The sequence below is a fragment of the Ahaetulla prasina genome, chromosome 7 (genome assembly GCF_028640845.1).
Source record: "Ahaetulla prasina isolate Xishuangbanna chromosome 7, ASM2864084v1, whole genome shotgun sequence".
NCBI classification, from domain to species: Eukaryota; Metazoa; Chordata; class Lepidosauria; order Squamata; family Colubridae; genus Ahaetulla; species Ahaetulla prasina.
Window position 1 is genome coordinate 81,568,238 of NC_080545.1, and position 288,358 is coordinate 81,856,595.

At 41.1% G+C, this 288,358-nt stretch overlaps 4 protein-coding genes across 12 annotated transcripts in view; all 4 read left to right on the forward strand.

Moving 5' to 3' along the window:
* Nucleotides 1-12,857: 12,857 nt before the first annotated feature.
* DENND5B (DENN domain containing 5B) lies at nucleotides 12,858-155,331 on the forward strand. 5 transcript variants are annotated; one of them, XM_058191077.1, is made up of 23 exons: nucleotides 13,059-13,196; nucleotides 79,702-79,767; nucleotides 81,318-81,399; nucleotides 87,715-87,824; nucleotides 92,515-93,181; nucleotides 98,407-98,594; nucleotides 103,605-104,141; nucleotides 106,227-106,458; nucleotides 108,210-108,360; nucleotides 111,604-111,697; nucleotides 118,379-118,510; nucleotides 119,527-119,679; nucleotides 120,760-120,838; nucleotides 122,577-122,658; nucleotides 127,278-127,406; nucleotides 127,885-128,006; nucleotides 137,313-137,458; nucleotides 138,806-138,924; nucleotides 141,118-141,305; nucleotides 142,825-142,907; nucleotides 145,257-145,383; nucleotides 149,067-149,241; nucleotides 151,444-155,331. In XM_058191077.1, exons 2-23 carry the CDS (start codon nucleotides 79,732-79,734, stop codon nucleotides 151,625-151,627), a joined length of 3,816 nt encoding a protein of 1,271 aa, XP_058047060.1. In that variant the 5' UTR covers nucleotides 13,059-13,196; nucleotides 79,702-79,731; the 3' UTR covers nucleotides 151,628-155,331. The 5 variants fall into 5 exon arrangements, with proteins under 5 accessions (XP_058047057.1, XP_058047062.1, XP_058047059.1 ...); XM_058191074.1 differs by lacking the exon at nucleotides 81,318-81,399 and having other exon boundaries at nucleotides 12,858-13,196; XM_058191078.1 differs by lacking the exons at nucleotides 13,059-13,196; nucleotides 81,318-81,399 and adding an exon at nucleotides 72,610-72,652.
* Nucleotides 155,332-162,733: 7,402 nt separating this feature from the next.
* Nucleotides 162,734-202,148, forward strand: SINHCAF (SIN3-HDAC complex associated factor). Of its 2 annotated transcripts, none has more exons than XM_058190949.1 (6): nucleotides 162,734-162,865; nucleotides 185,968-186,115; nucleotides 187,347-187,446; nucleotides 194,008-194,134; nucleotides 195,520-195,670; nucleotides 198,504-202,148. In XM_058190949.1, the coding sequence occupies exons 2-6, from the start codon at nucleotides 185,988-185,990 to the stop codon at nucleotides 198,664-198,666; spliced, it is 669 nt and encodes a 222-aa protein (XP_058046932.1). In that variant the 5' UTR covers nucleotides 162,734-162,865; nucleotides 185,968-185,987; the 3' UTR covers nucleotides 198,667-202,148. The 2 variants fall into 2 exon arrangements, with proteins under 2 accessions (XP_058046932.1, XP_058046931.1); XM_058190948.1 differs by having other exon boundaries at nucleotides 162,741-162,865; nucleotides 185,932-186,115; nucleotides 198,504-202,147.
* Nucleotides 202,149-218,025: 15,877 nt separating this feature from the next.
* Nucleotides 218,026-252,765, forward strand: CAPRIN2 (caprin family member 2). Its single transcript, XM_058191777.1, has 21 exons — nucleotides 218,026-218,122; nucleotides 221,738-222,003; nucleotides 222,929-222,991; nucleotides 224,755-224,841; nucleotides 226,441-226,679; nucleotides 227,719-227,801; nucleotides 228,559-228,714; nucleotides 231,735-231,778; nucleotides 233,734-234,456; nucleotides 236,843-236,884; nucleotides 237,161-237,277; nucleotides 238,544-238,675; nucleotides 239,231-239,306; nucleotides 239,863-239,915; nucleotides 241,506-241,601; nucleotides 243,814-243,997; nucleotides 245,693-245,875; nucleotides 247,479-247,579; nucleotides 248,183-248,246; nucleotides 248,928-248,969; nucleotides 250,405-252,765. The coding sequence occupies exons 2-21, from the start codon at nucleotides 221,752-221,754 to the stop codon at nucleotides 250,971-250,973; spliced, it is 3,306 nt and encodes a 1,101-aa protein (XP_058047760.1). The 5' UTR covers nucleotides 218,026-218,122; nucleotides 221,738-221,751; the 3' UTR covers nucleotides 250,974-252,765.
* Nucleotides 252,766-256,179: 3,414 nt separating this feature from the next.
* Nucleotides 256,180-288,358, forward strand: part of IPO8 (importin 8) — a 56,886-nt gene continuing 24,707 nt past the window's right edge. Inside the window, exons 1-14 of one of the 4 annotated variants that reach the window (XM_058191779.1) lie at nucleotides 256,180-256,389; nucleotides 262,247-262,328; nucleotides 264,640-264,796; nucleotides 272,492-272,650; nucleotides 273,270-273,426; nucleotides 276,043-276,132; nucleotides 277,527-277,621; nucleotides 277,918-278,002; nucleotides 278,740-278,874; nucleotides 281,302-281,401; nucleotides 282,497-282,573; nucleotides 284,951-285,067; nucleotides 286,210-286,299; nucleotides 287,282-287,447. In XM_058191779.1, the coding sequence (XP_058047762.1) occupies nucleotides 256,306-256,389; nucleotides 262,247-262,328; nucleotides 264,640-264,796; nucleotides 272,492-272,650; nucleotides 273,270-273,426; nucleotides 276,043-276,132; nucleotides 277,527-277,621; nucleotides 277,918-278,002; nucleotides 278,740-278,874; nucleotides 281,302-281,401; nucleotides 282,497-282,573; nucleotides 284,951-285,067; nucleotides 286,210-286,299; nucleotides 287,282-287,447 (1,594 nt within the window). In that variant the 5' untranslated portion in view covers nucleotides 256,180-256,305. The remainder of the gene's footprint in view (nucleotides 256,390-262,246; nucleotides 262,329-264,639; nucleotides 264,797-272,491; nucleotides 272,651-273,269; nucleotides 273,427-276,042; nucleotides 276,133-277,526; nucleotides 277,622-277,917; nucleotides 278,003-278,739; nucleotides 278,875-281,301; nucleotides 281,402-282,496; nucleotides 282,574-284,950; nucleotides 285,068-286,209; nucleotides 286,300-287,281; nucleotides 287,448-288,358) is intronic. The other 3 variants (XM_058191781.1, XM_058191778.1, XM_058191780.1) reach the window with 3 other exon arrangements.

The following is a 288,358-nucleotide window of genomic DNA, read 5'->3' on the forward strand; positions in this document are numbered from 1 at the left end:
AAGTACCTTAATAAAAATTTATATCTTTATTTTTTCTGTGAATGACATATATTGTGCAACTATTATTCTGCCAAAATCAGAACCGTTTCTGTGTGACTTCAGTAACAGGACGGTGCGGGTTACAAAAATGTTGTAAATCATTGATCAAAAATGGCCAGACCTGTAGATTCATCTATTCCACCTTTCCTTCTTGCAATAGGTATCTAAGACAGCATTCAATAAAAGAACGTGAAAACACAATCGTATTTTTTAAAAACCCAAATTGATGGCTGGTGAAATTATGTGGAATTTCTACCTTAGATCAAGGATGGGGAACCTGTTTGTCCTTCAGAAGTTTCTTAACTACCAGCATGATTCAGGATGCAAAATGTTTAGAGGCTGGGTTGTTTTGACTGTGATAGCTTTTGTTACAACTCTGACGCAGATCACTCGAACTGGAAATCAATCATTTTTTGGTAAAGTAGGGCAACGAGATTAAAGTGGCTGTTTGAAAGTTGAAATGAGAGGTTGGAATTTTACAATTGAAATGTGGGCTGAGAAAAAATCCTTCCATTGAGAACTTATATACTGCCCGGGTCAAAAAGAGGGCTGTGAAAATATCTACAGACCCCACACATCCTGGACATAAATTATTTCAACTTCTACCCTCAAAACAACACTACACACCAGAACAACTAGACACAAGAACATTTTTTTCCTGAATGCCATCACTATGCTAAAAAACTAATTCCCACAACACTTTCAAATAATTTACTAAGACTGTATTACTATTATTCTTTTCTTCCTTACTAGTATCTATCCTATAACCACGTTGCTTGTATCTTTCAATTATATTGTTTTTATTTGTTTCCTAGTACAATTTGATAGCTTATTAAAAACCTTGACTATCACTAAGTGTTGTATCTTTTTATTCTTGATGAATGTATTTTATTCTCCTTACGTACACTGAGAGCATATGCACCAAAGACAAATTCCTTGTGTGTCCAAGCACACTTGGCCAACAAAGAATTATTCTATTCTATTCTATTCTATTCTATTCTCCCTTCCTACACATGTGAGCTGCATTCACTACCCAACCTCTGAGAAGTCCCATCCCCCATATGAACTATTTAACATGTCCATGTGAAAAAGAAATCTTTTCACAGAAAGCTGAATTGACCTTGAGTGGCGACAAGGAGGAGACTCAGACAGGAACATGTGGTCCTGGAAACCAAACTGTTTCTGTTCACAGACCACAATTCAGAGATAAGTGTGCTCAGCATGCTGACCTAGTAGGAAGGAATCCATAATAATAAGGTCACCCGAACAGATTTATCCAAAACATTGCAATGTCATGCTGCAATATCTGCTTGTCTTCCCTTTGCAACGTGATAGGTGAAGGGTACATAAGCTCTGGTTTTGTCTTTGCCCAGGGTGCTTAGTGAAGTGTCAATGCTTTCCTGGGAGCACAGTATATACCTCATGCATATTAATATAAATAGCAATAGCACTTAGACTTATATACCGCTTCACCGTGCTCTCTAAGCAGTTTACAGAGTCAGCCAGTGGTGGTATTCAGCCGATTCTATCCGGTTCAGGCGAACCGGTAGTGGCACCTGCGGAAGGCTCCGCCCACCCGCCCGGTCATCATCACGTCCAGCTTTTGACGCTCTGTTTATGCGTAAAAGGTCCTGCACATGCAAAGATGTGTCACGCGCAAGTGAAGCAAGCTCACGCGCGCTCACATTTGCAAACCAGTAGTGAAGGTAAGTGAATATCACCCCTTGAGTCAGCCTATTGCCCCCCCACAACAATCTGGGCCCTCATTTTACCCACCTCAAAAGGATGGAAGGCTGAGTCAACCTTGAGCCTGGTGAGATTCAAACCGCCAAATTTCAGGCAGCCAGCAGTCAGCTGAAGTAGCCTGCAGTACTGCATTCTAACCACTGCACCACCATGGCTTTAAATACAGATATTAGCATACAGGTAATCCTCGACTAACAATCACAATTGAATCCAACATTTCCGTTGCTAAACAAGGCATTAAGTGAGTTTTGGCCCATTTTATGACTTTTTTTTTTGCCACAGGTGTTAGGCAAATGGATGCTGTTGTTAAGTGAATCATTAACTGAATCTGCTCTCTCTCCCATTAACTTTGCTTGTCTGAAACCAGCTGGGAAGGTTAAAATGGTGATCATGTGATCCCAGGACAGCACAACCATCATAAATACATGCCAGTTGCCAAGAGCCTGACTTCTGATCACCTGACCAAGGGGAAATGCCACAACTGTCTTAAGTGTGAAAATCAGTCAGAAGTCACTTTTTTCAGTGCCGTTGTAACTTCAAATGGTCACTAAATGAATGGTTGGAAGTCGAAGGTTACCTGTATGTTATTTCTATCTTCAAAGGGATTTGGTTGCTTTAAGTCGGGGTCACCAACCTTTCGGACCTCAGGGGCCACTAAATTCATAATTTTAAATCCCATGGACCACTAATATGATCTGCTTAATGACCGGCTGGGTGGGTGTGACTAGGTGGTCATGTGACTAGGGGAGCATGACCAACTTGATATCGCTCACATTGAGGTGCACCTCACCGGCCTCTACTCTCCCCTCCCCTCCTCCCCACTCCTCCCCTGCCTTCCCCGGGCTCCTTAGGGCACCAACAGGAAGCAGTTGTTGGAGCTAAGCAGCCACCATGAGAAAGAGTTGGCAAAACAGCTCAGTTCAAATTGGATCTGACCAAGAAGGAGGCTCAGCAGAAGCACCTCACTAAGGACTATGAGCATAGGCTTTCCAAGCAGAGGGAAGACCTGTGGGAGTGCAAGGCCAGGTGCCAGCGCCCGGAGGCTCAGTGGGTGAGATGGCCAGCCAGTTCCAGGCCATGGTGCAGTCCCACTGGAATGAGGTCCTGCAGCTCTTCATCACCAGCAGCACTTCCCTCCAGCCCTACACCCAAAGCCCTACACCAGGAGACTGAAGCAGACCCCAAGTTGGAATTTCGGCCCCTCCATCCGACCTACACAAAAAGACCCTGAAGGGGTGGGCTCTCTGAAGCAACACAAGCGTTCATTGCACGTATCCAGTCCAGGGGCTGTAATTTGAGGACCCCTGATTTAGTGCAATATAAAAAATGCAAATAATTTTTCTGGGGACCACCAAAATTTTCTCGCGGACCACCAGTGGTCCACGGACCACCAGTTGGTGACTGCTGCTTTAGGTGAGCCAGAGTTAAGCCACAGCGTGTCACTAACTTCCTCTTTCCATTGTCCATGCTGGTTGGAAAGCAGCTAAGATAGGAATTGTGCAACATCTGAACAGTTTTTGCACTCCGGATAGAGCATCAATTAAGATTATAGTTCTCTACTTTACGACTGTGTTCCTTTTCACTGGAGCTCTCTTCTTAGGTTCGTTGGGTAGAGAGGCACCTATACATATTTGTGAGAGGTCCTTGGTACTTGTTTTCTTGCAGACATTTCATTACCCTAACTAGGTAACGTCATCAGTGCTAGTAAGGAGTGAGATTCGCTCTCAGTTTATATTCTGGTGCCTTGCCCAGTCAGTGTTGGTGGGAGCGGTCTTACAGATTCTTTGGTGGGGCTGTTTACTGACGGCTCTTTGGCAGTTTCTTGACTGGGGTATTGTTTACTTGATTGTTTACATGCATGTTTGTTAAATAATAATAATATTAAATAAAGTGCGTTTCTAATGGCAGGTAGTCCTCAACTTACAACAGTTCGCTTAGTGACCGTTCAAAGTTACAATAACATTTTTATAACCATGGTGGGCTTATAACCCTGGACTTATAACCAGAGGTGGGCTTCAAAAATTTTAGCAAGGGGTTCTCTGCCCAGTTGCATGGCCTAGTTGGCCTCCTGCACCACGGTAGGTGGGGGCTTTTGGCCCTCCCTGGGCTCTGGAGGCTTTCCTCTAGCCTCTGGGAGAGTGAAAACAGCCTCCCCAGGCTCTGGAGGCCAGGAAGGGACCTCTTTCTGGCCTTCCCGAACTTCTGGTAGGCCCATTTTTCACCCTCCCTGAGCCTCTGTGCGGACCCTGCACTTACCTGCATCCAAAACTGGCCGCATGGGGAGTCCTGGGAGGGGCGGGGTGGGCGGGGCCAGCCAGGAGTGAAATTGGGGGTTTCCCCAAACTGCACAGAATCTTAGCCAGAGGTTCTCCCGAACCCTGCACACCCCCAGCAGCCCATCCCTGCTTATAACTGTTTTTACAAGACTGTGGCAGCATCCCCATGGTCACGTGATCAGAATTCAGACACTTGTCAACTGACCTCTACTGATGATGATTGCAGTATCCTGGGTTCATGTGGTCCCTTTTGGTGACCTTCCGATCAGCAAAGTCAATGGGGAAGCCAGATTCATTTAACAACCGTGTGACTAACTTCACAAGTGCGGTGATTCACTTAACGACTATGGCCAGAAAGGTCGTAAAACGGGGCAAAACTCACTTAACAGATGTCTCACTTAGCAACAGAAATTTTGGACTCACTTATTTTATTTATTTATTTATTTATTTATTGTATTTTTATACCGCCCTTCTCCGAGGACTCAGGGCGGTGTATAGCATAGATAAAACATAGATATCGAAAAAATTTTAAATACAATATTCAATTAAAAATCTGATTCAATAGGCTGAGTATTAAAATTATTGAGTAAAAATTACTAAATAAATTTAAACCCTTTAAAAACCCCACTAAAAACCCTCAAATTAAAATTTATCATTAGGCCAGCCCTGCTTGGTGAAAGAAGAAAGTTTTGAGCTCGCGCTTAAAGGTCCGAAGATCAGGGAGAAGACGTAGTCCCACAGGTAGATCATTCCATAGGGCCGGAGCCCCCACAGAGAACGCTCTTCCCCTGGGGGCCGCCAGCCGACATTGGTTGGCCGACGGCACCCTAAGGAGCGCACTGTGAGAGCGCACTGGTCGATGGGAGGTAACTGGCGGCAGCAGGCGGTCCTGTAGATATCCCGGTCCCATGCCATGGAGCGCTTTAAAGGTGATGACCAAAACCTTGAATCGCACCCGGAAGACCACCGGTAACCAGTGCAGCCTGCGCAGGAGAGGTGTTACATGGGAGCTCCCTCAATCCCCCGCGCGGCCGCATTCTGTACTTGCGGACGCATTCTGTACTTGTGGTCATAAGTCCAGGGCTACCTGTGAAGAGGACTAAATAGCTCTAGATATTTGTCTCCTGAGAGAAGCCGATCTCTTCTTTCCTGCAGGGGATCATTGTGATAGATAGAAATCCATTTATATAACAATGTTGACGAGAGAAATTTTTCACAGCTCGGAGATAAATGGAAAATGGTGACAAGTTTGACAAGCAATAAATGTAGGAACAAAAGGTATTTGCTTGCTTAATGTGTACTAAAGTACAGCAATCTGCCCAGCCGTCTATATGGCTTCAGATTATCTCACTCTGTTATCACAGAGCTGAGACAGGGAATCTGATATTCTAAGGATAGATGTCCATCACTTCCATTACCTTTGACCATTGGTTGTGCTGACTAGGTTTTATGGGAGTTGTAGTCCAAACTTTTACAGAGCACCAGGATGTATCATGGAGGGAAGTCTTATCCAACCATAGATTGCTATGCTGTATTTTTTTTCATACTTGCTTTGTTCTATATATTAGGAAGAATTGATGAATAAGTTTCCCCAGTATTAAAGTTGATTTCTTTCAGACTACTGATGGCGTTGTTTTAGGATGATAAAATTTTCTCTACTATTTAGAGAGTTTTTAAGCCTATGGAGCCATAGGTGGTGCAGTGGTTAGAGTGCAGTACTGCAGGCTACTTCTGTTGACTGCCGGCTGCCTGCAATTTGGCACTTCAAATCTCACCAGGCTCAAGGTTGACTCAGCCTTCCATCCTTCCGGGGTGATAAAATGAGGACCCAGATTGTTGGGGGCAAGAGGCTGACTCTGTAAACGGCTTAGAGAGGGCTGTAAAAGCACTGTGAAACAGTATATAAGTCTAAGTGCTATTGCTATTGCTATCTACTGTGGCTTATTGTTGATAAGGTCCCAATCTTGGAATTCTGTGCTTGGACTGCCCCCCACCCCCAGACTTGGATAAGCAACCTTGGCCTGCATGTCACCCCATAATACCAGAGGTGTGTTTCAGCAGGTTCTGACCAGTCCTGGAGAACCGGTAGCGGAAATTTTGAGTAGTTCAGAGAACTGGTAGTAAAATTTCTGACTGGGCCTGCCCACATCTATTCTCTGCCTCCCAAGTCCCAGCTGATCGGGAGGAAATGGGGATTTTGCAGTAACCTTCTCCTGGAGTGGGGAGGGAATAGAGATTTTTACAGTATTTTTCCTCTGCCACGCCCACCAAGCCACGCCCACCAAGCCATGCCACACCCACCAAGCCACACCCACAGAACCGGTAGTAAATTTTTGGAAACCCACCACTACATAGTACCCATTGGTGGCCCTCAAGGCATCCCCAGAGCATGCCACTCAGTGGTGGGTTTCAAAAATTTTTATCACCGGTTCTGTGGGTGTGACTTGGTGGGCATGGCATGGCACTGCTTGGTGGGCGTGGCAGGGGAAGGCTACTGTAAAATCTCCATTCCCTCCCCAATCCTGGAGAAGGTTACTGCAAAATCCCCATTTTCTCCAGATAAACTGGGACTCAGGAGGCAGAGAATAGATGGGGGCGGCCAGTGAGAATTTTTACTATCCATTTTCCGAACTACTCACGATTTCTGCTACCGGTTCTCCAGAACTTGTCAGAACCTGCTGAAACCCACCTCTGATGCCACTAAAATCTGGTGACAGAACTGCTTATTTGGGGAAGAGAAATCTCCTGCCTCATTTCACCCACCTTCCTATAAATAGCAAAGTGGTCCTGATAATTTCATGTGTATTTTGTACTTTAATAAAGTTAAGTAGAATGTTTTTGGCCATGCCATCTGATGATGCCAATGGACTGCTACCTCCAAGAGCCTTCAGCGGTTGAAAACAAGCCGGACCCACATCATCCCAAACCTATATTTATGGCTTGTTTGAATTTAGACAAATTAACCTAATTAATTAAATTATGAAGTATTGAGATATATAAAGCACTTTGTGTCTCTTAATCATTGTTTAGTATGGCCAATTTCTCCCTTAGTTTTATTGATGACCTTTGGATAGTTTAGCGTAACTAATGACAATCTATTCCTTCCCTCTGAGACCGTGGACTTTTGCCCTTTTCTGTGTGACAACACTTCAGATTAAAGGTACATTTGGGGAAGTTTGAGGTCTGCAGTTAATCTAGGTAGCAAATTAAATGTGGGAAGAGAGATTTGAAGTTTACAAGAGCATTTGAAAACCCCAGTTCTGCTTTTCTTTCCTTGTTAGCTTTAGCCAATTTCAGCTTTCAGGTTACCTGGATGCATTTATCGATTAAAAAAATCTTTGTATGATGTTGCGGCAGCATGGAAAGTTATGTTAAGTGCTTTAATATGTTCCCCTGTTTCTTCAGAATCCTCTCTGGCTTTCTGTTTTCCTCTCTTAGTACAGGTAGTCCTCAATTTACGACCACAATTGAGCCCAAAATTTTTGTTGCCAAGTGAAGTTTGCCCCCATTTTACAACCTTTCTTGCCACAGTCGTTAAGTGAATCACTGCAGTTGTTAAGTTAGCGACACGATTGTTAAGTGAATCTGGCTTCCCCATTGACTGTGGGAAGGTCACAAAAGGAGGATGACATGACCCCAGGACACTGCAGCTGTCATAAATATGAGTCAGTTGACAAGCGTCTGAATTTTGATCCCGTGAAAATGGTTGTCAGTGTGAAAAATGGTCATAAGTCACCATTTTCAGTGCCGCTGTAACTTTGAACGGTCACTAAATGAATTGGTAAATCGAGGATTACCTGTAGTCACTCACTACAATGTCCTACCTGTCAATGACTATTTCAGCTTCAACTGCAATAATACATAGGCAAATGATAGATACAAACTCAAGGTAAACCACTCCAAACTCGATTGCAGAAAATATAACTTTAGCAACAGAGTGGTCAATGCCTGCCATGCTCTACCTGACTCTGTTGTTACATCCTTAAGCCCCCATAACTTTAATCTTAAACCGTCTACTGTGGACCTCACCCCATTCCTAAGAGGTCCTTAAGGGGCATGCATAAATGCACCAGCATGCCTACCGTCCCTGTCCTACTGTCCCCATTTATTCGTACCCATTTCCTGTGTTCATATCCATGTTTATACTTATATCTGTTATCTCATAGATGTTTGACAAACTAACTAACTAACTAAATAAATAAATAAAGACAATGGGGAAGCCAGATTCACCTCATTTAACATGTTACGAATTGAAGAACTGCACTGATTCACTCAACCAATGTGGAAAAAGTCATAAAATGGGGCAAAACTCACTTAACAAATTTCTCACTTAACCACATGAATTTTGGACTTCATTTTGGTTATACGTTGAGGGCCACCTGTATTAAGAATTGTCCCTTCAAATAAGGCGTTGAATTTACCGTAGTATGAGTCACCAAAGAGAAGATCAGTACAAAGCTTAGGAGTAGCCTGCAGGTTGGTGACTATAGATAAACAGCACTAGTTCTATGAGTTGACCCATGGTCTTCTTGAATTATCATGGTACTTTTTTCATGGGTCATTTGAGACATTTATGAGGTAAACCAGCATAATCAAGTCAATGACTTGTGTTACAGATACGGTAGTCCTCAACCTGTGATCATGATTAAGCCCAGAATTATGGTTATAAGTTGTGTGAGTCATTAAGTAAGTGATCACATAACTGTGTTTGGTTTTACTACCTTTTTATGGTGGTCATTAAGTGAATCCCCATGGTCATTAAGCGAATGCGGCAATCATTGTCCACAATGTGTGTTTTTTGTCAGAAACTGGAAGTAAATGCTGGTATTAAAGCATGGCTCACTGGCTATGAGAAATGGACTTGTTATTGGCTTTGCTCCTACCCATCCTCTGATGTAGTTTCTGAATATTCCTAAAATAGCAGAGGTTTGCGGCTTAATTAAAATCATATTCTCTGGTTTGTTTTTAATCTTATTTTGAGAAGACCTCCTGGCACATATTCCCAAAATGTGACCCTTTAGCCTAGCACAGCTGATCTCTCGCAGCAAGATAAAAGCATGACAATCAAGTTTGTGGTTTAGTGTGCGATACAAACCTCAGAAATGTAATTAATTTGCAGTTCAGTGTGTTGTGTGCTTCCAGGTCACTGAGTTAATTCAATAAACCATGGTTCACATCAGTCCCTGGAAACACAGCAATGGGTCCTGACTTGCTGGCTAAATGTTCTGGTGGGTAATTGAATTTTCTACCTATTTCATATTATCTGCAGAATTATCCCAATAGAGAACAGAGATTGCAGTTGACCCATTCTGGAATAATAAGATATGGGCCCATGCCACATCCAGCTATTGCTCTGCAGAAAGAATTGCAGCTGCCACAAAGTTGAGCTTGTAAAAGGCATTTTCTCGGCAGGTGTGACTAGGTTAAAAGTGTTTTTCTTGAAACTGTTCTCTTCATGCCTCACTGCACTGTACATTATTACCATTTGAAACTATGAATTTCAGAAGCTGCACGCAATCTAGGGCAGGGCCAGCTGTGTCCAATTTTTTTTTTTAAATCCTGCTAGTTTAACGTTTGGATGACATTAAGGAAACGTAAGAAAACACAACAGCTCAGAACAGTTCCACAAAGGTCACCAAAACACATTAAAAGCGAACCTGTTTAAGGCAGAAGTACTGCATCTAGAGTCCCAGAGTTGTTTGGGACAAGTCCCCCTTTCCTCCTTCCCCCAAGCTCTTCTGCAACTGATCACTGCAAGTATTTATTTATTTTATTTTTATTTATTTTATTTATTTGTCAAACACAACAATATATATAAGTATAAGCATGAAATAACCATACGAATTGAATACAACCAAAGGGAACATTAGGACAGGAACGGTAGGCACGCTGGTGCTCTTATGCACGCCCTTACAGACCTCTTAGGAATGGGGTGAGGTCAATAGTAGATAGTCTTTGGTTAAAGCTTTGGGGATTTTGGGAAGAGACCACAGAGTCAGGTAGTGCATTCCAGGCATTAACAACTCTGTTACTGAAGTCATATTTTCTACAATCAAGATTGGAGCGGTTCACTTTAAGTTTAAATCTATTGTGTGCTCGTGTATTGTTGTGGTTGAAGCTGAAGTAGTCTTCAACAGGAAGGACATTGTAGCAGATGATTTTATGATATTAGATGATTTTATGATATCAGATGGAGCAAAAGTTGAGTAACCAGTTTGGTTCTTGTCCTGTTCTCCCCTTTTCTTCCGGAGCACTGAGGAATGGAAAGATACAATTTAAGAAAACCTAATGATCATCATGTTTTAAATTCCCTATTTTTAATTCTGCCTTGAATTAAAACTAGAGGCTGCTCTTCCCTTGGATTCTCCAGTTCATATGGAATTAGTTTAATTAAGACAGCGTTTAGCAAAAGGTGCTCTCCAGATACGTTGCACCACACCTACCTTGATTCCCGGGTACCATGGCAGTTGATCATGCTGACTGTGGTTCATGGGAGCTATGGCCCCCTGTTCCTCTAGCCCGCGGGCCAGATGCGTCACACACTGGTCATACCCGTACCAGGTTTAGTGAAGGGGGAAAAAGTCCAGAGATTAAGGAAAGCTTTTATCTGCTTTTAGCTTTACTCCTTGTGTGAATGGAGCTACTATGATTTATAAAACCACTTTTTGACAAATGCAATGGGTGAAACCAATCTCTGTGTGTGAACATAACGTAGCGAATTGTGCATGATTAGGAAATAGTATTACCTTCAGTGCTTTCTCTGTGTCAGATCTCACTAACTCTTTCCTCAAGGATGTCTAATAATCAGTGCATGGGATATATAATCTTATCCTGTTTGAAGATCATCAGATTGAGAGAGACTGTTGCGCATTGATGATGCGGAACATAGTTTAATATAAGTGAACATTTACATTTCTGCCACAATTTAAACCTCATTTAATACCTTTTGGATTTCTTTAGGCCAGGGCTCTCCAAAGTGATCAATATTAACCCCCAAGTTAAATGTCTGGGGGGCAATAAATGACAGATGTCTATTGGGATCAATTAATCTTTTGCTGTAGAGCTCAGTGCCCTGTTGAGTGGCTAACAATGAGATAGTGTTACCCAGGATTGGATGGTCAGCATCCAATGAAAGCAACCATACTATTAGTGTTAGTTATTCATAGTACTATAAATTGAAGTAGTACAGCCAGTTTGGTATAGTGGTTAAGGCATCAAGATAAAAATCAGCGCCACCTTAATCCTAAAACCACCTGAGTGACCTTGGACTATTCACTCTTTATCAGCCCTAGGAAGGAGGATGGCAAACTATAGGGGAAAAACCTTGCCAAGAAAACTAGCAAGGAATTCCAGGCAGTCTCCAGGAGTCAAAAACAAAGGTGCGTGTGCATGCACGCACACACACACACACACACACACACAGTTAAAGTAGTATTAAATCCTTCTCATATAGTACAAGTAATCATCAACTTAACGACCACAATTGAGCACAAAATTTATGTTGCTAAGTGAAACATTTGTTATGTGAGTTTTGCTCCATTTTGCAACTTTTATTGCCACAATTGCTAAGTGAATTATTGCAGTTGTTAAATTAGTAAGTTGGTTGTTAAGTGGACCTGGCTTCCCCATTGACTTTGCTTGTCAGAAGGTCGCAAAAGATGATCCCATGACACCCCCCCCCCCAACAATGCAACCATCATAAATATGAACCAGTTACCAAGCAGCTGGATTTTGATCACATGCCCATGGGGATGCTGCAATGGTTGTAAATGTGAAAAGTAGCAATAACACTTACTTATATACCACTTCAGAGTGCTTCTAAGCAGTTAACAGCAGGGGTCTCCAACCTTGGCAACTTTAAGACTTGTGGACTTCAATTCTGGGAGTTGAAGTCCACAAGTCTTAAAGTTGCCAAGGTTGGAGACCCCTGCTGTTAACTGCTTAGAAGCACTCTGAAGTGGTATATAAGTAAGTAAGGTTGGAGACCCCTGGTTTACAGAGTCAACGGCCTTAAGTCACCTTTTTCAGTGCGGTGGTAACTTTGAACAGTCATTGAATGAACTGCTGTAAATTGAGGACTACCTGTTTGGGAGTCAAGGAACAATTTGAAACTTCATGAAGGGGATCGATGAATGGAAAAGTGCGAGGACCACCGCCTTAGATATGATTTACACAGCTTGTTATTCAGATTTGTACTCCCTTGTCTGTTACATTCTCTAGACCAGATGGTTTCCCCATGGCATATGACTGTAACTTTGTTGCTTGTATCCTTACCATTTATTATTGAGATTGTTTCCTGATTGCTTATTTGTACTCTATGAGTATCATTAAGTGTTGTACATTATGATTCTTGTCCTTTTATGTACACCTGAGAACATATGCACCAAAGACAAATTCCTTGTGTGTCCACTCACACTTGGCCAATAAAGAATTCTATTCTATTCTATTCTATTCTATTCTATTCTATTCTATTCTATTCTACTCTATTCTACCCTACCCTACCCTACCCTACCCTACCCTACCCTACCCTACCCTACCCTACCCAACTCAACTCAACTCAACTCAACTCAACTCAACTCAACTCAACTCAAACTGAGATGGGGGTCAGCCGTTCTTCAAAGCCACCTCCCCGCTGGCTTTGCGGCGGCTCTCGACTCCGGCGCTGCGCTTCCCGGGGCGGAGAGCGATTTAAATGTCCCGCCGAAGAGGCGGGGCGGAAGCGGCTGGTGGGCCTCCTTTCTCCTCCCGCGGCTCTGATTGGCGGCGGCGGCGCTTAGCGGGGGAGGCGGGGCGGCGGGACTGTGCCTTGCCTGGCTTCGGGCGCCGCTGCAGCCTCAGCTGACCGAGAGGCGCCCGCACCACCGACGCCGCCGCCAGCCGCGCCGCCGCAGCCCCGGCCGTGAGCCCCGTGGCCAAGGGAGGCCGCCACCGGAGGCCCTGCTTGCGCCATGGAAGAAACGCGGCGGAGGCATTAAGGGCGCCTGCCAGGGAGCGAAGGCAAACGGGAAGAGATGAGCGGCGGCGGCGGCGCTCCTTCGGGGCCGGGCTCCGGCTCAGCGCCCTGCCGCTTCGCCCACTACTTTGTGCTGTGCGGGATCGACGCCGACAGCGGCTTGGAGCCGGATGAATTAGCAGGTAAAGCCCGTGGAGGAGAAGGACGGACGTGGAGGACAAAAGGGATAGCGGCGGGGGCAGTCTGTCCTCCTGGCTCGGCTGGGGCTCCGAAGGTGGCGCTGATGTAGGTCGGCGCTGCCTTCTTTCTCACTCCTTCCCGCTTGCTTTTTTCTTTTTCCGGGCATCGGTCTCCCGGGGGCCCCCTCCGGGCTTGCCCTTTGTGCGGAGCCTCGGTCCGGGATCCCCGCCTGCCCCAGCACCGCGCTGGGGTGCCGAGAGCGCAAAAAAGGCAGTTTGTTGCCGGGGTCTCCCGGGTGGGGAGTAGGCGGCGGGGGGTGTTGTGGCCGCCTCCCTTTGAAGGCAGATGATGATCGGGGTGTCCTTGACCGATCCCCCCCCCTTGCTGGCAAGAAGGGGGGGGGCGCCGCGATTGGCGTTGGCGGGGAAGTGGGGGGAACCCCAGGTGGCGGCGAAGCCCCTCTGGGGGAAAAAAAAGGACTCTTATCATCGCTGCGCCTTCCCTTGAGGGGCTTTGCCGCGCAGCCGCTTTCTCCTTTCTCTCCCCGAGGTTGCCAGGAGGAGATTAACTGGGACGGGGACTTCGGAGGAGACTCCCCCCCCACACCGTCTCCCCGCTCCAAGCGCCAGCCTTTCGGTCCTCTTGAGACCTCCGTCCCCCTCTCCGCCTTCCTAATTCCCTTCCAAGACGTTAAAAGAAACGAAGGCGATGATGGGGGGTGGGGAAGGGAATAAAGGAGGGTTATTATTTATTATTTTTCTTACGAAGCAGCAACTCCTCTCCTTGTTGCCCCGTAATGTTTATCCCCTCAGGTCTAATTTTCGCGCCCCCCCCTCCCCACCCCTTCTTCATATCCCCGCCCCGTTTTTCCAAAAATCGTGATGCCTCCCAATGCCTGCAGTAGCCAGGTTCGGTTGTGTCACTGGCAAGAGTAACCATGTTTCAATGCAGTTGTCTTTTTTTTTTTAATCGGAGAGGTTGGATACAATCGGCTTTCCCCTCACCCCCCACCCCCGTGGTCTTTGCGATCGTCAGGCCCAGGTGTTGGGGGTTGGGAAAGGTTGATACGCTTCCCCCTCCCCCCCGGTTGTCCGGCCGGGCCTCCCTGTTGAATCGAGGGCTTGCTGAAGTCCAAAGAACAAGGGGTGGTGGGGGGGGGGGAGAGGAACACCTTTGTAACTGCTGTGTTGCTACAGAATGCGCCTCTTTGAAAGTGGCTGCTTTATTTGGGGAGGGTTTTAGGCTGTGCTGTCAACACCTCTGAGTGTGATGGACAGAGGAGAAGATGTTCATTAATGTTGCACCAGGATTAATTGATACGGCAACGCAGTCAGTCCACTGGCTGTCCCAAAAACATACTGGGGGAAAAAATAATCATTGAACTATACAAGAAGCTGTAATGGGGAGGAAAAGGGCTCTTTGCAAGCAGATTGTGATATTTGAATAAAGGAAAATAAATGATCTAAGGAGAAAAAAAAAACCCACTTTCAAATGCATTCTCCAAAATAGAGTATATTGGTTTTCAGCAGGACTATTTCATTCTTCCCTTTGTTTCCTCCAGAGCTGCCTGGACCTCAAATTATTTCTCTATTATGCTTTCTTTGATTTTTTTTTTAAACTGAATTTTTCTATCAGCAGCAATCTTAAAAAGCATCTGTGCAGGCTGGGAGAAAAGCCCTCGCTCACCTAATTTTTACTAATTTCAGGAGAATTTGCTTTTATGTCTATTAAAGCTAGAGGAATGTCAGAGCCTCTTTGCATAATCAGCTGTAGAAAAGAGGGGGAAATCTGCTTTAAAAAAATAGATAAAGGTACAAGAATTAGGAAACCATTTTAAAAGCCTGTAATTAATGCTGTTTGTTGACTCGGAAAAGGATTTAAATTGTCCTGCTGTTTTAGAAAATTCTGCAGTGTTTCAAACCAATAGATAAAAGAGGAAATGAATACTTGAACTTCAGTTTGTTCTGTTCAAAATAAGACTAGCAATCTAGTAGTGGCTTAATTATTGCTACATAAAATTGTAGATTTTATCTTTGATATTGGGCTGATTCTGAAAAGGGTTTGTATTCATTCCAGTATCCTATTTTAACAAGCACCTGAGTGCTTGGTAAGCAATAAAATATTTAGAGGACTAGAAACAGAGACCTTATATGTTTATAGTTTGGTTATCATATTTAACTCCCCCTAGCAAAGAAAGAATATATTCTTAAACAAGTCTCCAGGCTATTCTGAAATTAAAGATCAATTCAATGAAGGGGTTTTGTTGTTGTTTACTTGATATTTTCAGAAATTAACTGCTGCTTTTTCAGCTGTTGAGCTTACTGTCTAGGATATCTATACTGTATGTTGGAACTGAATGGGCATACTTCAAGGCAAGTGAATACAGCATGATTGACTTGAATTTGGGAAGTATGGCAAGCACTAAGGTAGTCTTGGATACGTTGGCCAACCATGATCCCATATGTTGAAAAGGGGAACTTGCCTATGTGACAATGCTGCTCCTAGAGTTCGGATAAGTGCAAGAATTGCAATGAAGTACAGATAATGCATATTAGCGTTGCCTTCAGATTTACAACTTTGTTTGTATCCTAATGCAATTTAAGCATCTCGGCTAGTAAACCTTTTTTTCCCTTCTATTTTAGTGAGATAAATATACTTCTCCAATTTTTTTCTCCCCTTAATATCCAATCTGATAAGAACGACAGAGGTAGCTTGTCCATGACTTGTGACTATGGGGTCCTTGGTGCTCTCTGAGCTTGGTTGCTTGGAGATGTTTCATTCCTCAACTAGGTACTATCATCAGAGTACAGTTGAACTCAGAGCTTCAGATAATTCTCTTCTCTTGTGTCCTGTAGTCCAACCTCCTGTCCTCTTATACTATCTCGGATAAATGACTGTCCAAGATTTTCAAGGAAAGATTGGATAACCTCTTGTCCGAGATGATATGAGGACTCTTGCCTTGGGCACAGAGGTATGGACTAGAAGACTTCCTTGATTCCTTCTAGCCCTATAATTTGCTTTGTCTTAATATTTTCCTTAATATAGATCTTGAATTTTTTTGGTGGGTCAATAATGACAAGATAGGGACACGGTGGCTCAGGGGCTAAGACGCTGAGTTTGTTGATCGAAAGGTCGGCAGTTCAGCGGTTCAAATCCCTAGTGCTGCGGTGTAACGGGGTGAGCTCCCGTTACTTGTCCCAGCTTCTGCCAACCTAGCAGTTCAAAAGCACGTAAAAATACAAGTAGAAAAAATAGGGACCACCGTTGGTGGGAAGGTAACAGCGTTCCGTGCGCCTTTGGCGTTGAGTCATGCTGGCCACATGACTATGGAGACATCTTCGGACAGCGCTGGCTCTTCAGCTTTGAAACGGAGATGAGCACTGCCCCCTAGAGTCGGGAACGACTAGCACATATGAGCGAGGGGAACCTTTACCTTTTTAATGACAAGATATTTTAAAAAATTTGCTGCAATGGGTGGTAGCATCTGCACAGACCTGGGCTCAGAAATGACCATAGTTAGGCTGGTTAGCATTTGGATGGGAGACCACAAGGACTCTGGATTAGACTGAGATGTTGAAAACAATTCCTGGAAAAAGACGAAGGCAGATTACTTGCCAAGAAAGAATCTTGGAGATGTCCATGAAAGCATAAGGCTGAAGGCATTACTTCACAGAAAAATATTGCTTTTCTATAAGAAAATACTTAATTAGGTAAATTATACTTTGTCCAGAGTATTTGTTATTGAATTTAAAAGTATGACAGATACAAACAAAAATAAACATTAGTTTCAAGTGTCCTCCTTATGAAATATACTTTAGTTTCCAAGATAATAGTACTTTGCCTGTAGTTTTTCCACTTTCAAGCATTAAATTAAAGGTTGGATTTAGTTATAGAATGCAGTATAGTTTCCATTTACATAAATGTGTTTTTTTTCCTCCATGAGAAGCTTTGTGGTGCTTTGAAACTGAAGGTGAACCCAGGTTCATTTGCATAGCACTTACCTTTGGGGAGTTTAAACTAAAATAACTTCTAATTCCTCTTTCTAAAAATAGCTGCACAATAGTTATGTTGCTATGCTAATTGGGAGTTTGCTGTTACCTTTCAAGTGTGAATATGCTGTTGTTTTCAGAGCTGTAAAAGCAGATTTGCATCCTTCTCAAGGGCGAATGCAAATATCCAGAGCAAATAGCTTAACCCTGATCTGAAGTTATTTTTTGGTATTAACTTTTTTTCACAGCTGATATTAAAGCTAATCTTGCGCTTCTTTTTCTGCTATTGTTTGAGAATTGACTTTAGAGATCTCGCTTTAGATATTATAGTCTAAACAAGGGGTAGTCAACCTTTTTATACCTACTGCCCACTTTTGTATCTCTATTAGTAGTAAAATTTTCTAACCACCCACCGGTTCCACAGTAATGGTGATTTATAAAGTAGGGAAGTAACTTTACTTTATAAAATTTATAAAGCAGAGTTACAGCAAGTTGAAGCATATAATAATAATTACTTACCAAATACTTTATGTCGGACTTTTGCTAAGTTTGGCAGAATAAATCTTTATAAAACAACTTACTGTAGTTAAATCTATCTTTTTATTTATACTTTGCATACATAGAAGCATAAATTATGAAAACCTAATGAAAATGTTTTTAAATAATGCTATGAATTTTTTTTAAAAAGTCAATTAAATTAACAAAAAGGAAAGTGCTTCAGTATTGGACAAAACCCGTACCACCCACCATGAAACTGGAACGCCCACTAGTGGGCGGTAGGGACCAGGTTGACTACCACTGGTCTAAAGGTAAAAGTAAAGGTTCTCCTCACACATATGTGCTAGTTGTTCCCAATTCTAGGGGGTGGTACTCATCTCCATTTCAAAGCTGAAGAGCCGGCACTATCCGAAGACGTCTCCATGGTCATGTGGCCGGCATGACTAAACGCCAAAGGCTCACAGAACGCTGTTACCTTCCCACCAAAGGTGGTCCCTATTTTTCTAATTGCATTTTTTACGTGCTTTTGGACTGCTAGGTTGGGAGAAGCTGGGACAAGTAACGGGAGCTCACCCCATTATGCGGCACTAGGGATTTGAACCGCTGAACTGCCGACCTTTCAATCAATAAGCTCAGTGTCTTAGCCACTGAGCCACCGCATCCCTCCGTTGGATATTACAGTCTAGCAAAACATAATTTCTTTATATAATTTTATACACACACACATAAAACATCAGTCGTTCAGTGTGTCATCTCATTGTTTCTTCAGTGTTTCTTCTGTAAAACTTAATTTCTGTGAACATTTACATGGCATGAATTAGGCTCTTGAAGAAGAACTAGGCTAGAATTAGCCTCCTTTTCTTAAGAACAGAAATTCTCAAGTAAAATTAGTGATGATCTTCTAATGAATTTAGAACTTTAGCCGTTACTTTAGCTAACTTTATTTACTTTAGCCTTCTGGAAGGATGTGAAGACCTGGCTTTCCCCCCAAGTATTGGGCTAGAACAGGGGTGTCCAACCTTGGCAACTTCTTAAGACTTGTGGATTTCAACTTCTAGAATTCCCCAGCTAGCCAAGGCTGTTGTTTCTGTTGGTTGTTGGGATCCACCTAGCATCACTATGTGAAATAGAGGGCCATAAATAAATCTTAGTATATTTCTGCCACTTCCACTATCCAACTTCCTTCTCTAAGACAAAGCTTAACAGATGTGGAATTGGGGTGTTCTTACTCTTCTGGGGGACATTAGGAAAGAAACACTTGTATAAATACCGTTTCACCTGTTGTTTTCAATCGTAAATAAGTATTCCAAAGGAGAACAAGTTCTCTGTATGTGGTTCCCTGCTTCGTTTTACGGTCCTGGAACCTCCAAGATTGTGCTAAATAATGGCCGATTATCTATTTTGTTTAAACCCCTTAAAGGCAGAAAGTGGGACGGGAAAAGAGTTATTAATACCATATTGCTGCAACATTGCTCCTGTCCCGAAAACATTGCAAAATTCCCTATATTTGGAATTTTTTAAAAGTCCAATGCATTATGCATGGCCTGTTTTGCATGGTGTGGACATTGATTGGTTGATTAATTGATTGATTGATTGAAGCTGCAATCCTAGGGGATATGGAGCTGAATGGTATTTAGTTTTATAATTCTTGATGGCAAACTTTAATTGCTAGAATAATCAATGAAATAGTTGCCTTTTAAGAATGCTTTGGTTTTGCTTCCTGTTTACATAAAGCCTTAAAATGGACCTGCTTCAGTGCTTTGAGTGGATTGATAGCTTTCATGAAGGCCATTCTTAGCTGGTTGGCAGGATATCAATTTTGGAATAAATAATAAAAGCTTTGGTTGATTAATTGGTAGAAAAGTGTAATTGGGAGGCTGAGATTTAAGCGCACACTTGTTTGTTTCCTACCCCTTCTGATATTGGTATACTGCAACAGGGAATTTAGAATGGAATACAGAAATGAATATCGGCTTTTGTTAATGACAGGATCTTTTGTTTTTTAAAAGGTCGACACTGATATCCTTTGGGTTTGATGTATAATTCTGTGATTTGAGATTATGGGTATAGTTATCAAGGGGTATAGCAGTTTGCAAAAACTTAAAGACTCTAAAGTACTCTGCTTCATTTCCATATATATATTTATTACACCTTTATTACAATGATGGTTTTATTATTGACCACTGAAAATGCAAATATCTGATGATCACTATTTAAACGAGTAGCTGGGCTATTTAAATTGAAGGAAATGAAGACAGAATAAGCGGGAGGAAATGTATGGTTAATTTCTGTTAATCCTATGCTTTGTTAACTAAAAATTAATAAATATATTTACTATAAAAGAAATTCGGCTGCATACATTATGCCAAAGAGGTGATAAGGATGACAAATTCAGGTAGCCCTCAATTTATGACCACAATTGAACCCAAAGTTAATGTTGCTAAGTGAGAAATTTGTTAAGTGAATCACCAAAGTCAATCTGGTTTCCCCATTGACTTTGCTTGTCAGAAGGCCACAAAAGGAAAACACATGACCACGGGACACTGCAACCATCATAAATGTAAATCACGTGACCATGGAGATGCTGCAGTGGTCGTAAGTGTGAAAAATGGCCATAAGTCACTTTTTTTAGTGCCGTCGTAACTTTGGCCACTAAGTGAACTGTTGTAAGTTGAGGAGTACCTTTACAAAAAGACTACCATTTAAAGTAGCAAATATTTTAAATCGAAGGGGATGTAGGAATTATGATAGTGCACTTAATTTTGTCAATTTATTTTGGCAAAAGGTATTTAGATGGGCAAAAAGGTATTTTTACCATCCTGATGTGCTGGATTATAATTCCCAACATTTTCAACACGCTTGGAAATTTGGGGAGTTATATCCGAACACTTCTAAACTTCTGGCTACTGTGTTTTTATTCCCACTTGAAATCACCTTTAATGTTAAAACTGCAGTGAGATATGTAGCCAACTGATAGGTCAGCCAAATGAGTCAATTTTGCAGCAATATCTAAAATGCTAGAACTTTTCTCCTGCAACCAAGAAAAAGGGAATCCGATGCATTTTGTATTAGCATTATTATTTGTGTTGCATTACATAAAATCAACATTGAATCCCATATAATGCAGCTTGTTTGAATAAAAATAAAACAAAGTGCAGTCAATGGTCTCTTGAATCTAGTGGATCATTTTACCATCTAATTCCAGACTTTTTCGTATTATACTGCAACAGGGTGATAAATTCTAGGTTGGTTGACCCAGTTTTTATTTATTTATTACATTTCTATGCTGCCCATCCCGTCTAGGTGACTCTAGGTGGCTTCGTCATTCAATAATAATGCCATAAAAACATTAAAACAATAAAGGCCATAAATTTAAAATTCAGTTAAAATTCAATTTATCAAAATGGAGAAGAAGGAAGTTGTAGATGGAGTGTATTAAACTGTTCAATTAATCATGGTTTGCTAAGTATATTGCAGTTACCAAAGTTTGCTGAATAAAACCGGAATTATCGGGGTTCAAATGACAGGCTAAACCATAACCTATGATTTATAAGCTGTAGGGCTTGGAGTCCTATAACACAAAGCCAAAGATAAATGCTTTGATTTCCAATCAGCAACTTTTTCCATGAGAATTAGAGTTCAATTCATTGAAAAGAGGTTGCAGTAAGGAAGACTACAATAAAATGAAGGACCCCGAGACCAAATGTTTATTCTACTGTGCCTATAAGTATTGGTATAAGTGTTCCCAACATGGGATCATCCAGATAGGATGAATTTAGTGCCCATCGTATTTAATGTTGGGTATTATTGGATTCTGAGAGCTAGTATAATGGTGTGTTTAAAAGTCTAGCAATCAGGAGAAAATGAATTCTTATCCTGCTAATCCTACTAATACTAATGCATTTTCACTAAGTCTAAAGACATCTAGAGAATGCTAGATGGTGCCAAAATGTAATTTATTGCTTTTTATGTGTTGTGGATGCTTTCAGATATAAGCTGCTGGGGCTTCAACCTAGCTACTACCTTGGCTGTACTGTGTTACATGAATATATTATTGGATGCTTTTGGCATGGAGAGCATTATATGAGAAAGTACTTGGTCTTCAGAAACTGGAGAAGTAGAGAACTTGACTACATTCATGAATTGTTGCTCATGTTCAGAAAGGTGTACATTGTTATTGTTAAGTTCGGGAAGTAACGAGGCTGGAGACCAGGGTAGTGACAACAGCTCTTTAATATATGGTGAACCCAGCGACCGGGCTGGGGAAAAAACCTCTCCTTATATACAGTCTAACCGGCGGCTTCAACCAATCAGCAACGTGCTTGTTTCCCGCCAAAATATTTAAAGATACATTACACTCCTTCCCTCCCAGAAAACACTTTACCCCTATTTACATGATATTTACATATTATTTTTCAACGTAATCACGCAAATAGACTGGGCGTCTCCTGACTCTTTCGGACCTGCGCAGTTCATTCCCTGGGAGTGGGTTGAGCTGACCGGAGGGGCTGTTTGCTCCTCTCAGCTCCTCCTCTAGGCCATCCGGCCCTGGATTATTTGCAGAGTCGTCCCTGCTGTTTTCTAATGGAACCTGTTGGCGTCGCTGGACCTCCGGGAACTCAGATAAGTCCTGCGATTTTCCCGGGTTTGAGTCAGCTGTGGATTCAAACATTGTATAGTCAGGACCTGTTTCGTTTAGTTCGGATTGTTCGGCTATGTCAGATTTGGTCTATGTGGCGCCTCCATACTCGGCCGTCTTTTAACTCCACCAAGTATGATTTTGGACCTGTTATGGTTAGGATTTGTCCTGCTACCCAGATTGGGCCTTCACCATAGTTGTGGGCCCATACTTGGTCGCCTATTTCCAACCCTCTTGTTTTTTCAAGTCCCCCCTTGTAACCCTCCGGTGTATAGTTTGGATTTAAACGGTCTAAGGGGCACCTGAGCTTTCGGCCCATTAATAATTCTGCTGGGCTTCTGCCGGTTGTGACACAGGGGGTTCTATGTTGGACGGCCAGGAAAACGTCGATTTTTGTTTGCCAGTCGCCTGGCTTGATTCTGGACAATGCCTCTTTTGCGCTTCGGACGAAACGCTCTGCAAGGCCATTCGTAGCAGGGTGGAAAGGCGCCGAGAGGGCATGTCGGATGCCCTCTTCTGCCAAGTACTCCTCAAACTGGGTTGCCGTGAATTGCGGGCCGTTATCGGAAACTAGTGTGTCGGGCAACCCATGGGTTACAAATAGGTGCCGTAGGACTGAGATCACGGCCTCGGCTGTCATGGATCTCATGAGAATGATTTCCAGCCATTTGGAGTAGGCATCGACTACTACCAGGAAGGTTTGGCCGTGGAAGGGGCCGGCAAAATCAATGTGGATTCTCGACCAGGGCCCTTGGGGTCTCTCCCATTCCCGAACCGGGGCCGTTGCGGGTAGCGGTCTGGACTCTTGGCAGGCCTGGCATTTCCCTACCCTTTCAGCAATTTCCGAGTCCATTAAGGGCCACCACACATAGCTTCTCGCTAGACCCTTCATCCTTACGATCCCTGGGTGACCCTCGTGGAGGAGATCCAACACCCTTTTCCTCAATTTCTCTGGGATCACCACTGATCCCCCAGAGCAGGCACCCCTTGAGCCGAAAGTTCCCACGCTTTACAAATTCTTTAAAACGCCACCCGGCGCAGCGGGCCACCCTCTTTGTACCCAACCAAGTACAGTTCTCAAAATAATGTCCCGGTATGACGCCCGAGCCACCTCCTTAGACGTGACTGGGCCAGAGTCCAGAGAGTCAATTAACAGGATGGGCGTCCCCGGAGTGGGGTCCTTGATCGCCCCTGGTAGTGGGCATCTGCTTAATGCGTCCGCATGCCCCAACTCTTTTCCTGGTCGATGCCGTAGTTTGTAGGAGTAGGCAGCCAAAAAAATAGTCCATCGGGTCAATCGGGGCGAAAGTGCCACAGGCGCTGGGCGGTCGCCAGCCAGTAACCCTAACAGTGGTCTATGGTCTGTAACAATTTCAAAGTCTCTACCAAAAACGTATTCGTGAAACTTTTTTACCCCTGACACTATAGCTAGAGCTTCCTTATCTAACTGGCTATAGTTCCTCTCTGTCGAGGACATCGTTCTGGAGTAGAAGGCTATTGGGGCTTCTGCGGTTGTGACACAGGGGTTCTATGTTGGACGGCCAGGAAAACGTCGATTTTTGTTTGCCAGTCGCCTGGCTTGATTCTGGACAATGCCTCTTTGCGCTCGGACGAAACGCCTGCAAGGCCATTCGTAGCAGGGTGGAAAGGCGCCGAGAGGGCATGTCGGATGCCCTCTTCTGCCAAGTACTCCTCAAACTGGGTTGCCGTGAATTGCGGGCCGTTATCGGAAACTAGTGTGTCGGGCAACCCATGGGTTACAAATAGGTGCCGTAGGACTGAGATCACGGCCTCGGCTGTCATGGATCTCATGAGAATGATTTCCAGCCATTTGGAGTAGGCATCGACTACTACCAGGAAGGTTTGGCCGTGGAAGGGGCCGGCAAAATCAATGTGGATTCTCGACCAGGGCCCTTGGGGTCTCTCCCATTCCCGAACCGGGGCCGTTGGGGGTAGCGGTCTGGACTCTTGGCAGGCTTGGCATTTCCCTACCCTCTCAGCAATTTCCGAGTCCATTAAGGGCCACCACACATAGCTTCTCGCTAGACCCTTCATCCTTACGATCCCTGGGTGACCCTCGTGGAGGAGATCCAATACCCTTTTCCTCAATTTCTCTGGGATCACCACTCGATCCCCCCAGAGCAGGCACCCCCCTTGAGCCGAAAGTTCCCCACGTTTCTTTACAAATTCTTTAAAACGCTCGCCCGGCGCAGCGGGCCACCCTCTTTGTACCCAACCAAGTACAGTTCTCAAAATAATGTCCCGGTATGACGCCCGAGCCACCTCCTTAGACGTGACTGGGCCAGAGTCCAGAGAGTCAATTAACAGGATGGGCGTCCCCGGAGTGGGGTCCTCGATCGCCCCTGGTAGTGGGCATCTGCTTAATGCGTCCGCATGCCCCAACTCTTTTCCTGGTCGATGCCGTAGTTTGTAGGAGTAGGCAGCCAAAAAAATAGTCCATCGGGTCAATCGGGGCGAAAGTGCCACAGGCGTTGGGCGGTCGCCAGCCAGTAACCCTAACAGTGGTCTATGGTCTGTAACAATTTCAAAGTCTCTACCAAAAACGTATTCGTGAAACTTTTTTACCCCTGACACTATAGCTAGAGCTTCCTTATCTAACTGGCTATAGTTCCTCTCTGTCGAGGACATCGTTCTGGAGTAGAATGCTATTGGGGCTTCTGTGCCATTTGGAAGCCTGTGGCTGAGCACAGCCCCCACTCCGTAAGGGGAAGCGTCGCAAACTAATACCAATGGCATTTTGCTATGATACTGAATCAGTAAGCTATCGCTCGAGAGTAGGTTTTTTACTGCTTCGAAAGCCCTAGCTTCCGTCTTTCCCCAAGACCAAGCAGTATTTTTTCCCAGTAACTTATGTAGCGGCTCGGCAACGGTTGCCTTATTTTTCAAAAAGACCGCGTAAAAGTTCACTAGACCCAGGAATGCCTGTAGCTCTGTTTTGTTTTTGGGCGCTGGAGCCTTTCTTATAGCCTTGACCTTGCTCTCAGTGGGGTGGATTCCCTCCTTGTCTATTCTGTAGCCCAAGAACTCTACGGATTCTACCCCTATTTGGCACTTGTTCACTTTAACCTTTAGACCGGCTGACCGGAAAATGCCCAGAACTTTTCTCAAACGTTCCCCCAATTCTTCTAAATTTTCGGCTGATACCAATACATCATCGAAATAGGGGACTACCCCCGGGAGCCCTTGCAGAAGTCGCTCCATTAAATTTTGAAATAGACCAGGAGCCACACTCACCCCAAACTGTAACCGGGTACACTTGAAAGCACCTCTGTGAGTCACAATTGTCTGGGCTTCGGCTGTGTTGGCGTCTACGGGTAGTTGTTGATAGGCTTGGGCCAAATCTAATTTGGCAAAAACGTGCCCTTGCCCCAGCGAGTGCAGCAAGTGTTGCACCACGGGGACCGGGTAAGCGCTTTTTTGCAAGGCTTTGTTTAACGTTGCCTTGTAATCAGCGCAGATTCTAACTGACCCATCTGGTTTCACTGGGGTGACGATTGGCGTCTCCCACTTTGCATGATCGACTGGCACCAGTATCCCCTGACTGATGAGCTTGTCTATCTCCCTGTCAATCTTGGGTTTAAGGGCAAAAGGGACCCTCCTTGCTTTTAACCGTATGGGGGCTACCTGGGGGTCTAAATTGAAGGAAATAGGGGTCCCCTTGTACTTGCCCAGGCAGTCCTTGAACACATCTTCGAATTCGTCCATGAGTGTGTCTTTTAGGTTAAAGTCACTTCTGTAGATGCCAGTCACTCCCATGCCCAATGCACGGAACCAGTCTAGTCCCAACAAACTTGGCAGGGTCCCTTCGACTATCGTGATGGGCAGGGTCTTCTTGTGTGGTCCGTACTCGACGCGGACGGAGGTGGTCCCTCGAACAGGGATGCGATTCCCTTGGTAGTCGTGAACTCTTAGCCGCTGTGTTTGCAGTTTGCGTTTAGCGATTTTCGGCAACGCTTTCGCAAAAGTGTCCCAAGACATGATTGTGATCGCTGACCCTGTGTCCACTTCTAGGCGGCACGGCACTCCTTCGATTTTCGGTTTTGTGAAGATTTTCTTCTCGACACGGGTTGCTGCTCGGCCTATTATCACGGTCGTTCGATTTGAATTCGCGCCCTTTTTGTTTTGACCAATCACGGGTCGCCTAGCCGATCCCGCGCTCTGATTGGTTGGTTTGAATTTTCGGCGGGAAGGTTGGGGTGCTCGACAGACTTGAGCCAGGTGCCCCTTCTTCTCGCACCGCCGACACGTAGCGTCCTTGAACTTGCATCGTTGACGCTGGTGTTTCCCTCCGCAACTTCCGCATTCGTCCCGGTCTTCTTTGCCCCTTCTCTCGGTGAGGCAAACTCCTTCCTCATCCTCGCCATCTGATTCGGTCTGGATTTCTTCGTTGTGGACCGGGGTTGATTTCGCGCTCGCCGTTGGCGTGAGTGGCTTTTGTAGGGTTTCCGCCGCTTGGGTGGACATCTCATGAGCTCTGGCTTCGTCCAGAGCGTTTGCCAGCGTTAGATTGCTTTTTGATAGCAGCCGCCTCCGCAAACGAATGTCTCTGACCCCACGGATGAGTTGCTCTAACAGCTCCTCATCCAAGTCTCGGTACCCACAATCCTTGGAGGCTTTTCTCAGGGCGGCCATGTAATCGCTGATGGATTCGCCCTCTTGCTGTCTGCGCTCTCCAAATTCAAAACGCCGTACATATTTGGACGGTGTTGGCGCGAAATGGTTCTTCAATAGATTTTGCAGAGTTTGCCACGATACCGATTGTACCGGCGTTGGCTCTGCCAGGGCTTCCGCGATGTCGATGACCTCGGGACCGCAGTGGCTCAGGAAATACGCCCTTTTGCGGTTGTCTGGAACTCCTTGCAGTTCGTTTGCCTCGAGGAAACTCTCGAAACGGGTCATGTACGTTCCCCATTTCTCCCTGGATGGGTCAAACGGCGCGGGCGGAGTGTAGCTGGCCATCGCTGCGTTTCTGCCCTGAGTTTGCTGGGTTCGGTTCTTTCGCGTGTTCAGCTCGTTCCTGGTGCTCTTAGCCTCGAGATCCCATCCTCGTCGCCAGTGTTAAGTTCGGGAAGTAACGAGGCTGGAGACCAGGGTAGTGACAACAGCTCTTTAATATATGGTGAACCCAGCGACCGGGCTGGGGAAAAAACCTCTCCTTATATACAGTCTAACCGGCGGCTTCAACCAATCAGCAACGTGCTTGTTTCCCGCCAAAATATTTAAAGATACATTACAGTTATGATCAAATCAGGAGTAATGATTCTAACCTGAGAAGTTGAGACACATTATTGTAAGAGCTAGAGCTCTATAGTCTAACGTGTTTCCCCGAAAATAAGACCCTTTCTTATATTTTTTGAATCCCGAAAAAAGCGCTTGGCCTTATTTTCAGGGAGGTCTTATTATTTTGGGGCATGTGGAGGAAGATGGGGATCCCCTTGCCATCTTACCTGATTTCCAGCTCTGTCTCCCTAACCCTAACCAGAGGAAATGTTGGGGACTGGCTGCGCATGCGTTTAAATATTTTTGGGGAGGGCTTATTTTTGGGGGAAGGTTTATTTTCGGGGAGATCTTATTTTCGGGGAAACACGGTAGTCCTACAGTCCTGCATTGAACATCGCCTTGAATCTGTTTTTAGTAGATGTTGGTCCAGTAGTGATGAAGCTGTCAAGTACTAAGGTTGTAACAAAGTTTATCATGGTGTCTTCCAGATCTATTGAGACAACAACTTCCACAGTTCACCGTATGTTTAAGGTGCTATTCTGAAGGCACTGATCTACTGCATTGTTTCTTTCAATCTCTTAACTAGAAGTAACTAGTTGAATTTTCCAAAAGTTGTGGTCTTAAGCATGTCTAGAGGCTACCAATTGAAAGAATAAGATAGAAGAGTTTTGGAAAGGGACCATGGAAATGTGGCAGGGGGAATAGCTTTCCACTATTTTTCCACTTTAATTCCCCCTCCAGACACTTCTTAAAAGAACATCATTATTGAGTTTCTGTTACATATGTACATTTATTGGACACCTTAGCCATGAAATATATAAGGCGGTATGAAATACAGAATTATAGAACTCTACCTTTTATGAAAACAAAAAAACAAAACCCCAACAATCTTCTGATTTCTGAAAGAATCAGCATTCTTTGACTCAGTAGTTAAGATTACTGTGTGCATTATCTCAGAAGTAAATCTCTGAGTTTGGTAAGGTTTATTCCTAGAGGTATGTAAATGAGTGTAATCAGAAGTTCATACTTGCCTTCAAGGCCACATATGATTTTTAGCTCCCTTTCTATGACCTTTAAAATTTCAACATCAGAATTTAGAGGCAAATACTGTATTTTTTGCAGTATAAGATGCACTTTCCCCCTCCAAAAAGTGGGTGGAAATGTCTGTGTGCCTTATGGAATGAATATTTCCTATTGCTGCCTGTCGCTGCCGGTCTTTGCTGCTGCCTATTGGCAGTTGGATCAGCCTCCCAGAATATCGCCAATGAGCTGTTCCAGGTGGCAGGGATTGCCGCTGCTGCCTGTTGCTCCCATTCGCTGGTGAACGGCAGCAGTGGCAATAGGCACTAGCAATCCCTGCTGGTTGGAACAGCAGCTTGGCGGTATTCCAAGAGGTCGATCCAACCACCGATAGGTGGTGAGTGGCGGCAATAGGCAGCGAGCAGCGTTGATAGGCTGCGGCAATCTCCGCCACCTGGAACAGCTGATCGGTGGTATTCCAGGAGGCTAATCCAGTCGCCAATAGGCAATGGTGGCAAGTGGCGGCAATAGCCGGGGAATGCTGGCGAAAGCTCCAGCGTTCCCTGGCAGACATAGCAGACATAGAGGAGGTAGCAATAGCACTGTTTCTGGTCGGCCAGCTCGCTGATTGGTCGGGCTACAGGAGGCCGGGATCCAGCTGTTGCTCAGCTGACTGGTGGTGGGCGCAAGGAGCAGAGCCCTGACAAGCCACATGCTGGGGCTGGGAGGCAAAGGCAGATTTTTGTTTTCTTGTTTTCCTGCCCAAAAGCTTGGTGTTTATGGTCCAGAGCATCTTATGGAGCAAAAAAATGTTAGTTGATTTTTGTTGTGAAATGAAAAAAAATTGATATTTAACAATTTATAGTTAGGCCAGTTGGTTTTATGCACTTAAAAACCCACCTATACAAATATTTCCCCAAATGGGAAAAATAAACCCTGAATCCTACTGCCTGGGAACTCATAATTCCAGTACCTCACTTTGTGTGAGTGCAAAGAGATTACTTATCTTTGCACTAGAATATAATTACTGCTCACAAGTATAAAGGTGCATTAGAATGGCCTTAATCTGGAAAAAATAACCACCCAATTTCCTTTCAATTTCTTGACCGGTACATACAAGGCAAACACACAAGGCAAAAGAATAGAAATTTGTAATTTTACCAGATCTTAATTTCCTTTTTCTTTTGTATGTGTAATTTGATTATAATGTATAGATGATAAACTAATGAGAATGATTGTTGTATGCTATTGACATTGCTAATTCTGTTTTAAAATTAGATTCTCCTTGATTTTAAGCAGGCACTTAGGAGAAAATCATCCAAATTTTATGTGATTCAGCTCTTGTAGGCAGCAATGTTCATTCTGCAGATCAAATGTGGAATAATCAGTTTGCAATGGATGCTTGTGGTTTTTTTGTATGGATCATAATGATAATTTTTGATGCTTTTTATACCAATTCCCCAATTTGTAATGTCAGGAAATTGATATTATGAGGACTGGGTTGAAGGCTGAATTTAAAAGCTTCTGTATTCTTTTGTTAATATGTCAGATACAAAGTTTTAAATTTTTGGAAATTAATTTGTTATCTAGTGGAAATATTATTCTTTGGAATTTCTGATCTTTTTGACTGTTGAAATTCTTGGTGTTCAAATTATACACAAATATCGCTGGAAGGGAGGTAAAAATGGCATAAAGAGAGAGGGTTTGTTTGGAATGTAGAAAACTAGTTTCAATTATAAATGGCCCTGGGGCACTTACTGCAAAGATTTTCCATTGTTTGAGATGTTACCCAGTTTATTGTGGTTCAGTTGTGTTAATAAAAAATTCTATTTTCAAATATGAGAAAAGCTCATAACTTTTGTGAGTATTGCATACAGTGGAGAGGTTGAAATTTACACACACACTATTCAAACCAAGAGTAGAAACAAGATATTATAGAAGAATATACTGTATTTTTTGGAGTATAAGACGCACCCCCCCCAAAAAGTGGGTGGAAATGTCTGTGCATCTTATACAGCGAATGTTGCCAAAGCCCCGCCCACCCACTGGCCTCCACCCTTCAGCCATTTTTGGTCTCCGTGTGTCGTGTTTTCGGCGTCCACATGCCGCTGATCGCCGCCTTTGCGCGTCATGTTTTCAGCCTACACGCATCGCATTTTTGGGCTCTGCACACCTTGTTTTAGATCTGTTCCAGGCTGTAGGGATCGCCACAGCACATTGCCACCAATTACCGCCTCCGTGCGTTGTGTTTTTGGCCGGTTCCAGGCAGCGGGGATTGATCAAAAATGCAACACACGGTCGCCAAAAATGCAACGCACGGAGGCAGCGATTGGCAGTGATGTACTGTGGTGATCCTGGCAGCCTGGAACGGGTCTAAAACGGGTCTACAATGGAGCATGTGGAGGCTGAAAATGTGATGCACAGAGGCCAAAAATGCAACAGACGGAGGCCAAAAACGTGATGTGTGGAAGCGGCAATGGGCTATGGTGATCCCTCAGCCTGGAACAGCTTGTGCTGAACGTGAGGCCTCTTCACCCGCCAATCAGCTGCTTGTACTGAATCAGGCTGTGATAATGTGCTGAAGCTCACCAGGCTGTTTGCTGCAAGGATGCTAGCCAGATGAATACCGATAGATGCTGGTAGATAGAGGCAGAATTTTTTTTCTTGTTTTCCTCCCCAAAAACTATGTGCGTCTTATACTCTGGAGTGTCGGATACTCTGAAAAATATGGTAGTTCAAGGTCTCTCCTTACATGTTATTTCTTACCCCATCATGTTTTATCTGCATATTAATAGAAATTGTGCAAAATTCAATTATTCATTCTTAACGCAAGTGTGCGGACGTTTGCAAATATTCCAGATACGTGATTCTTGCCATAAAATCAAGTTTCCTCACCCTGATGCCTCTGATGTTATTCTCCCATATTTTGAATGGGATACATGCAATTGTTAATCCATGACCAATCGGATCATCTTTTCAGAGATATTTCCGTATCTGATTCCTCAGTGTCCTCAACAATGACAGAACTTCTAATGTTCTGCCTTCACTGGAGAAAAAGATGTATCTGCCTTGAAACTCAGCTATGTTGAACTGTAGAACACAATCATTTGCACAGAAAATGTTTTAAGTCATACAGTGTTTTATAAAATTTGCCAAATTTCAATTCCATGGGAATCCAGGGGAAATATGGGTTCTGGAGTTTGGACACATTCTGTAAGTTAGCCCATTTGAAGTACTTTAGTTCAAAAAACGCTTCCCTATGATGTACTATTTCATCCAATTAAAAGTTATGGGAACCAGAGTTGTTGTAGTATATAGATGGCAGCAGATATAGGTACACATGAAGAAAACATTCCTTTTAACAAAAACCCATAATTGACATTAAAAATATCCTAACTTCTCCTGGCCATTGAAACATGGCGAGGAGAGATGGGGTGAAGGGAGAACATGTGACCCAAATAGAAGAAGGCATCAGGGATAGGTCCAGAATCATAGTTAAAAAGAATTAGTAATTTGTGCAGAAGGATTTTACAGAGGAAATCAAAATGAAATATTTATAAGGATGGCATCTTAAAAGATACATTAAAATAGATTGATGATACTTTCAGGGACCTGTGAAAATAAATATTTGACAACATAACTAGAATTCAGTTTAGAAGATGTTCTTGGCAGCCTTTGATTTTTGGATATTATCCATAACAGTAATATGCTAACTTTATTTCATTCCAAACCATAATAGTTTATGGTTTTTATATTTATTGAAATACATTAGAGAAATACAACCTGTTGCTCACTTTTTGCAAAATGCCATTTGTTTTGTTAGAAGCCAGACAAAAATGGACTTTGATTTCTTTCCCTAGATATTTCTCTTTCTATATTAAGTTTCTGTTTTTGCAGACTTTCAAAATGTCATCCGTGCCATGTGTCATTCAAATATGGACAACTGTAGTTTAGTTACCGTAATTAAATAATAGTCATTTTATCTTTACATACTATGATAGTGATTGATTGGCTCACGCATTAAGCAAATCATGGGTTAGTTCAGTCATCATGCATGATTATCTGAGTTTGTACAACAGATTAAGCTTGAACTATCATCTGCAAACCAGTATCTGAGTTCACATAATAGAGTTCACAGACTAAATCCAAACCAGAGAAACCACATTATCTGGACCCATTTCAGTCTTGATTGAGGCTGCATTGAGCATACTTGTGGACAAGCTCTGAAGGACTTGAGATGGAGATGATGCACTCAATGACTTTCAGTACCATCAACTACACCTGGTACCTGGACCAGTTTGGGGTTGATGTGGGACAGTATATACAGTAGTTTTCTTCAGTGGCTGATTTCCATTAATGTTGGTAAGAGAGTGGGACAGGGCCAGAGGTGGGCTGCTGCCAATTCAGGCTGGTTCAGGTGAGCTGGTACTTCTGACCACCTGCTGGGCCCGCCCACCTACTCCGGTGCTATCCCGTCCTATATATCTCACTCTCTGGCTTGCTCGTCCCGCCCACATAGCCCAGTTGATTTCTACACCTCACCCACTCTACTCACCACAGCTGCCCGAGAAGGTGTGCTGGAAGACGTGGAAGGCGCGCATGCAAGCTCACATTTTCGGTTCTGCACTAGGCGAACCAGTTGTTAAATTATGCGAAGCCCACTTCTGGAAAGGGCCACCTTTAGATCTCTGTTGTGTGGATTGGCTCAGAATTTGGATCTCCCAGCAGTTACCTTTAACATCTAAATGAAAGCACTGAGCCAGGCATTTGGTGGCATGGGTGTGATATCATCAGTATGTTGATGATAATGTAAGTTATACATCATCCCTGCCTGTGCAGGTGATGCCTTTGGGTGTTTGCCCAGAGCTGGAGATTATGCAGGTCTGGATGGAGAGGAACCCATTCTGTTGGCAAGATGGAGTGCCTTAAGGGTGTTGGCTACCTGGATCCAGAGAATTTTTTTTTAAAATTTGTATTTATATCCCGCCCTTCTCCGAAGACTCAGGGTGGCTTACACTATGTCAAGCAATAGTCTTCATCCATTTGTATATTATATACAAAGTCAACTTATTGCCCCCAACAATCTGGGTCCTCATTTTACCTACCTTATAAAGGATGGAAGGCTGAGTCAACCTTGGGCCTGGTGGGACTTGAACCTGCAGTAATTGCAAGCAGCTGCTGTTAATAACAGAGTGCATTAGTCTGTTGAGCCACCAGAGACCCTCTGAAATGTCATATTTGACTCTTGACTGAGTATGTATTCCCTTGGACAGAGTTGGCATACACTTTGGGCATTCTCCTGAACTCCATGAGTCCGCCAGAGTTAAGGCCCAGTTTTCTTTATTAATGAAATAATTAATTTAGAATACAGAGTATATAAATGCTTTCTTCCTATGTATAACTGTATCTATAGTTTTTATAAAATAAAATGACTCTTGGGTAATGAAATTAACAATAGGAACTTTTTTCCACTTTATTCTGTAGTTAATAAAAACGGTTAATGCTGTGACATAGCCAATCATGTATATTTTTAAAAATACATTAGATTTACACAACCTGCAGACTAGCTTATATTAATCATTTCAGATACTGGGATGGATAGCATTGCAAATTGATGTGCATTTGCAGTCATTTGAAATAATGTGTTCGTTTGAGCATAAAATATGATGATTTCACCACAGGTCAAGTAATGAAAAGCAGAATGATTGTTTTTTGAAATGTTTATGCATGTGCACAAAATGTATTATATCAAACAAAGAAGGCAAGATACTATGCTAGCTATACGTATGAAAAAGCACTAACTTGGCAGATAGAAAAAAAAGTTTAGACATATATTGTTTTAAAAAGGGGAGTGGTTTTTTAATTAAAAATATGTTTGAATACAGTGTGAAACCTAGCAATAGCATTTAGGCTTATATACCACCCCACAGCACTTTACACCAGTCTGTGTGATTGACATAATAATTGCTACCAACCTGCCTTCCATTGAGGACCTGTATACTGCACGAATCAAGAAGAGGGCCGTAAAAATATTTACAGATCCCTCACATCCTGGACATAAACTGTTCCAACTCCTACCCTCAAAATGACGCTATAGAGCATTGCACACCAGAACAACTAGACACAAGAACAGTTTTTTTCCGAAGGCCATCACTCTGCTAAACAAATAATTCCCTCAACACTGTCAAATTATTTACTAAATCTGCACTACTATTAATCTTCTCATTGTTCCCATCACCAATCTCTTTCCATTTATGGCTGTATGGCTGTAACTTTGTTGCTGGTAATCCTTATGATTTATATTGATATTGATTGTTCCTGATTGCTTATTTGTACCCTATGATTATCATTAAGTGTTGTATCATTAAGTGTTAAATTGTACCCTATGACCATCATTTGTGTTGTAAATGTTGTATCTTGATGAAGATATCTTTTCTTTTATGTACACTGAGAGCATATGCACCAAGACAAATTCCTTGTGTGTCCAATCACACTTGGCCAATAAAAATTCTATTCTATTCTATTCAGTGAAGAAGTATTTATTTGCATATTGCCCCAACAATCTGGGTCCTCATTTTACTTACCTTGGGAAGGATGGAAGGCTTTAGCCCTGTCAGGATTGAAATCTAATTGCAAGTGCAATTGAAATTCTGAATATTAAAAATTGTTACGCATTTGTCACCATGTTTGTGTGGATGTCAGCTGAGCATAAACTCTCTGACTCCAGTTATTAGGGACAGTTTAGGTACTTTATTAAACAATAACAAAGCAAAGAAACCTCTAAAAAATAAGTAGCCCAATCCTTAGAAAAGCAAACATCCTATTTACTGTCAGGTTATTCATTTTTTAGAAAACATTTTGGCTATCTAACAATATCACTGTAGGGGGCAAAGCATGATTTTATGGTCCCTACTTTAAAATCTGGGTGCATTAAAAATTAAGTAGATTTGTTATGCTGATCGCACTCTTACAATACATAATGCATGCTTTGTTTTGTAAAGCAAAAAAAATATGTTGTTTTCATGGGTAGTTTGTTGTCAACTTTCAGCCTGGGAAACAAAAGGAGGCTGCATTTCTGATTTGTGGTCTAGTCTGATCCTAAAGGCTCCCTAACTAACATATAATTCTTCCATTTACTTTTAGAAGTTAGTACAGTTATTTACTCGAAAACTTGGTGGCTCCCGCAGAAAAGGCCATGTTCTTGCTTCCTTCTTGAAGCTGGAAGTTTGGGGCTCAGTTACACTCATTCATTCCTTCAGCATAGCATACAGAAATCTAGCTATTGAAATCTTGGATTGTCAGCTTGTGAGATCCAATATTCTTTGCCATTTAATATTTTATAATGCAAAAATGAGGTACATATACAGAATACTATTACAAATCTAAAAGGAAATAGGCACACATTTTTCACTGTTTAGTGCCTGGTTTAGTGCCTTGAATAATTTAGCCCTTATACCCTGCTTGGAGATTCAGTCTTCCCACCCCACATCTTGGATATTCTAAGTTTCAAGCTTTTGTCAAATCTAATGCAGTAAATTAGCATCTTCTTTTTATTTTGAGAATTACAAATTGGTTTTTCTGAACAAATCCTCCATGCTGAGTCAGAGAACAAATTAGCTTATCTTTGAAGCATTTAGCTATTGGTAGTCCTCAATATGTTCAGTTAATGACAATCTGGTGTTATAACAGGCTTGGAAAGGGTGTTTTACGGCCCTAAAGCACTTTCAGACATCACAAAATGTCACAACTCCCCCTCACTGATCATTTGACTGCTGTCTGAGGGCTTTGCAACCCATTTGCACTTACAACTGGGTTGTAAAGTGCACCACAGTCATGTGATTGTCATTTGCAATCTTCTCTACCAACTGCCCCAGAAAGTCAATGGGGAAGCCGGCAGGAAAGCTGCTGCCTAACAAGAGGAATCCCCCTCATCTCTGGGAGCTGACTGAAAGAGCTGCCTGCTGAGGGGAGCTGAATGCCTTGGTGGGATACAGAAATGGAGCTGAAATTTTGTTCTTGCACCTCACCAAAGGGAAGGGAAACTGAACTCTTTGGTGGCTCTTTTAGACAGTCCCCAGAGATGAGAGGGAGCCAAAATCCAAGCAGTGAGTGGAGAGTCAATATGGTAATGGGAGGAGTGCAGGTGTGGGAGGCCATGTGCGAGGTCTCTATTCAGGCCTGAAATCTTGTATGGATATCGACAGGGAGGATTTTCAGTTCCTGAGTGGAGTGTCCCAGAGTTCCCTCACTCCCCTGAGGGATCCCCTGCTATCTTACTTACCTGTGGCTCTGTCCTCTTAATGACCCGATACTCATTTAAAGACCACAGCTAGGATTATTGAGCAAAGCAGTCACATCTTGCTTAAGTTTCACTTTAATCAGTGACCACAATTGTGATCCCAGTTGTGGTTGCAGGCTACCTGTATTCCGATCAGCTTCCTATACTTAAATAGTGCTTAGACATTGTTCTACTTGCTTTGAGTGTCTTACCTTCATCAGTCCTAAAGACCAAGTAGATTTTTTTCCCCTTCCAGTTAAAACTGGAAATACGGAATTGTTGGCTTATGCCTGCCTCTGCCATTATTTTGTTTCAGAGATTCTCATCATAAATGGATAGGGCCTTTCATTAAAGCTGGATTTTGGCAAAGAGATGTCCAGTGTCCAGTATCTTCTGACCAGAATCCAAAGGCAATGTTTAATATATTTATTTTTCTGTGATAGCTTGTAGAGTTTTGACTGCAATTAAAAATGGATTGATTTCCGCTCAATAATCTCAGTTGACAGTCTTAATCTTTGAGTCTAGTAGAGCATTATAGTCTTAATGCCAATCTGTTCCTAATCTATTCTCTTTTCACATTTGACTCCTCAAATTACAACTGTTGTAATTTATTTGTTTTATATATATGTGTGTGTGTGTGTGTGTGTGTGTGTATGTATGTGTGTGTGTATATATATATATATATATATATACACATACATACATACATTCATACACATACATACATACATATATATAAATAAATATAATCTGCCCTGTGGGTAGCAACTTTAATAAAGAGTGGAAGGGAACAAACTATTCATATGATTGAACAAAGTGCTCACCTAACTAATTTCCTAGCATAGCCTATGCTCTGCAGTGGCATTTAAATAAATGATTCACAGGATAATCCTATGCAAGATTTCCCAGAAATAAATTTCATCATGTCTGTTAACTGAAGAACTGTAGTTCAGCATTTTAGTGATTAGTGGAAATCATCATCCTGTTTGAGATTCTCTCATGTGGCTGTATTTCCCCCCCCCCCCCTCTTTCAGTTCTCCACTCTAGCAGGGTGCACAAATGCTTTATCTTTTGTTAGGGATAAACAAGAGAAAACACTGTAGTTTAATGCAAACAAAGGGAATAAGATTCCGCTTTGAGCATCATGCATAATACAAATCCAGCTATTATTTATTTATTTAGTGAGGTATCGCTCAACTCCCAAATGACTCTGAATGGCTCCAAAATGGAATATAAAATGAATAAAGAAGATGCAAATGCAGTTCCTCAACAAAAAAAAAAGCATCTACAAACAATATCTCACAAAGGGCTCCATCCACTGTTAACTCAAAATCTTGGAAAACAGTTAAGGATTTCAGGAACATGAACAGGGTGGGTGTCATTCAGATCTCAAGGTCAGCCTCATTCCAGGCATGGCAGAGAAGGCTTCTCTTGGTAGGCAGCAGCTTCCCTGCTGGCTTCCTGAAGGCAGGACAAGAAGCACTGGGTGGAAACTGATCAAGGAGAGATTCAACCTAGAAATGAGGAGGAACTTTCTGACAGTGAGAACAATCAACCTATAGAACAGAAGCTGCCTTCGGAAGTTGTGGGAGCTTCATCACTTGAGACTTTCAAGAAAAGATTGGATTGCCATTTGTCAGAAATGGTACAGGGTCTCCTACTTGAGCAGTGGGTTGGACTAGATGACCTATTGGGTCCCTTCCAACTCTGTTAATCTGTTATGTTCTAGGCCACTGTTTCTCAAACTTGGCAACTTTAAGATGTATGGACTTCAGATCCCAGAATTCCCCAGCCAGCATGGGAAATTGCCACAGTTGAGAAACATTGCTCTAGCCCCCTAGTGGCAAACCTATGGCACGCAGGCCAGAGGTGGTATGCAGAGCCTTCTCTGTAGGCATGCGCTGTTGCCCCAGCTCAGCTCCGTCATGTTTCTCTGTCGTGTTTCTTGCCATCGTTTGCAGGGAAACAGAAGTTGGCGGGAGCAAAAAAAATGCGCGAAACAGCATTCTGCCTTCGCTGTGGTACATTTGCTGTTGCTGCCCCCATGGCCTGCCCCCTACTCTCACAGTGACTTGCGCAGCACAGTGAAATTTAGCGCGGAGCCACATTGCGAACCTCGTCGGCTCGGCAAAAAAAAAAGCATCTACAAACAATATCTCACAAAGGGCTCCATCCACTGTTAACTCAAAATCTTGGAAAACAGTTAAGGATTTCAGGAACATGAACAGGGTGGGTGTCATTCAGATCTCAAGGTCAGCCTCATTCCAGGCATGGCAGAGAAGGCTTCTCTTGGTAGGCAGCAGCTTCCCTGCTGGCTTCCTGAAGGCAGGACAAGAAGCACTGGGTGGAAACTGATCAAGGAGAGATTCAACCTAGAAATGAGGAGGAACTTTCTGACAGTGAGAACAATCAACCTATAGAACAGAAGCTGCCTTCGGAAGTTGTGGGAGCTTCATCACTTGAGACTTTCAAGAAAAGATTGGATTGCCATTTGTCAGAAATGGTACAGGGTCTCCTACTTGAGCAGTGGGTTGGACTAGATGACCTATTGGGTCCCTTCCAACTCTGTTAATCTGTTATGTTCTAGGCCACTGTTTCTCAAACTTGGCAACTTTAAGATGTATGGACTTCAGATCCCAGAATTCCCCAGCCAGCATGGGAAATTGCCACAGTTGAGAAACATTGCTCTAGCCCCCTAGTGGCAAACCTATGGCACGCAGGCCAGAGGTGGTATGCAGAGCCTTCTCTGTAGGCATGCGCTGTTGCCCCAGCTCAGCTCCGTCATGTTTCTCTGTCGTGTTTCTTGCCATCGTTTGCAGGAAACAGAAGTTGGCGGAGCAAAAATGCGCGAAACAGCATTCTGCCTTCGCTGTGGTACATTTGCTGTTGCTGCCCCATGGCCTGCCCCTACTCTCACAGTGACTTGCGCAGCACAGTGAAATTTAGCGCGGAGCCACATTGCGAACCTCGTCGGCTCGGCAAAAAAAAAAAAGCATCTACAAACAATATCTCACAAAGGGCTCCATCCACTGTTAACTCAAAATCTTGGAAAACAGTTAAGGATTTCAGGAACATGAACAGGGTGGGTGTCATTCAGATCTCAAGGTCAGCCTCATTCCAGGCATGGCAGAGAAGGCTTCTCTTGGTAGGCAGCAGCTTCCCTGCTGGCTTCCTGAAGGCAGGACAAGAAGCACTGGGTGGAAACTGATCAAGGAGAGATTCAACCTAGAAATGAGGAGGAACTTTCTGACAGTGAGAACAATCAACCTATAGAACAGAAGCTGCCTTCGGAAGTTGTGGGAGCTTCATCACTTGAGACTTTCAAGAAAAGATTGGATTGCCATTTGTCAGAAATGGTACAGGGTCTCCTACTTGAGCAGTGGGTTGGACTAGATGACCTATTGGGTCCCTTCCAACTCTGTTAATCTGTTATGTTCTAGGCCACTGTTTCTCAAACTTGGCAACTTTAAGATGTATGGACTTCAGATCCCAGAATTCCCCAGCCAGCATGGGAAATTGCCACAGTTGAGAAACATTGCTCTAGCCCCCTAGTGGCAAACCTATGGCACGCAGGCCAGAGGTGGTATGCAGAGCCTTCTCTGTAGGCATGCGCGCTGTTGCCCCAGCTCAGCTCCGTCATGTTTCTCTGTCGTGTTTCTTGCCATCGTTTGCAGGGAAACAGAAGTTGGCGGGAGCAAAAAAAATGCGCGAAACAGCATTCTGCCTTCGCTGTGGTACATTTGCTGTTGCTGCCCCCATGGCCTGCCCCCTACTCTCACAGTGACTTGCGCAGCACAGTGAAATTTAGCGCGGAGCCACATTGCGAACCTGCGTCGGCTCGGCAAAAAAAAAAAAAAAAAAAAGCAACTGACATCTGGTCAGTTACTTTTCCTACAGAGCTGCCTGTGTTAGGATGCCCCGTCTCTTTACCAGCCAGCTGGTCTTTGGCACGCTGCTCCTGGTCTTGTCCACATACAGATGTCAGATTGCCATCACCCAACACCAGTTCAGGGGTTTCTTCCCCTCCCCCAGGGGGGAGGGAGAGAGAGAAGGAGGGAGAGAGAGAGAGAGTGGGGAGAGAAATTATATTACAAAAGTTCTTTTTTATTGTTGCTAAACATAATATTTCAAAAGCAGAAAAAAATAAAAGGGCATAAAAGTGCATTCATCACATTTTTCTTAGAACAATTAGCTGAACTCTGCCTTGTTTGTCATTATTTTAGGTAGTAAAATCTCATTATTCAGGTTAAATGACACTTTGCGATAAATAAGTGGGTTTTGGGTTGCAGTTTGGGCACTCCGTCTCAAAGGTTCACCATCACTGCTCTAGCCAGAGTGGGGGATTGTGGGGGTTGAAGTTAAACACATCTGGGCACTATCAGGTTACTGGAAATAAGAATACAGTTCAAATAAACATTCCAACCCACCAACTTGGAAGTACAAACTCTGTTTTGATTGCAAAACCACTTGGTTTGCAGCTCTTTAGACTGATGTCACAAATTCACCCCTGCTGTTTTAGATGGAAAGTCAGTCTCTCAGTGTCTACAGCTGCGGTTAGAAATAGAAAACTCTTGTCAAGTGATAAGCAGTATGACTGACAAAACATGTCAGGTGAAATGGATAAACAGTCTTTGCACATAAAATATGTATAGGCAGCAATGAAAAGAGCATCTTAAGTCTTCTGAAGTAAGTACTTGCTTTAATACCTTAATCTCCAGGAGCTAGATACATTTTTTCAGGAACAAACTTTTATTATTGGGAGTGTTGGTGGGTGCTATCGTTGGTATCTTCTTGTTGCTCTGAAATTCCTTCCTGATGTATGGTATTTTCCTGTGATTTAATGGATGTTTGGAAGTCCAGCAGAAATTTCCCACCCATGAGAATTTCATCAAGCCTCTTTTCTCTTTTGGAAAAAAATAATAATATCAAAAGCACATTCTACATTAAAGTGAATAAGAACTGATAGAAAATGTATGCATTTTTCCTATGTAATATTAATTTATACAGAACAGCTATAACAACAGGATCTTGCAAGTCTGATTGCAAGATTCCTTCCTTCCCTCCTTCTTGGTTTATCTTCAGGAGAATTGGGGAGGGGACTATCTGTGGCATTTCCCTAAACCACTTTCTTGGCCTGGGCTCAAGTCTCCCTTTTCTGATTTTTGCCTCTTCTCTTTGTCCTTCAAGACTACTGTTCTGACCTAGGCTCTCTTAACAAGCAGGAGGCAGGAATTGGTCTCAGCAAAACCTCTTTTATTTACATGACTGTGAATTACATTCATTGATAGTCAGCAAGGTTTGTCCAAACAGTTTTTCAAAGGAATATTTCTCAACACATCTTATCTCATTTGGCAAGTTGCCATGTAACTTGTTTCCAACTGCAGTACAAGGCAAAACTGGGTCTAGAAAACTTGGAACTTTGTCGCCTTCGACAGGACCTGGGTTTAGCTCATAGAATCATCCGTTATAATGTCCTTCCTGCCAATGACTACTTCAGTTTCAACTACAATAACACAAGAGCTACCAACAGATTTAAACTTAATGTCAACCGCACCAGTTTAGATTGCAGAAAACACGATTTCTGTAACAGAATTATCTATGCTTGGAATGCATTACCTGACTTTGTGGTCTCTTCTCATAACCCCAAAAGTTTTATTAAAAATCTATCCACTGTTGACCTCACCACATTCCTAAGAGGACTCTAAGGGGCGTGCATAAGAGCACAAATGTGCCTACCGTTCTTGTTCTATTGTTTCTTCCCCTATATATATATATGCTTATACTACCTTGTTTCTCCTCATATATATGTTTATATATTATATAATCTTTTGTGTTATGCTTGTTATGCTTGTGTATATTGTTATGACAAAATAAAATAAATAAATAAATAAATAAATAAATAAATAAATAAATAAATAAAACTTGGCACAGAGTCTCTCAGAGTCACAGAACGAACAAATTGTTTCCTGCAAAAGCCCTACTCCCTGTTCGCTCCTCTTTTATTTCCTATGGGAGGGCCAATCACCTCCAAGGTGTGGCTTTACTTCCAAGTCAACCCTGCTTTCTGAGTTGTTCTTGTCTTCTGGCAGCTCTGTGCATGTGCACATTGGGAATGGGCTCCAACTGTTCCTCTGCCTCGCTGCTGTCTAACTCCCTCTCTTCTTCCGATACAGAGCCCTCGTCTGAGCTTTCCCCAGCCCCCAGGACTGGCCCAAGTTCCTCCCCAATCTCCTCATTTTTTTTATTGAAAAAGTTTTACATAATTTGAACAAATATCTCCCCTCCTTCCCCCTCCCCCCTTCCCCAACCTCCCCCCTCCCCCCTTCCCCCCCCCCCAGACTTCCCAGAGCAAAATACAGGGTATAACAAACATCTAATAATCATAAGCTAAACATATGCGAACTATCCATAAACTCTCATCCTCCCCTAGGACCTTAACTCTCCTCTTACATACAGAGAAATATAAATATAATTCTTGCTGTCTGTTCATTCAAAAGCTATTTGATATTTCTTGGTCTGGTATTTATTTTGAATGTAGTCAATCCATCTTCTCCATTCCACTATGTATCTTTCTTGTGAACAGTCTTTCAAATATGCTGAAATTTTTGCCATCTCTGCTAAGTTTGCAACTTTTAGTATCCATTCTTCTATTGTAGGCAAATGTTCCTTCTTCCAATATTACGCTACCAATAGTCTGGCTGCTGATATTAAATTTAAAATCAATTTACTCTCTATTATCATACAATCCGAGATTATACCCAATAAAAACAATTGTGGAGTAAACTTTATCTTCTTTTTCAAAATATTTTGCATGACCCACCAAATTCTTATCAAAATGATTTGATTTTTTTACAAGTCCACCATATATGATAATAAGTCACATTCACAGTCACATCTCCCAACATTTAGCTTGCAAATTTGGATACATTACAGGCTAATTTTTTAGGATCTAAATGCCATCTATAAAACATTTTGTAGAAATTTTCTCTTAAATTTTGTGCTTGTGTAAATTTAACATTTCTAATTTTCTCCCAAGTTTCCATCATTATAGGTTCCTGTATATTTTGTGCCCATTTTATCATACAGTCCTTAACTAATTCCATTTCTGAATCTATTTCTAGCAATGCATTATACAACCTTTTAATATGCGATTGACTTTGATCTCTAATCTGTTTTACCAAATTTTCCTCATTTTGCATGATACCAATTTTCTGCTCCTCTTTACATCTAGCTTGCAGCTGTCCGTACTGAAACCAAGTATGAATTATCCTTTCTTCTTTCATTATATTTAGAGATTTCAATTGTAATTTACCCTTCTCCATAGAGAGAAGCTCTTTATAAGTAATCACCTCCTGTTTTTGTTCTGTACTTATATTCTCTATTGCATGCCTGGGACTTGCCCATATAGGTATTTTGTAGTTTAACTTATATTGATACTTTTTCCAAACTCTCAACAAAGCATTTCTAAGTATATGAGCTTTAAAAACTTTATTCACTTTTTTGTCATACAATAAGTAAGCATGCCATCCGTATAACAAATCATAACCCTCTATATTCAATATTCTTTCTTCTGTTAAATTAAACCAATCACTAATTAGTGATAGGGCAGTTGCTTCATAATATAATCTTAAATTAGGCATTTTAAGACCCCCCCCCTTTCATGTGTATCCTGTATTATTTTCAATTTTATTCTCGGTCTTTTGCCAACCCATATAAATTTGTTAATTCCATTCTGCCATTCCTTCAGGTTTGCATCTTTTTTGAGTATTGGTATCATTTGAAACAAAAATAAAAACCTGGGCAAAACATTCATTTTAATTACTGCTATTCTTCCCAATAAAGATAACTGCAACTTTTTCTAACTCTTCATTTCCTTCTGCACTTTTTGCCATAAAACTTCATAATTATTTTTATATAATTTCACATTTGAAGCTGCAATATACACTCCTAAATATTTAACCTTTTTTACTATTTCAAATCCCATTATTCTCTCCAATTCTATTTTTTGCTGTATAGTCATATTTTTAGTTATTATTTTTGTCTTTTGTTGATTTACTTTAAATCCAGATATCTTTCCGTATTGACTAATTATATCCATCAAGTACACAACCGATTGTATTGGTTGGGATAAAATAACAACCAGGTCATCTGCAAATGCCCTTAATCTATAATCTTGATGTCTAATTTTAATTCCCTTTATTTTACTTGATCCACGTATTTTATTCAGTAAAGGTTCTAACGTTAGAATAAACAATAATGGCGACAAAGGGCATCCCTGCCTTGTCCCTTTTTCAATTCTAAAAACTTCTGTTAAACTACCATTAACTATTAATTGTGCTGTTTGTCCCTGATATATTGCCCTAATTGTTTGTGCAAAACATTCCCCAAACTTCATCTTTTCTATTAATTTAAATAAAAATTTCCAATTCAATCTATCAAATACCTTCTCTGCATCCAAGAAGAAGAGCGCTGCAGGGACCTGGTTGTTTCTCTCCAGATATTCCAATAAGTTCACAACTTGTCTAATATGATTTCTCATTTGTCTCCCTTTTATAAAACCTGATTGAACATTGTGAATCTTTTGTTGTATAACTAACATTAATCTATTTGCTAGTATTTTAGCAAAAATCTTGTAATCAGTATTCAAAAGTGATATTGGCCTATAATTTTCTGGTTTAGTGCAATCTTGATCTTCCTTTGGTATCAGTACATGTACTTTGTGATGAAGTCAACCTATACCCATGCCGTTCTCCCTTTTGCCAGCCCCATTCAATGCTGGATTACTGGCTGCCCTTAGATGCTAGTGTCAGCTTTACCTTCAGTTGTCAGTGCTGGAAGCTGCCTGCAATTGCTTAGCAATCTCTAAGGTTATCTCTAAATGTTCAGAAACCACAAGCTCGGAGAACGAACCCCCACCCTACACCCGGGCTACAGATATTCACCTCTATTGCAAATATCTAAGACTTTGGGGAAGGCCATCCTGGTGCCTGTGGTTCCATTGTTTGACCCATTTTCCTTCTTTCTCCTGGAAGAATTTTTCCCCTCGCAGAGCAGAGAGATTGCTTAAATAAGCTATCTCTTCCCAAACTGCTCTGCTCCCCTCAGAAATTAATTAAGACCCTCTGGCTGGTTTGTGCTGCTATCTGAAATTGGCAAAACCTTAATAAGCTTCACCCTCTGGGCTTCCTTGTGTTGTTGTCTGAAGTGACTTACTCTCTTGTAATCTCTTCCTTTCCAATCAAAGTAAATGGAAATATTAATTTCCCCTAGCTAATTATCCCAGAATGGAGGTGAGGATTCCAAATGGTGGGGGAATGAAGAAAAGGACTGTAAGATAGAAAACATCCTTTTCCCCAGCTTCCTGGTGAGCTGAGTTCTGGAATGTAAATTTCCCCAATTACATTGGGCTCTTTAAGTACTCGGGTGATTTTGTAATACTGTAATTTTTTTTTCATGATTTATTATCTTCCTAGCATCTCCCTTACTGTTCTAGTTCTTTGGTATCCATCCTATAAATTCTAAATTACACGTGGACACAGACAAATTAATGGAAACACCTGGCTTATGGTTTATGTTGCTGCTAGACTGTTTGGTTTTTTTCATTAAATTTATTTTGCTGCCTGTCTAGCCACAAAGTAACTCTGGGCAGCTTACAAGGTTAAAATCGTGTGTGTGTGTGTGTGTGTGTGTATGTATATGTATATGTATATGTATATGTATATGTATATGTATATGTATATGTATATGTATATAAAAGATGGGAGGGAAAGGACAGGGTGGCCCATCAACCATCTCCATGTGATACTTCCTCATTGGGGACCGAAACCAACTGGCAGAGCCAGGTCTTCTGCTAGATCAGGGGTCAGCAACCCGTGGCTCTGGAGCTGCATGTGGCTTTTTCAGCCCACTGCTGTGGCTCCCTGTTGCTGGTCGGCTACACAATTGATAAGAGCTTTCGGTTAGGAGAGGTAGAGGAAAAAGGATGCCGCGCTAGGAGGAGACTCTATGGTGGGGAAACCGACTTCCAGTCAGCAGAGGAAAGAGGATGCCATGCTAGGAGGAGACTATGATGAGGGAACCAGACTTCTGGTTGGCTCCAGAATTGAATGGGGGCTTCCGGTTAGGACCTTTGTGGCTCTTTGAATGTTTAAAGTTGCCAACCCCTGTGCTAGATTGTTGGTGGTTGGACTAAAATAGGTGCAGACAATGGGGATTAAGAGTTTAATTTCTTAATTTCTGCTGCAGCCATGTCTCGGGGTTCCCTTGATGTCTGGGGATTCGATATATTTCCATTCTCCTATTACCTTGTTAGGAGACTGCCTTGCTGACTTTGCAGTTTCCTTCTGTTGTTCTGAGGGTCTTCTGCCTTGGCTCTTCCTTCCATTCTTCCAGCATTCTGTTTTCAGCTTCCTGTTTTTCCTTCCTTTTATCTTTTCTTTTCTGTGCTACCACATCTTATATTCATCCTGATGGTTTTGAAAGGTCTGGCACACTGAGTAACATAGGGTTAGCCCCTGCTTCAGAATAAGGGAAGATGGAGGACATTCCTTGTTGCCACTCATCCTTCCTCCCAAATATTAATTGTTTTCTACTGTTTTTCATTAGAAACGCTTGATTATCTAGCAATTATATAGATACATTGTACTTTCAAATATAAAATCCCCATGATGCATTATTAAGCTTTTATTAAGCAGATATTATCTTATCTGAACGCAATGGCAAGAAAATCAGATGAAAGAAGAGAGGAAGTGAAAGAGGCTGGGGTCTTTCCTGAGCCATTGGAAGAATCCTCAGGGAAGAATTGTTGGGCGGGTGGTCCTACGTTCTCTCTGAGCTTGGTGGTTTTCTTGCAGATGTTTCATTACCAAATTAGATATACATCATCAGTGCTACAAGAGAGTGGGGTTTGCTCTTATTTTTCTATATTTCTTAGTAGGCTGGCCCTATAGGTGCTGGTTGTGGGGGACTTGGTGGTTCCTTGATTAGATTGTTTTACTAGAAGCTTGTGTGTCTACAGTGGTAGTTCCTTGATTGGGGGGTTTGTTTACTTGATAGTTGGTTTGTTATTAATCTTGGTCTTAATCTCATACAGCAGTTGATTGCTGTTTTGTTCTTTTTGTTTCCTTTTGGGCTTTTGCGTGTTCTCTTTTGAGTGGTATGTAGATGTTGTTTCTGTGCCTATTGATGACTTATTTGTTTGAGTGCCAGGCCTCCAGAAATTCTCTTCCTTAGAAAAGACCAGGGGACGGCAACCTTAAACACTCAAAGAGCCACAAAGCTCCTAACTGGAAGCCCCCCCCCCCCGTTCAATTCTGGAGCTGACTGGAAGTCCGGTTCCCCCACCATACAGTCTCCTCCTAGCGTGGTGTCCTTTTTCCTCTACCTGCCCTAACCAAAAGCCCTATCAATTGTGGAGCCGATTGGCGACAGGGAACCGCAATGGAAGGATGAAAGAGCCACATGCGGCTCCAGAGCCACAGGTTGCTGACCTCTGGACAAAACACACCCAGTTCCCTCAACCCAGTTCCCTCAGCCATTCATCGCATGCGTTAGCCTCCACTTCACTCCCCAAATCCCATTTGTTGTTTCTGAGATCTTTATGGTATGTGGCAATGCTATCCCTTTTGCAGCTTATGTTGGTTGTGCTAATGGTAGGTTAAGTGGTAAGGGACTTGGATAAAGTTGCATGAATATCCATTTTGTTGGAAGATATTATATAAATGCTCTTATCTCTTTTCCGCTGTTTAGGGTTGCTGCAGTGTGTTTATACTTGTCTAAGTAGCGTTCTAATGCAGCCTCTCTTGTGGGAGGTTAGGTTGTTACCTTGGTAGTAGAGCACTTGCTTGGCGTGGGCAGTTTTTCGATAGATTTATGTTTCTAATTTGCCATAATTGCCTCTGCTGCTATTTAGGAAGGGGAGTGTGTTGTTTTCATCTTCCCTGGTGAATTTTATTTTTTGAAAATGATATTAATAGTTTCATGTGTTTTCTCTTTTAAAAAAATATTTTTTTTATTTTTTTAATACAAATAATACAAACATAATACATATACATATAAATACAAAAAAAGAAAGAAAAAAGAAAAAGGGGTAAAAAACAAATATTACAGTGCGCGTGCGCGCGTGCGCGCACACACACACACACACACACGCACGGAGACCAGTTCCCCCCCCCTTATATTTCTTTGTCTATAACAATTAAAAGATATACAATATATTCAGTGGTGGGATTCAAGTAATTTAACAACTGGTTCTATGCCCTAATGATTTCTTCCAACAACCAGTTTGCCAAATTGCTCAGAAAGTTAACAACCAGTTCTCCTGAAGTGGTGCGAACTGGCTGAATCCCACCTCTGAATATATTCCAGTTGTGCCCTTATCCCCTCGAAAACAACATATATTCTCGAGTAGATTTATTCCCTTTTTCTTCCACCAAACTAATTTTATAAAGTCCCCCCGTATTTCATTATAATTGTTTGCTTTGATCATCCCTTTTTTAAATTTAATATCTGTTGTTAATTTATCATTTGTTGCCATACTCCAAATTATACCACTCATTTTTTGAATATCCCAATTTCGTCCCCAATATTTAGCCATCACTAATCTAGCTGCCATTATTAAATTCACAATCAGTTCCTTTTTTGTTTCATTTATATCCCGTTTTTCCACCAGCAACAATAATGCAAATGTCTCTAAACACCATGTCCCATATTTTTTGTGCACTATCACAATCCCACCACATATGTTTATATGTTCCAACCTCTTTCTTGTACCTCCAACAAATATTTGTATATTTACCATCTATTTGATTTAATTTATGTGGTGTTAGGTACTATCTCCATATCACTTTATATCCATTTTCCTTAACTCTAAGGATACACTGACATAATCTTATACAGTATATTCTTCTATTCCAAATATTCATGTGTTTTCTCTAAATGGGTCTTTTTTTATTATGACAAAGGTGTCATCTATGTGCTGCATCCAGACTTTGGGTTGTATGTGTGGGAGTGCTGTAGATTCAGGTGTTGTATGGCGGTCTCAGCGATGATTCCTAAAAGCAGTGATCCCATGGCTGTTCCTTTGATTTGGTGATATATTTCTTCAATAAACTAAAAGTATGTTGTCAGGCAAAGGTTGATAAGTTCCATAATTCTGGCTATTTCAATCTTGGTGTGTTTGGATTAGGCCGGGTGTGCTGTGTAGTAGTGCTGTCATGGATTCTTTTGCTAGTTTTGGGTCTGTAGAAGTGAAGAGTGCTGTGACATCAAATGAGACCATGATTTCATCTTCATCTTATGGTCAAGTCTTTGATCTTTTGGATGCACTGTAGTGGGGAATTAATGGAGTATTTACTTCCCTCTGTGACATGCCCAAGCTTATTCGTCAGTTCTTTAGGAATGTGGTAGGCTGGGGTTCCTGGTAACTATACAATTGGCTGGACAGAGATATGTCTGGCATATGTGTTTTGGGGCACCATAAAACTGTGGTAGGATAGGACCATTTGTTGTGGTCCGCCAACAACCTGCGGAGCTGGCAACGGAGTCAGACAGCGATGTGGCTGAGGAAGAACATGGGCCAGTCCTAGAGGCTGGGGAAGGGCCGGATGAGGACTCTGCATCGGAGGCAGAGGTGGGGCCAGGGCCATCAGGGAATGATGTGTGGACTCCAGAGCCTCCAGAGGCTGACAGTAGTGAGGCAGAGGAACAGGAGGAGCCCGTTCCTAATGCACACTTGAGAAGAGCTGCCAGAAGGGAAGAGCAGCTAAAGCAAAGAGGATGACTCAGGAGTAGGGCCAAGAGATGACTGGCCCTCCTATTAGGCTTAAATGACCAGCAACAGCGTTTGGGCTCTTTGCTGAAAAACAACGTTGATAGCGTTGTCTTGTTGTATTTGTTTTGTATCAGTTTCTTCTGAACTTTTGCCAAGAAAGGCCTTTGGCAGTTTGCCTAATTGGACCAAGGTTGGTGATAGGACTGAGGAATTGTGTTGGGAGGAATTTGCTTTAATTTAATTGGACTCTGCTGAGAATGAGTTAATTCTCAGCTGTTATAATAAAGTTTGTTTGTTTTTACACTTACTGAGTTTCCTACTACCTACTTGGGCCTGGGTCACAACACCACTGCTTTCATTTGCCACTGTTCTTCTTTAGTGACTTGACCTTTTTCTCAATCTGGTTGTCTGGTTTCTATATTGGATCAGCGTTCACCAGGATGTAAGTGTCTTTGTCTCCCAGAAATTCTTTGGCTTTTTATATATATTGTGATCTGACCATGATCACTGTGGTTTGTCTGCTGGTAGGATGATAATTGGTTCTAGATAACCAAGTATTTCTGATGAACACTTTTCATTGGCCCTTCTTTACTCTGATTACACATTTATGGGCAACATTTTTTTAAAATTTTAGATATCTTCCAGTGGAGCTGGACGTGCCTTGTTTAAATGTCATAGAACACACAAGCCTTGGGGATCTTGCAGGAACGCTTAAAGCTTTCTCCGTTTCTCTCGCCACCCATTCTTGTTATGTCAGATTCATTCATTGGATTCAGCATAGTGACAAGGAACAAAATGGATTTGTTAGGGTCACTGCTTCACAAAGTGAAGCATGACTTTGGTAGGCAATGGGGCCTATTTTGTAGTCCGCTAATAAAGCGTCTGTGGGATTTACAGTCTGCCATCTGCTCCTGAAAACCTTTGTTAGTATGAAGTGATCATGCAGTTTGCATGCAAGATGTGTGTGTGTGTGTGTGTGTGTGTGTGTGTGTGTGTGTGTGTGTGTTGGCTTAGATGTGGAAAGAACTAAGCTGAGCCTCTGTTATTTATGAAGAAATTACAATCTAATTTACAAATATGCCAAGGATGACAATTCTCAAAGCAAAGAGACTTTTAAAAATTCTGTTTTTAATCCAATCAGTTAAGTGCCATATTTATCTCTGCGCCTTTTTAAAATCCTCCCATTTGCTTGAAAGTAACTTGAGAATGGTTTGGGTAGGAGAAATTTATCACACATCTAAAGTGCTTGGCTAAAGAATGTTGAAGTTATTCAGAATGTTCTTTCTGTGTGCATGTGCTTGAGACAGGAAAAAGGAATAAACATCAGTTACTGCTTTGACAATTTTAAGGCATACTATCTATATGTAAATGATTGTTGCCTTTAAATCCTGATTCTAATATAGAAAACCACAGATATAATTGGAAGATCAGCTGGGGATGTAAATTCATCTTACAATAATAATTTCTTTTGTTCTACCAACTCTTTGTGATGTTTGCCTTTAAATATGTGCCTTCAAAACATATATTTGAAAAAAAAAATACAGCTTTGGCTTTTTAGCCTAATGCCCTCCAGATGTATTGGGATTGTGAAATTCTGGAAGTTGTAGCTACAACACAATTAAAAGGTGCCAAGCTAGACATATTGTTGAACATTTTTATCTCCTTACATTTATACTCTCACCTTCTTTTTGGTTTGCATATTCAGAACCACCTCAGCATTTTTGGGTATTAATTTGCCTAAATCACGATGATCCTCCTATTCCAATTATGTCCCTGAAGTTGGGAAGCCAGTACATTTCAATAAATAAAATTATTGTACTCCATTCATAACAATGCAAGTCACCCTCTGGTTTAGCTGATGTTGACCTTAATACACATTGAGTTCTTCCCAAGAACATAGGATGTCATAGTATATTGGTGTAGTATATGTGTAGCTCCAAGCAGCCTGGCCTTGCAATTGACAGATAGAAATTTTGTCAATGTGCCGATTTTCTAAGTGCCATTCAAGATATTTTTTTGCTGATAACCACTAGGACCATTATGGCCAATTTATCCATGATTTTTCAGTTCCGATTTTCAGAACTTGTTACTTTGTCATCTTTTCTAATTCATTGTTTTCTGTTCTAGTATCCCCTGGTATTGCCTCATCAATTATCCGCACTTATTTTCAATCACATTTATATATGATGTGTTAATAAGCCAAAACTTTTATCAGTCTGTATTCAGAAATCCCACAATCCTTGAACCTGCTCATTATAATTAATGAAAGAGATTGGCCAGAGAGGGAGGATAAAGAAATACTATTTGTCATGATCCATGGTTAATTTATGACAACAAGCATGGGTAGATGATTGAAAGAAAATATATATATATTGTAGCAAACACTTGAATTTGTTGTTGTTGTTGTTAGTTGTGAAGTCGTGTCTGACCCATCACAACCCGATGGACAACTTTTCTCCAGGCCTTCCTGTCCTCTACCATCCTCTGGAGTCCATTTAAGCTCACACCGACTGATTCAGTGACTCCATCCAGCTGCCTCATTCTTTGTCGTCCCCTTCTTCTTTTGCCCTCAATCATTCCCAGCATTTGGCTCTTCTCCAGTGAATCCTTCCTTCTCATTAAGTGGCCAAAGTATTTCAGTTTCATCTTCATGGAAGGCTGAGCGTCAAAGAATCGAAGCCTTTGAACTATGGTGCTGGAGAAGACTCCTGTGAGTCCCATGGACTGCAAGGCAATCAAACTGGTCAGTCCTAGAGGAGATCAACCCTGACTGCTCTTTAGAAGGCCAGATCCTGAAGATGAAACACTTGCATAGCATTTGTAAAATCAAATGGGAATCTGAATAGATCTCTTGTGTTCAGATTCTGCTTGTGGATATCTCAGAAGCATCATGTTTTGGGTAGCCATTTCAGATCTTCAAGAGGGCTAATCTTTTGTCCTGCTAGAACGGCCACCATTCTTAGGAAGTGGCCATCAGACGTCCATTCCAGTGACATCAAAAGGTGAAATGCATCTTATATTGTCCTAACAACACATAGAATTATGTAAAAGGGCAGAACTTGTGTTAGAACACAGACTTTCTCCCTTGCCCCATTTTACTCCCCAGGCATCTTATTCCCTTATATTAATATTTAACAGTGTTTGCAGGGGGAAGTGCAGCCAAGCTTTGCCTAATAAGGTACATATTCTCGTACTAGCAAATTATAGCTGTCTCTTAATTGAGTTGATTGTAGTTACCGAATGAGGGGGCAAAGACAATTTCACAAAGCTTTTGTAAGAAATGCTTCGGGGCAGATTTTAAAGTGTCTGGAGAAGAATATGAGCTCTCAACACTCACATTTATACAAATTGCCACAGTCCAGCTCTTGGCACCACTACAAATGAAACAATAGGCGCCCTTCATATCTTCTGCAAATGCTTTGGCTGCTTGATTGTATTGCCGGAATCTGAAGATCAAAGCAGACAGAATTATTTTGCAGTCATCAGAATCTCTCTTGGCATTCCACATCCAGTTTAAAACAAAAAGGAAGCTCCCCATAACCGATACCCCATACTTATATCCTTCGGTTGATCCTTCGACATATTTCTTTCCTTTAGTCCACATTTCTGCTGTGGCTTGTGGGTGCTGTGGCAGAAAATGCCAACATGATACAGCTTTTGCTCAGCATCAGAGTGGATTTGTTTAGATTAGATGCTGAGGAGGGATTAGCCCACATATTAATTTTTCTACAGTTAGCCCAGTGCTGAATCTTTATGAAGCCTGTCTTGGGGATTGAGGATGGGAATCCACAGTGTGGCAGCTGGATTTTATTGCAGAAATGCAATGGAAATTTGTTCTTGGAGATCAAACCTGCACATTTTAGCATCTCCAAGCTAATTATGTAATCAGGGCTATAAAATAATATAACCAGTGTTAAATGAGTAATGTAAAACCATTCTCATGGGACATGAAAAGCCATAGGAAACTAATATTTTCAGCATGTGCCTGAACAGGAAGAATGTCAGAACATATTTTATTTCTGGGGGAAAAATATTTCAAGGAGTAGATGATCAAAGGACTGCTTCTGGCTGATGCCGAATGCATATTAGCAAGAGACAGGAGGACCTGAGGTGAAAATTACAGTGATTTGGGTCTACTTTCCCAGGAGAATCTTTAAAGCATCCTATTTTGAAGTTGCTCAAGGTTAATTCTAAAGCCTTCAGTCAGATATAGTAAACTGCTACAGGTATATACATATATATGCAGGTTTTGGTATGTTCGGGTTTTCCCCCCGTGTAAGGTTGAAAGTATTTAGGCAACGTTTCGATGAGGTCTCACTCATCATCTTCAGTCTGGAGTTTTTGGCTTTGTTCTTATGTGAGCAAAGTGTGGTTTTAACTGCTGTTTCTCTATAAATACTGGTGTGGGGAGGTGTTTTTTGAAATGCTGGCCTAGCTGCTGCAAGTTGATCGGTTGGCTGTGTTGCTACATTTTGATTGGTTAATGGAGTTTAATGTATATTTTTTTTATATTATAATTTTTATATTATAATTAAAGATGTAGCAACACAGCCAACCAATCAGCTTGCAGCAGCTAGGCCAGCACTTCAAAAAACTCCATTAACCAATCAAGGTGTAGCAACACAGCCTACCAATCAGCTTGCAACAGCTAGGCCAGCATTTCAAAAAACACGCCACCACCAGTATTTATAGAGAAACAGCAGTTAAAACCACACTTTGCTCACATAAGAACAAAGCCAAAAACTCCAGCCTGAAGATGATGAGACCTCATTGAAACGTTGCCTAAATACTTTCAACCTTACACAGGAAAAATCCCAAACATACCAAAACCTGCATACATATATACCCGTGAAAACCTACAAAAACAAATACATACATACATACATACATACATACAGGCGTACAATTTTTGTTGATTAGTGTTGGAAATTGTTGCAGAATTTCATTCCTTTATTTTAAAAAAATACTGTTATTTGAAACAGAAGAAATGGGAGAAGAGGAATCTTGTTTGCTTTCTTTAGGATCTACGGGTCATTAGTTCCAAATCCAAATTATTTTATGCTTGGTTTAATTACTCTAGTTTGAGGGTAGATAACTTTTTCATTCCTGAGTAAAAGAAGATGCTCTGTTGTAATAAGAATAATATAATATGAAGCTCAATCATCAGAATGATTTACGCTTAAAACACTTAAATAAAGCAGAGCCTCTAGATTGTTACATCTTGAGAATAATAGTTTAAGAGGGGGGTAACAGATATGTTACAAGGGAAGCAGTGGCTGAGTGGCTAAGACGCTGTTTGTTGATCGAAAAGTTGGCAGTTCAGCAGTTCGAATCCCTAGTGCTGCGTAATGGGGTGAGCTCTCGTTACTTGTCCCAGCTTCTGCCAACCTAGCAGTTCGAAAGCACGTAAAAAATGCAAGTAGAAAAAGAGGGACCACCTTTGGAGGGAAGGTAACAGCGTTCCGTGCTGTTTAGTCATGCCGGCACCATTACCATGGAGATGTCTTCGGACAGCACTGGCTCTTTGGCTTTGAAACAGAGATGAGCACCGCCCCCTAGAGTCAGGAACAACTAGCACATATGTGTGAGGTGAACCTTTACCTTTACGTTTAACTGATATGTATTATTTTATTTTATTTTATTTTATTGTTTATTTTCTGCCCATCTTGTAAAAAAATGACTCTGGGCAGCTATTGGATGCTGTGCAAATAGAATGCCACTGTCTTTTTTCTGCATTCTCAAATTCCATACAGAACAAGGAATACTGGATTTAAGACAGGGGTGAAATCTAAACATTTTCCCTACCGGTTCTGTGGGCGTGGCTTAATTGGTGGGCGTGGCTTGGTGGTCAGATGGCTTGGTGGGCATGGCCAATAACAATAAATAATAAAAATAATAAACAAAGTATAAAAAAAATAAGAGGTACCAAAAACCAACTTTCACACACACAACACAACACAACTGACTCACACACAATGTAAAAGCAGCTGCACTTCACACTTCACATAGCCATAAAAAGCTCAAAAACCAACTTTCACACTTTACATACACACAACACAACACAACACAACTGACTCACACACAATGTAAAAGCAGCTGCACTTCACACTTCACACAGCCACAAAAAGCTCAAAAACCAACTTTCACACTTTACACACACACAACTAACACACACACACACAATATGCCACATACAGCTTTCTGAGATTTTGTGTGTTTGTGTAGAGTGAAACACTACAGAAACACACCAAATCTCAGAAAGCTGCACAAATATGTTATTTTATTTTATTTTATTTTATTTATTTTATTTTATTTTATTTATTTTATTTTATTTTATTTTATTTATATTATTTTATTATTTTATTTTATTTATTTTATTTTATTTTATTTTATTTTTATTTTTTTTATTATTATTTTATTTTATTTTATTATTTTATTTTATTTTATTGTGGATTTCAAATCCCAGAGTTCCTCAGTCAGCAAAGCCAGCCAGTTGGTCACCGAGGAAATAGATTAGCAGAATAGATTGATTCTGTCTGGGCTGAAACTGAAACTGCTTTCCGGATGGAAAGAGAGCCATGCGTTCATCAGTAATCAGGTAAGTGCCTTAGAATCTCTACTTTTACTTGTAGAAAACATGTTTTCTACAAGTAAGAGTACAAGTAAGGTTCTGCTGTTTTTTACTTTTAAAGGCCTGTTTCGGCTGAAGCAAAACCGGCTTTTAAAAATAAAAATAAAAAACCTCTGCAGATGGTGCGGCTCAGCAGAGGCAGGGAGGGCGAGGCCAGGGATTTTTGCTACCGGTCCTCCGAACCACAGCCATCATCGCTACCGAATCGCGCGATCCCATCCAATCCGGGAGCATTTCACCCCTGGTTTAAGAGCAGTTTCAATTACCCCAAGAAATGGCTGGATCCACTTCAGTAAGTGTGATCTATGTCACGAGAGTTTTAATTTGGATTCCTGCATGGCATAGGAGGTTGATGTGGAATGTCCCCTTCCAATTCTGTGTCTGGATCTTGTTTATTGAATTGATCCAAGTTTGTTAGTACAATATACTGTAGATTCAAATAAAGAAATAACCAAACAGGATGACTTCACACAAGCTTCTAAGATGTGAATATAGATGCTACGTCTTTCATTGATCTTGGAAAGCCTTTTGTGGTAGCCGCAGTCTATGTGAGATTGTATGTTCTTATATGGGAGCATATAAGAGCATATTTTGGTGTTCCTCTGTGACTTTTTGGCTTTTATGGCAATTTTGATGGCTCTTATGACTAAGTTCTGACTCTTGTACTATGACATCATGTCTTGGTTTGCCCAAGTTGCTAAGTTGGAAGGAAATTGACTACATTATAATTTAGGATTATATTGGAATTGTTATAAATGTGGAGTGTATTGTTGGGAGAATCTGGCAACAGATACTGATTCAGTTGCATTGGACTTGCTTCCTAGTAAGTGTGCATAGGATTGAGCTGTAGGTAGCTTGAGTTTATGAATCCATTACTTGCAGCTGGGGAAGAAAGTTCTTTTTTTCCATTTATTTCCCATTTCAAATTTTTTTATTCCTTTAGCAAGGCAGATAATAAATCCGCTTAGTGGATGTGAAGTTCTAAATGCCTGTGGAAAAAACAATAGATTGGAGCCTTTTTCACATAGCTGACAGGAAGATAATGTGGACATTCCAGGTTGCTTAGCTCAATGAGAAGTGCAGTTTGCAAAAACAATGCCCATGGGAACATCATATGCTCCTGAAAGTCCCTCGAAGGCATGAATCAGAAAGGAAATGCTGAATTACATTGCTCCATAAATCTACTTTCTGAAGGGTGCTATTGATCCTTTACTCAACCATTAATTTTCCCAGAACTTCATATTTGTTGGAGAAGCAAAGCAGTAGGTTGCCAAATAAAGATTGCCCATGGGAAAGCGGTTGGAAGCAGCAGTGATGTTATGTATGGGGTAGGTGGACAGATTACTCCATAATATATGATTTCAGGCATGAGACTAGCCTTTTATTGTTTTCTTTGAGGACTCTAATTTTAAGGGATGCAACATACCATTAAGTCTCTCTTACTGATGTTCTAAAGTAGGCACTTGCAATCGGACCTAAGATGCTATATATTCAAATTCCTCTCAATCTGTCTCTTTCTTTATTGTGGGGTTAAAACACCGGTTGGAAGATAGAATAAGAAAGCAGTAGTCAAGATTATCCAAATGAGATAGGCGTAACATGACTTACATTAACAAGAATAAACAACCGTGCAAATTTGACATGCTGTGAACGTATTGTTGGAAAGTTTTCCAGTAGGTAAAAGTGAGAGAGCTAAAATAGGTGCTTAGGGAAATGTGTGTTAAAATATTTATATTTTCAGAAATCCAATCGTTTAGCTTTGTTCTGTTTGTATTGGAATTCCTGCCAACATTTTAATGTTTCCAAATCAGTAACCGAGTTCAAAGGTTCCAGTATCACACTGAGGAACGATATCATTCGCTTATTGCTTCAATTATTATGGGAACCAACTCCAATTATGTTTTGAGAAAATTGCCAAAAATAATAACACATGTACACATGTAGACAGAATAACACATAGGGGCTGAAAATAATAACAGTTTTTTTCATTTGCCTATGTTTTGGTTCTTTAATAAAAGGTGTTTTTCATAGGGAAGATTATTGGGAAAAGACTCCGCATCCGTCTTGCTCATGTGCCTAATGTACTGTTCATCCTGTTCTCTTTTTATGGCCTGAGGCTGTTAGTGAAGCTGGGTCAACACACCTTCCTCTGACACTTAACTGTTCAATAGCTTTGATGTTCCTGTGTCCTCAAGGTTAAGAGGATATGAGAAGAGAGGATAAGTGAAGTAGACATAAAGCTAGCGGGTGGTGGAGGAGTATTCCTTAAGTGGAAGGTAGCAGGCCAGCTCATGGCAAATGCATTTCCCCAAGTGGAAAATTCGCTGCTGGAAAATTGTTCCACTCCACATCATTATGTGCATCAAATGTAGCCTTCCAAATAATGGGTAGATTGCTGTATATCACAATTTTCCATGACCTCCAGTTGAGTTGAGTGACAGTGATTTATTGTTACTGTTGTTGTTGTTGTTGTTATTTTCCTGTTTAGATATTTGTGTTAATTCTGGAAACTCTGCCTTTTTGTAACAGTTGCTTATTATTATTTATTTATTTATTTATTCGTACTTTTATACCGCCCTATCTTCCTAGGGACTCAGGGTGGTGTACAGCCATATAAAAACACATAAATATACAAAGTAAAACATTCTTCTAAAAAACTTATTATATAGGCCAAAATTTAAAATAGACATATAAACAATAAAACCCAATTTAAAACCAAATCTAAAATTTAGACATTTAAAATTTTAAATTTTTTTAAAAAATCTAGTCCAGTCCTGCATTTAAAGCTGTGCTTTAAATGCAGATCCTCAGTTCTCCAAAGACTTAATCTTACCCTACTTTCTTTTTTTCCATCTCGTGGCATCCTCAAAAGTGGTCAAAATACACTGAAGAAAGAGATCAGAACTGTCCTTGGTCCTGCTAGAATCCTAACCATTCTTAGCAGCTGTGGGAACAATATTATGTCACAACTGCCCCTTTCTCTCTTGTCAGAGAAACCTTAACAACAATTAGCATGTTTATTTTTTATATTTATATCCTGTCTTTATTATTATTTTGAAATAACTCAAGGCAGTAAACGTACCTAATACTCCTTTCTTCTATTTTTGCCACAGCAACAACCCTGTGACACGGATTAGACTGAGAGAGAATGACTGTTTCAAAGTGACTCAGCCGGCTTTCATGCCTAAGGCAGGACTAGAACTCATATGTGTATCTTATCTTTTAAAAAATGTTTTAATGCAGCTATATATTTCTACATCTTTCTGACAAAATGTTACATTTCTGGTTCACATCGTTTGCTCATCCTAGATTTATTAATAAAAATTATGCTCTCTTCCCCCTTCCTAAACAAAAGGGTTTAATTCCGCCATTTGGTATGCAGCATCTAGAAACACAAAATCAATATTTAGCACAACTTACTCTTTTTTATACCTCTCTTTGGAATTAACTGATTGGCTATGAAATATTTAGAAGACAAATATGCTTTCTAATAAAATAAATAAATAAAGGGAATGCTTTTTTTACTTTTGGAAAATTCTATATCTGTATTTTACTTTATCTTCTGCCAGTTCATTTTAATAGAATCTTCGGTTAGGAAAGAAAACGAAGATAATGGTAGTTAGAATTAGAAGATACATTTTTCCCCCCCTTCAGAAGAAAAAGCTCTAATTTTCTCCAAAAATCAATAAAGTGGGAACCGTGGGAGGTATTAGAGGTTCATATATCACATTTTTAAATTGTGGATTGCTGAACTCAGTATTACGGCTATAGACTATGATTCACTTGGTTGTATTCACATATCTACTTAAGCCAAAGCCAAACAGATCCCATCATGGCAACATAATTGTGGATCAGAGATACCTCTGCAAATGGATATAGAAAGCATAACAGATGATGTCATGTTCAACTTATCCCTTACTCATTGTGAAGGTAGTCTGACGTTACATTTTTTACTGAATTTGCAAAGTGGTGTTTTCCAGCTTTTTCACCACAAACTATGCTATCTGATTTGTCCGAATGATCTCATACTATATTGCCACGTTGGCCACCTGAAACTGCTGTGGGCATCTTCCCATCCTGGTAAACAATTTGCAAGACCAATTTTTTTTTTTTTTGGCAATTGATGGGTCAGGACTTTACCACAATGCCACAAAGCCATCCCTCATATCTATGAACCAATCAGACAGCAGGAAAACTACAGAGGCAAGGATGAGGATTAGTTCTTTTAGGTGCCCATCATTCCATCACCAAAAAGGTCCTCTTCCCTTGACAGAGGATCTAGCACACACACATACACAAAAGGCCCACTTTCCCTTTACTGGTGAGGGAAATGAATTATAAGCTACTCTTTTATGAAGTGTAATGTATTAAAAGGCTATGGAGTTCTTACTGTCGTAAAATGACCACAGATTGTATTCAGTGAAACAGTACGCGGTGACTTGCTAAAAATCTTTCTTGGAAAACAAAGATGCGCCCAGGGCAAGGCCACAATTCAGTTAGATAGGAACATCCGCCCAGGACGAAGCTACTAGTAAACAAGATAAGATATCTGTTCCTCCGGAGAAATTGTCATGATGACCCTTTAGAAGATGAAATGACTTAAAGGAATGACTTAGTAGAATAAGGGGGCTAGGGGGGAGTTTCTTCGTCATGGCGTGCATTGCGTAGGAGTATAGAATGTGTAGCTTGAGAACTCCTTCTTGCGCTCTTTGAACTCAATCCATTTGGGAAGGGTCTAAGAGGCCACGCTTGCAACCGCTTTTTATTTTTCTTCATTTTATCTCCAATAAACCTTTGAATTTGTGAACCAGACTTGTTTATGAATTGTGAGGATTAAAATATTTGGATCTTATATCTCACACTGGCATATTTCTTCTCCCACCCATGAATGGCAAGAGAAGCAGGAATAAGGAAGCAAGATCTGCAGTTCTTCTGCCAGTTACTGGCATCAAAAGAGGTATTCTCCATTTCTTCTGGAAACTAATAAAGGAGAGAAGCAACCTGGAACTAAGGAGAAATTTCCTGACAGAATAATTAAGCAATGGAATGACTTGCCTCCAGAAGCTGTGAATGCTTCTTCACCAGAGATTTTTAAGAAGAGACTGGACAGTCACTTGTCTGAAATAATATAGGATCTCCTGCTTGAGCAGGGGGTTGGATTAGAAGACCCCCCAAGGTCCCTTCCAGCTCTATTCTGATTGATTTGACCTTTCTATTTTAAAGGTAAATTATTTCCTGATGGGAAACTTAATTTTTCTGTTAAGTAAATGTAGTATTTTAAGCAGACACGGCCATTTTTGTACCTTCCTCCCAAGTTAGAAATCTGAAATTTGAAGGTGTAGTTTATGGGGGTTCAAGCACCCTTGATCTATCCAACTGAGGCAGGGCTGTATTCTGACCTTCTTGTTTAAGAGTTATGATAATGACTCATTCAGTTTAAGCCACATGTGCACTTTCTATTCCTATATTGGCTTTGTTTGTTTTGGTCTGAGATGAGTCAGTCTTGCTGTTAGTTTTCATGACATTTTGAGCCTTGATTCTGTCAAACTATCAAACCTGGATCATGTGACTTTCTGTTAATTCTGACCTTCGTAAGTTTTACCCTTTTTCCACATTCAAACCTAACACTTGCAGATTTGTATTCTAGTTTCTTTTGCTGTTTCTATGGTAACTTTAATAGCAAGCTTTGAAGCACGTTCTGCAGCTGTACAGCAAGTCTATGTTGTGACTTAGTATTCATTTATTCTCATCCAAAGCTTTGTTTAAGCAGTGTTTCTCAATCTTGACAACCTTAAGTCGTGCGGATTTTGACTCCCAGAATTCCTCAGCCAAGCGTGCTGACTGTGGAATTCTGGAAGTTGAAATCCACAACTTTTTTAAGATTGTCAAGGCTGAGAAACATTGATTTGAGGTGCCTTTTCAAAAACGGAAAGGGTTAAATCACCATAAACTCAAGTCCCATCCTAGCCCTGAAAGCCAGCTGGGTGACTTCTGGCCCGTCACTCTTTCTGATCTCAAAACAGGAGAAGGATGGTGTGTTGGATATTTTCACTACCTTGAGATATTTGTAAAAAAAATATTAAAGGCGGAATATAAAGAAATAAAATTACTGTCGTGTTATCAAAGACTCCGCTGGCTGGTTAATGTATCTTGCACTGGAACAACAGTAGGGCATTTCTGTTGGGTAATCTGTGCTCCGTGCAGCCTGTGTGTGCATGGAAGCGCATAGAGATTCACGAAGGTTTCTTCGCTTGATTTCAGACAATTACACTTCCGTGGCAGTGTCACATCTTTCCCAGGTTGATGCTCTGGAAAAGAAGAGTACCATTTCTGTCATTGTGCTGCTTTTTTGAACATCCTCCCTAGATTAGGATGGCTCTGAGCCTGCTGGCCTTGTAGAAGGTCTTGAGGATACAGCCATGGCCTCAATCTGGAATCCCGAATGTGTGAAAGGGCCTGTTTGTGATTATGTGGACCCTAATGGATTATAATACTTCTTGGCTGCCTGAATGTATCTTAAACTTTTATTGTACTATGTTATAACTGCTTCCATTGTTTTTATGTTTCTACATTACCCAGAGTCACTGGTTTGAAATGAGTGGCTATATAAATTGAATAAATAAATCTGTCTAGAGCAGGGGTCTGCAAACTTGGCTCTTTTAAGACTTGTGGACTTCAACTCCCAGAGTTCCTCTGGCTGAGGAACTCTGGGAGTTGAACTCTGGGATTTGAACTCTGGGAGTTGAAGTCCACAAGTCTTAAAAGAGCCAAGTTTGCAGACCCCTGCTCTAAAGCAGCTTGAAGCTGACTGAATAGTACAACTTAATTTATTTTTTCAGCTAGCTATAAGCTGAAGCACCTAAAGTTTATAGTTAAAGCTTCTCCTTTTTTAACCCATTCATTCATTAGCCAATAAAGTATAACGTTCTGCAAAAAAACAGGAAGCACCCTAGGAATATGGTACATTTTTCTTTTCTTGTATAATGGTACGTAACATATTGAGGTGAAGGCCATCTTTGACCAACTACTGACCAGGACAAAGCAGTTCACAAGATCAGGAGAAAAACTAATTTGGGTTGAATTATTTGAAATGAAGATTTTATTTCACTTAAAGGTAAAGGTTCCCCTCGCACTTAACATGTTAGTCGTTGCCAACTCTAGGGAACGGTGCTCATCTCCGTTTCAAAGCCGAAGAGCCAGTGCTGTCTGAAGACGTCTCAGTGGTCATGTGGCCGGCATGACTCAACACGAAAGGCGCACGGAATGCTGTTACCTTCCCACCAAAGGTGGTCCTTATTTTTTCTACTTGCATTTTTACATGCTTTCGAAACTGCTAGGTTGGCAGAAGCTGGGACTAGTAACGGGAGCTCACCCCGTTACACCGCAGCACTAGGGATTCAAACCGCTGAACTGCTGACCTTTTGATCGACAAGCTCAGCTGTCTTAGCCCCTGAGCCATCGCATCCCTTTATTTCATTTACATCAAGCTTATTAAACACAGCAGATATTCCAATATTTTTGTGATAGTTGTCCCTTTTATCAGATTAAATTATAATTTGGTGGGAATTTCTGGAGCAGCCATTGACAGCTCTGTCAAATTAAGCAGTTATAAAAAAAAAAAGCACTGTAGTGATGCTTGTAAGCAACTCAGAATTTTCAGGTAATCTTTTAAACTGTATTTGTAATTTCGAAAGCATTCTGCTATACTGGAATGAACCTTTGCCAATTCCAGCATTTTTCCACTGTGCTGAAATCAACAAATTATTTGATAACAGTGCTCTATATAGGATTGCGCTATGTGAGAGCAAATTTACTATGGCAATTTCTCCTCTGTTTTAAAGCAACATATTTATGGCTGTCTTGTATGGGAATCTATTATTTACCCTGGTACAGGCCATCTCATTCTACTGAAGTATAATGTACTCATCTCAAGAACCATGATCCATTCTACAAGCCAGCATTGTTTGGATCCAGATAACTCACTGATCCATAAAGTACAGGTAGTCCTCGACTTACAACAGTTCGTTTAGTGACCATTCAATGTTACAACGGCACTGAAAAAAGTGACTTACGACTGTTTTTCAGATGTACAACCGTTCCACCACAGGAGTGTCAAACTCGATTTCGTTGAGGGCCACATCAGGATTGTGTTTGATCTCAGGGGCCGGTGTGGGTATGGCAAGGGTGGGCGTGGCCAGCTTGACGTCACTCGTGTTGGGTGCCTGTGCGGGCCCAAGCGCTCTGCCAGCAAAAACGGACTCGCGAGTACCATTTTCAGCTGCGATGGCTTCCTGCAACCCTTTGCCAGCGAAAATGGAGCTCCCGAGCTCCATTTTTGCTGGCAGAGGCATCACAGGCCATTCCTTTGCTGTTTCCAGGGCAGCCCCACAGGCCAGATCTAAGTACCCTGCGGGCCAGATCTAGTCCCCGGACTTTGAGTTTTGATACCGCTGTTGCAGCATCTCCATGATCATGTGATCAAAATTCAGACGCCTGGCAATTGGTTCATATTTATGACAGTTGTGGGGGTCATGTGATCACTTTTTTCAAACTTCTGACAAGAAAAGTCAATGGGGAAGCCAGATTCACTTAACAACCCTATTACTACCTTAACAACTGCAGTAATTCGCTTAACCACTGTGGCAAGAAATGTCGTAAAATGGGGCAAAACTCGCTTAACTGTCTCATTCAATAACAGAAACATTAGGCTCAATTGTGGTCATAAGTCAAGGACTACCTGTATAGTCTTACAGTCAGAATGGCTAATATTTACTTGTGCTAAGCTAAAACCAACCAACCACATGTGAAGTAGCCATTTGGGTTTTAGTGTATAACATGTGGATCCAGTGAGCTGTAGCTAATATAACAAAGCCTGTGTAAACACCCTACGGCTTAAGCCTTAAAATACAAGCTGTGAATTTGTGTACTCGTAGATGAAAAAAAAAAAGATTTACTCTTTTGAAGGAGAATTGCAGGCCCTTCTGCCTCTTATCCGAATGCTCATTCTTAACATTTGTTGATTTTTTTTTTTAGTCGGGGACCGTGGGCATCTTTTGGCATTTCCGCCTTAGATGCATCTTCGGGCCTCTAATTTTAGCAGTGGCCTCTGTAAACAAGACGCTGAACTGGAATAATGGCAGCTGTTGGCCCTCCTCCCACACCTCTCCCCCCAACCACTTAGGCTGCTGCTTTTGCTGTCAGGAAGCTTGCCCAGAAGGGTGTCAGGATTAACTGGCATTAGGCCAGCAATAAGGGGTGGGGGGTGGGGGTGGCAGGGATCTGCCTTCAGCAACAGCATTGGTGATTCTGGTGCAGATCTGTGCCTCAAGTGGAGACATGAGAATTAGTAGGAGAAACCCCCTGAGAAACACGTCCTTCCTTTATCCATTTCTCTGCATGCCTCTGTATTTAGTTTGTATTGCTACCCGACACCTGGATTATGAGTAAATATAGCCTGAACAATGAGAGGAAGGCAAAATTCATAACAGCCCACAGAAAGCTTTCTGCCTGGAAGTAGCCGGCTCCTCCACTTGAGCCGAGCTCCTAAATTGGCACATATTAAGAGTCGCGCGTCCTGGAATCTGAATTCTAGCCTCGTGCTTCCTCCTGTTGTTCCAATTTTAAGCGGGCAGTGCCAGCTGAGCTCAAGCAAGAAACACGGGAAGAATGCTGCATTTGAAGGCGATCTATTAATAGCATATATATCCTTGTCTCTATCTCCCCACCCTCCCTGGTTTTGTTTTGTTTTTCTTGAACTGAACCTCAAGAGAATGAGAGGAGGAGTGTTGGTACATCTAGTATTACTTTATTTTTATGTGCAAGAAACCCTTGTTTATTTTCACTGCTGGTTTTCACTTCTCAAGTAGCAGCATTTCTATCATATGGGAATGCGTAGTTATTCCCTGAATAGCTTATTGTTTTCTTTTGCCTCCTAGTTGTTTGTTTTTCTTTGTTAAATATTCTCCTAGGGAATATTGAACTCCAAGTGTTCTACAGTAAAAGTCTGGATTGACTGCGGTCTATGACTTCAGTCCGCGAATGCTCCCTCCTTCCCTTCCTTTCTTTATTCCCCCATTCTTGGGAGTTTCCAGGGAATATAATATACAGTGCTTTGACTGATATTAAGACCCGTGCTTTAGGTTGGGGTGAGGAGGCTGTAGTCCTATTGCAAACTTTCATGAAAGAATATGCTTTCCTTCCTTCTTGCGTTGGTGGCTCCATTTGGAATTTTAGGAAGGTGTTATGGGCACGATCAGAAAATATCTGCTGGATTAAGGTTATGTTTTCATTAAATGATTACCATGGAAGATATAACAGATTCTAAATTACCATAATCCATTCAGAACTACTTCAGGAAGAAGAAGAGTATGTAGGTAGATAGGTAGATAGGCAGGCAAGCAGACAGACAGATAGGTATAAAATTCCTTCCTCCTAACCCTCCTAACCCTAACCCTCAATTTACAATCTTTCACTTAATGACTGTTAGAAGTTATAACAGCACTGAAATGAGTGATTTATGACTGGTCCCCACGCTTACAACCATTTCAGCATCCCTACGCTCATGTAATCAGAATTCAGGCACTTGGCAAACCGAATGTCTTTACTATTGTTGCAGCGTGCTGGGATCATGTGCTCACCATTTGCGATCTTTGCAGCTAGCTTTCAACAAGCAAAGTCAATCGTGAAAGCCAGATTCACTTAACAACTGCAGTGATTCGCTTAACAACCGTGGCTAAATAAGCCACGAGTCATTTATCGTCTTCTTCGCTTAGCAACAGACATTCTGGTCCTAATTGTGATTGCAAGTGTAGTGTACTTTAGTTAAAATGCAATGTGCTGATTTGGTACACTTTTATTAAGGTTGGATTAATTTTGTGGATTTTTTTTTTTAAAGAAAAACATGAAAACTGTCAGCCTATCTCAAGTGACAATTTCTTGTGGAATCTGACAGGCTTTCGTGCTATATGTAACCTTCGTTTTTAATGGGCTTTTATGTCTTGCATTCAGGAACTCCGAGTTGCATTTTATTTTAGTCTCTAAAAGTTTTATTTTAAAAAAAGATTCAAAATTGGAAATTTGGGATTGGAGAGTAATCCATAAAAGGTGCATGATGTAGTAGAGTATGTTTGCATCATCTGATTATTTGGTAGAGACTGTAGGTGTGCTTTTTGGGCGTGGGTAGTAGACTGTTTCTTCTTACGGTACACCAAATAATAGGTTGAATGCTTGGCCATAAGTAGATGCCATAAATATCCACCAGTACTTATAAATACTATGATTATAGTTATTGCATCATATATAAATTATAGCATTACTATCAAAGTAGTACAACACACCGGCTAAGAATTTGCTGTGGCTAAGCAAACCTCCTACTCATAGCTAAAGTGAGATAAAAATTTGTTAGATAAACGTGGGAAAGCTGGCAGAGTGATGTAATGGGTAGAATGTTGGATTAAAATGGGGAGATCTGAGTTCAAATTCACAATTGACCAATAAATTCAGTATTTATTTATTTATTTATTTATTTGTTCGCACTTTTATAGTAGAGAAATTTGAGTTTTTTTTAAAAGTATGAATTAATAAAAACAGCCATAGCTCCTTATACTCTGCTATACTATATATATATGTATTTATATGTATATGTATATGTATATGTATATGTATATGTATATGTATCTGCAATGGTGTGTGGGGATGGCCTTGGGAAGCATGGCAAAGAGACCCAGTGAAGGGAAGGGACTAGCAATAGCACTTAGCAATAGCACTTAGACTTACGGTATATACTGCTTCACAGTGCTTTATAGCCCCCTCTAAGCGGTTTACAGAGTCAGCCTATTGCCCCCAACAATCTGGGTCCTCATTTGACCAACCTCGGAAGGATGGAAGGCTGAATCAACCTTGACTAATCTTACAATAGAGTAGAATTAGCTCATCTGACTGTGTTTCCTACCTGGTCTACCTTACAACGCTGAGATCAATTTTGGAAGTCTGAAAGGATATTTCTCCCCGGTCCCTTCTGATCCACTTGCTGCACCCACATTCCTGCTGAGGGCTAGGTTGCCTTTTATCTGACCATTCCCCTTTCTTTGTCTCTTTGCCACGTCTCCCAAGCTCATTCACACGTATCATTACCGGTAGTCCTCGACATATGACCACAACTGAACCCAAAATTTCTGTAGCTAGGTGAAGCATTTGTTAAGTGAGTTTTTTGCCCCATTTTACAATCTTTCTTGCCACAGTTGTTAAGTGAATCACTGCAGTTGTTAAGTTAGTAACATGGATGTTAAGTGAATCTGGTTTGCCCATTGACTTTGCTTGTCAGAAGGTTACAAAAGGTGATCAGATGATCCTGGGACACTGCAAACTTCATAAATATGAGTCAGTTGCCAAGCATCTGAATTTTGATCATCTGACCCAGGGGATGCTGCAACAGTCATAAGTGTGAAAAATGGTCATAAATAACTTTTCAGTGCTGTTGTAACTTCGAATGGTCACTAAATGAACTGTTGTAAGTTGAGGACTACCTGTACAGTAACATATCTGTAGAGGGTATGAACCTCATTCCCATCTGCAACTCTTGAAAGCAGCTCTGTCTTCTCTCGGGATTAATTGCAGACAGATATTACATTTATACCCCTTTCTATAATGGGCTTCTTTTCCCTTTGAATGTCGAGTACTCCTCAGACTTCTGGTAATGATTTTAGTAGCAACAATCCTCACAAATTTTCCTTTTTCTTTCCAGTTTTTTATTGTTCTTAATTAAGGGGAAATTAATTAAGCTTTTAATTGTAATTAATTATTCAGATTTAATTAATGGAAAAACATCATTTTAGTATGGAAGCCTGTTTTGTCATTGACGGATTTAGGAGCTCTACAATTAACAATTTTATTTTCGTCATATTAATGCTTTGTTTACCCTCCCCCAACTCTCAGTGAATCTGGACAATTCACAGAAAAAAACAGAGAACAATGAAACAATATATTGATAAAACCAAAAATGGCGCAACCTGGGCAAGAAGCCACCCAGAGTTACCTTATAGGAAAGATGGGCGGCATAAAAATTTAATAAATAAAATAAATAAACAACCAAAGCATACTTCTATTACTCTGGAGAGGGATCAGTCACACTTATCCAAGACTTTGATAAGGAACAAGGTCTTAAAGGCTATCTGAGATACCTGCAAAGTGAGGGCCATCTGGTTATCTGGGGAAATATCATTTATTCATTCATTCAACACTTATGAATAAAAATATTGAAAAGGGGAAGCATTTCCCAATATCAAGAACGTTTATTAATGTTTTCGGTTTAACCGAGCATTTTTGTGTTGATGATAACATCTGAAAACTACATGTATGTTGCTTGTACTTCCTTACTCCTGTGAAGTTCATTATGTTAACTGTCTAGCACGGTCTTAAAAATAGCTGAGCTGTTAATGGGCAGTTACTGTTGAATTCTCTTTAATTTTCAGAAATCAGTAAAGGGGCAGGCAGATGGCTCAGTGTGTCTATATTTAGTCCTTTTGGCAGGAAGCCTAATGTAACAGCTCACTTTGTATTAATACAAGCTTAGGTTCAGATCTTCTCTTCCCCCCACCCCCCAATCCCCACAAAATTCTTTCATTTGCAAAATCTGTTGCAGTTTGTAGGGTTATAAACATTTACAATCCTGAATTTTCCTTAAGTGCATTGTGTGTGCAACAATATATTCTCTGAACAGACAGACAAATTACTATTTTATTTCAAACCCAGAAATCTTTTAGAATATGTATTTAGATTTCTATAACACTTCTCTTGCTATTTATGTGAATGAAGGCAAATCTGCATTAGCAGATATTCTCATACAACCTAGAATTTTATGAAAAGTTTAATCGTATTGTTAGCATTGATTTATTTGCAATGTCGATCAAAAGGTTGGTAGTTCAGCGGTTCGAATCCCTAGTGCCACATAACAGGGTGAGCTCCCATCCCAGCTTCTCCCAACCTAGCAGTCCAAAAGCACGTAAAAAATGCAATTAGAAAAATAGGGACCACCTTTGGTGGGAAGGTAACAGCGTTCTGTGTGCCTTTGATGTTTAGTCATGCCGGTCACATGACCACGGAGACGTCTTCGGAGAGTACTGGCTCTTTGGCTTTGAAACGGAGATGAGCACCGCCCCCTAGAGTTGGGAACGACTAGCACATATGTGCGAGGGGAACATTTACCTTTACCTTACTATTGGCAATTAGTGATGTTTTTGCTGCTGTGGTTCAGAAACTGAGTTCTTGATATTAAGATTAATGTTTGAGTTCATGGATAACCTTAAGTCATAGCAAATGGTTTAAGAACCAAGAAGTCAGACATTGTGACTTGCAAACCGTTATGGTACCATGTGTGAAGCCAATTATTTTGGGCTTGTTCAAATCATGGTTAAACCATATTCATTTTCCATGAAGAGTGCTTCCTAATGGGTGTTAGTCTTTCAGAGCATTGTAAATGTATAAAAGAGTCACTTTGTAGAGGGAAATGGGCAGCATATACATTTAATAAATAAAATCTTATCTTCCACAGATTTAAACTTAGACTGTGTCTTCTTAAAATGAGTTTATTGGATAGATTTGTACATTGTACTAAACTTTAAAGTAGCTTCTTTAGTTTGGAATAATACAATAAGTGAATTTAGTCACCAAAATCTGTAAACCATGGTTTAGGTTTAATCAGTTATTTGAACCAACTCATAATGGCTTGTTCAATAAATTGTACTTAAGGCAAATGATGGCATAGAATAATGTGGAGATCCAGGTAAAGTAGACCTTAAAAGTTTGTGAACCCTTTTGAGTTGTCAGTATTTATGACCTAAAATGAGATCTGTCATCCATAAAGTCCTAAAATCTACTTGACTATTGATCAGTCTTGCACAGCAGCTTGGGGAGATCACAGAAATCCTTATGTGTGGGAATGGCTTCACCCTGCAAAATCATGGTTTCTAGCTCACCCAACACCCCAACTCTAAAAAAACAAATAACCCATTTATTATGTTATAAAATTCTGTGGACTTCAGCCCTTTGTCACATGGTCACGGCGTTGACATGTGTTACGCGCCTGCAGATGCTCCTAGTGTTTGGAGGAATTTTGAACAATGAAGTCAAGAGTGGAAATGATGAGCAGCAGACATACACTATGATAATTACTTGATTACCAGTTGGCTGTTGACAAAATAACTGAGCATGTTAGAATCACTTGCATTAGTGAGTTAAAAAGCAAATGTGCCAAAAAGTAATGTTCTAATCAAGTCATATTTCTTGCAGGTCTGGAAGATACAGAAAGGATCATTACACTCTATTAAGGTTTATGATCTAGCCATAATGCTATGTTGTAAATCATGGCTGGATTCATGAATTGTGCTTAACCAAAGTAGGTATACCATAGTTTGGCTTAATGTGTTTTACAGATTTTGTATCCCAGGATGTGGAATGGGATATATATTAGATACCCGTGTTAATGGCATATACGTTAGTGGCGGAGTCTAGAAACACAAAATATAAATACATAAATATAGAAATAAAATATGCCTTGCATATTGAAGTTTTAATTACAAGTTTAATTAGTTCCAGGTAGGGATAGAAAATGTCAGACTGGAAATTAGGTTAGCAGCTATGTAAAGAATATGATACGAGGGAGCTACCAGTGCTGTTTCCTAGGATAAGATTGTAATAATACTATTTTTAAAAAAAAAATGCTTGAGGTACATACCTAGACTTTATTTGTATAACAAAGCATGGTGTACAACCAATGGAATCACTGTATTAGCAATCTTTGCTTAGAAAGCATGTGGATTGGATGCCATTTGGCCTAAAGAAAAAAACTGTCTCAGTTTCATGTATATTTGACATGGAAAAAAGAGAGGCTTGAGGCTAAAAGTATATTACACTCTCTCTTTCCGGAATTAGAATTCTGAAAATGTCAGTTCTGCCCTTACAGAAATCTGAACTAGCTTGCAGCCAGCGTTCAAAATACACAGGGTTATGCGTGGCTGAAGTCAATATGCTTGTATATGTGCATGAATGAAGTGGAACAATTGGAAATCATGCATATGATTTGCACTGTAATGGAGCTTTTAATTCCTTAGGGCAAAACACAATTTTCACAGAGTTTCCCAATTTCTCTGCCGCAATAATGTGTGCTTAGATAGCTGCTTAGTATGAAATGTTGAAATCATACATCTTCTATTTCTCTGGGGAGTTGCTTCTATTTGTGAAGGTTGCTTTCATGTGAATGAGGTCTGCAGTTGTGCTGGTGTTTGAATGTGCAGCTGTATGAAGATGAGGAAACTATGGCGTGTATCTCTTGAGACTGTTGGAAGAAATGTCCATCTGAGTTCAGTTTCAAGTGGGGAGAAAGACACTGGAAACATAGAGGCTGGTTGGAAAGACAGTTTAATGGTGAAGCAGAATCACCAAGCACGTGTGATTCTGGGTAGCTGGCCAACTGGTTTGATGAGCACATTGATTTTTATATAGTTTGTTCGACAGCATTTTGTAATTTAGAGGCTTGTTTTGTATATTTTGTTATTTGATTTTAATTAGGTAAGCAATGAGTTGGGGGTTTTAATCTTGTTTAACAAATGTAATTAATCCTAGATGCTGGCTTCCTTTGGGTTGTAATCCTGTCTTGAATGGATTACCAAATCTGCATTTCTAAAAGTTGGCCCTTCAGTTTCTACTTGGGGCAGAGAGCTGAGGCTCTGAGTTTCTGTCTTTAGAAACATGTTTCTCCTTTAGGGAAAATATAATATTCTGTCTTTTTAATATTTCCTAAAATATTTCATTTTTCTAAGAAGGGTGGGTGCTAACTTTTCTTCAAGACAGACAAGGGTGCTAACTCAACTGAGATTAAGGCTGGCTTAATTGTCTCTGATGGATTTTATTTTCAACGTAGCATTCTTGCAATCAAGCAAATGTCAAGATTATAGGGGACTTATTTACGCCTTTATGCACACGGATGCAGTGGCTCAGTGGCTAAGTCGCTGAGCTTGTCGATCGAAAGGTTAGCAGTTCAGCGGTTCAAATCCCTAGTGCCGCATAATGGGGTGAGCTCGTTACTTGTCCCAGCTTCTGCCAACCTAGCAGTTCAAAAGCACATAAAAAATGCAAGTAGAAAAATAGTGACCACCTTTGGTGGAAAGGTAACAGCGTTCCGTGCACCTTTGGCATTTAGTCATGCTGGCCACATGACCATGGAGACGTCTTTCGACAGTGCTGGCTCTTCGGCTTTGAAACAGAGATGAACAACACCCCCTAGAGTCAGGAACGACTAGCACATATGTACAAGGGGAACCTTTACCTTTATTTATGCATACATGTGTAAATACATATTGCATGACAAAAAGGGATAACTTGCCAATGAGCTGCTCTAACACCTTTGATAAAACCAAGAACTGAAGTCTTAATGAAGGATCTGTATTTGAAAATATTTGGGACTCTTGTCCCTCAAGGAGTATTTGCAGGTCTCAACTGAGAATGTGTCAGTTCTATGTAAAAGCTAATCAGAATGGAAGGACTTGCGGTAATGAGATCTCGGAGGCCCATAAACTGTTTTTCTCTTGTAGTACCAGCGTGATACCCTCTGCAGTGCAGATTTATTGTACTGCATTTTTAACCATCTATCTATCCTTGCCTTTCAATGATTGGCTGGTTTAAAACTCAAAATGTATGGATAGAATGGCGCTGTTATTTTATTATAGGATGGATTTGATTTAAATCAAGTCAATTTAAATCACGATTTAAATCATGATTTAAATCACCAGTAAAAAGGCTTGATTTCAATCAACTCGATTTAAATCATAATTTTTTAAAGAGCAACTGTCATCTCTGTTCCACAGCAGCTCCTCCTCTGACCCGCTGTTGACTCACTGACAGTCCCAATACTGCAGAATATACAGCCTCATGCTACATAACTCCATGGCTTAGGGCCCGGGTACTTACGGGACCGCCTGCTGTTACCTTATGCCTCCCACCGACCCGTACACTCACACAGAGAGGGTCTTCTCAGGGTGCCGTTCGCCAAGCAATGTCGGCTGGCGGCCCCCAGGGGAAGGGCCTTCTCTGTTGGAGCACCTACCCTCTGGAACGAACTTCCCCCTGGTTTGCGTCAATTACCTGACCTTCGGACCTTTCGCCGTGAATTGAAAACGCACTTGTTTATCCAAGCGGGACTGGCTTAATTTTTTAAACTTTTGAATTTTAATAATTTTAATTGGGGTATTTTATGAATTTTATGGGTCAAATTTGACGGTTTTAAATTTTCGGCCATTTATAGAATATGTTATTTTAATTTTTGTTTTAATTTGTATATTGTACTGTTTTTTAATCTGGCTGTACACCACCCTGAGTCCTTCGGGAGAAGGGCGGTATAAAAATCTAAATAATAAATAATAAATAAATAAATAATAACTAAGCTCCATTTCATGCTGAATAAACTAAATTATTAATGTATCTTAAATAGAAAACTATCCTTAGATAGATTTTAATTCCAAAAGCATTTTATTTAAAATAAATTTGATAAAAATAAAAAAGTCTGATTTAAATAAAAAAATCCAATTTAAATTTAAAAAATTCAACTTTATTTTTTTTTTTTAAATCATCAATTTTTATCCACCCTATTTTATTAGTCTGGCTTCAGCTAATGAGGACATTATAAATTGACATTTTTGAGCTATCCCTGGAAATGCCTTTTTTGAGGATTTATGCCTTCCAATGAAGGATGTAGCCCTTTCTAGGAGATATACATCTATCTGTCTTTACTACTGTGTACTATATCTGAGAAGGTTCCTGAATGGAAGTTCACTAGAGGTGGATTCTTTTTGGCTAGATTCTGGCTAAATTCACTAAAGGTAGCTTGTATTGGCTAGATTCTTGCATTGCACTAATTCGTAATTGGTTGGATTTGAATCAGGTGATATGTGAACCTAACCATTGTGGTTGGTAAACATTGTGTTAGGTGCTAAAAACCCATTAGGGCTTGTTTAATAAACCATGGCTAAAGCAAGTCCTGAATCTGATGAATCAGCTGCCAATTATCTGCTTTCAAACTATTTTCTTTCGGCCTCTTTTAAAATATGAATTAAACTGCATTCTCTGTTAAAATTGTGTTAATACACAGGAGAGTCAAAATGCTCTTTGGAAGATGTTAATGTAGATTGAAGGTGACAGTCTTTAGTTTTAGGCTATGTTCTCAATTAGCCTGGTAGCTTAAAAAGTAGATGTTCTTCTCGATTAAAAGGTAGGTTAAAAAAAATGAGTATTCACATTAAGGAAAGAAAACATAAATCCCCCCTCCCTTCCTTCCTTCCAAACATATAAATTGTTTTGAAGTCTTGGGAGAAAAAAATATGTTTTACAGGCACATCATATAAATAAGCAATTTTGTTCCTTTTTCATTCCTTCTTTGTTCTAGTTGCTATTCAGAATTTTAATCAGATATTTACTGTGCATTACATTATCACTTCCACTGCACCTTCTGACTGTATGATATCGTTCTGAACTTACCATCACCATTTTCTTTTCTGAAATTTAGTTGTTGCAAAGGTGTGCAGATTCTTTGTCCTCTGTGTTCATTCAGGGCAGTATAATTGCTTTCTGGATCAAAAATCATATATATTTATACTTACTAATTTCAAAGTTTAGTGTGAACTTCTGTTCTTTTTACTGAACATTTTTAACAAAAATAAAGACCGAGATACATTGGAACTATATCTGGGCATGGCAGGGGAAAGTAGATATGATTAAAGCAAAAAGAAGGATTATTATAAGAAAAAAAACCCCACATCAAATCTGTCCAGAGCTGTTCGTTGTATGTGTGTAATATTTTATACTTGCACACTCCAAGCATATCCACTCCTGTGAAAAACTTTCCCTTTTTAAAATAATGATTTTTTTCCTGTCCATTGTGACCAATTCCATCCAGCCTTAAAAACACAATGCTTTCATTATTTTTTTAATTATTTTTTTTACATTTATATCCCGCCCTTCTCCGAAGACTCAGGGCGGCTTACACTATGTTAGCAATAGTCTTCATTCTATTTGTATATTTATATACAAAGTCAACTTACTGCCCCCAACAATCTGGGTCCTCATTTTACCTACCTTATAAAGGATGGAAGGCTGAGTCAACCTTGGGCCTGGTGGGACTACAACCTGCAGTAATTGCAGGCTGCTGCTGTTAATAACAGACTGCATTAGCAGCCTGAGCCACAGAGGCCCTTTTTTATCTGCCAAAATGTTTCCCCTGGCATTATTTCTTTGTTTATTTTTGGTAAAATACTTTTAAATCATCTTTTGTTGTTGTTATTTACTTTAACATTACAACTCCTGGACCAGTTCATATGATGGCATTGCCAACTACAACAAAACCAGCTGCCAAAGATAGGGATGTGAAGTTGATGCTTTTTTTTTTTCTAAACACTTGTGCTAATAATTTCCAGAACATTGGCTAATGAGGATCTTCTTGGCCAGAAAGAAATAGTCTGGTCAGCACTACCTTCTGTCATTTAACAATTTTCCTTGCCTAATCAGGAGTCAGACATGGGAAACTGCTTTTGAGAAAGTTATAATTTTCAAAAATGTCTCCTACATTCCTTGACATATTGGAGAAGCTCACTGCTTCTTATTCCATTTCTTAATAATATCCCTTCCCCAATCTAATATCTTCCTGGTTTCTTGACTGACAGCTCCCAATCATTCCCAGTCTGTACCCATGTTGACTGGAGTTGATGTGTGTTGTAGGCAAGCGAAGTAGACCGAGAGCATCTGGTTGGGGAGGTTGCTTCAGGCTGGAGGGTCCCAAGGACACCTGTGTCTCCCTGAAAATGGTCCCTGGATTGTAAGTTTTAGTGTGACGTTGGAAGAAATAATTGAAGATATGAAGAGTAATTATATTAACTGGAATAGAATAGAATAGAATAGAACAGAATAGATTTTTTTTATTGGCCGAGTGTGATTGGACACACAAGAAATTTGTCTTGGTGCATATGTTCTCAGTGTACATAAAGGAAAAGATACCTTCATCAAGGTACAACACGTACAACACTTAATGACAGTCATAGGGTACAAATTTAACACTTAATGATACAACACTTAATGCTAGTCATAGGTTACACGGAACGCTGTTACCTTCCCACCAAATCAAATTAAATGTTTTCTGTTTTTCTCATCTTGTTGCTACATAATGCCCATATACTAAAAACCCAGATATCCATGCCCCAGCAAGATCAAGGTAATATTCCCCTGTTTTAGTTGATGTCACTATACCCCACATAACCAACCAACCAACCAACCAACCAATCAACCAAAATTTATATTTACTCATATATTTGTATATTTACTCATATATGTGTTTATATACTATATAATCTTTTTTGTATGATACCTACATATATTGTTGTGACTAAATAAATAAATAAATAAATAAAATGGATTCTACTGTTTGATAGATCTTTCAGTATACATCAGACATGATGACTTTACACCCTACCACAGAGAATGCCAAGCTATCATGAAAAACTGAAAGGAAATAACTTGCCTCAACCTAATTTGGATGGAAAAAATTTTTGCACAATACATATACTGTATATATATATATATAGAGAGAGAAGCTCACTTAAGGGAGTGATAGTGGAATTGGCCTTTGAAATGTTCCACTGTCTGACATGGGTAAAACATAAGCCATTTGGAAATATGGCCTAAACAATTCCAAATTTCGAGAAGTTTCTGGGATTGCCCTTTTTGTCTCAGCTAAAGATTTGCAGGAGAATTATCAGATAGACTGAAGAACTTTTTATGACTCTGAAGAAGCTCAATGGGGTTGCTGTACTTAATTTATTTGAAGATGATTTTGAATGTATTGCACAAGCATGAATCTTGCCCAGTCACCATTCTTAATCGTATGACGTCACATGTTTAGCCAGAGGCCAGTTAAATTTTCCCTTTTTTTAAATTTGCATTTATATCCCGCCCTTCTCTGAAGACTCAGGGTGGCTTACACTATGTCAAGCAATAGTCTTCATCCATTTGTATATTTATATACAACTTACTGCCCCCAACAATCTGGGTCCTCATTTTACCTACCTTATAAAGGATGGAAGGCTGAGTCAACCTTGGGCCTGGTAGGACTTGAACCTGCAGTAATTGCAAGCAGCTGCTGTTAATAACAGACTGTCTTACCAGTCTGAGCCACCAGAGGCCCTTTCCATCAACAAGAGAGTCATAGGGCACCTAGGTTATTAATATGTGTTTGCACATGTCGCTAACATTCATCGTCCTGTTTATTTTTCATGAACAGTGGTAGACATACTACTGCTCATTTCATTATCCATGTTTCTGTTTTTCGAAAACCATGCTTATGTGTGTCTGCAGTTTCCGTTCATTTTGTTCATACATACTTTTTGTTTCTGTTATGTTATGTAGTCTTATACCAGTGGCTAGAAGCCGATCGCCATGGCAGGAATTCAGATACTGCAAAAAGAACATCAGGTAAAAATAAACATTAAAAACTGGGGGGGGGGGGTTTGCTAATTTTAACTACAGGCTTTTCATCTTTTCATTTGTCTTGAATTCCATTAAATTCTATTCATTGATTGGTTACTTTAATAATTTTAATCAGCAGTTATATCATCCTTTTCCTGAGGAGTTTTAAGTTAATAAACTAACAGCTATTTGCTTTTTGTTCCCTTACCAGCTCTAAATACATATACACATTTTGTTTTTGCTCAGGGATGTTAAATGGTTTGCTTAATAATGGCCTACGGAAGCCACAATTGGCTGGTTCCCCATGCCAGGCCCAACTGTGAACCCAGTTTTGCAAATTGTAGTGTTTGTGATTTAACACTTCAATCCAAAACCCAACAAACCGCATTTTAGCTGATAAAAACCTATCTAATGTTAGAATTATGTGTTGTACTTTGTCACATTTGGGCGTTTTCATCTGGGCTGCTGATTTTCTCAAGTTTGAAAGCTACAAAACAAAATCTCATTTTGCATTGATGGCAGTTGTATAGAAATCCACCAAGTCTACCATTTACACTTACGTAGTAAAAGAAGGAGGGAGAATATGTGCCGGTTATTTATTAAAATATTTAAAGCTTGCCTTTGGGCTACCAGATTCCACTTCCACTCACAATACTAGAAACATGGCATCCTCATTAATTTTTTTTAAAAAAGTCCCTACAAAAGGTAATTAGTAGCAACAATCATGATACAAAGTGGAAAAGAAGCTGATCAGATAATCAAATGCTTCCTAAAAAGGGCTTTGTTGGGCAACCATTAGAAACAACAATGATTTCTGAACACAGAAATGTTGAGTGAGGATTATGTAAGGAGCATGTCAAGCAGGAAGTTTTTATTTGTGTTGCCAACAATGATTGGACTTATGGCTGGGCTCCAAGATCTTGGATGCAAAACTCTAGATGTCTTCTAGATAGCAGCCAAGAGATAAATGTAAATGTTAGCTGTTTGCTTGCTGTGCTATCTGGGATTATCTGGAGTTTTGCAGCCCAGATCTGTTGCCAAGTTCAAGCTAAGTAATAAAGTGAAAAACTTTATGAAGTCATTCAGAAATTTGTTCTTACAGCCTTAATAAGAAAGAATTCTTAACATCAAAGAACTCCAATTACAGCAGCAGTCCCCAAAAATTGTCTTCCACAGACCGTAGGGAGTGGGATGATTTTGTGTGCGCAACCTAAATCCTGTGCATGCACAGATGAAGTTTTGCTCGCTCACCTGCCACTTGCATAGCCCGGAGGTTGGGGACCCGTGGTTTACAGCTTCATCAAGAGTCTATGGAGAGTCTCAGTCATCAAGGTCATGGTTATCCCAAAGGTGCTTTTTTTCCAAGAGGCAATTGGGCTTTCTGGTTTTTCTTTGAAGATGTTTCGCTTCTCATCCGAGAAGTTTCTTCAACTGATGGGACAGCCTCATCAAAGATTTCTGTTTTTACATTCTTTTGATTTGTTCACTGGATTTTCCCCCCATAGAGAATTGCTAGGAATAACATCTGTACTGCAACATGCCTACTCTAATTTCAGCGGAATACAGATGCTTCTGTGACTGATCTGCTAATGGTGGTGGTTGAGCCAAATATGGCATTCCAGCTCCTGTTGGCTGCAGGTTAGCATAACTGGTGGTCAGAAATGATTTGGCATTGTTGCCCAACAATATCATCTAGGGCAGGGGTGTCAAACTCAAGGCCCGTGGGCGAGATCTGACCTGCGGGACCAGCCTGGAAACAACAAAGGACTGGCCCGTCCTGGACGGCCTTTGCCAGCCAAAATGGAGCTGGGGGGGGTTCTTTTGTGCCCTGTTTTGACCGACAAAGTGCTGGAGACCATCCAAGCCAAAAACAGGGTGCAGGGGTGGCGGCAGGGTGCTGCAAGAGGCGTCCATTCAGTACTCCTGGCCGGCCGGCCGGCAGAGAACTACAATGCTGATCCAGCCTTCGAACAAATCCAGTTTGACACCCCTGATCTAGGGCTTTTTCTCTGAAGACATTTCGCTTCTCATCCAAGAAGTTTCTTCAGCGCCTAACCCTAACCCTTGAAAATTGATTCATTGCAACTACAGATCCCATAGGTAAAGGTAAAGGTTTCCCTCGCACATATGTGCTAGTCATTGCCGACTCTAGGGGGCAGTGCTCATCTCCGTTTCAAAGCCGAAGAGCCAGCGCTGTCTGAAGACGTCTCCGTGGTCATGTGGCCGGCATGACTCAATGCCAAAGGCGCACGGAACGCTGTTACCTTCCCACCAAAGGTGGTCCCTATTTTTTCTACTTGCATTTTTACATGCTTTCGAAACTGCTAGGTTGGCAGAAGCTGGGACAAGTAACAGGAGCTCACCCCGTTACACAGCAGCACTAGGGATTCGAACCGCTTTCGATTGACAAGCTCAACATCCTAGCCCCTGAGCCACCGTGTCCCTTCACAGATCCCATAACAAACCATAATTACAAAATAGAATAGAGAATGAGCACTTTTTTTCACACCACCCTATATGCATGATGGGAAGGAGATTATTTTTTACTTAGTTTATACAAATTATAGCTTGTTCACTGAAGAACATCTGGAACCCCAGTTAGATCGTGGGATGAGATCCTGGTTTGAGAACAAATATAATTATACTTTGCTACTTTTTGGATGGAAAAGCAAAGTATGGTTTACTTCAACCTATAAGCTAAAGCTTTTAGTCTTTTCTCCTTATATGTGAAAAGGGAACACTTCTACCTATAGGTCACTGTTGCTCATTTTTGTAACAGCCAATAATGGTATGTTGTGCCTAAATATAGCCTAAAATGCTTTTTGTACAACCCCCCCAAAGTGTAAGAAATGAAAGGCCAACTCCACTGAGAATAAGCAAATTCATTAAGATTTGTCTGTTATGACATACAAATGAAGTAGTTTTCCTCTTAAAAAAAAAAAAGCCAGGGATATTTTTATATCAAATATGTGGCAGATTGCATTTTCACAAAATTTGTGACTAACTTTAATCCTTAAATGAGTGGGCTAAGAAGATTTTTGTGTTTTTTTTTAATCAGCTCTTTCTTTGTGTAATAGTACTAATTTCAGCCTTACTGATTCAGCTCTTTCAGAACAAACTTTTTAAGTCTTTTCTTTTTGAGTAACATTGTTTAAATTGTTTAGGATACGATATGTTGAGGAGTATGATTGGAACCTAAGAGAATGAAAGCAGAAGTCTTTGTTTTTACCCTTGCTACCGTGTTTTCACGAAAATACGACCTACTCAGAAAGTAAGTCCTAGTCTGATTTTTACACGTGCACCCAATATAAACCCTACCCCCAAAATAAGCCTTAATTAAGACCCGCCCACTCCAGGGTGCACAGGTAAAAATTAAGGTAGAGTGGGGAGGGAGTGGTGGAGCTGCCCTACTACTTACCTTCGGATAGTTGCAGCCAAGCCTCACGCACCTTCACCCATTTCTTTGGATCGATCCGGTGTTCTGTTCAGGAAAGACTTGCTGGCTGCAGAAGAAATGGGGCGAGGTGTGCAAGGCCTGGCTGCAACTATGCGAAGCTGAAGAAGTTCCTGAAAGCCTCTGTCAGCGAAAAGAAGGCTGGGGGGTGATACATGCAAGCGAGGTGAGTCGGTGGACGACATCCCCCCCCCCAAATAAGACCTTTTTGGTAGCAAAAAAATATAACATAACATAACATAACATCAGAGTTGGAAGGGACCTTGGAGGCCTTCTAGTCCAACCCCCTGCCCAGGCAGGAAACCCTACACCATCTCAGTCAGATGGTTATCCAACATTTTCTTAAAAATTTCCAGTGTTGGAGCATTCACAACTTCTGAAGGCAAGTCGTTCCACTTATTAATTGTTCTAACTGTCAGGAAATTTCTCCTTAGTTCTAAGTTGCTTCTTTCTTTGATCAGTTTCCACTCATTGCTTCTTGTTCTACCCTCAGGTGCTTTGGAGAACAGCCCGACTCCCTCTTCTTTGTGGCAGCCCTTGAGATATTGGAACACAGCTATCATGTCTCCCCTAGTCCTTCTTTTTGTTAAACTAGACATACCCAGTTCCTGCAACCATTCTTCATATGTTTTATCCTCCAGTCCCCTAATCATCTTTGTCCCCTAATCATCTTTGTATAAGATAGGGTCTGATTTTCGGGGAAACACGGTAGTTGTTTGGGGCTATTAGGAAACATTGGTCAGTATTATTACCACTTTTAAAGTGTGCTTTCTGAAACAGATTTGTGAAAGCAGCTACAGCTATAGTTAACTGTGATACCAATAGCCATGAGAAACCAGCCATCTGCAAGAGAATTGGTGGGGGGGGAAGAGAAGAAAGGATTCCACTCCAACGCTATGGTGAGAATGTGTGCACGAACGAATGAAGTAATTATCCATGCGAGCCTTCAGCCAGCCTGGATTGTGTTGTGTGAATCTGTCCATCAACTTTTAGGCGATCCTATCCCATAAGCGAACAAAAATGTTGGTGATTATAAAGAAGGCCACTGAATGTTGTTCTGAGCTACTTGGAGGAAAATTAAATAAATCGATTATTTTAGAACTTAATAAAATATTTTTTGTGCCATTTAGTTTAGCATCGAGTGAGTCTAGCAAAAGTGCTGCTAAATTGTTGCCCCTATTGAATTTGATTTGTCTGGAGAATACTGTATCGTCATGAGATAATTCACCATCTCAAACACCAAGAGAAAGATCTAAATTTAAATTTAGTAAACTAAGTTTACTGAGGATATGCTAAAATGTTATGTGCATGACTGAAAATAATGCCTAACTGGAAAAGAAGAGAAGCATGAATTTGATAACTATGTCTGCAAATACGTATTTGTATTAGAGGTGCCCTTACAAGACATTTAAGTTTTTCAGTGTAAAGTCTCCGAAATAATTTAAATGCACCATATGTACCCTGGCAAAAGACCAATTTCTAGGTATTAAGTATCAATCCCGTGTAATTCCAAGACACTGTGGGCAATTGAGATTAAAGTTAGGATGAAATTAATAGAACAAAATCCTAAATAAGTGGGAAAGAGAGCCAATTTGGTACAGTGGTTAAGATCCAGGCTGGAAATCAAGAGACTTGTGAATTCTAGTCCTGTCTTAGGCATGAAAGTCAGCTGAATGCCTTTGGCCAAATCGGACACTGGTGACAAACTGGGCTCAATTAATTGCAACAAATCAACATTTAGTTGATCTGAAAAAGTGACGCCTGCGCTGCGGGGGGGGCGGGGGGGAGGAGGAGGGAGAACAGGACATGGAACACTAGGGAGGGGAGGAAAAAAACCCTAAATAATTGGAAAGGGGATTAATCTAGCTGTTGGTTTATTGCCTGCTGTGAAGAGCATCTGAAAAACGAAATTCAGTTGTTGGTTTTCTGTCTGCTACTGAACATCCAGCTGAGAATTTGCAGCTACCAGTAATGATTCATGGCCGATAAGCAGAGAATTCTCAAAGGCAGCGAAGGTCTTAGTGTCTATTCAAATTAATAATGCAATTTTCCTTTCCTCTTTCTGCTCCTACAATTTTTACATGTTTGCTGATAACGTGGAACATAGGCGAGAGATGCAATCTTTTTTCCTTTTTCCTTTTTGCACTGTGTAGAATTGTGTCAGGCTATGCAGGCTCTACATCTGTAGTTCATGATGCATTTTCAAACACTGGGATGTTTAAAATTCTCTGTTGTTCAGGTTCGGTTTCTGTGATTTCAGGAAGATGGCATTATCTTGTGAATACGTATGTCTCTTTACATATAACCTACAATGCCAGACAGAGACTCTCCCTCCCTGCCCCCTCCCCTTTCCTCTCCCTCTCTTTCGTTAATTTTTTTAAGTCAGTGAAATAAAAATGAAAAGAATATTATATAGATAGCATAACAGTAGAATACAACAATACAAATAAGAAAAGTGTTAATCTTCTAGACCAGTGATGGTTAACCTTTTTCAGACCAAGTGCCCAAAACGTGCCCAGGCGCGCCTGAACCTCCAAAATGCACCTTGCCCCCATGCATGAATGTGCAATCCCCCCCCGCACATGCCCCATACATGCATGCGTCCCTGCCCTTGCACACATCCCATGCATGCGCGGCAGAGACCTGAAGATCAGTTGGCCGGTGGAAGGCATGCACACATGCACAGAAGAGCTGAACTGGGGCAACAGCTTACGTGCCATCAGAGAGGGCGCTGTGTGCCACCTCTGGTACGCATGCCATAGGTTCGCTATCACGGTTCTAGACAGTCATTCCAGGCAGTCTAAAATGGATTTAGAATTTACACTGGGTGTTGTGGCTCCCACCCCCGAACCTGGCCCCATGCCCGAAAGTGCCTTGGAGCCGGGCCTGCTGCCACAAAGTGACTCAGAGCCGGGCCTGCTGCCAGAAAGTGATTTGGACAGTGAGGGAGAAGGGCCGTCAGGACTTACCTCGGAAGCACTGGCCTCCCTGGATCAACTTCAGGAGCCAGAAGCAGGCCAGGTGGAGGAGATAACGAGGCCTCCTTCTCCTGACTCTTCCCCCCCCAGGCCACGCCTGCAGACCCAGCTGACAGCAATCAGACTTGGCTCAATCGCAGGTTTCAAAGGCAGGAGAGAAGGAAACGACAGAAACAGGGAAGGGGCAGGCCTAGAAAGTGCTGAGTCATGGAGCCACACCCCACAGGATATAAAAGGCAGCAAGAGCTGGTGTGTCTCTTTATATCAGGCAAATCCACGGATTGACTAGAGCTGAAGGTTGTGACTCACAAGTGTCTTGGCAGCTATCGAGGGCTCTTGGCAGACGCTGATTCTTTTGCTGCCAGAGCTGATAAGAGCCGGCTAATTAAGCCATCGTTCTTAATGGAGGCGAGGAGGACACAACACTGGGGACAAGTATTGGGCTCTCAGACTTCACACTAAAACTCTTATTTGGCTCAGCCCCACCGCTTGCTTTTAACTATCCAAACTGTGTACTTTAGAGTTACTGTCCAAACAAGGACAATATTTATGAAGCATTGCTATTTTACCTATTAGGTTTTTAACTACAGGTAGTCCTTGGCTTGCAATCATTCCTTTAGATCACTAAAATTTAGATACTGAAAAAAGGTGACTTACAACTGATCCTCGCACTGATGACTATTGCAGTATCCTCGGGTTACGTGAAGAGCCGTGGTGGCGTAGTGGTTAGAATGCAGTACTCAAGCTACTTCTGACTGCTGTCTGCCTGAAATTTGGCAGATCGAATCTCACCAGGCTCAAGGTTGACTCAGCCTTCCATCCTTCCGAGGTTGGTGAAATGAGGACCCAGATTGTTGGGGGCAATATGCTGACTCTGTAAACCGCTTAGAGAGGGCTGTAAAGCTATTGTGAAGCGGTATATAAGTCTAAATGCTATTGCTATCAAAATTTAGGCACCTGGCAACTGACATGTATTTATGACTGTTGCAATGTCCCAGGGTCATGTGGTTGCCATTTGTGGTCTTCCCAACTGGCTTCCAATAAGCAAAGTCAATGGCAGATTCGCTGATTTGCTTAACAACCATGGTAAAAAAGGTTGTAAAATTGGGTGCAACTCACTTAAAATGGAATCCTTAGCAATGGAAATTCTGGTCCCAACTGTGATCATTGCTGAAGATCACCTGAAGTTATAATTTAAGGTTTTTTTTAATGGCTGATGCTTTCAATGTCATTTTTAAAAATGATATTAAAAATATCATTTTAAACATAAAACTCTTTAAACTTATATTAACAAGGATCACTTCATGGAGTGGGATGAATAGGCTATGGCTCACTTTAATGATGGATTATTCCTTTTTCCAAAAATTTCAGGTAGGTTTTTAAAAAAAATAAACATAACACTTGTTTTCTTTCTTTTTTTCTGTGGCTTTTGTTCTCTTTAACAAGGGGATGAACAAACTTGAAGCTTTCTTTGAAAATAGTTCATTGACGTGATGATTGTTGCTTCTTAATCTATTGCAGGAGAAAATTTTGACCAGAGTCCCTTGAGAAGAACTTTCAAGTCAAAAGTCTTGGCTCACTATCCCCAAAATATAGAATGGAACCCCTTTGATCAAGATGCCGTCAACATGGTATGTAGAGAAACGTCTTCTAAAAGAGTTTCACATTCTAGTCCTTGACTACTGGGTCAAAGCCAACTCTTGCATGTTTCAGTTTTCCTCTCTTTCCATTTCAGTCCTTAGTTGCATAGGGGAATTATGACTTAAGTGAGGAGGATTAACCCACATTTCTCTATTCATTGCACTGCCTGGGATTGACGTAGGCTGCTGCAGGGGGAGACCTGGTATGGCTGGCTGGACGCTGTCCAAAGTGCGAGGCTGGCAGCAGGAACCACTGCTGGTTCTTAGCCGGCGTGAACGGCCTACCGCCGCAGCCTGCTGCCACCCTCTCTTTCCTGCCAGCTGCTCCTGCCATTGAGAGAGAAGCGGCAATGCGAGAACCGCCGCTGGTGAGGGCAAGGGGGTGGTGGCAAGGATGAGCGAGCCGGGACTTCCCTGTCTCCCTGCATGAGCAGGCTTCTGCCGTGGCCCCAGGCCTCCAGGGGAGGAATTGAAGCCTGCCGCCACACCCCTGGCTCCTCCTGCAACTGAGAGGGAAGCGACAGCATGAGAACAGCCAGTGGTGAGGGCGAGGGGGTAGTGGTGGCAAGGATGAGCGAGCCGGGGCTTCCCTCCCTCCCTCCCCACCCGAGTGGGCTTCTTGCACCACTGCAGGGACCCCCACTGCTTTTCCCTCGCCTGGTGGGTCGGGCACTTGAGCAACCCAGCTGCCTGGTGCTGAGAACCGTGTTGCCCTGCTACGCTCAGCTGTCTGACTGCGAGTCTTTTGGCGAGCTCGGCATATGTCGCCGGGCCGAAGGGCAACCAGGTACCAGCCAATTCCCTGATGAGACAAAGCAGAGGCCGTTCCCCAGTTGAGAAACCGTCTTGGCTTGCTCTGCCAGCCGCGTGGGTCCCCTGGACTGTGGTGGGGGTCAAGCAGGGATGCTGTGCCGCCTGCAGTTGGGCCCATCACCCAACCTCCGCCATGCCCTCCACTGCACCCCTTTCGTCCCTGCCACCTGGAGTTTTTGGGCTGCACAAGAAGCCCACTCAGGCAGGGTGGGAGGGAAGCGTGTCCACTTGCCCTGGCGATTCTTCCACTGCTGCTTCCCCGGCTGCAGCAGAAGCAGCAGACTGAGGCTTTCCTCCCTCTCAGCTGAAAGTTTTGGGCTGCACAACAAGCCCGCTCAGGTGGGGTGGGAGGGAAGCGTGCCCTCTTGCCCTGGTGATTCTTCCACTGCTGCTTCCCTGGCCGCGGCAGGAACAGCGGGTTGAGACTTCCCTTCCTCCCAGCTGGTGCAGGAGGCTTTCCGGGCCCAAAACGGGGCATGTGGGGGGGTATATGTGCAGCGGGTGCATGCGCGGGGATCCCGGCATATGCAGGGGAGGGGGTCATGTGCACATGCACAGGTGGGGCACACATTGCATTATGGGTGCTGGCACATGCACACGCTATCGCGCGCACACACACTTGGCACACAAGGACAAAAAGGTTCGCCAACCCTGCTATATGCTAATTGAACTGCAGATGGCAAAACATTAATAGAATGTTGTTTAATGGAAATTAGCTAATGGAAAGGGAGCAGTTTCATTTTATAAACTGAGATACTCTTTGTTTTTTTAGACTTTCACAGTTGTGCCACACATGTTTAAACTGCTTTTTTGAATATAGCGATGGCTGTTTTTTGATCTTTGATTGGGCAAAGTGCTTCAGGGAATCCCTGTCACATTATGGGAAATTGTTAGGGAGTAAGACTGGTAGTTCTATAAGCACTGGAGCAGGATGCTTTAAAGTTAGCTTTTATTCAATGATTTAAAACATTCATACACACCCAAGTGCATTCTTCAAGTTATACAGAGAATTACCTTGTTTCCCCGAAAATAAAATCCTGTGTTATATTTTTTGAAGCCCAAAATAAACGCTTGGCCTTATTTTTGGGGCGGTCTTATTATTTTGGGGCACGTGGAGCAAGACTGGGCTCTTCTTGCTATCTTACCTGATTTCCAGTTCTGTCTCCCTAACAGTAACCAGAGGAAATGACCAGCTGTGCATGTATTTAAATATTTTTGGGGAGGTCTTATTTTCAGGGGGGCTTATTTTAGTGCATGTGCTCAAAAGCCTGATTGGGTTTATTTTCAGGGGATGTCTTATTTTCGGGGAAACACGGTAGTTCTGAAACCATTAGCTTGGAAACTGGCTGGTTCCCACACATTATAGTCTAATTAAAAGCCAGAGAGATTATCAAAGTATCTGTGTGCTGCATCCATGGTCTTTTCTTCTCGACTTTTGCTAATTGAATAAGAGTCTGTCCTTCAGCTGGTGGCAAAAGTAACATCTCTCCCAATTAATCAACACTCAGATCTGAACAAACTGGGTTTTCATTTGAGTGGTCTCATATTTTGTCAAGAAGCTCCAAGCAACTGAATAATTAGACTGGAAGAAGAGTATCAGACCAGTGGTGAAATCCAATTTTTTTTCTACCAGTTCTGTGGGCGTGGCCTGGTGGGCATGGTGTGGCTTGGTGGGCGTGGCAGGGAAAGGATACTGCAAAATCTCCATTCCCACCCCACTCCTGGGGCCAGCCAGAGATGGTATTTGACGGTTCTCCGAACTGCTCAAAATTTCCGCTACCAGTTCTCTGAACTGCTCAAAATTTCTGCTACCGGTTCTCCAGAACCTGCTGGATTTCACCCCTGTTTCAGACCTCTCGTAGTGGCTTCCCATTCGATGGAACCAACCCATTTGCTCTTGAGGAGAAAAATGGCAATGGCATATTACAGAATGTTCAGAATTTCTGTTGTTACCCGCCAATCCTGCCACTCCTTCCAGCAGCATTGAGCATGATCCAATCTGGGTCACTCACCAGGACCAGAAGTTTAGTCTTCCAAGCTTTCGGACTCGTGCTGGAACCCATCCTCAGGGATCTTCTCTCATATCAGAATTCTGTCTCACATTTTGGTGAGAGTCTGTAGAGAGTCTCAGTCATCCAGGTCATGGGTATCCGGGCCGGTTTAGCTCTGCCTGGTAAGGCCTGTTATTAAGAACACAAAGCCTGCAATTACTGCAGGTTCGAGCCCGGCCCAAGGTTGACTCAGCCTTCCATCCTTTATAAGGTAGGTAAAATGAGGACCCAGATTGTTGGGGGGGCAATAAGTTGACTTTGTAAATATATACAAATAGAATGAGACTATTGCCCTATACATTGTAAGCCGCCCTGAGTCTTCGGAGAAGGGCGGGGTATAAATGTAAACAAAACAAAACAAAACAAAAACATCCCAAAGGTGCTTTTTTAGGAGGTAACTGGACTTTCTTGTTTTTTTCTTTTGAAGATGTTTTGCTTCTCATCCAAGAAGCTTCTTCAGCTCCCCACTATCCTGTCAGAGCTGAAGAAGCTTCTTGAACGAGAAGCGAAACGTTTTCAAAAGAGAGAACTATTAAGTCCAGTTGCCTCCTGTAAAAGCACCTTTGGGACATTTTGGTGAGAGAAAAGTTCCCTGAGAATGGGCTCCAGCACAAGTGTGAAAGCTCAAAAGATTAAACCTCTGGTCCAGATGACTGAACCAGATTGGATCCTGCAACATTATCCTGGGACACATATATTTGCCTTCATTTGTGAGCATTGAGCATGCTCATTTCTTTTTCTCGATTGGGAGTTTGTTGGGTTTCCCATTGTGGTTATTTTGAGATTGTTCCAGATTTGTTAATAATTACTCTTGTATATACCTGGAACCATTTTGGCTACTGATGTTCAGTCTCTTTCAGACGCTTTAACAAGGGCATCAGAAAAATTGTGCTGAACTCATGCTTCACTTTCCTCATCTTTTCATCTTTTTTGATGAAATATTTCCAGAAGATTGTTTTCAAGAGAGTTTTATACAGATTAGTACATTTGTATAACAATGAACTGGATTCCCCTTAGCTACGGTGTTTAGACACACATGTTTAATTGATATACAAAATATTTGCTACTATTAAATTATATGACTGTGGCTGTACTTTTAACCTTAATACTGGGTTATATAATTGACATGCGTGTAATATTCACATCTTTTTCAGTTTTATATAATGCCCATTACTTGCTAAGGAAATAGGCTTTTTGTTAACTGCTTTCTTGAGAAATCCGTACCTAATGCACAAGGTTATAAATTAATTTTAAGAACTATGGCAAATTCCATCGTTACACAATTATGCAAAATCAGTGGAGCTTGAGGCTGGCAATTGTAACTTTTTAAGAATGTTGTGTTTAATTAAATGTTAAGAAAGTGGGGGTTTTTTCAACTCTAGTTTCTTGTCAATAAGCATTATTTGCTTTATCAGATGACTATTATGTATAGGTTAAGACCCAGGCCTTGTTGACTGAAAGGTTGGTGGTTTGAGACCCAAGTATTACATGACGGGGTGAGCTCCTGTTTCTAGCCCAGCTCCTGCCAACCTAGCAGTTCAAAAGCATGCAAATGTCAGTAGATAAATAGCTTCCACTGCGGTGGGAATATAACAGTGTTCCATGCACCTCAGCGTATAGTCATATCGGCCACATGACTTTAGAAGCTTCTTCGGACAACGCTGGCTCACTCAGCTAGGAAAAAGAGATGAGCCCTTAAAGTTGGATACAACTGGACAGGGAAAACCTTTACTTTTATAGATTTTACTGTATAGGAATGGCCATAATAGATATTACGATGCAGCTGACAGGTATATTTTCCTCTTGTCTTCTCACAGCTATGCATGCCCAAAGGGCTATCCTTCAGGACTCAATCTGACCACAGAGATCCCCAGTTCCATTCGTTCATCATTACTCGGGAAGATGGATCCCGCACCTACGGATTTGTACTCACATTTTTTGAGGAGGTCACGAGCAAGCAGATCTGCGCAGCCATGCAAACGCTTTATCAGATGCACAACGCGGAGCAATGCAACAGCGTCTGCGCCTCGTCGTCATGCAGCATGGACTCACTGGCCAGTAGCCTGGATGAAGGAGACTCCACGTCCCTGGCCAAAATGCAGCGCTGCAACTCGTACGACATCAACAGGGACACGCTGTATGTTTCCAAGTGTATATGTGTCATTGCTCCCCTGCCTTTCATGCAAGCCTGCAAGAAATTCCTCATCCAGCTTTACAAAGCGGTCACTTCTCAGCAACCTCCACCTTTGCCTCTGGAAAGCTATATACATAACATTCTTTATGAAGTACCCCTTCCGCCCCCAGGAAGGTCACTCAAATTCTATGGGGTTTATGAGCCTATAGTCTGCCAGAGACCGGGCCCGAATGAACTCCCCCTATATGACTATGCTCTCCGGGAAGCCTTTGAGCTGCTGGGCTTGGAGAATCTCATTCAGGTGTTTACATGTGTCCTCCTAGAAATGCAGATTCTTCTGTACTCTCAAGGTAAGTGGACTTCTCCTAACTCGACTGTGATTTTGACTTTTCTTGTCTTCCAAAATACTGATGCCATCAAATATAATATTGTGACAATTTTAGCCCCACAATAAAGGGTGTTTTCATAAAAAGGAAAAGGTATTCTGATGTTTCATTGGGTGGAGGAGGATGCTACCTCCTGTCTAGCGAACAAACAAATTTAATAAAGAAATAAATACTGAGGACTAGTGATAACTTTTGTCTCCCTTTTTTATGTATATAGATCTTTCCTTAGCACACTGGCACCATTTGTCTCCAAAATAGCGCTAGCACATAGAGTTATATTCCTCTTCATAATGCTTTACAGCTACCTCTAAGCTGTTTACAGAGCCAGCATATTGCCCCCAACAATCTGGGTCCTCATTTTACCAATCCTGGAAGGATGGAAGGATGAGTCAACCTTGAACCGGTCAGGATCAAACTCCAGACTGTGGACAGAATTTGCCCGCATTACTGCATTCTAACTACATTCTAACCACTGCACCACCCAGATTCCTTATAGTGCCATACAAGAAGACAGACAAAGACAGGAAATCTATCAACGGACTGATAAGTGGATAAAGGGAGGGAAAGCTTGAACTGCCTACCCTCTGCCAACCACAGAGAAGAGAAGTATGAATAAGATTTATTAATAATGGGTCACCCCTTATTACAAAAATTACAACCACACCTTCCCCCTGTGCAAGTTTGCAAAAAATAAATTTGAACTCATCTGACAGATTCTTTCAAAACTTACAATATTACTTGCAGGCACAAGCTAAAGACAGGACATTGACACTGAAAGCAGTAACCATCTTCCAAGAAAGCTATAATTGTCTGGAAGATAAAGAAAACTGCTTATTAATTGATAACATCAAGGATTTATGCTTCAGTATTTTTCTGGTTTTAAATAGCTTTGTGGAGATACCTTACTTGTTTTGAAAGCAATTATCCCCGACAGTGATTAGCTTCTTTCAAATAATTTTAAACGTGGAAGTTTTCTTATGCCAATAAAGAATGTAATAAAATTTGGTGGAGGGAGAAGGAATAGATATTTCAATAGTTTAGGAGTAGTGCTGTTTTGAGACTGATAACGCAGCTTTCTAGGGAACAGTAATAAAATATGATTGCCATAAGATTGGGGTCAGAGAAGGATAGATTAAATTGTCAGTTCTGCATATACATAGAATGTAAGCGAGTCTACAAATAATCTGAAGGAGGATATAATTTTTTCTAACCTTTTACTTTAAGCCTGTCAGCCCTCCAGCTAAACCAGACAGGAAACAGTACCGGATGAGCTAATGCTACTTTATTGTGAAGCTACAGGAACAAAATCTTGAAGGTCTGAAGATACAATTCCCCTGCCTTTTAACAGCCTGATCTGTTAGGGCAGGCGCTTGCTAACTTTCTTCTTCTGCCCTTAAGCCCCTGGGAATTTCTCCCTCTCTTGACTGATGGTTCCCTAAGCAGCATCTCTTCCTGGGCCCCTCAAAAACATTCCTAGGTAACATTACAAAGCCCTTCTCTATCCAAGAGCATTTAATAACCCCCCCCAAACATTTTAATGATAGTCTATACCATTTTCCAGCAGAGCTTCCAAAGCAGTTTACCAAAACACGGTAAGGTAAAGGTAAAGGTTCCCCTCGCACTTACGTGCTAGTCATTCCCGACTCTAGGGGGCGGTGCTCATCTCCGTTTCAAAGCCGAAGAGCCAGCGCTGTCCGAAGACGTCTCTGTGGTCATGTGGCCGGCATGACTCAACGCCAAAGGCACACGGAACGCTGTTACCTTCCCACCAAAGATGGTCCCTATTTTTTCTACTTGCATTTTTTTACGTGCTTTCGAAACTGCTAGGTTGGCAGAAGCTGGGACTAGTAACGGGAGCTCACCCCGTTACACAGCAGCAGTAGGGATTCGAACCGCCGAGCTGCAGACCTTTCGATCGACAAGCTCAGCTGTCTTAGCACCTGAGCCACCGCGTCCCTAAAACACGGTAATATAGTTATAAAATAAGATAAATTTCCCAGAAGTTCCCTCCCCCCCCCAATACAGGTAGTCCTTGACTTACAACAGTTCATTTAGTGACTGTTCAAAATTGCAACAGCACTGAAAAATGTGACTTACGACCATTTTTTACACTTACAACGATTTGGGCCACCCCCTGGCCATGTGGTCAAAATTCAGATGCTAGGCAACTGGCTCATATTTATGACCATTGCATTATCCCAGGATCATGTGATCACCTCTCGCAACCTTCTGCCAAGCAAAGTCAATGGGGGAGCCAGATTTATTTAACAACCAAGTTACTAACTTAACAACTGCAGGGATTCACTTAACAACGGTGGCAAGAAAGGTTGTAAAATGGGACAAAACTCACTTAACAAATGTGTCATTTAGCAACAGAAATTTGGGGGTTCAATTGTGGTTGTGAGTCGAGGATTACCTGTATAGCAATAGCACTTAGACATATATATTGCTTTACAGTCCTCTCTAAGCAGTTTACAGAGTCAGCATGTTGCCCCCAACAATTTTTGGGTCCTCATTTTACCCACCTCAGAAGGATGGAAGGTTTGAGTCAGCCTTGAGCCTGGTGAGATTTGAACTACCAAATTGCAGTCAGCCAGCAGTCAGCAGAAGTAGCCTGCAGTACTGCACTCTAACCACTGCAGCACTGCAATATATTAATCATTGTCCAATAACATCAGCAACAACAACAACAAAAAAAAAAACACCAAAATATTGCTTTTGGCCTGGTAGTTTTCTCTTCCAAGAGCATTCTGAAATTTTCTGGAGTTCCTGTCCTGATAGAAATGAGGTGAACATGGAACTCTTGGCCCCTTCAGAAGCCAGTGCCCTGCTTTGAAGAACTGAGGTACTGCAAAACCAGCAGATTGGATTTTTGCCCCAGATCACAGTAGGGGACTGGGGATGTCTATGGGTATCTTTACTTTTCAATAAATGGTGTCTGAAAGCAAGTATGGCATTATCGTCTTCCTCTTCCACCACCACCACCTCCTCCTCTGCTTCTTTAATGCAGTAAGGATGCCCTCTATATTTGTTAAGGGACACGGTAGCTCAGTGGCTAAGACGCTGAGCTTGTCGATCAGAAGTTCGGCAGTTCAGCGGTTTGAATTGCTAGCGCCTCATAACGGGGTGAGCTCCCGTTACTTGCCCCAGGTTCTGCCAACCTAGCAGTTCGAAAGCATGTAAAAAATGCAAGTAGAAAAATAGGGACCACTTTGGTGGGAAGGTAACAGCACTCCGTATGCCTTCTCTGTTAAGTCATGCTGGCCACATAACCACGGAAACGTCTTCAGACAATGCTGGCTTTTTGGCTTAGAGATGGAGATGAGCACTGACCCTAGAGCCGGAAATGACTAGCATGCATGGGCGGGGGAACCTTTACCTTACCTATATTTGAAGGTCCTAGAAACCCTAGCCCATAAACCAAGGGTGTCAAACCCCTTGCATTGCAGGCCATACTGTGATGTATCGAGATGTTTTTTTGCCTTTGTTTTTTGCCAGGGTGGGCGTGGCCTGTGGGGGCCTTATTCAGTCCATGGGCCACCAGTTTGACAGGCCTGCCACAAACCATAGGCCAGTCTTTCTCAACCTTGGCAACTTTAAGATATGTAGACTTCAACTCTCAGAATTCCCCAGCCAGCCACAAGTTGAAGTCCATATATCTTAAAGTTGCTGAGAAACACTGCCAATAGGCTACACCCGCTGAGAATTCTAAGATACATAAAGCTGAAAAGGTTGATTTAGGATACTTTACTTGGTGGAGTGTATTTTTGGTGACTGACTGATAGGCTCATCGAAGCTGGAGTGCAAATCCATTATATTTAATGGAGAACCATGGGAGACATGCATTTTTAGCCTGGCTCAGGCCGCGAGCAAGAAAGAAGGAATGACACTCCAGTGTATTGTCAATGAGAACATTACAAACTTTGGTTTCATTATTAATGTGCCTCAAATGGCTGAGATAATCAAAATAGCATTCTTGGTTTTTTTGCAAAAGTTTTTTTTTTTTTACTGTTCTTAGGAAGGATTAATTAGGTCGGAATTAAAGAAAACTCTGGATTTGCAGGGGCCCCTTTCCTTGCCATTCAAATTTGAATTCCTGCATGAATGCTCATCAAACTGTTTTTTTTTTCCTATGCTGGAAGCTTGGTAATGTACTCTGATATAGATCAGGCATAAACACGGGTAACATACTTGAGAAATAGAGTAGTTGTTTTTTTCCTCATTAATGTTTTCCCAGCAGAGAGATAATGGGAAGTCATATAACTAGTGATGTGTGATATTTACAGTACATGCATCTCAAATTGAACTGATCTATATTTTCTGAGGTTATAGTTTAGAGCAGGGGTGTCAAACTCACGGGCCAAATTCACAGGCTGTGGGCCGGATGCGTCATGTGCTGGCCATGCCCATACCTTTAGCAAAGGAGGAAGAAGTCCCGATACGTCATGTGACGCCGCCATAATGACACGAGTTTGACACCCCTGGTTTAGAGACAGTCCCCTCCAAATCAGTTGTTGAAATTGTATTTAAATTATCTCTTTCTCAAGCACCCATTTTGAATGTTTTTGTTAAATAGTCCACTAATTTTATTTGGAACCAGAGACACAGACCATTAGGCTAAAGGTCTGGTACTTTAACTTCTTGTTGTTTGCCTTGTTTAGCACATCTGCATTTTATCCATGGGTTGTACTTGAGCTTAAACTGTGAGAATTGTGTGTTCATTAATCAAAAATCACATTACTATTTTAAGTTTCAGAAAGGAGTGCTGTTAATACCGGTGATGGCTGCTTGTTCTTTTAACTTCGATTTGCCATAATCAGTTGGAATAAAATGCTGTCAAAATACTTGTGAAGAGAGTACTTTATGGAAATGTGTTTAAAATACATCCTAAGGATTAAGCTCTGTGGTTAATTATCTTTCTGTCTTAAAGTGAATTTGCATGCTGTCTAAACATTTCATAGCTTGCTTTGAATGGCAGTTCTAGAGTTAGTAATTTATTCCATTTTAAACAGGGAGGGAGTTAACCTACTACACATTAAATCAAGTCAATAAATGCCCATTACAATGTGTATCCCCTATGGATTTAAAAATCGCTTTGCAGTTGCCATCTGCTGGGCATTGAAATGTACATGGGATTTTGAAAGTAATAGGATTTTAGAGACAATTCTGTTTTGGGTTTCTTTGTTTAGACTATCAGCGTCTGATGACGGTTGCGGAAGGGATCACCACCCTGCTATTCCCATTCCAGTGGCAACACGTGTATGTCCCCATCCTTCCAGCCTCACTCCTACATTTCCTGGATGCTCCTGTACCTTACTTGATGGGCCTCCAATCTAAAGAGGGAACAGATCGTTCTAAACTGGAACTTCCTCAAGAGGTAAACATTGCTTGCAGCCTTTCATGGCTTGGGACCAGGTTATCTGAGGGACCGTCTCTTGCTGGTTATATCTACCCGACCTACTAGAGAGGCAAGGCAAGGAATGTTGCAGGTCCCCCTCTCTTAAGGTGGTACTTCTGACAGGACCTTCTCCGTCCGTGGTGGCTCCTTTCCTTTGGGTTATCATCCCCGCAGAGATTAGACTAGCCCCCACTTTGACACAATTCTGTAAGACCTTGAAGACTTGGTTCTGCCAATGCGCCTGGGGAACTCAGAATGAGATGGAGCCAATCAAGTGGTTCATTTGATTGTGTGTTGCCGTCAGGGGGTGAGGGGTTATTGTTATTCTTTTATACTGGGTTTTTACTGTTAGTAAGCCGCCCAAAGTCCCTGAGACTGAGTGGACAGCCATATAAATCTTCCAGATAAATAAATTAACAGCAGCATTTCCAGTGCAAAGTTATGGTTCCCTTGGTGAAGACTTGTTGGGCGTTCTGATGGGTTTACATTGATGCGAGAGGAAAATTCAGATATATCTTGTGAATGCAGAACGGGGAGTGTCAACAATTAGATCCAGGCACTGTAATTAAAATATCTTCCCACTTCACATTCCCAGGCAGACACACAAGAAGGTAGGTAAGAAAATTTATTGCTGAGAAATAAGAGGCCATATGTACAAAGACATCTTAACAGTACCCCGTGGCCTTGTCCTCTATGTGTTGTTAATCTTTAGGTTTAACATCCTGGGCCTCTTTGGCTTCTGTTTTCTCAGCCTTGAAGGTTTCCGCCATCTGTCTGCTTATAAAATGATACTCTGGTATAAAAATCATAGATTCCCACTTCATCGGCTTCAGTTCTTATAACAGGTCAATTCTTATGCGTGTGTGCTTTGAAAGGTGCGAGAAAATGCATGGAGCATGTTAAAGCAGGTTTGGCATTTCCTAGGATCACAAGGTTAACTAAAGAAAGCAGTTGCTTGGATGTAAAAAAGATACTGAGACTCTAGAAAGAGTGCAGAGAAGAGCAACAAAGATGATTAGGGGATTGGAGGCTAAACCATATGAAGAACGGTTGCAGGACCTGGGTATGTCTAGTTTAATAAAAAGAAGGACTAGGGGAGACATGATAGCAGTGTTCCAATATCTCAGGGGTTGCCACAAAGAAGAGGGAGTCAGGCTGTTCTCCAAAGCAACTGAGGGTAGAACAAGAAGCAATGGGTGGAAACTAATCAAGGAGAGAAGCAACTTAGAACTAAGGAGAAATTTCCTGACAGTTAGAACAATTAATAAGTGGAACGACTTGCCTCCAGAAGTTGTGAATGCTCCAACACTGGAAATTTTTAAGAAAATGTTGGATAACCATCTGTCTGAGATGGCGTAGGGTTTCCTGCCTGGGCAGGGGGTTGGACTAGAAGGCTTCTAAGGTCCCTTCCAACTCCTTTGTTGTTGTTGTTGTCTGTATTATTATTATTATTATTATTATTATTATTATTATTATTATTATTATTATTATTATTATTTTTATTTACAGATGAAATTCAACACACTACACAGCCCTAATAACTATTTTATACTACAAGGAACTTGCTCCTCTTTGAGGGTTGAGAGGAAATGACAAAAAGACTTGCTGTATATTTAGATAAAGGTTTTAATGAAACCTGCATGTGTTTAACATAGTTTACCGTTTATTTTCCTCTTCTTTTTTTCCACCATCTGCCAAGCTAAAAAAGAGGTCAGAAATGCTTGCTTTTGATTAGTTTAAAAAAAAAAATCCAACATATGCAAATTCTGGTTTGGTTTCTTCCTCCTGTGATTTTCTTCTTGATCTTCAATTTCCAATTTGTCTGGAAGAGACAGTCCAAGGTTGCTGGTTTGCAAATCACAATAAACAAACCATGGAATGTACTTCTGTTTGTCTGCTCAACTGTGCCATCAGCCAAAATCAGGTTTTAGAAACAGCCATGTCTGTAAACTGTGTCTGGGCTATAGAAAATAAATATTTGGTTGTAGTTTGGTTGTAGCTCTGAACAGTGGTAGTTGGGTTAAAGATTACAGCCTCTGTTTTAAGGAATTATTGGCACTTTAATTTGTAAATCCTTGCAGTTATTGATTTTTTGCAAGATCCAATCTGAGTCAGTCATTGGAACCAGAGTTTTAGTGGGTGGAAACTAATCAAGGAGAGAAGCAACTTAGAACTAAGGAGAAATTTCCTGATAGTTAGAACAATTGATCAGTGGAACAACTTGCCTGCAGAAGTTGTGAATGCTCCAACACTGGAAGTTTTTAAGAAGATATTGGATAACCATTTGTCTGGAGTGGTGTAGGGTTTCCTGCCTGGGCCGGGGGTTGGACTAGAAGATCTCCAAGGTCCCTTTCAACTATTCTATTCTATTCTATTCTATTCTATTCTATTCTATTCTATTCTATTCTATTCTATTCTATTCTATTCTATTCTATTCTTCCAAGCTTTTAGAGCAGGGGTAGTCAACCTTTTTATACCTACCGCCCACTTTTGTATCTCTGTTAGTAGTAAAATTTTCTAACCGCCCACCGGTTCCACAATAATGTGCCGTGTATCATCATCTGCGCATGCCTCTCGCGCATCGTGGATTGGGTTGGGGGGGCACTGGCTACCAGCTCTGCTTGTCTGTTACAGCTGGGTGGTGTGGGGGGAGATGCGCGAGCTATTCTGGGACGAGGCTCTTTTGTTTGTAGTCGCATTATAGCGCCATTTAGTTTCACTTACGTAATGTGAACTAAAGTTATGTGTGGGCGATACAAATAGTATATTTTCAGAAATTTAAACTGTCACGGGAAATTTTATGAAAACCTAATGAAAATGTTTTTAAATAATGCTATGAATTTTTTTAAAAAAGTCAATTAAATTTAAAAAAAGGAAAGTGCTTCAGTATTGGACAAAACCTCTACCGCCCACCATAAAAGCTGGAACGCCCACTAGTGGGCGGTAGGGACCGGGTTGACTACCACTGTTTTAGACTCATGCTGGAGCCTATTCTCAGTAACTTCTTCCTCTACAGACTATTCTGATCCTGGTGACGACTCAGATTCGATACTGCAACATTATCCTGGGGTCATGTATATTTGCCTTCATTCGTTATTAATTTTTTTTGAAGCTGTTTTTATATCTACTGAGATGGCATCTTCTCAGATTAATATATATGAGACACATCAGGTTAGGAAAACGCAACCAGCATCCCAAATAAGGGGAAGAAACTGGAGGCTAAATTTAATAGTGGGCTTTTTAAAGCAGCTTTCCAATCTTTAATGTAGAAATGCCAGAAAGCATTCGTTCAATTCTACCTTCTTTTTCTTGCTTAAGACCAGATGCTACTTCAGGGGCTAAATATAAAACCACTTGTGCATTCGGGATAAAATTCTAACAGCTGGTCATTAGACATTCTTCAGGGTGCTACTCAGCCATCATATTGTCATGAGATGCTTTTAGAAAAGATGATCTCTTCAGATTTTCCTCTTGGTTCAAATCTCATTCCGCGCTTTTAGAATATTAAGTAGGGTTTAACATGCCTTTTAAGTGAACTCTTGATAGATGGTAGTCTATTTGATCTGAAGGTGGAGAAAGAATTACAGTACTGCAGAAAATTTCTGTAGTGCACTTGCAAATGCATTGCCTTTCTTTATCCAAAATAAGTATGTTAATCCTAGAGACATGAATTCTACGTCTAACCTATCAAAAAATAACTTTTGGAATCTTTTGCTGTTTAGTAATGTGTTTTAAAAGTATTTTTCAACATTTGAACATCATGATTAATGAAATGTTGGCCTTTAGTTCAAGCTATTATCCTTTCCACTCTTAGAAGCATGTTCCCAAAAGTGGAGTTTCATTGTTATGTTAAACAATGAAACATCCATTCAGAGGCTAAAAAGAATGAGTTGTCATTGCTTTTACAAATATGTAGGTCTGGTGCTACCCTTTTTCAAGTATGCTTCAGATTTAAATTCAGGGGCTTGGCTTTTTGGGGAAATAAGCTTGTTTCAGTTAAAATAGGCAAATCTTAATAGTAAGTCATAATAAATTCAGCCTAAAAGGAAGAATTAGTCTTTTCCATAGCATCGCTCTGTATCTGGGCTTTTACTGGTTTTATCAAAGTCCTTAATATAGTTCATTTTTCAGTCCCCAACAGAGATTTATGCTTCAGAAAATATATCATGGTGACAGTTGGCTTTATTGTCAAGCAACAGCTTAGGCATGAAAATTTGGGTTTTACTGGAAAAGCAAAGATTTCCTTTCTACTGTACTTACAAACTGTACTTATAAACATGACCAAAGGGTATTGGGCTAAATTAAGCCTGTCAACAGAATAGCCCAGCATTGGTTCTAATCAATTTGAAACAGCTTAAATATATTTAATTTTTCATGTCCCCCAAGAATTTTCTAATAAACATTTTCCTTCCCATGTTCCAGATTTATTATTTATTTTTTTTGCTAATTTGAGAGTAAGGCAGAATGTTTCCTTCTGGTTTATTTAGAAATGAAAACTGCTTGTCCCATGGCACTTGTAGGTTTTTCAGGGTCACATGTGAACTAGAAACTTTGGCTTGTTCTTGGCTTCTGATTCCAGCTTGTTTAGAGAAGAACAAGCCAGAGCTCCTGATTAGTTGTACAGCTTAAATAAATCATAGTGATAAACGGGTTTATTTAGCTGCTTCAGGCATAATGACTGACATGCTACTTATCCTTGAAAAGCTAACATTACAATACTGGATTTACAATATCTTCAGAGCCATACAATAATTTCTGCACTTCGCATACAAACACTGAAAGATATTCTTTTTGTTCTTTTTTGTGTTTTTGCAATGATCCCCTAAGGTAAACTTCTGTTGAATATTGAATATACTAATAGTATTTGCTTATCTGAACAAGAAGAAGATTTCATCCGAAATCCCTATATCTACATATTCTATTCTCAGTGTAAACCTATAAGAAATAAACCACCTCTGTTGCCAAAACGGATTATTTTCTCTTTTCCAGGCCAACCTCTGTTTTGTGGATATTGATAATCACTTCATTGAGCTACCAGAAGAGCTTCCTCAGTTTCCCAATAAGCTGAATTTCATCCAGGAAATCTCAGAGGTTCTCCTTCAGTTTGGAGTTCCCCTCGAGGGCCGGCATCATTGTAGTGAGAGTGCGGCCAAGTTAAAAAACCTTGTCCTTAATGACTTGGCCAATGACAAAAAGAACGGAAACGTGCCCAGCAACACCATCAACGTCTATGAGCTGCTCAAAGGCAATGAGACAATCGCTCGCCTCCACGCTTTGGCCAAGAGGACAGGAGTGGCAGTAGACAAAATGGCGATTACTGCTTCTTTGGCGGAAAAAGAAACAGATGTTAAACGCCACTGTGATGAACAGGAACTGAAGGACTACAAGCTGAATGTCCAGCTCCGGGAGGTCTTTGCCAACCGCTTCACGCAGATGTTTTCCGATTATGAGGCTTTTGTCATTCAAGCGGCACAGGACAGGGAATCCTGGCTGACCAACAGGGAACAGATGCAAAATTTTGACAAAGTAAAAAAAGCCAAAAGCTTTTTCTTCTAAGTCAGAGGTGGGGAACAATGGCCCCTTTATGACTTGAAGACTTCGACTCCCAGAATTCTCCCAGAACAAGTCATAAAAGGGCCATCATTCCCCACCCCTGTTCTAAGCTAATTTTGACCCTTATCTTTGGGCTCCTCAAAGCTCACTGTTAGCTCATATAATGCTATATTCAACCTTCCTTGAATTAAAAAGTATTCTAAGTAAATCTATGGAGATTTTCAGTCATCCAGGTCATGGTTGTCCCAAAGGTGTTTTTTCAAGAGGCAACTGGACTTTCTAGTTTTTCTCTGAAGGCATTTTGCTTCTCATTCAAGAAGCTTCTTCAGAGCAGAGAATGAGAAGCAAAAAGCCTTCAAAGAAAAACCAGAAAGTCCAGTTGCCTCTTGAAAAAGCACCTTTGGGACGATTCTAAGTAAGGTTGACCCAGACCTTTGCCTTAAGTTTTTTATTAGAGACATACTACAGGTAGTCCTCAACTTATAATCATTTGTTTAACAATAGTTACAATAGCACTGAAAAAAAAATGACTTTGATTGGTACTTGCACACACAACTGTTTCAGTATCCCCACAGTCATGCAAACAGAGTTCAGGTGCTTGGCAACTAGGATGTATTAATCACAGTTACAGTGTCCCAGGGTTCGTGTGAACATCATTTATGCCCTTCCCAGCCAGTTTATGACAAACAAAGTCAATGGGGATTTGATCCTCTTAACTGTGGCAAAAAGGTTGTAAAATTAGGCGTGACCAACTTTAACAACTGCCTTGCTTACCAATGGAGATTCTGCTCCTAAATGTGTTGTATGTTGAGGACTACCTTTGTTGGTTGTTAGATACATGGATTAGATCATCTAAATAATGTGACCTTGTCTATGCTAATTTCATGTGCGTAGTTAGTTTGCAGAAAGGGTGAGAGGAACTAGATTGAAGAAGAAATTCAGTCACATTTCTCTAAACCAAAGTTGATATTGTTTTTTTGCTCCCTTTTGAAATTCAGCATTAACACAAGCCTGTTGTTCCTGGTTCTACCCCCCCACCTCTTTTTTTTAAATGAAATATTTCTATTCATGGGTGGAAAAGTAGGATTTGCGCAGTTTTTCTGTGATCTGGTTAAGGCCCTCTTTTGTTGAGGTATTTAGCTCCTAAGAAAGTGTCTCTACCTGTGTACTGCCCATGATTGCAATCAGAGTGACAGTACAACAAGTTCATATGTTCTCACCCAATTAGCTTATGAGGGAATTGAATGGAGCATGTGCCCCTCCTCCTCCATTGTAGTCATGCTTCTTATAGCCCACCAAATAATGATATTGTGACTGATGTGAACATAATTGACAAAGGAAATGACACGGGGAAATATCTCCTGTTTTTCATCTTCTTCCCTGAAGTTTTAGGTGTTTCTCATTCCAGATACAGTAGAACCTCTGGTCACAACCATAATTTGTTCCATAACTTTGGTTGCAAGCCGATTTGGTTGTGACCTGAACCTAATTTTGGAAATTTGGCGCTTACAAAAAAAATGGCGCAGAAGGGGAAATCGGTTAAGGAAAAAAAAATTGTGAATTTTCTGGTTGGAACCCAATTTGGTCATGGTCAGAAGCATTCGTGACCAGAGGTTTTATTGTAAATGAGGTTGTTGTGAAGAGTTAAAGCAGATACAGTGGTATCTTGGTACTCAGCTGCTTTGAAAATCATTGAATTTTGTCCCAGTACTCGTTGTTTGTTTGGTATTCAATGCACAAGCTAGAACTTGTCATTGTCAGCTGCCTTGTGACTCACTACATTATTCCATATGGGAATAATTTGTTTGGTATTCATCCTTTTTTGGCACTCATCATGCCTCCCGGAACCAATTAACGATGAGTATTGAGGTACCACTGTACTGATTGGTAGATTTCTCTGCTGTTTCCTGTACAATGAAATCCAGCATTGATTTTTCCCTATTGCAATTATCTTTGGTTAGTGGGCCTTTGCATATGAGCAAATAATGAAGTGACAGAAGTACATTTAATAATATAACTAGTTTTGTTTCATTTTGATCCCTCTTTCCCCCTCTGCAGGCTTCATTTCTCTCGGATCAACCAGAGCCTTACCTTCCTTTCCTCTCGCACTTCATTGAAACCCAAATGTTTGCAACATTCATTGACAATAAAATTATGTCCCAATGGGAGGAAAAAGATCCATTTCTGCGAGTGTTTGACTCTCGAATTGAAAAAATGAGACTCTATAATGTCAGGATTCCCTCATTAAGAACATCGACATACCAGAAATGCACTACATTAAAAGAAGCAGGTATCTGTAGATTTTCTACATTAAAAGACTTATTTTAATAACAAGGAAAAAAATAGACATATTGTTATTTGGGATTGTTTGAATTAAGATATTAAGATTTTCACTAGTAATTTAGGAATAGTAAATTTCTTTGGGTTTTTGTCCATCTCTGTAAAAGTATATTTAAGTCTTTTAAGTGAATCTAAAAATGCTGTAATGTCCGAGTTGGGCCTTGCTTATTATTCTAACATACTTTCTGTTCGTTCCTCTGTAAAGTTTATTATCTCATTAAGAAAAGTTACTGCGACAAGCTTAAACCCAAAAGATCTAAAATCAGATAGAATAAATTCAACTTCAACTTTATTCCTCACGGGAGCTGTTGTCGATCATCTAGAGCTCCAGAAGTGTATGGCTAGTGTGGCTAGTTCCAAATCTGGTGACCATTTTGGGGAGAGGTTGGGAGAGAACTGAATATCTTACATCATTCAAGATGAAACGATGTCTTTTTAATCCAGGGATGGGAAATAAAAATGGTTATGGGCTCCAAGGGGTTAAATGAATTGCTCCCAGAAGCTAGCTATCGGTGATTACTGATTCTGCTAGCAATCGTGATTAATCAATGGCAGTGTTTCTCAGCCTCAGAAACATGAAGAGGTATAGACTCTTAAGAGGTATTGATTGGCTGGAAAATTCTGGGAGTTGAAGTCCACACTTTTTCACATTGCTGAGGTTGATAGATATTATATTTTATGCCATGTGGAAGCTTCCAAATATCTTTCAAAGACACACAATCAAAAAGCACATTATAACAATTAACTATTGATGAACTTGTGGCTTTTCTTAAAAGTATGATTCATATGATAGTTTTTCTACAGCTCAGAGCTATTCTACATTAAGACAAGAACCTCTACCAAAGATCTCAAAATGCATGTTGTAGCTGAATTTTCACAAACTTCGCAAATTGCAGTTTGAGATCTTATATGAGCTCAATAAAAGTTCATGCAACATACCAAAATTCTACTTTAAATAAATGTTGGAGGACTGTATACATTTAGGAGTACAATCACCATCTGGTTTAGCTATGATGGTGAAACCAAAGGGTTATGGGAGATTTCTTATGGCAGAGAATTATTCTAAATAAATAGTACCTCAATAATTGACAGCCATAACTGATGGTTGGAGACTGAAAGAAATTCTGAAATTTGATGATTTTCAGCAGCCTCAACTTAGAAAAAGTTGCATTTAAATAATTGGCTTTGAAATTATTTCCCCTTACATACTGTCTTAATCTAAGGGTTAGGGTTAGGTTTAGGTAACAGAATTGAAGTGACATCAAAGTGTAGCTCTAATTAGCTGAAGCTTTTTTTATAACATAGATTGAGGATATTGAGGAAAGATGTGGAATTTCTGTTGTGTAACTTCTAAATTTATCTAAAGGAACTCTGTGAGAAATGACCTATACTTTGATTCCCCCGATTTGAAACTCTTGACTATCTAACAATCTTTACCATGGTTTTTTATTTCTGTCTACAACCCCCAGGGGTAGTCAGGAATGAAGAAATTCCCTATACTGTACTTTCCCTTTTTGCCATCTAGCCTTTCCAAAATTCAGAATAAGGGCATCCATTAAGTGCCTATTTTTTCATCTCCTCTGAATGAAATGATAAAATAATATCAGATGCAACAGCATATGTGATACTGCTGTACGCAGGCAAGTTTTCTCTGTTTAAAAACGCCTAAGCATTTCATATAACTTTGTCTATTGCTTTCAGCTCAGGCAATTGAACAACGGCTGATAAAGATGGATCACACTGCAATTCATCCGCATTTGCTTGATATGAAGATAGGTCAAGGCAAATACGAGCAAGGTTTCTTCCCCAAACTTCAATCAGATGTGTTGGCAGCTGGGCCTATCAATAACAAGTAGGCAGTATAAAGCATTTAATAACCATAGTTTGCGTATAGTAGTGTAACGAAAAATGCTATTTCCTCTGTTAATTGGAAATATGGGTAGTCTCTTCCTTCCCCCAAGGTCTTCCACCTGGTGCTTTCTAGATACTGGCTCTATAACCCCCAAAATTCCCAGCCAACTATAATTACAATTAAAATATATCTGGCAGAGGTTTTAGGAAGACTATCTAATGTACTTTCTGTCAGTTTCCTGCAGAATATCCAGAAATGACCATGAGAGCATCCTCTGCCCTTATATAGGTCATAATAAGTAGCATAACGTATGCACCCCCATCTCAGACACACCAACAACAGCCAAGCCTCCTACAACTGACCCCATTTCATTGGGTTCACAACCCCTAGTGATCACAGAAAAGGAAGTGCAGGACCTATTTCACAGACAAAAGCCAGGAAAAGCTCCAGGCCCAGACAAGATAACTCCTTCTTGCTTAAAAGTCTGTGCTGACCAATTGGCCCCCATCTTCACCCATATTTTCAATAAATCACTAGAGATGTGTTATGTTCCTTCTTGCTTCAAACGCTCTACCATCATCCCAGTGCCGAAGAAGCCCACCATCAAGGAACTGAATGACTACAGACCAGTTGCTTTAACATCTGTAGTCATGAAAACCTTTGAAAGGCTAGTGCTTTCCTACCTGAAAACCATCACGGATCCGCTGTTAGACCCCTTGCAATTTGCATACCGAGCAAATAGATCAACAGATGATGCTGTTAATATGGCTCTGCACTACATCCTACAACATCTTGAGTCTCCAAAGACCTATGCAAGGGTCCTTTTTGTAGACTTTAGTTCAGCATTCAATACCATCATTCCAGACATTCTTCTAACTAAGCTAAACCAGCTACAGGTACCGGAACAGACTTGTAAGTGGATCACAAGCTTCCTAACAAACAGGAAGCAGCAGGTGAAGCTAAGCAAGATCACATCAAATACCTGTACAATTAGCACAGGGGGCCCCCAAGGCTGTGTGCTCTCCCCACTTCTCTTCTCTCTGTATACCAATGACTGCATCTCCAATGATCCATCTGTTAAGCTACTGAAGTTCGCAGATGACACAACAGTGATTGGTCTCATTCGAGACAATGACGAATCCGCATATAGACGAGAGGTCGAACGACTAGCCTTGTGGTGCAACCAAAACAATCTGGAACTGAACACACTCAAAACCGTAGAAATGGTGGTAGACTTTAGGAAAACCCTTCCATACTTCCACCTCTCACAATACTTGACAACACAGTATCAACAGTAGAAACCTTCAAATTTCTGGGTTCTATCATATCGCAAGATCTCAAATGGACAGCTAACATCAAAAACATCATTAAAAAAGGACAACAAAGAATGTTCTTTCTGCGCCAACTCAGTAAGCTCAAACTGCCCAAGGAGCTGCTGATCCAATTCTACAGAGGAATTATTGAGTCTGTCATTTGCACCTCTATAACTGTCTGGTTCGGTTCTGCAACCCAACAAGAAAACACAGACTTCAGAGGATAATTAGAACTGCAGAAAAATAATTGCTACCAACTTGCCTTCCATTGAGGACCGGTATACTGCACGAATCAAGAAGAGGGCCGTGAAAATATTTGCAGATCCTCGCATCCTGGACATAAACTGTTTCAACTCCTACCCTCAAAACGACGCTATAGAGCACTGCACACCAGAACAACTAGACACAAGAACAGTTTTTTCCCGAAGGCCATCACTCTGCTAAACAAATAATTCCCTCAACACTGTCAGACTATTTACTGAATCTGCACTACTATTAATCGTTTCATAGTTCCCATCGCCAATCTCTTTCCACTTATGACTGTATGACTATAACTTGTTGCTGGCAATCCTTATGATTTATATTGATATATTGATCATCAATTGTGTTGTAAATGTTGTACCTTGATGAACGTATCTTTTCTTTTATGTACACTGAGAGCATATGCACCAAGACAAATTCCTTGTGTGTCCAATCACACTTGGCCAATAAAAAATTCTATTCTATTCTATTCTATTCTACTGCCCTTATGTAGATCAGTATAGAAGCTTATCTTACAACTTTCTCCACTGGCCATTACATTCAAACATTGCTCCTGGAACATTGCACATTAACTGATAGATTTTCCAAGTTCAGTCCAATGTTAAAATTTTAAGACTTCCATTCTTATTCTTATGTTCCTCATTCTGATTTAAAAAAGCAATTTAATTAAGCAGGAGCTCACATCTTCATTTAGGTTTTTTCCCCCTCAATTGATTTCTAACTGCTAGTTAACTCAGAGTAATCAGAAATGATTGCTGCAAAATCGAAATGATTAAATAAGGCTTCTAATACCCTAATCTCAGCTAATTATCCTGTAATCCTTTGTAATTACCTATAAAAGAACTTAAGTATTGCATGTAGTGCAAGTTGGCAAAGCAATCAGGAACTATACATGAGATCACATAACCCACCATTGTGACTTATATTTTTCGTGTACTTTTGTAAAGAAAAAGAAAATTGGTTAAAAATTGGTTCCATTCCTATAAATAGAAATACTTCTGTGATTGAAAAACCACTAAGATATGGGTTGATCTAGACCAGGGGTCTCCAACCTTGCCACTTTAAGCTTGGTGGACTTCAACTCCCAGAATTCCCCAGCCAGCAAAGCTTGGAGACCCCTGGTCTAGACAACCTTTGAGATTCTTTTAACTTTATGATTCCATTGCAGTGGTGGGTTTCAATTTTTCCCCCCTACAGGTTCTGTGGACGTGGCTTGGTGGGTGTGACGTGGCTTGGTGGGCGTGGCTTGGTGGGCATGGTAGGGGAAGGATACTGTAAAATCTCCATTCCCACTCCACTCCAATATTACACTACTGCAAAATCCCCATTTCTTCCCGATCAGCCGGGACTTGGGAGGCAGAGAATAGATGGGGGCGGGGCCAGTGAGAATTTTTACTACCGGTTCTCCGAACTACTCAAAATTTCCACTACCGGTTCTCCAGAACTGGTCAGAACCTGCTGAAACCCACCTCTGTTCCATTGGCTAGTATTTTCTGATTTATTTCCTTCCCTCTTTTTTTTTCTTTTTTCTGGTTCATAATGTGCCGTTCTGTGCAAATTCCCTTTCTGAGCTGTGAAGCTGGTGAACAAAAAGGTTACTATGACATGAGCAGGTGTGACATTGGTTACAGTTTGTTCTTACTGCTTCCTTTCTATTAAACGATTGCAGTCGGTGGGTGAGTCGCAGTACTACTGCCCAGCGGCGGAAAGATCGTATTCGACAACATTCGGAACACATTGCCCTGGACAATGAGTTAAGGGAGGTAAGCACTGAAGTTAAGAATTGATAATCAGGGGTTTCCATAAGACTCAGTAATTTGTGGTTATATAATATTTCCCAAACTCTGCTTTAATCACTTAATAATATACAAGAAAGAACTTTTCATGCAGTCTTGTATGTGTGTGTGAATTTGACTGTGTGCCATCAAGTCTGTTTTTTTACTCCTGGCAACTGCCTAAACAAGTTGCTGCAGTTTTCTTGGCAAGGTTTTTCAGAAGAGGTTTGCTATTGCCTTCTTCCTAGGGCTGAGAGAAAATGGCTGGCCCAAGGTTACCCGGGGGCATCATGCCTAATGCAGGACTGGAACTCACCATCTCCTAGTTTCTAATACCCCTTGCCCCTCACCTCAGTATCTTCCAGCATAGCGTGTCCTGCTGGGTGGCTATAGAGTAGTTTCATTTTGGCCTTGAGAAGGAGGTTTGAGAAGAGAAATGGTCGCTCAGCCCTGGGCAAATAAATGGCTAAGAAAGAAGCTCAGAAGAGCCCTGCTGTGTTGATCTTGCTATGGCTAAAATGGGGCAAGTGAAGGTTTCTTATAGACTTTTAGGATTCTGTTATGATACCTGCGGCAATGGGGTAACATTCCCAGAATTTCTGTGTTGTCCACCTCACTTGCCTTTGAAGAGCTGAGACCAACTTCTCCATTCTTTCATCTTTTATTATTATTATTTTATTATTATTTATTATATTTGTATACCGCCCTTCTCCCGAAGGACTCAGGGCGGTTCACAGCTAGTAAAAACACAGTACATACAATACAAATTAAAAAACTATATAAAAAACTGAATCAATAACGGCCTAAAAATTTAAATACAATTTAAAACCCTGTTTAAAACCCTGATTAAAACCCTGAAATTAAAACTATGTTCAAGCTAGTCCTGCACGTCGAAACAACAGCGTCTTCAGCTCGCGGCGGAAAGTCCGGAGGTTGGGGAGTTGATGAAGCCCCGGAGGCAGCTCATTCCAGAGGGCGGAAGCCCCCACAGTGAAGGCCCTCCCCCTGGAGGTCGCCAGCTGACATTGTTTGGCTGACAGTATCCGGAGGAGGCCCTCTCTGTGAGAGCGCACTGGTCGGTGTGAGGCTACTGGTGGCAGTAGGCGGTCCCGTAGATACCCCGGTCCTAAGCCATGGAGTGCTTTGAAGGTGATAACAAGCACCTTGAATTGGACCCGGAAGATCACTGTGCAGGAGAGGTGTCACACGGGAGCCACGAGGTGCTCCCTCTATCACCTGCGCAGCCGCATTCTGGACCAGTTGAAGCCTCCGGGTCCCCTTCAAGGGGAGCCCCATGTAGAGAGCGTTGCAGTAGTCCAGGCGGGATGTAACAAGGGCATGGGTGACTATGCATAAGGAAGCCCGATCCAGAAAGGGGCACAACTGGCGTATCAGGCGAACCTGGTAAAAAGCCCCCCTGGCGACGGCCGTCATATGTTCTTCTAAAGACAGCCGTGCATCCAGGAGGACGCCCAGATTGCAAGCCCTTTCCGTGGGAGCCAATGACTCGCCCCCAACGGTCAGCGATGGAATTAGCTGACTGTACCGGGCCGCCGGCATCCACAGCCACTCGGTCTTGGTGGGATTGAGTCTGAGTCTGTTTCTCCCCATCCAGATCCGTACGGCCTCCAGGCACTGGGACATCACTTCAACAGCCTCGTTGGAGTGGTTAGGGGTGGAAATATACAGCTGAGTATCGTCAGCGTATAGGTGACAACTCACCCCAAAACTACGGATGATCTCACCCAGCGGCTTCATGTAGATGTTGAACAGAAGAGGCGAGAGAACCGACCCTTGCGGCACCCCACATAAGAGGCGCCTCGGGGCCGATCTCTGCCCTCCTCTGTGTCTTTCCTTCTTCCGTCCCTTAGCCCTTGTTGCTACCATAGATTGCTGCAGGCCCATCTCTGACTATCTATCTATCTATCTATCTATCTATCTATCTATCTATCTATCTATCTATCTATCTATCTATCTATCTATCTTCCATTCTTTTCTTGTCTTGTCCTGCCCTTGGTCTCCTTAGCTGCTACCAATATTGCAATGTGTCATGTCCCACTAGTTCACTCACCATTCCCTTCCATTCCATTCCATGCCTCCCCCATAGCCATTATTGGTGTCCTTGGCTTCTTCCCACTCTTATCTTCTCCCAAAATTACTTCTGCTCAGAACAATTGAGTTTCATCCTATATTGCTACAAAATAGCCCCACTTCATCCCATGGATGGACCAGAACACCCAAAATACATGTTTCAGTTTACACACAGAATATTTGACATATCCCTTTGCATTTTTAAACTGGAACAATTCCAAAAATTTTGACAACGTTATTAAAAAATCCTATCCAACAGTTTTTTTTAAAAAAAATCAAATTCAGTTAGGAATATTTGGATGCTAAAGTACTCATAACACAATTTTGTGGTGCATTCTGAATGGGCTCCTCACTAGTTTCCATAGGAAACTAAGTTAAACTAAATGAATAAAGAGATGTCATGTTATTTAAAGTAAGTTTTTTATCATTTTACCAGTACAAGATATTTAATCCTGTTATTGCAAGGTCATATAATGGAAAAATGACCTGTTTATGGCTGAATTTGAAACCGGGAGATTCATTCCTTCTTAAAACAAAAGCCTGTCTATATTTTTTATTTCATTTGTCATTTTCTGACCTCCTTTAAAGACCTATCAGTTATAATCACAAACTTTTCAAGCCATTGTTCTTCTTTTAGGTGGAATGAACTTTAAAAAAACCATTGCTTTGTATTGATGTAAACATATTCCATGCTTAATTGTTTAATTTAATTTGTTTGTTTGTTTGTTTATCTGTGCTGTATTTACTCCCTACCTTCCCTTTGGGATGTTTTCCTTTGATTCTCATGCAGCATGCGTATTTCATCATTTTCTTTTTCTCTGTCTGCTGTTTTGCCCTGGGTTCTGTTGGCCTCCTCCAAGCCATCGGAGGAGTTCTTGATTCGCCAGAACTTGATGGCATTCTGGGAGTGGGATCAGGGCCTGCCCCCTACTTTACGTCCACCTAAAAAATCATTCTCTGAATGTTGCCTGGTACGTGCTGTTCTTTAATTTTGTTTCCCCCCACCCCAAGAGCTGCTTCCTTAATCACGCTAGCCACTGCTGTTTTATCTGGTAGACTGTCATTCACTCCTCTGTGGTCATTGAAAGTGTGGTTTTAATTGGGCAAGTTTGTCTCTACAGCACCAGAGATCCCTGTTTTATATCAGCATTACAGCAGGATATTTATAGGAGACCATCAGATTCATCTTCAAGAGCTAGTGAAAAATGAAAACCTGGACTTCAGGAGTGTAGCTATATGACTTTAGGTTCTAGTTTTAATGGTCTTACTGTTCTGACCTAGGCTTCCCCAGCAGAGTCCTCTCCCACAGTCTTTCAAGATAGTTCACAATTACCAACCTTTATCAGGCTTGGAGAGTGACCAGGCCGATATCTTTAGACTCCGCATTGTAACCGACAATACTTGGCAAGAATTCAAGAACAGATCTTCACCCAAATGAACTAATTATCTCTTGAAAACTCCCCTCCGCTTTTGCTCTTTGTTCCCTATGGGAGGGGCATTCACTGTCTGCCTGTGGCTTTACTCCTGAGTAGACCCTTGTTCCTTAGCTGTTCCCTTTTCCTGGCAGCTCTGCACATGCACACACTGGGAACAGGATCCAGCTGTTCTTCTGCCTCACTGATGTCCAACTCCGAAGGCAGCTGACAACTGTCAGATGGCCCTGGCCGCATCTCTGCCTCTGACGCAGAGCCCTCGTCAGAGCCTTCCCTAGGCTCCAGGACTGGCCCATGTTCCTCCCCAACCTTTTCACTGTCCAAATCTGCTGCCAGATCCACTAGAAACTGGCGGGCCACAACACTTATTAGGATACCCTTTAGACACCTACATGTATTACTTGGAATATGCAAATAATTGTATATTTGAGACACTGCCTCTCTTGAGGATTTCTACCTGTTCTGTTATATTGGATGGGTTTCTCCAGATTCCCTTCATTCAATGTCATTTGGCAGGACCTAGAAGGTGAGCCTCTTCCATAGCTGTGCCTACCACATGGAACAAGCTCTCCCCTGAGTTCTGTAGAGTCCTGACCCCTCTTGCCTTCTGACAAGGTCATGGATCCAATCTGAGTCGGTCACTGGGACCAGAGGTTTAATCTTTTGGGCTTTCAGATTCATTCTGGAGCCCATCCTCATTAAGGTCATGGGGTTTTTTTTTCTTCAGGCATCGGGGTGTGATGGGAAGCGAGCTTAGTCTTTTTTGTTCTTTTTTTTTTAAGAGAGTACCATTATAATGCAGATGGTATGTTAGGGTTGTAATCTTTGGTGTTTTTCTTATTTGTGTGTTTGTTAGTCGCCTAGGGTTGTTTTACATAATATAGATGGCATGCATTTTTTCAAATAAAAATGCAGCATATTTTTCATTGTAAAAGTAAAACAGGCATTCTTAAACTGTGACCCTGGCCAGACTAGCTAGCTAGCTAGCTTTCTTTCTTTCTTTCTTTCTCTCGGTATTTTTTTCTTTTTCTTTTATGTACACTGAGAGCATATGCACCAAAACAAATTCCTTGTGTGTCCAATCACACTTGGCCAATAAATTCTATTCTATTCTGTTCTGTTCTGTTCTGTTCTGCTCTGCTCTGCTCTGCTCTGTTCTATTCTCTCTCATATACACTGTCAGCTTTGGAAGCCATACTAGGCCGAAGGCTTCCATGCGCTGCCACAATTCTCCTCTGTGGGAAAGGAGGGGAGGAGAGTGGTAGTGCAAGGGATGATTAGACATAATAACATTTTCTGCCGGTCAAGGTCAGGCTGGGTTCGCATCTGGAGAAGGAGTGGCTGGAGTGATGTTTCGACATGGGACGGGTGAGGATTGGAGCATGTGACCGGCAGAGGGATCATGAGGGGGGAGATTTTGGGGTTTGTATTACTGAGGGAGGAACCAGAATCCCCAGTTTCGGTTTTCCTCCAACTGTGCCAGTTTACTTATTCTAGTAAAAGAACTTTGAAAGGTGTTGGTTTCGGAGTCTTTTCTGCAGGAGAGGTTTTCTGGAATGCTGACATACACATATCTGCAAACATACAAGTGTGTGCCATCCTGATTAGCTCCACATACTTTAATTATCCTGATTATAATATCAGCTGTTTGTTTTGTGGTTGACTTCTCACCTGCTGCTATTGCAACATCCTTGGTGATTATTTGATGGGCTTTGGGCCCCTAGAATTGGACAGCTGCATGTTCTCCAAAGTCTATCACTCCCTGCCTCACTAGCTAGAAATTTCTCTACATCTAAAATTTAATTAGATGTAGTCTTGTAAAGCAGTCCATAAAGAAAATATCACTGGGTGTTTATTCTCACTTATCCAATTAGAACCTTTCTTTGAATGGCCAGCACAAATTCCCTTCCTGTTCCTTTTTTTTCCTTTTTCTTAATTAATTTGTTCATTATAGTGTTCTCTCTTTTCCCCAATTAGTTGCTGCTTGATATATTCAGAATAATTTGTGTGTGAGTGTGTAAACTATGGAATGCTGCTACAAAATTATGGATTATATAACATACCCCAAACCTAGGTGGAAGATGGAAGTTTTGAGCTTTCTCAGTATTGATCTTTACCATCATTCATTCAAAGATTTGTGCACTACCCTACATCAAATGATTTACAGCAGTGCAGTATAGTACAACAATAAAAAAAAAATCCTCATGAAATTAACATAAACATAATACAGTAATCAATTACAGAAGCAACTCAGATCTACTGTTGGCACCACAGCTCCTTGGAACAATTTTGGGCTTAACAACATTGTCAAAAGTAAACATGTCAACGTGTTCCATAACGTGAAGACCACTACCGAAAAAGTGTCCTCCCTTCACTCCTTCTGGAATGGAGACCCCAGCAATCTTTCTTGCGATGAATGCTCAGATCTGGCTTACTCTGGTCAGGAGAAATACTTCTATAGATACATCTGCCTGAATATGTAGGACTTTGAAGGATAAAACTAGCACTTTGGACAAGGGCTAGAGGCCAGGGGTGAAATGCTATGGTTTGCTCTGGTTCGGGTGAACCAGTAGTGATAAAAACTACCGGTTCAGGCGAATCGGTAGTAAAAAAATGCTTTAAAAAGTAAAAAAAGAGCTTCCAACGATCACAGCTATGCTGCACGATCGGCAGAACCTTGTTTTTACTTTTTTAAAGCACTTTTTACTACCGGATTGGGCGAATAGGTAGTAAAAGCTGCTTTAAAAAGTTTAAAAAAAAAAGTTGGGCACGCCCACCCAGTCACATGACCCCCCAAGCCACTCCCAAAGAACCGGTAGCAAAAAAAAATTGCATTTCACCACTGCTGGAGGCCTATTGGTAATCACTATTAATTCATTGGTAGTGAATTCCACAAAGGTGTAACCTTACTTAACTTGTAACTTCCTAGGGTTACTCATGATAATGCTTTTTCCCAAAAACATTTTTTAAAAAACCCTTTTGTACTAGTACCCTCTGCTGCCAGCTTCAAATTACGATGCATAGTTATTACACTTTGGTACAAAGGGAATTAAGCAGTCAATATGAGATTAAGCAGGACAGTGGCTACCTGTACTATTATTATTTTTTTGGTGTTCATTTATGTTTTCTTTTCTTGCTGGATTAGAAATACATGCAAGAAGCAAGGACCCTGGGGAAAAATCTCAGACAGCCCAAACTCTCTGATCTTTCTCCTGCTGTAATTGCTCAGACAAATTCGAAATTTGTGGAAGGTTTACTCAAAGAGTGTCGAATGAAGGTAAGTTTGTTATATGTACGTGTGCAGGCAAAACATCCATGTTATGAAGTTAGGGAGTCTCCCGACCCACAAATGCTTATTGGTTTTGCCGCTCTGGGATTTTGAGTTGAAGACCCTTCATAAATGGCCACCGTTACGCATTCTAGTGAGGTTTACTTGGTATAACAATGCAACTAAACAATTCAGTTGAAATTCACATGGACAGGAATTAAAGCAAAATAGGATTGATTTATTGTTATTTATTTATTAAATTTATATTGCCGCCTATTCGCCCATGGCGATTCAAGATGGCTTACGGAATATAGAAACTACATTTAAAAAGCAGTAAAACTAATTAAAAAATCAAATAAATTAATGTAATAAAATCACTCCCCACCTCCCGCCCCAGCGACAGGCGATCACACAAGCCATTTAATGGGCTCCATCCCACTCTGGGTTCCCCAGGTCCGCTGGCCATATCTCTTGAATGAATAGATCTGTATTGTCTGGTATACCTTTTTTAGGGTGAGTTCCAAAATTTACATGTAAAATTGCATCATAAAGAGAGAACAGGATCATCCATGAAAGCAGAAAACATTCGAACGATTTAACATTTTTTTAGAATAATAAATAGGTTATTTACGGTGGTGCAGTGGTTAAAGGGCAGTACTGCAGCTACTTCTGTTGATTGCCGGCTGCCTGGAATTTGGCAGTTCAAATCTCACCTGGCTCAAGGTTGACTCGGCCTTCCATCCTTCCGAGGTGAATAAAATGGAGACCCAAAGTGTTGGGGGCAATAGGCTGACTCTGTAAACCGCTTAGAGAAGGCTGTAAAGCGGTATATAAGTCTAAGTGCTATTGCTATTGTTTCTGTCACTAAGAAAATAACATCATGATTCCAAATGCACCTTCCTGTTGAGAGTTTTCTAAAGATAGGGTACTCCATTTGTCATAGTTGCCTTTTGACATTTCAGAAAAGGCAAAGTTGGGTTTAAGTTGATGATTTTAAGCTTTGCAAATCACTTGTTTGTTTGCAGACCAAACGTATGCTAGTAGAGAAGATGGGCCACGAAGCAGTGGAACTTGGCCATGGAGAGGCCAACATCACAGGGCTAGAAGAGAATACACTGATTGCTAGTCTTTGTGATTTGCTGGAAAGAATTTGGAGCCATGGATTACAGAACAAACAGGTCAGTGACTTGAATATGTTCATCTTCTACATTACTTCCATACATTGCCTAAAACATTCATTGCTGAATAGCTTGTCCCTCATCTTGGAAGAGGCTTGGAAATGTTTGAACAGCCTTTCAACAGCTTCACTGGTGTGATCCAGAGTCAAATTATAATTAGTGATGATACCAAACTCCAAATCAGTAAATGAAATCTTCAAGCAATCTCATGTAAATTTTGACACGAGACTTCATATTTTCTTACATTCTGGTATAGTTTAAGTTCCATTAAAGCAGGGGTGTCAAACTAGATTTTTACAATGCCGGATCAGCATTGTAGTTCTCCGCGGGCCAAGTGGAGGGTGGGGAATGGTGCAGACACCTCCTGCAGCACTCACACCCTGCGCCCTGTTTCGTTAGCAGAGGCACCACGGGCCGATCCTTCGCTATTTCTAGGCCAGCCCCGTGGGGCAGATTTAAGCACTTGGATACAGCCCCGCAGACCTTGTGTTTGACACCCCTGCATTAAAGAGAGTTCCAATCTAGAATTAAGGAGAAATTTCCTGACAGGAATGTGGTGGCTAAGATGCAGAGCTTGTCTATCGAAAGGTCAGCAGTTCAGTGGTTCAAATTCCTAGTGCCGCGTAACGGGGTGAGCTCCCATTACTTGTCCCAGCTTCTGCCAACCTAGCAGTTTGAAAGCATGTAAAAAATGCAAGTAGAAAAAATAGGGACCACCTTTAGTGGGAAGGTAACCTTTGGCATTTAGTCATGCCAGCCACATGACCACGGAGACGTCTTCGGGCTGGCTCTTCAGCTTTGAAACAGAGATGAGCACCACCCCCTAAAGTCAGGAACGACTAGCACATGTGTGAGGGGAACCTTTATCTTTTCTGACAGTGAGAGCAGTTAATGGCTTGTCTCTGGAAGTTGTGGATGTTCCATTATCACTGGAGGTTTTCAAGAAGAAACTGGACAGCCATTTGTCCAGAATGGAATAGGGTCTCCTGTTTGAGCAGGGGGTTGGATTAGAATACCCACCAATGTCCCTTCCAACACTGTTATTCTGTATTCTAATTATCTGTTTATTCTTATAAACAGGGGAAATCTGCATTGTGGTCCCATTTAATTCAGTACCAGGAAAGAGAAGAGAAGCAGGAGCAGTTTGCAGAATCTCCAGGTGAGGATTACAGATGTTTGTAGGGATAATGTTGCAAGAACTATTAGCAGGACTATTAAGAGACAATGAAGGAGAAAGTAAATGACAGCTCAGCCCTGAGAAGGACAGAGCATTTTGATAGACACTCGGGTTTTTTCCCAGTCCTTTTTTTAAAAATAATTGCACTTGGGACTTGAAATATTGGCTCTAAACCAGGGGTGTGAAACTCAATTTCATTGAGGGCCACATCAGGGTTGTGTTTGGCCAGCTCAACGTCACTCGTGTCGTACCTGTGGTGGCCCAAGCGCTCTGCCAATGAAAACAGGCTCCCGAGCTCCGTCTTGGGTTGCAACAGCCTCCTGCAACCCTCTGCCAGCGAAAACAAACCTCCATTTTCACTAGCAGAGGCACTGCAGGTCAGTCCTTCTGTTCTGTTTCCCTCCCCCAATACTCCCAACAAAGAGTCAGTCAAAGGCCTTCTTTTCTAATTTATTTACATAGATAAATGTTCTGGCCACGTCTACCCACGGGCCTGCCAAGTCTCTGGAGATAACTAGGAAATTATAGATAAGGCCAGAGTTACTCACAAATATATTCTTCCCTCCATTGATACAGTTTGCCCGCGCAAATTCACTGCTTTGTCCAAGACAAAAAGGCAGGAAGTCCCGCCTCCTGCTTTTATAGCCTCTGTGGGTGTCACTACGTGACTCATCATTCTTTGACTTTGTCCCAACGCCTCCTCTGCTGCGCGCGCCGGTCACATCTGCACAGTCTTGCATCAAGCCAAAATTGTTCTTGGGGCGTTGCCAAATCAGAAGAAGGCCCGGGAGAATCAGGCCTTGCCGGCCCCACCTCCTCCCTTTGGGTGGGTGCCAGGGAGGGAGAGGGCCCAGGAGAAGCAGGCCTTGCCAGGTCTTCTTCCTCACTTTCTGAATCATCCGAGTCCAGGAGTCCGAGTCCAGGAACCTGGGTCACAACACCTTCACTGTTTCCAGGGCAGCCCTGCGGGCCAGATCTAAGCACTCCATGAGCCGCATCCGGCCCCCGGCCTTGAGTTTGACACCTCTGATCTAAACCATCTGATTTCTACTCAGCAATAAAATAATATCTTTAGTGGTAGATGCATATTTACGTCCAAGGATGTAATGTCTCAGATGGTCTTGCATAGTTACAGCATTTTAGTGTAATGTATGTAATTAAATTAAATATGCTATACACAAACTTATTGAGATCAGGGAGATGTTATATGTTTAGATATGTTGCTCTTTTTCTATTTTAGGATTGTAAGTTTACATTAAGACTTTTCTCAAGTGTACAATTTTTTGGGAATAAATTTAGTTTGGTGCCAACCTTTGGCTTGCCCTGTGTAACACAAAAGCTAAACTTTATTGATCCTGGTTAGTAACTGGATGAGGTTAATCTAGAACAGGAAAATTGACTGGGATGTCAAAAAGCATCATGGAACAAGGCAGTGGCAACCTTCTTCAGTTCTGATACCAAAAAAACCTACTACTTGTCAACGAAATCACCATGAGTCAAGCTTGACTTGAAAAGATAATTTTTGATGATTCCCCTTAAACATTCAGACTTAGCTCTGGATTAAATAAAAGAGACAGCCAACTGCCACAGACAAGTAGGACATTCTTTCTATGACTTAATTTGGATAGATTTCTCAAAGAAGTTTAATATTTTAGTAGATTTCTGTACTGGACATGTTACTAATAAATAAATGAATCTTCTCTTTGCTATCACTCTACAGTTGCTGTCGGACCAGAAAGAAGGAAATCTGACACTGGTCTTATGTTACCTATTCTAAGAGTTTCACTTATCAGTGATATGAGGTAGGACATTGAATTCCTAAAACTTGGGTTTTAAAGATTTATGCTTCAAATGAAAAAAAAAAGGATACTTTATGCACCAGAGCTTTCTGACTGTCAAACACAGTTTACCATGGAGGGTTTTGTGAGTTCGAATAAAAATAATAAGAGAAAGAAGGGAGATGGGATCCTTCCTTTAAGAAATGTGTAAATTGGACAGTAATGCCAGACTAGGCTGGGACAACAGTTCAGATCTCCAGTTAAGGCCATTCATCACATCTGTCAGGTTCCAATTAATGTACCCATTGCAAACAGAACTTCAAGGCAATCCGTTTCCTGAAAGAACAGGTTTATTTAGATACATCATCTTGGCACAACCTGGTGGAAAGCCAGTACTGAAGGTTCCCGTGCTTTCCACCACATTAAAAGTAAAAGTTTCTTGTTTTCTCAAAACAACAAATCACATTGTCCAATCGTATACTGGCTGGTTGCTTGGTGACTTCTCTCCTCCTCCTCTGGCCAGCCAGCCGTTGGAATGTCTCTGACTCATAAGAGAGCTATGTTGTTTTGGCTGCAAAACTCCATCTATCTCTACTCTCCTCCTTCAACTCCAAATTGTGTCAATCTGAAGCCATGTGAGGATAACCCACAATAGAAACAAAAGCCCCAACAAAAAGGGACCGGCCACAGCCAGGTTAGCTTCAGGCTTGACAACATCTCTGTTAGTGCAGTTTATGGATGTTGCCTATAGCAGGGGTCTCCAACCTTGGCAACTTTAAGGCTTGTGGACTTCAACTCCCAGAGTTCCTCAGCCAGCAAAGCTGGTCTTAAAGTTGCCAAGGTTGGAGACCCCAGCCTATAGACCCTTTAAAGAAGATGGGACTATCTATCATTATTATTACAGGTAGTTCTTGATTTAAGACTGGTCGTTAACTAATGATTACAACTATTTAATGATCTCACACAAAAATGTTGTAAAATCAGATCCAGTCACATGGGTGCCTCGACTTATGACCGTAACCACTTAAGACCATAAATTGCAGTTGTTAAATTGAGGACTATCTGTATTATCATCCCATATCAATCTACTCTAGAATGGACATCTCTTGAGCTGCTGTCCAAATACGTCAACAATCTGCAAGTTATTTGCAGGTAACACCTCTAAATCACCTCCCCAGTATTTCTTTGGGCATTTTCTGGGTTTTTTAAGGTTAACTGGTAGCCAGTCAAGGATTATTTTTCTGCAGTGTTGATCTGTTCGTTATGTAATATGGCTGGCCCATTGCTATTTCTGGAGGTCTACCCGCTTTGTTGCGATGCATACTCCTGTCTGATTGTGGATGTGTGTGTGTCTTAATGTATACATTTTGCATGTGTGCACGAGTGTACATGGAGATTTCCATTCTATGTAAGTGTTTTGGGCTTCAAAAATTTTCAGTTCATTTGAAAAAGCCCAAACTTCATACCCCCTTTGTCTCTAAAACAATATTCAGTTTCAGTTTAGCTTTCCCAAAAGCTACTCATGACCCAGATCCAAAATTACGATGGTCACGTGACTGCATTTTGGGTGCTCAGCCATTGGCCTACATGTACTGCCAATCTCAATTATACAGTTGTAAGTTGAGGACTATCTGTAATTGTCAAGCTCTATGAGAAGGCACATATGCACTGGTTTCAATCATCTAGATGAGGGGTGTCAAACTCAAGGCCCGCGGGGCCGGCCTGGAAATGGCAAAGAACCAGCCCATGGTGCCTCTGGCAGCCAAAACGGGGCACAGGGGCTACGCGCCCCCTGCCGCGCCCTGTTTTCAGCCAGGATGGCCTCCTGTAGCATTCTGCCGGCCAAAATGGGGCACCCGGGGGCCATGCAGAGAGCCCTCCTGCACCCTGTTTTAGCCAGCAGGGTGCTGCAGGAGGCCATCCAGGCAGAAAACGCAGGCCCGCCGCACCCAGTTTTGGCTGGCAAGGTGCTGCAGGAGACATCCATCCCTTTTCTTCTCTCCCAGCCGGCCCACAGAGGAGAACTACAAAGCTGATCCGGCCTTCGAAAAAATCCAGTTTGACAGCCCTGATCTAGATCCAAGCTAGTGCCCAGGACAGGGTATTTGAAGCATCCTTGCAAAAAACCTGAACACGATTATTCCTCCCCAGATTATAGCCCCCTACTGAGCTGCGGCATAATAGAGCTATCATTTGCTGGGTCTGATCTGCTTCCCTGCCTCATTGCTTTGAACATATTTATGCTTACAGTGGAGAAAGCAGAAAACCAGGGGCGAAGCTTTTAGCTTTTTGATCTGAGGCTGCTAGGCTTCTCCTGGGTGCTGCTAATATTATTTATTCTCCCGTTGTCACCTCGCTTGCTTCCATTTTCCTCGTAGTGTCAGGAAAATGATGGATGTCATCAAAGCTGTGCTTTAAATGGAACTCATCATCAAAGATCAAGGAGTGGGAAGTTTCAGCTTTGATGTAGTCCCTATCAAAAGACTTTAAATAGTTACAAGCGAGTGTTTTTCATCACGAAGGGAACAAATCATGTGCTTGTCATATTTCTCAAGGACTTTTGATCACATGCCTGGTTGTGCAGTGTTTGTAGCCCCAAGAGTTGCTTGTCAAAGAAAGACCCGTGCCCCCCAAAAAGAGGGGGGGGTTTTGCTTTGCAGGGAATCTTGCAAGTGTTAGAAGCAAGTCTTGCTTTATAGCAGTTGTTTGGATGGTTGTGTGAGTCACAGCTCAAAGTTAGGAGCTGTGGGAGTCGCTAACAAAGGACAAAAGGAGTTGGGAGAGGATTATCTCACTCTTAAAATGGCTGGATGAATCAGAAGGGCTCATTTTACCTCTTAATTTCATGCAAGCAGTGGGGGAACCACACTTAACATTGTTATTGTGTGCAAAAACTGATGAACGAAGGTTGGGATATGCTAATGAAGTGTTGACACCAGCACTATTTCCAGTGCAGCAGCAAACTGCAGTATTTTTTTTTTTTAAGTTTCCATACATTGTAATGAATTGCAGCGGCGGAGCCCACTTTTGCTACAACAGTGCAGCAATTGCTGCAGGAATGGGGGCAGGGCTGGCATAGGGAGGTGCTAGGGAGGAAATTTCTTCCAAGCAGCACATATTCATTGACTGCACCATCCCTTTTCCCTTTGCTCACTTGGCCTAAGAAGGGGAATTGGGAGAAGGCGCAAAGAACCGGAATTGTAGGATCCACTCCATCAAAATGACCTCGTTTTTGACTCTTTGGAGCCTTGGACTGCTACCCACACCTTTGCTTGTTTTGCTTGCTTAGCATAACTCTTTTCGGTGTGTCACTTATCAAATCTGGGAGCCTTCCTAAATATGCGGTTTTCAGGTCATACTTCTCCAACTACAGGGCCATGGCTGTGAACTTGAGGTTCACAGACTCTGGCATTCCTCTATAATTTGCTGCTTAAATGTTACTTTTGAGTGTGAGAGAAAGCATAAGTTTTGCATATATCAGTGGATTTTGCATATATTTCAGTGGCTGGTTTGTTTCATTTTCTTCATTTCAATTTGCTTTCTAACCTTGCTTGTTTTTTTGGAATGGTCTCCCCAGCATACAAAGGCTAAACATGGTCTTTAAACTGAAAACAGTTGCACAGGGCCAATGACCAAGTTTCTTCAGCTTGCTAAGCTACTCTTTCCCTTTCCATAATTTATTTATTATATTTTAGTCTGCCTTTCTTATTTTTAATAACTCAAGGTGGCCAACAACTCCTTCCTAACAACAGCTCTGGGTTGGGCTAAGAGAGAGAGTGACTGGCCCAAAGCCACTCAGATGGTTTGCATGCCTGTGGCAGCGCTAAAACTCACAGTCTCCTGGTTTTTAGGCCACACCTTTACCTCTACACCAAAGTAGCTCTACTGTACCAAAGGGATGATAATTCATTCTGAGAACTCCCAAGTATACAAAATCTAGAGGCCTTGCTTTCTTATCTTGTGTTGACCATATAACAACATAAATTTTGCAGTGAATCGTAGAAAACTAGACTTCCCTTTTAAATTTCTCTTATTTATAATATTATTACTGTTCCCTACATACCTTTAATTTCACTGCAAAGAAACCCAGGAAGGAGATTTTGGATCACACAATCAGTTAATGAGCATAAAGTGTCAGAGTTTCTTGCAAAAATCAAATCCAGAAAGCACATAGAGGCAAACTGGTTCAGCAGGATTCATTAACTTCTTTATATACATATAATACATGAAGATAAATGTACAATACCAGTATAGATTCTTCTTCAATGTAGTAGCAGTTACAAGCAAAACACAAGGCAGGAGAGAACAGTTAATTTCATTTCAGCAGAGCAGATTAGTTTCAGTTTCTCTGCATAGACTCAGAAGCTGCAGCCTAAGACACACCTTGGCTCCAGTCTGTCTCAGCTCCCAAACAGCCCTCATTGGCTGACTTAGTTGCTATGCCTATACATTGGCTGACCTTGTTACCATGTCCTATTCCAGTTGATGAATATACTCTGATAGAAAGGACATTCTCTTGATTCTTATTCCATGAGCTTGAGGTTTCTCCAGCCTTACACTAACAGTCAATTTTTCTGTAGTGTAGAAATGGTTTCCAATAGATGTTAATTGTGCTTCTTCCTCTTCTTCTTTTTTTCCTGAAGGCACATTCAGAACATGAGTGAAATAAAAACTGATGTGGGCCGGGCTCGGGCATGGATAAGACTGTCTCTTGAAAAGAAGCTCTTGTCTCAACATCTGAAGCAGCTCCTCTCTAATCAAGCTCTGGCAAAGTAAGTTCTCCAAGGCTGGTCCTTCTATAATCCTCATTTCAGGTAGCAATTGGATGTGAATCTTTTCCAAGAGTAAGTTAATCAAACTCAAAGGGGGCTTCCTACTAATTAAACAAATTTGGGTTTGCATATGAAGCATCTTTTTAGTTCTACCCGAATATTAGGAACCTTTGCTTGGAATTGAAGTAACTTAAGTTTCAGTGAAGATCCTGTATTGTTCCAAAGTAGCTTTTTCAGTTAATGTTCTTGAAAGTACTACGATCATCCTCCTCCAGCATGGCAATTAACGTTTCATTCAGTTCTAAATTATGAGCTGAAGGACAAAAAACATGACTAGCCTAGAATTAAAATGGAGGAGAGGGAGAGTTTGAATTAATTTTTTTTACATCACTGAGATTCTTGAGCTCAGAATTCTTTTGATTCTTTATGAATATCTAACTCAGGTTGTTGTCGGTAAAATATTTCTTACTCCCTGCAGGAAACTGTACAAGCGGTATGCCTTCCTGCGTTGTGAAGAAGAGCGGGAACAATTTCTCTATCACCTTCTTTCTCTCAATGCTGTGAATTACTTCTGCTTTACAAGTGTCTTTACTACCATCAGTAAGTAAGAATAGAAGGCTGACTGTATACTTCCATTAAAAAGTCTGGAGTAAAATAAACACTTTGAGCGCAAAAAAACATATTGGATCATATAAAGCAGGGGTCTCCAACCTTGGCAACTTTAAGACTTGTGGACTTTAACTCCCAGTTAAAATCAGCTTTGCTGGCTGAGGAATTCTGGGAGTTTAAGTCCACAAGTCTTAAAGATTTTTTTGTTTTTGTTTTTTTTATTTACATTTATATCCCGCCCTTCTCCAAAGACTCAGGGCGGCTTACAGTGTATAAGGCAATAGTCTCATTCTATTTGTATATTTACAAAGTCAACTTATTGCCCCCCCAACAATCTGGGTCCTCATTTTACCTACCTTATAAAGGATGGAAGGCTGAGTCAACCTCGGGCCGGGCTTGAACCTGCAGTAATTGCAGGCTGCTGAGTTCTAATAACAGGCTTCTAACAGCCTGAGGAGACCCCTGATATAAAGCATCCAGTTACTATAACATTCTAATAGATGGCTCACACTAATTTCAGTCCATGTTAATTTTAGACATGTTCATGGATTTGTGATTATTTTAAGTTTAGGTTCATTTTATTTATTTATTTATTTATTTGCATTTATATCCCACCCTTCTCCGAAGACTCAGGGCGGCTTACACTATGTTAGCAATAGTCTTCATCCTATTTGTATATTTATATATTTATATTCATGACTTTGTTTGCTGCCCTGCTTCTATAACAGACTTTGGATTTCTTTTAAAGTTAAAGAAAATACAATGAAATAACCTTTTGGTATACCGTAGTCCTCTCCGTCTCTCCACCCCCCACCCCCCACCCTTTGTCAGGTTGTGTTTTTTGAGCCAAGAAAATAATATCAGAATAATGCCTTCTGATCTGTGGGTTGTCTGGGAAGTGCTGCTGGAGTTCTTCTATTTAAAATGAGACCAAGCAAAAGAGGTTTAATGGTCTGAACAATTAAAAGATTTTTAATCTAGATGCCATGGAATCCTGACATAATCGGTGTTAATTTTGTTTTGGATGGCTGTTAAGGCTTCTTTGATTGGCACTTGGGTGAAGAGGAATATGACATTGAAGCTCACGAGTAGCCTTAACAGCCATCCAAAACAGATATAACCCCCCCAAGCACATCCTAGATCTGACCGATCACTGCCTATCCAACACATACTTCATCTATAACGGACACAAATACAAACAAACAGAAGGAGCACCCATGGGATCATCCCTCTCACCTGTCATTGCCAACCTCTACATGGAACACTTTGAAACCCAAGCTCTAAAAAAATCTGACCACAAACCCAAACTCTGGCTCAGATACGTAGACGACACCTTCATAATCTGGCCACACGGGAAAGAAAAACTGGACAACTTCCTCATACACTTTAACGGCCTACACCCCAAAATACAGTTCACCATGGAAACAGAAGTTAAAAACCAACTTCCCTTCCTGGATGTCTTAGTCTACAGTAAATCCAATGGCTCCCTAGGACACACCATCTACCAGAAGAAAACAGACACAAACCGCTATCTGCACGCACTCTCACACCACCACCCAGCACAGATCAACTCTGTAGCCAAGACACTCATCTCCAGAACAAAACGCTTAGCTGACGAACAACACCTAAAAACCGAACTACACACTCTCACTAACGTACTAACATCCAATGGATTCCAAAGAATTAAGATTACCAAACTAATCCATAAAGAAACCCCACTAAAATCCAAGACAAAGAACAAGAAAACGGCAAAGTCCTCCTCCCATATATAAAAGGCAGAATCAGCAAGATCCTCCACAAACACAACATCAAGACAGCATTCTGCACAAACCGAAAATATTCACCATCCTAAGAAACCCCAAAGACAAAATTGAGTTAGAAAATCAAGGAGTATATGAAATCCCATGCACCACCTGCAGCACCACATACATCAGACAAACCAACAGAAGAATAAGTACACGCATTGAAGAACATAAGAACTCAGTCAGAAAAGAGGAACCAACTTCTTCCCTGGTCCAACACCTTAAAACCACAGGACATAAAATTGACTTTAAAAATACCAGAACTATCGCCGAAACTGAACACCTTAACAACAGAATAATCAGAGAAGCCATTGAGATAGAAAAACGCCCACACAGCATGAATAAACGAGATGATACCTCCTGCCTACCAGCCATTTGGAAACCCGCCCTTATCAACAAACGAGTCCCTAACATGAAGAATGACGCAAGACCCACACTCACAAATGCCACACAGCATGTCATCACCACCACACATCCACGCGGAAAGCAGACTCAAACCCACAGCAATGATGAAGCACGACCTCGGACCAGAAGCCAGACCTCAGCTGCATCATTAGCCATTTCAAACCCCTCTATCCATACATGCAGCAGACTGACACCCACCATGAAGATGTAGCACGACCACGAAGCCAAACAACAGCAATGCAGCTCACCAACTCAAATCCCCCTGCAACTCAGACTAACCTGAGCACAACTAAGCCCCTGCCTACCCAAACAGAACACCCCCCCATCCAGAGCACAGTCGACTCCACCATCCAATCAGAGCACAGCCAAACCCAACCAATCAGAACACACCTCCAACCAATCAGAACACCAGCCAAGCTAGAAGCACGAAGCTGTAAACACCAGCCTGAAGATGACGATTGAGACTTCGTCGAAACATCGCCAAGACACTTCCAATTTTACACGGGAGAAAACCCGAATAACCAAAGACATATATATATATATATATATATATATATATATAATATATATATATATATATATATATATATATATATATATATATATTTGTTTTCTGAGGTTTTCATGGGCATATGTATGCAGGTTTTGGTATGTTCGGGTCTTTTCCGTGTAAGATTGGAAGTATTTAGGCAACGTTTGATGAGATCTCACTCATCATCTTCAGGCTTCAGCTTCGTGCTTCTGGGAGCAATGTGTGATCCCAGAAATCCCCCTGCGGCACAGACTAGACTGAGCACAACCAAGACCCCACCAACACAGGACACACCCCCAGCCAATCAGAGCACAGAAAACCCACCATCCAATCAGAGCACAGCCAAACCCAACCAATCAGAACACACCTCCAACCAATCAGAACACCAGCCAAGCTAGAAGCACGAAGCTGTAAACACCAGCCTGAAGATGACGATTGAGACTTCGTCGAAACATCGCCAAGACACTTCCAATTTTACACGGGAGAAAACCCGAATAACCAAAGACATATATATATTTATTTGTTTTCGTAGGTTTTCACGGGCATATGTATGCAGGTTTTGGTATGTTCGGGTCTTTTCCCGTGTAAGATTGGAAGTATTTAGGCAACGTTTCGATGAGATCTCACTCATCATCTTCAGGCTTCAGCTTCGTGCTTCTGGGAGCAATGTGTGATCCCCCTGCAGCACAGACTAGACTGAGCACAACCAAGCCCCCACCAACACAGGACACACACCCAGCCAATCAGAACACAGAAAAACCCCCATCCAATCAGAGCACAGCCAAACCCAACCAATCAGAACACACCTCCAACCAATCAGAACACCAGCCAAGCTAGAAGCACGAAGCTGTAAACACCAGCCTGAAGATGACGATTGAGACTTCGTCGAAACGTCGCCAAGACACTTCCAATCTTACACGGGAGAAAACCCGAACAACCAAAGACCTATATATATATATATATTTGTTTTCGTAGGTTTTCATGGGCATATGTATGCAGGTTTTGGTATGTTCGGGTCTTTTCCCGTGTAAGATTGGAAGTATTTAGGCAACGTTTCGATGAAATCTCACTCATCATCTTCAGACTTTGGCTTTGTTCTTATGTGAGCATAAGCTTATCTTATAATGTTTATCTTATATCTTATCATATCTTATCTTATCTTATCTTATCATCTTATCTTATCTTATCTTATCTTATAAAGCATAATTATCTTTTTGCTCACATAAGAACAAAGCCAAAGCCTGAAGATGATGAGTGAGATCTCATCGAAACGTTGCCTAAATACTTCCAATCTTGCATGGGAAAAGACCCGAAAATAAATACATACATACATACATACATACATACATACATATATATATATACTCATTGAATGATCCAGGATTCTGTCTTTTCACCAAATCTGCAAGGGGGTTTAGGCCGAGTCAGTGATGTCACAGGGCTAATGTTTGAAGGTCCCTTGGGCCAAATCCAGCCATCTGGTCACAACAAAGATGAAGAACTTCTGGGAATCAGCATAACATTACTCCATATGGCCCTGGTTTGCTATCATTTTTTTTAAAGACCTGCTGATTTACAACCTCTTCATACATGCAGTGTAGTTTCCATTCTTTTTTTTTTTTGTGATTCCCAAGACAATACGAACACTTTTAATCGTACTATTGGTATATTTATCTACCCAACTCCTTAATGATTCTGCATGGTTTATAAAAAAAAAAGAAAAAAATCATATAGAGGAAAAACACAGCCAGCTAGAAGAGTACTAACTATCAAATAGCAAACCCAAAAGCATTGGGATTCTGCAACCACCCTATCCTGAGGCCTGGGAGAACAATCGAGTTTTAATTATTTTATGAATGACATTAGGGTGGAAACGACAAATCTCTGGAGGCGTGTCATTCCAGAGGACAGGCACTGCAGCAGAGAAGACACGCTTCCTGAGTCCCACAAGGTGACATTGTTTTAATTGACAGGAGCCTGAGTGCCCCAGTTCTGCTTGTGTCAGGCCTTAGAGGCGGTCCAGCCAAGAAACCGAAATCACGAGTACCAACCCTACTTTTACTGTAGGCTCATAGTAACAGAGTCTGCAAGCACACATAGACACACCTTCCTCGCCTTTACTTTCCTAGGTCTCTTCTGTAGAGGGTCCTGTCTATGATGCTTTCGATGGCCACCTCCCTTCTGTGAACTGAGTTATAGGGAGTCCTCAATTTATGACCACAATTGAGGGTGTCGTCGTCCCCCCAAAATTTACGTTGTTAAGTGAGAAATTTGTTAAGTGAGTTTTGCGACTTTTCTCCCCAATTTTTAATAATTCCAGGGGAGATGTAGACGTGGATGAAAATTGTGCTTTAAGCATGAGGCAGATTCTCTCTGCAGACAACCTTGAGAGATTTTACAGGGCATCTCTAGGAGCGTAACAAACAAGGATGAAACCCATAGAAAACAATCCATTGTCTGGTTTTTGAGAGCTCCTGACTTAATTTTCCACAATGCCCTGGAATGATATATTGGCAGCATTGTGGGGAAATTTGGACGGCAACTCGCAGAACCACCTTCCTGATGCTGATAGAAATATTTGCAGCTCAGGGATGCCACATCTGAACCATGCATTGCACTGAGATACACATTTGTATTATGTATCTTATAAATAACATGTATTTATGAGCATCATTCCATGGTAATAGATGCCCTAACCTGCTGCTATGGAAACAGGAGGACAAGAATGACTGGTGTGTTTTTTTTTGTTTGGGCTTGTTTTTTTGAGTTTGCCTCTGATGTTTTTCCAGTTTTCTAAAAATAAAAATGACATGAATCTGCAGTTTCTAAATTTATCTGTCTTCCCATTTTGGTTGTGCAGTAACAGCAACATCTAGTGGCTACATACGTTAGCATACAATAAAAATCCAACATTTTGCTGTGCAAGATCCATCCTTTCAGCTAGCTAAGTCATGCTGATGTTATTTTCCCTTCTGTGCAGAGAAGAATTCAGCATCTCTGCAGGGAAGTTTGGTTTTATTTTGTTAATTGTCCGCTTTTCCAAACTTAACCTCACAAGTAGCCAAGTACTGAATATGCATAATGACATTTAAAACAGTTTAAACAATTTTAATGTGCACAATGAAAAAAAAGTAGTTTAGCTAACTTTTAGATAGTTACCTCCAAAGGAACTCATCTAACTTCCAGGGGGAGGTTGTTCTAAAGTACAGAGGCCATGAACGAAAAGCAGCATCTCCCTTACTTCAGCCCAGCAAAACCTCATGATAATGAGACACCACCAGCAAATTTCCCCAGAATTGAAATCTTGGATGAGTCCCTTCTGATTTGAGAGGATGATCCTGCAGGTACAAAGGTGTAAAATCTTAAAAAGAGATTTACAGCTTAAAAGCCAGCACTGCGAATTGCACTGAGAAACCTATTGGCAGCCAGTGCAGAGTTTGCAAACAGAAGCATAATTATGCTTATGGCTATGAGTGCCAACCCACAAACATTCTGAATTGTTGCTTCTGAGCAATCTTGCAAGGTAGCCCCATGTAGAGTAGTTTCATTTCCGTAGTAGTACCGTAGTAGTAGTAGTCTAGACAAGTAACAATAAAAGTTTGGGTCACTGTAGGCCTGGAGTGCTGATGGACAGTTTGGTATAATCTGCATATTGATAATGTACCTCACCTAGATCTAGAAGCCTCCAGAAGACAAATGACTCTTCTAGCAGCTTTATAAATATTAAAAAGCAGGAGAGAGAAGGAGAGGTTCTTTGTGAACCTACTTCTCAAAATGTGTGACTGAAATTCCTCTTTAAGAAGTCTATTTGCTTTTCAGAATATGGGCTACTTTTTTAGCATGTTTAGATGATGTGAAGTGTTTTTCTTCTCTCTTTAATGCTTGGGCTGCCTCTAAGCAATACTTTTCTGATTTAAAAATGTGTTGTTCATAACAGAACCCTTAAGATAATGTGGTAGCCTTCGATTCAGAAAACGTTTAAATAGGAATGTGTCAATCAATATCCATTAGCAATAACATTTTAAATGCATTATACATGTTATAGCCTTGAGTACAAGCAGTCCTTGATTTATAGCCATTCATTTAGCAACCATTCAGCAGACATACACTTACAATGGCATTGAAAAAAATGACTTATGACTTCTTCTTTTTGTGCCATATCCGTCATCGGACATTGGCGATCATGTTGGCGATCCTATTTTTATCAACAGCCACATGAAAAAGTGCTGCTGAGTTTTGTCCAAACCAGTCCCTTAGATTTTGAAGCCTTTATTTATTTATTTATTTATTTATTTATTTATTTATTTATTTATTTATTTATTTATTTATTTTGTCACAACAATATACATAAGCATCACACAAAAAGATTATATAGTATATAAACATATATATGAAGAAATATAAGGAGGTATAAGCATATACATACTGTATATAAGAAGAAGAAGAAAGAACAATAGGACAGGAACGGTAGGCACGTTTGTGCTCTTATGCACGCCCTTTATGGTCCTCTTAGGAATGGGGTGAGGTCAATAGTAGAAAGTTTTTGGTTAAAGCTTTTGGGATTATGGGAAGAGACCACAGAGGCAGGTAAAATGTTCCAAGCACTGATGATTCTGTTACAGAAGTCATATTTTCTGCAGTCTAGATTAAAGCAGTTAACATTAAGTTTAAATCTATTGGTTGCTCTTGAATTATTGCAATTAAAGCTGAAGTAGTCTTTAACAGGAAGGACATTACAATAGATGATTCTATGAGTTAAACTTAGGTCTTGTCGAAGGCGACGGAGTTCTAAGTTTTCTAAGCCTAGGATTTCAAGTCTGGTGGGATAAGGTATTTTGTTGTTTTCAGAGGAGTGAAGAATTCTTCTTGTAAAATATTTCTGGACACGTTCAATTGTATTGATGTCAGAAATGAGGTAAGGGTTCCAGACAGGCGAGCTGTATTCTAGAATTGGTCTAGCAAATGTTTTATATGCTCTGGTTAGTAGTGTAGTGTTTTTGGAAAAGAAGATATGCAAGATTAGGTTTACAACCCTTAGAGCCTTTTTTGCTATGTAGTTGCAGTGGGCTTTGGCACTTAGATCATTTGATATGAAAACTCCAAGGTCTTTAACAGGGTGGGGGTCATCTGTAAGGTAATGTCCATCAAGTATGTACTTAGTGTTTGGGTTCTTTTTCCCAATATATAAGACTGAGCATTTGCTGGTTGAGATTTGGAGTTGCCAAGTTTTAGACCAAGCGGTTAGATGATCAAGGTCTTTTTGAATGGTAGATGTATTGTCGGTGGTGTTAAATAGTTTGACATCATCAGCAAAGAGAACACAATTACTTGAGATATGGTCACAAAGATCATTTATGTATAGTATGAAGAGTGTTGGTCCAAGAACGCTGCTTTGAGGAACACCACTCTTGACAGGAACAGGATTTGATAGAGCATTGCCAATTTTGACCACTTGTTGTCTGTTAGACAGAAAAGCAGATATCCATTTGTGAAGGGGTCCTGAAATGCCATAGGATTTTAGTTTTAGGAGAAATTTATCATGTACTACTGAATCAAAAGCTTTGCAGAAGTCTATGTAGATTGCATCTATTGTTTTGCCTTGATCAAGATTTGTAGTCCATATGTTTTTACAGTGGAGAAGTTCTTCGTCTGCCTGGATCTCATTTGCCTTCAATCTTTCCCTGGAGGATTAAGTGAAGTATGGTGTATTTTTCCAGATGTCGCATCACATGTCCAAAATATTTTGCTTTTTAATAGTTTCGATGATTTCCCTTTGCTTTCCCAGGCGGCTTATCACCACCTCATTTCTGATTTTGTCAACCCAGCTTATATGTAACAGTTGTTTCTAAATCCACATTTCAAATGCTTCTAGTCTCTTCAAGGGGCTTTCTGTCAGAGACCAACTCTCTACTCCAGGAGTGTCAAGCTTGTGTCGTCACAGCAATGTCACATGACGTACCGGGACTCTTTTTCCCTTCACTAAACTGGGTGGGGGCGGAGCCAGCACGTGACGTATCCGGTCTGCGGACCATGAGTTTGACATCCCTGCTCTATGCTGTAGAGAAGGGGTCTCCAACCTTGGCAACTTTAAGCCTGGCGGACTTCAACTCCCAGAATTCCCCAGCCAGCTTTGCTGTGGGGTCCTGGGGTCATGTGACTGCCATTTGTGGCCTTCCCAGGTGGCTTCAGACAAGCAAAGTAAATGGGGGAAAGCTGGGTTCACTTAACAACTGTATGATTCACTTAACAACCACAGTGATTCACCTAACAACAATGGCAAAAAAAACCCACATAAAATCAAGTGCAACACATAACCGTCTTGCTTAGCAATGGAAATTCTGGTCCCAGTTATGATCATAAGTCAAGGACTAGCTGTACAGGACACTGGGGCAAAATGATGGTGTGATGTGTTTGGATAACAGTTACATTGTCTAGATGCTGTTCTAATTTGGACTTCTTTTTGCTGATATTGCAATATATTAGTAGGATCTCTTGCTAGAAGGCTGTATTTATGGCTGGCTTAGACAGACATGTAATTACCATTGTTTGCTATTACAGTGATTCCATACAGAACTGTGATTATCCCCATCAAAAAGCTAAGCAACGTAATCACGACATCAAACCCTTGGATTTGTGTTTCTGGAGAACTGGGCGATACTGGCATCATGCAGATTCCAAAGAACTTGCTAGAAATGACCTTTGAGGTGAGTTCAACATCCTGGGCTTCCCTGCCTGCTACGGCAAGTGTTGGATTTTGAGTATCTTGTCGGGAAGTGCTTGTTCAAAAAACTGGGATAAGCTTTTGAGCATAGCACAGCATTCCTTTCAAAAGCACGCACAAATGTGTACAGCACAAAGCTCTTGGCAGGGACAGAAACATGCTTGCCGTTCGACCTCTGCTTATTACCTCTGCTCTCATATGCAACAGAACAAATTTTATCCTGCCATTGCTTTCCTTTTTTTTAGGATTTGGCAGTAAAGCCATTTTTTAAAAAAAATCTTTTTTCCCCATCACTCATAACACGACAGTCTGGTGATGTTTCATTTCCAGAGTGGTAATAATGACATCAATCAAATTCATAAGAGCCTGAATATTATTGTCAGCTAATGGAATAAATAAAGGAAATTGTTAATAGTGGTCGTAGAACTTTTTCCCATAGCCTTGACAATGATTTGTTTGGTCGTGTCGTTGTGGCTTGTATAACAGCCAGAATTCTATAAGAGAATGGCATATTTTTATCTTATAGTTGTTGAGAGTGAGGGAAAAGTATTTGGCATATATATAATTCAACCCCAACCTGAATCTGTCCTTTGTGTGTCTTCATTTTTATCACAATTAATTTGTTCATTCTGATAAAAAAAATCTGTTCATATGATGACAGGTATCCACTTCCCTGTATTTTATTACATCAGCTAATAAAGGGTTTCAAATGTAGCCTTATTTAAGGGAACTGTATTTAGCCTTAGTCTCCCCCATATATGAATTCATGAGCAATCAAGCTGAAATATGAGAGAAAACATCCCTTCAAACATAATGCTTTCGGAAGTCTGATTTCACACATTTAGCTGTCAGTCAGCAAAACTATTCAAGTGTGCGTGTCCATCATTTGGCATTATATTTGTTTACTCTCCTGGATGGCGAGTACGAATTAACTGCTTTGTGCTGGAAGTGACATTTGCTGAAACACACCTTCTGTCTGTCCCATTGGATTTCAGCGATCCATACAGTCATGAAACAATGGGATACATATGTGGACTAGACCACAATTGCTTTGACTCCAGCTTGTTCACTCAGACCATTCATTTGTCGTATAGAATAAACAGAGTTGGAAGGGAGGTGGTCTAATCCAACCCCCCTGCTAAGCAGGCGAGAGGGGCAGGGAACCCTATGCCACTTCAGACAAATACGGTACATGCAAGCTTCATCAATCCAATTTATTAGTCTTTTCAAGCAAACAAACAGCGGGGAGCTAGGTGATTTTGCCTACTGTGTATTCCAGAAGTACAATTAAGATTTAATGTTCCCTCTCCTTTTTTTTTTCCTTTTACAGTGTCAAAACCTGGGGAAGCTAACCACTGTCCAGCTAGGACATGACAATTCAGGACTGTTAGCCAAGTGGCTCGTGGATTGTGTCATGGTCAGGAATGAAATCACTGGCCACACCTATAAGTAAGCACGGAAAACACAAGTGAGCTGTTCCTAAATGGCCACAGAGATTCAACTCCGTTTTCATGTCCTTGCAGTGTCAACAGAACTGAATCTGATTGTTTTCATGTATAGATAGTCCTCAACTTACAACCATGTATTTAGTGACCGTTTGACGTTACGGTGGCACTGAAAAGGTGACTTACACCTTTTGACGTTATGGTGGCACTGAAAAGATGACTTACAATGAATCCTCGCACTTATGACCATCGCGGCACATGGACATGTGATCAAAAGTTAGGCGCTGCATGTCCCAGGGTCATGGGATTGCCACTGGCGACCTTCCCAGCTGACTTCCGTCCAGCAAAGTTAATGAGGAAAGCCAGATTTGTTTAATAGCAGTAACACTTAGACTTATATACTGCCCCATAGTGTGTTTTATAGCACTCTCTGGGAGGTCTACAATGTCAGCATATTGCTGACCCCAACAATCTGGGTCCTCATTTTACCAACCTGGATGTAAGGATGAGTCAACCTTGAGCTCCATCAGGATTGAACTGCATGCTATGGGCAGAGTTAGCCTGCAACACTACATGCTAACCACTGTGCCACGTGATTTTTTAAAAAATTTATTTAGATTTATATCCCGCCCTTCTCCGAAGACTCAGGGCGGCTTACAATGTGTAAGGCAATAGTCTTATTCTATTTGTATATTTACAAAGTCAACTTATTGCCCCCCCAACAATCTGGGTCCTCATTTTACCTACCTTATAAAGGATGGAAGGCTGAGTCAACCTTGGGCCTGGTGGGACTCGAGCCTGCAGTAATTGCAGGCTGCTGTATCTGCTGATAACAGGCTATCTTGTTTATGATTCAGGCTATCTTATGATTCACTTAGCAACTGTAATAATTCACATAACTGAGGCAAAAAAGCGTCATAAAATTGGGTATGACTCATTTAATGATTGCCTTGATTAGCAACAGGAATTCTGATCTCAATCGTCGTAAGTTGAGGGCTACCTGTATGGCTTTTGATTAGCAAATTACGCTTGCAGATTAATATTGCTATTTTAGACTGAAGAAATGTACTACTCCGTTTGCAAATACTAATTTGAAAAATAATTTAGGAATAGGTTTTTTTTTTAATGTGAGATGTTAGAGACCATTGTTTAAAGCTTTGTGACTGGAAAATTTAAAATAGTTTTTTATTGAGGGGTTTTAATGTTCACCAGATTGTAATCTCAAAGTAGATTCTAATTGTTCAAAGAGAAAATAATTATTTGTTCAGTCTGGCAGTACTTTATAAGGAATCTGCAAGTTTTCAAGTAGAAAGATATCCTTTTCTTAATAACAGATCCAAAAAAGGCAAAACACCACCATCAAGCATTCATCTGCTCGTAGAAAGTCAAAAGTTGAACCAAGCTAGACCAAATCAGACAAGGAAGTTGAGCTCTATAAATCAGATTTACTTTCTCTACAAACATTTGTATTTTTTTTTCTTGATTATATTACGGCTATAAAAGTTGAAAAGCATTCTCTGCTCTGAGATTTTAAAAAAAGTTTTATCTTTGTAGGAACATTATGCTTTTGGGGGGGGGGGAGGAGAAAGTGAGCATTCTCAGGAAGCACAACATAGCTAGAAAAACACTTCAGATTCTATGTTGCTTAGCCAAAAACCAGCACAATTCTATGTCCTGTTATACCATAATCATTTTTTCTAGGAAATAATTTTTCTAGGAAATGAGCTAATGTGCAGAAGAGTTGATACTGCAAATAACGTCTCCCCTCTGGCTGTAGGAATCTTCATGGCTAAGATATATATATATCAATTCCAGGAATGAAATGATACCGGTTCAGGCCGGTTCACCCAAATTGATAGTAACAAGTGCTACCGGTTCACTAGAACCGGTAGTAAAAAAATGCTTTAAAAAGCTTTTAGAAAGTTCCAAGATCGTGTGGCACAGCTTATTATCACACAGCTGATCCTCTGAACTTTTTTTTTTTAAGCATTTTTTTTTTACTACCAGTTCCCCGAAGCGAACCGGTAGCAGACTTCAGAGCATTTCACCCCTGATCGATTCTGCAGTGATCTCAGACTGATGGGCTGACCGGATACAGAGAATGTGATAGGCAACACATGTATGCAAAATGTTGTGAAATTAATCCTATCTTGGCAAGAACCCAGAATTCAACTGCATCTTCCTCTCCTACCTTTAGGTTTCCTTGTGGAAGATGGTTGGGAAAAGGTGTTGATGATGGAAGCTTGGAGCGGATACTCATTGGAGAGTTATTACCATCATCATCAGAAGAAGATTTGGGAAAACAGTGCCGGACTCCACCTCAACAGAAATCCCCAACTATGGCCCGGAAATTGAGCATCACTTCCCTCACTGGGAAGAATATAAGTACGAGTAGCTACCTTCAGTAATAGCTTCTTGCATTGATATCAGGCATAGAGGATGGTTATTGGGGGAAATCTCTTGCCAATGAGAGAGAAATCTTTAGAATTTTAGTGGACCTGGTGCCAGAGGTATTAGCAATAGCACTTAGACTTATATACCACTTCATAGTGCTTTTACAGCCCTCTCTAAGTGATTTACAAAGTCAGCATATTGCCCCCAACAATCTGGGTCCTCATTTTACCCATCTCAGAAGGATGGAAGACTGAGTCAACCTTGAGCCTGGTGGGATTTGAACTGCTGAACTGCAGCTAGCAGTCAGCTGAAGTAGCTTGCAGTACTGCAGTCTAACCACTATGCCACCTTAGCTTCTTTTTATTACTTTTCCCACATCTAGTAGATACGTAAGGATCTTGCTGGATCAGGCCAAGGTCCTATTAATTCAGAATCCTATTACTCCACCAGGCTTTTAAGCTTCATTGAACTTTTAGTCCAGGTGTTTTCAACACTTCCCTGCTCTAGATGTTTTAATTCTTCAGTGACGTCTCAGACATTGCAACCAGAATCTGATGATATTTAGGAATTCAGATTTTTAAAACAGGTGTCCCTGCTTTAATATAAAATTAGTTCTAATGGACCAAAATTTCCTCAGGCTAGGCTAGTCCCAATTTCTGAAATAGACATATTTTGTTATTATTTTCAGTGTTACGGTGAATATAAAAGGATTGAACTTTTTTTAAAAAAATCAAGGACCATTAAAAAAAAACACCAGAAAGAAAAGAAAGGCTACCTGAAGCAATTATATTTCTTTGAGAAGTTCATAAGCCTCACAGCTATAATCCTGTCCTACTTATTGTTGTTTCCCAACAATTGATATTCAGGTGTTCAACTCTCTTGATTATAGATATCACAACTGGTGGCTATTGATCATCTTGCACTCCCTAAATACAGTTCACCTTTTACAGTTGTCCAAGCTGCCTGCATAGGGCCCTGTTATTTAACAGTAATAATGAAAAAAATAATGTCATATCATAATGCAGACCCCTGCCTTTCATTCTACTCTCAAGCCAGACATTGACGGCAAAGGCATAAGGGACGTTTTATGCCATGATATCCTGACATGGGTTTGTCACTTGTCCTCCATTAAAACCTACAGTATGGTTGGCTGGCACTGCATCTCATAATGGTTTTGGCCTGTGCCATCTTTCAAAATCTCCTTGCTGCTGTGCTTGAAGTGCTAAATTTAAAGTCACTCCTCTGCAAAATCAATGCCCTCTGGTAAATTATTGGACTAGAACAGTGAGACCCTGGTTTGAAATTTGGTTCAAGTCAACCCTAGAAATTCTTGAGATGATTTTTGGTCAGTCACTTGGTGACTTCCCTCCCTCAACACATCCCACCAATTACATCACTGATTTGTTGTAGAAGTAACATTGGAAGAGAGAATGCTATATGCATCACTGTTTGGCCCTGGAGAAAAATATCAACCTAATGAATAAATCACTTATTGTTTTATTTCTTTCAGAACCTAATGCAGGTCAGATCCAAGAAGGCATAGGGGAAGCCGTGAACAATATTGTGAAACACTTCCATAAGCCTGAAAAAGAGGTAGTCTTAAACATTTGATATAATAGGGCACGTTAGCAAATAACATTAATGGTTGATGGGAATATATCGTACAGGTGGGACAGAATGATATTGATTTTATATCACATCAGATTCATCATCCTCACAAATCATGAAGTCCATTATCTCATTTTATTGATACCTTATTAGATCCTTGTTAAATAACAGCGATCCTGCAGCATAAGTCAGACAGCTCCATGCATATAGCATACCTACATTTTTATATGTCTGAAACTGGCTGGCTGAAAGTATGAAATTTGCTTAAACTAATACAGTACTCCAAGGTGCATAAAACTTTCTATTTTTTCAGCCCCAGATTTTTCATGCATTATGAGGAGCTTAAAAACAATCGCAATGCCCCTTAGAATCCCTAAAACAACTACAAACTTTGGTACAAGTTTTGAACACTTTGTTATAGAGGTCCTTAAACCAAATGGAAGATGTATATATTCCTGGTGCAAGCAGTTTCTTGGCTCACTGAAATGTGAAATAGTATTTTAAAAGAAGGGTTGTGCCATCTTGCAAACAATTTTTTTCCAGAGAAATCTTAATAATAACAACAACAACAACAACAGAGTTGGAAGGGACCTTGGAGGCCTTCTAGTCCAACCCCCTGCCCAGGCAGGAGACCCTACACCATTTCAGACAAATGGTTATCCAACATTTTCTTTAAAATTTCCAGTGTTGGAGCATTCACAACTTCTGCAGGCAAGTTGTTCCACTGATTAATTGTTCTAACTGTCAGGAAATTTCTCCTTAGTTCTAAGCTGCTTCTCTCCTTGATTAGTTTCCACCTATTGCTTCTTGTCCTGCCTTCAGGTGCTTTGAAGGATAGTTTGACTCCCTTTTCTTTGTGGCAACCCCTGAGATATTGGAACACTGCTATCATGTCTCCCCTAGTCCTTCTTTTCATTAAACTAGACATACCGAGTTCCTGCAACCGTTCTTCATATGTTTTAGCCTCCAGTCTCCTAATCATCTTTGTTGCTCTTCTCTGCACTCTTTCTAGAGTCTCAACATCGTGGCGACCAAAACTGAATGCAATATCTGGGGAGGGTGATCAAAACACTTAACATGACAGTTGTATTCATGTAACTAAAAGCCTTATTTTTATTTACACACACAAACACATCACATACCTCATTTGGTTAAATAAAATATTACCCAACAGGATGTCCACAACATTGGTCAAAAAGATCGAGATAGGAGTGAGCCACAAAAAGGGGCAAGTTTTGTGTCTGTTGTGTTGTTAAGCTACCCTCTTGGCTCTTTGGACCCTTTAGTTGCCCCTTTTGGAGTGCTGTGACTACCACAATTTTAGGCACCATGTGTTATTACTCTGCTATAATAAATTTGCTAGCCTTTTTTTCCCCATCTCTTTTTTTATTTTATAAAATACAAAAAAAGAAAAGGAAATAGGAAATTAAAGGAAGGAAAGGAAATGGGAAAAGGGGGTGTGAAATATAAGGGGGAAGAGAAAAAGAAAGAACAGAGAGGCATTGAAATGAAATTTTGATCTTGGTTTTGTTGATTAGAAAGATTTGGTGTTATAAAAATGGCTAGTTATATATTGATATGTAAAAGCAAAAAGTGAAGGTTGGAGTGTGTTTATCTTGTACTGTGCTAGGAAGAGTTGGAAATTTGCTAGACTTTAAGATACCAGAAGGTAATTTTACCCCAGATCATCCCAGCAATAATTGCCTTTGGGAAAAAACTGCCTATGTCTCTTCTACATCTTCATGAAAAAACAAATGTTTGAAGAATTACGCAGTGCCGAGTTAAGCTCCCTGACGTATCTCCTCAATCCTGTGCACCAAGGAAGGTCATTCTTGGAGAACGCTCTACCTACATTTCAGAATGAAAACAGACATAAGGCCTTGTTTGTTCTAGAGCCTTCTTTATCTCCCCTGCGTCACATTTTAAGTGATATATAAAATGGTTAAGATGGGCAAGAGAATAGTCTACAGTGGGAAATGTACCAACTCAAGAATATGAATACTGTACGTGAAAATCTAAAGCTTATCACCAAATAGGTCACTATTCTGTTTTTATGAGTCTGTGAAAAAAAAGGTTTAGAAGAAACTGCTAATACAACATTTCTGATTGGGGTTAGATATTCCTGGGGCAGAATGTGTATTTTGAGCCTTTCGTGCTTTTTTCTTGGCTTTTTTCTATAAATGCATGCATTCTTTTGCTTAGTTGCTTCTCCTGAGTAAGCCAAAATGAAGAAATGCTACCTTGCAGTTCAGCAATGCGCTATTCTAGATGTAGCAAAACTAAATATTTCTGTAAATTTCTGAACAAGATTATTTTTTTCTTCTCCTCCTGTAGCGGGGAAGCCTTACCGTTCTTCTGTGTGGGGAAAATGGCCTGGTGATGGCTTTGGAGCAGGTTTTCCACCATGGTTTCAAGTCCGCACGTATCTTCCATAAGAACGTCTTCATTTGGGACTTCATAGGTAAAGTTCTGCTTCTTTGGTTCAGTTGCTCTCTGAGCAATAGAGATCCCTTGGACTGGATCTGTGATGCCGAACCTATGGAACGCATGCCACAGGTGGCATCTGGAGCCATATCGGTGGGCACGCAAGCTCAGCTCCTTTTCGGGCCTTCTGGGCCCACCAGAAGTAGAGAAACAGACTGTTTCCTGCCTCCAGAGGGCCTGGGGGTGGGTGAGGAAGGCATGTTTTTACCCTCCCCAAACTCCTAGAAAGGCTTTGAAGCCTGGGGAAGGCCAAAAACGGGCCTACCGGGCCATCATGTGCCAAAAGTGGGAGGGAACGTGTGCATGCGTGGGGGAGTGGGGCACATTGAATAATGGGTGTGGGTACGCATGTGCGCAAACCCCCCTCCCCCCGCACTCCTCCCGCTTTTGGTACACGATGGCAAAAAGGTTAGCCATCACTGAAGTAGATGGTGCTTATTGCTGAAACGCTAGGGCAGGGGTGTCAAACTCAAGGTCCGTTGGCTGAATCTGACCTGTGTGGCTGGCTTGGAAATGGCAAAGGACTGGCCCATAGTGCCTCTGGCAGCCAAAATGGGGCTGGGGGGGGCATGCGCGGCCCATTTTCGGCCTTCTGCAGCACTTTGCCGGCCAAAATGGGGCACGGGGGAGGGCATCCTGTCTCTCCTTCCCCACACACCCCGGCCGGCCACAGAGGAGAACTACAATGCTAATCCAGCCCTCAAAGAAATCCAGTTTGACACCCCTGAGCTAAGGGAAACCTACTGTTAGTCAGTAGCTGATTTTGAATATTGTCCTGTGCTAAAATGTGGTAGGCTTGGCCGGTTGTTGTTTGGTGCGAACTATAGGTAGTCCTCACTTAACAACTGGACACTTGATGGCCATTCAGAGTTACGACAGATCCCCAAAAAAGTTACTTGTGAAGTTACAACAGTCACCCCAAACCCCCCCCCCAATGCAATCATGTGATTGCATTTTTGGGGGTTGCAATGTCCTGGGTCATGTGATCCCCTTTTGTGAGCTTCTGACAAGCAAAGACAATGGGGAAGCCAGGTTCACTTGACAACCGTGTAACAACCATGTTGTTACTAACTTAACAACCTTTACCTTTACCTTTTACCATTGGTTGCTGTTGAGGAAGTAGTGACACTTTGGATTTAGGTTTTTTTAAAAATTAGGTAAAGGTAAAGGTTCCCCTCACACATATGTGCTAGTCGTTCCCAACTCTAAGGGGCGGTGCTCATCTCCGTTTCAAAGCTGAAGAGCCAGCGCTGCCCGAAGACGTCTCCGTGGTCATGTGGCTAGCATGACTCAATGCCAAAGGCGCACGGAATGGTGTTACCTTCCCACCAAAGGTGGTCCCTATTTTTCTACTTGCATTTTTTACGTGCTTTTGAACTGCTAGGTTGGCAGAAGCTGGGACAAGTAACGGGACCTCACCCCCGTTATGTGGCACTAGGGATTCGAACCGCTGAACTGCCGGCCTTTCGATCGACAAGCTCAGCGTCTTAGCCACTGAGCCACCGCGTCCAATTTAAAAAAATTAGAATATCCAAAATTGTTAGTTGTTGTTTTCTGCTGACTGGTCTGGTTGGGGTTTCTTGCCCCACTGTTAACACTGAGAATGAAAGAGACCAATGATAGACACAAATGGCTTAACTATTCCCCATGCTATAGCCAGAATCTCTCCAAATAACTAATGTATCCTGTGTCATAGTTTCCCTTTTAAACAGGTCTGTCTTTTCAGAGTGATTCTTAATTTACAGTTCTAGTGTCAAATCAGAGAATGCAGAGATTATGTCTGCAGTAGATGCCTTAAGGGTAGCAATTAGCTCTAAACCCATGGCTACAGTGTCTTAATACGTTAGGAATGCATTTATGGACCTAAATTAGCTGTGGCTCTAGCACTGACTTTGCTGTCATTCATAAAATTCACTCCATGCCTAACTGCAGAAATATTACTGTAACTTTTCCTTACTTAATAAATATTTGCAAAGTGATAATTGCCACAAATAAGTCTTATCTTAATGCTGGCTAGGTTTTAGAGGTAATACTAAAAGGAATGCAACTGATCATGAAACTGTATAATTGCATAACTAACATACATTTCAATTGTCTCTTGGTTTGAATTGGGTGCAGCGCTTCCATTTTTTACAGTATAGGTAGTCCTCAACTTACAACAGTTCATTTAGTGACCGTTCAAAGCAGTGGTGAAATTTTTTGCTACCGGTTCTGTGGGTGTGACTTGGGGGTGGTGGTCATGTGACTGGAAGGGCGTGGCCAACCTTTTTTTTTCACCTTTTAAAATAATTTTTTACTATCCTATTCACTAGAGCTGGTAGTAAAAAAATGCTTTTAAAAAGTAAAAAAAAAAAGGTTCCAATGATCACAGCTGTGCTGTGCGATTGTCAGAACCATTAAAAAAAAACTTTTTAAAGCATTTTTTTACTAACGGTTGATAGTAAAAAAATGCTTTTAAAAAGTTTTTAAAAAGGGTTCTGATGATCGTGTGGCACAGCTATGATCGTCGGAATCTTTTTTTTTTTTTTTTACTTTTTAAAGCAATTTTTTTACTACTGGTTCACCTAAACCAGTAGTTTTTATCACTAGGCCGAAGCAGAAGGAACCGGTAGCATTTCACCCCTAGCTCAAAGTTGCAGAGGCACTGGAAAAAATAACTTACAACCGTTTTTCACAGTTACAACCTTTCCAGCATCCCCATGAATGATCACGTGATCAAAATTCAGATGCTTGGCAATTGGTTCATATTTATAATCATTGTTATGTCACAAGGTCATGTGATCACTTTTTGTGATCTTCTGACAAGCAAAGTCAATGGGGAAGCCAGTTTCACTTAACAACTGTGGCAAGAAAGGTCATAAAACGGGGCAAAATTCCTTTAACAAATGTCTCAACAACAGAAATTTTGGGTTCAGTTGTGGGTTGTAAGTTGAGGACTACCTGCATGCTGTTTTGTGCAGCCTACTTTTACCAAGAAAAGCTTTTGTTTGAATGCCTTGTGAAAATCCAAATGTATTTTATCTGAAAATAAACTCAAGGGCCTACTTAATCCCTCTTAAAAATTTTGAGTTGTGTGAAAGCTCAGAAGGAAACTATACTGTCAGCTTTGGAAGCCACATTAGGCCAGAAGCTTCCGTGCTGCCACTTTCTCATGTGTGGGAAAGTAGGATTTACTAGAGGGGTTGTCTTTAGACATAATAGCATTCTTCCTGTCGGTCAAGGTCAGGCCGAGCCTGCATCTGGAGGAGTAGTCTGCTGTCTTGAGATGGGACAGATGGTGATTGGAGCACGTGATCGACTGAGGAGTGAGGGGATGGTTTTGGGGGTTTTGATTTACTGAAGAAAAACCCGGACCTCTCAGATTCGGGTTTTACCTATTCTAGTAAATAGAACTTTGAAAAATGCTTGCTTCAGAGTTTTTACTTGGAGTTGGGTTTTTTTCTGGAACACTGACATATACTTTGTGCCTTTGATTCATTCCTAAATAAATGTGTTGAGTAATTGAAAAAAATTCAGAAAGGCAAGTGTGCTGAAAGGCCAGAGGCAGGAACACTATTTTTTTTTTTAATCCAGTAACTTTCTTGGATAAAATAGCAAATTCACTGACTAAGACATTATTCTGTGTTTGGTGACTTCATTCTCTCTTTTGTCCATGTTCAGAAAAAGCTGTAGCCTATTTTGAGATGACTGACCAGATTGAAGACAATGAAGACAATGTCCTTCTTCAAAAATCCTCTCGCAAAACCTTTTGCCACTATGTCACTGCCATCAATACTGCTCCGCGGAACATAGGGAAGGATGGCAAATTCCAAATTCTAGTTTGCTTTGGAACTCGGTATGTAGAGATTTAACCATAAAAGAATTTTGAAATGAAATGCCCTGTATAATGGTGTTGAACGATGGAGGCTAAAATTCTCAGCCTCGGTAGCTGACTGAGATCATTATCCATTCATGGTCTTTTCATCATTGCCTCTAAAAGTTGTGAATGCTCCAACACTGGAGGTTTTTAAGGAGAGACTGGACAATCATTTGTCTGAAATGATATAGGGCAGGGATGGCTAACCTTTTTGCCATCGCATCCCAGGAGGCGGGGGGTGGAGGAGGGTCGTGCGTGTGCGTACCCACACCCATAATTGTATGTGCCCCACCCCTGCACATGCTCACGCGACCCCACCTCCCCCCCGCTCCTGGCATGTGATGGCCTGGTAGGCCTGTTTTTCTCTCTCACCTGGCTCCAGAGCCTCTCTATGAGTCTGGGGAGGGTGAAAACTCCATTCCCCACACCCTCAGAGGCCAGAAACTGCCTGTTTGCCAACTTCTGGTTGGACAGGAAGTGACTTTTTTGCTATCCCCAGCCTCCAGAGACTCCTAGAGAGGCTCTGGAGCCAGGTGAGAGAGAAAAACATGCCTTCCCCATCACCACACTAGGCCCTCCGGAGGCAGGAAACATCCTGTTTCCCTACTTCTAGTGGGCCCAGAAGGCCCAAAAATCAGCAGGCCTGCGTGCCAGAGCTGAGCTCACATGCCCAATGATATGGTTACGTGTGCCACAGGTTCACCATCACAGGTATAGGGTTTCCTGCCTGAGCATGGGGTTGGACTAGTAGACCTCTGAGATCCCTTCCAACTCTGTTATTCTGTTCTATTACCTCTTAATTCATTTACTCATTGAGTGTTATAATGGTGACAAGTTGGAGGGCGTGCTACCAAGCCACTTTATATTCCTTGAAGAAAAGCAGGTTGTAATATAAAATCAGTGACATATTTTATTGTCTTAAGGTATCTATCTATAGATTATTTAGACCTCATTAGGAAAAATGTATTTACCTTCAAAAACATAACCATCCCATAGTTAGTATGACAAATACTCTTGGACCCATGAATCCCTGTCCTTCCAAGGGGGAAAAAAAATCCAGGTGTCCTATCCAGGTAGATAGAAGGTAGACCAGAAGATAAGAAGGCTGATTTGGTCCATCAGTTGAGGCTAGAAAGTGGGAGACTGTGAGTTCAAGTCCTGCCTTAGCTGTGAAAGCCAGCTGGGTGACTTTGGGCCAGTCACTCTCAGCCCAAACATCCTCACATGGTGGTGGTTGTAATGAGGAAAATAAGAGGAAGAAGATGTGTTGCATATGTTTGCCACCCTGAGTCATTTGTAAAAAAAATAAAGGCAGGATACAAATAGATGAATGCAGAGGCAGAGCCACAACCAGACAACGTCAGATAAAGGAAGACTGGGGCAGGAATGTAATCTGAGTAAATGTCTCAGATATGATCCTCCTTAGTTCCCACAAGGAGAAAGTGAGGGAGCGGGAAAGTGCTTTTACACTTGCAAGTTTCTGTTACTATAGATTTACAATAAAAGTAGTTCTGACCTACATAAAGTTGTTTCCCTAGTACGATCTTCCTTGAAAGGATGACATTAGCAGCTGCTCTTTTCCTTCCCTGTATTAGAGGCACCAAAATGCAGAAAACGATGGATAAATAGCGCAAAAATAGCATTTATTATTTAAGAGCCTCTGTGGCGCAGTGGTTAGAGTGCAGTACTGCAGGCTACTTCTGCTGACTGCCAGCAACCTGCAATTTGGCAGTTCTAATCTCACCAGCTCAAGGTCGACTCAGCCTTCCATCCTTCCAAGGTCGGTAAAATGAGCACCCAGATTGTTGGGGGCAATAGGCTGACCCTGTAAACAGCTTAGAGAGGGCTCTAAAGCACTGTAAAGTGGTATATAAGTCTAAGTGCTATTGCTATTGCTTGGTAAGCCATGTGCATTTCAGCCTATCCCTAGGTTTTTGTGTAATTTGTTAATATGTTATTAGCAAAAGCAGAATAAAAGGACTTCCAATATTGCTTGCCTGAATGCATTGCATTCCTATGGCTTCTTGGCATCCAGTCGTAAATCATGTTTCTAACTACCTAGATGTAGCCTGGCAGCCAGGATTTGTTGTTGTTGTTGTTGTTGTTTAACCTAAATCCATCTTACATCTTATGCCGACAATATAGTGCACCTAATACAACTTGGTGATACTTTCTCTACAGGGATCATTTGCTCGCCCAGTGGATTCCGTTACTGGCAGAATGTCCCCTGCTCAGCCGCATGTATGAAGAAAATGCTCTTCTGCGCGATCGCATGATGGTCAACTCCCTCATCCGAGTCTTACAGGCACTGCAGGACTTCAACATTGTCTTGGAAGGGTCACTCATCAAGGGGGTAGATGTGTAACCTTGCAGACAACTTTTGTCTCTCCCTCTCACCCTTCTCTTCTTTCCTTGGCAAACGAAACGCACCATGCCGGGAGAGGGCAGAAATCTGTAAAAATGCAATTGTTGGTGATCATACCCCGCTCTGTTTAGATCAGCTAGTTGGTAAATGGGAAGTGGGCATAACAAGACTCGGACACACGTGGTCTTCTTACTGATCTGCCCCAACGCTGCAGAGGAGCTCAGTTGTAGTATCATAGTTTTCAAATGAGAGGTTTTGTACAAAAGAGTATTTTCATGTGTTGATTGTGTGTAAATAGGCTATCTTCCTTTAGAAATGCTAATTTTTTTCTTAGAATTGGTGTTCTAGGGCCAGGGATTTGGGGGTGGGGAGGAATGTAGCTTAAAACAACTTTGTAGGGGAAGGGAGGAAGCATTACTTGGGCATAAGGTGGGGTGGGTGGGGAGAAGGAACCAGTTCATGTTGTAAATATTGTACAAATGTAGTGGGGGTGGGAGGAGGTTGTGTTGCAAAGGTAGCCACTGCTGAATCTCTTGCGTGAGTCTACATTGTTTGTTTGCCGCTTCCCTGTATATGTTGATCTCTTGTTATGCCATTTACTGTAGATTCAAACTTTTTTGTCTGTGCACTGAATCATCTCCAGGTCGTAGAGATTCTGCATCTTCCTGATGGATCTTGTCAATCAGCTTAAGGAGTCATGGGGGGAGGGTTGGATTTAACCCTGAGCAATCCCTGTACCACGAAGGAGAAGATGTTTTAGAAATGTTGCCACTGGAGATGATAACAATGGAAGAAAAACAGTATTATAATTGTGATTGTTAATTATATTTTCAATTTCCTCCCCCTCCCCCCTTCCTCATTTTGGGTTAAAAATGCTTCTTCCATATTACTTTCTTAAAAGAACAGAAAGAAAACTTGGAAGGAAATGTGATGCTTTGCCATCAGCAATTTAGGTAGACTTCCTTCAAATAATTTTGGATAGATAAAGATTGCAATAAGCCATGTTTCATTTTAATCCCAGTTTGTTGTACAAGTTTGAATTAGCCTTGCAGATGTGTAAAACAGGTTTGTTTTACCTGGTTTATTTATTTTGCTCTTCTTGCATTGTGCTGATTGATTAGATTTGGACAAAAACAAACCAAGAATAAGCCAGGAAAAACCATACCATGCAGGCCTATTAATATTCCAAACCACAATAAGAGAGTAATAAAAATGTCCTAAATTAACTACCATTTAGTCCCCAATACCACTTGCATGTCATGACAACCCAAAACCAAAACATAATGTCTTTGAGCAGTGTGTGAATTCAGCCCATAAACCCGTCTCTGTTCCCTCTCCTGTATTTAGAAAAGTGGGCAATTTGCACATTGGTTTACTATATCGGAGGATTTTCCTATTTGATGATGTGTTCATATTCTGCTCACAGATTCCCCACATGAACAAGAACCTTGTTGCAAAAATTGTAGATAAGACCTGCCCACATCTGGTTATTATGTAGAAATGGCTTTCCAAGCAGAAAAGACTTAACTTTTAAAGCTGATAGTTACATTACTGTACCTGTGGGATTTGGGAACTAGTTCTCCATTGCTCCTTAACACCCATTCAGAGAAGATAAGGAACATATAGTCACTGGGGAAGCAAAGGTAGCACAGAAAATGGATTGAAATTTCTCCCGTTAATCCTAGCATCCACAGGTTACCCTGGGAGGCATATTTATACAAGTGCATACAATTCATTTGCAAGGGGATTTGGGAATGTGAAACTGGCTTTTCAAGGCCAACAACTTCAAATCCAGGGGGGTGGGGATAAAAAAAATCTCCACATAGCTTCTGCAGAAAGAAAGCAAGAGTCCAATTATTCCTTACTATGAATTTTATCCCAGTGATCAGAAAGAGTTCAGTTATTCCTTACTGTGAACTTTATCCCATTTATCAGAAACTAGATCCTGAAATACAAGGAACCCCTACGTAATATTGATGCACAGTAGGCTATGACACAGCATTGATTCTATATTTATTTGTCCAATGAGTTAAGATGCAATCCTAATTAAAGCTGATGAGAAGGGTATCCATAGGAGTTACTTCCTTTTTCCTTACTCATTATGCGTACTATACTTTTCAGTGAAGTTTTTGAAACTTCCGCTCTTGGCTTTAACCTTCCCTTAAGCAGAGAAATATTATAAATTGGCATCCAGTCCCTCACCTGACCCGGAAGAGACAGACTTCGGACAGTGATCTATTTAATCTCCATTTTAGCTTTTTATATTTCTGGACCTTTTCTTGTTTAAGGCCTCAAAAATGGCGATTGAGGCCCTGATGCAGAAAAGGATCCAGGTGGAGAAAACGAATAGAGAGGCTGTTAGAAATACCGATAACATGTTTTGTTTTTTTGCATGTTGCAAAACTGCCCCAAAGCTGGATCCTAAGGCTTGTTTTCAATAGTATGGCATTAAAAGAAAAGGCAGATGCTATTTGGGTGACTCCATTCATTTCAGATGAACCAGGAGTGAGCTGGATTGCTAAACAGATTTCTGCCCCATTTTTGCATCCATGGGTCTTGTTTGTAAATCCTTTTCTGCTGAGAAGATGTGAACAATGTTAAATGTGTTATGCTCGAAAGTTACAGGTCTACCAACATCTTCACTCGTATGTCGTGCTCAGTATCTTCTCTGATAATGTCGTTTTCTGTTTCACAGCATATGAATGGTGTGCAAGGAACGTTATGTACAGTATATTCTTTTTAGGCAATAAAGTACTGTATAACTATGTAGTATTATTACAGCCTTGAGGTATTTTTGAAGCATGGGGTTGAGCTCTAAATAGACTAGTCTGTTTGATGACTTCAGAAGTGCAGTTTTTAGTGACTTCTTACCTATAGTGTGCAACTTTTTTCCCCCTTTAAACAGGCAGCACTGATCACTTGGGCCCAAGTGATTTGGTCTGTCAAACATTCAGAAATCATGAAGAGTTAGTTCTCAAAATGGCGAAGGTCATGCTTTTTAAAATTTAATGCATCTTATTCATATCAGTGTTAACCGGTTATTCATTTTTAGAAGCTGGATATTTAAAACTACCAAAGCTTTCTGTTAACTTACAAAATAAAAGGAAGAACGCTATGTTTTTTCTAGTATTGCTATGCTAGCATAGTTTAAAAAAAATAATTGCCAGAGAAAATTGAATATAATTGAGAAATGGATTAATATGTAACCGTAATGAAATTCTTTTAAATTGCAAATTTTGCCACTGCAACCCATTCACTCAAAAGTTAAGTTTCACTGTGTTAAATGAGACTCTGAGTGAAGAATTTCGGGTTTCTGCTGTTAATTGCCTCTACTGAATATGTTTTAAGAATATGCTTGTGATTATTTCATTGATATACACCCTCCTCCCCAAGCAAATGTCTATCACATAAGGAAATGTTGTATGTTAAACTTGAAATGTACAAAATACCTGGTGTAGTTACTAAATATTTCATTTTCCCCAACCATTGTTTCTTCAGAATATGTTGCTATTTTATCTTTCACATTAGCAGATTAATCAGGATTGGATAATATTCAGGAAATGAATATTGGTTGAAAAGTATTGTTATTTCAAGCACTTTAGCATACATATCACAGACTGAAGCGGGTTTGTTTTTCTCCAGAGTTTGGATTAAAACGAAATGCAGCTTTTCAAGCAATGGTCTTTACAAATAAAACTTGTGAGAATAGCAAAATGTGTCCTGTGCGATTTGTTACCCTAAACAAAAAAAAAACAGAAAAAAAATCGACATATTTGCTGGGAATAGTTATATCAAGTTATACATAAGATTTATAAATCACCTTGGCAATACACAAAATCAAACCCTGAAAGAAAAACCTAATATGTAAACATCTGGTGAGATTACAGGAAGAGTCTAGAAAACCTGTTCTGGATTATTTGCTGTTGATCTGATGAAGAGGTATTAAAAGTCATGCAACCATATGTACAATTCATTTGAACAGCCCGCACAGTGATAATACAGAAATTACTAATGACATGTTAACTTTGGAAGAATTAAAAAATGGATAGGAACGTTATTAAAGGCTTGAAATGTACTGCAGGAAGGCAGAATATTTAAAATCCTTAGCATCACTCTTTCTAATGAAAGACTTAACATAGCTAATTTCCACGCTATATTGAGCTGTTTTTAACTGGTTTGTTAAAACTAACTCCATAGGGCTTCAGCAGATATAGAATGGGTGGATTTGCAAATCGTGATCGGCCACATCCCACCATATTATGCATGAACCAAGCCATTGTTTTAATCCAGTTTTACCATTTGCTATTTAAATTACAGTGTCTGAAGGATGTTTTCTGCTTTCATTTTTCCAAATTTATCCTGTTGCCAAGTTCCAATTGCTGATGGCTGTGCTTCGGCTCATAAAACAGGCCATTCGTATCCATTTGCCCATAAACACAGAAGAGCTTTGAATGAGCTCATATTTCAAAGCTGATGTGATTGATGGATGTTTTGTAGAGATGATGCCCTCATAAAATAGGTAAGGTAATATTCTGCGGGAATGACGGTCAAATGCTTAGAAGACATTATGTTGACGCGACAATGGAGAGCAAGCACATTGTCAGGATTTTGTTTAATTATATTTTAAACCTAATTTTAATACTACTCTCAAAATTAAGTTAGCTTCCTTTTTGGGAGGATCTAATTTATCTAATTTATTTAGATCCTTTACTTTACTTTTACAATTTACTTCTAGAATTCCCAGGTGGCATTCAAGTTCTAACCAGGCCCAAATTTTGCTTTGTTTCAAAGCTTTGTCTACCTTGGTCAAATGCTAAAATCTTGTGTGCCTGTACACACATACACACACACAGTCTCCAGAACAGGTGGGAACAAGCTTTTTGCAGAATGTAAGTCTTAAGTACCCATTTCATTCATTAAGCCCAATCAGGGTGCTCCAGAATTGTCCCTCCTGAGTTGTATGTACGTGCATGTAGGTATGTTTTAAGAAGTCATCCCTTCACCACCTTAAAATCCTCTTGATCCCAAAGCTTTCCCCCTAAAAGGAATCCAGAATTTGATCTACCCACTACAATGATAAGAAGCAAACTTAGTATTTATGTCCATTTAACCATGTGTTAAGCAAACCATAGCGTAATGTTTTTATATATCATTTTTGTTAAAACTTAAGATACAAACTAATATAAAGAAATCAAAAACTAGAAGGGAAAAAAGATGAAAGATAAAGATACAAAAAGCGACTTCTGATAGTCCTCAGCACTTATAAGTAAACATTTTAACCTCTCTAATGTTACATATTCTGAATAGAATAGAATAGAATTTTTTTATTGGCCAAGTGTGATTGGACACATAAGGAATTTGTCTTGGTGCATATGCTCTCAGCGTAGATAAAAGATCTATCCTTATCATCAAAACCATATATTACAAGTTCATTTCTTCTCATTTTTATGCAAAAGTTCTATTAGTCTTCCTTGGTTTGTTGTTGTTGTTTTTGGGTTTTTTTTGTAACTGTTTATCCTTTAAAGCAAGCTGACTTTATGCTATGAGATGAGCACAGACTGCATGAAATCTTTGATGACAAATCTTGCACACTTGGAACAAAAACCGAACAAAGGTTGCTATGACTGACCATGATCGTTCCCACCTTGGTTACTGCTTAGTGGCATTACTTCAACAGGCTCTTATGTAAGGCTGGTCTTGAAAAATACTCTGAAGCTTCAACTGATCCAAAAGCTATACTGACTTCACAGTGCCATTTAAGGTTATCCCTTTAAGAGTCTAAGATGTACAAGAGTCCCAGACCAGGTTACTTGCAGGATCATTCAATTTTGAGGATCTCTGGCCATCCCATCAGATATGACCGGAAGGACCCACTCCAAATCACCTCTATCAAAGAGTGTTATTTTGTAAGATGTAGGAATACCCTATTGTGGTGGTCAAGAACCAGAAGGCCCCATCCTTTTTAGACTTCAAAAGATCTGCCTCTTCCTAAGGCATTAGGGCTGGGATGTTAGAGGAGCCCAAAGTACATGTGTTTTGTGCTGTGCAATATTATGCAGTGCCTTGGTTTTTGTGCTAGGATTGTTACTTTGGTTTCTTCTGGTTTTATTATATTTCTTTTGGCTGATAGTCATTTATGTAAGAGGGTCAATCGTGTGAAATTTCTAAATAATACAAAAATGTACTAATGTTAATACATGTTCACTACACACCCAAACATGCATTGCATTTTAAAAACATAAATGCCTATTCAGACAAAAATGCATATTTGATTTTTATCTCACCTTTTATTATTTTATGTTACCTTAAGGCAGCCAACTTATCCAATTGTCCTTCCTCATCCTGTTTTCCCCACAACCACCTTGTGAAGTAGGTTGGGTCTGGAAGAGTACGACTGACCCAAAGTCACCCAGCTGACTTTCATGCCTAAGGCAGAACTAGAACTCAAAATCTCCTGGTTTCTAGGCCACAATCTTAACCACTACACCAAACTGGCTCTTAAATCCAGAGGAAAAGGTAATCCTACAGCTTATACAGTGTTTCCCCGAAAATAAGACAGGGTCTTATTTTCTTTTGACACCCCCCCCCCAATAAGGACTTGGCCTTATTATTGGGGGGGGAGCTCTTATTATTTTGGGGGTGCAGGAGGTGGCGAGCATGGGACTGGATGTCCTGTCACTTCCCCTTCCTGTTCTTTGTGCTGGCCAAGCGGCCCAACACATCCCACCCCACCCCAAAACCTTCTCGCGAGTTGAATAAAACTTCTCAAACTCGCGAGGTTTTCTTATGGCGTGTTTCCCTGGACACAATGGTGAGGAAAGCAATGGAGCTAGAAAGGTAAGACCTGGGTCCCGCTTCTCGCCCGCCCCACCTGCCACCCCAAATTGCATTTCTAAAAGGGGTGGGTGGCTAAGCAAGGGGCAGGAGCCCTGCCATGCCCGGTGGGGGGGGGAGAGAAGAGAAAGCAAGGCTCTCCCATCTCGCTCCACGCTTCTTGCCTGCTCCACCTGCCACCCCTCAATAAAGAGATGGTGGGGAGGGGAAGCAGTCAGGCTGCTGATTGGAATGGGGTGGGATGTATTGGGCCGCCCGTACGGTGCAAAGAACACCCGGCCTCGCCTCAACTCATTTTGGTTGCGCGGCAAGCTACCAGAGGAAATGGCGGGACCGGCTGCGCATGCATGTTGGGGGGGGCTTATTTTGCAGGGGTGGCTTATATTATCACATGCGCTGAAAAGCCCAATTGGGCTTATTATCCAGATATGTCTTATTTTCAGGGAAACACAGTACTTATGTGCTAATTTATTGTTACAAGCTTTACACTGACACGTAAAAACACTGTTTTAATGTTGTATGGTTATTTTAAGCACATTTCTATGGCCGGGTTGAAAGTTTTACTAATGTGATGTGTCTGTGAACAGTACAGCATCTCAATTGATTTTGTTTTCAATGAAGAGTTCCAGTCCAATGCCTCCAATACAAACTCAGCTTGGAAGGAGATGCATTTTTTAATATAGGTTCTCCACTTATGCACATAATATTGTTTATAGCTTGACGCGGATGTAAAAAACAAACCTCCCCTGAGAAAGGTATCAGCTGCCCTTTTAAACATGTAGAAAATAGATGTTTCAGTGTGGCTGGGTGTCTTCTGCCAAAATATAGCTATGGTATATTTATTATCCAGGCTTACAGTACAATTTCCTTAGTCACTCAAGATGCTACTACAATTCTGTATTGTAAACAAGAAAATTCCACATTAAAGGAAATACAATAACAAGAAGCATATGTGAAAATCAAGCTGCAACCAAATGCTTACCTAATCAGATGTGGCCTCTACTTGCTTTGGCAAAACTGAAAGTCAGAAGACAAAACACTTAATAGTTAAAGCAGAGCAATTTGCTCTGCATAGCGACATTGCCAGAACTGGGAATTAGTGGGTTTGTCACATTTGCAATTCTCTCTAGTATATCAAGGCTTGACTTAAAATCAATGAACTTTTAACATCTGTCCAAGTCAAAGAAGTTGATGCATCCTTCCTGAATCAGCTACATAAACTGCTCTTAACAAATTTGCAGCTCCATTAAGTTACTCAGACCTTAATTCCATTTACTTCTTTATTTGAATGTGTTTTACTTAAAGATAAAAGCCTCTCCTGCTATGTGTTTTAAAAGGTATCAGAATTGTTTCTGGAAATTGATGCCACATAACATTATAGCAGTAGGCAGAAAAACGAAATGTAAAAGTCCAGTTTGCTAATGTACATTTAGATTAAACTAGATGACCAGAATTCTGTGGCCAGTGGAACTATGAAAAATTCTTAATCATAGTATCAAAAAGAAGTTACTAGAAAAGCCTCATTGTCACTTGTAATTGGGAGCCATTTAGAAAGGATTTCTTAATCTAACATTCTGTTAGGAAGAATGCATAGGCAACAGGAAGTCAGTGATGAACACTGCTAGACAGAGCTGTGTTCACGCAACAACTAAATCATGGTTCCTGTCCTCATGGTTTATGGAATAAACTATTATTGGTGGGTTTATACCCCAGATGATTAATAAACCATGCTTTGTCAAAAACAGTTCAGAGAATATGCTAAACCTATGCCAAACGAACTGTGTAATTCAGGGGTAAAATGCTCCTGGTTCGGACCGGATTGCCCAATCCAGCAGCAATGGCAGTGGGTGGTTCAGTGAACCGGTAGCAAAAATCCCTAGGGCCCCCCATGCCCAGCTGAGCCGCGCGATCATTAGAGGGTTTTTTTTTTACTTTTAAAAGCATTTTTTCTTCAGCCAAAAAAAATGCTTTTAAAAGTAAAAAAAAGCCTCTGATGATTGCACAGCTCAGGGATCGTCAGAGCTTTTTAAAAGCATTTTTTCTACAACCTCTTCAGCCAGAGGTTGTAGAAAAAATGCTTTTAAAAGTTAAAAAAAAAAAGTTGGCCATGCCTACCCAGTCACATTACCTTCCCCACCAAGCCACGCCCACAGTAACAAATTTTACATTTCACCACTGGTGTAGTTGGTATATTGTGTGAACTCAGTAATTAACTTAATGGTTGAAAAATCTGTTTTGAGTGCCAAACTCCCCAAATTCTAGTTTTGAAAAAACTCACTTAAACGTGGAAACCCTTCTGAACTATTAGGTGATTCATGCAGCCTTCTGAAATGTGCAAACCTAACTTTAAAACTATTTGGTCACACCCAATACTGATTTGATCTTGATTTCTCTTCGTTCATTTACTTTCCATTTTGTTAACTGATCAAAATAAACTATTTAACAGAATAACAGAGTTGGAAGTCTCAAAGAAGTTTCTTGGATGAGAAGCGAAACGTCTTCAAAAGAAAAAAAAAACAATAAAGTCCAGTTGCTGCCTGAAAAAGCATCTTTGGGACAACAGTGACCTGGATGACTGAGAATCTTTATAGAGTTGGAAGGAACTTTGGAGGTCTTCTAATCCAACCCCTTGCTTAGGCAGGAGACCCTGTATCTTTTCAGACAAATGGTTGTCCAACAACTTCTTAAAAACTTCCAGTGAGCATTCACAACTTCTGGAGGCAAGTTGTTCCACTGATTAATTGTTCCAACTGGCAGGAAATGTCTCCTTACTTTTATTAACACTTCTATTTCTGAAGGCATTCTTGATTTACAACATTTTTGCATAACTGCCTAAAACCTTTTGCACAGTATTTTATGTACATGTGTATATATCATGTGTATATATGTATGTATATGTATGTGTGTGTATATATATATATATATAATGAGAGTAAGAAAATGTCGTATTATTCTACCTATAGCTTTTTCCATGCAACATTTGGAATTTTTTTTCCAAATGCGTTTACAATTCAGGGTTTAAAAAAGGGTTGCCCACCAAAACATTACCTATGTGAGCATCCAAGGAGGAGCTTTGGCCGGCTTTGCAAGCCGCAGTTTCCAATGCGAGATTTTTCCCTGCAACAAATAAATATACTACTAACCAGAGTTTATAAAACATTTGCTAGACCAATTCTTGAATACAGCTCGCCTGTCTGGAACCCATACCACATTTCAGACATCAATACAATTGAGCGTGTCCAGAAATATTTTACAAGAAGAGTTCTTCACTCCTCTGAATACAACAAAATACCTTATGCCACCAGATTTGAAATCTTGGGTTTAGAAAACTTAGAACTCTGCCGCCTTTGACAGGACCTATGTTTAACTCATAGAATCATCTATTGCAATGTCCTTCCTGTCGAAGACTACTTCAGCTTCAATCACAACAATACAAGAGCAAACAATAGATTTAAACTTAATGTTAACCGCTTCAATCTTGATTGCAGAAAATATGACTTCTGTAACAGAGTTAATGCTTGGAACACACTACCTGACTCTGTGGTCTTTTCTCAAAATCCCCAAAGCTTTAACCAAAAACTGTCTACTATTGACCTCACCCCATTCCTAAGAGGTCTGTAAGGGGCGTGCATAAGAGCACAAATGTGCCTACCGTTCCTGTCCTATTGTTTCCTTTCATTATATCCAATTAATATAGTTATTACATACTTATATATATGCTTATATATTATATAGTTACTTTCATGCTTATGCTTATATATACTGTTGTGACAAAATAAATAAATAAATAAATAAAATAAATCAGCTTTTCTCCGGGAGCCAGCACTACGGAGTCGCCAAGCGCGGCAGGAATGCCTAGTACGCTCAGCAGGTGCTTCTAAAGTAGTCTGGAGGAGTCTCATCTCCCCATGACAGGTACTACCAATTCGGGGGAGATGGAAGCCTTCCTTTTTTGCAGAAGCCGTTTTCCTCGCCTGCAGGAATTCTTGTATTAACCTGACAAAGGGCAACACTCACAAACATCCCAAAAGCAGCAGCCACCGATCTCAACCTTGCCCCAAATCTACCCGCCAATTGCTCGAACGCTCCTCCTCCAGGCGTTACTTTCATCCCTGACGTCGCCTACGTCACAATGGCTAGACCCTCCCCTCCGCTTTTCTCTCCCAGGCTTTTCGCTCGGCCCTTTTCTCCCTAAAAAGGACAATGGTACGCATATGCAAAATAGTTCGATTGAGAATTCAGCCCGTGGGAACGGCGCATGCGTACATCGACTGAAAAAGTTAAACCGATGATTCCGGATCTTGCTTGCTCTCCAGACGCCAGGAGCGAGACAAGGAAAAGTGGCGGAGCGTGGACCAGGGAACCCCATCGCGGCACACCGCCCACGATCGGTTTTGGTTGGAGGTGAGGGAATTCGGCGTTTGTCGGTTAGTCTTGGCGTTTGTTTGAAAGAGCGGTCTTGATAGGGATTCTGGCAAGTTTTGTCATGCGTGCAAAATGCAGTTTTTTTGAAAAGCTAATCTCTAGGAAAACTCAGGGATGACTTGGGAAAATACTTATTTTTAGATGGGAAGATCGATAAAAGGTATTATCATCGAAACTTCGTGGGAGGTTTTGAATGCGCATCATTGCGGAAAAAGATGAATCGGAGTAGGAAGAGATTGACTGCATTGTTGTGAACATGTGGCCAGTGACAACGACTTTTTTTTTCCCCCTCGGAGAAAAATAGTTGGAAGAAATAAGTGCTTTGGAGACCAGATTGCTGGGTACAACCCTAAAGGGAATGTTATCTTGTGCACACTTACTTAAGAAGTAAAATCCATTGGACCTGTTAGGATTTCCTTTAAAGTAAATTGTACAATGAATGCTTTAATGGAGTTAAAGATTTCCACCGTGATTGAGTGACTAGAATCCTCCGGGTTCAATTAGTTTTAGCGGTCGCTAAACTTTTTAAAAACAATTTTTCGAAATAGCAGAGAAAGCTCTAAAAATAAGGGGAAAGGGGAAGAAATGAGACCTGCCGTTCTGTGTTACCTTCTTTTTACTAAAGAGCAATCCCGGGGGAACATTAGCGAGTGCATCAGGGAGCAAAATAACATTGGAATGATGGCAGCCACCGTTTGCTCATTAGGGAGCGCATTGGTGGCTGCAGCGGACGGAGCAGCGTGGTCCGTTACAACTATGGACGCGGCGTTAGCGACGGAGGAGAAGCGAAGCGGGACAGGGCTGGGGAGGGAGGGAAGACACAAAACGTGTTTAAAGATTTTTCTCTTCGGGATTCCTAAACCCAGGAGCGTAAAGTTCGAATTCAGAACGATCCCGATCCCAACGTTCCATTTTCGAACGTTTTCCCCGGGACCTTCGAAAAGAATATTACACCTGTAGACGGGATTGAAGAAAAATAAGTTGCGTTACGCGGGGCAGAGAAGCGAATGGAAGCTCTGGGGTGGGGTGGGGTGGGGTGGGGGGGCGAGAGTCTGTCTGCGTTTCTCCAGAGTGAAAAGCAGCCGGGATGGGAAAGCGGCGTGTAAGTAGTTTTTAACACTCCGGATCCCCGAAGGTCGACTGTGGGTTCTGACACTTTGGGGCGGAGGGAAAAGAAGCCTTCGTAGGTGAGTGCAGCCTGATGTTCTTTAGCAGGTCGTCACGTTCTTTTTAGTATGCAAGATTTTTATTAAAAAGAGTTCCAAAGATTTAGCGGTTGCATATATTTGTCTCATTGGTCGCCGGAACCGAGTGGGTGGTGATAGCGATGTGGGGGTGGGTTGGGTTAGGCAGGGGCTTTGCCATCTTCAAAGCCCGACCGGGGAGGAGAACAAACTCCCGCGGACGGTTTCTGCAAATCCCACTTGCATCTCGCCTTTTCTTATAAAAAAAAGCCGCCTCTATTCACTCTCCCCCCCTCCCCAATAAAAAAAACCTTCCCGGGAAAGGCGAATGTTTCCTCTCAGGTGAAAGAGGAACTGGGCTTTTTCCACCTTCTGGTGAGGGCGAACAAACAAAGGGCTGCCCTGAGCATGTGGCTCTCGTGTTTGGCGAGCTGGGCCGGTTCTCGGCGCCCGCGCCCCGGCCGGCCCCCCCTGACATGGACCCTCTGAGGAGAAGGGCCGAAGCCGGGGTGGCCGGGTGTGGGGAGGGGGGCGACTCCCGCGCGCTGCGGACGCGCCTTCTTAGCGCTGAAGCGCGGCGGCCCTCAGGACTTTTTCTCTCGGAGGTGAAAACTTTTTCGCGGCGGTGCATGCCCGCCGTCGCGAGGCATCACGTTGCCGCGCAGGGAAAAGGGAAGAGAAAGAGGCGTGTTTTTTAGGTGCCCGGGAGAGCAGGAAGCAGCGCCTCCGCCCGACGGATGCGAAACGGAGCGGTGGGCACGGCAGCCGCGCGCCCACGCGGGGATCATTGTTTGGGGAAACTTTTGGGGCCCGCGCGAGGCGGGCGTGTTTTTTTGTGTGTTTTTTTTCCCCTTCTCTTCCGCTGGCTGTTGGGGCGCGCTGCGCTTCCACGCCTCGTGCGCCCTGTTTATGGGAGGTCTGGTCGAGCTCGCTTTGAAGTCGGAACTGTTGCCATGTTTGAATTACGTCAGGGCAGAGCCATGAGGAGGAACCAGTTCTGGGTTAATAGGGAGACCGCGCGCACGCCCGCTCGCCCGCCAGCAGCCAGCTAACTATCCGCGCGCCCACCTACCCATCCTCACAATAAACTCTTCTTCCCCCTACCCCGGATAGCTGCGATTGGGAGGTGGGTGGGTGGAGATCTTCAGCGAAGTGCCGCGGAGCGAGATGAATGGAAACTCGGGGCCAGCAAGCCCCCTTTCCATCTCTTTTGTTCTGCGGCAAAACCTCGGGAGTAAAACTTGAAAGCGCAACGATTTCGTTCGCACAACCGGGTAGACTTAAAAAGGGCATCTTTGGCTTGGTTGTGCCATTCTTGGTCGTAGTTGGTGGGTTCGGTTGTATCCGCAAAAGCCATGCAACGGAGTTAATTGGGGGAATCGAGATCCACTTAAACTCAGGTTAGTTGGGGATGTGTACAGAGATGGGCACCTCCCCAACTCTGGAAGTAAAACTGAGGGCCCGAATTCTGACTTGACTTTTCCCAGTCCAGTCCAAAGTAAGTTACACCATGTGCTGGTGATCCCTTTCTGGTGATCACTGGGCACTAGAATGTCAAGGAAATTGGTGGGGTGGGTGCAAATATAAAAAAGGTAAAGGTTCCCCTCGCACATACGTGCTAGTCGTTCCCGACTCTAGGGGGTGGTGCTCATCTCCGTTTCAAAGCCGAAGAGCCAGTGCTGTCGGAAGACGTCTCCGTGGTCATGTGGCCGGCATGACTCAACGCCAAAGGCGCAAGGAACACTGTTACCTTCCCACCAAAGGTGGTCCCTATTTTTCTACTTCCATTTTTTATATGCTTTCGAACTGCTAGCTTGGCAGAAGCTGGGTCAAGTAATGGGAGCTCACCCCGTTATGCGGCACTAGGGATTCGAACCACTGAACTGCCGACCTTTCGATCAACCAGCTCAGCGTCTTAGCCAATGAGTCACCACATCCCCTGTAGGTGTAAATGTACTGACATTAAAAAAAATTGTGACAGTGGATATGATCCATCTCTCCCCTTTAAAAAAAATGTTCAGACTCTAGAACAGGGATTGGCAACCTTAAACACTCAAAGATCCATTTGGGCCCGTTTCCCACAGAAAAGAAAACACCGGGAGCCACAAAACCCTTCTGACATCTAAAATGAAGATAACACCAGATATATCATTTCTTACCTTTATGCTATGTATAAAAAACTAGTGTTTTGCATTTATGAAAGCAATTACCTGCTACAGAGAAAACACATTTTTGTTTCTGCATGCAACAAAAACATTTTGAACTCAGAAAAAAAAGGTGGGTCGAAAAGTTCAATAAATCATGTGCCGACAGGTGTCACACATTGGCAGTTGTGAAGCATATTTTGAGCATCGGAGCCGCAGCAGAGGGATGAAAGAGCCACATGTGGCTCCAGAGCCACAGGTTGCAGACCCTCTGCTCTAGAAAGAGTGCAGAGAAGAGCAGCAAAGATGATGAGGGGACTATTCTCCAAAGCACCTGAAGGCGGGACAAGAAGCAATGGGTGGAAATTAATCAAGGAGAGAAGCAACTTAGAACTAAGGAGAAATTTCCTGATAGTTGGAACAATTAATCAGTGGAACAGATTGTCTTCAGAAGTTGTGGGTGCTCCATCACTGGAGGTTTTTAAGAAGAGATTGCATAATCATTTGGCTGAAATGACATAGGGTCTGCTGCTTGGGCAGGGGGTTGGACTAGAAGGCCTCCAAAGTCCCTTCCAACTCTGCTATTCCTCCCTCAACAGCATTTGTACAATCTAGGAGACAAATGTTTTGCATCCCTTTGAAGCCACCAAGGCAATGAGTTCTCATTATTTGGCATTAAAACATGAAACTGGTTGAAAAGAAAATAAGAAAACTGCACATACTGGGAAGAGAGGAGGATTGCAAGAGGCTTTTCAGCTTCCCTGCAGGAACCTTGTTTTTACTTCTGCAGTTCCCTCCCTACCCTGTCATTTTGTCGTTATTAATGAAATCTTGCCTGAAGCAACCATAAAGTTCTGGGTGTCCAGATTGATTAGGGCGGGGAAAGGAGTGGTGAGGAGTATCATTCTTGTATTGTAACTTATGGAAGCCCTTAATATTTCCTGAGTTTTGCCTTTAAAAAAAAAAAAGATTTGGCAATGCAGATCTTGATGAATTCAGTTCCTAAGGCTTTGTGATGTGGCCTTTCCTGGGGCTACAGGATGGAAGCCTCTGATTTTTCCTTGATGCGCTGGGGTCTATTTTGAAAAGTAGGTCAGCTTTAACAGAGGTGGACACAGATGGGTGGTCTTTGTTTGAGGCACAGCCTGCTTGTATGCCCTGGTGTGGCCTTTCTCTCAGTTGCAGATACTGTTTTTATTGCTTCCTTGCTTGGAAATGCCTTTCCACTTCAGTCATTTTGAATTTATAATTTCTCCTATCCCTTAAGGGCAGTGATGCATATTAAAGGCAAAGAAGGTTGAGAACTTTTGAAACAGGGCATTGCAAGCACATTTTTTCCCATCTCAATAATGTGGGTGTTCCACATTGATTGACTGGTGCCTTTCGTCAAAACCTTATCCCATTTTGTTCAGCATTCCTGCATTCACATCGATGCAACAGCAGCTTATTCCTAAAATACCTTTGATCTTATTGGGTATTGCCACTGGTTACAGCCTTACACAGTTTAACATAAAAAGAACATGCATTGAATTCAAAGCTTTCATAAATGAAGTCCTCAGTTCCAAGGAAACATAAACATACCGCCCTGAGTCCTCAGAGAAGGGCGGTATAAAAATTTAAATAAATAAATAAATAAATAAATAAAAAATAAGTACATCTGCTCAAATTCTGCCTTTTTTACTTCTGCACCTCATGTACCACATTATAAAAATTATTTTAAAGCGGAGAATCCATCCTTTCTTCCTTCCACCATTATATGAACAACAATAAATATTAATTTGTGTATAACAATCTTTTCCAAGTAACTGCAAATGCCCTTTTTTGGTCATAAATACAAAAGTTTGCTAACCAAGTCAGGGAATCTAGGGAAGTTTAGTGATTGTTGCATCAATCTTTTTTCCATAGCAACTTTTAAGAAACAAATTATCTTTTGGTGTCTGAATTCTAATAGCAACAACCTTGAGAAGAAAAAATGCACTGTTGTGAATTCCAAGGCAAAGAGATAGTAGCTTGCTAGTAGATCACCCAGGCAGCTTTTCTTGCTAGAGAAATTATAATGAAGCTTGATGGTCTTTGCAACACAGTATGTGTGCCAAATGCTCAACTCAGTAACATTTTTAGAATAGTTTTTTGCGGCCAACTTTTCATGAAAATATTATGCTGCTTTGCCTTTGAATTGTTAATATTTTACTAGAATTCCTTTGTCTAACATATACTTAAATGTACAGAGGAATTTGAACAAAAGCATTCTGGATTTTATGGCCTTGAATGTACCTTACTGGTGAAAACTATGGCAAAGGAACACATGGGTTACACATAGGAAGTGTCAGGTTCAATCTTGGCATCTCTTATAGGGCTGAGAAAGATACACTATCCTGCTTGAAACTGCAGAGGTGCATCTAAATCAGGGGTACTTGGCAACTTTAAGACTTGAGGACCAACTTCAGTTTAAGGCCAATAACATCACAGATATACAGTATTGCTCCCTAGACCACAAGTTGATAATCCTATCATAACAGTGGCTCAGTGGTTAGAATACAGTGCTGCAGGCTACTTCTGCTGACTGCCGGCTGACTACAATCTCACCAGGCTCAAGCCTTCCATCCTTCCGAGGTGGGTAAAATGTGGACCCAAATTGTTGGGGGCAATAAGCTGACTCTGTCTTAGAGAGGGCTGTAAAGCGGTATATAAGTCTAAGTGCTATTGTTATAATGTGAATATCTTTTCCAGCTAAAAGCTAAATATTTGTTCCTCCTCTATGTATAACATCCTCCTGGATTGTTTTACAACCCTTTTCTTGGGGATGATAGTTTTTATACAGTATGTCATTCTGCACCAACAATAGAACAGGAAAAGGACCAACCTTAAGCAATTCAATTAAGTCCAAAAATAGCAAGTGAGAAATAGGAGAAAAGTAGATCTTAAGGTGGTGATGGTGAACCTTAAGCGTTCTCGCGTGCTGGAAGTGTCATGCAAAACTGTCCCGTGCTGAATGCGTGGCCTTGCCGGCTCCCATCATGTTCCTGTGCTCAAACATGCGCCAGTCAGCTAGCCGTCGCGCGCATGGTGCTGGTGACCTGGAAGTGCGGCGGTCCATCGCGCATATGTGAGCCGCCAACCCAGAAGGCCGGGTGCTGGCTCGCGCATGCGTGATGGACCACCACACTTCCGGGGTCTGCCGTCACCAAGCACGCAACAACCAGCTGACCAGCGCGCGTTTGAGCACAGGAATGCGACAAGGAGCCGGTGAGGACACACATTAGGCACGGGACGGTTTCGCGTGCTGCTTCTGGCATGCGTGCCATAGGTTTGCCAGCACAGTCTTAAGGACTAGCAGCTTAGGTCACATTGAAATGAAACTGTCTTCACTTGCTTGCAGAAAAATGGAAAAGATTCAGCCAGCCAAAGAATCTGGACATTTCGGACCACCATTTTATTGTTTATGGAATTGATGTATATTGATGCATGTAAGATGTATATTGATCCATATTGACATCTTATGGCCTGACACATAAGATTCCAGTTGTGTAGCACAATTTTTGCTGGTGTGAAAAAGGAATGTGTGTATATGCACAGTGCACTAACTAGCTGTTATTTCCAGTTCCCTTGACAGAATATCTATTCCCGTGGTGAAAAGAAATTTTCTTTGGTATCTTTTGTCCCTGGACTGAAAATGAATGCCTTTAAAATTGTTTGCCATAGTTTTAACAAGGGGTGAAGCGCGAAAGGGTGTTTTGCTACAAGCGTGGCTCTTTTAAGCTAAAAGTACAGGAATCGCTCTCATCCATACTGTGGGAACTGAATTCTGTTCACATACAACAATGCTGAACTCATCTAAGAGAGAAACCCCTGAACAGACCCATTGAGTTAGAAGTAAGTCCCGCTCTGTTCAGTATTCTCAGGGATCCCTTGCATTAGATACAGTCAAAGAGGAGACAGTGTTTTGTCTTCAAAGCCTCCCGCCTATCAGGAATTCTCCCTGAGATGGGAAGCCTGCTCTGTGGTCTGAAAACTCCAGCAAGGGAGGGAGTAAATTCCTGAGTTAAAAAGGCTGCTCGTGAGATTAGTTGGAAATGCCCTGCTGGTTTATTCTTTTGTACATTTTAAAATCCAGGAGGAGAGAGTTTGCACTTGATCCTATCTAGCTTTGGGACGAAACAAGAATAAATAAACTGCAATCTGCTGCAGTCTTCGTAATGGCAGAAACAGTTTCTGATCGTTATGACGTGAAGCACCTTGCAGTATTGAGTTTGCATACTAAGGGTGTGTGTGGACTCCAGTGTATCATTTTAACAGCACAATGAAAATACATGCTTTTCAGCTGTGAAAATTGGGGAAGGGGGAGAGTGAGCCTAGTTAAAATATTGATGAGTTCTTTTGGGGTGCAAGTTTTTCCAGCTGTTATCCTTTTATAAAAGCTCCCACATGTTTTCACACCTGGATGTTTCTGTCACAGCTAGGCTCCCAGAGATGTATTGTGGAGAATTGAAAATACATAGATGAGAAATGCGCCTTTTCTGCGTGCCAAAGGCGGACTGATTCTTGTGGCTAAGAAAAGCACATTATTTGAGGTGGGGGAAAGGCAACACCTATTCTAGGGCTTTTACGTAACACATTTCCTCCCGTTCAAAATGGCAGGAAATCAGCCATCACATTCTGCCCTTTCAGGGTTTTTTTTTTCCCCTTTTCTTTTTTGCTTTAATATCACTTTAAAGTCCAGACTCAGCAAAGCTGAATTAGTATCACTTCATTCACTAAAATGTAAATGATCTGCCACATTGGGCTGCTGTTAATGGTGGAGGATTTTACGCTGGCGGCAAGGGAATTTTAAGCTCCTGTCAGCCCTCCCAGGTAAACCAGACAGGAAACAGACAGTTAATTCTACTTTATTGTAAGGCTACGTTAACAGAATCTTGCAAACTTCCCTCTGCCACTTTTAACTGCTTGATCAATTAGGGTGCGTCTTTCCTGAGTCTCTTTCTCTGACCTTTAAGCCCCTGGAGGCTGCTGCCTCTCTTGCCTGATAGTTTCCTAGGCAGCATCTCTTCCCCTTGTCCCCTACCCCCACCCCACCCCCAAGGTCATCCACTCATTCCATTACAGGCAATTTGGGTTATGAAAAGTAATCTTGGAAGTCAAAACGTATATTTAGTATTGATGTTCTACTTGCTTTTCATTACAAACAATTGAACAGATTTCGAAGAAAATCCTCCTCCTTGAAATAGCAGTCCACTTAATCCTCATCGTGAAATTGAAAACCTCAACACGAGGCTGGCCCTGAAGTTAGGAAGGATGGTAAATGTTTCCCTTTAAAGACTTTCTCAGTTGCTGTCTAGCATGTTGGGGCTGCACTGCTTTGTCTATGTTTAATATGGCTTAGGAAAGCAAATGTCAAAAAAAAAAAAAGGATTTAGAGAGGTTGTAGGTGCAAAAAAAATCTCAGGTAAAAGAACTAAACTTAAGAAAATAACAAGGTTGACATCTTTATCATCATCATTATTAATTAAAAGTTACTCAAATGTTGTGGCATTGCCAAATTTTGCATGAGAACTCATGAGATATTGTCTTTTTAATATGACATGTACATTAATTTTTCTTATTTTTTGAATCCGCAACATCATGCATGATGGTGCCATCAGCTGCAAATGTCACTATTTTTTAAAAAACTTAAATGCAGGTAGTCCTCAACTTGCAACCATTTGTTTAATGACCGTTTGAAGCGAAAACAAAGCTGAACAAAGTGACTTATGACCTGTCCCTGCACTTATGACAGTTACAGTGTCCCCTCAGTAGCGTGATTAAAATTGAGCGCTTGGCAAACAGCACGTATTTATAATAGTTGCAGCATTCCAGGGCCATGTGGTATGTGATTTTCACAGCTGCCTTCCAACAAGAATTGACAATGGGGAAGCCAGCAGGAAGTTGCAAGTTGGAGTCATGTGATGGTGTGTTTAATACACTGTGGTGATATGCTTAATGACTGCAATGGGCACTGATGAACTTCCACTGTAGGTTGGGTGTGGTCATTTGATTTTCACGCCGAATCGTGGTTTGTAAGTGAGGATTACCTGTGAAAGCAAAGTCCCATAACTTGCTAAGTTCCAAATAAAGTGAGGGAAGCCGTTGTTATAATCTTACATGACTGTACCTCTAAGACATTTTTCCTCAACACGGCACTTTTCAGATGTCTTAAGACCACAATTAACAGTGTTACCAGGCTGTGTTATAACCTGGATTGAATCCTAGTCAGCATAGCCAGTGGCATCCAGCACAATTTGTTATTCTACTTGCCTGATATTTTTCATATTTATAGGGCTTCTTCAGCATGCCAGGCTGCAATTATTTGTTTATTGCCTTGTTTATAGTTGCATTTCTACAATGCATTATGGGATAATTTTCTGGGCATTTACAATTTACTAATGCTCTCTTTGCTATGTACACAGAGCTCATTCTGCCTTATAATTTTGCTAAAATGAGTGAGCATACCGATAGTCCTTGACTTACAACTATTAGTTTAGTGACCATTCAAAGTTACAGCAGGACTGAAAAAAAGTGACTTATGACTGTTTTTCACACTTACGACTGTTTTAGCATCTCCATGATCAAAATTCAGGCGCTTGGCAACTGGAATGCATTTATGACGGTTGTACTGTCAAGGTGTCATCAACTGTAACCTTCCCAGCCGGCTTCTGACAAGCAAAGTCAATGGGTGGAAGTCTGATTCACTTAAGGGCCACATGATTCACTTAACAGCCAGCAAAAAGAGTTGTAAAATGGGGCACAACTCCCTTAACAAGTGTCTCACTTAGCAACAGGAATTTGGGGCTAGGTTGTGTTTGTAAGTCAAGGACTACCTGTACTTAACCAGGCAAGAATAAAACTACCTTGGATTGAGATTGGCCATATATCTTCCTTATTTTCTGCTACTCTGCTACTTAGTTCCTCCTCTTGTTTGGCAGGAGGAATTTGCACCAAATAATTCCAACATTTAAAAAAAACGGTTATTTCCAGAAAACTTTCTGAGAAATGTCCGTCTTATAGTTTATTGTTCTGACCTAGGCTTCACAAAAGCACAAAACAGACTTCTTGTCTCAACAAAACCCCTTTTTATTAAGCTAATGTGAATTCCTCTCATTCACATCTAGCAAAGTCCTGGCAAACAGTCTTTCAAGGATGAATTTACAACCACAGACCTTATCAGGCTTGGAGAGCTGCAGGCCGATATCTTCCAAAGGCAATGCTCTACAAGAAAATACTTGGCAAGGAGTCTCTGAGAGTCACGAACAGATCTTCACACTAATGAAATGAACTAATTGTCTCCTGCAAACTCCATTCCCCTTTTCCTCCTCTTTATTCCATATGGGAGGGGCCATTCACCATCCACCATCCACTTTACTCCTGAGTCGGCCCTTGTTCCTTAGCTGTTCCCTTCTCTTGGCAGCTCTGCCTATGCACACATTGGGAACAGGGTTCAGCTGTTCTTTAGCCCCACTTATCTCTGACTCCGAAGGTAGCTGATAACTGTCAGATGGCCCTGGCCCTATCTCTGCACTCATCAGAGCCTTCCCCAGACTCCAGGACTGATCCAAGTTCCTTCCCAACTTCCTCACTTTCCGAGTCTGCTGCAGCTCCGCAGCTGGCGGGCCACAACAGTTTATTTACTCTGTTCCCGCAAAAAGGCACATGGGTCTTTAATTCCCCCAACAGCAGAACTGTGATATCAGACATCTGCTTTAGACTCCTTTAGAATAAGGGTTTTGGTTTTGGTTTTTGCTTATGAATCTCATCTCAGGGACATCTTGTATAAATAAATCAGCCGCAAGAGTAAAGTAGTAGAACTTAAGTCAGTGGTCCAGATATTTGGAGAACAGATGTTGTTCTCCTTCACCTTTTCATTATCTGATGCTATGTTTCCTTTCTCTGTCTTGTGCTTGGTAGAACTGGAATTCACCAGGGCTATGATCAGAAGTGGTGTTCAGACCGGTTCGGGTGAACCAGTAGTGGCGACTTGGGGGTGGGGGTGGGCCTGCCCCCGCCCTACCCAGGCAAAATCCCGTCCTATATTGCTGTGTTTTTGATGCCGCATGCATGAGCAAATTGCCGTGTTTTGTGAAACCGCACACATGCGTGGAAGGTGTGTGAGCAAAGCGAGCATGCACGCATGCTCACCTTTCCGGTGCTGGGCAAAGCGGTTGCTACAGTATGTGAAGCTCACGGCTGCGATTACTGTTGTAGTCTTTTCCTGATCCAAAGCATTACATAGAATCACAACTTCTCCCAGTTGGGGAAAACAGCCGTCAGGACTGGGTAAAATCTCCTCGTTGCTAATTGGACTGAGTCTTTAATTTGTTGTTTGTGGTCCCCGCCTACTCCTCTTTCTTTCCAGCTTTTTCGACTCGGTTTGCTTTGGACCGGACGTGTAATTTTACCTCAGGGTTTGTGAGCGGAGTTTGAGGTTTTCCAGGTTTGAAATTTTTTGTAATTTTTATAGTTTTTATAATTTTGTTTTTTGGCTTCTATTTTTGTACCTTGTTTTGTCTTTTTACTTTTTGGAGACTTCAGTGAGAGGGGAGTGGCTCCCGAGCCCGCTGAGGGCGGCCTCGGCGTTTTTTCCCTTTTATTTTTTCGCCCGGCCAGCCAAACAGCTGAGAAGCGCTCACGGGCTTGTCCCCGAAGTGCGGAGAGCCGCAATATTTTCGGAACGGTGAGGAGGACATCGGGAGGCTCACAGGCACGTCCCCGATGCGCTCCCGTCTAGCGGCTCTCACTATCTCTCTCGCTGCCCGCCTCGCTCCCACTGCCACCAACGCCTCACGGAGCTTCCTGCCTTGCTCCCACTACCACCATCAGGGAGTTTTTGAGAAAGCCGCGCTTGAAGCCGACAGGCTAGTGGCTCGCCCTATCTCTCCGGCAATCGAGCGGCGGCCTCTGGTGCGTGCGGCCTAAAAAAAACCAACCAAACAACCAAACAAACAAACAAACAGAGAGAGACATTTTATTTTTGGCCGCTTGGATCCTGCACTCAGTTCATTAGTCCCTCCAGCTGGACTTTAGTGGGCCGATTCTCCTGCAGCCTCCACAGGATTCTACGAACAGTAAGTAGGCCAAGGCGGCCCTAAATTGGCGGGAAAAAATATCAAGATGGCGGACGCCAGTAACTCCCAGCCAGAATTGCCTGCTTCACCCCCAGAAGCTGCTAATCAGGACAATCCTGGGGAAGGCACATCTTCTGACCCTCGGGTTTCCCCTCCCAGGGGTAGGAAAGTAACCCGGGCCAAGAAGGGGGCTAGGGCAGAGGAGAGGTGTCATAAGGCTCTGGAAAGGGTGTTTTCCAAAGCCTCCAGGAGGGCCCACAGATCCCCTTCACCAAGAGGGAAGAGGGATAAGGTAGACCTCCCTACCCCTCCAAGCCCAGGCATCATTTCACAATCAATCCAAGGGTCTGGATCCTGGTCTCCAGACAGGACATCTCCCTGGCCTTCGGCCCAGGCTGGAGTTGCCCCATTGTTCCGCACTCTCTCTGAGATGGAACTTCAAAATACTCCAGGCCCATTTCCTAACCAGTCAGGCAATATGACCCAGGGGGCAGGAGCGCCTATGCGACAACCAGAGGCCACATTACCACAGCTGCCAGTTTTCCAACTCCCTGATTCCTTTGGGCTGATGATTCAGCAGGCTATACGCCAGGAACTGGCCTTATCTCTGCAAAGGGAATCTGCTCCCATTTCTGTCCCCAAACCACGTAAAGGTGAAAGAGCACATGAGACTTCCACTTCAGAATCAGTCATGCTTAGGCCTCATAGGGAACAATCCACCGAGGGGGACAGTCAGGCCTCATTATCGGAAGAGGAAGACGTCGGAGAGGCATTGTCGGAGGACGAGGGGCTAGGGCCTGATCAACCATTGTTCGTGGGGCTCTTCAAACCCCATCTGTTTCGGTCCCTTCTGTTTAAGGCTTTAGCAACTACGGGCCTAGGTGCGGTTCAAGCCCCGCTGGCAGATCCTCAGTCCCTGCCTGGCACCTCAACTAGCCTCTTTGTGGAGCCCACGGTGGTGGCAGAAACCATCCCGGCACCCAAAATGTTCGTGGACGTGGTCCAGCGACAGTGGTCTCATCCGGGTTCAGGCTCTAACCCCAATGCCACAGACAAAACGTTCTATAATTGCGCTCCGGATCTCGAAAATATCTTACAGGTGCCCACTGTGGATGCTCCGGTAGTCGCCCTAACAACGACCTCTCATGTCACGGGTCCGGAAAATGAGGCTCTTCGTCCGGAAGATAAAAGAGCGGACCAATCCCTCGTCAAGTCCCATCAAGCCTCGGCCTGGACCATCAGGTCCTCCATAGCGTCTTCATTTTTCAATAGAAATTCTATTATGTGGCTCAAGCAGCTTCAGGGCCGCATATCAGCATCAGACGTGAGAGCTCATCAGGACCTTAACAAGGTCATCGCGGCCTTAGAATTCTCAGCCGATTCCACACTGAATGCTGCCCGCTTTTCAGCGAAATCTATCGGGTCTACGGTCACATCTCGCCGTCTCCTCTGGCTCCGCCATTGGCGAGCGGACACCCGAAATAAGTGGCGTCTGGCATCCTCTCCTTATGCAGGTTCACACTTATTTGGGGCTTCTCTGGACCCGATTCTAGTGGAAACTAAGGACAAGAAGAAGGTGTTGCCATCTTTATCGCGGCGAGGGGAACTACGTCAACAGCCCTATTTTCGTCTCACGACTTCCTCTTCTTCTTCCTTTCGGGGCCACGAATTCGGAGGTTCAGGGTTTTGAAGACAACGATTTTCACCTTACAGAGAAAACTCCCAGCGAGCCGACCAGGTTAGAACAGGGACAAAATTCACCGCCCGCAAGCCATTCAGAGGGGGGCGGGGCAAACCGTTCAACCGTTTCAAATAATTCCGTAGGGAATCTTCCCATTGGAGGCCGGCTGGCTTATTTTTCTTCCCAATGGGGTTCTTCCACTTCAGACCGGTGGGTCCTAGATACCATCCGTCTAGGTCTGGCCTTAGAGTTCATCTCCACCCCCCTGACGGTTTTCTTACTTTGCCCGGTTCGAGCGTCTCCCTCGTGGAGTCAGCGGTCAACCATCTTCTAGCTATCCGGGCTATTCAACTTGTTCCCTTTGATCAACAAAAACAGGGTTTTTACTCCAGACTCTTCGTAGTAAGCAAACCGTCGGGGGGCTGGAGAGCTATTCTAGACCTTAAGGCCCTAAACAAATACATTGTGTACCGCCGTTTCAAAATGCACTCATTACGTTCCATCTTAGAGTGCATACGGCCGGGGGATTATATGGCTTCCATTGATTTGATGGAAGCCTATCTACATATTCCCATTAGACGAGAGCACCGTAAATTCCTCCGGTTTTGCTTCAAAGGCATTCACTATCAATACAGGGCCTTACCCTTCGGGTTGTCCTCGGCCCCCAGGGTTTTCACTAAGGTAATGGCGGCACTAATGGCCCACATTCGGGGGATTCCCGTTAAGCTTCAGGCCTACCTAGATAATATTCTCATTCTGTCAACATCTCAGGAACGAGCTAACAGGGATATCTCCCTTACCTTAGAAGTATTACAATCACACGGGTTCTCGATTAATTGGGATAAAAGTCATCTTTTTCCGTCTACCACCATCGTCCACTTAGGGGCTCAGATAGATTCACAGAAGTCAATGGTCTACCTGTCGGCGGAACGTCAGGTTAGTTTAACTGAGTTAGCTAGCATCTCTATGTCTTCACAGTCAGTCCCTCTAGACCAACTTGCCCAACTCCTAGGGAAAATGGTATCATCATACAATATTATCCCATGGTCTCGCCTCCACAGTCGGCCTCTGCAGTGGTTTCTCTTGCCACACCAGAGGAGCCGACTCTGTCCTTTCAGGCGATGGGTGACTCTTCCACGGGAGGTAGCCGACTCTTTGGCATGGTGGAATCCAGAGATGGTAGCCAGAGGATCGATCTTCAGGGAACCAGTGAGAGTAGTCATCACCACCGACGCCAGTCTGTCAGGATGGGGAGCTCATCTCGATCAACACCTGGCTCAGGGCAAGTGGTCCCCAGCAGATATCCGCCACGGCATCAACTTTCTGGAGCTATGTGCCATCCGTCTGGCTCTCATGGCCTTCAAGGATTTCATCCGGGACGGGAATGTCCTTATCCTCACGGACAACGTGACAGCGAAGGCGCATATAAACAGATGGGGAGGCACTCACTCTCGCTCGTTGATGACGGAAACCCTTACCCTAGGTCATTGGGCCGAATCCCATCTGAGTTCAATAAGAGCGGAACATATTGCGGGGACGGAAAATTGCACGGCGGACTCCCTCAGCCGTCAGACTATCGACCAGTCGGAATGGTCCTTGTCCCCAGAGAATTTCCACGAGTTGTCATCCCGTTTCGGGCTCCCGGTGGTGGACTTGTTCTCCTCCGAGACCAACAATCAAGTGCCTCGGTTCTTTTCGAGGTTCCCTTCTTGGGGAGCGGAATCAGTGGACGCCCTACGCAGCAGCTGGCCTCGGGGCCTCCTATATGCCTTCCCACCAATTCCGCTGATCCCCAGAGTAATACGGAAGCTCCTCTCGGAGAAGTCAGAATTAATATTGGTCGCCCCCTTCTGGCCCAGGAGACCCTGGTTTGCGGACCTGATGACTCTGTCAATTCGAGAACCGTGGAGGATTCCGGACAACCAGGTGTCTCTCTACCAGGGACCAGTTCGACATCCCGAACCGCAATGGCTATGCCTAGCCGTGTGGAGATTGAGCGGAGCGTCTTAGCGAGGGCAAAAGTTCCAGATCAGGTCATCCCCACCATGCTAGCCTCTCGCAGAGACTCTACCAAAAGAATTTACGAGGCCACGTGGCGCACATTTGAAGGGTGGTGCGCATCTCAAGGTATAGTGGCCTCCTCAGCTTCCGTCTTAGACATTCTGGCTTTTCTGCAGCGAGGTCTCGATTCAGGGTTGGCGACCAATACACTCAAGAGACAAGTGGCGGCGATTTCGTCAGTCCTGAGATGTGGTTCACTTATATCCCTTTCAAAAGAGCCTCTCATTCAACAATCCAGGGTGCTAACAATGTCAACCCGCCTGTTGTACACCGCTTTCCATCTTGGCGATTGAACGCGGTGCTCAATGCTCTGACCAAGACACCGTTTGAACCACTTAGAGATGCCTCTCTCCGTGTTCTGTCGCTGAAGGTTTCCTTTCTGATAGCCATCACCTCGGAATTATCGGCCTTATCAATTCGTCAAGACCTCTGCACTTTCTTCAATGATAGGGTGGTGCTACGTCTAGACCCTACCTTCCTCCCGAAGGTTAACAAGTCAATTCCATAGGACACAAGAAATCGTACTGCCTAATTTCTGCCCAAATCCCAGGCACCATTTAGAAAAGGTGTGGCACACTCTAGACGTTAGGAGAGCATTGAAAATTTACATTGATCGAACATCGACCTTCCGTAAGACAAAGGCCCTCTTCGTTTCGTTCCAACCACTTTCTCTGGGTCAGAAGGTGACCAAGTCGGTCCTGGCCAGGTGGATCAGGGCTGCAATAGCCACAGCATATGAGAGTCAGTCTCTCCTGGTGCCGCGCAAAATTACGGCACACTCTACCAGGAGCGCAGCATCTTCTGCTGCTTGGGGAGCCCAGGCTTCAATCGAGGAGATCTGCAGAGCGGCGACGTGGTCCACTCCCTCTTCGTTCATTCGACACTACCGGGTGGACTCCTACGCGTCGGCTGACGCTGCGTTTGGCAGACGTGTCCTGCAGACGGTTTTTTCGCAACAACAATGACAGGCCGCCATCAACCCTCCCGGTAAGACATTGGGCTTTGGTATGTCCCAGTCCTGACGGCCGTTTTCCCCGACTGGGAGAAGGGAGCGTTGTCTTACCTGAACGTCCCTTCTTGGAGAGGGGAAAACGGCTGTCAGCCCCACCCAAGGCGACTGTCTAATCTGGGTTCAGGGGCGGGAGGGTGCTAATTCTCTCTCATTTCAGTACAACACGACGACCTGCAGTTGGATCCTCGCCGAAAAAGCTGGAAAGAAAGAGGAGTAGGCGGGGACCACAAACAACAAATTAAAGACTCGGTCCAATTAGCAACGAGGAGATTTTACCCAGTCCTGACGGCCGTTTTCCCCTCTCCAAGAAGGGATGTTCAGGTAAGACAACACTCCCTTCTCACCTCTGTTGTTTCTTAAGGAAGAAAGAGTTCTTTCTGGTGGTGGCACGATAATTTTATAGGTTTCATAACTTTAAATTCAGTAGTGTTCTATCTTTTAATGCATAAGTGATGGCTGCAAAATTATATAGAAAGTTGGGGTGTTATCATGGAATTTAACAAGTAGTTTTCTCAATAGTTTTGTTTTATTCCCTCGCTGATAAATAACTCTTTTGTGTAGATCATTTGCCAAATAGCTTCTCAAGTCATATTCAAGAGGTTTTAGTTTTGTCTTAGATTAATGTTGGAACTGAATAAAAAGAGGAAGTGAACAATATCAGTCAAAATAATGATTTATAACCAAATGAAGCCTTTACGTTTCTTGCATTTTTTTTCACCTTTCATCTTTAAACTCAGCACTGTTGACTTATGGAATGTAAGTCTTTTACTTACATGTTCTCTTTGAACTAACTACGCCACTGAACAATAGAGCTGCTCATTGATACCAGAGGTGGTGCTGCTGTCATAACTGGGAAGGTAGAATAGATGTTGAGGAATGACAGCTTTTATGAAATTGTGGCTTTTCAAAAACACCAGTTGGGAGGGCTGAAGTAGAAGGTAAGAATGTCCAGTCCAGTGTAATTCACCCATAAAATACAGTGATGGCTGCTTTAAAATGTATCCGTTGGAAAAAGATGGAAGTTTAAAAAGAAATTGGAGAAAAGGTTGAAGCAAGACAAGTGGGTGAAAACCCTGCTGGAACGCATCCTGTTTGAAGATTCTTTCTGCCTGTGTTATTGTTTGCAACTCCTACATGATCAGTGGAACAAAAGGCACTAAGTTAGTCCTTGTCTCTTGGAAGCAAGACAGACTTGGCCTCAGCCGATTCCGAAAGTAGAAACCTCTTGCAGGCAATGATTCAAGGACGCAGCTCTTGATAAGCTGGTTTTATGGAAAGTCCTAGAAAGGCTCTTAATGAAGAAAGCCAGCCAGTTGCACAATGAAAGTTGCTCTCTGGGGGTGGGGAATATCCTCCCTCTCCCTCCTAGCTAGAGGTTGTCCTCAACTTGCAACCATTTGTTTAGTGATTTTTCAAAGTTAACAATGGCACTGAAAAAAAATGACTTAAAATCATTATTCACCCTTGTGACTTGTTGCACATCCCTGTGGTGATGTGATAAAAATTCAGACATTTGGCGATGGGCTCATATTTACGAGGGCTGCAGTGTCCCAGGGCTGTGTGATCGGCTTTGGTGACCTGACAAAGTCAATGGGGAAGCCAGACTGACTTAACAACTTGCAGTGACTAGTTTAACAACTGTATCAAGAAGAGTTGTAAAACGACAAAACGCACTTAACTGTCTCGCTTAGCAATGGAAATTTAGGGCTCAATTACGGCCGTAAGTCAAGGACTACCTGTATCTAATTTTTGAGTGATACTGTGTGATAAACCTGACTCGGTTTACATACTGGACCTAAACCATAGTGTGGTTAGTTTGGTTTTTCCTTTCTGCAAACCTAGTCATAGTATAGTCCAGAGGTCTCCAACTGGCCGTCCAGCCAGCTCTGGGAGTCGAAGTCCTCCAGGCTTAAAGTTGCCAGGTTGGAGACCCCTGGTATAGTCAATTTACTATGTTGTATGTCAGCATTCCCAGGTAAACTAGACAGGGAAATATGACCAAATGAACTAATTGTACTTTACTGCAAGGCGACATAGAATCTTGCAAGTCTGAAAGAACAAACTTTCTGCCCCATTTTAAACTGCTTGATTTATTAGGGAAGGTCCTTCCTAAGTTTCTTTCTGACTGGAAACTGCTGCCTCTCTTGTCTGTGTCAGCTTTGGAAGCCATACTGGGCCGAAGGCTTCCACACGCTGTTACATTCTCTGTGGGAAAGGAGGAGGGGAGGAGGGTGGTAGTGCAAGGGATGGTTAGACATAACAGCATTTTTCCTGCCGGTCAAGGTCAGTCAAGGTCGCATCTGGAGAAGGTTGGTTGAGGATTGGAGCATGTGACCGGCAGAGCGGTCATGAGGGTGGAGATCTTGGGGTTTGTATTACTGAGGGACGAACCGGAATCCCCAGTTTCGGTTTTCATCTAACTGTGCCAGTTTACCTATGCTAGTAAAAGAACTTTGAAAGATGTTGGCTTTGGAGTCTTTTCTGCAGGAGGGATTTTCTGGAACCTTGACAGTCTGATTGTTTCCTAGGTAGCATCTCTTCCCCTCCTTCCCCAAGGAAAGTCATCCACACATTCCATTACAATGTGTAGATGTAGATTCATGAATCAGATCTGGTGAAGTTAGCCATCCTCCTGGGTGAATCTGATCCCTAGAATGGGCCATGAAAAAGCTCTCCACTTGCGGAAATTAAGCTAGGGACTGGCTCATGAAACTGCTCCAATGGATCTTTCCTCCCTGTACTCTATCCAGGAGTGGGATTAACATAATTTAACTACTGGTTTGCCCAGCACTGAAAATGTGAGCCCACACATGCACTCGGCCTTCCTCCATGCATGCGCTTTGCTCTCGCGCGCCTTCCACACATGCGCCCGGCCTCAAAAATGTACCTAAACAGGAAAGCGTACAGCCTGGGCGAGCGGATGCACCAGTGGTGAAATGTAAAATTTGTTACTACCAATTCTGTGGGCGTGGCTTGGTGGGGGGGGGTAATGTGACTGGGTGGGCGTGGCCAACTTTTTTTTTTACTTTTAAAAGCATTTTTTCTACAACCTCTTCAGCCGAAGAGGTTGTAAAAAAATGCTTTTAAAAGACTTCTGTGGCAATCCCAGCTGAGTTGCCTGATCGTCAGAGGCTTTTCTTTTCTTTTAAAAGCTTTTTTTTTTGCCTTTAAAAGAAAAAAAAAGCCTCTGATGATCAGGCAACTCAGTTGGGATCGCAAAAGCCTTTTAAAAGCATTTTTCAAGGTTGATATCTTTATCATCATTATTAATTAAAAGTTACCCAAATGTTGTGGCATTGCCAAATTTTGCATGAGAACTAATGAGATATTGTCTTTTTAATATGACATGTACATTTTTTCTACAACTACAACTCTTCAGCTGAAGAGGTTGTAGAAAAAATGCTTTTAAAAGGTTCTGACAATCCCAGGTGAGCCGTGTGATCATCAGAGACTTTTTTTTTACTTTTTTTTTTCGGCCGAAGAAAAAATGCTTTTAAAAGTAAAAAAAAACAAAAAACTCCGATGATCGCGCGGCTGAACTGGGCATGGGGAGGGCAGGGATTTTTGCTACCCGTTCTCCAAACCACCCGCCACCATCGCTACCGGATCGGACAATCCGGTCCAAACCAGGAGCATTTCACCCTCTGGGATGGCCCCACCCACGATTCCCACTTCCGGTTCATCCAAACCGGCTGAATACCACCTCTGACTGTATCATAATCTGTTCCTGATTGCAACTTAGTGGGTGGGGACCAGTTTAATTCTTAATACCCACTCAGCACTCAGAAAGCTATAGATGCTTTTTAACAATAGCAGCCACCTCTGATGGATGTAAACATTTGTGCCATGGAACAATCCAAAATCTGGAAAAAGCTTGTAGGTGGAAGATGAGATGGTAAGAAGTGTGTAATTTAATTTTATCAAAAAATACTGTTCTTTCAATATTGTTGCATGTATTGTTTATTATTTTGATTTATTGTTTATCTTCTTGACTTCATTTATATCCCTCCTTTATTATTTTTAAAAATTACTCAAAACAGCAAATCTTCCTCCTCCCATTTCCCCCACAATTACAAATCTGTGAGGTGAAATGGCCTGAGAGAAAGTGACTGGCCCAAAATCACTCTAATTCACTCTTGACTTGAATTCACCATCTCTTGCTTTCTAATCTGATGCCGCTTAGCCAAATCCTGTTGTCCTGACAGGACTAATAATCTAAAATAAAACACCAGCTGTTAAACCAAAACCCAATTACTATAACTGCAAATATGACTTCTGTAATGGTATTTGGAAAAGACCTTATTAGGAGACAGGGCAAAGAGATGGTACATAGAGAACCATCAAATAAGGGGGAAAAAAACATAGCCCACAGCTAGGGTAATGGGTAGCAGAAGAGACTTCCTAATTTCCTGAGATGTAAAGGAGATGATAGAAGAATTGTGCTTCCAAACTTGCAAGATTCTTTTAATGTAGCTTTACAATAAAATAGAATTAGCTTATCTGGTTGTGTCTCCTTTCTGGCCTACCTAGTTGTTAGTTGCGAAGTCGTATCCGACCCATCGTGACCCCATGGACAACATTCCTCCAGCCTTCCTGTCCTCTACCATTCCCCGGAGTCCATTTAAGTTCACCCCTACTGCTTCAGTGACTCCATCCAGCCACCTTGTTCTCTGTCGTCCCTTTCTTCTTTTGCCCTCAATCTTTCCCAGCATTAGCCTCTTCTCCAGTGAGTCCTTCCTTCTCATTAGGTGGCCAAAGTATTTGAGTTTCATCTTCAGGATCAGGCCTTCTAAAGAACAGGCAGAGTTGATCTCCTCTAAGGCTGACCAGTTTGGTTGCCTTGCAGTCCAAGGCAGGGGTGAAATCCAGCAGGTTCTGGAGAACTGGTAGCGGAAATTTTGAGCAGTTCAGAGAACCGGTAATGGAAAATTTGAGTAGTTCAGAGAACAGGCAGATACCACCTTTGGCTGGCCCCAGAGTGGGGTGGGAATGGAGATTTTGCAACATCTTTCCCCCAGGAGTGGGATGTGAATGGAGATTTTGTAGTATCCTTCCCCTGCCACACCCACCAAGTCACGCCCACTGAACCAATAGTAAAAAAAAATTGGATTTCACCACTGGTCCAAGGGACTCACAGGAGCTTTCTCCAGCACCATAGTTCAAAGGCCTCAATTCTTTGGTGCTCAGCCTTTCTTATGATCCAACTTTCACAGCCATACAAAGGCTGATAATTTCTTAAGACATTCCTCTTCAGTTATATTTTTATTTTGTTTCCTGCAAGTAGAAAGAATGTGGACAAATAGTCCCCAGACGTCAATATGATGGAACAGTAAAAATTTCGGGTTATCACATCAGCCATGTGGAGAATGCAACCTAGTGCTGAAGTCGCAACACTTTCTTTGCTTCTTGTGACTGTTCGCGGCAGAAACTTGCCTCTCTCCTCTCCAGAGTAGATGCAATTGTAACCCTCTTGCCCATCATCCACTCCCTGCTTTTTTTAAGCCTGGCAGATAGATCTGTCCCCTTTCACAAGACAGGTATTGTTGTTTTTCATTTTGCTTTTGGCATTGGATCTTGTGTCTTAGGTCATCTTGTTACAAGTCTCATTGCATTTCCTGTTAATGTCTTTTGCCTTGAGAAGAAGGGGGCGGAAAAAGCTGCTGGTGTGATCCATAGCGATGAAGATAGATTTGAGACTTCTGCCTTTATGGACAACGGGCGGTCGTGGCAATGCTTAATTTAGAGCACTTGCAGAGCATTTTTGATGGCAATGCAGAGGGTCAGTTGGCAGAAGAACCATAACTGGAGGAGATTTCTTCTTCATCTTTTCACGGTGTCCTCCTTGTTTTTCTCCTTTTTTGATTTTAGCTCAACCTTCCCCTCCCCCCCTTTTAAACCCTGCAGACTAAAGGAAGGACAGAACAATGTTCGGCTTTCACAAACCGAAGATGTATCGCAGTTTGGAAGGTTGCTGTATTTGCAGAGCCAAGTCTTCAAGCTCCCGTTTCACGGACAGCAAGCGATATGAAAAGGACTTCCAGAACTGTTTTGGGTAAGAGGTACCGCAATTTCCAGTGCAGTAGCTTTCCCTAATTCTGGGGCTGGAGCTTATGCAAAGGGGAAAGGTTGAATGCAACGCATGGAGCTCCTACAACGTGAAAGACGGCCACATGTTTTGCGTTTGGCAAAGTTCTCAGAGAGAAATTTGTCTGTTGCTGAATGTAGGGAGGTTTGCTTCCAGCTAATTATAGCATAGAAGTCCGGATGAAGATAGACGAAGTCCCCTTGCATTCATTTACAAATACTTGGCAGATAAGAGCTGTCTGTGTGGGAAGAAGGGCAAGGTAACCGCTTGAAGGACACAGCAGTAATTCCCAGCGGGCTGAAATTTGGAAAATCACATCCTTGAAGATTGGAGGGAGGATGCTGGAGGGCTCAGTGACCCTGTATCAGCCTTTGTGGACCAGACACTCACTTGGATCCCACAAAGTGATTGTTCTGGTGCTCATGGTAAGTCATAGAACCCCTCCTTTTCCCAGAGGGCAAATTAATCTTCCACAATGTCCTGTTTCATCCCAAGTGAGGCATTTGTAGGACCCCAGAGGCAATCCTGCAATAAATAAGAGAGTAGAGCCCAGTGCTTTGATCTGCTAAACATTTTTTTTCCTGGATGTCTGTGGAGATTTTCAGTCGTCCATAGTTGTCCCAAAAGTGCTTTTTTAAAAGGCAACTGGACTTCCTTTGTTTTTCTTGAAGGTATTTCACTTCTCATCCAAGAAGCTTCTTCAGTTGTGACTGAAGAAGCTGAAGAACTAAAGAACTGAAGAAGCTTCTTGGATGGGAAGCAAAACGTCTTCAAGAAAAACGAAGTTAAGTTGCCTTTTGAAAAAGGACCTTTTGGACACTGATTTTCTACCTCATGTGTAGATCTCCGAGAACACCAGAATATTAATAAGAAGAAAGTCAACCTTTGTTTTAATACATTGTTAAAATATAATGGCTATTTATTTCAAAGCTGTCTTCCACCTTTGCTTAATTTAATGTAATTTGAGTTCATATAACTATCTTAAAGTATGTTTTTTGCAAGTGAACTCAGTATAGCAAGCTTAACCCCAAGATATAGATTTGAGTTTGAGTTTGGAATGTTGCCTCTTGCAGAAAGTCAAGCTGTGTGTGTGTGTGTGAGAGAGAGAGAGAGAGAGAGAGAGAGAATGAATGAATGAATATATGTTTTCCCTTGCTGTTTGTTTGCAGTAATTGACCTCTAGTCTTCTCTTTTACAGTCTGCATGAAGTTCGCTCAGGAGATATCTGCAATGCTTGCGTGCTTCTGGTGAAAAGGTGGAAAAAGCTGCCAGCAGGATCAAAAAAGAATTGGAATCATGTGAGTTCCTGAACTGTAATTATGAAGTGATTTATGTTGTTTTTATTCATAGATATGGATGTTCACATTTGGGTATATCTCACCTCTCTAATGCATATGTTTATGCAGTTACATGAAATAATTAACAGTTAAAGCCAAGGAAAACCAAAATGTAGTCAGAAAATGATCAGTTATTTAATGTGGATGCAATAGACCAGTATTTCTCTTACAGGCTGGGGAATCCTGGGAGTTGAAGTCCACCCTTTTAAAGTGACCAAGTTGAGAAACATTGCAATAGGTGATTCGTTGCATAAGATAAAATATACATGTTGTGCAGAATAACATCTTGCTGGTCATATCCTGCAAAAGTAAAGGATTCTCATCAGTTAATAGGCATTTCCCCTCTGGAGCAGGACATTAAACTGTGTCGACATCAGCTCCTAGAAATCCAATGCTGGCTGAGGAATTCTGGGATTTGATGTCCACTTGAATGGACATCAAGTCCAACTTGAAATTGCCAAGATTGAGAAATATTACTCTAAAGCTGACAGAAAATTCTCAAGAGTCCTCACCAAATCTTGATACTTAAGATTTTTTTTTAAGTTATAGTAATTGGCTTAAAACATACACCCACGTATTCTTGTAAAGTACTTTATCTTTCTGACTGTGACTTAATAGAACTATTTTGAATTTTACAGAAACTTGTTTTACAACATCTAGTAAGAAATGGCAGGTTATCTCTAGCCGCCCAGAAGTGCTCGACATATACATTTAATATGTGGCATTTAAATAAATGAGAGAGAGACAGAGAGACAGAAAAACAGAGAGAGAAGGAAAGAAGTAGGTAAGGGAAGAGAGAGAGAAGTGGTCTGTAGCTTTGTATACAATGTACGTGTGGGAAATAAGCACATGTGTGCTAAGCATGTGCGTAGTGGCTGGGTTCATACAACACAACTAGTGAATCCTATTTTAGCCAAGTGAAGTCTGTTATTTGAATGGAGCCTCCTTGTTAATATGAGAGGGCTACATTCAAGTCGGCAAATAAATGTATATTATGACTCTTTTAGGGCAGCTTTTCCTATCCTGGCATTATCCAACCACACCAGGACTGCAGCAGTCAGACTTGCTTAATGATTGTCAAGCACAGCACAAAGGGTCAAGACCGTACTGTTAAGTTGCACTTCAGCAGATTTATTGTCAAGCCTATCTACAAGAATATACAAGAATCTAGTCAACTAACCCGTCAGCATTAAATTGGTGCTAGATAAGGGTCAGTGGAATTCAAGAGGGCGGACTGGACTTGGACTGCTTGTGGCAATGTTACAACTGTAAAATGATGAGTGCTTAATTCCACCCACACCCACACAACTCTTCTCCTACATGACAATTGAGAATTTGGTGTCAAACGGCCATGGAGGACATAGGGTTGGAAAAAGGCTGCTTGGAGGGGGCCACTGATCTTTAGTTGAGGAGGAAAACAGGAGGCTTTCCCGCCACCGTTAGCAATAGAAAGTTGTGATTTACACAGCCTACAACTTTCATCGTAGACCCCCTTTCAATACTTTGAACATCTGTTTTGAAATGTAGTTAAACTCCTCACTTAGGAGGAGATTCATGTCCTGTCTTCCTACTTGGAACATGCCCGTGTCTCAGGTGTGAAACTGCCACTTACTCTTTTTTTGTTTGTTTTTTGCATCATTTATGTGCTACCTTCTCCATCAAATTCTGGGCAGTTCACAACAGCAATGACACATCAATAACATCTCCAAACCTGCATGGGATTATAGGGCCACAATTCTGCCCCCCCCCTCCCATGGCTAAAGTTCATTTGGTAGATAAAAACATAAAATTATAACTCTCAGGGGGCAACAGCAGCCAACTTTTCATCAAGGAGTCCTCTAAAAACTGGGCAAAAAAAGACGCTTTTTGTTGTTTCCAGATTGCTGTTAAAAAGAGAGCCACTCTCCGTTCAGGAGCCAGAAGATTCCATATGAGATTTTTTTTCTTTGTACCCGGTTTCCCCGAAAATAAGACCCAACCAGAAAATAAGTCCTAGCATGATTTTTCAGGATGCTCGTAATATAAGCCCTACCCTCAAAATAAGACCCAGTTAAAATTGTCAGCCAGATGGGTGCATTTAGTACCATATTTCCCCAAAAATAAGCCTTAAGGCATCTTTGTTGTGACCCAGGCCCAAGTAAGTAGTAATAAACTTAGTCCGTAGAAAAATAAACTTTATTCGAACAGCTGGGAATTACTTCATTCCCAGGGTCATTCAACTTAAAGTAAAACAAATGCCTCCCAAACACAAATTCTTCAGTTATCTCGCAAACCTTAGTCCAATTAGGCAAACTTCCAAAGGCCCTTCCTGGTAAATGTCCAGAAGTCATAAAAACAAAGATATTCATGAAGCAGAGGACACAGCTACAACGTTGTTTTCCGGCAAAGCTGAAACACCGGTGTTCTGTTTCCCTCCCCCAATACTCCCAACAAAGAGTCAGTCAAAGGTCTCCTTTTCTAATTTATTTACATAGATAAATGTTCTGGCCACGTCTACGGGCCTGCCAAGTCTCTGGAGATAACAAGGAAATTATAGATAAGGCCAGAGTTACTCACGAATATATTCTTCCCTCCATTGATACAGTTTGCCCACGCAAATTCACTGCTTTGTCCAAGACAAAAAACCAGGAAGTTCCGCCTCCTTATTATAGTCTCTGCAGATGTCACTGCATGACCATCATTCTTTGGCTTTGTCCCAACGCTTCCTCTGCTGCGCGCGCCGGTCACGTCTGCGCAGTCTTGCATCACTCCAAAACTGTTCTTGGGGCGTTGCCAAATCAGAAGAAGGCCCGGGAGAATCAGGCCTTGCCAGCCCCTCCTCCTCCCTTTGGGTGGGTGCCAGGGAGGGAGAGGACACAGGAGAAGCAGGCCTTGCCAGGTTTTCTCCCTCACTTTCTGAATCATCCGACTCCAGGAGTCCAAGTCCAGGAACCTGGGTCACAACAACCAATGCTGGTCTGTTTTAAGCCTTATGGGAGGGGCCAATCAACTCTTGGCCCTACTCCCGAGTTGTCCTCTTTGCTTGAGCTGCTCTTGCCTTCTGGCAGCTCTTCTCATGCGTGCATTAGGAACCGGCTCCTCGTGGGCCTCTGCCTCACTACTATCAGTCTCTGGAGACTCTGGAGTCTGCACCTGACTTCCCAATGGCCCTGGCCTCACCTCAGCCTCATCGCTGTCTGACTCTTTGCCAGCTCCGTAGGCTGCTGACAGACCACAACAATCTTTTGGAGCAAAAATTAATATAAGACCCAGTCTTATTTTTGGGGAAACACGGTATTGTCACCTTCTGGATCACTAATAGATCACTCCCTGAATAGTAAATTCTGTTCAGGAAGGGCACTCTCATAATAACTGAAGAATTAAGCTATATTGGGCTTTTGTCAGCTCTACACGGTAGGCTTGACTAAGAAACCAAAGCCCATACACTTGTGCTGGTAGAGAAGGCAGGCTTTGGGTCCCGTCAGCCTGATTATTCTGACTAGCAGAGTCCAGGAGAAGGGCCTTTTCTACTTTTGCACCTGCCCTCTGGATCATCTTGCGCCCCGCGCCCCCCCGCCCTGACATGAGGTTGGCCCCAACACTCTTATTCTTTTGTAAGGGCCTAAAGACCTGTCTCTGCCAGTTGGCTTGGGGCCCCAATGGGGGACTAGCACAGTGGAGGTGGTTGATCAAGTAACAGCAGATCTCATCTATCCCCATTTCGCCCCACATGTAATTAGACTTTAATAGTTGGTTTCAACTTATTTGTTTCAATGTATATGGATAGATAGATTTTTATGATAATAAGCTGCCTAGAGTTAACTTGTGGTAAGATGGGGCGGAGGGACATGGTGGCTCAGTGGCTAAGATGCTGAGCTTGTTGATCGAAAGGTCGGCAGTTCAGCGGTTCGAATCCCTAGTGCCGCGTAACAGGGTGAGCTCCTGTTACTTGTCCCAGCTTCTGCCAACCGAGCAGTTTGAAAGCACGTAAAAAATGCAAGTAGAAAAATAGGGACCACCTTTGGTGGGAAGGTAACAGTGTTCTGTGTACCTTTGGCGTTTAGTCATGCCAGCCACATGACCACGGAGACGTCTTTGGACAGCGCTGGCTCTTTGGCTTTGAAAAAGAGATGAATACCGCCCCCTAGAGTCGGGAACGACTAGCACATATATGTGAAGGGAACCTTTACCTTTATTTTTTTTAAGATGGGGTAACCAATAAAATTTAGAAAGGGAAGGAAAGAAGGAAGGAAGGAAGGAAAAGAAAGAAAGAAAGAAAGATCAGGATTACTTTTATTTTACAGCTACAGTAACAGAATCTTGCAAGTCTGAATGTGCTTCCCTCCCTCCCTCTGTCCTTTTTTGAACAAGGGAGAAGCTTGTCTGAAACATTTTCATGAATTATTTTCTTGGATTGAAGTCCTATTTATCTGACCATTATCTCGGTAGCTGCTCTTCCTTGTGTCCCTCAAGGCCATTCCTTATGCTTTTTACAGCTTTATCAGTAATTACCAGCCCGCTGATTGTACTCTGATGCCTACTCAGGCCCAATCCAACTTCTCTGAAGTGGGTGTTGAATCAGGACTGGCTGATCAGTAATCAAGCAGCCGCCATATTTTGAACCAGCTGAAATTTCTCAGTGGTCTTCAAAGGCAGCCCCAAGTAAATTCCATTTTAGCAGTTCGGACAGTGATCCCATTTCTACTATAATAAGGCTAGGTAATAGGGGGCTATTATACTATTATATATATCTCTCACTTGGAATTGCATGAAGCAAGTAGGGGGGGAAATGTAAATTGAAACAGCGTTCTTAGTTATCCTCACAGGAGCTTTTCAACTGGCCACCTCAGACTTTCCAGGTAAAACAGGTAGATCTGCACCTTGTAGTGTAGACCATGCTAAGCCAAGATTGGTGATCCAGTATTTTCCTCTTTTACGGAGTAGTACCCAACATGCCTAGAGTTGTTGCCATTTGGCTTTGTCTTTACCTGTTTTTATTATTACTATGATTCATAGGAATCTAATAGGTTAAATAAACACGAGGAAGGTGGTGACAGAGAGATCACGTGTTGTATGAGCCACAACAAGTCTGGCTTGAACATTCCTAATTTGCAGTCTAGTTCCCAAAGATGAAGCTACTGTAGGTAGACCGTAACGTTGTGGGTTGAGTGCTGCAGCAAATGTCTTTCTATAGTAAGGTGAATAGGTACAGCAAGAATGATAACAGGTGGTTCTTGATAAAGGAGCACTTGTTCAGCAACTTCAAACTTAACAACAGTCCTGAGCAGAGGATATTTGCAACCAGTCCTTGAAGTTCTGGCCATTGCAGCCTCCCTGCAGTCATGTGATCTGGGTATTTGGTGAACTGACCCAAACTTCTGAGTGTTGCAGTGTTGCAGCATCCCACAGTCATGCAATTGTGATTTCCAGTCAATGAGGAATCTGGCATGAAGTCACAGTCATGGGAGGTCCGTGCTTAATGACGTGTGATGATTTATTTAGCAGTAACCAGGAACTACAATCATTAAGCAGTGTGGTCACACATGACGCTGCATTTTATTACCACATTTCTTAGTGACAGAAATGCCCATCCCAATTACCGTTATTTAGTAATGACTAACTTTCTTACAACTTGTATGAAATTCGGTACATATTTTTAAACATCTCTTTACTAATATAAATAGGAAATATTTTTGCAAACAGTCTTTTCTTCAATAATGCATTTACATTAACCTAAAATTATATATTTTATGAACATTTTCCTCATCTATGCCTACCCTTCCCCTGTAACGCCTTTACAACATTTGGAAATTATAATAATTGTGGTTTGGTTGGGTATTAGTTCTGGAACTACAAAATCAACTACAATTGTTTTCTACTGTAGGAGAAAAGCCAAACCTGAAAGCTCCAGTTTACATATTAGCACTTCCATTCACTATTTTGTGAAAATTCACCCATTTTTCTTAAGTAGCATTGATTCTCTTTTGCATTGAATTTTCTGGTATCTTGAAAGAGAAAGGGAATGGCTGAATAAAATAATACCAAGTAGATAAAGTCCCATTGTCTATAAAAACCAATATAAACCATGCACTGGCAGAATCCAATGGCAGAACAAATTCTGAATAAAATATCACATTTTCCAACTGTTTAATTTCTTTGGTAAGTACCAATCACAAACTTTTATTGGCCACTAGGGTTGGATAGGCTTGATAAAGAAATTCAGTTTTCATGCTTTTTCTTTTTATTTAGCTTTGGCAGTCCAGTTTTTTTTTTAACTTCAGCATATTTTCCCATTTTTAAAAATCTATATGTGAAGGCCTTATTGTTTCTGATGCAGTGGTGGGTAGTCCTGGTTCTGTCCGGTTTTATAGAACCGGTAGTAAAAGTGGACAGAGGCTCCACCCACCCACACAGACCTCATAATTAATGATCTGCACATGCGCAGAAATGCGCTCCCGCCCTTCCATTGCGAACCAGTAGTAAAGGTAAGTAGAACCCACCCCTGTAGTGATGGTACTAAGATCTCCTGTTACCTTCCTATAGGTGGTGGATGCAAGGGCTGGACCGAGCCTTAAAACAACACTGAAGCCAAAGAAGATGAAACCTCTACCTAGTAACAGGATGAAGAGCAATCAAATAAGCAAACTTCAGAAAGAGTTAAAGCGACACAGTATGTTCTGTTCATATGGATTTTTTATCTGATGTGGGAGGTGTGGGGGTTGAACCTGTGGGAGGTTAAGACATTGGGCTTTTTGGCCTGAAATCCAGCAGCCGAGGTTTGAGACCAAGTCCCACGCGAAAGAATGAGCTCCTGTCACTTGCCTCAGCTCCTGCAAACCTAGCAGTTTGAAAGCATGCAGATGCAAGCAGATAAACAGGTACCACTTTGGTGGGAAGCTAACAGTGCTCCATGTTGCTGGTCACACGACAATGGAAATATCTTTGGAGAGCGCTAACTCAATGGCTTTGAAATGGAGATGTGTGCTGCCCCTATAACTGGTGGAGTAAAATCCACAGGGACTCCTTACCTTTGTCTGATGTAATAGCTCAACTGTATTTTCAGTCAGCAAGGAGGACTTTCAGTTTACTGATTCTTGATACTTAATAGTCTCAGCTTTTACATCTTGCCTTTGAAAATAGGTTCACAGTCGTACAGTGTGTGAATTTTATTCAATTTGACAGATTATTTTTGTACCCAAGTGAAAGACAATTAATGGAGGATATTTCAATATCAGTAATTCTCATGACCATCTTCAAATTAAAGATTTCTCTGAGAAAACACAATCTGGCTGATTTTATGACCTAAGAAAAGTTAATAACTGTTTATTCCAAACCGTTATATATAATTTATGATACAAACAGGAGGCTAACAATAATTATTCACTATGACATATTTATGCTTACCAAAACAAATCTAATGAGAAAAGGAATAACACAGTATGTTTGAAGTAACAATTTGTGTTTATTATCAACTGTTTTGTCTTTCCCAAAATTGTAAGGTTCAATTTCATTAGATTAAGATTAAATATTAGTAATTTGAACAAAAATCAGGAGGAAAATAGCCTTTGTGGTTGCCATAAGAAATGAAGACTTCCTATATTTTGCATTAAAACTATATGGAGAGAATCTTAATTTTTCTTCATGTTATGTTGCAAATGAAAGTTAAAACACTGAAGAATCGAAGAAGCATACTAGAGTCTTCAGTCCATCTCTGATAAACATTTCTGGGTTTAAAAATAGTGTTACATAGAATAAAGCGATTTAACAGAAATTTGCATCTGGATCTCCTATGGAAATTACGAACTGTTAATCTGATGCAAATTGGATAATCATTTGGTGACTAAAAGAGTATTTAATGTTTAAGTTCAAGTAGAGTTCATTTGCATTTATTAATTTGATTTACGTCATTTTCTTAACATATCTGCATAATTGCATTATTATACAAATGACATTAAGTGACACATTAAATTCAGATTTAATGGACATAACAGACTTTCTCTCCCTGAATGGCCCATTAAATTTATTTTAACGCGATTATTTCCTTTCTTCCTATAGACTCTGATGCTCACAGCACTACCTCAAGTGCCTCTCCAGCCCACTCGCCTTGCTATAGTAACCAGTCTGACGATGGTTCAGACACTGAGATGGCATCGGGTTCAAGCCGTACCCCTGTCTTCTCCTTCTTGGATCTTACGTACTGGAAAAGGTGAAAATGCCCCATTTGTGAATTTGTGTTCCCTATTAATTCCTAGCAGGATCTTGTATTATTTCTCCGACTCAAGCGGTGAATGTATGTTTGTACACAAACATAATTTTAAAAAGGAAGAGAAGTTGATGAAAGCAAGACCATACCTGAAAGGGACTTGGAAACTTAGCTTTAGACAGAAGAGGGAAACTCAGGAAGAGACAGAAGTTAGAAATGCACATAATTGCATAAAATGTCATCTTAATTACAAGGCTATGCTGCTTCCGTTCCCTTAGCAATTAGGCAGCATTTGCAGACAGCTGATGACTCAACCTGGATAAAAGTAACTGGATATCATGCAGAGCATGAATTGAATCACAAGGCCTCTTGTCTTAAGAGTAAAACTCTAGTCTTCAGGCTACTCCCTCCCCACTTTTCAGTATTAATCCTTTCTTGGACAGGAGTGATAGATGCCGCGACAACAGCCAGCAGGTGTATTGATCTGCAAATCTCCTTCATGCTTTGAGATTATCTAGTGCTGCACACTCATGTCAGCAGAAATGCTTGCTAAGTCTAGCAAGGACAAGTTCTCTGTAAAAGGAGTTGGGGATTAGGAAAATACCCGAAATGTGTGGATTTTCTTGCTGCAAGATACGGGTAGTTCTCAACTTATAACAGTTTGTTTAGTGACCGTTACAAAGTTACAGCAGCACTGTAAAAACATGACTTATGACCCTTTTTCACTCTTACGGCCTTTGTTGCATTTCCCTCATGGTCACGTGATCAAAATTCAGATGCTTGGCAACTGGTTTTCACACACCTTTTGACAAGCCAAATCAATGGGGGAGCCAGATTCACTTAACAACTTCACTTAACAACTGTAGCAAGAAAGGTCATAAAATGGGGCAAAACTTAACACTTAACAAATGTCTCACTTAGCAACAGAAATTTTGGGCTCGATTGTCGAGAATTCGACAGTCGAGAACTACCTGCGTGTTGTTGATGGGAACTATCTTAAACCCGGGATAGTACCTTGAGGCCCATGGCAGTGGGCACTTTTTAATCCCCTGGAGTACCTTCCATCTATCAGGCCAAAATTTGGTTTCCTAATAGGAAGACACAAAAAATGTAGCATAGGCCTAAACGAGGTTGGCACAGTTCTAAAACAAAGAAAAAAATTGTACTTCATTCCACCAAACCTTGGGGGGGGGGGGTTGGACAGTGTTGGCAGTGCTCTTCATGGCTGAACTTAAGTAGTGCTTTTAGATCAGGAGAAGGCCCACAGAATAATCATTTTACTGAAAGTTAAGAGTTGTTGCCTTTTATTTTTTTAAAAAAACAACAACAACCCCACAACATCATACTGATACAGCTTTTTGTTTCATTAGGCATGCTATAAACACGTAGGATCTCTAAATAGAATGTTTTATACTTGTCTAATTATGACTTTGAGCAGGAAAACAGCATGGTGTGATGATTAAGATGGTGGACTGGGAGGAGGGTTCTAGTGTGTACTTACACCCAGTTGGGTGACCTTGTTGCCTTCTAAAAGCTTTAATGAGACTCAGGCTTTGTGAGAAGCTGGCTAATAAACACACATACATACGATACAGTATGCAGGCACCATTAGTGTATGTAGCATTATTTATTTTCATTTTCCATTGATGCTTTTAAACATGTTTGGTACCCAAACATTTGGTACCCAAACATTTCGCCAATTGGGCAGCCACGTGAACATGAATAAACGAGCACACAAATAAAACATATTAATGGGCTGTACTGTCAGAACTAGGCAAATGTGGTGAAGAAATACGAATGTCAAGCAACTTTGCAACTTTATGAATAGAACAACTTTTAAAGCATTTTACTATAAGTGTATAGGTCATACCCCCTTAATAACTACACTTGGGACCCACAACTCCACAACAGGTTGTTAAGAGCCGCGGTGGCCCAGTGGTTAGAATGCAGTACTGCAGGCTATTTCTGCTGACTGGCAGTTCGAATCTCACCAGGCTCAAGGTTGACTCATCCTTCCATCCTTCCGAGGTCGGTAGAAATGAGGACCCAGATTGTTGGGGGCCATGTGCTGACTCTGTAAACCACTTAGAGAGCGGTATATAAGTCTAAGTGCTATTGCTATTGATAAGCAAGCCCTCACATGAGCACAACTTGTGATTCTACTACTGGCTTCTCCCTTGACTCTGCATGTCAATATGCACCCAGTTGGTGATCATGTGGCTATGGGATGCTGCAGCAGTCATAAACAGTCATCATTTGCAATGCACCCAAATCTTGATTGCATGGCCATGCGGGACCCTTTGCTGGTTGTGCAAGTGCAAGAACTGAGCATAAAGTTACTTTTAGAACACCATTGTAACTTCAGAAGCTGCTAAACAGGGCAATTGTTTGGTGAGAACCACCTATTAGTCCAATAACTACCTGTGTTTCCCTGAAAATAAGAATGGGTCTTAAATTAATTTTTGCTCCAAAAGACATTTATAGGGCTTATTTTCCAGTTAGCTCTTATTTTGAGGGAAATGTGGTACTAAATGCATCCATCTGGCTTATTTTCTGGTTGGGTCTTATTTTCAGGGAAACACAGTACATATACATTATTTTTAAATTTATCTTTAAATAGGTCCCCTACTCTGGTGTTGTTTAGAATAATCATAAAGTTCTGGTTCTTTGGCCAGGGTGTTTATTGTGCTTGCCATTTTTTTTTAATCTTTACCTTTTATGCCTTATTTTATTGCAATTTCTTTATTGGATTGTTGTGAGCCATCCAGAGTCTGGCCAGATGCAAGTTTAATAATTTATATGTGCAGTAACCGTTTGGTTTTGTTTTCCCCTGAAGGCAAAAGGTTTGCTGTGGAATTATTTACAAAGGCCGCTTTGGAGAAGTCCTTATAGACACCCATCTCTTCAAGCCCTGCTGTCGTAATAAGCAGCCTGCAGCCGAGAAGTCTCCACTGCCGGTTCCTCCATCCTCCACCGTCACCAATCAAGAAGAGTGGTGACTTCCTTAAAGAGGTGCAGTGGGAGACAGATTACACCACTTCTGCCATTTGTTGAAGTGGCCTTCCTTTTACTTTGGAGACCTGCTATGCTGCCAACAGACTTTTATTATTTTTTTCCCCCCTCGAACTGTCTGAAGATTATTATTATTTTTATTACTGCATCAATTCTACTAATTCAGAGTCCCTTGATATCTTTTCAGAAAAAAAGACTTAATTCAGCCACATGGTGAAGCTGAACGCTGCTGTGTGTCATCTTTGTTCAGCCTTATTCCCACCCTAATGACTGGAAGGCTGGTGACCATGTAGAGCCAGGGGTGATTGCAGCGTATGGTGAAAAAGAAAAGAAAGGATGGCGCCCGAAGTAGCGCAATCAAAGCTCTGCCTCTTTTTATGTGTAACATTGATTTAAAAAAGGAGAAGTCTTCAATTGCATTATTAGGGTTGTCATCTTGACTTTTCTAATCATACTCTGCAGACACCCCTGAAAGGGAGTATATATTTTTGTCATAAGCAGTGTTTCTGCTTGGCACAATAAATTTTTAGGTAGGCATTTTTTTTTCTCTATGTGGAGAGGAATGATGACTCTAAGGTAGTCTTTCCCAGTGTAGTGTCCTTCAACTATTCTGCTCTTCCAATTCTCAGTATTTGGAGCCTTTATATAGCTGGGAATTCTGCTGGAGTTGAAAGGCTTGTATTTTCCAGAGGATGTGCCGTGTTAGTAAAGCGGAGCCATGGCACAAATTTGGATACTGAAGCTTGTATAAGACTTCTCTACCATGCATATGATGTAAAGTTTGCGGAGTTCTTAATTCTTACTACTGATGCTTCAGCAATGATAAAAGATGTTTCACTTAACCTAGTTATTTCTGGATAGGAAGAATGTATGTGTGAATAGACAGAGGATGCATTTGATCGGCAAAACTAGCAAGTGTGAAGGTTGATCAGACCAAGGGGTGGTACCACTATCTTAAATCATATTTTTCCCCACAAACAAGATTGCAGGTAATTTATGCAGAGAAACAGTTTCTTCATAATGTTTTAGGGTAGGGATGGGCAACATGTGGTCCTTTAGCTGTTGGATTGCAGGTCCCACCATCCTTAAATGTTGAGCAGATTGGATGCATTTGACTGTAGTAAGAGTTCAACAACACCTGGAGATCTATATATTGTTCATCCAATAGAAAAGTCAGTAGAAATCTTCTCCATTTGCATATGATGTAAAAACAGTGCTATGATGACAAAACCTTTAATTACCAAATAGGTTTCCCTTGGTGCGAGTCTACTATAGATACAAAACCTATGGCCACTTTTTCAGAGTGGGAACAGTTGTCTATTATCCATCCGTCATACTAGTTCTTCAAATGGCCTGTAGGCTTAGAACCATACTACATATTTTAGTAAGTTTTTCCTTTTGTTTGAAAACTTCAAAGGAAAGCCATGTTGACCAAAATTCAGGTTTAGCCCTTTTCACTCCCTTCTCTCTCTCTCTCTCTCTCCATATTGTTGACTTATTTCTTATCCAAGTAAGGAACATTCCATATTAACGTTTCCCACCACTCACCTTAAAGTGCTGAAGATGCTTTCTATGCCATCTGAAAAAGGAAAAAATAATACTTTTGAATTATATCCTCCGTAAATATGTGTATAGCAACTCATGGCATTCTTCTTATTTCCACACCGTAGTTCAGCCTGACTACTGGGTGGAATCAATCATTGAGCGGTCTTGCTAGATATGACAGGAGCCCATTTGCCAGCCTCAAGAGAGGTTGAATTATGTAATATATTCTCTTAAAATATTTCACAGATTGACTGAATGCTTACAGAGACCCCCATGTACATTCATGCCACCTAGCCATAGTAAATGTTACTCATCGTTCTTGAATCTTTGTCCCAGATGCTACCCATCCTGGAATTCTCATTTGCCCCTGCTTATCCAGAAGTGCCTCCAGCTGTTGTAGCTCCTCCTTTGCCCAGATTCCCAACACAGAGCTACTTGGTTAACATCTCTAATGATTACCCCTAATTTGATAATATCTCATGTCTCAAAAACTTGAAAGACAAATTATCTGGTTCCCCCCTCCCCCCTCCGATACTTCCGTTTGAGTGAGTCCCTTTAGTGGCTCCCAATTCCTACGCATCCCAATATTAGTCAATATTACTGTAGTTAATTATTGTACAGTTCAGTAAGGCTCTTGTCTCATGTCAAAATTGCTTCAGAAATAGGATAAACTGAAGCATTATGATTCCTGGTTTTGTTTTTTAATCAATGCTCTGGTTACCCAGGATCAGCTTTCTGTTAAAACGTGGCTAAAGGGCGATTGCCTGCTTTTTGGGATCAAAATAATGGCTTCCTGACAAGAGTTCTGCTGCTTTTGATTTTTGTTTTAAATTCATTTGAATAGTATGAGATTTTTAACTTGATTCTGCAGTGCACTGTTACGAATGTGCCTGTTTTTTTTTTAACTGAACAATGAAATTTTAGTTATGCTGTGTCAGACAAATATGAATATGAAATGTCTTCCTACTTTTATAGAGTACCCTTAATTTCTTCTATCCCTATCCCTGTTGTAAATAGGAGACTTATTCTAAAGGGAGGATAAAATAGTTTTTTTCCCTAGACTGACCTAATGCCTTGGCAGTATTGCTGGCTTGGTAAACTCTGAAGGATGCGTGTAGGCATCTTGGTTATCTTCTTCCTGTTGGTTTCTCGGTTGATGCTTATTCTAATCAATATTGGTCAACATTTCTGTGCATTTACAATTACAGTATGAATTATATGTAACTATAATATGGATCATCTCTTCTTCTGTATTTATTTATTTATTACTACTACAGCAGACTGTTCCTCCCTTTCCCTCTTCCTCGCGTAGTAATGCAAGATGAATTGTATGTAGTTATGCACTTTGTATCAATGTAGTAGAAATCTATGGAATCTGTTTTTATACTTTTTATATTGTTCATACACTTGTAATCCAAGCTTTTTTTTTTAAACTAGGGTAACAAGCAAATAAATAAATGAATAAATAGATTTATCTAGGTGGGTGGAAAGTGTATTCTTTCCAGCTGTTGACTTTAGTGAGGTCCTGGATGTCGGCTATTTTGAAAAATGAGTAGAAGGCACAAGAGTGTTATTATGAAGCTTGCTCAATTTAATGCTCAATACAGGTAGTCGTTGACTTACTACAGTTCATTGTCAACTTTGGAAGCCATATTAGACAGGAAGCTTCCATGCTGCCACCTTCTCATGTGTAGGAAAGTAGGAGGGGGGATTTAGTAGAGAGGTTGTCTTTAGACATAATAGCATTCTTCCTGTCGGTCAAGGTCAGGCCGAGCCTGCATCTGGAGAAGGAGTAGTCTGCTGTCTTGAGATGGGACAGGTGGTGATTGGAGCAGGTGATTGACTGAGGAGTGAGGGGATGGTTTTGGGGGTTTTGATTTACTGAGGGAAAACCCGGACCTCTCAGATTTGGGTTTTCCCCAGATGTGCCAGTTTACCTATTCTAGTAAATAGAACTTTAGAAAAATGCTTGCTTCAGAGTTTTTACTTGGAGTTGGGTTTTTTTCTGGAATGCTGACATTCATTTTGTGACTCTTCAAAATTACAACTGCACTGAAAAAAGTGACTTATGACCATTTTTCACACTTACGACCATTGCAGCATCCCCATGATCATGTGATTAAAATTAAGATACTTGGCAACGGGGTCATATTTGTGGTGGTTTCGGTGTCCCGGAGTCATGTGATCATCTTTTGCAAACTTCTGACCAGCAAAGTTAATGAAGCCAGATTCACTTAACCATGTCAATAATAACTTCAACGATTCACTCAACAGTGGCCAAAATGGGTCAAAATTCACTTAACAACTGTCTTGCTTAGCAACAGAAACTTGGAGTTCAATTCTGGTCATATGTCGAGGACTACCGGTATTCAACATATTGATTCATAGAGTGGAGGTGTGAATATTGGTGGTACCAAAGAAAAGAGGGGAGAGTTGTGGGGGGTGGGTCTCAGAATTTTCCAAGAGATAACCAAGAAATGACAGGCAATTCAGTAAAGATCTTGATGGCTATTTGCAGTATTATATTCAGAATTGTAGGCCCCATGTGTTAAACAATGTTAAGGTAAACAGTAGAAGTGGGTTTCTGGATGCATCTGGTCCCTGGATCTCGTTTGCCTTTATAAAGTTTTGTGGAGAATCCTGTTCACTGAAGTAGTTGGCAACGACTTTGCATAATATAAAGAATTGCTATTTAGGGATAGTATCAATCAACTACTCAGAGATCATGTAATCAATATGATTATTTATTTATTGAATTTATATTGCCGCCTATTTGCCCATGGCGACTCAAGGCGGCTCACAGAATATAAAACCACATTTAAAACAATAAAAACTAACAAAAAGAATCAAATAAATTAATATAGTACAATATAACAAAATCACCTCCCATCCCTCCCTCCGGTGACAGCAGATCACATGAGCCATTTAATGGGCTCCATCCCGCTCTGGGTGCCCCAGTCCCGCTGGCAGAACCAGGTCTTCAGCACCTCTGGAAGAGTATTCGAGTGGGGGCCATTCTAATCTCTGAGGGAATGATGTTCCAGAAAGAGGGAGCCACCACGGAGAAGGCCCTTCTGGGTCCCACCTGGTGTATCTCACTCAGGGATGGGACTCACAACATTCCCTGCCTCCCTGCTCTGATGGGTTGGGTAGATGGTCCCAAGCCATGAAGGGCTTTCAAGGTGACAAGCAGCATCTTGAATTGCACCAGGAAGCAAATCGGCAACCAATGCAGCTCCCACAGGAGAGGTGATACATGTGTGCACTGGGCGTCTGCACAAAACCATGTGGGCCGCTGCACTTTGCACCAACTGGAGCTTCTGGATGCTCTTCAAGGGCAGCCCCATGTAGAGCGTGTTGCAATAGTCAAGACAGGAAGTGACTAGGGCATGAGTGACTGTGAGTAGGGACTGTTGGTCCAGGAAAGGGCGTAACTGGTGCACAACCTCTTCGAGCAGGAGTCGTGAGTCCAGGAAAACCCCTAGATTACGCACAGGTCTGTTTGGGGTACATTCAGTCTTGCAAGGGTTTAGTTTCAACCCATTGCTCCCCATTCAGCCTCTAACAGCCTCTAGGCACTAAGAGAGGGAGGACACGGCATCACTTAACTCACCACAGGCCCGAGACATACAGCGGAGTATCATCAGCATATTGGTGATACCTCAGTCCCTGGTGACAAGATGATTTCACCTAGCAGCTTCTCCTGAACAGCTCCTGAACAGGAGCAGAAAGAGTACCAAGCCCTATGGAACCCCGTGAAACAATGGGCGAGGGCTGGATCTCTCCCCTCCTATCAACACATAAGTTGACTTTGTATATAATATACAAATGGATGAAGACTATTGCTTGACATAGTGTAAACCGCCCTGAGTCTTCGGAGAAGGGCGGGATATAAATGCAAATAAAAAAAAAAACACTGACTGAGAGTGGCCGCAGAGGAAGGAAGTGAATCAAGATAGCACAAGACCTCCCATTCCCCAAAGCTGCCTCAGGAGAATACCATGGTCGATGGTATCGAAAGCCACCGAGAGGTCAAGTAGAGCAAGGATGGATGCACTACCCTATCCTGCTCCCGCCAGAGATCATCCAGAAGTGTGACCAATGCCATTTCTGTCCCAAATCCAGGCCTGAATCCTGTTTGATAGGGGTCAGGATAATCTGTTTCATTCAAAAACCTCTGGAGCTACCACGCAACCACCTTCTCAACAACCTTCCCCAAAAAGGGAAGATTGGAGACAGGTCAGAAGTTATCCAACCAGGTGGAGTCCAGCGATGGCTTCATAAGAAGAGGGTGGGCCACAGCCTCCTTAAAGTGCTGGGGCACCACCACCTCCTGTAGGGAAGCATTAATCACCACCAGAGTCCACCCACCTGTCACCTGCGAAGCTTTCACAAGCCAGGAGGGAGATGGGTCTAAAATACAGGTGCTTGTGTGCATACACCCTAGGATCCTATCCACTTTCTTGGGAGCAACAGGGTCAAACTGTTCCCAGGTAGCAGGGCGAGAACCTGCCTAGGACTTTCACTGGACAGCAACCACGCCGACATCTAACTGGGAACGAAGTAGAGCAATTTTGTCTTCCAGAAAATCCGCAAATTCCTCAGTGGGCCCCTTCAGGTGGACCTTATCACCTTCCCCAGGAGGAGGAGGCTCACCTTAAAGAGGGTCGCTGGGCGATTATCTGCAGACGCAATTAGTGTGGGGAAGTATTTACACTTCGTCGCATAAATTGCCACAAGGTAGGCCTTAGTAGCAGCTCTTACCCATGTTTGATCGAGTTCATCCCCTGTCTTCCACCAGCGGTGCTCCAGACATCTCATGCATTTCATCCCTCTCAGTTCCTCTCTATACCACGAGGCACAGAAAGGTCTATGAGTGAGGAGAGGTCGCATGGGTGCAATCCTATCCAGAGCCTCAATCACCAGTGACTAAGAGCTCGGCTTGACTGCACAGTAGATCTGCAGTTATAACCCCCAGTTCCTTCTGGATCCCATCCGGGTCCGTTAGTCGACAAGGGTGGACCAATCTTAAAAGTCCTACATCCCTGCAGGGGGGGGGAACACTTCTTGAGAAACTCATTGCCATTAGACTATGATCCTACCATGGACAGGTCCACCAATTTGAGGTCACATAGGCACTGCTCCAACAAGAACACCAAATCGGGTGTTTGACCACTATTACTAGTTGGGCCCTGGATGACCTGGGACAGGCCCATGGAAGTCATGGTTTCCATGATTATATTATTTGCTATAAGATCATCAGTGACAAATCTCAGGAATGGAAGGGACACTTCAACCTTGCTCAGTACAGGACTTGAAATTAAAATATCTTTGATAAGTATCTATACAACTTCTGTATGAATAAAACAAATATAGTTGGGACCACCAGCTTTTGGTATTCAAACTGCTATCATTGGAATATTTTTTATCGAAGATGGACATGGGCAGCATTTTGCTCTGATTCTGAAATGAAGCTAGGTTTGCAGGGCATTTTCTCAGCTCATGGCAAAAATTGGGGAGGGCTTTTCCCTGAGCAAAGTTCTTGGTAAATGTTCCTAATCTGAGTTTTTCATTTTTATTAATAGAAATTGAGCCCATTTATTAGTACACATTTTGACCGAGCAGGAATATTTATGGCATATAAGGATCAAACTTCTTTCTGTCTTCCTTATTTGGTGAATTGCCAGAGCTAAACATTGATTAGATGTTAAGGAAGCAAACAGTAAAGGATGCTGTTTCTGTGGAATACAATGATTGCAAGCAATCTCTGCCAATAATTTTATGTATTTGTGTAATATACGTATCACACAAATTCCTCAATCCTGAATTTGTTCCCTCAAGAAATACTGAAAAAAATCAGTGCCTTGAAAAATGGTTGTAAATTGCAATGGAAGAACTATCAACATTATATTAGTTGTCCAGAGATATCCTTCTTTTTAAAAAACCAGAATAGTTCTGATCTGGCAGCTAAGCTTTATTGCTTTATTTCACTTTCTATTCATGCTCTAGGGGACGCAGTGGCTCAGGGGCTAGGACGTCGAGGTTGTTGATCGAAAGGTCGGCAGCTCAGTGGTTCGAATCCCTAGTGCTGCCGTGTAACGGGGTGAGCTCCCGTTACTAGTCTCAGCTTCTGCCAACCTAGCAGTTTCGAAAGCACGTAAAAATGCAAGTAGAAAAAATAGGGACCACCTTGGTGGGAAGATAACAGCATTCTGTGCGCCTTTGGCGTTGAGTCATGCCGGCCACATGACCACAGAGACGTCTTCGGACAGCGCTGGCTCTTTGGCTTTGAAACAGAGATGAGCACCGCCCCCTAGAGTGGGGAACGACTAGCACGTATGTGCGAGGGAAACCTTTACCTTTTACCTTTTTATTCATGCCCTTATTCTTTTTCTTATGAAGTCTAAGATTTTTCATAACAAGAGACAAGCAAATCTAATAAGGGCTATCAATTCACATGTTGCATTTTCAAAACAGGTGCCACGGTTCTCTAAGTACACAGTTGTTGCCTGCATAGCTAGCAAAATCTGCCAAACTTAAAGTGGCTCACGGAACAAGCAGATTGAAAAAATTAGCCCTGTTGTATATAGCTGTTGTTGTTTCCTAAAATTACTTATTCACAAGTATTTCAATTCAGAGCTTAATCTTCAGTGTCAGTTAATTTATCCGTCAATGTTTTTCAGATGTGGAGAAATATGAGCCAGTAGATTCTGTACTTCAGTGTTTCTCAACCTTGAGAATTTTAAGATGGGTAAACTTCAATTCCCCAGCTATTCAGGAATAGCAGACCAGGAAACTATAGACCTATCAGTCTGACCTCAATACCAGGGAAGATTCTGGAAAAGATAATCAAGCAACGAATCACCGAACACCTAGAAGCAAATAAAGTAATAACCAAAAGCCAACATGGGTTTGTCAAAAACAGATCATGCCAGACTAATCTTATCGCATTCTTTGACAAAATGACAAAATTAGTAGACCAGAGGAATGCTGTCGATATAATTTACTTGGACTTCAGTAAAGCATTTGATAAAGTAGACCATAACCTACTACTAGATAAAGTAGAAAAATGTGGGTTAGACAGCACCACCACCAGATGGATTCGTAACTGGCTGACCAACCGCACTCAACGTGTAGTCCTCAACGGAACTACATCCACATGGAGGGAAGTATGCAGTGGAGTACCCCAAGGCTCTGTTTTAGGCCCAGTACTCTTCAACATCTTCATCAATGACTTGGACGAGGGGATAGATGGGGAACTCATCAAATTTGCAGATGACACCAAGCTGGCAGGAATAGCTAACACTCCAGAAGATAGGCTCAAGTTACAGAAAGATCTTGACAGACTTGAACATTGGGCGCTATCTAACAAAATGAAATTCAACAGTGAAAAAAGTAAGGTTCTACATTTAGGCCAAAAAAACAAAATGCACCAGTACCGTATATGTGGTACCTTGAGAGGGATCTTGGAGTCCTAGTGGATAACCATTTAGATATGAGCCACCAGTGTGCAGCAGCTGTTAAAAAAGCCAACACAGTTCTGGGCTGCATAAACAGAGGGATAGAATCAAGATCACGTGAAGCGTTAGTACCACTTTATAATGCCTTGGTAAGGCCACACTTGGAATATTGCATCCAGTTTTGGTCGCCACGATGTAAAAAAGATGTTGAGACTCTAGAAAGAGTGCAGAGAAGAGCAACAAAGATGATTAGGGGACTGGAGGATAAAACATATGAAGAACGGTTGCAGGAACTGGGTATGTCTAGTTTAACAAAAAGAAGGACTAGGGGAGACATGATAGCTGTGTTCCAATATCTCAGGGGCTGCCACAAAGAAGAGGGAGTCAGGCTGTTCTCCAAAGCACCTGAGGGTAGAACAAGAAGCAATGGGTGGAAACTGATCAAAGAAAGAAGTAACTTAGAACTAAGGAGAAATTTCCTGACAGTTAGAACAATTAATAAGTGGAACGACTTGCCTTCAGAAGTTGTGAATGCTCCAACACTGGAAATTTTTAAGAAAATGTTGGATAACCATCTGACTGAGATGGTGTAGGGTTTCCTGCCTGGGCAGGGGGTTGGACTAGAAGGCCTCCAAGGTCCCTTCCAACTCTGTTGTTATGTTATGTTATGTTATTCTGGCTGTGGAATTCTGGGAATTGAAGTCCATCCAGTGGTAGGTTTCAAATTTTTTTACTACCGGTTCTGTGGGTGTGGCTTGGTGGGCGTGGTGTGGCTTGGTGGGTGTGGCAGGGGAAGGATACAGCAAAATCTCCATTCCCACCCCACTCCAGGGGAAGAATACTGTAAAATCTTCATTCCCTCTCCAGGGGAAAGTTACTGTAAACTCTCCATTTCCTCCCGATCAGATCGGATTTGGGAGACAGAGAATAGATGGGGGCGGGGCCAGTCAGAATTTTTACTACCGGTTCCCCAAACTACTCAATTTTCTGCTACCGGTTCTCCAGAACTCGTCAGAACCTGCTAAAACCCACCTCTGAGTCCATCAATCTTAAAAGCTGCCAAGATTGAGAAACACTGCTGTATTTCATCAGGTTCACTGCCAGAAGATTATATGACTATGTCCTAATTCAGCCCTAATTCATAGTTGGATGGGAGACAATTTAAGCTAGACTGAGGAGCTGAGGCGCACTGTTTTTAGTATGATTTGGAATCAGATGATTTCTAAGAACCACCAGATGGAGCAGTTTGCATAAGAAATTCCCACTGTCTCCATATTGTTATAACATAATGAGAAAACATTAGGTAAATAATATTCAATGTACCAGTAAAGGAGAATATTCATAGCTCAGGGTTGAAATGAGAGGTCCTTGGTGCTCTCTCAGCTTGGTTGTTTTCTTGGAGGCATTTCTTTACCCAAACTTGGTAATATTACCTTTATTTTTAATTATGTAATCGAATAACGGGGGCACGATGGCTCAGCGTTTATGACCTTTCTTCATACATTTGTTAAGTGAATCATTGCAGTTGTTAAGTTAATAACATAGTTGTAAAGTGAATCTGGCTTTGCTTCTCAGAAAGTTGCAAAAGGTGAGCCCATGACACCAGGGCACTGCAACCGCCATAAATATGAACCAGTTGCCAAGCTTCTGAATTTTGATCACATGACCACTAGGAGGCTGCAACAGTCGTGTGAAAAATGGTCATAAGTCACTTTTTTCAGAGTCGGAACTTCTAACGGTCACTAAACGAACTGTTGTAAGTCGAAAACTACCTGTAGTTCCATTGCACCATGGTCAGTGCTATCAAAAGCTGCCAAAAGATTTTTAAAAAAACTTTAACAGGGAGCTCCTCCCCTAAGATAACAGGCAATTCTTTTTCTCCTGCTATAAACAGCTGATTTTGCCACCAAAACTGGTTATGTGGGGTGTCTGCTCCCTGTTTTTTTAAAGGGAAGACTAGATAGGATCCAAGGCGACCTTCAAATGATCCTGCCCGCTGGAGAAGATTATGGCCCCTGGAGAAGATGGGTCCTGATGGCTGCAGTTCTCAGTAAGTAAGGAGCTCAGATCAGAAGGTCTGGTCGCTTGCCACCTTTTCCCTTCAGCTGTTCAATTTTTTTTCAAAAAGTATGCCTGGGTTTTAATTATATCTTTTGAAGCTTTACTATCTCTTGAGTTATGACTAATTGACTTCGGACCTATTTTATAACTCCTTGCTGGACTTTTACAACTTTTTTTTTCTGTTCTTTTACCGTTTACTATTAAATTCCAAATGATTTTCACTTTAGCCGTAAGGTTATTTGCAGTGAAAATGTATTTCCTTTGGCAGTAAAAATCATCCAATTGGACTTACATTTACACAGGATTATATTACAAATTTTACTCTCTAGTTTTTTTAAAAGAGCATTGATATTTATCTTTTAATTTTTGATGGGAAAATTTCCCTTTCTTTAACCTTAGGTGTGGAGGAGCGGACCTTTTCCTGGGCTACAACTTATCTGCTTCTCTTGTCCTTGAAGAAAGAATACTGTGATTCTCAAATATCTCTAAAAGGAGATAAAATTTTATGGGAAGCATTTGAAAAAAAGAATGCTCTCTAACTTACAGGTTTTATTTGAAATGTAAACAAAAACATTGAGGGGGTCAATAACAGTTGTGTGAACTCAAGATGATATCCAAAACCAGGAGTTTGACATTACAAACTCTGTCATTATGAAGGCATTAAGGGATCTGATAAGGAAACATTTCTGAATCGATGACCCAGTGGATCATAGATTGTCTAGTAATACTTTAAAAGACATGCAGAGAAAGCAGAAGAGATTATACTGTCATTAAACAATCCCATGAGGCCATTTCAAGGAGAAATATTTTATTTGCAGACCATTCTTAGTATTTTCACTACATTATCATTTCTAGATAATGCTCCAATTAATTTGAAGGTTGCAGCAAAAGGCATCTTTTCCTGCTGATAATGAACAGCCAGTGTTGTATACTGGTACATTCTCCTTTCAAAAGGTCCTTCTATGTTTAGGTGACAGGGAGTGAAACATATATTTCCCCTTTTCTGTCTTGGCTTCTTCACACAAGTGGGACAAACTGGCCATTGTAGTCACAAGCAAAGATGAAAAAGAAAAGAGTCATATATTGAAATGAGATCTTTCTTCGGGGGGAGCTTTCAAATATAGATACTGGATCTATTAAGTGGTTGCTAGTTATTTACTGAGTATTACTTGGACACTGGATTTCCATAAAGCTAATCACACAGAGATTTATGTGATTAGAAAAATGTCACCACCAATCCCCACTGCCCCTTCAGCAAGGTTACTTACTATCCTTTTGGCAAATGTTCTCAAGATAGCTCCATCTGTTTTTGCAACACATGGAATCCATGTTAAAAGAAATGTATCCAGTAAAAACTACTATATAGTAATACAGCAAAACAATGGCAAGTTAAAAAATTGAGCAACTAAAATAGCACTGGAAGAGCCAAATTTGACAACTGGATGTAGTCCAGAAAGGTTAGATTTCAGCTGTCATTATCAACCAGAGCAGCAAATAGAACCATGGTTAAGAGCTGAAATCTAACGTATCAGACTACCATTTTAGGAAAGGATGGGCTAGGACGGTGGATATGAGTGACAAAGCTGTAGGGCACCCTATTCTTTGAAATTCATTCTTCTGTAACAAAAGCAGGGATGGGTGGGTGTGAAGAGGAATTTTACACATGTTTAAAATTAAGAAAAAGTGAGAATAAGTATTTGCAAGATGTTTGAGGGAGAGTGAGAAATAAATTATCTTGCGCCTACTTAACCTCCTAAAACAAAGGTGACATAGAAATTTAATTATTTTTTACTCCCCCAAAAGATATTTTACTGGATAATAAACATGGCTTCCTTAACTACGGTTCATTGAAGAAATTGTAACTGCTGAATTTACTTATTGCACTAAGCGGAAGTATGATTTACTTGGTTATCATAGAATCAAAGAAGGTAAGGATTGGAAAGGACCTTGGAGAACCTCTTGATTAACATACTGCCCAGGCAGGAGTTTTCTACTTAGTTAATCCTGACACATGGATACCCAACCATTTCTTAAATATGTATAATGAAGGAGTCCCTTGCCTCCCGAGGCAGTCTGTTCCATTACTGAATAGCATTTAGTTAGGAAATTCCTCATAATTTTTTTCCTTCCAGGTTTTTTGTGGTTGATTGCTTTCCTCTGAACATGTTACAGTTTGTCCATATCCTACATTCTATACTTCACTTGATGCAGTGTAGGAATGTATTTCCTTGTTTTGCAATTTTCTCCTATTTAGCTTATATTCAGACACCCATCAAATTCACTCTGCTTTTTATTATTTACATTGAAAGATAATGACAAAAAAATAATTTTACTGCTAAATAATACTGAGCATATACATAAATGCCATTGGAAAGAACTTTATATTGTTACTTTACAAGTTAGGATTAAGCTTTGTAGGACTAGTTCGAGATGCTGACCCAGAACTGAATGGCAACTAGAACTTTTGTAAGGCAAAGACCGAGAAGATTAACAAAGGGAAACTCACAGTTGTATTTTCTAATTCCTCCTGGAAAAACAATATAATGATGTTCAAGCTGTTCTTTGTACCCCTGACAATGTAGGCCTCTGTCACGCTTGTTCTGAGTAAGTGCTGGACAGTTTTGCAAATGCAGCAGCATTCTCTTTTGGCAGGCCTCCATTATACAGCAAAATAGGAAAATAACTCCTATAAATGTAAGGCATGTAGAACAACTTTTTTTACTATTTGGCAAAGGTACATAAGACTGATAACTCTGTTGTCCGACAACTACGGTAATTCATAAAACAATACATAGCATTCATTGCTGGATGTCACAGAATAGTTAAAATGAATGAAGATTAAGTAGTCCTTTTTTAAAAAAGTGGAAATGTGAAGGTTTCGGCCTTTCATAAACTATCATGCAAACTTCAGTCAAAACTCTTGACTATAATTTGTGAATTCATGGCAGATTTTTTTTTCAATATACTGTCATTTAAAACAAAAATATGATTTGTTTTTAGTGTTGGTCTTAAACTTTAGACTGGCTATGCCTAATTTAGTCTACTCTGCAGACCTAGTGGATGGTAGCTTTCTTGCTTCCCACCCAGCATTCGAATACAGAAATTAAAGATTAATACTTTAAATCTGAACAGAACACAAAGTAAGCTACAAATAGGTGAACATGTTATTGTACCTGGTACCATTATTTAAATAAACAAAAGCAAAATGCCTGTAGTTTTTCATTTTTTGACAGAATTAAATATGATGATAAGTTTACCACATTGCTTATGTGGATAAAACAAGTTTTTAAGCAAAGAGAATTATTTTTATGAAGTGCTAAATAAAATCTTGTTGCTGTGGTTTGCAATTTCTTTGAAAATCAAGTCCCACCAGGCCCAAGGTTGACTCAGCCTTCCATCCTTTATAAGGTAGGTAAAATGAGGACCCAGATTGTTGGGGGGACAATAAGTTGACTTTGTATATAGTATACAAATGGATGAAGACTATTGTCTGACATAGTGTTAGCCGCCCTGAGTCTTCGGAGAAGGGCGGGATATAAATGCAAATAAAAAAATAATAATAATAATAATAATTACAGAAATTGCAACAATAAGAGGAAAAAAAACATTTTTACCATCTCACAAAAGTACAGAATTCTTACTTCACTTCTACATATTCAAATAATGGTGATAATTATGCCGAGGGCAATGGTTCAAATTAATTGTAATCCCAGTAACAAAAGTGACTATCCATATAGATTAGCAATTTGTAAACCGTTTAGAAAGACAGTCAACAGACAAATTAGCATAATTTTCTCTATTGTTGGCCTTAAATTTAGTTATCACTTTATTAATATCTGATGCAGAAAACAAATTTATAATCATTTTAGTTCAATTAATAATTGCATTCAAATTCACAACTATCTTAACTAAATGACTGCCTAGTTATGAATATTCACACACAATCTATTCATTCTTACCCAAAACAAAACAACCACCACCATGATTGAGTTTAACAGAGTTTAGTTTCAAGAACCATAATACAGGATTATAGCTTTAGTTTTCCCATCAATGTTAAAAACAGTTAACTTATATGGTGGCCATACTAAGATTTTATAATAAAAACTAATTATAGCTTCTAGCCAGACATTTTTTAGATGTAACAAGGGATAATTTTATTAAATGTGAGGGAAATCACAGATGAGATTTTGGAATGCAATTAAAGGCAACAGTCCAGAGGTGTGTAGGAAGTTAGCACTCACCCTTCTCCTAGAAGAATGAAATATTTTGGAGGATATTGACAGGGCAGAGTATTGTGTTTCTCTGGATGAGAAATGGAGAAACCTGTTTTAAAGACAAAGCAGCTTCCTGCCTCCTCACACCTTTGTCAATGGGCCTTTAAGGCCTCAGCCAAGCTCACTCATTCCCCCCACCTTTGTCAATGGATCATCATCTGCAACACAATAGGACCCATCTAGCAACAGAAACTCACCACATGGCAAGGCTCAAGCAAGCTTGAGAGACAACCTACAAAGTTAGCTAAGGCCCCTAGACCACCTGGGAGTTTGACAACCAATCGGTACATTTCTTATACAGGAACAGGAAACACCAAGGTGGGGCCCCACAGAGAGTATAAACTCGGGCACTCAGCATCTTGTCTTGCTCTTCCTCTTCTCCTTTCCTCTCTGGTTCTTCACCCAACACCTTGAAACATGTGATCACCTTTTCTACTCAGGAATGCAAGCCATGTGCTCCTGTTCAGGAACTCAAGCTATGTGATTCCTGTCCACCATTAAACCATCTTTCCAAGCAGTCTCTATGTTTCCAGTGTCTTTTTCCCCACTTGGAACTGAACCCAGATGGAAATTTCTTCCAACAGGTGGTATTCAGCAAGTTCTGACCAGTTCTAGAGAACTGGTAACGGAAATTTTGAGTAGTTCGGAGAATTGAGAAATACCACCTCTGACTGGCCCCGCTCCCATCTATTCACTGGCTCCCGAGTCCCAACTGATCGGGAGGAAATGGGTATTTTGCAGTAATCTTCCCCTGGAGTGGGGAGGAAATGAGGATTTTGCAGCAACCTTCCCCTGGAATGGGGAGGGAATGGAAATTTTACAGTATCCTTCCCCTGGGGTGGGGTGGTAATGGAGATTTTACAGTATCCTTCCCCTGCCACGCCCACCAAACCATGCCACCCCCACCAAGCCACGCCATGCCCATCAAGCCATGCCCACAGAACTGGTAGTAAAAAAAATTGAATCCCATCACTGCCACAGTCCAATTTGCCTCTCCTCCAACAGTGCATAGTATTGTGGCAAAAGCAAATCTGGATATTATAAAATATCTAAATAGATATTTGATATATTGGTGTTAAAGATCCTATTTCTCTATTCCTCTCTCCTTCGTTTTTGAACAAAATTAATAAAAGTTAAAGCATACAAACTTACTAACTAAAATAAAATATCAACATTATCAGTTAAATTAAATAGGCTCTTTAAAAAAATGGCCAAGAAACTCGTAAGGTACAAACTCACACAAAAATTATAGCTTGTATTGACACAGCAGGCCTGTTTACCAAAACTTTTAGCATAGCATGTTATGAATATCCAGCCTCTTTGGTTAGCTTGGGTTCAAATATCATGTATAATCCAAAAAAACTGGAATATTTGAATTAATGAATAAATAATTTTTTAATCTTAGTTCTTTAGCAAAGAAGGAAAGGCTGCAGCCCTACAACCTTGACTAATTTAACTAGGTTTAATCAATTACCTTGGTTCTTAATTTGTGAGGCACAAATTAGCTAACCCTATTTTAGGTTTACATTGCAATTGTAATCTCTTTTATGTACTGCAGCAGAGGCACCTGCATATAATTCATATTATGATTGCAAATAATTCTTTTCAAGCAGATGCTTTCAAACTTCATTTATTCATTTGTAAAGGACTAATTTGTTTTCTCAGTGAATAGATCTTTCTTTTCTCCAATAGTGTAATTGTTGTTACACTGTTGTATTGAAGCCTCACATATACTGTTCTAGAAAAAATGAAAGGCGAAAATAATCTCCTTTTGATACATTTCAAATAATTAGAAATGTAAATAAGAACATTTATGATTCTGATAAATATTCTATGGACTCAAGATGTAAATATCGAAATGGATATTTCTTTAGAGCAAAATGGGAAATAAATTCTAATTTAAAATAGGAAGAAAAAAAACATCCTGCAAATTGAGTTACCTAAATAAACCATTTGCTTGTTGTTTACTGTGTTGTAAGTTATCCAGTACACTAGTCATTAAAGCAACTAACTGGAACAATCTTCAATTTGATTCTGATTCCAATGAGACCCACTACCAATATATAAGCATGCTGTTGAATGTTGCATTTTCTGTATATTTATTTTTATTTATTATATTTTTATAGTTACATTTCTCACGTTAAAGTGACATTGGGTGGTGTACAACACTTAATTAAAAAGCAATAAATACATAAAAACAAACAATTTAAAACATAACAAGGGCATTCAATTAACCACAGTAAGGGAGCCATCACAAAATTTCTCCAGTCCCCTGGGACCCTCAGGCTCTTCAAATGCAAACCGATTTTCCACTAGAGCAGGGCTGTCAGACTCCCAGCCTGGGGGCATGGATGCATCACGTGCTGACCACACCCACATCCAGTTTAGTTAAGGGGACAAATGTCATGATATATGTCATGTAATGCCACCATGATGATGAGTGACACCCTGCACTAGACCAAAATAACTAAGATAACTAAGGGTGTTTCAAATATTCACTTGAGGGCTATCTTTCCATGCTATATTGTTCCCCCCCCCAAAAAAAATAGCCTTCCTGAGTTCAGATTACAGAAAGATTAGCTGCGTAAAAAGTAGATAAATAGGATTTTTAATTAAAACAGTTTAGAATTGTTTTTCTTAAAACTTTGTTCTCTCAGGACACTTTCCTACTATTAAAAATTATGGACACCGAAGGAGATTTGATTGTTGGGATGTTTATCAATATTTCCTATATAAAAAATTTAAATTGGTACATTCACTACCATTATTAATTCTCACAACTGTTTAGTGGAATTTTATTATAATATTTTTCAATATAGGCTGGCAAATGATTTTGATTTCATATATCTGAAAGGGTTTTGGGGGATCTCCCAGGGGTCCTTGGACCAATGGTCTACAGAAACATTGGTCTACAGAAAAATGATTGTAGAACTGTGTTACAAAAGGATTGCAAGTTCTGTTCTGGTACCAAAAACAAATCTGCAGTATTGAGAATTAAACCAGAGACGGAGTAAAATGCTACCAGTTCGCACTGGTTTGAGTGACCGGTAGCTGCAGTGGCGTATGGTTCAGTGAACTGGTAGCAGCGGCAGCGTGAAGCTCTGCCCACCCACCCTTCATTACTTCCTGGTTTTAACCAGGAAGTAACCTGTTTTTGACCCTCTGCACAGGCGCAAAGCTTTGCGCCTGTGCAGAAGGTCCAAAATCGCATATGACACATGCAAGCATGCGTGCTTTTCCAAACCAGTAGGAAAGGTAAGTAGATTTCACCCCTGACCAGAGATACTATGTTGTGTGAAAACTTTGGGTCAAGTCAAAATTAGTAAAAAATAACATAAGCCACAATTCTGTTCAAGAACACTCTAATGTATTGGTGGTGATGGGGAAAGTGAGAGTGAGCCAGAAGCAAAAAAAATAATTAAAAAAATTCCACAACTTTAATACCTGTATTTAAATATCTACTGGTGTGTTATTTACAATCCAAATCTAGTAGACTTCATTACTGTGTGAAGTAGATCTATCATACTAAGTCATGGTTGTTTTAGCAATAACATACCTAATAGCCAGGGACATGGCACAATTTATTAAACCAGAAACTGGTTTCAAACCACAATTTATTTCACATATTACACTAAACCAAACTACAAACAACTGTATTTTACTAAACCAGATAGAACCTAGACTGTCCAGTACTCCTTACAAAGATTTGGTACAATGAAAAAGCAGCAATTAGCCAGCCAAGATTTCAGATCATCACAACAAATATTCAGCAAAGTCTCTGAGCAGCTTCAGCTTTTAAAAAAATCTTAGGTTTTTTTTTTTTTGAGTAAGTAGCTGCAGATTAGCAACCACAATGAAATGGGCTTTTTTTCAGTAGAGACCTAATCATGAAAGCCCCACCCTTCCTCCCCTATTCTTTTATTAACTCCTCCTCTCAGCTGGTTCCTCCATTCTTTTCCTATTTGCTTCCAAACCAGTAAAAACCATGTAGGCTGGGCACGTAGGTAGAAGCTAGTTAGAAGGAATTCTACCTGGCTTTCTACTTTTATATTTTGTTGAAAAGCTGGAATCTCTCATCTGGGTCATTACTTCATGGCTCTTTGGTAAGTTATTTCTTTCTGGGGATGGACTATTGTGTACAAACTGAAGTACCCCAGGCTTTTTCAAGAATTAGAATCATAATCTCTCTACAACAATTGGAATGTTCACCTGGGCAAGAATTAAAAAATAAACTAAATTCCCTAAAAACATTGAAATCAGACAAAGTTGTCACATTTAAATGCTTTTTAATTTCTGGTTACATTACTCTGATGTAATTCAATTCAACCTCTGAAATGATTGTGGATTGGTAGTTGTTAAAATTTCAAACTAAAATTTAATTTTTAATTAACTTGTAAATTATAAAATATTTTAAAAAATGGATTCATGAAGCCTGGAAAATAGTAATTGGGGAGAATGCTCATTGAATATATATATATTGAAGACTTAATACTTTTATTTTCAAATATTCTTTGTAGTGGCTATTTACATTGCTTTTGTATTTGTACAAATGCTGTATGAATATGAGCATATTTGGCAGCTTCTTCCTTAGCAAAAACCTGTTATAACTCTTTTAGAGCATGTTCTCCCGTTGAAGTTTCCTATGTGGAAAAAATAGCAACAATTGTACAAAACCAAATATAAAGGTATAAAAGCAAGGGTTCCCAACTGGGGTGCGAAAACTTGGGTTTAGAAGTTTCAAAATTATACTGTGTATGTATAATTATATGGATATAATTATTTTTAAGGGGTGCAAGAATATATCAGAAGCATTCTAGGGGTGCAGGTTATAGAAAAGGTTGGGAAACCCTGGTATTTGCTTTTTTTTTTTTTGTTGAACTCTTGCTTAGATACCAATGAGCGTCAAGCTCTATGGCCTAGGAACCCCTAATCTTTGGTCATCTGCCTTTCTATAAAATATTCAGTATGGATTATGACAGGAAAATCTAGGCAAGTATAGAAAGTACTTAGAATCAACTGCCAGTCTTAAACCAAGCAACTTTAAAAAAGGCAGCTGGAATGCTTTATAAGTAAAAAAAAAATCCCTTTAAATTTAGAGGTGCTTATATGTGGCCACAACCTTATAGCATTAGGATCATCACACAATTACGCTGAAACGGGGGGTGGGGGGAAGTGGCCCCAAGTGAGGGGAAATATTGCTTATTCCGATGGAAAAACAATTCTAGGTTTGTAACTAAAATTGCACGTAATAGAAGTTTGAACGAGTAAGGAAGGACAGTGGCGCAAGGGCTGCTCATTCCTAGCGCAAGCCCAATTCAGTTCCCCCAAAATCCCTTCCCCCCCCCCTTTCGGTGCACCCCTGAATGTGGCTTCCTTTCCTTCCATGAGAAGTGAGGCGTTTTTTTTTGCTGGCTTCCACGCGTTAACACACCCGAAGCGCAAACTAAGGTCTGCTGCCTCATCGCTTGTGACACACGCCGCTCTGTTTGGCAAGCCGCTCGTTCCGCCGACCAAGCCAAAGGATGCTTTTTTCCCACTAAGCTAACTTGGTGGGAAGCGGGTCCTGGGTCTCGCTTTTGCAAAACCTCCCTTTCTTCGATCGAAACCCATGAAGGAGCCGCAGCGCCGAATTTCCCTCAGCGCGATTAGAACCCCGGTATTCCTTCGCTCGCTGCCCCCCCCTCCCGAGTCCCCATCTTTCCCTCCTCCCACCCCCCGCGGTTAACGGTCCGTCCAGTCACGTGGCGAGGCCCCGAATGCCGGGGAAGAAGGCCATGCGGTTGCCGGGGTGGGACAGGGCGGCCGAAACCGGCTGGTGATTGGACAGTCGTCGGCTGACCTTCCGCCAAGGCCCCGCCCCTTTCGCAGCTTCGGGGGCGTAGGGTTTATAAGCTGGGACGCGAGCGGGCGGGTGGGCTTGAGCTGCTTTGGCTGCTGAGGTGAGTTGGTGGTTGTGGGGAGGGGAGGAATAGAGGCGGGACGGGTGTGAGGGACCGGTTTGGCTGCGATGCCGGTGGATCGCGGAGCCTTGGGGGTGGCGCGTGTTCCTGGCTTGCCCGAAGGATGTCGAGGGAAGAGGAGACGAGCCCTGTCACGGTCCCAATTCGACGAAAGGATGTCTCGGGAGCTCTCCGGTCCGCCAACAACATGGACGGCTTTGAGCGGAGGATGACCCAGCGCTGCCTCGTCACTAGTCCCTCAGCGAGCGGGCTGCGGACACTGAAGGGGGGGTCCCTCTTTTCCTCCCCGGTTCTGGCAGGGATGGAACTTTCCTGGCTTTTCTCTCTCTCTCTCTCTCTCTTTTGCCCTTACCTGCTTTAAAAAACAACATGGGAGGTGGGCAGCGAATTGGTATCTTCCCCCAGGTGGGAATTAAGACTGATGCTGATGGTCCTTTGGAGAGGATACCTAGGAAGTGAGTCCCTAGTAGACTTTGGATGAGGTGGTGGAGCTGCAGTCCTTCTAATTCTCTTTAGAGTAAGGGACTGCATGTTTCTCTTTGAGGAAAAAATACTGATCAAATAGTAGATTTTTTTTATTGGCCAAGTGTGATTGGACACACAAGGAATTTGTCTTTGGTGCAGATGCTCTCAGTGTACATAAAAAGACAAGACCTATTCATCAAGAATCATGAGGTACAACACTTAGATAGCCATAGAGTACAAATAAGCAATCAAATATTAGGAAACAAGTCAATATAAATCGCAAGGATACAAGCAGCAAGGTTACAGTCATAAGTGGGAGGTGATGGGTGATAAGAACAATGAAAAGATTAATAGTAGTGCAGACTTAGTAAATAGTTTGACAGTGACATTGGTTTGCCTTTTACTCCTCCTCTTGTCATTCCATTGGATGTTGGTATCACATTTGTAAAATGAGACTTTAGTCTTCAAAAGCACGTACACACTTACACTGTATATGCCCAGAAGCATGCACACAAGCGCACACATGCATACAAAGGTACTCCCAAGATCTGTTTCCTTCTGCATGGGAGGGATTCTATCCCTTTGGAAGTTTGTATTTCTATTTTGAGGGATGCTGGTGCAGTGGAGCCTTGTTCTACCTTATGTGCGAACTGTCAGTAGTAATTATTCTATGCTCCCCTGGTTATCAGAAGACAGGAAAGGCAGAGATTTGGCTGCTTTCTCTGCCCCCTCTGTCTCCCTATAGGCTGCTGCTAACATTTCATTCCAGATCCTGTGTTTTTTAGTGCGTTTGACAAGAGCTACAGGCTTCTTTAAATTATTGCTTTGGAATTTTAAAGAAAGAAGCATTTGGAATTGAATTCTATAGATTGAATGGTATTGTGTTTTTGGCTTGGTGTGAACTGTGGATGGTCCTTAGTGGATATGGCTGTTAGCACTATACTAGGGCAATAACAGCAAATCAGGAGAAATTAAAGTGTGAAGAATATTGGTACTTCTAGGACTCTGATTAAGGAGCTATAAAGTCTGCAATTCCTTAATGTTGGAATACTGTAGCGAATATCCTTGAGAATTTCTAAAGTGATGGTCCGCATTCCACATTTAAAGGAGAAAATAGTTTGTTCCTTGAAAGTTCTGTGGTTCTGGAAGCATCTTTTTGCATTGCAGTGTATAAGGCATTTTCTGCTGAAGGCACACAGCAGATCTCCCTGGATTGCACTCGCATATTGATGCCGCTTGCTTTAAAGATGCTGTGAGGGAGGGAACAGCTAATCAGTACCCGTTTCTTTGCAGCCCTAGCCGTTTCAATGGTGCAACTTTCACAGTCCCCCCTCCGCCGCCCTTCACCTTCATGCCACTCTGAGGAAGGGGAAGAGAAGAGCATGAAGCCAGATAAGCAGCAGGTGACCCAAGGTCCTCGAGGGGATAACCAGCCTCCCATGAGCCCTCTGCAGGCAGCTTTGAATTCTGCAGCCACAGCTTCTCAGGCATACGAGACTTACATTGATAATGGACTTATCTGCTTGAAACACAAAATTAGGAATATTGAGAAAAAGAAGGTAGGTATATTTTCTAAACAGAGTTCAAGAAATAATACTGTAATACCATAATTGTGTTCACTTTATAAGCTGCTTTGCTTATGACTTCTCTCTCTTTCTTTATACATTTGGAAAGCAAGATGCTCAGGGGAAGTAATCTATACTTACTGCTTATAAAAAAATAATTTGCTGTATCCATTGGTCCAGAATAAGTGTGTGGGTACTTTAGATATTTGCAGCTTTTAAAAGAAATTTTAAGATGGACTTTACATTTAATTTTAAGATAGCTTTGTGATTACAGAGGAATGGCTTTTAGGTAGATATGACATACATATTCATTTCTTTACTGTGTCCTTTATTATACAGCAGCCCCTTGTAATAAAAAGTATAAGTTAAGTTACATAGAATTGCTGTGTAATTTTTGTGCTGTCAGTATAATGAAACCTGCCTGACTGGAAATAACTTCATGCTTCATTACTCCCTTTCTTTCTGCTGAATGATTGCTTTACAATACAGCTGCCAGAGATTTGAATTTAAATATGTTAAAAGGCTATAGTTGTTAACTATAAATATATATTATATCTAAATCACAATGGCGCTTTTGATGTTCTAACATTTCTATTCATCAACAGTCCTAAAACACTGTTTCTGTGTTTAGAGAAATGCTAGGTCATATTAGCTCTATTTGCAAATTGCCTGTATAGAGCCTGAACTGCAGCAATGAATTATAAAGCGTACTTTTTGATTTATTGTTTCACTGATGCCTAAGTATGCAGTATACTTAAATATCTGGTATATTTTCCAGAGATGTCAGATTGAAAGTTAACCTTGCAATAGCATGATATAGTATATGGTAGCAATGAAGGTTGCAATTAATGATGGTGTTTGTGTAGTTCAAGCTTGGCCTGTATCTGAAGAAAAAACTTGTTCATACTTATGTTTGCAGCTCAAGTTAGAAGACTACAGGGATCGGCTGAAAAGGGGGGAGGTCCTCAATCAAGATCAGTTGGTAAGATTTCTGGTTTTATATCTCATTTTTACTGTTTTATAAACATTTGTTTAACTCTTTTCTTGATCAGTTAAATGGCACTTGGTGGGAATGCCACATGTGTGTATATCTAGCTAGCTGGGCTAAATTCCTGTTTAACTTCAGAAACCTATTGGGTGTTTGGTTCTTTTTTGTTAAGACTTAACAGAAAATATAGACTTTAACAAATAAAATGGAATGAATTTTGACACTAATGGAATAGAAGGCTTCTGGGAAATTGAACATGCTCCTTTCAGTAAAACTGCATCATTCAAGTTTCCCACCCCATTGATAACATATAATTTATTTAACTTTGGCCTGTTGTATTATTAATCTAGTTGATAAAGGAATCAAGTAATGATACTGGATTCAAACAACGTGCTAATCAACAAACAAGCCAACAACATTTCAACATAGCATGTTTGTGCCAACCATAGCTTATACCATTTAGACACAAGAGCTGTGGACATTGTCAGTAAAATGGGCCTGTCTCATCTGTTCTTTATAGCCTTTTCTTATTTCCTGCAGCATTGTCTGAGTACCTTGCAATATAGCCAAATAATATGTTTCTGGGTGTTTCAAGAGATTTCAAAATTTAAGGCACTTGAACAAATTTGGTTAATCTATATGTGTTAGCAAAATCAATTGCCATGGTCTTTCGAATAGTATCATAATGCAGATTTTTTAACCTGGGAGCCTTCCATTGTATTGGGATCACAGCTCCTAAAATTCCTCATATAGAACAGCAAAAAATAATCAAATGTGATGACACTTGGAGGATTCCAGAATTAAAAAAACATTAATTCCAGAACAGAATTAATGTTTTGATGAGAGGAAATTTGTGCTAAAGATTTTCTGAGTGGGGTTTAAATTGGTAAATAAAGACACAGAAAAGTTATCATGCAGGAACTTCTAAAGAAATAAATTAGGATTGCTGGTTTAATAATCATGCATTGCTCAAAAAAAACCCAACACCCAGAGGAAATCAATTATTGGAATATTCTGATGGATTTAAGGGATCCCTTCTAGATAACTACCACACTACAAATAGAAATAATTATTTTAAACTGCATTATAATCCATTGAAAAGGTAGTAGTTAATTTGTAATACTTTAGAATGTTTTAATACTTTTTGGCTTTACTTAACAAAAAATTTATTATAAAGTTATTTATAAATTTTATATGTGGTGTATACTCTTAATGCTGTGTTTACAACAATGTTTATGTTCATGTGAGTATCTTTCAACAATTTTTTATTTAAATAGTCACAAGTATAATAATTCTTAAAATGCTTAAGCCTTCCTAAGACTCAGTGATGGTTGCTTAAGTTTATTTTTACAAAAGTAAATCAAAGTCATCTTTTAAGTTAAAAATGTCATAACTGCTGGGGGTGGTGGTGGTTTCAACACCTTTAACATGATGTGAAAACCTTATTGATGAAAAAAATCCATGTTTTAAAATATAAATTGCCCAAATCAAAATGTGAAGAGTATTTATTCTGATCAATATGAAAAATAGAATGCTTGTTTAAAATTAGCCAGAATGCTGTATAAACAAATAAATCCTGACCAAATAAGATTGGCTGGAAACATTTTGTTTTAATATGTGTACTTTGCATAGTAAAATCAAGTTAGTGTTTAAATCCATCCAAATATGCCATATATTTATTTTATTTGAGATGCTTCAAGAATCATCACATTAAACCTAGATGCATTTTTAAATGACTAAAAATTGACTAATTGCAGGAAGCTGTTGAAAAATATGAAGAAGTTATACATAACTTGGATTTTGCTAAAGAACTTCAGAAGACATTTTCTGGACTAAGTCAAGAGGTGAGTAGAGCATATAATTGTGCTATTAAGTAATTAAGTTGACTCATTAGAAAATGTGTGAGGAATTTTTTCCCCCCTTTACTAAGATAATTACAGCCTTGAATTACGCCTCTTCTATGGCAGAAAAGCTGCTTCTGACCAGTCATGATATGAAATGATGTTTTACTGTACAGGTAGTCCTTGACTTGCAATAGTTTGTTTAGTGACTGTTCAAAGTTACAACAGCTCTGGAAAATGTGACTTATGACCATTTTTCACAGTTACAAACTTTGCAGCATCCCCATCTTCATGTGATCAAAATTCAGATGCTTGGCAACTGATTCACATTTATGACTATTACTGTGTGTCAAGGTCATGTGATCATCTTTTGTGACCTTCTGACAAGTAAAGTCAATGGGGAAGCCAGATTCACTTAACAACTGTGTAACTTAGCAACTGCAGTGATTCATTTTACAACTGGGACAAGAAAGGTTGTAAAATGGGGCAAAACTCCCTTACAAATGTCTCACTTAATAACAGAAATTTTGGGCTCAATTGTCATAAGTCTAGGACAGTGATGGTTAACCTTTTCGGCACCAAGTGCCAAAACTGGAGTGCACGCGGTGGCCAGCTGCTCTTCCGGGTTCCATTGCGCACATGTGCATCAGCCAGCTGCTCTCTTTTGGGCTCTGTTGTGTGCATGCACACCCACATGCATGTATGCACTGGAGGCCAGTGTTATGGTCTGCCGGCAGCCTGCGGAGCTGGCAGCAGAGTCTGACAGTGAGGAGGCAGGGGAGGAACATGGGCCAGTCCTGGCGTCTGGAGAAGGCTCGGACAAAGACTCTGCGTCGGAGACAGAGATGGGGCCAGGGCCATCTGGGAGTTATGTGCTGACTCTGGAGCCTCCAGAGTCTGATGTCTGCGAGGCAGAGGAACAAGAGGAGCCTGTTCCCAGTGTGTGCATATGCAGGGCTGCCAAAAGGCAAGAACAGTTAAGACAAAAGGAGCGACTCAGGAGTAAGGCTTGGAGATGATTGGCCCCTCCCATAAGACATAAAGGAGGAGCAAAGACACATGAGCCTTTGCAGGAAGCAACTTAGTTTGTGCTGGTCAGTTAATTTCTGACACTGCATTTTGACACTGCTCCGTGTGGCCTTGCAAAGCTAATTGCCAATTAGGTCTTTGGCAGCGTGTCAAGGGAGATAAAGGAAGCCTAGGTCAGAACACCCGGAAGAGAGCAGCTGGTCTGTATGCATGCATGTGATGGAACCCGGAAGAGCAGCTGGTGACGGCATGCGTGTCCACAGATGGGTCTGCATGCCACCTCTGGCAATCATGTCATAGGTCCGCCATAATTGGTCTAGGACTACCTGTATCGACAAACAATCAAAAGAAACTTGCATAATATGGCCCATATTGCTTTGATATAGGATATTATTCTGACAATTAAATTTCTTGCATTTTAGGCATTAGTGTTTGTAAACGCTTGAAATTTGGGACTTGGGAAGTTCCTCATAAATGTGATTAAAATAATCATTGACTGAAGGTATTTTTCTGAGCTTCATTGTTTAGACCATTTATGAACCCACCGCCAATCTCTTTCTCACATTGACACAGCTACTAAAAGCACAACGGAAAGCGCAACGAAGAGAAACCTTACTAAAACTTGAAGCAGAGAAGAAAAAGCTCCGCACAATACTGCAGGTCCAGTATGTGCTGCAGAATTTCACTCAAGAGCATGTGCAGAAAGACTTCAGAAGTGGCTTGAATGGTGCAATATACTTGCCTTCTAAAGAATTAGACTACCTCATTAAGTTTGCAAAATTGACATGTTCAGGAAGAAATGAAACTGTTAGGTAACTTTTCTGACTTTACCTTTAAATCAAATCAATCTTGCAATAGCGTATTGAAAATTCGGTTTTAAACCATTGTTGGTTTGTCTTACTGCTGGATTCAGTTTTGGGAGCCCCTTTAGGATGTAGTCCCTGAAATAGTTTGTTTCCTTGTCAAAGAGAAATGAAATAATTCTTTTGGGTATTTTTGGTCTCAGTTCTCTTGTGTGGCATAACTGCATCAAGCAAGAAAAGCTGTTATTTGCTCTTAGCTTGCCATGCTTCGAGTATAACAGACATCACCTTGAACAACAGGTAGATTTCAGTGGGCAGTGGGTTTTGATTAAATTAATCTTTCAAACCTATGTATGAGGAGAATCTCCATAATTCTGGCGTAATACATACCTTAAGACTACACAGGGTGGCCATATATACTCAGTTGCCTTGACAAGGAAATGTCATACAGTACCAAATGAAACAAATTTATTTTAGTAATATGTGGTCTATTATGACTACTTTGGGACTTATCAATATATTGTTTTATTACTCTTAGATGTTATCTTAACATATTCAGTCTAGAACTATGTAGTATAACATTTTTCAGTCACATTCATATTCAAAAAAATTCAGATTGATGTGCCTAATTTTACAGAAATACGAACATGGTTTTCCTATTAAAATGTATTTTGAAGATATTCCTTAAAATGTACTATTTTAGGCTCAGTTAAATTGTCTTGGATTGGAGTATATAAATGGACATTATCATACTGCCATCAAATACAAAACCAGATTTCAGGCAAAAATGTATTATTTCTTAATATTCTGAAAAAAATGAACCTTGTTTTAGTATCCATTCCTACTGAGGTGGCAGCACAGGAAATTGGATTGACGTATTTAGCTGGAATGGAGTATATATCAATTGCCTCTTTGGTTCGAACTTTACTAAGAAAAAGCTCGTTGTCAGCTAACCCTAGTTTGCAATAAATAGCAAACCAACTTATTAGTTAAAACTACATTGCAAACTACTTTATTGAAAACTAACTTTCTTTCTTTTTGCTTTAAGCATTGAAGACCAAATGGAGCAGTCATCACTCTGTTTCTGGGACCTGCTGGAAGGCAGTGAAAAAGTAGTGGTTGGGACAACCTGTGAGTAGCTTAATAAAAAGAGGCTCTGTTGTTATAGTGTGATCCGGTTTTAGAGATGTAACTATTTAAGGTAAAAGGCAAACCTGAGATAACAACTTTTATTTCAGTCTATAAGGCATTTCTTCATTGCTTGGTCTTTCCATTGTCTCAGAAATAGAACATTGCCAGATTTACAAATGTTATTGATCACTAGGGCAAGGGTTTTAATCAGACATAAAAGAAAAGACCATATTAAAATAGTGGGATTCAGTAGTACTGTACTATCATCAGTAGTACCTATCAGTTTTAGCATCTATACATTGTGTGTGGTAGATAGGACATTTAATTTGTGAAGCAATTTGAGCTTGACACCCTTATCTTTAAGGTATATTTTCTTGAGAACATGGTCATGGGATATATAAGGGTCTTCTCTCTTAATCTGTGTTCTCATTTGGTTTAACACGAATTCCCACATTTCGTCAAGCTATAATATGGCTTATTTGCTTTTTGCTTAGCATGTGAACATTATTAGAAACTAGGTCATTACGGCTTGTTCAGCAAAACATGATTTGAAATCCTGGCTTAGCATTTGTCTGTATAGGGTGTGAGCGTTTCCAGTATGGGGGATACTGCTATTGGGGAAACCCTGATTTAGGTAAGCTGCAAAATACATGTCACTAACATGAAATATTTATTTTTTAAGATGAGTGGTTTCTGCTAGCCAGAGTTTTAAAATACTTTAGGAATATCATTCAACATTGATCACCTTTTCTTTTAGATAAGCATCTGAAGGATTTGTTATCAAAGCTGATAGATTCTGGATATTTTGAAAACATTCCTACCCCTTGCAACAAACCAGAAAAAGAGGAATTGAAAGAAGAAATGCTTGAAAAACCCAAACAGTTATCAAAACCAGAGTTTGTCAATGAAATAGGTAATGTATACATTTAAATCTTAAATTACATGATTGACTTTGTCTGGACTTTCAGGTTAAGATGGGCTTGTATCAAGGCTGTAAGCAAGACTGGGAAATTAAAAATGTCCCTGAAGACAGACAGACAAATTCCTAAAACATGGTGTTTGTGAAGTCATCATCAGTCCCATTTGACTCAAAGGAGACGCCACTGAAAACCAATAACTTATTTCTAGCCTATAATCTTTTGTGAAACTGCACATCAGGGACAACATCTGCAGAAATATATCATTGTTAAAAAAACAGAAATATAGGTTGGACATAATTATCCTTTGCACATAATATATTTGCAATTCAAATTAAAGCTCTAACTATACTGTGTTCATTTAGTTTGAATTGTATTAAATTTCAGGATGGAATTGGTTTAATTGCTTTGAAGTTGGTAACATAGTTTCTTAGCTAATTGTTAAATGTTTCTGATTTGGCCATTTGCAGGCAGATAGGTTACATTTCCAGGAAAAAGTGAACTCATTTTTTGAAATAACTTACGACTGTCCATTGGCCTAAATTGATGCTTGGAGGATTTTTAAATCTTCAAAACCTCTTGTAAATAAGCTAGAAATGTATTAGATATATTTTAGACACCTAGGATTCCAGATACCACAGAAGTTGTTGTTAGATTAGTTTAGGTTAATTTTAAAACTTGTGGTTGTCTGGGGAATTCTGAGAGTTGAGGTTCATATGTCTTAAAGTTGCCAGGGGTGGACGCTCCTGATTTACAGCATTTTAACATGACACCTTTAGCCACCCTGAAAAGAAAATACCAGTGTGTCCACTTTATAGAGAGGTTTTATTCCTCTCAATCAGGATTTGTTGAAATTGTGCATCACATATTGCTGTCATGCTGGTTTTATAATGAAATTTATTATCTGCATTGAATTTCACTTCTAAGTACATTTTGCAGTCCATAAGACAAATTTTGAAATTTCATTTTTTTTGTTGCAGGCATTACAAAAGTATAAAGTTTTTATTTTCTAAAGTTGCCAAATTTTGTTTCAGAGCTTTTATCATTAGCAAGCAGATAGTGAAACAAACCATCTATTATTAAACTGACTAAAACAAAAGATAATTTGGCATCTCTTTAGTTTTTAGGGTCATTTTATGTGATTTGTCATGTAATTGAGTATGTTCTTGCTACATTTTTATACAATAGTTTTATATGATTAATCATAAGTATTTACTTGTTAAGCACTCTAACACCTGTATTTTATTCTATTTATTTTTCTTCCTAATTGAATTTTTAATGTATTCCCATTAATATAGTAACGTAAATTGTATTACATAATTATACTGTGTTTCCCTGAAAATAAAACAGGGTCTTATTTTCTTTTGAACCAGAAATAAGGGCTTGGCCTTATTAGGGGGGGTCTTATTATTTTGGGGGTGCAGGAGGCCCTCCCCTCCCATGGTATGTTTGTGTGTGCATGCATGCGTGTGTGTGTGTAGAATGCGAGTGGCCCGAAGGCACCAAGCCGCGTGAGTGTCTGTCTCTCCCCCCCCCCTGCTCATGAGCCTCACAGTTCTCACCATGTCGATGTGGGTGAAGCCGGTGAGCACCAGGTCCTTGAGCTTGTAGCCAATGCCACTGGCGCTCACCACTAGCACCCACATGGAAGCCACAGCCTGGGCCAGCTTTCCCTGCAGGGTCCAGGTCCAGCCATCACCATAGAATGGGAAGCACACTCCCAGAGCGGCTGCTGCCCTGGCTGGGGTTTGGAAGCCACAGAGGCAGAGTTTGGGGGAGAGAAAGAAAGAGTTCTGCTGCTTCTGCTGCTTTTCTTGCATGCAGCCAAAAGCAGAAGCAGCAGAAGTCTTTCTTTCTCTCCCCTAAAGGATGAAAACGGCATTCCCACCCTCAGGAGGCCCTCCAGTTGGCAAACGGGCCGTTTCTGGCTTCCTAGGGGGTGAGGAAGGCTGTTTTTGCCCTCCTCAGACTTCTAGAGAGGCTCTGAAGCCTGGAGACAGAAAAAAACGGGCCTTCCAGTCCCACCAGAAATTGGCAAATGGCTGTTTCCGGCCTCCAGAGGGCCTCCGAGGGGATGGGGAAGGCCGTTTTTGTCTTCCCCAGACTTCCTCCAGACTCTGGAGCCTGGTGAGAGAGAAAAATGGGCCTTACCACCACCCCCTTAGGCCATCCGGAGGCAGGTAATAGCCTGTTTCCCAACTTCTGGTGGGCCCAGAAGGCCCGAAAATCAGCTGGCGCCGGAGCTGAGCTCACATGCCCACCAATACAGCTGGGAGCACGCATGCCATAGGTTCTCCATTACGGGTTTAGAGTGTTGGGATTAGACTTGGGAAAATATACTTTTAAATGTTTTAAGCCACAAAAGTTTCCAGAATAATTTTAGCCAGCCGCTGTCCTGATTGATCTCAAACTTATAGGAGGAAATTGAAGGAGGAAAAGTTATGCAAATTTCTGTCAATTCCTATGGATAGAGTATGGTCAGAATTTAATAATGATTGCATTGTTTGTCTATGATTAGACATTTATGGTACTCTCTTCATGCATTTTTAGGATTTTAAGGAGCAGTCATAAAGCATTGGTAGGAATCTGCATAAATATGATAAGCCTAAGTACAAATCTGCAGAAGTTGTTTTGTCATCTTTTGCTGCATTAGAGATTTACTAAACATGCATTTTGACCAAGATTGCATAAACCTATGCATACAACAGTAACAATGTTTGTGCTTTGTACTGAGATGTGTGTTTGTACAATGTGCTTTGCACATTGCTAACTTGGAGTAGGAAACAGAATTGTGGATGAAGTCATTCAGTCCAAAGTCTGAGTCTAGCTTCATATCTTGCCCTAATGTATTGATTTTGGCTTAATACATTGTGTGAAGTGGGCCAAATGTGTCTTCATCAAATTATGGTTAACAAATTATAATATATTGTGTTAATTAACTTTTCACACAATTACAGCACTTGCTTGTGCAGGTACTTAAATTAAAGTTGCTTTTTTTGTTTTGTTTTGTTTTCAGAATCTCAAAGGCAGCATGTTCAATCGGAAATACAACCTCAAGAAGTAAGTCCATCATATTATCTGATACATAGTACACAGTGGGGTTACAAATAGCTTTTAATATAACTTCGATTATAAGGTTTGCATAATACAAGATCTCTTTAAAATCTTGGAAAATTTCAAGTTCCAACAAAATAAATTGATTTTCATTTATAATTATTGACTTCAACTTGTGTTTGCTAAATTCCTTCCTCCCTCCCTCCCACTAGGAGCAAGGTCAAAGATGGAAAATGTCTATTTCTATTATTTGAAAAAGTAAAAAAGTACCAGGGCATCATCAGTATTTGGTAATTCTGAAGAATCCTAAGTTTTTCTGAGACACATCATAAGCTTACAATTGTTCATGACACAAACTGGCACCAAAAATCCTCACAAATGAGCCACAAAGCAAATTCAAATAAAAGTAGACCCATGCAGAATGTAGATTGAAGCTCAAACTAAAAATAGTTCTAAAATGAACTGAGTACAATATAAAATCAAAGTTTTGACCTGCTCTAAATTACTTACATCTGTGAGGCTTGGATTCCTCCCAGGTCTTAACAGTTTCTTTACATTCTTCCTCATAGCTAACTGCTACTTCTGGGAAGATTCGAATACATTTTTTTCCCAAGCAAACTTTTTCCTTGTTATTTAACTTGGGGTGGGAGAGTCATATTTACTTAGTATGTCAACCTTCTTGAGTTTTCTATTAGATAATTTATTAGGAAACAGCCCAGTTTTGTGTGAATTCTGATTTAACAGAGAAGCCTGCCTGTCCCTGGTCACATCTAACAATTGGATTTATTAGACTTTTAGGATATGCTGAAAAATCTGTTAATACAGCATTATATTCATTCTAAATTCTTGATCAAAATTTGTGTTTAACTGAACCTAATTAAAAGAAACTTGCATAAGTTATTTAAGAAGCTAAAGCATACAATTCAGCAAATATTGATATATTTAAAGAAAGAATACAATATAAAAGCAAAACTCCAATACTATTTCTAAAATAGCAACCTCTATCCGATGCATAATGATAAAGCTCAAGAATGAGATAAATATTTGACTGATGCTGTACCAAAGTATATACACGTATTAATGCCTTCTCCACTTGTCCATATACACTGTCTAATTCATTTCTTCAACTGCAAGTTGTTATAACAATTTATTTTAGTAAGTAGCCCTAATAATGTTATCTTATATGGGATTGAGCCACTACAGGATTATGGTAGTTTTAGATACCAGTGGCTTGCAGGTAGATGGTTTACTTCACAGGCAAATTGTTAACCTATAGATTTATTAGATTTTTATCTTCTGCTGAACCCAAAACAACTGGTTCTTAGGTGACTTTCTATACAGCTTAATTTTGGACTGGAAAGGATACTGTTTCCATAGTTACCAATGTTTTCAGACACCTCCCTTGATAGCTTCCTGCCACCTGCCTTTAATATATAAATTTAATTAGAAAAATTAAAGGGGAAGCCAGTTTGCTGTAAAGTGGTCGTTTTTAACATCATTATAGGCATTTTTGGAAAACGTGTGTGACTGTAGTGTGTCGCTTTGCTTACTGTTCCCACTAAATGCAAAAGGAGAAGGCAGTATATTGGGTGGGGGGGAGATATGTTTGGGTGATTGACAACAGCCTCTTCAGTTTGTCTTCTGGTAAAGTGGACATGTTTTGACTGGATATACAGTATCCACTTTGGGATTAATAAGTGTTCCTGCAATGACTGCCATTTTATATGAGTACCATGAATGTACTCTAAAATTTGGAAATGTCCTCACTGGCCCTAAGACATGCCCTCCCACAAACTAGAGATTCTATCATCTTTACTTGTTGCTTTAGCAATAAGGTATATTTTGATTGATGTCTTTTGGCCCCTCTGATGAGAATTACTATGCACATTAATACAGTTTATGCTGAATTTTATGCTACTCTACTGAAGAGTTTCATTTTTGTTTTGGTCTGTACTACACAGTTTCTTAATAGGCGCTATTTGCCTGAAGTGGACTGTACTGTCAAGCCTGAAAGAGCCAAACACTGGGAAATAGAACATGTTCCAAAAAGTGATCCCCCCAAATCCTGGGAAATGCTGGTTGATGTCGAAGAAGAGGAACAGAAAAGGCGAAATCCAGAATCCCTGAAATCATTGGAATCTGTAAACCAGGAAGGGAAGAAGAAGCTGGAACTTTCACAGCCTTGGGAATCGACTCTTCCAGAAGTTGATGATCATAAGCAGGATGTTCCGAAGCCTTGGGTGGCCCCAGTTAGAGAAGAGCAGGCCTCTTCCAAATCCTGGGTAACAAAAGAGAAAGAACAGCAGGAACCAAAGCAAGAAGGTCCCAAGCCCTGGATAACTAAAACTAAAGGAGGATTAGAACAAAATCAGGAAAAGCCAAAAATTTGGGTGTCTCAAACTAATATGGAAACTTTGAAAAAACCAGAACCCATGAAGCCTTGGGATGCACATGTCCGAGACGAGATGGAACAAAAGAAACAGCAGCCTGAAAAGCCATGGGTGGGGCATATAGGAGAAGAAGATGAGCAAAAATCCCAGCCTCCAAAAGTTTGGGAAACATCTGAGAGATCACAGCAAGTGGTCCAGCAGCCATTACAGAATCCTCCTAAGATCTGGGGAGTTGGAAATCTTGTACCAAAGGATCAGACTGAGCTGAAGAAGCTTGACGGGGAACTGAAAGAAGTGAGTTGGTATAAACAATGGCATCAGTAGTGGGTTTCAAATTTTTTTACTACTGGTTCTGTGGATGTGGCTTGGTGGGCATGGCTTGGGTGTGGCAGGGGAAGGATACTGTAAAATCTACACTCCCACACCACTCCAGGGAAGGATACTGTAAAACCTTCATTTTCTCCCCACTCCAGGGGAAGGTTACTACAAAATCCCCATTTCTTCCCGATCAGCTGGGACTTGGGAGGCAGAGACTAGATGGGGGTGGGGCCAGTCAGAATTTTTACTATCGGTTCTATGAACTACTCAAAATTTCCACTATTGGTTCTCCAGAACTGGTCAGAACCTGCTGAAACCCACCTCTGAATTGCATCCAAATTAACGTGCTTTGCTCATATTATTTGGCTTACTGAAAAGTAATTGCTTCTACACCTATTATCCATTTCTATTAAATACTAATCAATATACTATTGATAATTTAGTGATTTTTCTATGTAGATTCTAGGCTAAAGAGAAGGAACCTTGACATTTCATACTATGTTAATCTTCCAATGCCCCTAATAATGTAGCTGCCCTGAATACTATTTTTACTTTAAATGTAACGGCTAAATGGAAATAATGGTCTGGTTTTGGCAAAGCAGAAAACTTCAATTTTATGTTGCATGCCTAAACTCTAGTCTAGTCCACTGCCCTCTTTCTTCCTGATGCACAGTGGAAATTGGGACCTTTAGCTTCTTTTTCATGACATTTGAACTTCAAGAATTGCAGTTTTCTATTTAAAAAACAGACGGGCATTTATGTCTAAAAGCTGTAACAGCATCTTTTGATTCACATGGGAGCTTCCTAACAAATATCTATAGAAGATGAAATTGTGGCTTTATGTTGGAACTTTCAATATTATTGATAACCATAGGTATTGAGATGATTATGTAAGTAGGGTTATATAAGTAGGGTGAAACCACACAATTTCTAATTGATTACATTCGCTAAAGAATAATTGGTTTCAAATTACAAAGCAAATCTTTAGGACAAAGCAGATAATTTCTTAGAACTTTCAATCTTATATGAGAGAAAAGAAATATATTTAACGTTTCTTCCCTCTCCTATTATTAGATTTGGCCAATAGTAATATTTTAATTCAATTTTAATTGATTTCAGTCATAAAGATATATCTCACTGAAAACATAATTTCACTAGTGATCTTTTTTTTAAAAAAAAGGTATATAAACAACAGTTTATTTATTTATTATTTTATTTATTATTTAAATTTTTATACCACCCTTCTCCCGAAGGACTCAGGGCGGTTCACAGCCAGATAAAAATACAATAATATTACAATTAAAATACAATTAAAAAACTTATTCAATTGGCCGAGATTAAAAATTTAGGATAAATACTAAAAACTCATTAAAAACCCATTAATTAAAAAACTAACCCAGTCCTGCGCAGATGAATAAGTGAGTTTTGAGCTCGCGACGAAAGGTTCGGAGGTCCGGAAGTTGACGGAGTCCTGGGGGGAGTTCATTCCAGAGGGCGGGAGCCCCCACAGAGAAGGCCCTTCCCCTGGGCGTCGCCAGACGACACTGTCACGCCGATGGCACCCTGAGGAGTGAGAGCGCACGGGTCGGTGAGAGGTATTCGGTAGCAGTAGGCGGTTTCATTGATAACATTGCCGTATAAAAGCTTAGTTTCAGTGAAACGAAGAAAATCAAAAGCTTTAAGAACAATATTCAGATTTTAAAAAACAATACATTTAAAAGATAGCAGATCAAAACAGGAACTTTATGCTTGGGTTAATTTTGTAAATTGGCAGCAGTCTGATGCCTCTTACTAGTTCTGCCTTCCCCTCTTATTTCCTGCTTTCGAATGGTCAAGCTTTGAGCAACTCTGGACTCCAGCTGGTATTTCTGAATGCCAGGCCGGTCTGATAAAGCTCACTCATCTGGGATTTAAACCAGGATGAAAAGGGCAATCTGGCATGCATTATTGAAACTTGCTTTTGGCAAGTTATTTGTATCTTGCTCTTATCCTGGGGTCAAGATGAATAAGAGTTCCCATTCCATGGGTTATAGAGTATTTCAGTTCTAATTGCCATTTAGGGTTTTAATAAGTTTTAATGAGACATGTTGTTCTCCAGAGGTTGATTATGTTTTTTATTCTTTTTTTTTTGGGCATTATCCAAAGGCACATGGTCTGAGTTAGGCAGCCATATAAATGTTTTAGTAAATAATAATTTAAAGTATTTTAAAGAGGGGGAAATATAGATAACTTGTTTGTTTTCATTCTTACTGAATATTTCAAAATACAGTAGGCTGGTTTTACGTCTGTTGATATGCATTGAAATTAGAACTTTTACTGTATTATAAGTTTGGTCAAATATTTTGCATGGTTTTTAATTTAGAGACAAGAATACAGATCAAAGCTTGAATCAGATGTAAAAAAAGTGGGTAAAGTAAAAATATATGGTGATGGAGTTTGTAAACTAATCTTGCATGGTGTCCATAACACTGTTTTCTTTGTGCATTTGCATGAAAGTTGTTGAAATAGAAGTAGAAATAAAATGATGTCTGGGCATCCTATGTAAAAACAAAATTATTGAGGTTCACAGAACAAAACAAGCACTGTCTGACATACATTGTTTTTTAGCAGAAGGAAATCTTGGCTTTCAAAACTTGTTGCCAAATTGGATTCTAATTTTTTTTTTTTTTGGCTTCCATAGGGTGGAAAGACTGGTGGAATAAATGAACACAGCAATGATGCGTCAAAGAAAAAAGGGAGCTTTCCGTCAATTGGAGAATCATGTAAATTACCCAGGAATATCCAAAACGTCATGCAGGTGTGCTAGTCAGATTATTACAATATTTTGGAGTATTTAAAATATTTCTATGAGTAGATGTTACATTTCTGCATAAAATACAGTATTCTGCTTTAGCCTTTTTAAAAATGTAACCAGTGTCATAGAGAGAGAACTACCTCTACTGTGATACTCCCCCCATTGGAGCCCCAAAATAACTGGCAGAGCCATGTTTTTAGGCTAGAGCTGCCAATGGTGCATGTGTGTGCCTGAAAATGAATGTCTTCCAGCTTGTCTTCCGGGTTTCTGGTACGCATGCGCTCACAAAGATCAGCTGGCCAGCGTGCATGCTCACGCAGGAAAACAGAAGACCAGCTCTTTGAGTTTCCGGCACTGCCGGACTCAGAAAGGCCAGGTGATCATCACGTGCGCACTAGAAGAGGAACGGGCGATGCCACGGGCACACGTGTCATAGGTTCACCATCATGGCTTTAGGCTCTTATGGAAGACTAGGAGGGTCAGCGTCTTTAAATGAATACATATTCCAGGTACAAATTGTTGATTAGGTAAAAATCGTATAAAAATCAACTTACTGCCTTCGAAAAAGGTTTATATTAGTTATGCATATTATTCCTAGCCCTTAAGAATTTTGAGATAATACAAGCTCAAATAGACAGACACTGAAAAATGTTTACAAAGATCATTTTAATACAGTAAATAGTGGTTAGCTTCTTAAATTATGCTGAGCCTTAATCTGGTTTGTTTTGCTTTGATTTAATGTTTTGTGCTAGCCTATATTAGGACTTGACTTATATAGTATGAGCAGCAAAATGGCTTTGCTTTTCTGCTCTCATTGCATCTATGGCAGGGGTGGGTTCTACTTACCTTTACTACTGGTTTGCAATGGGACCACCCGTGCGCATGCGCAGAAACTTCCTGATGACATCCAGGTCAGTGGGTGGAGCCTCCTGCCGGTTTTACTACCGGTTTTTGCGAACCAGTCCGAACCGGTGGCAACCCACCACTGATCTATGGTAGCTGGCCAGTGGCCCTCTTATGGGTGGCCAACTTCCTCCTAGGTAAGGAAGGGCCTGAGGACTGAGTCACTATGGGGGCAATTCTAGGCCTCTAACAGATAAAATTTGCTTGTTTGGATTTTTAGGAGGGGTATATACATTTAAATTACACTACAAGGGAAATATAATGGCAAAGAGTATAGGAAGCCTGATTTAAGCAATCTGAAAAGAGCTGAGTGCTCTGTGCACTTATGTGCTCTTCCCCACCGCTTGCCTTTTTTTGTCGTATTAGGTAGCTAAGCCTGTGCACCAAACAGCTGCAGAGTTTTGCTCTACTTCTAGCCTTCCAAAGGATCCAGTACTCAGAAGGGAAAAACTGCAAGATTTGATGACTCAAATTCAGGGGACTTACAACTTCATGCAGGTAGGTATATTGGTTAATATAATAGCATGGGAACTACTGGGAATTAATGATGAACCAGGAAAGGTAGGAATATAAAGGAAGAATGATTTCAGTATCAAAATGTTGAGCCCATATCTATCAAATACACTAAAAGGTAGATTCTGAAATTTTCCATTTCTCAAAAGATAATTGGCCCTGAAATGTCAACGATCTTGAAAAGGTGAATTATATATTTTTTGCATTGTGAATATTCAGCAGGATATATCTGGCCTATTTTAAGTCAAGACCAGGGAGAAATATTTCTCAGTATGTTAAAATTTTACTTATAAATTAGGATCCTAAAATTATAGTGGCAATAGTCAGCTTTATGTTGATAAAAACAAGGTGTTCAGTAAGACATTAGTTAGTCTTAAATATTTAATATTTACCCATTTATTTCATTGTTAAACTAATGCTACACTTCTAGATTATATTTGTATTTTGCTTTTTAGATCTTTTAGCTGTGTATATAAATGTGTATCTGTGTATATATTTATACACATATATATTCAAAAGAGTAACACATTTGTCTTTAAGGAATCACTTCTGGATTTTGATAAACCTTCACAAAGTGCTGGCTGTTCATCACAAGCTTCTTCTGTTGATTCTTCTGGTAATTCTATTTAATACATTTAAATGAATAAAAATATATATATTAGGAAATAAAAAAATAAAATAAAATAAGAAATAACATAAAACAGTTGCTTAGCATTCATATTCTAATTTTAACTAGTTGATTATGTTTATGGCAAACAAAGATACTTATTTGAATGTCTGACTTTTTATGAGTAAAAAAAGAATCTTTGTCCAAAATTTATATTTTAACATTAATTGAAATAAAGACTGTATCAAAGCTGTATCTAAATGATATCAATATACTGAAGAGGTAATGTGGTGTGTAAAAAAATACTGCAGTAATTTTATTGTTTATTTAATGAAACATTTGGAGTTATATCTAATTTTGATTTCAAATTGAAGCCTTTAAAACTCTGTCCTTGTCTAATGTCAACTAGCTATTGAGATGCAAATCAATAATGCTAAATATAAATATAGCTGTCAACCTTTTTAAATCTAGAAATGGTAACACTGTGTTACCTAGTACAGGACTATTGAACTGACTGTTTTCTTAATTTATTGGAAACATTTATAACCAACTTCTTATTTTTTAGCTTCTAATGAACAACTTTCAAGCCAAAATGACTTCCCTGAACAATCAGTGCAGGTAAAATCGAAAGTTGTCATTTGTGAAGAAAGGTGTCAACTTTTAAATATATTATTATATGGTTTATTTGATTCAAAATTTATTTTTATTTCTCCATTGTGTGCCAGGGCTAAGTTTACTCTTCTGTGTCAGAAAAAAGTAGCAGTCCCTTGAAGGACAATAGGGGAAATAATTGGCTTATTTGGATCCTTGCTACAGGTAGTCCTCAATTTACAGCAGTTTGTTTAGTTAAGCATTCAGAGTTACAATGGAATTGAAAAAGTGACTTATGACCGTTTTTCACACTTACGGCCACAATGGTATCCCCATAGTCACTTGGTCAAAATCGGGTATTTGGCTTATTTATGACGATTTCAGTGTCCCGTGACACTGGTCATGTGATCATTTTTGCGACCTGACAAGCAAAGTCAATGGGGAAGCCAGATTCACTTAACAACTGTGTTACTAACTTAACAATTAACTTATAAAGTATGGCAACAAAAGTCATAAAATAGAGCAAAACTGACTTAACTGTCTTGCTTAGCAACTGAAATTTTGGGTTCAATTATGGTCGTAAATTGAGGACTACCTGTATAATCTGTACTATCAGGGACATTATGCCTGACGCTCAGTTGTTGGGAGAACTTCAGTGGGAAGATTACTACATTCCATCATGTTCTACTTGTGGGATTCAGTATAATGGCAATCAGAACACTATATTGAACTAAATGTGTCCTGGCTTAACAAATGTCTCACTGAGCAACATAAATTTTGGCGTCATAAATTGAGGATTCCCTGTATTTTCTGAAGTTAGCATTAGAGTTTGTCCTCCTGTGAAAAATGTCTAATCTTCTAAACTAGTCTGATTTTAAAAGAGACATGAATAAATGGAATTTGGAGGTTTTTTCCCAAAACACCTGTTCCTATTTAATCCTACTTAAGGATTAAAGGAAGGGAGGAACTAAATTAGGCCTCCCAACATTTAAACCAGAATCATTGGAAAATTGGACAATTAGACATTTTTAAATTTTTCCTCGTTTAATCTAGTTATCAGCGATGGAATGTTTTCCATGATTGGGCAGAGCAAAAGTCATTTTTTCCAAAGAAGTTGCCTTCAGTTATCGGTTATCATATACATAATTGAGGATAACATTGAGAAAGAAAGAAAGAGGATGACTTGTATCACAACGTTCAACAGGCAGCCAAGTTTATCTTTGTCTAGCCTTCTCACTCTGCTAAAATATAAACCTTTGCTAAAACCCAGTATCTTCAGTTATCATTACTATTATGGTTCGCTGCATAGTCAGCCAGATGTTCAAACTGGAATTGGCATTTTTATCCAGTTATCAAGTCCTTCCCAAGGATCTGGGATGGGCAAATGTTGATTTTTTAAAAAATTATTATTATTAAATAAATTTATATGCTACAATACATAGGTAATTTATAGCTACAATAAATAGGTAATTCCAGGCAGCTTACAACATTATTTTAAAAAAATTCATAGAACAATGTCTAAGTGAACATTTAATGAGGAAGCAAATGTCATAATGTATTTCAAATTATCCTTTTAAAGATCTCCTTTAATGGTCTTGTGTCAACTTTTATTGTCAGAGTGCTTCTTCTCCCGTGACTTTGCATGGATCAAACACTTCCTTAGTTTCTGATAACACTTTGTCTGGATCAGAAACTGAACTTCATTCACCACAAGTAAGACAGCTTTACTAATTTTCCGCTCTGTTTCTGATTCTCTTGATCCTAATTTATGTATTTCCCACCATCAATCAGAGAATTGCTTTTGCAGAGCTCCACCAACCTGTAATAGCTTTTGAGGAAGAAGTATGCGGCTTTATGCCAGTAATAGATGGGTGATTGGGGGAGGGGGTGGTGGTTAATATTCAGTAGTTCAATAGTATCAATACATCTTTGCCAGGAAAACAAGAAACAGGTAAGTATGGAAACACCCTGTACCTCTTTTCCAGAGCCCCATTTACATTCTATCTTTACTTTGCAATATACTCTGAGAAGTATGATGTCCCCAATACAATATTAATGTTCCTTTCAATATTGACCTGGTTCTGCAGGAAGGATAATTTTTTTGCTGCATTGATTTCTTGGTATGAGTTCTGCAGATTTCCTGTTTCCTGAATGTGACTTGATTAGAGTTTTCAGAGTTCCCAGCCCATATAGTTAAAGAAGGGGACTCTAAGACGGGGATCACCAACCGTGGCAACTTTACGACTTGTGGACTTCAACTCCCAGAATTCCTCAGCCAGCACATGAGTAATTCTGGGAGTTGAAGTCCGCAAGTCATAAAGTTGCCATAGTTGGAGACCCCTGCTCTAAGAGAAGTAAATGAAAATCCATTTTGTGGTTTTTTTTGTCCTTAAAGGAGAAGCCCCCAAAGTGTCTATCATCTGTAATATTAAAAAAAAAACCAGTTCACTAAAACAAATTGAACTCTGCCTAGTAATGGAGTTTTCATATCAAATGATCTAAGTGCCAAAGCCCACTGCAACTATATAGCAAAAAAGGCTCTAAGAGTTCTAAACCTAATTCTGCGTAGCTTCTTTTCCAAAAACTCTACACTACTAACCAGAGCATTCAAAACATTTGCCTGACCCATTCTTGAATACAGCTCATCTGTCTGGAACCCATACCACATCTCTGACATTAATACAATTGAACGAGTCCAAAAATATTTTACAAGAAGAGTTCTCCGCTCCTCTGTAAACAACAAAATACCTTATTCCACCAGACTTGAAATCCTGGGATTAGAGAACTGTTGTGTCTTGCCCGCCCTCAGAGCAGCCGGGGCCTTCTTACCTGCTCCCGAACACGGAGGAATGTATGCCTCCCGGCCCAAGTCCTGGCTCCATGCCCACACAAACTGCAGAAGAAGGAGCATCTCCCGGCCCCAGCCCTGACTCCATGCCCAGGCAAACGGAGCAGCTAGACCCCTCCCCCTCCTCCACAGCATGTGAGCCTGAGGAGGGTTTATTCCCAACAGCTGCTGATTGGTGTGACCCTCGCATCAGAAGGCTGGATAGGCGGAGGCAACAGAAGGAAGGGAGGGGCAGGCCTTAATGAGTGCTGAGTCATGGAGCCACACCCCATGGCCTATATAAAGGATCTGCTTTCTGGCAGTCTCTGAGTCAGGCAAAAGTCGAACTTATCTTGCTGAAGTCACTTACTGGTCTCCTGCCTGCTCTGAGGACTTTGCTAGGACTTTGGGCAGAGCTGCAGAGGCAAGCCTGATTCGGATTTCCCTGACCCAGCCGTCAGCGGAGGAGTGGGACACGACATAGAACTTAGAACTCTGCCGACTCCGACAAGATCTGTGTTTAACACACAGAATCATCTATTGCAATGTCCTTCCTGTTAAAGACTTCTTCAGCTTCAACAGCAATAATACAAGAGCAAACAACAGATTCAAACTTAATGTCAACCGCTTCAATCTTGATTGCAGAAAATATGACTTCAAGTAACAGAGTTGTTAATGCTTGGAATACACTGCCTGACTCAGTGGTCTCCTCTCCAACTCCTAAAAGATTTAACCAAAAACTGTCTATCATTGACCTCACCCCATTCCTAAGAGGACTATTAGGGGCGTGCATAAGTCCACAAAAGTGCCTACCGTTCCTGTCCTATTGTTTCCTTTCAATATATGTTCCTGTATATAATGTCGTGACAAATAAAAAAAAATAGAAATCTCAACATATAACCCTAGATGAAATTAAACATTGCCAAAAAAAAAAGTGCAAGCTAGAAATGAGATTTCCTGGAAGTTATAAAATCTCTTTTTCATTTCTCCATAGCAAATTATTAACATTTTAGTTTCCCCTATGAATTACATATGTTTGATTTTGAGTACTAAAAGCTGCTGCTTTAGGCCAACATAACATTATGTCTTCTTTTTTAGGTGTTCAAAGTTAATGCACCTTTGCCACCTCGTAGAGAGCAGGAATCGAAAGAGAATTCTCTGCATTCCACAGGATACAATCAGAATTTTTCGACAGCCAGCACACAGACACCACCCCCGTGTAAATTACCATCCACTCAAAATGCGGAACAAACAACTTTTTCACAAGAGTCTCTTTCAAATGGTAAGAATTTCAGTGCAAATCAGTAACTGAACTGATAATACCAGAGATGACCATGATTCTAAACCCATTTTGAACATTCGATAATATTTAACGCGCATTACTTTAAAAATGACAGAAAAATTTTCATATTTGGTTTTTTAGTTCTGTTAGAAAACCTTTTACTCATGGAGTCATCCTTTGAAAAGTAGTGCAGTCTGATGTGACCAGAATGAACGTTAAATTTTAAGCTGACCATACTTTTTTTTAACCCAATACTGGAAAGTCCCATGATCATCTAAGAAGAGTGTGTGTATACACACACACACACACACACACACACACACACACACACACCATGTTTTCCCCAAAATAAGACCAGGTCTTATATTAATTTTTGCTCCAAATTTTGGCTTATTTTCTGGTTAGGTCTTATTTTGGGGGAAGCACAGCACTAAATGCCTCTGTCTGGTTGACAATCTTAACTGGGGCTTATTTTTGGGGTAGGGCTTATATTACGAACATCTTGAAAAATCATGCTAGGGCTTATTTTCTGGTTGGGTCTTATTTTTGGGATAACAGGATGTGTATGTATATACACACACACACACCGGTATATATCTCCCATGAAAATAATTGTAAAGGCAAGTGCATTTTAATAATAAGTCAAGAGGGTAAACATAATGACCACTGAAAATTGGAAGCATTTCTATTACAGAACTTTAAATTGTTTTCATTTGATTTGACTTCTTGAAGGAGGTTTATTTCTCAGCTGAATCATCCAACCTGGCCAGACTGTTCTGATTTTTTCAGTCCTCCCTTATCTCCTCCAATCTCCACCTACATCTAAAAAGCTAGAAAATGTTCAGCTTCCTCCTCCTCCTTCTCTGTAATCTCACTTATACTTCCCGTGGGAGTATAATTGGAGACATATCAGAGCTTTTACTGCATAGCAATCTTAACCCACCATGGCATCTTCTCTTTATCATTTCTACACACACCCCCACCCCATGCTGGGATTTTACTTGTTGTAGACTATGCATTCCAATGAAAGGTTTTGATTTTGTATGCTATGATTATATGGGCAAGGGGAGAGATTAGTAACTTGGTTGCAAAGCTATAAAAATGTCCATTTTCTCCATTCCATTAGTTGGGAACCTATAGTAGAATATTCTCTTTTGGGAGGTAAATGTTCTGGACAGCTTTTGCAGATTTCCAAATGGAAATGCCCACTTCTGAGATGAATGTTGCTTTTGAGTACCTTGTATTCTTCTCTACTGTGTGGAAATAGAATGTTGAATTAGTTCCTTAGTAATTAGTAACAAATAGAGAGTGGATTGTACCCATTTTGACGAGATAAATGGCAAGAAAACTTAAATTGCCAAATTTGTTTTCTTAATGTCTTATTTTAATATATTGTTTTGTTTCATAGCAAGAAGCGTTAAGTACATTTAAACTTATCATTGTCCGTCTTAATACTGCTAAGCCTCCAGGCTGGCTAGTTTATGTTAAGTCCCAACTACTTAATAAAGTTTTAGATTCAACAAATTCATCTATTTTTAAACAGTTATTAACAGTAACAAGGTGATATTCCTGTATGTTACAAGCAGAGTGGAAATAATCCTGAATAATAACGGTTGGGGAAAAGGGTCAGGAGTCACATCTCCTTTGCAGTAGCTTACAGGAGTATGTAAGATGTGTACTTCTCATCTTAAGCAGGTACTTGCCAGGTTGAGGGAGTCGTTCCTGTCAGCAATGGTACCCTCACTTTTTATGCAGCACAGACGGCCACTTTTCCTAGACCATCACAGCCTTTTATTGGAAACCGCGGATCTATCAGAGGTTCTCTCAGGGGTGTAAGATCGATGAATAATTCCTATCGCTCTTCTGGTGGATATAAAGGTAAGTTCCAGTTCTGTGAAAATATTGGTGTATGTTTTGATGCAGACCTATTTCTAGCCCTGTTCAGAAATGAATCCTGAAAGAATGATCATTAACTGTAGTTGAGATTTTGTGGATTTAACACTTTAGAATATGAAATACAATTCTTGTTGGACCAAGAACAATACCACTCTGAATAGCATGTCAAGGGCACACTGCAGAAAGGGGCTTGACATACATACTTGAATTAGGTTATATATAACACAATATATAAATATTGTTTCAGGTGTCAATTATATGTCAATTATTTGACAGTTAAGTATATCCTCAGAGTGACTCTCTTCTCATGCATTTATACTGATGCTCAGATTTAAAATAATTCAATAAATGTGCAGGCAACAAATTATTCTCCCATGCGCTCATGTTCTCCCATGTATGTGTGCATATATTCTCACCTATGAGAGTCTCATAGATAGATAGTGATGGTTTGGAATTCTTGCTGACAGCCAATAGATGGGGGAATATAGGAGGCTGCACCCTAATAGGCTGAAGATTATGCATCTGCATATCACTGTGCATCTCATTATTGTGCATCTTTCTAGATCTGAGTGTGATCCAGATTCTTAGTGATGGACCTAATCTCACCTTCCAAAAGTGTGGGTGTTTCCAAATCTTATTCACAAGTCTGTACAATTCCAGTAAGCTTTTGGCCTATACATGCGGTCCTTGCTTAGAAACCACACATTTAGGAATTTTTTTCAATTTACAACTTGCACTGAATGGGTAGTATTTATGATCAGAGTATCCCCTGGTTTCAGGTCCAAGATCAAGGATGACACAGCAAAATCCAACCCAACCCAATCCTTTATTTGCTTACACTTAATGGACAGAATCTTGGCAAAATAAAATTATCTAACCTACTAGATATATCCTGAGAGATTCTAGAGTAAAACCGCTCTGAACCATCTTCCTGCCCCAACTCAACTCAGGATCGCAGTCTCTTAATCTGGGAAAGTTCTGTGTTCTCCTTAACCCACTTCTCCAGGGGCATATTCCATCACAACTGATAACTATCTATCTATTTATCTATCTATCATCTATCTATCTGTCTGTCTGTCTGTCTGTCTATCTATCATCAATCATCTGTCTATCATCTCCCCCCCAATCTTTTTCTCTCTATTGTATATGGCCTCCCATCTCAGAAGAAGGATAAAGCAAAAAAACCGGTATCAAATACCTGGATTCTTGAAGAAATATTCTTCAAATAATATTTGAATTATCAATTTAATCGCATAAAAAGGACTCAGTCTTAACATGCTCAAATCTTGAAATCAGATACCAAAGTGAAGGATGCTGGTTGCTAAAGAGCATCTTAGACATTGACTTCCCTGTCCTTGGAAGAGTTGAATATCTTTTTGCGCATGGTTACTACATAAAGGTAGTTAAGTTACTGAATATTCAAAAATCTGGTCACTTCCTCTTGGACAACAAATTGGGTCTGTTCTTTTTTATGACACAAGATGCACAGTATTACAGTTCCCTTAATATACCAGTGGAGAAAGACACATTTTTAGTATTTAATGGAAATATGAAGTGTTTCTCACCAAACAATGTTTTATTCCAGCAGGTTTTGAACCTTACAGAGGATCGCCTTCAATCCCTAATGGAACCTATAGCCAATTACTTCCTGGCAGAGATTATTCTTCAGTGCAGTATTCTCAGAGGGTAATGACTTGACAAGCTTTGTTACAGACCAAATATGCTTTACTATAATTTGGCATCCTATGTTCTGTGCAAAAGTCAAAATCAAGCATTAAGGGATGCTTCATATTCAACTTGACAGCATGGTGTGTAGTAATTTAGTATGGCTAATAGTAAGTAGTAGTGAGCAAATAAATGGAGTATAAATAAATAATGCTAATATATCATAGTTCACACCTGGTTTGTATATCATAGCCTATTGGTTAATTTTAATTTGAGGTTTATATTTCTGAAATTTGTTCACTTTGCCTATTTGAATATCAGACAGTCTTTCATATGAATAATACAATCGAAAATAACCTCATCAATTAAGTATGCTGGGAAATCAGAACAAGAATTGGCTGTAATTTAACATTTACAGGCATATGATATATCCTAATTAAATTAGTGCTAATTAAGGATATTGGATTGCAGATAGTTGCCAGGTACCAACAAACTTTTGATGCAGGACATAGCACAGTTCCCTCCTACTCTACTATCCCACTAATCATGACATGAAAAATTCAAGTGACGGCAAGACTGATGTTGTTGCCCTTTACTAAATTTGGGCAAATTTTTATTTTCTAGGATATGAATTACCAACCAAACTATAAGCGAGGAGGTATTAATAGTGGTCGAACTAACTCAAGAGGTAAGTTTACTTTTAACATGATTTAAAATGTAAGTCTCTGTTAAGTCATGCTGCAGTGCTCAGGTTGCATTCCACTATGATTAATCATTCCAGCACACTATGGATTTACATGTATTGTTGCCTAAACAGTCAAGTACAGACTTCATGTTCTTAGGCATTTTATCTGATATATGCCTGGAAAGGAATCTGAGATGCTTCTGAAGGAATCATTACCCATTCAGTGCTGTTAACAATACACAGTAATTGCATACATAGGTGCTAATTTTGAACAGTTAATAACTGCTGGGAATTTAAAACTTTTGCAAAGGTTCTTTTCATTAAAGCAGGGAGGAAAATGTCCATCCCCATCTTTCCTCACACAGGGATGACTGACATTCTTAACTTTTTCTGCTCTTCTCTTCCTCTGAACCACTTCTGTCCAGATTGACTTTTACATTTTGTTGTGTGTCTGGAACAAATTGAGCCATTTGATTCAATGTCTGTATGCAGACATTTAAAAAATACCCATTTGGATTCAGACAACCTAAAATCAGTGATTCCAGGCACAGAACATTTTGCCCATCTGTATTGGAGACTATAAAACAGGCCTGATTTTCAAGCTATTGAAGAAAATATTTAATTCCAGTTTAGCCATGTCAACTTTATATAAAATATAAAATCCTTAAAGCTTCTATGTTTTAGGTTACAGGCAAGAAAACAGACAGGAAGAAAACTGCTCAGCAGGTAGAGCTCGAGGTAGAACACGTGGTAAAAAATACTTCAGAAGAAGGGAATTGAGAAAAACTGAGAAAAATGAGAAAGAAGCAGAGTCTGAAAACAATCTTGTAGTTGCCAAAATGCACCAATTCAGTTAGTGCTGATTAATAATATAGTTGACAGATTGGTAACTTGGTTTTCTACACTAAATAAAAACACATTTTTAAAGATGTGTCTTTTCTTGGAAGTAATAGCAATGCACCCTTACAAAATATATTTTCTATTGTATAATATAATATTTAAGCAGCTATGGTTAATCAAGTGAGTAAGCAGCCAGTATACATTCATGATAAAATGTAAATACATATAACAATGCAATTCTATCTATGGGTTTTTAGGCATTCTGTTATGTAAACCAATGGGCTGTAGTAATTTGGAGTAAACCGTTCAGTTTCTGTTTTCATGGTTAAAAGTTGTGAGAATTAAGCTTTAATCTGAAGAGCATAATATGACGTGAAGTACTTCTGGAAATCAAATTTAATAACTCATAATATCCTAGCTGTCTCCAACCTGGTATCCTCCGAGTATGTTTTGGATGATAACTTCCAGAATTCCCTGAACATTTACAGGGCAACAGTTTGGGGAAAATAATATAGTTTTGATAACTATACAAAAGTTTCTTAAATGGCAAATTTATATTTCTCATGGTATTAAAGATATTGCTGATGTATTTAAGTCTCTGGTGTCTAAGATAGATTTAAATTATTTCAATGCTGAACCCGTTGCAGAAGTATGTTCGATACATATATTACCTCTACTCAGCTTTTATAGAGTGAAGGCTGAAAAACCTGTTTCTAGTTTAAATATGCTGGATTGGACCATGGTTTATTGAATTGTTTTTAATGAAATAATACTATTCTGAGAGCCTGGATCCACAAGGAATTAATAAGTAAAGTAAGAGCCAATTAAAGGTGGCTAATTTTATCATTTAAAATGGCAGAGAAGACTTCCTAAAATGTCAACAAATGCAGAGAAGCATGGTCAAAATTGGAAGTCAGGGAAAATAAAACAACCCCTAGTAAACTGTAGGATATTCTCAAGTCATGGTTATACTTGTTAATTAACTGTTGAAGCAGTGGTATGTCTCTCAGCCTTAAAAAAACCTACATTATTCGTTTGTGAAACTCTATGTCCTCTTCACAATTTGAAGAACACAAATTTGTAAAAACTAGGGACAACCCAGTAACTGACACTTGTCTAGATGATCCTTCTTATACATGATGCCATCCATATTATGACTGTGGCTAATATGGGAAATTGTAGTTCCAACAGAATTGGAGATGCTTAGCTTGGGAAGGCTGATCTACTCTATAAATCTTGGCAAACTGAACTTTGAAGACTTCTAAAAATGGATTTCTTAATGGTTATATCAGAACTAACAATTGCTCATGATCTCCAACAGCAGGATGGAACGATTCTTCTCAGGTGAGCAGTCCAGAGCGTGACAATGAGATGTTTAACAGTGGGGAGACTGGGCAGGGTGATTCCCGCAGCATCACTCCTGTCGATATACCTGTGACAAGCCAAGCAGCCACCCTACTACCTGTACACGTCTATCCCCTCCCACAGCAGATGAGAGTTGCCTTTTCTGCTGCTAGAACTTCTAACTTGGCTCCTGGAACTTTAGATCAACCCATCGTGTTTGACCTCTTGTTAAACAATCTTGGCGAAACCTTTGATATACAACTTGGTAGGTTCAATTGTCCTGTTAATGGTACTTATGTATTCATATTCCATATGTTGAAGCTAGCTGTGAATGTACCATTATACGTGAACCTCATGAAAAATGAAGAGGTTTTAGTCTCCGCGTATGCCAATGATGGTGCTCCAGATCACGAGACTGCAAGCAACCATGCAGTCCTCCAGCTCTTTCAAGGAGACCAGATTTGGCTACGCCTTCATAGAGGAGCTATTTACGGCAGTAGTTGGAAATATTCTACCTTCTCAGGATATCTCCTGTACCAAGACTGAACATTAAGCTGCTCCAATGGTTTGGTGAAGGAAGGTGAAAACTGGTGGGCTAGTTTCACAATTGCATACTGAATACTAAAGTGGGGAAATGGTGATCTGTCTTGCAACGAGTTGAAGTTGGATCAGCACTGATGTGGCACTTTATCAGTTGTGATATAGCCTTGATAGTAAAGCTCTGAATGTTATGTTTGCACTTACTCTTGAACTGTAATTTATTAGCTTACTATGCTACTCAAATTTGCCTCAAGTTTAGGCTATTTGCAACGCCTTGTGCCTAAATAAAAAGAAATTAATATGCCTTAGTATCAATGTTTGTGCTACTGTGATAATTCTGGGTGATATTAACTTTCTGGAGGGTTGTGAAGACTTGGCTTGTTCATCCAGGCATTATGCTAGGATAGAAGTAAATAAATGCAAGTGTGAATTTAGAGCTAGTGGGATAGTGCTGTGATTGAGTTAATGTGATGGTGTGAGGTTCAATTGACCAGATTTCATTCTGGTTTTTTTTAACTGAACATTATTTTGAGCTGCCAAGGGTTATCACATATAAGATAGGTGGCCATATAAGTTTATAAATAAAAAAAATAAGATTCCACTGGAAAAAGAAAACAGATCCACACCCAGTTAGGAAGTATGTTCCTTGCCTGTGAAAAGTTGCAGATTTAATCCCCCCAAACCTGGTAGGAGGAAGAAATAGCAGATGATGGCATTCCCATATTAAAAATTAGATGTGAACACTCAATCTGCAATGCAACATCATTTTTATTTTTTAAACATTGAAAGCAAATGGAATATTGAGACTAAGATTCATTTCCTATTTATGTAATTATGTAGAAAATTTTGAGTTCTCAACACAACAGCTCTTGATTCCCAGGATTGGGAAACTAGCACCCCACATAGCAAAACACCATCAGCGTTTCTAAAGCTGCTTCTGGCCTTGTATTTATCTGGCAGTAGTTCAGGGCTTAAGAGCTATACTTTACTGCCTGGGGGAAAAATGGTAAGTTAAGGTGGTAGAAGTGGGGCAAGCCACCATATAAATGGGCACTGTGACTGTCCATATTAACTATAGTGTGAGACCAGAAGTTGTTCCTCAAGTTCTAAATGAGTCCATAAGCCCCAAAAGTTGGAAATCCTGACTTTATTAGCGTCATTGTCCCTTCTAGTTTTGATGCCAACGCTACAGCAGAAAAATAAACTTACAGGTAATTAAATAAATGGGGAAGATGGTAAACCTTTACACAAGCAGGATTTTTACATCTTATTTTATTAAACCACTAGTTATGTTAGTCACTTTGCTTCAGATTTTACACCTTTGTTATAAAACTCTGTGTTGTTGGAAATGAGTGGCTGTGTCACTCAAGGTGTTTGTTAGGAACTGTTGCCCTTGGACATCTGAAAACTAAAGGCTTCAAGATCTGCACTAGCATCACCGTGGAACCAGTCTGGAGATAATCACAATTGAGGACTTTATTTGAAACTACCCGAAGAGCAGATTGGAAGAATACCCGTAAGCAGAGATGGTAAATTCTCCTCTGCGTTCTCCAACTTTTCTCTACAACGTTGGTTCTGTTTTATTTTACATTCCTGGTATTGGTGTACAAGAACAACTACTAACATCTAGAAAGTGCCTCTCTCTCCCTCTCCCTCTCCCTCCCTCCCTCCCTCTCTCTCTGTTTTTAAAAGTTCCCATTTAATTTGACTCAGCATTTTATACATTCTAAAAGGCCCTCCTATTTTTCCAAATGACAATTATGTTAGCTGAATTATTTGTGAAGCTTCCATCACAAGCTCTAGCCTTTTCTCTCTCTTCATCAAAAGGATTCAGTTGGCTTATGTCCTGAAGGCACCTCCAGATCTTTTTGTGAATGTGTGCGGTATTGAAAAGCTTGCAAACATCTCAGTATGGTGAGGTAATAAAACATTTTAAACTTGCTTTGTGTGTTACCCTTTTTTTTAAAAAAAAGCAATGAACAAGTTAAAGAATATTGAAGTCTGAGTTGCTGAAAGTAAAAAGAAACACATGTGAAATTTGCCGGTTTACTGTGCAGTTTTTTAAAACAGTTGGGTTTTTTGTTTTTTTTGGTACAGTAGCTTTCTTGCAAGCAGTTTTCTGTTATTAGCAATCCTATTGATAAAGTCTTGCTGTTGTGGATTGTTTCATTTGCAACTAGCAAATCCACAAAAGTTATTCCTGAATTATAACTGTATGGAATTGTATCTGGACCCTTTTGGATGTTCTGAATGTTTGCTTTCCTTTGCAATTGAATATGATCAGGGTTTCATATGGATCCATCTGATAAACAATGTGAATGAAGAACTTTAAAAGTTAAGTACTTGTTTCATTTACTTCCCAAAGCCATTCAGTCTGCAGCCTGTCACCGAAAATGTGGTTGCCTTCCTTCAGTAACTTCTTGTATCGCAAAATAACGTTTTTAACAAATGCTTCCTGTAATTGGAGATCAACTTCAAATTGCTGTGTAGGAAGTTTGGCCAATTCCTCCATGGTGTACTGTTTTAATTTGGTGGTAGTATAGGGTTTTCTAGTGGAACTGTGCAATTCAATGGCATTTAGGCCTGAACTTTAATTTAGCAACTCAAGAACACTGAGTTTGTTTTTCTTTATCCATTCTCTTGCAGATTTGCTTATATGTTTGGGATCGTTCTGTTGCTGCATGAACCACTTCACCTCAACTTTAGCTGTCAGAAAGATGGCCTGATACTGTTCTGAGGAATTATTAAAAGTAGAATTCATGCTTTATTCAATGATACCAAGTCATCCAGAGGTTGAAGCAGCAAAGTATCTCCAAACTATGACACTACCCATGCCTGTGTTTGATAATTGGTATGAGGTTCTTATTGTGGAATGCAGCGTTTAGCTTCCACCAGTCCTAAATGAACCTGTGTGACTTGAAAAGTTCCACATTTTATTTGCCCATAGAACATTTCCAGGAGTCTGGAGATTCATCCAGCTGTTTGGCAAAATTTAAATATCTATGGCTTCTTTCTCATTACTCCGTTTTACACAAGTTCTTTTCTAATGGTAACAGTCAAAATTTGCCCAGATCCTTGGATGGCATTCTAGGGTTCTTTGTGACTTGCTAGCCAGTTCTATCCTATACTCTTAAAAGTGATGAGAGCCATTTTTGGGGGGAAGATTTAAAATGATCTCAATTGATCTTAGTTGCAAGAATGTCTCTGGTGAAGCTTCAGAGGATTAAAATGGTTATGTAGCCTTCTCTGGCAAATGGGTTTCACCCATGTTTTACAGATGTCTTCAGAAATTTCTTCTGAGGAAAGATAGCTGTGCCTTAGAATTTTTGTGGTGTGAACATCAGTGATGTGGGGCCTTGATCATTAGCCATAATTATGCCCTTTAATTGATGGCATGATTTTCTCATACTGTTACACATTGGTTGAGCTGTTTATGAAATAAAGGAAACAAGCACCAAACTTTGATGTTCTTTATTCATTTAGATTATAGATCAGTAGGATCTGTAGCTCTGATACAAGTTAAACTGAGCCAAACTTGATCTGAGCTAAAAAGATTGAGAACATCCAAAGGGCCAAATACTTTTAAACTGAAATACATTGAACATAAAGAGGCTTCCTGATATCTCTCTATAGAACAATGGAAACATTCAAACTCACATTGGGGATAATGTCGCTGAGCATGGTTGCTGAATGCACCAGGATCCTGTATTTTATGCAGAGCATATTACAGGGTTTTTTTGTGCAGAGTTCAGGGCCAGAATTAAATGCTTAAAAATGCTTAAAATCATTTCAATAATGTCTCATTGTGTTTTTATTTAATAGGTAATATGAAAGCTATGCATCAGTTACACAGCATATGAACAATTCAAGAAACTTGTAAATTTAGGTCTTAGCCACCTTAGATGAAGGCGAAAATTAGTCCTTTTACACAACATACGTGCTATTGTTCCCCATCCTACATCTGCATTTGTTTTCAATTTTCTAAAAAATTTTTGCATTTGTCTCGTTACATTTAGTACTTTGGTAAGTTATTAATTTTATATTTTTGAATGTTAGTTACCCTCTCTTGTTTTACATCAGCTGCAAACTAGCTAAGGTATTCATCCGCTTCTTCAGGAAAAGAATGAAAATAAAGTATGCTGGGCCAGCGTCCCACTTGGTCCAGTATCTCAATCCAATTCAATGAGTTACAAAGGAAAACTCATGATTTTCAAGCCAACTGTGGCTTCTAACATATACCAGCCATTCAGCCAATGTAGAATAACGTTCGGGAATTTGGGAACGAAGGGGACTTCAATTTAGCAAACTGACAAAACCCTCCCCATCAAAAAATGAAACATCTGATTATCGTTAATTGGAATAAAATTAATATGCACTTCCTCTAAACAGCCAGTGGGAGAAGTTCCCAGGCAGGCTGATAATATAATATAATATAATATAATATAATATAATATAATATAATATAATATAATATAATATAATATAATATAATATAATATAATATAATATAATCAGCCTGCCTGGGAATTTCTCCTACTGGCTGTTTATATATATATGAGGGATCCATAAGCAGTTCTTCTCTAAGCAGTTTTTGTCCCTCTGCCGCATTTTTCTAATCTGATAGGAATTACAGGTAGTCCTCAATTTATGACCACAATTGAGCCCCAGTGACACATTTAAGTTTTACCCGATTTTAAGACCTTTCTTGCCACAGTTATGTGAATTGTCGCAACTGGTAAGTTGTGAATCCGGCTCCCCCCACCCCCGCATTGATTTTGCTTGGCAAAAGGTTGCAAAAGATGATCATATGACCTTGGGACAGCGACAATCGTAAGTAGGAGTCCGTTGCCCGGACTCGTGCTTACGAATTCTGAATTTTGATCACATGATCATGGGAATGCTACACAGGTACGCGTGAAAAACGGTCCTAAGTCACTTTTTTCAGTGCCTTTGTAACTGAACGGTCAAAAAAATGAAGTATTGTAAGTCGAGAATTATCCGTGTAGGAAAAGGCGAGATAAAAGAAAGTCTGAGCCTCCAGTTTCCCTGCAGAGAACTTCGATCCTCTCTCTCTCTCTCCTGCAGCGGACAGTCCCCGTACCGGCGCCCAATTTCTTTCCGTACAGCAACATGGCGGCCGACATACGGGCGCCGCAAAAACGGCGAACCGGGGTGTGGAGGTGGGTGGGCGCGTGGAAGCCGCAAAGCTTCGTCTTCGCGACAGTTGGGCTGTCGTAAACCGGTGAATGGCTCCCGTGTAGCCAAAGGGAAGAAAGGAGGGAGCCGGCGAGCGTGCGCGGCGGCCGCTGAACGTTCCCGCTGAGGCGCTGAAGAGATCATGGATCCCAACCGAATTATCCAGGCGCTCAAAGGCACCATCGACCCCAAGCTGCGCCTCGCGGCCGAGAATGAGCTCAACCAGGTAAGTCTGCGATGGGCTGCTTGGGCCTCGGCCGGGGCGGGGGGGGGGATGGGGATGGGGGGGGGGAAAGGGTCTCCCTTCGCTCCGGAGGGTCTCGGTTTACATCCACCGCTCCGCTTTTCCGCCCGGCAGCCTCGCCTCCTTCCGACGGAGCGCCCGTCATTGCTTCTTTGGCGACGCCTCGGAGGAGAAAGCCCGCCTTATTCCCCACCTAACCTACTACAACCCGTCGTGCGGGTTGTGTGAATCCAAGTTAGTTTAGGCTTCCGTGTTTCAGGCGCATCCAGATCTCCCTTGCCGCTTTCGGCATAAGGCACCGTTGTGCATAAAGCACCGTTGTGCAAAAGGACACAAAAAAGGGACCGGGAAACACTACAAGCTGAAGAAACGAAGGCACCAGATGAGAAAAAAAAGAGAAACCTGTATGCAGCAGCTAAATCTGATTCAAAACCCCACCCCCCATTTCTCCCTCTGCTGCCTACGACGCCTCTTATTCTTTAAACTTCTTATCTTCCACCTTTTCAGGATTTTATTCAGCTCCCATCCACCGCAGCTTTCTTCCTCCCCCCCCTTAATCTATCTATCAGGCAATTCAATCAGGGTTCATCTCTTTCTACAACCGCCTCGTTCCTGTATTCATTCCTCATTTATTTGGTGCCCGTTTATATTATAATTTACTCATTGTGCTAGCTATGCTGCTTCTTCATGTTCCCGTTGCATTTCCGTTATATTCAGGGCTTGTTTCTCTGGACTACCCAACTCTCATTTCTGTATAAGAAAATGGGTAGAAACAGACTGCTTTGGTTTTTGCTTTTTAAAAAAAAAACAAAAATTCCTCACATCAGATTACATATTATGCATTCTCTTTCTGCCACCATTTAAGCGTCCTAAAATTTCTCAAGCCATTCCCGCCTTTGTTAAACATTCTACCAAGGTACTGCAATTGCATATATTTACTCTAGCTTATTGCTGTTTATGTTGCATTCATTTTCTCTCTTGTTTTCTCAAACCTTTGTCTTTCAACCAGTAATACATAGGTCCATATTGCAGCATGCAATCAGTGATACGCTGTAAGTCGTTCCTGTTCTTAGCAAACATCTTGGTATATGGTCTGTTTACAAAAATATACAGGTATCTTAAATCATCATCATCATCATCATCCTCCTAGCCATTGTCTATCCATGGCAGGACGACGGTCTCTTCCGCATGTTTCCAACCAATAATGTCTTGAGCTTTCCTTTGCCAGTTGGGCCAGCAATACTTGCTGATGTCATCACCCCATCTTGTTTTAGGCTTCTTTTGTGGATGCTTTTTATCAACTGGAATCCATTTTATGACTTCCTTAGTCCAGCTGCTTCTTACTATGTGACCAGCCCATTTCAATTTCAGTTCTTTTACTCTTTTGAGGGTATCCTATATTTTCATTTGTTCTCTAATCCATGTGCAGATCTTTCTAGTTTGTCTTGTAGTGCCAAGCATGTATATTTCCATGGCTCTTTGCACCATTCATAGATTTTTTATTGATTGCGAGGTTAGTGTCCATGTTTCGTTGGCATATGTTAGACTAGGTAGCACACTATATTGATCTCTAAAAACTTTAAACAACCAAGGGGACATCATCCATCCATCCATTTCTTTACTCTGCTTAAAGCTGAACTATTCACTAATCATTTCATTTATTCTCAGGAATTGGTTTATTTTCATCATACATTGCTACTATTACATTCAACAATCTCCATCTCCATATTCATGCAAAACATTCCATAATTCAAATCTGTTTACATGATCAACAAGTTATTTCCCTCACATTCATATATGACCTGCTGAAAAACAAAAACTTGGCCTAACATAAAGCGAAACTGTATTTCCCAAACTTTGTTGATTGAGATGATATTTCTTGGAGCCTTCAATCAGAATTTTGCAACGTTCTACAACATTATTTAACAAACTAATTCTCCAGTAGTTTTACATTTACTCTTGTCTTTGTACTGTATAAGGGAACTTTAACATCATCCTTTCCATTGTCAGATATAGCTACCTCACATGCACATCCAGTATCACATAACTACTTCATAAGCTGGGCACACCCATAGTTTGATATTTCACCTGTTAATTTCTCCAGCCTTACAATGGTTCAATTTTGTCATACTATTTACAACTTCCTTCTCATTTTTTTTTCTGGGACACAAATATTTATGGTCTTTGATTCAGTTCTACTGTTTGACACAAGGGTCCCCAATCCCTGAGCCGAAGACTGTCACTGGTCTGCGGCCCACCAAGAACTGGTCAAGCAAGTGAGTGAAACCCCATCTGCACATGCGCAAGATCCAGGCAACGTGAAAAACCACATCCCCTAGACCAGAGGTCTGCAACCTTAAAAACTCAAAGAGCCTTTTGGACCCGTTTCCCACAGAAAAGAAAATACCAGGAGCCACAAAACCTGGGTGGGCGTGTCCTACTCAACACCACTCCCACCCAGTCACATGACACCCCCAGCCACGCCTACCCAGGTTTTGTGACTCCCAGTGTTTTATGTGAGAAATGGGTCTCTCTCTTTGTCTCTCTCATTTATTTCTCTTTCTTCTCTCTCATTCTCTCCATCATTTTCTCATTTCTCTCTCTCTTTCTCTCCCATTTTCTCTCTCTCATCTCTCTCACGCGTGTGTGTACAACCTTAGGCCGGGATCATGGCGGCAGCAGTGGCAACGGTGACTCCTCCTCCCACCACCACCACTGTGTGCTCAGGTGAATAGCCGGCCGCACTGCGCAGGAGAGCCAGAGCTCTCCCTGCATCCGGCGGTGGTGGCGGCTCCTCCCTGTTCCCCTCCTTCCTGAGCCAACACGAAGGGAACCATAGCTGGTGCTGAGCTGCCCACAAAAGACACGGAATCGCAAAAAGCAACCAATCGCAGGCAGTGTGGAGAAAATGCTAGGGGCACTTCATCCGTTTGGCTCTGTGGAAAGGCTCGCACCTTCTCAGGGCAGAGACCAGGTTGCGTGACTGGGTTGGCAGGGAGCTGCAGGAGAGGGGTCAAAGAGCCACATGTGTCTCTGGAGCCGTGGGTTGCTGACACCTGCCGTAGACCATAGAAAGAGCGCCCTCCACAGAACTGGTCCCTGGCACCCAAAAAGTTGGGAGCCATTGCTTTGACATATTTGTATAATTTCCAGCCAGTTCCGAAGCATAACATACAACTATCACCCATCTCTGGATTCCTCCTTTCATATGCAGCCACAACAACCTAGATGACAGCATAAAGCAATATAAAATTTAGGTTTTTCATATTAAACCTGCACTTTCGTTTCTCTCACTTTACTTTTCTAAAATTACTCCTTACTGTTCTTGAATTTTTGGATACTGAAACTTCTCAGCTTTGCACCTTTAGACATTGATAAATATTTTTGGTTTTCTTCTGTCTTTCTTTCTGGTTGCACTTTGAAAACAGGGCTGCGTTTATCCCCAAATGTATATTGTCCTGAATATGTAATGCTGTAGAAGCATTAAAATAATATAAAGGTGTGATAGATATCTGCATGGACTGAAATGTGTCCTTAGTATGTTACAACTCCAGTTGTTTAGTTTTATCAATTAAATAATGAAATGTATTGTTTTAAACCTCCCTTTTTCTTAAGTTTGGCCTCTTATTAAAATTGCTATAGCATCATTTCCATCTTGTGGTCTATGCAGTTGCACACAGCCTATTATGTGGCATATAAACCCAGGGAGTAATACTGACACTTCTATGCTAACCTTGTCTCAGATCAAAATGTGAGGCCTTAGTTGATTCTTGGATGACTCCAGGGCTGTAGATTAGACTGGAATTTGTTTCAGCCCTAAAAAAAAAAAAGATAGTGGCCAATCACTTTTCTATTGTTGTCATAAAAATTGCAGGGACATTGGCATGTTCATGAAATCAGCAGGAGTCAAGGTTGACTCAAAGAAAACTTCAGTTTGTAGTCTGTGTCGGGTGCTGTCCAGGAGAACCTAGTGCTGATGCATTGACACTTCTTTTAGGTTTCCATTATGTATAATTTCATTTTGCAGAGCAACTTGCATGATGGCAACCTGAAGAATTAATTGAGCTGAGCATCTCCAAGAAATGCCAGTCTCATTATCTTCTGGGAAAACAAGAGCCTTGCTTAGACAATATGATATTCTAAATACAATTTGTTCAGCGCATTGCATCAAAACACATTTAGATTATAATAATGAGATAGTAAAATACCCTCTACAATAAAATTAGTCTTCTGTCCTATAGGAATAAATTAAAACTAAAACTGAAATAGTATAAAACTTATATTCAATCTCCCTAATGACTTTTAAGCTAAAATAATTTGGTTGAACTTGGTTTCTATATCTTTAAAGTTGTTTATAGCTGAAGAAACTTACACATAGTAAATAAAGTGCTCCATTAGTGCTATAAATTATATATCAAATTAACATATGAATGCTAACATCCACATGTTGGATGTGGCACTATTCCATGTATAAGACTGTAGTGCAGGAATGTTTCCAGTTAGAATTAAATTCTTTGTCACACTGTAGTTTTTCTTGCCCATATGTACTTGTACCTGATTTATCTGTGCCATCTATTTGTTACATTCTTTCAAAAGTATATAACAATGAAGTAGAAAATAAAGAAGAAAAAATTGAATAAAACTGGATGGCCTATTTGTGAGAGACCTAGAAACATTTGAATTTGCTACTGCCTGGAAGGCAGGAGATCCCACCTCCCCGCCCTAAAACATAGGATATTTTAATATCCCACAGTTCTACATTTTAATATACTACACTTGTTTTCATTTACAAAAAGTTAGCTTAGTTTGTACTTAGCAAAACACTCATGGGCTGATTTTTGCAATGTTAGAAAGTATATTTTACTGAACAGTGGCAATCCAGAATTTCTGTTGGATGTCTTTGAGCCAAGATCTACTCCAGGGGCTTAGGATCTGAATACATAAAGTCAGCATAGAGTTTTATGTTAACTTACATATACATACCAGTAATTACATGCTGTCTAAAGTAAATCAATGAAGACGCAGAAACTTTAAATCCATAGCAGTTTTAAGTTTATGACTCCCTCTGCTCCCCTCTACGCTTACATGCATTCCAAAAGTGGCCTCTTGTGACCATCAAAAGCAGAACTTTCAAAGGAGGACTTTGCAAAATGCATTTGGCTCAGTATAGTTTTTTCCCTATGGCTTCCCAGATTGTCTGCACCTGGTTGTAGAAAGCACATCTGGTGGGCCAGCCGACAAAGTGAAGCGGCTCTGCGTGTAGCTCTGAGACATCTGTGTCCAACTTCGCAGAAGATCTGATGAACCATTCCCAGCCCCATCCTTCAAATGAGACAAAATTGGACTGGAAATGAGGGATTCAGTGGGGATTTTAAGAGTGGGAATTGTAATAGTTTGCTTCCTGGTAGCTTCCCTCTTTTGCTCCTTTCTTTATTAATGAACCAGCACACCAGCCATGTGCCTTACCCATTAAATCATTCTGCTGCTGAATTTCAGTGGCATTACCTTGGGGACGTGTGAGTGCGACATGTAGGGTCGGGTTGTTCATTCCTGTTGTATAAGATGAAAACAGACAATGTCAAGTGAATGTCTTAGTATTAAAAGTGCTGCGGTTATTAACAGATTGGATATTAAATTCCTAACCTGCTTTGGAGGCCTCCACAGCAAAAGATAGCAGAATTGCTTCTTAATCTTACAACCACACAGTCTTCGTTGAGTCTAACTCAATTATTTTTCAATAGGAGAATGATGCTTCATTCTCTGTTAATAATTGAAGTACCTACGAGTCTTTAATACTGCTATCTATACTTTGCTGATTAACCTTTTCTATCCCTTTCAGTCCTACAAGATAATAAACTTTGCTCCCAGCCTGCTACAAATCATTGTTTCTGATCAAGTGGAATTCCCAGTCAGGCAAGCAGGTAGGTGAAGTTCTGCAGCTTGCCTCCTATTTATTATGTTTAGAATTGAATAGTTAGTAAACAAATGGAAATTATACTTTTTAAAAAAAAACTTATTTATCTCTTTATTTCAATTTATGCTGCCTGACTTGAAATGACTTCAGGCAGTTTACATTGTACCAAACAATATAAAAAGTATACAAATAAGAAACCACAAAATAGAAAAGCAGGGGCGAAAAAGAACAAGATGGTGAACCCTGCAGAAACTCCAGACCATCCTACCAACATCTAACACCCAACAGAGGGGCTGAAGCCACCCTAGTCCAGGGTCTGGGAAAGTAACTTTATGGGTTGTTTTATAGCAGGGGTTCCAAACCTTTTCTATACCCCACATCCCTAGAATGCTTTTGATATATTCTCGCATCTCTTACAAAAGTAAATAATTATATGCATATAATTACGCATATACACTATAATTTTGAAACTTCTAAAGCTAGATTTTTGCACCCCCTGGAATATCATCTCACACCCCCAGAGCTATTAGCACCCGTGGTGGGGAACCCCTGTTTTAGAGAGTGTTTATGGCCCTCTGAAAGGCCAATAGTATGGGAGCCTTCTTGATCTCAAGGGATGCCTCAGTCTGGTAGAAAGCCCATTTTAGGGATATTAATTTTCTGAAAATGGAAATGCCATTCTTGGTTATTATTGCTAATAGCTATTGGTAGATCTATACCCGTGATGGCGAACCTATGACACTCGTGCCACAGGTGGCATGCGGAGCAGGGGTAAAATGCTCCCAGTTCGGACCGGCTCGCGCGATCCGGTAACGATGGTGGCTGCTGGTTTGGAGGACTGGTAGCAAAAATCCCTGGCCCCGCCCCCCTGTCTCTGCTGAACCGCACCATCAGCAGAGGGTTTTTTTTTTACTTTTAAAACAGGTTTTTCTTCAGCTGAAACATGCCTTTAAAAGTAAAAAAAAAGCCTTTGAGGATCCCGCCCCTCAGCTGAGATCGGCAGAGCCTTTAAACTTTAAAAGTCTCCTCTGGCGATCTCACCTGAGTTCCTCATCAGCAGAACCTTACTTGTACTCTTACTTGTAGAAAACATGTTTTCTACAAGTAAGAGTAGAGATTCTAAGGCACTTACCTGATTACTGATGAACGCATGGCTTTTTTCGCAGCCCGAAAGCAGTTTCACTTTCAGCCCAGACAGAATCAGTTGCTTAGCTAATCTATTTCCTCAGTGATCAACTAATGCTGGCTGGCTTTGCTGGCTGAGGAACTCTGGGAATTGAAGTCCACAATAAAATAAGATAAAATAAAATAATAAAATAAAATATTTGTGCAGCTTTCTGAGATTTGGTGTGTTTCTGTAGTGTTTCACTCTAACTTCACAAACACACAAAATCTCAGAAAGCTGTATGTGGCATTTTGTGTGTGTATGTATGTGTGTCAGTTGTGTGTGTGTAAAGTGTGAAAGTTGGTTTTTGAGCTTTTTGTGGCTGTGTGAAGTGTGAAGTGCAGCTCCTTTTACATTGTGTGTGAGTCAGTTGTGTTGTGTGTGTGTAAAGTGTGAAAGTTTTTAGTACCTCATTGTTTTTTATACTTTATTATTTTTATTATTTATTGTTATTGGCTACGCCCACCCAGTCATCTGACCACCAAGCCACACCCACCAATTAAGCCACGCCAGCAGAACTGGTAGGGAAAATTTTTAGATTTCACCCCTGATGTGGAGCCATATCAGTGGGCATGTGAGTGTTGTCTAGCTCAACTCCAGCGCACATGCACACACCAGCCAGCTGATTTTAGGCCCTCTGGCACACTGGAAGTCGCCAAACGGATCATTACTGGCCTCTGGAAGGGCTCCAGGGGGGTGGGGAAGGCCATTTTTGCTCTCCCCAGGCTCCTAGAAAGCCTCTGGAGCCTGGGGAGGGCGTGCCAAGAGTGGGTGGAGCACGGGGGGGTCACACGCGCATGCATGGTGGAGCGGGGCACATTGAATTATGGGTGTGGGCACATGCATGCGTGACCCCCCCCTGCACTCCCCCCCCTTTTGGCACACATGGCAAAAAGGTTAGCCATCACTGATCTGTACTTTATGTATTGGGTTATCTCTTTTTAAATGTCATCTACATTTGGGGATTTCACTACCAGGATTTAAGTTCTTAGTTTCTTGCATGCTCATTGGTCTTGAATTGTTATTCTTCTTACAGGTGGCCCTAACTCTTGTTTAAAGCTAGATTTATCAACAGCCCTTTTTATGCATGTCTCTCTCCCTCTCCTTCTCCCTCTCTTTCTCTCCCCTCCTTTACTTCATTCTTTAAATGCAGCTGCTATTTACTTGAAAAACATGGTGACACAATACTGGCCAGACCGAGAGCCCCCGCCAGGAGAAGTGATATTTCCATTCAATATTCATGAAAATGATCGTCAGCAGATTCGGGATAATATTGTAGAAGGAATTATTCGTTCTCCAGACTTAGTGAGGTATGTCGAGGGGCACGCTGGGACAGGCCCCAGAAAGTCCTGAATTTTACACCAAGGAAAGCATAAGCTTCTCCTTAGAATACATTGAGCAGATTTAAATAACTTAGATGTTTATTCAGCTTAGTGTTCTTTTGAAAAATAGTATTTTGAAGAGGTATCAAATTATAAAAGCATATAATGAGCCACATGAATCACTTCTGAAATTGTTTTCATGTGGAAACGTATTCCAGAACTTTTTCTAAATGAGATGATTATAACGATTTCTGTAGAAGTCTACGTAGAGAACTGCTGGGATAGAAAAAGAGAAGAGTATAATTATAGTTCTTAAAATATGCCTTGTGCCTTTTATGATATCAGGTCAAAATTGTTTTCCAGATAAAGCTAGGAGAGTAGAAATTTAAAATAACTTATTGTACAAAATACTGCAAATAATTCAACAGGAAATACCTTAAGACTTCAGAATCATATAGCCAATACATATCATAAAATCAGAGTTGGAAATAACTAAGAGGTCATCTATTCCAACCACGTGCAGCCTGCAGGATTCACTACACCAGAGGCTCCCAATCTTTTTCGGTTTGCGGCTCCCATAATACTTCGGATTTTTTTCTGCGGCTCCCTTAATAGGTACATCCGATTTTTTTTTTAATTTTTGTCTTTTTTTTTGAATTTTTTTCTGAAAGCTGAAATCTTTTCTGTTAACTTTAAAATGTGCATATTGCCTCCTTGTAAAGAGAGATTCAACACATTCAACTTTTCAAAGATATCACATAGGTATGTGAGTTTAATCAAAAAGTCTGTTTCTACAAAGTGTTTGGCATACTCATGTTTTGCTGATGGACGCGCCGTCTCCTGTTCTGTTTCCCTTCCCCCAATACTCCCAGCAAAGAGTCCGTCAGAGGCCTTCCTTTTTTTTTTCCCTTTTATTTACATAGATACATGTCCTGGCCACGTCTACCCACGGGCCTGCCAAGTTTCTGGAGATAACGAGGAAATTATAGATAAGGCCAGAATTACTCACGAATATATTCTTCCTCCATTGAAATAGTTAGCTCGCGCCAATTCATTAGCTCGCGCCAACTCATTACTTTGTCCAAGACAAAAAACCAGGAAGTCCCGCCTCCTATTTATAGTCTCTGCAGATGTCACTGCATGACAATTATGACTTGGCTTTGTCCCAACTCTTCCGCTGCTGCGCACGGCGATCGTCTCGTGACCTTGCATCGCTCCAAAACTGTTCTTGGGCGTTGCCAAATCAGAAGAGGCTCCATGGAATCAGGCTGTGCCGGCCCCTCCCCATCCCTTTGAGTGGGTGCCAGGGAGGGAAAGGGCTCAAGAGAAGCAGGGCTGGCCAGGTCTTCTCCCTCACTTTCTGAATCATCCGAGTCCAGGAGTCCGGGTCCAGGAACCTGGGTCACAACACTATCCCTCACCGCAGGGCCCTTCCCCCGGGGCTGACGATCGGGATGCGGTCGAGCTGGGTTCTGCTCATGGAAGGCCTGCACCAGGTCAGGGGCATGAACGTCGGAGGCATCTACCCAGGAGAAATCAGTCCCGTATCCCTTCCACGCGATCAAATATTGGAAACGACCCTTCAGCCAGCGGGAGTCTCGTACGCTGTGGACTTCGTATTCCTCCGATCCGTCCTCGGCGACAGTGACGGGTGCTGTTGGGCACCGGAGGGGACTCGGTGTGGCCTCAGGAACCAGAAGGGACCGGTGAAAAACGGGGTGGATCCGCATGGATCGTGGCAGGGTCAGTCGGTAGGCTACCGGGTTGATGACTGCCTCGACAGGGAACGGGCCGATGAATCGGTGGTCCAACTTCTTTACCGGGCGGTCGGACGGGAGGTGTTTGGTGGAGAGCCACACCCGGTCTCCAACTGCCAGCGGGGGCGTTGCCCGTCGGGAGCGGTCGGCGGACCGTTTGTAATCCTCCTTTGCCCGATTCAGCTGCTGACGTACCAACTGTTGGACCGCATGCAATTCCGTCAGGAAGGTCTGCGTTCGGGAACAGGAGAGTCCGGTGGTGCCAGAGGAAGAGCGCGGATGGTACCCCACATTGGCAAAGAACGGGTCATCTGAGTAGAGGTGTGCTGAGAGTTGTTAAAAGCAAACTCCGCCAGGGACAGGTAGTCGGCCCAGTTGTCCTGTTGCTGGTTGATGAAGCAACGGAGATACTGTTCCAGTATACCGATGACCTTCTCTGTACCCCCGTCGGTCTCCGGATGGTGCGATGACGACAGACATACCTGCACCTCCAACGCGGCCATCAGGCTCTTCCAGAAGCGGGCTGTGAACTGAACTCCAGCGGTCCGAAACCACCCTGTCCGGTAGACCATGGAGGCGGAAGATGTGCTGCAGAAAGAGGCGGGCGTTTTGCGGCTGTGGGCAGTCCGCGGCATGGGATGAAGTGTGCCATCTTGGTGAGCATGTCCACCACCACCAGCACCGTGGTGAACCCAGAGGACGGCGGCAGGTCTGTCAGGAAATCCATAGAGATCGCCCCAGGGTCTGTCGGGTGTCGGCAAGGGCTGGAGGAGCCGGGAGGGGCCCCGTGGCGGTCTTGGCTTGCCGGCACGGTACGCAGGATGTCACGTAGGCATGTATATCATGCCGCACTGGGCCACCAAAAGGTCCGTGTCACCAGGTGGAGGGTCTTGAAGAAACCAAAATGTTCTGCTGCAGGGTTGTCGTGGCACTGGGTCATGACGAGGGCTCGGAGTGGTCCTGTGGGCACATATAATCGTCCAAACTTGAGTAAGTCCTCCTCCAAGGTCCAAGGAGACGTGGGGCCCACCTCCGCTCTCCTTTGCTGCGACCAGGCGTCCTGGCGCTGCGCCTCGCACCTGGGCCCGCAAGTCCACTGGCTCCCGTGCTGCGGCCAAGGCTTCTGCCGGCAGCACTGTCCGTGGAGGAAGGGGTCCTTGGCGCAGAGGTACTCTGGCTTGCGGACAGGGCATCCGCCCTCCGGTTGTGACCGCTGGGAATGTAGGTCACGCGGAAGTTGAACCGGCAAAAACAACGACCACGGATCTGCCGCTGGTTCAACTTCCGAGCTGTGGTGAGGTGCTCGAGATTCCGATGGTCCGCTCGACCTCCACCTGATGTCGGGCCCCTCCAGATGGTGTCGCCAAGCCTCGAATGCAGCCTTGATAGCCAGCAACTCTTTTTCCCAGATAGTGTAGTTGCGCTCGGAAGGGTTGAGTTTCCGGGAGTAGTAAGCGCAGGGAAAAAGTGTGCCACCATTCGTCGGAGCCTGTAGCAGCACCGCTCCCAGAGCCACATTGGACGCGTCCGTTTCCACCACAAAAGGCCGGAGCGGGTCGGGATGCCTCAGGACGGGTTCCGTGACGAAGGCTTTCTTGAGGGCTGTGAATGCTTCTTGCTGCGGGGGAATGCAACCTTCTTCCTGAGGAGCTGGGTAAGTGGAGCTGTCAGTGTGGCGAAGCCCGGGATGAAGGTCCGGTAGTAGTTGGCGAAGCCCAGTAGGCGCTGAACATCCTTCACCCGACGAGGGCTTCCCAGCTACACAAAGCTTCTACTTTACATGGGTCCATGGCTATGCCTCGGGCGAGATGATATGCCGAGGAATTCTATGGAAGTCCGGAAGAAGACGCATTTCTCCAGCCGCATTGAGTTGTTGCTCCATAGCGTTGCAGAACCAGACTGGCGTGTCGAAGGTGGCTTTCCTGGACCGGGAGTAAATCAGGATGTCGTCGAGGTAGATAACCACGAACCGATCCAACATGTCTCGGAACACGTCGTTCATGAAGTGCTGAAAACGGCGGGAGCATTGGTCAACCCAAATGGCATGACAGTGTATTCGTAGTGTCCGTATCGGTGCGAATGCCGTCTTCCATTCGTCTCCTTCTCGTATCCGCACCAGGTTGTAGGCCCCGGAGATCGAGCTTGGTGAAGATCGTGGCCTCCGCAACCTTTCCAGTAGCTCCGGGATGAGCGGCAGGGGTAGCGATTCCGCACCGTAATGGCGTTTAGCCGGCGGTAATCACAGCATAGGCGCAAGTCCCTGTCTTCTTCTTCACAAAGAGGACCGGGGCCGAGAGAGGGACTTTGAAGGCGGATGAACCCTCGGGCCAGGTTTTTGTCCAGGAAGTCCCTGAGGCGGCCAACTCGGGCTCCGACATGGAATACAGGCGTCCCACAGGCAGTGGTGCGTTGGGCAGAAGGTCCACGGGGCAATCGTAGGGCCGATGCGGGGGTAGTCGGTCCGCCTCCTTCTCGCTGAACACGTCGGCGAAGTCCGTCAGCTCAGGAGGCAAGGTGGTGGCAGCGGTGGGACGTTCTGGCGGCACAGGTGTGGCGGATGTGATCGACGCACTGCAGACTCGGGAAAGAGATGGCGTTCGCGACCAGGCCACCTGAGGATCGTGGGTCGAAGCCAGGCCATCCCAAGGACCAAGGGAAAATGAAGGTCCGCCGTGACATAAAACTGGATCGCCTCCTCATGGTCCCCAATAGCCAGGCGCAAAGGCTGGGTGGCAAATTTAATGGGGCCGGACACCAGTTCTCGCCCATCAATTGTCTCTACCGCATCGGAGGGTCCACGGAACCACGGGACCGCAAACTGGGTCACAAAGGCCTGGTCCATAAAGTTTGTTGTGGCCCTGAGTCCACCAGCGCATGCGCCTGGAGCCCGTCCGACTGGTTCCCCAACCATATCCGTGTGTCCAGAATCAGATGCCGAGGGGCCCAGAGTCTACTTCCATAGCGTCCAGTGGGGCTTAGTAGGTGCCCGACCTAGGGTTTCCCCGAGGTCGGGCCTGCTCCGTTTCCCGATTGGTCACGCTGTGATTCAGGGACCGGCTTGCGTGCCCCACTTCGCTTTCTGAGGCAAGAAGCGGCGAAGTGGCGGGCTCCCACAGTACAGGCACAATCCCCTTGGCGCCTCGGTTCCGCTCCTGGGCTGTTAGGCGAGGTCTGGCCGCTCCCAACTCCATGGGCTCTTCCGCAGCGGTTACAAAACGTGGGGCGACCCTGGGTGCTGGTGGTGCAGGAAGTGGGGTGCAGATGTCGACGGAGGGTCCCGGGGTGCGACGGGACGGTCGCCGTTGCAGACGGGCATCGAGGCGGAGACAAAGGGCACCAAGTTGTCGAGGTCCGCGCGCCTCACGCGGGCCAGCTCGTCTTGCAATTCCTCTGAGAGTCCCTCCTGAACGCGTCCACCAGCGCTGCATCATTCCAGTCAGAGTCCTGGCACAAAAGACGAAATTCGGCGATGTACTCCTGCAGGGGCGTTTCCCTTGACTGAGTTCCTTAAGGCGCCTGGTTGCCGTCAGCATTGAACGGGTCCTCATACATGGTGCGTAGGTGCTGCCAAAACGCTGTTGGTCCGCCAGCAGGGGCTGTCCTGGAGCAAGAGGGCGTGGCCCATCGAGCAGCCGAGCCGGAAGAAGGTTAATCACGAAGGCCACCTTAGCCCGGTCGTCTGGGAAATCCTCTGGCCTCATAGCCATGTAGAGCTGGCACTGTCCCAAGAAGGTCGGGAACATCTCAGGCTGCCCAGAAAACTTATCCGCACGGTTATCGGGCACTTGCGGCGAGGAGGAGGTGGGAGGATGGGGGGCTGCAGGCACATTCCTGGCAGCAAGTTGGCCTGCCAAGTGAGCCACTTGCTGCTGGAGCTGTTGATTAGCTGCTTGTAGCTGCTCTAACTGCTGCTGTACCTGCTGCTGATCCATCTTTGGTGGAAGATGTTTTAGTCAGGTCTTGGACAAAATGTTCTGTTTCCTTCCCCAATACTCCCAGCAAAGAGTCCGTCAGAGGCCTTCCTTTTTTCCTTTTATTTACATAGATACATGTCCTGGCCACGTCTACCCACGGGCCTGCCAAGTTTCTGGAGATAACGAGGAAATTATAGATAAGGCCAGAATTACTCACGAATATATTCTTTCCTCCATTGAAATAGTTAGCTCGCGCCAATTCATTAGCTCGCGCCAACTCATTACTTTGTCCAAGACAAAAAACCAGGAAGTCCCGCCTCCTATTTATAGTCTCTGCAGATGTCACTGCATGACAATTATGACTTGGCTTTGTCCCAACTCTTCCGCTGCTGCGCACGGCGATTACGTCTACGTGACCTTGCATCGCTCCAAAACTGTTCTTGGGGCGTTGCCAAATCAGAAGGAGGCTCCAAGGAATCAGGCTGTGCGGCCCTCCCATCCCTTTGAGTGGGTGCCAGGGAGGGAAAGGGCTCAAGAGAAGCAGGGCTGGCCAGGTCTTCTCCCTCACTTTCTGAATCATCCGAGTCCAGGAGTCCGGGTCCAGGAACCTGGGTCACAACATCTCCTTTGATGGGAGCGGCCTCTGTGGAACTTTCCCAGGCGTGGGGATCCCTGCTTCGGTCTCGGAGTTTGGCCTCTCGCGATCCCCTTGTTCCCTCGGGTCTCCGCCTTGTGGAGGAGGTGGCTGTTCTCGCCTCCAGCCTGGCTCACCTGGGAGGAACCAACAGGGTGGTTTTGCTATTTTCTGCGCAGCCCCTCTTTCCCGATGCCGTCGAGCGTGGTGGCCGCGGCCGTGTTGGGCAGCGTGTCGGGTGGTCTGGGAGGCCAGTGGCGTCGCGGGCAGACTGGAGGGGAGGTGCGCCGTTGCTTCGTCAGGCGGCGGGTCTGGGCGGGCGCTGTGGTTCAGGCGGGCGGGCGGGGCCGGAGCTCGTGCTTTCCTTTGGTCCGTCGTCGGCGTCTGCTGTCTTCCTGCCTGCTGTGGCCTGCCCCGGTGTGGGTGCGCTGCTGGGGTCCTTGGCTTTTGGAGTTGTCCCAAGTTGCCGTGTGCGAGTCCCGGTCGCTGCGGCCGTGTCCGGCTTTGTGCGTCTGGGATCTCGCGGCACCGCGTGTGGAGCAGACGCTGCTTCTTCGCGGCGCCCTTGTGGCGGTGGCGCGGCTCCCTGGGGAGCCGCGGCTCACAGTTTGGGAATCACTGCACTACACCATTCCCTTTAGATAATGATCCAGTTTCAAGCATGGAGTATTCTGGGTTTGGAAAAGTTTATCTGTTTCTGGATTGTTTAAGTGAGAATATTGTCTGAAAGCTGGGAAATTTTCATTATTTCCAAAGCCATTTATAGTTTTACATCTTGACTTTTGTGTCTGATGAATATTAATTTGAATACATTATTTGTTATTTAATAAGTATGGGAGCAGAGAGAATGGAGTGATCCTTTCTCGACAATTACATCTCATGTTAAATTTTTTTTTTGGCCTATCCTTTAAAATAGGTCCTAGCTATGGGGCCACAGCCCACTACTGGTCCGTGGCCCATTTGGAACCAGGCCATGGAAGCGGCAGGTGAGCCTGGGCACGTGTGCAGCTCCACTTGCACGAGTGTGCATGTGTGTGAAGCTCTATTTGCGCAAGTGATAGGTGTGTGTGCCTGCCGCTTGTGCAAATGGAGCTGCATTCACGCAGAACCATCCTCTCTCTCTTCCCGTCCCTCCCCCCCCACCCGGTTGGTCCAAAAAGCCAGAAAGGTTGGGTACCACTATTTTAAAAGTATTTTTATATTTCTTTTTTTTTCTTCAGAAGAATTTGCTGATAGCTCTTGTTAGAGAAAAAGATTCATGCATTGTTTCTGGTACAGTGTAATTCAGGAGTTGATGTAGTAGGTCTTTTATCAGATCCTCTTTCGGCTTTTTTGCCTTCACTCCATCCTTTCTCAGTCTTTTTTTTTTTTTCCCCAGAGCCCAGCTGACAATGTGCCTTCGTGCTATTATTAAGCATGACTTCCCAGGTCACTGGACGGCCGTGGTGGACAAGATTGGGTTTTACCTGCAGTCGTCCAATAGCGGAAGCTGGCTTGGAAGCCTCCTCTGCCTGTACCAATTGGTAAAAACCTATGAGTAAGTGGATCTTCCTCAAGGAGAAGGTGCCTTTCCTAGTAGTCTAGGAATAACCTCCTAGTTCATGACTGCATCTTCCTGGTTTCTTACAAAACTAGCTTTCTAATCCTGTAAAGATATACAGGTGGAGACAGAGGAAGGCATTTAAGTTGGGGGGAAAAATTATCACACAAAGTAAAAAAAATGTATGAATGAGAATCTAATTCCTGGAGACACAAACTTTCCCCTTTCTACCTACAGTGGATTTTCTCCAGGTAAATTTGGGAAAGTTTGAGGACCCAAACAATGAGAGATCAAAGCGAAATGGGTGACTCCGTTGTAAGTTTCTGTATTGAACCTGCAATCTCATATCTTTTTATTTGCTATGAGGCTGTGATCCAAAACGCCACTGATCTGGGCTGCTAAAAAAAATGGTTAACATTAGCTCTAGTGTGCCGCACTCGGAAAATTAAAATAGCTTCTCCTTTCTGTTTTATTTGGATTTATTGTATTGTCCTGTGGAGATGAGAAAAGGATTACAATAGGTACCAGTTACATTTAAAAAAAAAATCAAAACGAAGCAAAAGGCAACAAGTAAACTTTACTCCTGAAATGTAGTCGGTTCTGATTCCTTCCATAGATATAAGAAAGCTGAGGAACGAGAGCCTCTCATTGCCGCAATGCAAATATTCTTGCCTCGAATTCAGCAGCAGATGATCCAGCTTCTTCCTGACAACTCCCATTATTCTGTGCTCCTTCAGAAACAGATCTTGAAAATATTCTATGCACTTGTTCAGGTATGGACCTGTATACTGAAAGCAGCAACAGTATGAAGAATTCCCCAAAAACAACAACTCCTTTTTGGAATTGCGACCCACAAATGCATATTTTGAAGTAGGCATTTATTGATTTCAAGGCAGCTACTTTCAAATCTGTGCGTTTAATTTTTAGACATACAGCATGTGATTAAAAAAATGTAATGAGACTGTATCTTATTTATTTACTTATTAGATTTTTATCATGCCTTAAATAACTCAGGCAGCAAACATACCTAATACTCCTTCCTCCTACCCTACAACAACAACCCTGTGAGGTGGGTTGGTCTGAGAGAGAGAATGACTGGCTCAAAACCACCCAGCTGGCTTTCATGGCTAAGGCAGGACTAAAACTCAGACTCCCGATTTCCAGGCCAGCACCTTTACCATTACCCCAAATAGGCTTTCTTCCAAACATCTTCCAAACATTTCTTTGCTGTTTACATTGAATTTTAGAACAGAACAGAACAGAATGTTTAACAGAGTGATGGCATCCGGAGAAAAACTGTCTTTGTGTCTGGTTGTTCTGGTGTGCAGTGCCCTATAGCATCGTTTTGAGGGTAGAAGTTGAAACAATTTTTTCCATCAGACGGAAAGGAAGGAAATATCACTCTTAAATGATATTTGCTAGCAGAGTCTAAGGAAAAGATTTTCTTGCTATAACCTGCAGAACTTCCTTTCTGTTTTGGGGTTACTACTTTTTTAGTCCTGATCTGTGCACCAAAGAAAATATGTAAGAACTATGCAAGTATACATTCAGGGCTTCCTTTGGAACAGAATGGGAATAGGTTACAGAGATTCCATATTGCTGTTTTTAATGAAGCTGAAGTTTTGTGCAAATCATAGACGGCAGATTGTATACGATTGTTGTAGAAATTTTTCATGGGCTTCCAGCAGATAAACTTGTTTTGTTATTAATACTTGTTAAATGTATATACTGTGCCATCTCATACACATGACTTGGAGCAGCCAACAACTTAAAAAAAATAATAAAATAGTAACCAAAATTACAAGTAGTCCTTGGCTTATGGCCCAACATTTCTGTTGCTAAGCGGCACATTTCTTAAGTGAGTTTCTCCCCATTTTATGAACTTTCTTGCGCATTTGTTAAAGCGAATGATTGAATTTAGTAACATGGTTGCTAAATGAATCTGACTTCCCCACTGATTTTGCTTGTTGGAAGGTCACAAAAGGGGATGAGGTGACCCCACCCACCCTGCAACTATCATAAGAATAAATCAGTTGTCAAGCATCTGAATTTTGATCACATGACCATGGGGATGTTTCAGTGATCATAAGTGCAAAAAATCTTTTTTCACTGCCATTGTAACTTCAGATGGTCACTAAACAGACAGTTGTAAATTGAGGACTACCGTTATCGCAAAATGATTCCAATAGGTCCATGTGCTGCTTCCAGTCCTGAATGTTGTTTTATTTCTGGACTGAAGTTTTACTTTGTGGAGATTATTGCGACTTCATTTTCTATTGTTTAAAATGGGGCAGCAAAATCTGCCTCTTCCAGGTCCTTAGAAAGGGCTCAGTAGTAGATAAAAATGCCATAATCCAGTGTAAACATCTGGCTGACGGTGCAACTAATCATAACAATAATTTATTAGATGAAGGTACATTTTTTCATCCTTGCCTCAGTTCGCAAACACGAACTGTTCAAACTTGCATTTTAAATGCTTTCTCAATATTGGGTGTGTTTCTCTTATATTTGGTGGTATACTGTAAGAGAGGAGCTCCTGCTGTAATTAACTAAGAGCAAAAGAACATCCTGGGGTGGGAGGTTTAATCCACAATAGAAGACATGTCTTTTTTTTTTTTTTTTTGCTGATTACGTGTAACTATTAGCTCACTGTCATAACAAAAAGCAAATCCCAAGTCTTTTAGCACAGAAGAAAATTGAGATGATAACTGGCTGCTTCCAATGGCTAACTAGCTGGCTATCATAGTATATAGGTTTCAAAGACAACAAAGAAATACCATATTTTTCAGAGTATAAGACACACTTTTCTCCCCTTAAAAGTGGGTGAAAATTTCGGTGCAGCTTGTACACCGAATATTGGGGTGGGGGGGGAGGGTGGTTGGGGTGGCACCGATCAGCTGTTCTAGAATGGGTGACGGTGGTGAACAGGCCATGCTGAATGGGCTGCGGCGTCGGCCAATGGGTGGTGGTAAATGGGCTGCGGCAGCGGCGAATGGGCTGAGCTGAACAGGGTGTGGCAGTGACGGTGAACGGGTGGCAGTGAATGGGCGCAGTGGCAGAAAATGGGCTGCAGCGGTGAATGAGTGGCGGCAAACAGGCTGCAGCGAATAGGCCAGATGAATACCTGATGGATACTGGGAGGCAAAGGCAGATTTTTTTTTCTTTTCCTCCCCAAAAAACATAGGTGCATCTTATAGTCCAGAGTGTCTTATACTCCAAAAAAATACGGTAGTCTATGGTCATTGGAGGTTTTTAAAAAAGAGTACTCTAGCTTCCAGTTAATACATTGCCTAAATTGTCTGTATATTTTGTAATATACAGTCAGGGACTGTATAGTTTACGTATTCAATGATATTGATATTCTCTTTTTCCTCCTCTTTTAACTTCAGTACGCTTTGCCACTTCAGCTGGTGAATAACCAAACGATGACTCAGTGGATGGAGATTTTCCGGACTGTCATTGACAGAAGTGTGCCTCCTGTAAGGTTTACATTACTGGACAGCTTTAATATCCTTTGACCGCATTGGCAAAAAGGGAAGTTTAGGTTAAGGAACATTTCTATCCAACTATATGGAGGGCTTGTTCTGCTTGTTCTGCTTTTGCCGTGTTCTTGTACTTTAAAAGAAGGCGTTAAGGAGGAAGTGGAGCCATTGCTCATACTCTCTTGCTTTTCGCTCAGCAAGAATTATCATGTACGAAAAGCAAAGCAGTTGGAAATCTAGGTATGTAAAATTGTGATTCTGACTAAGGTTAGTAAACACTGCAGTGCCTGGATCATGCAGGTCTACTTTTCTCTGACCATGCTTTCTTTGGCTCCCACGCTGGGAGCAGGTTCCTGCTGGTGGTAGATGGGAATATAATTGCTACATTACCTATATGAGATTTTATTAGTTGAATATAGGGCAACCCATAAGCCTGTTACAACTCCATTGCCAGATTGTGCTGCTGAAATACGGCAACAAAATGGCTAATTGTCATCTTGCTTTGGCCTACTTTTGGGATAGGTTTGGAGTATTGAGAGTGGGTATGTGAGAAGCTGGTCTAGCAATCCTACTCTAAACGCTGAAAAACCAAGCCATTTTGACTCCATGCTTTCGGAAATATCACTGTAGCACAGGATGGCTTCCTGCAACTCTGGAGAAAGTTCTTGCTACTCACCCCTGACAAACAGAGTTTAAAACCTGTGGATCACTTTATATGAATGGCATGCCTCCTTGAGAACATGCGAAAATAAGATCCTGTTAACAATAGGCCATTGTCAGCACAACAATTTGAAGGTCTCTTTCTAAGCTTCTTTCTAGGAGCTGTGATGGTGCAGTGGTTAGTTTGCAGTATTGTAGGCCAACTCTGCATTCCATTGCCAGGAGTTCGATCCTGACCCTCTCAAGGTTGACTCAGCCTTCCGCCCCTTCTGAGGTCGGTAAAATAAGAACCCATATTGTTGGGGGCAAAATGCTGACTTTGTAAACTGCTTAAAGAGTGCTGTTAAGCACTATGAAGCGGTATGTAATTGCTGTTCATCATCATCTCCTTTTAATAACCCCATAGTCCCTTGCGGGATGGAGTCTGGCAACTGAATGGAGCTGAGTGTTTACTGGCCGGATGCCCTTCCTGTTGCCAATACAGAATTTTATTCAGCAGATATATTCTCAGTGTGCCCAGAGAGAAATATCTGCCTCTACCTAGGATCGAACCCATAGCCTCCTGTTTGTGAGGCGAGAGCACCACCTCTAGGCCACCGCACCACTCAGGTATCTAAATGCTATTGCTATTGCTAAATTGTCTCTCGAGGCTATGAAGGCTGTAGATTCTAATTATCATGTTCCATTAATGTTAACTGCATTGATGGCTGATGGTTCTTTCTTTTGGTTAGGAAACTCTGCAGGTTGATGAAGATGATCGGCCAGAATTGGTGTGGTGGAAATGTAAGAAGTGGGCTTTTCGGATTGTTGCTCGTCTTTTTGAAAGGTTATTATGCTAATAACAAAGAATGACATTACTAAATCCTGTTTTGGCATGTTTATACTGTTTCCAAATCGTAAATGTTTTTTTAAAAAGTTGAAGTATCAGCAAATCTTCAAAAAAATTGTTCTATCTGCTAGAAAAATGTGGCAATTTAATGGAATTTGTGCGTTCCTTTTGCCATAAAGATTGCCTTTAATTGCATGAGTGAGAATTAATGGGAAGTTTATGATAATGAGGTATACTTTAGTATCTTCGTATAAAGTAATACATTATGTTTTTTTGCTTTTACATTTTTAAAGATATGGTAGTCCTGGAAATGTAACAAAAGAATATTTTGAATTTTCTGAATTCTTCTTGAAAACCTATGCTGCGGGAATCCAGCAGGTAAATGCTTGTCTTATTTAGTGAAATAACATGGCAATATGGTAGTGAGCATTTTAACTTGCTCTTTTGTAGCATACACTGAAGACATTGTGAGGTAAAAGAGTAATGATTACACCACTTGGATAAGCCTTGGATAAGAGGGTATGGAAGATGATTGATCATATCCTGTAAAACTGTTTATAAGTTGTTATGGATAATGAGGTGGCTTGTGTTCTCTTAGTCAAAACAACCTAAATTTTAGTATTTACAACCCATTAAAAGCCCCTAATTTTACTGATGCTTCACTTTAAGTTTTATTGCTGGAAGCTCTTTTGTAGCTCTCATCTCTGAGATATCAGTTAGTTGACTGTTTGGAAGTCAACTGATTTGGCCCGCAGTTTCCAGCTGATGATCCTAATGAATTATTACAGGAATCTTCTTTAAGGGATTTCATTTTCATCATTTTCATTCAGAAAATTGTTAATGGATCAGTACCGTCCTTAGGAGTCTAGGAAAATCCAAGGTACATTTTCTATGGAAATGTGATTGCCAGCTTTACTTTTTTAAGTTAGATCTTTCTCCATCATATCAATCTGTTAGCTAAAATTAAAACATCAAGGATGTGAGAAATATATTAGCTTTTCTCCTTTGCTTAAAATGATTATGCAGATTTTTTTTTCAGTACTTCAAACGTGATGGCTCAGTGTTGAGTTCTGATTGTATATAATTATGTCACAATGCCTTCAACTTCCTTTTAGGTACTCCTAAAAATCTTGGATCAATACAGGCAGAAAGACTATGTAGCTCCACGTGTCCTTCAACAAACATTAAACTATCTGAACCAGGGAGTCCATCACTGTATAACCTGGAAGCAGATGAAACCCCATATGCAGGTCAGTGTAAGAGTAGCAATTTGTGCCTGTGGATAAACTCTAAAAACATGAGTTAGAAATTTTATGGTAATTTTGAAATTGAGGTAACAATTGAGCGAGTTATAACTGTAAGGGCAACACAGCCACAAGAACAAAGATAGCATATTTCCCCCAACAATCTGGGTCCTCATTTTACCGACCTCAAAAGGATGGAAGGCTGAATCAACCTTGAGCTGGTCAGGATCGAACTCTTGGCAGTAGGCAGAGTTAGCCTGCAATGCTGCATTCTAACCATGGCATCACAGCTGCTCGGATAACCAGTTAATTACACAGTTGTTTCATTTGCCTGTATTTCTATCTTACACCATGCCTGTTAGGTCAATTTCCAGAAATAGTCATGTTTAACCGACAGGATATTGCATCAAATGTAAGGCTGTTACCTAGTGAATCTTTTCTTTTGCCATTTATCCCCCCACGTCATTATGTAAAAGGTGTGATATGATTCACTGCAGTGCAAATTCCCACAAATAGTACAAATTGTGCTAGAACTATTATTGCCGTTTGAGTCACAATGTGCCAAGGCGGGTAGTCAACTTGGCTGTAGCATTCCAAATCCGTTTCTAAATGGGTAGAGAATAGCACATCCTTGTATGAAGGATCTATTGTAGAAGGAAAGATGGAGTGGGATGTAACAATTACCGTCATCTCCCCAGCATTAAAACGCCCCCATCCAGTGCAAAGATTCATCTGAAGTCCTAAAGTACTAATTCCTGAGATTTTATCAACTGGAGTTGGAGCGTATGGTGGGCTTACAATCGCAGGAAAAGAAGCAGTTGCTTTAAGGAGGTGCAGAGAGAGGCTCCACAGTAGGTTTTGTGCAGCTCCAGAGTGCTGCATGACCTTAGTATTTTCATTTTTCATTTTGTCTCTTTCCTAAAATCCTTTACAGATGATATTTCTCTGCATATATAATTTTAGAAATATTTTGAGGGAAGTGTTACATTTGACTTGGTAAACATTGCCGGTGATTCTCTTTAAGTCTCAATTCATAACTGCAAAATGAGAATAAATGATGAATTACACATTTGCAATATAATATTTAAAGCATAAAAGGTCTTTTTGGGCTTATTGTGAATAATGAGATTACTATTCTATTTTTTTTATTAGCAGTGGAAATTGATATGTCTCAAATTAGCTTTTTTCTTCTTCCTCTCTGTTAAGAGTTCTCCCAACAAGAATGATAATCCTTAGATTTCTTTCTGGCGGATAAAGGATTCTATTGTATCTCCTTCAATATAGTTTTTTTTCTCCCTCAAGGACCTTATCATGTACCTGGGCAAAATTGAAGGCTGCATAAGATGCACTTTGTTTCCCATAAGTAAGACACAAAGAGTTTGATGCAGCTCACCTGTCAGATCTTTGGTTTGGGTCTAACTCTTTTGGAAATGAACAAATGTAATCATGATCAATCTGAGTGAACAAGTAGCCTTTAATTATATCTCGGCTGGAGACAAAATAATTGATGCGAGAGTTTAGCACTAGCAGTAGCACTTAGACTTATATACAACTTCATGGTGCTTTGCAGCCCTTCTCTAAGCTTTTTATAGAATCAGCTTATTGTCCCCAACAATCTGGGTTCTCATTTTACTGACCTCGGAAGGATGGAACACTGAGTCAACCTTGAGCCCATCAGTTTGGTCTAGTGCAGGGTTCCCAACCTTTTCTATACCTTGCACCCCTTACAAAAGGAAATAATTATATGCATATAATTATGCATATACACTATAATTTTGAAACTTCTAAACCCAAGTTTTCGCACCCCCAAGGGGTGCAAGCACCCATGGTTGGGAACCCCTGGTCTAGTGGTTAAGGCACCAGACTAAAAAAGCAGAAGAGATCCATCTTAGCCATGAAAGCCAGCTGGGTGACTTTGGGCTAGTCACTCTCTTTCAGCCCAACCCATCTCATAGGATTGTTGTGAGAAAAAAAAGAGGTAAAAAGTATGTTGGATAGGTCACTGCCTTGAATATTTGTAAAATGAGTAAAGCTGGAATACAAACAAAATGTGGATAATGCTTAAGGAAAGCAACTCTGAACCGGGGAATATATTCCTGGCTTTAAGAGGATCTCCACAGGATATATCGTATAGTGCGGCTTTATGAAGAAGGGTTTTTTAGAATGGCCAACTATATGATTATTAACTATTATTAAGATACAGTAAATGAGCATCAGTTTGTTGTAGTGGCTAAGATACTGGGCTAGAAATCAGGAGGTCATGATTATCCTCCCTTAAGCATGGAAGCTGTCTAGGTGACTTTGGGCCGCTGACTGTCTCTTTGCTCAACCCACCGCATAGAGTTCTCGCTATGGAGAAAATAGAATAGATCAAAAATAAAGGTTGGATAGCAAAGATATTACATTTGACTTCCTCTTTGCTTTTCTTATTAGACTTTGTGTGAAGAAGTCATCTTTTCTCTGATGTGTTATAAAGATGAGGATGAAGAACTCTGGCAGGAGGACCCATATGAATACATCCGCATTAAATTTGGTAATTTTTATTTGTCAGTTGTCACTGGTATCTGCTCCTGGAAAATCCCTGGTGATGATACACATTGCTCTGCATTTAGGTCAGCCAACACTTGGGGGGGGGGTTATTTGCACAAAACCAGAGGGCATATTCTGTACTGCAGAGTGCCTATATATCTGATTGCTTATGCAGTCCACCCCACCCCACTCCTAAGCTCCTGTTTTCCATTACCCTTGTGAACTATGATTGTAGAGAAAAGGGTATAAAAAGTGGGAATGGAAGTTGACAGAAGCAAAGATAATAAAAAGATAAGACATTGGTTGTGAGCAGTTCATCCCCAATAATGATTACTATATTATAATGATAAACATGTTTGTTTCAGTTGAAGGTTATGGCATGGACAGGTGATGAAAAATGAAATATGAAAGTATTTGGTTGATGTGTAGAAAAATTGCTTTGGCAGTGCAGCCAATGCTGGTCAGGATTTAGACTTCTTTTATGAAGGTCAAGGTAATCTACTAAAAGCTTGAAGAGAATCAAACTTTATTGTGGTTAATTGATTCCAACATATCTTATTTAGAATCAGATTTCTTGAACAAGAGTTTAAGAACTATTTTCTATTAATAACACACTGTTTGCATATGCCTATTTTCTCATTCCAATATTGAATATGAAAATGTAGGTGTTCATTACTATACTAAGAATTAATTGATTTATCGAGTGTGGGGGTAGAAGAAAGTCTTATTTTTCAATGATGGAAAGACCGACTCCAGATTTACCATATTATACTATTGCTAAATATATGTTTCTATTTATGAATTGGCTGTTTATTGAAGCTGGGGGAAAACTGATCAGTGTTTGTTCCATGAGAGGTCTAAAAATGTAATGGAGATTCTTGGCCTTTTAAAACTCTTTTGATTTTCTGTTTTTTTGTTCTTTATATTTCTTTTGTTGATTTTTCTTTTTTTCCACTTTACTTTCTTTTCTTAATTACTAAAGCAAAAAAAGAACATCCAGAAAAACCAATTACTAGCTTGTCCATGTTTTGTCACATTTATAATGATTTGTTAAATTGTCAGCAGTTGTGTAGTAACATCCTTTTTCAAATTTTTCAAGATGTGTTTGCGGATTATGCATCCCCTGCAACAGCAGCCCAGATTCTTTTGTACACTGCGGCAAAAAAACGAAAAGAGGTACGTCTCATAATTTTGTCAAAATATGATGGCTTTTTAAATGGTCAAATAGTATTTATCTGTCTGTTCTTTAACATCAGTTGTGGCATTTATATTCATTTCCTTCCAGTTGTAAAAAAAAAGTATTAAATATATATTTATCTTTAGGACCTCCGAGCTTGAGTATATAGCTTGTACCATTCCTACAATTAGAATGCTACCTTTGTATGTAACTAAATTATTTTAAGGTAAGGAATAGCATTGGCTTAAGATCTTCTAGGATTTTTTATTTTTGTATTGATAGCAGAGTGCAAGCTCACATTTCAATTGCCATCAGATCCAGCACGTCTTTTTGACATCCAAGGACAGCTTTATTAGTTGCTGCTTCTTTTAATTAATTAAGATAGTATAACTGGGAAAATGGAGTATTTTGTACACCCACAGAAGACAGTGGAGTTTCTTCTCCACTCCAATATTGAGATGTTAAAAGATTTCCCTTGGACTCTGCTATCAATTTTGACTGTTGACTGTTTTGTTTAAATATAAAAAACACATCTAAGACAACTGTCAGTTTATTTGACCCCAAGGCAATTCTAGAATTTATAATTTTTTATTCTGGAAAAAGTACCTGGCTTTCACAATTTCAGACTCTAAATTAAATATATATATATACAGTGGGGTAAAAAAGTATTTAGTCAGCCACCAGTTGTGCAAGTTCTCCCACTGAAAAAGATGAGAGAGGCCTGTAATTGTCATCATAGGTATACCTCAACTAGGAGAGACAACATGAGAAAACACATCCAGAAAATCACATTGTCTGATTTGTAACGAATTTATTTGCAAATTATGGTGGAAAATAAGTATTTGGTCACCAACAAATAAGCAAGATTTCTGGCTCTCACAGACCTGTAACTTACTTTAAGAGGCTCCTCTGTTCTCCACTCATTACCTGTATTAATGGTACCTGTTTGAACTTGTTATCAGTATAAAAAACACCTGTCCACAACCTCAAACAGTCACACTCCAAACTCCACTATGGTGAAGACCAAAGAGCTGTCGAAGGACACCAGAAACAAAATTGTAGACCTGCACCAGGGTGGGGAGACTGAATCTGCAACAGGCAAGCAGCTTGGTGTGAAGAAATCAACTGTGAGAGGAATAATTAGAAAATGGAAGACATACAAGACCACTCATAATCTCCCTCGATCTGGGGCTCCATGCAAGATCTCACCCCGTGGGGTCAAAATGATCACAAGAACGGTCAGCAAATATCCCAGAACCACACGGGGGGACCTAGTGAATGACCTGCAGAGAGCTGGGACCAACGTAACAAAGGCTACCATCAGTAACACACTACACCGCCAGGGACTCAGATCCTGCAGTGCCAGACATGTCCCTCTGCTTAAGCCAGTACAAGTCTGGGCCCGTCTGAAGTTTGCTAGAGAGCATTTGGATGATGCAGAAGAGGATTGGGAGAATGTCATATGGTCAGATGAAACCAAAGTAGAACTGTTTGGTAGAAACTCAACTTGTCGTGTTTGGAGGAGAGAGAATGCTGAGTTGCATCCAAAGAACACCATACCTACTGTGAAGCATGGGGGTGGCAACATCATGCTGTGGGGCTGTTTCTCTGCAAAGGGACCAGGACGACTGATCCGTGTAAAGGAAAGAATGAATGGGGCCATGTATCGTGAGATTTTGAGTGCAAACCTCCTTCCATCAGCAAGGACATTGAAGATGAAACCTGGCTGGGTCTTTCAGCATGACAATGATCCTAAACACACCGCCTGGGCAACGAAGGAGTGGCTCCATAAGAAGCATTTCAAGGTCCTGGAGTGGCCTAGCCAGTCACCAGATCTCAACCCCATAGAAAACCTTTGGAGGGAGTTGAAAGTCCGTGTTGCCCAGCGACAGCCCCAAAACATCACTGCTCTAGAGGAGATCTGCATGGAGGAATGGGCCAACATACCAGCAACAGTGTGTGAAAACCTTGTGAAGACGTACAGAAAACTGTAATTGCCCACAAAGGATATATAACAAAGTATTGAGATGAACTTTTGATATTGACCAAATACTTATTTTCCACCATAATTTGCAAATAAATTCGTTACAAATCAGACAATGTGATTTTCTGGATGTGTTTTCTCATGTTGTCTCTCCTAGTTGAGGTATACCTATGATAACAATTACAGGCCCCTCTCATCTTTTTCAGTGGGAGAACTTGCACAACTGGTGGCTGACTAAATACTTTTTTAGCCCACTGTATATATTTCAATGTATTTTACTGAAACAATAATCTATGGTAGTTTAAAACTGATCTTAATGTTAATGACTTTCCTAATGAATTTGCTTGAGGTTTCATTTCTTTACTTTTTTTGTGTATGTGCTGTTTGTTTAGGTGTTACCAAAAATGATGGCATTTTGTTATCAGATTCTCACTGAGCCCAACATTGACCCTAGAAAGAAAGACGGGGCATTGCATGTAATTGGATCACTAGCAGATATTTTGCTGAAGGTAAAACCATGAGGTTATGTGAAATGGTCTTATCTCTAGAGATTTGACACCCGGGATTTGTGATGCTTCAAAAAAAGCCTTATGAAAGAGCCCAGCTGCATAAATGTGTCCTGGATTAAAAAGTTTTCAGAAGTGATTCTGTAGCTGTCAGGCTGGGCAAGAACTGAGCCAGGACTTAACAAAATAATAATAATAAGGCTTTAGTGATGCTTTATAGCCTCTGTAAAAATTGCAGAGGCTATAAAGCTATAAAGAGGCTAGTGTTGAATTTGTCCACTGGTTGAACAATGCATTCTGCTCCCTGCTACAAGATTGAATTCATTTCTGTATACCCCAACCTCTTGCCAGAGGAATCAGTGCTGGTAGTGAATGTCCATGTCTGCACCTTGACATTTTAAAGTGCTTCTTCTATATTTAGTTCATAATCTGCATGCCGAAGCCATGCAACATTGGAAATCTCCTCAAGCTAATTCTCATATTAGGAATTCAGCTTTGGGTTATGCTGTGATTGCATACCCTTGTAGAATTCTTAATAATTGATCATGGCAAAGCCACATCCTTTACAAGTACTCATTCCATGTAGGCTGCTGTTCATCTATTCTGTTTAAGAGCCGCGGTGGCGCAGTGGTTAGAATGCAGTACTGCAAGCTAATTCTGCTGACTGCCAGAAGCCTGGAATTTGGCAGTTCGAATTTCACCAGGCTCAAGGTTGACACAGCCTTCCATCCTTCCGAGGTGGGTAAAATGAGGACCTTGATTGTTGGGGGCAATAGGCTGACTCTGTAAACCACTTAGAGAGGGCTGTAAAAGCAGTGTGAAGTGGTATATAAATCTTAAGTGCTATGGTTAGTCAATCAATTAGAATACTCCTGTTCAGGCTCACATAGCTGGGCTGATAGCAGTAACAAACATTGTCACTGCATTTTGTTAGACAACCCAAGTAGTGTGATATGCTGTGTCCTTTTATTTGAGTAGTTTCAATTTTACGTTTTGGCATCTACCTTTTTTCTTTTGCTGATATCAGGATGTTTTCTAAAAATTAATTTGAAGCTGGTGTAACTGTTTAAGAATTACATGAGAATTATTATATGTAAAAATGGGGACAAAGGCGCTTCTTTTTCTGTTAATTATTACCCCATTAGAAAAGCATGTTCAAGGATCAGATGGAATTGATGCTGCAGAATCATGTCTTTCCGTTATTCATGTCAAATCTTGGATATTTAAGAGCAAGAGTAAGTGAATAGAACATATGCCTTTTTCCATGATGGTTTGGGGGTTACCTGCTTGTGCCTGGAGATAAATAGGTATTTGTAAAGAGAGCTAATAGTGTGTTTAGCAGAATACACATTCACCTTACTCATTCTCATGCTAAAGCTGTAAAGCTTGATTGGAAGGCCGGCATATCAAGGTGGACTCAGCCTTCCATCCTTGAGGTGGGTAAAATGAGGACCCAGATTGTTGGGGGCAAAATGCTGACTCTGTAAACTGCTTAGAGAGGGCTGTAAAAGCACTACGAAGCAGTATATAAGTCTAAGTGCTATTGTTAAGTGCTGTATTGGGACAGAAATTACTATTCCCTTTAACATAATTATTGAGAAGCAGAACTCTGTGTAAGCTTTTGTAAGATTGGGATAAAGATTATTTTATATTTATACATTTTAATAGGCTGATTCCCAGAATCCCACACGAGATGGCATCTTGGTTGCTGTTTCATATATCATCTTATTTTATGCTGTTACAGTTATTTTATTTGTTGTTACCTAGAAAAACATAAGTCCTCCAGTCCTCCATTTCTATCAGTCTCCCATGTTTCCTCTAAATCAAGGGTCTCCAACCTTGGCAACTTTAAGACTTGTGGACTTTAACTCCCAGAATTCCTCAGCCAGCAAAGAATTCTGGGAATTGAAGTCCACAAGTCTTAAAGTTGCCAAGGTTGGAGACCTCTGCTCTAAATTACATATAGAAGGTGAAGGATAATATTCTGTATAGAAAAGCCTTGAGCACCAAGAAAGATTTCTTTGAATCTCAGTATCTAGTTTCAGTGCTGCTTTATTATGAATTCTTTTGGGGTGGGTGAACAATTGTGTTGTGGAGAGGACTGCCTTGAAAACGGTAAAATAGAATGAACTCAGAACTGTTAACATGCAAATGATTTCTCTATAAGAGTATCTGATCTTGAATAGCGTCTGATTTTAGTTTTTTCTTGTGCCACAGTCCTGTTGGACCCTTCATTCATTCAGCACCTTAAAATTTCACAATGAGCTCAATCTAAAGAATGCCGTTGAACTAATAAAAAAGAGCTTGATTGAAGACAAAGAAATGCCTGTCAAAATGGAAGCTGCCATTGCACTTCAGTCCTTGATAAGCCATCAGGAGCAAGGTTTGATTTTCACTTTCCTTGGTTGCTGTAGTTCCTCTTCATGGACTTTTTTTGTGTCCCATCTTTTTTGTTTCTTTTCCTAACCATCATCGTATGCAAAGAATCTCACTTTTAATGTTCTGTTGTTTATCTCTGTTTATTTGCCCCTTCCTTCCTTCCTTCCTTCCTTCCTTCCTTCCTTCCTTCCTTCCTTCCTTCCATCCATCCATCCATCCATCCATCCATCCCCTCTTCTTATCGCTACCTTTCTTAGTTTATGGATTATCCTGTTTCTTCTTTTTTCGCCAATATACTTAAAAATTAATATTAAACTATTTTGCCTTTTATTTTTACTCTACCTTTTGTCTCCGTTTTTATCTAACTGGGTATTTAGATATGGTTGGAGACAGGGATTGCTACATACAAAGATATTAGTTTCAAAATGTTTTAAAAATAATACTTGCATTTATATCAGAGTAAGTCTTCCTGGTAACTATAAATTTATGAATTTAGGGGTTTTGGTCAACAGTATGGAATGGATTTGCATCTCTTTCTTATAGGATGATTTTTTAAAGATTCCAAATCAGGCATTCCCTGTTAATGCAATTCTTGTATGAAAAAGAAGCAGGTAGACAGGTAGAAATACAGAACATCGTTACCAGAGGCAAAAGAAAGATACCAAGTGCGATTAAGAGCTCATTCCAACAAGCAGATATTTGTCTTGTAATCCATTTTAGTCCCCGACTTACAACAATTCATTTAGTGACCGTTCAAAGTTGCAACGGCAGTGGGAAAAAAAGTGATTTATGACCGTTAATGACCAGATTCATTTAACAACTGTGTTATTAACTTAACGGCTGCAGTGACTCACTTAATAACTGTGCCAAGAAAAGTTGTAAAATGGGGCAAAGCTCGCTTAACAAATGTCTCGG

Bases quoted from the DNA above. Each gene is read 5' to 3' on its own strand.
- DENND5B (XM_058191074.1), top strand. From the start codon at position 13,073: ATGAGCGGCGGCGGCGGCGCTCCTTCGGGGCCGGGCTCCGGCTCAGCG. The intron at 87,825-92,514 runs GTATGTAGAGAA...GTCTTCTCACAG, and splicing joins ATCAAGATGCCGTCAACATG to CTATGCATGCCCAAAGGGCT. The intron at 128,007-137,312 runs GTAAGTAAGAAT...TTGCTATTACAG, and splicing joins AAGTGTCTTTACTACCATCA to TGATTCCATACAGAACTGTG.
- CAPRIN2 (XM_058191777.1), top strand. From the start codon at position 221,752: ATGGTGCAACTTTCACAGTCCCCCCTCCGCCGCCCTTCACCTTCATGC. The intron at 236,885-237,160 runs GTGGGTAAAGTA...TGGCTTCCATAG, and splicing joins TTGAATCAGATGTAAAAAAA to GGTGGAAAGACTGGTGGAAT. The intron at 239,307-239,862 runs GTAATTCTATTT...CTTATTTTTTAG, and splicing joins TTCTTCTGTTGATTCTTCTG to CTTCTAATGAACAACTTTCA.
- SINHCAF (XM_058190949.1), top strand. From the start codon at position 185,988: ATGTTCGGCTTTCACAAACCGAAGATGTATCGCAGTTTGGAAGGTTGC. The intron at 186,116-187,346 runs GTAAGAGGTACC...TCTCTTTTACAG, and splicing joins GACTTCCAGAACTGTTTTGG to TCTGCATGAAGTTCGCTCAG. The intron at 195,671-198,503 runs GTGAAAATGCCC...TTTCCCCTGAAG, and splicing joins GATCTTACGTACTGGAAAAG to GCAAAAGGTTTGCTGTGGAA.